The sequence below is a fragment of the Haliotis cracherodii genome, unplaced genomic scaffold (genome assembly GCF_022045235.1).
Source record: "Haliotis cracherodii isolate W230 unplaced genomic scaffold, xgHalCrac1.p SCAF_5, whole genome shotgun sequence".
NCBI lineage: Eukaryota > Metazoa > Mollusca > Gastropoda > Lepetellida > Haliotidae > Haliotis > Haliotis cracherodii.
In genome coordinates this window covers 58,632,244-58,894,167 of record NW_027266308.1, presented here as the reverse complement: position 1 = coordinate 58,894,167, position 261,924 = coordinate 58,632,244, and the positions used below count along the sequence as shown (strand labels likewise).

The 261,924-nt window shown below is 40.3% G+C and overlaps 12 protein-coding genes across 13 annotated transcripts; 1 reads left to right on the top strand and 11 right to left on the bottom strand.

The window, feature by feature from the left end:
• Positions 1 to 30,355: 30,355 nt before the first annotated feature.
• LOC139443795 (uncharacterized) lies at positions 30,356 to 48,580 on the bottom strand. The gene is made up of 16 exons (XM_071224710.1): positions 48,002 to 48,580; positions 47,548 to 47,787; positions 45,775 to 45,913; positions 45,352 to 45,462; positions 44,493 to 44,684; positions 43,963 to 44,082; positions 41,393 to 41,594; positions 37,712 to 37,786; positions 36,382 to 36,544; positions 35,357 to 35,593; positions 34,823 to 34,961; positions 34,316 to 34,423; positions 33,121 to 33,312; positions 32,540 to 32,659; positions 31,208 to 31,548; positions 30,356 to 31,141 (listed from the first exon to the last, which is right to left on the bottom strand). The coding sequence occupies exons 1-15, from the start codon at positions 48,176 to 48,178 to the stop codon at positions 31,343 to 31,345; spliced, it is 2,421 nt and encodes an 806-aa protein (XP_071080811.1). The 5' UTR covers positions 48,179 to 48,580; the 3' UTR covers positions 30,356 to 31,141; positions 31,208 to 31,342.
• Positions 48,581 to 55,094: 6,514 nt separating this feature from the next.
• Positions 55,095 to 68,739, bottom strand: LOC139442598 (uncharacterized). Its single transcript, XM_071223451.1, has 16 exons — positions 68,672 to 68,739; positions 67,643 to 67,814; positions 66,925 to 67,164; positions 66,101 to 66,239; positions 65,871 to 65,978; positions 65,252 to 65,443; positions 64,497 to 64,616; positions 63,930 to 64,127; positions 62,191 to 62,211; positions 58,023 to 58,180; positions 57,285 to 57,524; positions 56,675 to 56,813; positions 56,432 to 56,539; positions 56,054 to 56,245; positions 55,704 to 55,823; positions 55,095 to 55,427 (listed from the first exon to the last, which is right to left on the bottom strand). The coding sequence occupies exons 2-16, from the start codon at positions 67,772 to 67,774 to the stop codon at positions 55,222 to 55,224; spliced, it is 2,313 nt and encodes a 770-aa protein (XP_071079552.1). The 5' UTR covers positions 67,775 to 67,814; positions 68,672 to 68,739; the 3' UTR covers positions 55,095 to 55,221.
• Positions 68,740 to 72,842: 4,103 nt separating this feature from the next.
• Positions 72,843 to 77,994, bottom strand: LOC139442597 (actin, cytoplasmic 1-like). Of its 2 annotated transcripts, XM_071223450.1 has the most exons (8): positions 77,980 to 77,994; positions 76,514 to 76,666; positions 75,803 to 76,042; positions 75,269 to 75,407; positions 75,039 to 75,146; positions 74,645 to 74,836; positions 73,823 to 73,942; positions 72,843 to 73,495 (listed from the first exon to the last, which is right to left on the bottom strand). In XM_071223450.1, exons 2-8 carry the CDS (start codon positions 76,643 to 76,645, stop codon positions 73,290 to 73,292), a joined length of 1,137 nt encoding a protein of 378 aa, XP_071079551.1. In that variant the 5' UTR covers positions 76,646 to 76,666; positions 77,980 to 77,994; the 3' UTR covers positions 72,843 to 73,289. The 2 variants fall into 2 exon arrangements, with proteins under 2 accessions (XP_071079551.1, XP_071079550.1); XM_071223449.1 differs by lacking the exon at positions 77,980 to 77,994 and having other exon boundaries at positions 76,514 to 76,742.
• Positions 77,995 to 82,077: 4,083 nt separating this feature from the next.
• On the bottom strand, positions 82,078 to 98,789 carry LOC139443793 (uncharacterized). The gene is made up of 16 exons (XM_071224709.1): positions 98,127 to 98,789; positions 97,192 to 97,363; positions 96,609 to 96,848; positions 96,150 to 96,288; positions 95,908 to 96,015; positions 94,920 to 95,111; positions 94,408 to 94,527; positions 93,848 to 94,045; positions 87,325 to 87,383; positions 85,859 to 86,011; positions 85,148 to 85,387; positions 84,602 to 84,740; positions 84,372 to 84,479; positions 83,978 to 84,169; positions 83,165 to 83,284; positions 82,078 to 82,814 (listed from the first exon to the last, which is right to left on the bottom strand). The coding sequence occupies exons 2-16, from the start codon at positions 97,321 to 97,323 to the stop codon at positions 82,609 to 82,611; spliced, it is 2,346 nt and encodes a 781-aa protein (XP_071080810.1). The 5' UTR covers positions 97,324 to 97,363; positions 98,127 to 98,789; the 3' UTR covers positions 82,078 to 82,608.
• A 6,868-nt stretch (positions 98,790 to 105,657) lies between these two features.
• On the bottom strand, positions 105,658 to 151,934 carry LOC139442092 (xanthine dehydrogenase/oxidase-like). The gene is made up of 35 exons (XM_071222877.1): positions 151,661 to 151,934; positions 149,686 to 149,743; positions 148,427 to 148,523; positions 147,849 to 147,957; positions 147,125 to 147,251; positions 145,840 to 145,901; positions 144,390 to 144,455; positions 143,801 to 143,887; positions 143,362 to 143,506; positions 141,377 to 141,544; positions 140,240 to 140,316; positions 139,144 to 139,237; positions 138,504 to 138,616; positions 137,142 to 137,326; positions 136,104 to 136,266; positions 134,276 to 134,480; positions 133,379 to 133,551; positions 131,635 to 131,754; positions 130,078 to 130,296; positions 128,989 to 129,052; positions 127,479 to 127,548; positions 126,748 to 126,835; positions 125,617 to 125,703; positions 124,667 to 124,858; positions 123,934 to 124,079; positions 118,122 to 118,203; positions 117,335 to 117,430; positions 115,486 to 115,614; positions 114,778 to 114,852; positions 114,137 to 114,189; positions 112,522 to 112,636; positions 110,116 to 110,202; positions 108,345 to 108,512; positions 107,635 to 107,802; positions 105,658 to 105,759 (listed from the first exon to the last, which is right to left on the bottom strand). The coding sequence occupies exons 1-35, from the start codon at positions 151,724 to 151,726 to the stop codon at positions 105,709 to 105,711; spliced, it is 4,005 nt and encodes a 1,334-aa protein (XP_071078978.1). The 5' UTR covers positions 151,727 to 151,934; the 3' UTR covers positions 105,658 to 105,708.
• A 5,896-nt stretch (positions 151,935 to 157,830) lies between these two features.
• LOC139442724 (uncharacterized) lies at positions 157,831 to 174,896 on the bottom strand. Its single transcript, XM_071223604.1, has 12 exons — positions 174,503 to 174,896; positions 168,981 to 169,144; positions 166,794 to 166,931; positions 166,459 to 166,481; positions 165,281 to 165,312; positions 164,916 to 164,973; positions 163,882 to 163,975; positions 162,625 to 162,736; positions 162,160 to 162,205; positions 161,709 to 161,779; positions 160,569 to 160,683; positions 157,831 to 159,114 (listed from the first exon to the last, which is right to left on the bottom strand). Exons 1-12 carry the CDS (start codon positions 174,658 to 174,660, stop codon positions 158,911 to 158,913), a joined length of 1,215 nt encoding a protein of 404 aa, XP_071079705.1. The 5' UTR covers positions 174,661 to 174,896; the 3' UTR covers positions 157,831 to 158,910.
• Positions 174,897 to 181,572: 6,676 nt separating this feature from the next.
• On the bottom strand, positions 181,573 to 195,828 carry LOC139444223 (uncharacterized). The gene is made up of 12 exons (XM_071225144.1): positions 195,620 to 195,828; positions 194,969 to 195,132; positions 192,543 to 192,680; positions 187,045 to 187,067; positions 186,317 to 186,348; positions 185,667 to 185,724; positions 185,453 to 185,549; positions 184,118 to 184,229; positions 183,817 to 183,859; positions 183,335 to 183,405; positions 182,815 to 182,923; positions 181,573 to 181,791 (listed from the first exon to the last, which is right to left on the bottom strand). Exons 1-12 carry the CDS (start codon positions 195,826 to 195,828, stop codon positions 181,573 to 181,575), a joined length of 1,275 nt encoding a protein of 424 aa, XP_071081245.1.
• Positions 195,829 to 215,685: 19,857 nt separating this feature from the next.
• LOC139443957 (platelet glycoprotein V-like) lies at positions 215,686 to 218,079 on the top strand. Its single transcript, XM_071224844.1, has one exon. The coding sequence runs from the start codon at positions 215,686 to 215,688 to the stop codon at positions 218,077 to 218,079; it is 2,394 nt and encodes a 797-aa protein (XP_071080945.1).
• A 6,854-nt stretch (positions 218,080 to 224,933) lies between these two features.
• On the bottom strand, positions 224,934 to 226,809 carry LOC139443792 (uncharacterized). Its single transcript, XM_071224708.1, has 2 exons — positions 226,746 to 226,809; positions 224,934 to 225,706 (listed from the first exon to the last, which is right to left on the bottom strand). Exons 1-2 carry the CDS (start codon positions 226,807 to 226,809, stop codon positions 224,934 to 224,936), a joined length of 837 nt encoding a protein of 278 aa, XP_071080809.1.
• Positions 226,810 to 229,250: 2,441 nt separating this feature from the next.
• LOC139443987 (phytanoyl-CoA dioxygenase domain-containing protein 1-like) lies at positions 229,251 to 235,129 on the bottom strand. The gene is made up of 9 exons (XM_071224887.1): positions 234,851 to 235,129; positions 233,661 to 233,778; positions 233,388 to 233,488; positions 232,913 to 233,054; positions 232,524 to 232,618; positions 231,523 to 231,628; positions 230,733 to 230,817; positions 230,431 to 230,632; positions 229,251 to 230,136 (listed from the first exon to the last, which is right to left on the bottom strand). Exons 1-9 carry the CDS (start codon positions 234,986 to 234,988, stop codon positions 230,014 to 230,016), a joined length of 1,110 nt encoding a protein of 369 aa, XP_071080988.1. The 5' UTR covers positions 234,989 to 235,129; the 3' UTR covers positions 229,251 to 230,013.
• A 2,344-nt stretch (positions 235,130 to 237,473) lies between these two features.
• LOC139443217 (phytanoyl-CoA dioxygenase domain-containing protein 1-like) lies at positions 237,474 to 242,671 on the bottom strand. Its single transcript, XM_071224189.1, has 9 exons — positions 242,529 to 242,671; positions 242,031 to 242,148; positions 241,485 to 241,585; positions 240,978 to 241,119; positions 240,745 to 240,839; positions 239,916 to 240,021; positions 239,607 to 239,691; positions 239,250 to 239,451; positions 237,474 to 237,581 (listed from the first exon to the last, which is right to left on the bottom strand). Exons 1-9 carry the CDS (start codon positions 242,664 to 242,666, stop codon positions 237,474 to 237,476), a joined length of 1,095 nt encoding a protein of 364 aa, XP_071080290.1. The 5' UTR covers positions 242,667 to 242,671.
• Positions 242,672 to 245,069: 2,398 nt separating this feature from the next.
• On the bottom strand, positions 245,070 to 250,619 carry LOC139442623 (phytanoyl-CoA dioxygenase domain-containing protein 1-like). The gene is made up of 9 exons (XM_071223478.1): positions 250,286 to 250,619; positions 249,730 to 249,847; positions 249,172 to 249,272; positions 248,646 to 248,787; positions 248,429 to 248,523; positions 247,942 to 248,047; positions 247,169 to 247,253; positions 246,819 to 247,020; positions 245,070 to 245,636 (listed from the first exon to the last, which is right to left on the bottom strand). The coding sequence occupies exons 1-9, from the start codon at positions 250,421 to 250,423 to the stop codon at positions 245,514 to 245,516; spliced, it is 1,110 nt and encodes a 369-aa protein (XP_071079579.1). The 5' UTR covers positions 250,424 to 250,619; the 3' UTR covers positions 245,070 to 245,513.
• Between the last annotated feature and the right edge of the window lie 11,305 nt (positions 250,620 to 261,924).

Here is a 261,924-nt window from a genome sequence, read left to right as displayed (position 1 = left end):
GAGTTACAAAAATGGCGCTTTGCAAAACGAGTCTCCATTGACGAATTAAATGAGAAATGTACAGTTAATAAGAAAAAAAATTCAAGAGAATAACAAAGGGCAAGAAGCGATATTAACTCCATAAATGACCGACCATCTCTTTATATTTTGCATTGTCAATGTGGAACTAACGTAAAAAAAGTCAACAGTTTATGTACGGGCCAGACAGATACAATATCGGGAGACACTTTGCGGGGAGGTAACTCTTGTACGACAACAGCTACGTCAAGTGTTATGTTTACTGCAGTGAAATATCAATTGTTATGTTCACTGCAATACAAATATCATTTTTCTCAAATTAAGAAAACTCTTCCACTCTAAAGTATACAATGAACCTAAACACGTTGTCTTCCAAACACTGAAGTTACTGAAGACCAATTCTAACTCGGATCGTCAAAGGGAATGGAATGACAAGCACGTACAAACAATGACAATACCAGCATGTAACAAACCCTACAAATCCTGCAAAATATATGTAACTCAACAACGGTACGTTATGCCTTATGGTTAGGAAATTGTGCCTTTTACAGTTGTGAGATCAGATAAATGAAGTTTGAAAATTCAATAATATTCTTATCAATCTATCAATCCGGATAAAACCGGTCCAAGCTCTGAAATCATAGGTAGAGAAAAAGTATTTTTTTTAGAAATATAGGCGAGGTGTCCAGGCACCTGATCAGTTTTTTTGCGGTGTTCAATGTGTTAGGGCAGGAGGTGCTCATCCTCTTCGCCAACACCTGGTGTCATCACTGACTTCCAGTGGTCCATTCATATAATTTTCAAAGCTATTTTGCCCTTTACGCCAAATGGAATCTGTTTCGGAGGATAATCTAGAATGGATATTCTCTTGCATTGGCAATACATATATTTCATTAAAATGTTTTTAACATCTCTATTGCATGAAAGGACCATTAAAATTTTAATAAGACGACAGTAACAGTGTAGATTTGTAAAAGTATGTGATGAGTAATACTTTCGTTACACTACGATCATTTGGAGACGCTGTGCGACTTACCTGCCTTATCTCGGCCAAACAACACCTTACACACCTTGTCATCTGTACATTTCAATTGCCGAAACACATTTGGGCTACACATTAAACGATAGGAAACCATTGCCTGAACGGACTCTGTGGTTCTAATTGATAACTGTCACCGTCAAAATAGGATAAACCCTCCATAGGAGTCACGTCAGGTGAGGTGGTTAATAATTAACTTGCATATACATGTGTTTGTGACGGTGCTCCCTTTATGTAGCGAACACATGGTATGTTGATTCATAAACACATCAGTATACTGTAGTGGGATTCGCAGAGAACCAGAGATTTGGCATGGTTATGAAAAGGGTTTTGATGCGTTTAATAATTCCAAAACAATTTCGTTCGTTGACCAGGATTCTGAAATTTCAGAAATTTCAGTCGAAACAAAAGCCAACCCACAGAAGAACAAATATGCCCGCTCTACAGTACTTACTTCTGATCAGATGCCATTGAAGCAGGGGGCCTCAAAGTACAACCTCTTTTATTTCCATTCGGAACTCCCGTTTAAGTTTTCGAAATACAGAATACCAATAAGTTGTTCAGGATGCTTTGCTTGAAACCAGAATTCAAAAACTGCCATGTCAGCGAGCTGATTAGAACGTTCATCTGGCGTGACCTCCTTCAGAGGGGTTGTCATATTTAATGTAGAAAATCATTGCACCTCGTGTCGTGTGGTATGACGCAACTGGGGATTGAACCACCGACTTCCCGCTAATGGAGCCAAAAAAGACTTGGCATTAGATCGACCTCTTTCAGTACAATACTCCATTCCAACAAAACAAACCCAGAGGACAACGTCAGTACTTGTGTCCCACCTTGCAAATGATGACAAATGAAGTAATTAGAACGGCATTCAGAGTCACCTTGATTCTAAAATTACATTTCAATTTGCTAAAGAGAGAAGCTACCATTCTACTCACAGCACAGGTATATTCTGGTCGACGTGGACACGTACAGTCAGACGGGGCGTTGCCAAACCGACACCACATCAGGCATCGGAAGGGTCGGAATATACGACCAAAGCCACGAAATGGGCGGGGACCTGCCAAAAGCCAATGCATTGCAAAAAGATGATATATCCAAAGCATATACAAGTTTGGAATGATGCGATATACAACAATATACAAGTTTGTATATATGATGTATCCAAAATTGTTTTTCTTTTATATATCAGTAAAGGGAGATAATTGTTATGTATTCGTGTATAATTATTGTATATGTGCAAAATGAAGAGTTTTAAGTTGAGCACTGTGTTGCTTTGTAAATGTTGGTAAACGGGAATATTGCTATGTATTGTTATATAATTGTTTTGTATGTGCAAAAGGCCAATCAAAAGTATTAGCAAGTTACAAATAAAACTGATATAGTGGCGTGTAACATTATTTGAATGTTTAATTAGTACTCCTCACTGTTACCGGGAGTCCTTTCTCTCCTTGCAATGATATTGACGGGTAAGCGATTGAGGCGTCTGGTACTTTTCCTGGCGCGGTGCTTATAAGTAATTATGACATGGTTTATATTTGCATTGTTTAGGATGTTACAAAATTAAACATATCTATTTCTTTTGAGTGATTGGGTGATTGTTGTTTAACGCCGCATCAACAATTGTCTAGCTATTCGCGTCGATTGTTCCCATGAGTAATGGCTCACATTTAACCGTCCCGTTATTTTGCAGATTGTTCTCTTCATTGGTGAAATGGCACACACCTAAATCCTATTCACTTTTTAAATATGTATGCAAACTGATCAACCTGTCTTTATGATATTTGATAAGAACGGGATTTTATGGAATGTGTCAAGGCTACCATAGTGCTTTACTAAGACGTGTGTGCGAGCATGTGCACGTGCATGTATATTTGTATACGCGAACTGCTCATGTATATTTGTATATGCGAGGTGCTCCTGTGATATATTCTACTATAATCCATGGGGTATGGGAGGGGAAGGTGGAATGGGGGGATCTGTACAAGATGTTAATGTATTCATACTTCTAACGATCTCCAGATAAGCTGCGTAAGATACGCAAACTGCATTTGTAAATCACCATAAACCTTTTGAGTTGCTTGCGTACAGAAATTATATAATCCAATATGCGTAAGAACCGAATGTAGCTTTTCAGCTCGCGCTATGTTTTTACATATCTTTTCTTACTGACTGAAAGCAGGCATCGTGTACACAAGAATTCCACTGTAGTGAATAATGCACAACTGTGCAACATCTTGCTTATTGTAACTTGTATCACTATAACGAAGTTATGTAACACATCAACACATGTTGAGTAGAAGTTAAGAACTAAAACAGTATACAAGTACAAATAGTTTGAACAAGGTCCACTCATAGGTTTGCAATTAAGGATTGACTGTGTATTTTTTTCGGTTCATTGAGGTATGAATCGAAAATCAGATGTGCAAACTGTATGAATCCGTGTAGCGGTTTCTTACAAAATTTTCCACATCGGTTTTTCGATTCATACCTCAATAAACCGAAAAGAAATACTCAGTCAATGCTTATAAATACATTCGACAACGTAAAACATGTTTTATCTACAATAGTTATACCAAAAACAGTTGTATATATCAAAACAGACAAAAATGACGAGATTGAAAAACGTTCCAGGTGTATGAATACATACAGTATATGCCCCAAACAACGATGGAACATTGTTCAGCGACATTTGGGTTAGCGATTTATGCCGCACTGAGAATATGGGTAAGCTGGGGTGCACAGACATCGGCAGATCGACAGATTTGGCTTTGGCAGCAAAATAATGTAGGCACATTTCTCTCACACTGGTAGAATATAGCTAGTGCCAGGCAATTGAACGACCCAACGCTATTGTGATGAAATCCCTCAGCCGCATGTTGTTTCCATCAAGTTATCCTTCAACACGACAATGCTAGACTGCATACAACATGTGTAACTGTTGATCTAAATTCTATGAAATCAAAGGGCAAGAGAAATATTCTCATCATTCAGGAAATAAAACATGAAAGAGAAAGAGTTTGAAAGAAAAACAGCCCGCTCAATTTTGAGAATTTATTTTACGCTGTTCCCCATAGTACATAGTGCTTTTTGAAGACATCTACTTGTACTTTAGAGAACAAAAAAACTGTACTTACCGCAAGCTCCCACTTTCATCTTGTCACTTCCGACAACGAATCGTAAAAGAGAAATCCTGTATATAAACGGACATATGTATTATTTTAACAGACGCGTTGTACATGAATAGCGAGTGAGTGAGTATGGTTTTACACCGTTTTTAGCAATATTCCAGCAATATCAGGGCAAGGAACACCAGAAATGGGTTTCACACATTGTACCCTTGTCGGGAATCGAACCCGGGTTTTCGGCGTGACGAGCGAACGCTTTAACCACTAGGCTACCAGACCGCCCCACTTGAACAGAAGATAAGGCGTCAAAATCATTATATTTACAACCTCGATCGACTTCTATTCCCTCTTATCAAAAAAGATTCCATACATATATCTCACATAAGACACAAAACGTGGATTGATCATTTATTGTTAACAATTAATTATAACCAAGCAATGATTATTTTCGACGTTTTTCCATAGGGCTTGGGGGCCGAATAGGTACAAGATTTGGGCACAACATCATTGTTGCCCAACTAACTTGTGTATATCAACTAACCGTAGCCTTTAATGCTATTTGGTTGATATATAATATACATGTGCACTTGCTGCACGTGATTTGGTGATTTTAAGTGTGACTGATACCTTACATAACATGTTATTTGAACTACAGCCCTATCAAGTTAGTGAGCACATCTTGGTGGCAAAAATGCACATACACGACTACAATTACATTGTAGAGTAGTAGTAGTTAGTGAGCTAAAGTTCAATTTGATTCCTTTTATATTAATGTGTAGTTATAGCAAACAGACAGGCACTATATTATTATATTATATTTTATTACGTGAGTATAAAAGGGCTCATCAGCTCAGCGAGCAACAACGTCTATTAGATAAGTACTGTGACAGTGACTCGCGCAGCTTTCGGAAAGCAATAGGCAAGATTGGTATCAGTAATGACCGAGGGTATGATGTCCCCTGGGAGGTGAAACATGATAGTGGTATATCTACAGATAGAGGTGTAGTCTTGAATACATGGAAAGATGAATATAGTTCTCTATTCCTGGAGAGTACATCTCCTAGTTTTGATGATGGTCGCTTCCATAAGATTTGTGATGAGTTGGCAAATAATCAGGTGAGAGTGGACTGCCAGTTTGATACCCGTGACCTAGATTCACTGACTACAGTGTCGGAAGTTGTTCGTGCAGTTTTCAAGCAGTCCAGGCAATGTATGACGATACTTGGTCATGTGTTAGAATAAATGATCACCACACAGACCGCTTTCCAGTATACTCAGGTGTACGTCAAGGGTGTGTTTTATCACCAACTTTGTTCTCTGTATTTATAAATGATTTAGCTGTTGAAATTAATAGCTTACACTGTGGTATCCACCTGGACACTGACATGCTGAGTATCCTAATGTATGCTGACGATGTTGCCCTCGTAGCACCTAACGAGCACTCTTTAGAGCGGATGTTAGATTGTGTAGCAACCTGGTGCGCATGTTGGCGCTTACTTGTCAACATCAAGAAAACTAAAGTTGTGCACTATCGTCCCAGTTACATTAAAATGTCCGATTTTGTTTTTACAATTGGGTCTGATCAGGTTGAAAGTACTCACGCTTATAAATACCTAGGTGTTTGGTTACAGGAATAACTAAAGAAATAGCTAAATCTGCAAATACCACACTTGGTGTTATAATTTGTAAATTCAAAGCAGCAGGTGGTTTAGCTTCTAACATTTTTACAACTTCGTACAATAACTTGGTTGAGCCAATCTTATCTTATGGATCGTCAATTTGGGGAACTAAGGAATTTAGCTGTATAAATGCTGTCCAAAACCGAGCGTGTAGATTTTTCTTAGCAGTCGGTAGAAAGACTCCAAATTTGGCTGTGAAATGGGCAGGACATCCTCATTTACAAAACAAAAACTTGAAATTCTTCGGTTCTTGTCATGTTTCGGCCAATGATTATTCTTGCAAGTCTAAGGGTCCAACAGGAGTTATTTACAAAGTTGTAATATACGTGAAAGGCTTAATGTTGCTTATTAAGCACAAAGATAAAAACTCTCACTGACTGCTCAGTAACATTCATGTAATATTAGTAATATTCAAATAAGTGTACTTGTTCTTGGTGTGTGTGTGTGACGTGGATAGATATAAATAAGCAACAAACGTATTGCATGCTGTGATAGCGCACTGCATTCTTGAAACGGCTGAAAAAATGAAAAGGTAGCCTAGTTTAGACAATGCACTTGTTTTGTGTACAGATGTGACGGCGAGGTTAGGGCAACCTGACACACATGAGTATTTATAGCCATGTTTACCTGAGCGAGTTGACTGCCAAGGTTTTTTGGCAGGTAGGTTTTGTTAAGATTTGTTATCTTGTTCTCTCTCTACCTTCTACTTCCTTAATCACAATTTAAATCCTAAATAAACTCTCGGGCCTTACACTGTGGCAATTTTAGACCCTCTGTTTCTGTATTTACTTGAGCTCATTTCCCCTAATGTTACATCATCTCATAAGACTAAGTCATCAATGATGTCAAAGCTGTCTGACATATTTCTTATGAACAGTTTATGAAGCTAAACAATGTCCAAGTGACTTAAGCACAAAAATACGCGCTATCCATTCGATCGACGTTTGTATATGATTTTGGGGGAGAGGAGGTGCTAACTACTACTTAAAAACAGGGAGATGGTGATAAGGCTCAGGTTATGAAACAATCTGAACTCACAGTCTTGAATTACTACACAATACACTGCCTGGGACCCCAGCTTCAATGGCTACAGTGTGCAAAGATTGTTTGTAAATGAGATAAGCTATTGTGTATTGTGCACTATGTTTCCACAATGATTTCAAGTATAAAGGGTTCATTTCCGATGCGATATATTATGTTTAATTGTTTTTAGTGTGAAGTGGCAATAAGTATGACACCTGTGCCCCATCCCTTTGTCTCCTTGGACAATAAAATATATTTGGAACAAATATAATAAAACACATTACATGTCATCATACCATATTACATGTGTACGAATCACGCGGCCGGGGATCGAATCCCTGACCTTCTGCTCTCGGGGCAGATGCTCCACTAGGCGGTCTTTATAATGCTAAACTAACACACATAAGGATAAATATAATAATCAACATAAACTACGGTACTTATAATGAGAGGGTACGAGTGACCATGCAGTCAAAGACGACGCAATTCGCTGTGAAGGGTTGAGCCAAGGGGCTCTACTGGCCTTATGTTCCTCGAGGGATGATACGTATGTCGAGTACTGTTTCAGCAGCACCTGTCTTTGGTGTCTTCATTTCACAACTTTTGACATGCAATCAAACATGCTCTTTCTATGAATACAGCATCAAGTGGCTCTTGTTCAAAAGTTGTTGGATCAGGGTTACAACATGCAAAGCCTCAGTGCGGCCTTCAACACGTTTTACGACCAACCTGTGGAGGGAATTTCCAAATATGATGCATGAGTGGCTATAGTGATGTTTGGTGCAATTCTATATGTTGGCGTGCACCATTTCCGTGTGTGCTTTAGGTGAACAATTGACATGCCATTGCGTGTGTTAGTGACGGATGTTCCCGATGGGGCAGCATACGTTCACCTTCACGTATAATCACTATTTGATAGACTCATAAGCACAGGTTAATGATATATTCGTACACGGCACTGCGATTTCTTATGATTAAAGAAAGGATTGTGAGAAACATGATCATAAACTGCCCTTTTAGGGCGCTTCAACAGACACGCTCATACTGTCACTTCACTAATCCAGTTGCGCTTGTAAGTGTAAAGATTGATGTAACAAAACAATATCACTATCAACTTTTGCCCTGGATCTCTATATAAAGCTCTATAACACTCTGTACCAGGAGAAATGTATTGTAGGGTCTAGCAAATGTACCAACAAATTCTTGTCGCAAAAGATTAACCCTAACTCTTAGAACAATCAAAGAAGGTCTTTTTTTCCTGGAATCCTGGCAACGCACACAGATGAGTATAATAATAATGACAATGGAAAAGGGAAAGCTTTGGTTATGGCAATAACAAATGTGACGACCATGTCATAGCGCTCACATTTATCGGATCTGCATTGTTGACCACGATGTTAGTAACAGAGAACACGGAAATGACAAGTGAGTGAGTGAGTGAGTATAGTGTAACGTCGCTTTGAACAGACTTCCAGTTGTACTACGACGTTTCAGCTTATTGTGGGAGGAAAGCCACGAGGTGATACAGGTCTCAGACGTTTACCACTTCTATGAAAGCCAAAGAGCACGGGTATGGTGATGAAAAACCTAGAAACATAATCTGGATGAACCGGGATTCGAACCCACAGTCATAGGTTTCTGGTGTGTCCAAGGGACGAAAATCTGCACTGCGAATCGCGGCGCCTTAGACGACGGTGCCACCCCTGCCCCCTCTTGAAAACAGATTTCACACTCTTTTTAGCTAAATTTACTTATTTGTATTCTACTACACATCAACATGAATGTACAAATCCATTTCTAAATGAGAGAATAATATGTTGCTATCATGCGCTTTACGGTATGAAAGATATATATGCCTCTTTACGAAATAAACTGATTGACCTGATAGCAACTGGCCAGTCCTTTGAAAGTTATCATGTGTGACAACATTTAATGCTGGAAACATTAAATCTACAAAAGTGGAGAGTGAGTGAGCTGGCCTTAATGCAGTTGCATCACGCCCTGTCAGCTTCCGTGTAATGTTGGGGAAAGCCCTGTTGTGGCTTATTCTTCCATGAATCTCCAACAATTGAAAGAATTCTTAAATGTCCAAGGTGGACATGCCCGATTACTATTACAGATAGACGTGTATTTAATGTATCAGGTTGTGTTTGAATTGCGTAAGTGAGTGAATGGATTTAACGCCGCTTTGAACAGTATGCCGTTTATATAACGGTATAAGTGATGCAGGCCTCAGACGATTTAAATTACCACTTTGATGAAACCCATGAGTATTGGTATGGTACTGACAAACCTTAGACGACCTGGCCAACCGTTCCCCCACAGAGGGGGAGAAATGATGTCAATGGTATTGATTTAGACCTGTGGTGATAATACCACTGGACATCTAAAGCTGATAACTGACCAGTATGACGTCCAGCCAAGGCATTTACTCTCCTATTGTTTTTTGATAGTACACTGTGTGGCATGTGGCAACTCATTTCAATGCGAGTGTTACGGTTTTAAACTTTCACTTTCGTCGAGAGCCCCGATCTGAATTATTTGATCCAAAAACAATTGTTTGTGTTCTTCCACCTTAACCCATGTTAGAAAATCTCTCCGAATCCACGAACCTTCAACTATCCTTGTCCTTTTTGTTTTGTTTGTGTGTTGTTTAACGCCAATTTACGCTCGATGGGAAACTGCTTCACCTGAAAGTAAAAGCATACGTTTAGTACGTTATCCGGCTGTACATCATCAGTACGGATCTGAGGACCACAATGGATGTGTGGTGGTATAATGGTTGGATTTCTCACCACAATATATAACTGATATTTTCGTCATGGTAAACCGTTAAGCCTTCATTCTATGGACCCCGGTTGCACAGACTCGATTACTCACAAGCCACCGTGATAGGGCTGCATATTTGCTGATTACATGATTTAATGAACCATTTTATGGGGGAAGGGGAGGTGAGAATTAACCCAGAAAATGTTTGAAAAATAGAATTATGCTCCAGACTGTTGACAAAAAATACATTGTTGCAAAAAAGTTCTTTAGGCTTAATTTTCATTGAGGACTGGTCAGTCCGTTATGTTTGCAACATCCCCAACAGGTATAGGAGTTGAGATAATGGATAATGGATACTGATTGCAAAATGGTTCATGCTCTGACCACTTTGTACCATCACATGTACCAGTACAATTTAGCCTTTCGAACCGACATGACAAGAAGCAATGTTGCCCATATACCCTCTGGCGTGAATTGTGCATGTGTTCAATGCATCCATGCTTATTTAAATATAAATTGCTGCTTTGTCGGCATGTCATTTCAAAGGTAGGAAATATAAATTCAAGTTTATGGAAAAGGTTCGTCGAACAAAAACAGTTAACTCAAAGGGTATGTCACATTCATATAACATTGCCGTTACCGTTGTCGTTACCGTTGCCATTGCCGTTACCGTTGTCGTTCGAGTCATCATATTTGTCACATTCTCCATTGTCGTTCTCATCGTTGCTATTGCCATTGACGTTCTCACCGTTGCCATTGCCGTTGCCGTTCTCACCGTTGCCATTGCCATTGTCGTTCTCACCTTTGCCTTTGCACCTCCTTTTACGAGGAGCGCTTAGGGCGAGAGTGCAAACACATGCCAAGAAATACGACGAACCCCATGTCAGCTGTTCAAATAGCTGTGAAGTAAGAAAGACTCTTCAATGTCATTCATGTGCTGATAAAATCTTGTTAAGACTTGCCATCAAACCCTCACTACCTCTCACTGCCATGATTTAATTGACAAACAAGTGACAAACAACATGAACGACTTATATATAAGACATCGTTTACATTTAATCACGTATAATTAGATTCCTTCATCCTGCATGCTAGTTTATGACAGTAAGTAAGTATGGTTTTTCGCCGCTTTTAGAAATAAGGCGGGGGACACCAGAAATAGGCTTAACATATTGTATCCATGTGGGGAATCATACCCAGGCCTTCGGCGTGACGAGCGTACTCTTTAACCACCGCCCCTTATAACAGTAAACACAGACACCACTATTTGAAGTATCCCCGTACTCGCATCTCTCAGACACGAGTTCCAAAACACGGACCTTACAAATTCATAGATATCTACAATCTGGAATCATTGCATTGACTTCTTTTTTCTAACTATACGACATTTCGTTAGTTTGCATGGGAAGACTAATTAAAGAAATTGAAATCCATAATGATATAAGTCAGTCTCAGTGAGGCGTCGCGTTCAAGCTTATTGCACTTATAAAGCGATGTGCATGCACGTGTGCGTGTGTGGAAGGATGTGGTGTGCTTGTGATAATCCGGACTAATGCTGGTGTTATAGTTCTAGCCCACTGAGATACCATGCTGCATTTTCCGATTGATTGCCCAACTCAGTCACAGTATACTGACTCCGAGTTGACCAGTCATTTTTTTCCCCTGAATGACGAGGGCCAGGCAGGTTAACTACAACTACCATCTTTTAACAAGAACCATCTTTCTTGGGTAAGAGCCGGATTACGACGTAAATTGTAATAAAAAGGTAAATTGTAATACTTGCAGCAATTTTGTAATAATTTTGACGTATATTGTAATAACAACGTAAATTGTAATAAAATTTGACGTAAATTGTAATACGCAAATTGTAATAAAAATTGACTTAAAATTGTAATAATCTCAACTTGCGGTAAAATGTAATAACTTTTTACGTAAATTGTAATAACCTTATAAGTTTAGTGTCAAAGGCGTTAAATGACTAGAACCTATCCTTGTCAGGGTTGGTACAGGGTTTATCGTAACAATCGTCATTAAAGTATGGGTGTGGGGGAGGATTGAGGTCGTTATCGTACATTATTGTATAATTATATGTATATATAAACGCATTTGAATTTCATTTCTATGGTTGTCCAGAAGAGGATTAATTACAAGAATGAACTTAGTTTTCTTATTTATTTGAGAAATACTCTGTGTGTTTTGTACTAAATGGTAATATATCCTATTGACGATTTTCATCATAATTGTTCATATTTAACGTAATGGAATCATATTTCAATTGGTAAAGTAGGTAGTAATATACACAATGGAATAATTATAACGTAACAAACTTAAACAAATATATTGATGTGTAAATGTGGAAAGTCTGACTTTTACTGACTGAAGCAAATTCATTTACTTTGCAACTGTATATTTGTACATATATTATGCGGAGAGGGGTTTACTAAGTTGCAGAACTTGTCCTCAATACAATTCTCATTTTGTTCTGTGAATAAAATATGTTTAAACTAAACTAAACTAGCAAATGGATGACATGTCATCCTGCAGTAGTCTGTGTGCAAGCTGATTTATACATGTTCATATACATAATATCAATTTATTATTATTCAAGTTTCAATTTTTTTAACGTTGCTCGGAGGATGTAAATCAAATAATGACAATGTCCTGGGCGATGTACATGTAGGTATGTGAACCCGAAAGGACTACCTTTATCAATTATTTTACGTGCAGTTGTGTTATGTCTGTATTGTTAGAATGATACTCTAGCAACTGTACACATCGAAATGTATGACTTTAAAGATCCATCCTCGGGTTAAAAAAGATGGATTACTTTAGGTACGTCTATTCGACAAATAGGTTAATTGATTTATCATCCAGTAGTAGCTTAGCTAGGAGTCCATTTCAATAACATTGAGTTATGAGTTACCGAAGAGAGCTCTGTGCAACCGGACCCTGAAATTATGTCGATTTGCATTGGAGCTTTACTTAATTTGATAAGGAGCACATGACCGTTTCCTTGAAACAAACGAGACAATTCAATCGTATTTATACATTATACTTTGACGAAGAATTCAAATACAGCAAATGAGTGACAGATCTCCTGTGCAATGTCAAAGGGGAAAAAAACAGTCGTCAGCAAATACAGCATAGATTTCCCATGCATGGGAAAGGAGAATACTTAATACGTAACATTATGTACAATGTTTTTATTAATAATAGGGGCATGGATAATCTTTACCTACATTGCATATACTATTAGATATTGTGTATTGTCGATCTCTGTGAACTTCTCACAGATAAAGAAATAATAATAAATAAATACAAACCATGTTAACTTATGCAATATTTGTAGCAATGTATGATTAACATATGGATCATTAATATAACATAAAATATTTCCTTACATAGGAAGAAGTATATTTAATGAAATAAATGAATAAATGTAACTGTCTGGATTCCTTTCATATGTCATGAAGAACTAACAACAACTTACTGACAACTTTTGCTGTGATAATAACTCCTTGCCCCAACAACAAAAACAGAATCCATCATGATAACGGCACGAAATCATAATTCAAAGCATACACAAATAACACCCGGTATCTTCGGGCATGTCTTGTTGAGTTTCAAAGAGCATCAGAATGTATAATAAATTTGTTGCTATCAATTATTGCTGAAATATATCTGTTTTGATCAAAATTGAAAGGATGGAAAGATAATGAAAAGGGTTTTGTCACTAACGTAAATATTCTCTCAAAGAGTATTCTAAGATCATTAAACTCGGCAATCGTTGGTGGATTGCGCCAAGCAACCTTGATACCAAATTTTGTACCTCACGTTTAATGCGGTACATAATTTTCGAAAAGGATAATTACGTTTTTCATAAGTTATCACTAATTTGTGACATATATACGGACACAAATTACCTCAGAGGATAATCTTCTCTGGGGGTTTAAGAGGATTTAAATAAGTCCAGCTAACATCAAGCACTATAATAAAATATTGAAATTATAGCATACCTTCTTAACATTCCAATGAAAAGAATAGTGGCTAACTAAGAAACCAAATTATATTTATCTCCGATACTATGCCATCATCAGTATACAGTTATTACAGTGCTTGATGTTAGCTCATTGTAGCGATCAAAATTTCATCGTTTTCATTTAGCTCCTAAAAGGGTATATTCATTTTTTTCGTTTCTTTGCAATTTGTAATATTCCCATTCCGTTTTAAGTTCTAAAATTTGTTTTAATGGTCTTAAGCTACTGCCCTTCTAAATATATAACAAGGGGAGGTAAATGCTCTGGAGTCAGTTTTTCAAGCCATGTGGTAGCCAGAATGCACATGTCCAAGTCACCAAGTTACCAAGTCAAATTTATGGTCTAAAACAATGGTAAGCCAGTTTCACAATTCCACACCAAGCCTCAAACAATTAATGTAAATGCAATGTAACATTGCATATATAAAGCTAAACTTTTAGTAATTCTCTAGTGTTTAGAGCTGATAATTGTTTCACCCTGTGTGTGTTAGTTCTTCTGTAGAAGTTCGCCTTGCCTTACTTGCCCATGAAGTTCAAATGTGAGCCTAGTTCTCTTGAAGTTAATTATTGTTTAATATGTATAGACATTTAATTGTTTGTTTTTGTTAAGCACTGAGACAGCTTCTCATCTGTTTCAGTCAATCTGTATGTGCAAAGGAGCAAAAGAAAATAGATAAGAAAGAATGAAAGAAACCAAAATAAAGAATTAAGAGCACAAGAGACTTGGTTATTACACCCAAATTACTTTAATCCTCTTAATCTTTCAGAGGAGGTTATGTTTTCAGGGGATTATTGTACGTATATATTTCGTATCAAGGTTTCTTGGCGCAATCCACCAACGATTGTCGAGTTTAATGATCTTCAAGTACGTTTCAAGGTCAAAGAGAAAATTTACTTTAGTGACAAACATATTTTAATTATAAATTTTCAATTCCTTTCTACTTGATTCTACTTGATTGCAAGACATTTATGATAATTCGTAGACTCTTTGAAACTGTACAAGAGTTATCCGAAGATACCGGATGTTATTAGTGTATGCACGGGATCTGTCAACTAATTTGTTGAATTTGAATTCTTCGTCAAAATAAAATGAATTGTATAAATATGATTAATCTCCCTCGTTTGTTTCAAAAAGAAGGATCATGTACTCCTTATCAACTCGAAAAGCGTTTCCACTGCAAATCGACACACTGGTTGACCAGCCTGTGTTTGTACCCTTCGTCATCACTCGTTCAGTCGTGTCGAACTGGTCAACGTACTGTTGAAGCAAGTCATGCAAAAAACATCTTGAATAGCCTTATAAGAGTATTGAACAATATGTTACAATTAAGTTATTTGTCGAATATACGGTTGTGTAACCCATCATTTCGAACCTGATGATGGATCTTTCAGTCATTTAAATTTATCGATGTTGACACCACCCTTTAATGGCGATTGTACGATAAAGCCTATACCAACCATCCCTAACTTAACAGTTTTGTACGTTTGTCATCATACACAGTATTTCTCGAATTGTACATGTGAAACGCAAGCTCAACTGACAAAGATCATTTCTAGTCAATTATTATTTTTATTACAATTTGTGTATTACAATTTACGGCAAATATTATTACAATTTACGTTGTTATTACAATTTACGTCAAAATTATTACAATTTGCTGCAAGTGTATTACAATTTACCTTTTTATAATAATTTACGTCGTAACAACCCGCTCAAGGGATCGGACTACCGACCTTCCGATCGCTTGACCACGGAGGATGCCCACTGTCAATGCAGACAAGATTGATTTATGGATAATTTGCAATTCGCTGTACTGAGCGAAGTCCCTTGGGCACAACAGAAACCTATGATTGTGGTTTCGAATACCAGTTCGTACCGATTATGTTTCTAGGTTTGTCAGCACCATACCCGTGCTCTTCGGTTTCACCAAAGTGCTAAACATCTGAGACCTGCATTACTTTCCTCCTACACTTAGACACGCGTTAAACCTAACTCACTCATTCACTCTCTAATCATCGCTTACTAACAGTGTGGGCAGCACGTGTTCGGCTGAGCATGTCCTGTTCAACTGATAACACTGTCAGTGCGTATGGTTAGCATAAAAAAGCAAGATTTACCAATGCTTTACTAAGATTTGCTAATGCTCTACTAAGACTACTGATGGTTTACGAAGATATACTAATGGTTGAACATGTTAAAACTCTACTTACAATTTCACTATTGATCAGATCGGACACAGTTGCGGGAGAAGTGCGGGATGCAAGGATATCGAAATGATCCCCCTTTATACCTTTTGTTGGTTTTCCACGTGACTGATTATGATGCATGGCGATATTTTTCTTACAAAGTTGACATATTTTCTGGATAGTGACGTCTTTATTTTATGCATATCAATCTTTATTTCACATAGTGAAGAGGCCACAGGCCTATAGTACAATTTGAAGAATATACAATTTTATGCAATAGCGACATTTAAGGATCTATACCGAAACGTGGCTATTACAGCAAAATGAAGAGTTAGTTTTCCACAAATGGTTTTAACTTTATCAATCAGTCATCTTCTAAAATAGGCCTCTCGTGCCCTAGATCATTTATGAAAACAGGTAAGAAAATAATGCTAATTTTATATTTGGAAGGTTTCATCCTGTTGTATTGTTTTTATCCACAAAGACGAGTACGACAGGGCACGTTGACACTCAGCACATTACATGCAGGGCCGACATGTCGACACTCACCCATTTCATGCAGGGCCGAAATGGCGACACTAACCGCGTTGCATGCAGAGCCGAAATGTAGACACTCACCACATTGCATGCAGAGCCGAAATGTAGACACTCGCCACATTGCATGCAGAGCCGAAATGTAGACATTCGCCACATTGCATGCAGGGCAGAGATGTTGACACTCACCACATTGCATACAGTGCCGAAATGTAGACACTCACCACATTGCATGCAGAGCCGAAATGTAGACACTCACCGCATTGCATGCAGGGCCGAAATGTAGACACTCACCACATTGCATACAGAGCCGAAATGTAGACACTCACCACATTGCATGCAGGGCCGAAATGTAGACACTCACCACATTGCATGCAGGGCCGAAATGTAGACACTCACCACATTGCATGCAGGGCCGAAATGTAGACACTCACCACATTGCATACAGAGCCGAAATGTAGACACTCACCACATTGCATGCAGGGCCGAAATGTAGACACTCACCACATTACATGTGGGGCCGAAATGTAGACACTCGGCACATTGCATGCAGGGCCGAAATGTAGACACTCACCACATTGCATGCAGGGCCGAAATGTAGACACTCACCGCTTTGCATGCAGGGCCGAAATGTAGACACTCACCACATTGCATACAGAGCCGAAATGTTGGCACTCAGTACATTAAGCCAGTCCTTATTATATAAGAACAGTGAGTGAGGTTGGTGTAACTCCTATTTGAACAGCATTTCAGTCATGTCATGGCGTGTCAGCTTGACAGCTTGATGCTGACCTTGTACAAGGCGTTAACTATTTTGGTGAAAACCACGAGCACGGTAATAGTTAACCGTATTATATTGTTTATGTTGAGAATCAGTAGAATTTCACTGCATTGTATTTGAATAATGATTAGTTGTCATGAATGTAGTACTATTTAATGTAAACATCGGTGAGGGAAGTTATATTTAGTTGCTCTAATTATCTGTAAGCCTCTGGAATAGCATGGATTGATGTCAAGTGTTAAAGGAACATGTCGAATATTCTGTGATGATCTGGTGACATTGGACTGGTCAAGCACTGTGTGGAAAGTGCTGGAAGCTGATTAGGCTAGTGGAGCGTATGCTTCCATGTCTAATGCCACATTTCATCTCAAAGTTTATCTGACATTACATCAAGACCAGCGTTTGTGTGAAGATCCTTTACTAACTTATTACCCCGGATTCCCAGCCTCGACCTACATTGTACCTCGGAAGTGTTACCACTGTTGCGGATAGGTAAATATGAACTTTTCTATATCACCACTGCCATCATATTTTGTACTTGATGCTGCCATTGAATAATGTACTACCACTCTTTTCCATTCTTCCATTGTAATTGTTATGCAGTAATTTGTATTGATTTGTAAACCTGGTTAGTTGTGTTATACAATTGTTGATTGTACACCTTTTGTTAGTTGGTTTCACACTAAATTCTTTTTTGTACTGATTTCTGGAATAACACATAGTTTGAGTTTGGGAATCGACACGTAACAACCCCCACTCCCTATGATAAATGACCAGTCCCTAATGTCAAAATTTAGAATAAAAAAATAATAAAATGAAAAATATAAAACCGTGTCATTTGTTCATGGCCCTGCCCCACTCCACTCCACTTTGTACCTGATATCGGAAGTTGAAAGATATTAAAAAAAAATATGTTAACTAGGTATCTCTGGAAACTGGGACATAAAACAATTTCAAAGTAATTAGTTCAAAGGGGTTTTAAAATTAAGGAATGAGAGTAATTCACTCATCCTCGCTGTCATCAAGATCTGTATTTGTTAATATCTCTTTGAAGTCTGAAACTGAAACTTTTTTTTCAGATTTAGTCCGTGCGATGCTTCAATTAGATCGTATTAGATCAAAATAATATTATTTATCAAGATGGAAAGGTCAGGTTTGTTGGCCTGGACACACCTGGGGCTGTATACGGGCCTGTTCCAGCGCGTGCGTGCGTGCTTGCGTGCGTGGGTGCGTGCGTGCGTGTGTGTGCGTGCGTGTGAGTGTGCGTGTGTGTGATGTGATGTTTGATTTCGGGGATTAAATTATGTCTCTCCACGGTGGATATCTGCTTCAGTATGTATGTGTCATGTGCAATTTTGTCCAGTAATGATTATAATATTTCTTGTATTGCAAAGCTTTTTTTCATGTATCGATGGTCTGTTGTAGCACAGTTGCTTGTTTGTCCGGAGAAAATTCGATAATGTGTAGGCAACTGTAGTATAGCTGGCATATTGCGCATTCAAACAACATTCACTTAACTGGAGCAAAAAGCATGAAAACAGTCTGTCATGCATGTGCCCCGTTGTCTGAATATTAATATCGACACATTTATAGATATTCGTTTTGTGGTTGATGCCTTATATGCCGTATATATGCATCATAGAATTTCAATTCGAAATTGAAAAGGCTGGATTATTTTTTTGCGAATCAATAGTTCGAGATCGGGTTCCTTTGTTATTCAAAACATGTTGTCCACTACATAAACATAATACAAATACAGGCGAAGTCAGGGGGCACAGGTGGCCCAGTCGTCTAAGGGGCCGCAATTCGCTGTAGAGTTGCAACCTGGGCACGCCAGAAACTTCATGATCGTGGGTTCGAATCCCGGTTACCCGCGACTGTTTCTTGGTTAGTAAGCATCAGTACCCTTGCTTATTGGTTTCACCAAAGTGATAAACGTCTTGGACTTACATCTCTTTGGACTTTCCTCCCACATCAATCTGACACGTCGTGGTATAACTGGAATACTGTTCAAAGCGGCGTTAAACCCAACTCACTCACAAACGAACTTAACTTCACATACAACTTGTTCTCTTCAGAGAATGTCGTGCCTTTTTCTCCATAAATATAGCGACAAAACCCTTTCCATATCCAATAGAAATATCTGCATAAAGCGGAGTCGATTGTACAATTCTGACTATATAATGAGTGTGTGTTTATGAATCACCATCAAATTATAATGATACAAGGGTTTCGCGAAAAGGTGAGCGTATCCTGCCCCAACGGTGGCCCCCTCACAAACACATGCAAAGTCATGTAAATTGTTCACCTGAAAAAAAAATGGGAACATATGGTTCAAGTCAAAATAGGGAACTGCATCGGACATCTTTTTTGTCATTGATGCGTCAAATTTGAAATGTCCCACAAAGGAGTGGTCTTTAGTTTTAAACCATTTTGAGCAATACCAACATTAAAACACACGTGTCACTCTATTGTTTAACACACGTGTCACTCTATTGTTTAAGTGATTCATTCCTTTTCAAGAATGGACAATATTCACGCCTACATTATCATGAACCTACATATACATTTCAATTAATGTACACTTGCAACACATTTCCTATTTGGACACTCAAGTGAATGACAGCAAATGCTGTCGGAGTGAGTGAGTATGGTTTTACGCCGCTTTTAGCAATATTCCAGCAATATCACGGCGGGGGACACCAGAAATGGGCTTCACACACTGTACCCATGTCGGGAATCGAACCCGGGTCTTCGGCGTGACGAGCTAACGCTTTAACCACTAGGCTAATGCTGTCGGAAAACATGTGCAGTAGTCAAACTCGGCCGTGAAATTAACTATTCAATATGTATTGCATCGAGAACACATTCGCAACTGGCGGCTCGTGAACAAGATTCATTTAGTCCGTGGGTGTTTAGGCAATGCCTACTCGCGAACAAACAGCTAAAGACAATTATTCTAATACTGATCGTACCGGTCATATATGTCCTAGTCGAACTTTAGATAATATACTGAACAGCATTGAAAACGCACCACCATGAAAATGGATGCATTTTTATCCGGGCTTAAGTCATATGAAAATATATAAGTGAATGAGTAATATACGACGTTCTGGGCGAAGCATGAAGAAGAACAGCTCGTCAAAACACATTCCTAATTGTTTTGTGAGCGAAATCGCCAAAAACGCAACAAATTGCGTGCACATCATGGAAAACGTGTTTTGTTTCACGGGAAGCATGCAGAATAGGGCTATATTCAGACAGACTTTTAAAAGCCACATCACTTGTTGCTGAAGACGTAAAGGGTACTGACACTAGAAATGCCAAGATTAACAGCAGAGGAACGTGAACGTGCCTTGGGCATGCTTCAAGTTGGTACGTCAATGCCATGGTTTCAATGCCATCATTCAACAGTCCTCCGGCTACTGAGCAGATACCAGCAGACAAGAACCAACAGAGATCGACCACGTCCGGGTCAACGTCGTGTAACTACACCACGTCAGGATCGCCATATTGTTCGTCGGCATCTTCGTGATCGTACACTTCGCCTACCAGGACTGCAGCAACCGTACAAGGCGGACGGAATTGATCAGTGCTGAGACCGTACGTCGACGTCTCCGCTCAGCAGGGCTACGTGCTCTACGTCCATATGTTGGACCCATACTCACTGATCGACATCGAAATGAACGTCTGCGTTGGGCCAAAAGGCATCGTCATTGGAGATTGCGGCAGTGGCATGGTGAGCTGTTCTCTGATGAGTCCCGTTTTCATTTACGGAATGCTAACGGTCGACTGCGAGTGTTGCGTCGACGTGGAGAACGTTACCACAATGACTGCGTTGTACAGACAGATCGATGGGGGTAGGGGTGGGGTGTCATGGTGTTGGGCGGCATCAGTCATAACCATCGACCAGAGCTACACTACGCGACCTTTACTACAGGAATAACATATTGGCAAATCACGTCATCCAATTCTTTCATCAGCACCAGGATATGCATACCTTCCAGCAAGATAATGCAAGAGCGCACACAGCACGTGTTTCAACACAGTACCTAGCGAACAATAATGTGCCTCTCCTTCCATGGCCAGCCCTGTCAACCGATCTATCGCCATTTGAACATCTATGGGATTACCTGGGTCAACGCCTTTCACGTCGTCCCCAAGTACAGAACCTGAATGAAATTGAAGATACACTACGTCAAGAGTGGAATGCCCCAGAACACTATTCGCAAACTTATTCGATCAATGAGAAGACGTTGCATGGCCTGTGTTGCTGTCAATGGCGGACATACCAGATATTGACTTTTCATTTTAACCCTATGTGTCGTCCTTACACTGATGACGTAATTGTAATTACTGTGTGGTATTCCTGTTTCCTTTGTCGTCTTTCTTAATAATCCGTCTAATCTGTTCTAATCAAAATCGCTCATTGCTCAAGTTGTTTTTGTAATATTTCAAGATTTATTGCTGGTGCGTTTTCAATGCTGTTCAGTATATTAGAATTAAATCTTAATCTATTACATGTCAAGAGATTTATTTTTTTTCAAAAAAATATAAATGATTTATAAAAATCAACGCCGGAGAATATCCATTCTTGATTATCTGTCGAAATAGATTCCATTAGACGTAAAAGGCGAAATTTGGGGTGAAACTTGAATGAATGGATCACTGAAAATCTGAGGTGAAACCAGGTTTTGGAGAAAGGAGTGTGCTTGTTCTGGTTTACCGGAAGCACCAGCCTGTCATACAAGATGCACAAAAACACGTGTCTTTTTAATCATTTTGCTCTACAATTGGAGAGAATATTAATGTCATGTTGACTTGATGTGTTGATATATGACATGACGTACAGTGACGTTTCGTCTTATTAATGAGCTCGCATACGAAAGCAAAAGCAAAACCTAATCCGTCTTTCATTACCATAAACCGCCATTTACCAGCTGGCCGCAGTTACCTGATACCCAGCGTAATATAGAAATAAAAGTAGAAGCGTATGTAAATACAAAGGGTCACATGCATATTTGCACATCTCAGATCCGGTCCTTTTCGTTCATCCAGACTTACTTGTCCGATATTTTAACTGTTCTTGTGGATCGTACATGTAGTTGCTGGCCACTAGACACAACCATTTGTTTTAAATTCTCAATACATTAAATGTTAGGATTACAGTTTACAAACACGTTTCGACAACTTAGAATATTTGAATACATATATACTTTGGATTACGTTTAAATTTTCGCATTATACACTTAAACTTCGCAAAATACTTCTTACAGTTTGCAATGCATGTGAACATAGCAGTATTCTTTACAACGACGAAAGATATTTCTAAGCGTCACTGATAGCTTGGACGGACATTCACCATATATATAGAACAGTAAAATAGAACAACAGAACAATATATATATATGTATCATCAGACAAACACATAAAATAGAACAACATATATATATATATATATATATATATATATATATATATATATATATATATATATATATATACAAAAATGAGGTAGATGTTCACTCGGTGTACATGTAATATATAATAAAATAATAAAGTCCACGTTAGTCCATCATCTCCTTTATATCAGTAAAAAAAAAAAAGAAAAAAAAAAAAAGATATAAAGTATTTATATTTATTGTTCTATTTTATGTGTTTGTCTGATGATATATAATGTGTGTGTGGATGCATTCCTATATATATATAACCTGACAAGTATGTTCTAACTGTCTGTGGTTGGAACACACACACACACACACACACACACACACACACACACACACACACACACACACACATATATATGTGTCGTCTTCAGTGATGAATCCCAAATTCAATCTTCGATTTGCTAGCTGATGGTAGGGCGAGGGTATGGATGCGCCGTCATGAACGTTACGCCCAGTGTTGTGTACAGGAAGTTGACAGATTTCGAGGCGGAAGTGCCATGGTGTCATGGTGATTTCTGTGGCAATGCACGTTCCAGGCTTCTTGTCATCCGTGGCAACCTCAACGCTGCTGCTTACCGCGACCAGGTACTGGCACCAGAACTTCTGCCTTTTACGGTAGCATATGGACCAGGTTTGATCTTACAACACAACAATGCCAGACCCCACACAGCAATTTTGACAAGTAATTTCCTTCAGAATGCGGAAGTCAACGTCATGGACTGGCCGTCAAGGTCTCCCGATCTCAATCCCATCGAACACGTCTGGGATGCTCTTGGCAGAAGTCTGCACACTCTCCAGAACCAACTACAGAATTTGCAAGATCTTGGCACCATTTTGCAGCTACAATGGCGTCGTCTTCCCAATCATGTGTTCACAAGCATCACAAGGTCCATGCGGAGGCGTTGCGTGGCAGTTGTCAACGCACATGGTGGCCATACACGCTACTGAACTTGTGTGCCATCAGATTCTCGTGCTTGGGACTTTATGATTTAAACTGTTGATGTTATAACCGAATACCGTAGGTGCTTGGAACAAATTATGGTTACCACCGTTATTTAAAATCCTTCTTTGGACATTAATGATTAAAAATTAACTTCTCTGATACATCTGTCTGTTGTATATCATATATGGGATTACTTTTAAAAATGTAAAGTTTTTAATTTGACAGTATATGTCAGTGTTAGGTTTGTATTTACAGTACAAGTTTCGGTTACACGTCTACACCGTGATGATCTTTGACTTCGGCGGGCGTCCACGTGTCACAGTCTTAGGAAAAGGACGGACGTCGTGGGCGATCAGGCACTGCACTAGGTGGGGTCTCATCTTAAGTTGGATATAACGTATGAATCCCTTCTCAGATTACTTTATCTCATTTCTATTTGACGTGTTATTTTACTTCTCTGTGTTGTTCGTGTTTTCTCTACAGTCTGAGGTTATACTGTATCATTTTTACTATTTTGATATTTTGCAATATGTTGTGGTTATCAGTTATGCAAATCAGTTTCCGTGTGTCTTTTTAACAAGGTGTTCTTCATTAAGATTCAGCGCCAGCCCGATTGTAACAATTACATGTACACTTTGCTTTGACGATGCCGGTTGATGTTGTTCAATACAGGCTGGCGGTGGGAGTTTTTGAATCTATTCTACATGCTAATCATTTCGGGAAGATGATACACATTTCTCTATATTTTGGGTTACTTTGCTGATATAATTTCCGATTATCATTCTTAGTTTTACTTTTTCTCTTCTGCTGCGGTGATATCCATCTGAATCCAGGACCTTTGCATCGTCCAGATTTAAAGGTTATACATCTAAACGTACGCAGTCTTAAAGACAAAGTAGATTTAATCAGTGCTGAATTAGATAGTTATGATGTTGTATGTTTAACAGAAACTTGGTTGCACCATGATATTCTAGCCACTGATAATACACTGATACCATTTTCAAATCGTAGCCTGTATTAAGGAATATATTTTAGATCTTAAATCAGAGTATAACGGACAGCCTGAGCTGGAGGCGCGCGTGGATATGTTGACAGTTGTTACGTAGTTAGTGTTAAAACCGAATGTTTGCGAGGATTAATACGATTTCTGAATTCAGTTACAACAGTAACCGTACATGTGTTTGTTACATTAAGTCATTTCATTCAAATTTGTTTGGTATGCATGATTATGTCTTATAATTATTTTAGGATGGAAGGTACAGTTACCAAATAAAATATGCTGAAGTAACCCTCCTTACATTAAAGATAAATATTTAAAGAATATAGTACTTAAAGACATTGCAACAAACCGAATAATCAGGGGGGAGACTTTATACTGAGGGGGGCGCGAAATATATCCGCCCGGGGGAGATTTTATTTCAGAACAGATTCTCCGAGGGAGATGTTTTAGATTTTCAGGAAGCATATTTTGAACAAATCTTTGACCTGAGCTGATTTTCATTGAAAATGCAGTGTGAAATGCAGTTTGCTCACACTTAGATTGTCATATGAAGTTTGAAATATTTTGAAAACATTTGTTCACCCTTTTAAATTTATATCTATTCGTTTGTATTTGATCGCGTCTGAAGTCCAAAACTTGCAAGTTCAAGAAAATAATGCTTAATATCATCCATTTAAACATGTCTGATAATTTTCACACAAAGATTTCAAACTTGTCCACAACTTCAATATTTCCAGCGGGTCATCTTAATCTACCTGGTCTTTCGCAGTGCACTCGAAGGAACCACAGACAGTTAGAATATACTTGTCAGGATTTCTTTTCTTTTCTGTTTTATTGTTCCCAGTGTTTTAATGTGATACAGTATTCACGTTGTCATAGAATGACACATTACAATCTTTAATATTCAATGGTTATTGAAACAGACAGTGTCATTTTTCAAAATGTTTATGTAAGTTATTTCGACTTTCTTTTTTTAGCAATAGATTGCAAATTGAATACAGATTTTAGGGTAGTTTTTAAAAGTATATCCATTTTGGGTTTTGATTTCTTTGATTCAACATACATGAATATGCCTTTTCACACTAAAAGTACACGACTAATAAAAGTTTAAAAGTAGTACGAACCAAATCAAATAAGATATTTCGTCACTCTACTTTTTTTATAAAAGACTCTGCAGGGTTGCTGATCTTCTCAACACACAGCAAATAACTCGATGCAGTGGTCGTTCAGATAGCCCCACTTTGAAACAACCTAATCTGGGCTGATTTAATATGGCACTTCGCTTGGTTGATATTCATTTCTGTGCCGCCCAGCAGAACAGAACCATCAACAAAATATACATTAGCATTGAGATTATGTCACACATCCTTGGCTCGTTTAAGGAAACTGTGGAATGTCTTGTTTTCATCACGGCGGGGGGCACCAGAAATCGGCTTCACACATTGTACATATGTCGGGAATTGAAAGCGGGTCTTCGGCGTGACGAGCGAACGCTTTAACCGCTAGGCTATCCGACCGCCCCTGGAAACTATATGGAATACCTCCTGTGTTCGAACAGCAGCATCCATGCAACAGTTAATGTCATGCAAAGAACAGTCCGCATTTAGAGTGACATAAATAATGTCATTTAAGTTATCAAGTTGGTTCTGTGGAAATGACTGGTAAAATTGCTTTACTGGCCTCCGTTTCTCAATCGGTAAATCACAGATGATATCAACAATATATGCAACGGATCATCAGAAAGATCTTTGACTGAAGAGGGGTCGGAACGGGAAGAAAACTCAATATCTTCGAGGCCAACATCAGGGATTTCATTTTGTGAGCCCATGTGTGGGTCATCAGTGACAACTGCAGGTAATTTAGGAAGAATAATGAGAACGCTCATTTGCAATTTCGGGTCTGCTTCTTTTGGAACTGAGGGTTCTTGCAAAGGTGCCTGGCGATTGTTGGCAGTTAGCTCACCAGGCTCATGGCGAACATACAACTTCAGAAGACGGAGCTGGACGAGAATATTTTGCTCTGTCAGGTATGCATACATTGGCATGGCTTTGATCCAGTTCTGTAGTATTCGTAGTATGTCTGGCCATCCCGTTGCTTTCTCACACTCAAGCGTGTAGACTTGAGTTGGTACGTCCAAGATATTCTTGGATGGGTTCTGTGCCTCCCCTTAGGTCAAGTCCAATCTCCAGTTTGGTTAGAACCTTACCATGTAATCTCTCCTACAATATCCCCATAATCAATTTCGCTACTGTCAGAATTGCCATTATTTAACACGGAGCAATTAATATTTAAGGTCAACCAACACTCTTAATATCAATGCGACAATTCATTTCATGATATCTACATACAACTATAGGCCATAGGTAAAGAAAGAGACAGTTGTTCGGTTTGTATACAAAAAGTTAAATAAATGCGGCCACAGCATTTTGGCGATCTGAAATTCTTCTTCCGAAATACTTTGGACAATACTTTCAATCATAGAATTAACACGAGCATGTTATTAAAGCGAAAAATGCGAGTGTCCCTTGCTCGGTTTAACAAAGTGACACATTTTGGTAATGACATTATTCAATCGAACTGCAGTCACCCCACAAGTGTAGCATGGGATTATAAGTCTACAGTCTTGGTGTTATCGTTTGCTAATTAGTATTTTAAGTTAAAAGGTAAGTCTACTCTGATTAATTTGAATAATTGATTTACAGTAACTAATCAGTTTTGATATGTCAAATGATCAAAGAAATGTTGATGTACAAGAATAGTTGTTGCCAAATGGCTAAGTTGAGCGAAAAGATCTAACATCTAAGCTAAGAGAAACGTTTGTGATTATATAATGAATTAAATATATAGGTTTCAAGTCCATAGTATAAATGTGTCACACACAGATTATATTTTTAAGATGCTTTGACGGATGGTGATGTACGTGTATTATCAAGCTATCATTTCTCAATATGTCAAGAAATGAATGCATGTTGTAGAAGAGATGGCCCCATATAGTTGGAGCTGCTGTTTGTAATCATACATTTTTCTTGGCCCGTGAAGATCCGGTAGAATAGGTCTTCAGCAACCAATGCTTGCTGTAAAAGGCGACTATGCTTGTCTTACGAGGCGACTAACGGCATCAGGTGACCAGGCTCGCTCACGATCACTTGGTTGATTGCATGATTGTCATCGTATCCCAATGGCGTAGATCGATGCTCATGATGTCAAGCACTGGATTTTCTGTATTTATACAGACCACCATCATATAGTTGGAATATTGCTGAGTCCACATGACCAAAGAGATTAACCCCGTCAGCAAGCTGACAAGGTAAGGACATCAATTGTGGGATGACTCGACGCCCTGCTACATGTCCATCCTAGAAACATCTAACATACTCATGTCTACATCAACTCAAACAATTTCAAGACATTTTACTGCCTTTATTTAGCAAGGAAAGAATGTTTGAAAACTATCAATATGATTTGAAAGCTCTAAACAGTGTCATGATGTCAATCAATCAATCTTTATTCATGGTACTTATGAGGCCAAAGGCCTATAGTACATTGTGTGGGGCGTGTTACAAATTCATACATTTTCTTAGTTTCATGGCATGATAAATGAACATTGATAAACTTCTAATAGTTTCTGTACAATCACAAGTCATTAATTTACAAAATTTGTTACCGTTTGGGTTGCGGTAGAAATTATTATTTAGATATTTTGCTCTTAAATCTTCATACACTGGACATACACATAAAAAGTGATATTCGTCTTCAGTACAATCAGTTTTACAAATCCTACAAAGTCTGTGTTCTCTTGCAATACCTTCATATATGTCTGTTTCATTAAATAGATCATGTGAGCCACAACGGAATCGAGAAAGAGCTGTTCTAAACTTATGTAATTTTACACTTAATAGATAAGGTTCTAGTATACTAGTAGTCTTAAATGTAGTGTGGTAGTTTGCTTTTCTAGAACTGGACAAAGAACCATGCCATTTTTGAATGTTCATAACTTTTAAGTCTGTGTCAAACGGGAGAAGAAATGTTGTGGCATATCTACATGTTGCTGTGACCAAATATAACCATATCCACATTCGTATAACATGTTTTTAACTTTTGCTGCCCAATTTTGTTTCCCGTGTCCTGCTGTATGAGCTGTGTACTGTACTATATTATGTACCATTGGTCGATGGCCTCCATCTGCACTGAATAAAAGAATTAGTGCACTTTAAGACAAGGTATTAACATGCAGAGTCGTACTGGTGTGCAGGTTGTTTGGCGCCTGGAGGAAGATTAATTACCAGGCTGCCTTTGGACATAATATCGTGTATCAGACAACAAAGGAGTCACGTGCATATGTGAAAAAATGTAAAGCACGCCGCACTAAAAAATATTCCAGCTATATGACGGCGGTCTGTAAATAATCAAATCTGGACCGGAAAATCCAGGGATTGACATCATGAGCATCGAACCCCACAATTGGGATACGATGACATGTATCAACCAAGTCAGCGAGTCTGACCACCCGATCCCGTTAGTCGCCTCTTAAGACAAGCATAGTCGCCTTTTACGACAGGCATGGGTTGCATAAGACCTATTCTACCCCGGAATGTCGCGGATGAAGAGGATATAACAAATATGTTCATGTTATAAGCTTACTTTGTGGATACATGATTTAACTAAAACACAAAAAGCATTGGTGCGGAGCTCGAGACCAGCTTTTCTATTACTGCTCTATATTTGTATATTTACAATTTCTTTCAGAAAAAGGACCGATTATATTCATCCTAAATTCAATTGTCGCGAAGTAACATCCTCCAGACAGAAAGTTTGTTTATAAAAGTCAGGAATAAACAAGTAAAATAGTAACATATAAAACATACAAGCCACGGCACCTTCCGGATTTATGGGAGACTGTTAAAATAAACTCATAACACAACTCGTTTGGGCGAGGACTTAAGGTAGAGTATTTTCTTGAACAAAGGTCTGTGGGTGTCGCTTGTTAGCAAGACGTAACTGGTGTTTTCTGATATGCTCTTGGTGGCGTTGATAATCCAGGGGCTTAAATTTGAAATCTACATCTGCCATATATTGAGAGTCATTACAATTTTGCCATTACCACATGACTGTAGTGCTAGCTGTGCTGTTCCAGAACCGTCTTTGGTCTTTGGCATTGGCATGAAGACGGGGCAAGAAGATGTCCGACAATCTTACTCCTTGGTGAGGTGAAATGATGTATAACGTCGTGTCCAAGATTATTGCACTCATATAGCGACGTGCATGTGTGTGTCTGGCTGCTTGTACTAGTAAGGACTAATGCCAATTTTATAGTGCTAACCTAATGAGAAACCATGCCGCAGTTAAACATGAATACCCCACTCAGACACAGTATACTGACTCCGAGCCTACCAGTCCTTGTTTTGCCCCTTTTTTTTGCCGAGCGCCCGGCAGGTCAACAAGTACCATATCTTTTGGTATGGCGCGGCCAGGGATCGAACTCTCGACCTTCCGCTCTACGGGCAGACGTTGTACCACCAGAACACGGAGGCGGTCTCGTATTCCGAACAGCAAAAATAGTTGCTATCCAAAAATAGACGTTTCATGTCGTATGTCGGCATGAGCTCAACAGGAATATAAGTATCTTTTTATGAGTGAGTGAGTTTATGCTTTACGTCACATCGGCAATATTTCAGCCATATCGTGACGAAATATTTTTTTATACCCGTTGTGAACCTGAATATGAAACAGTTCTTATTTTTCGAAAGAGCTTTATTTATCCTTCACAATGCATATTACAAAATTACAAAATGACACATATGCACAAATATTGAACGTGCGTACGTAGCATAGTCACAGTTTCTTTAGCTACGTGTTTAGCTACACCCCTTGGAACATGATTACATGGTACGGTGCTCAGGATAGAGACCCGTATATGACAGTTCGATTTATCATGCTTGTTGTATAATACCTAGACAAAATAAGTAATAACAAGATAAGTTTACATTTTTTACATTTTTACCTTCTCTAACACGTATATATACATATATACATTAGCACTAGTCCTGCCGGTTTATAGTGCTAGCCAACTGAGTTACCATGCTGCAGTTTAATATGAATCCTCCAATCAGACACAGTATAATCCGAGCCGACCAGTCCATGTTCAATCCCTCTTTGTCCCGGGTAGAAGGCAGTGTAACAACAAGTACCAGTATTTAACGTCTTTTGGTATGACGAAGCTAGGGGATCGAACAACAGGCGCCCCGCTCTCCTTGCAGGCTAATGTCCCTCTTTATGACGTCACAGTCCAATTGTATCCCAGCACATATAAGGTCTCATTTCTCCTGGTGGTCACATGTATCGATTATGATAAAACCTAACACTCGTTATCGTAGATTTGATCTTAAACTATATATCTGACGACCTTACAAACATTACATTTTGACCTCAAGAACTCTTCCTGTGGACTCCATAAACATATGGAGCTCTGAAACACTTCCCGGGGACCTAACACATTCTCACGTGACGCTCACAAACACTAGCTGTGAACCTCACAAACACTTCCTGTGGACCTCACAAACACTTCCTGTGGACCTCACAAACACTAGCTGTGAACCTCACAAACACTTCCTGTGGACCTCACAGGCACTATTTGTGGATTCAACACACAAACAACCTATGGACTCCACAAACACTACCCGTGAACCTCACAAACACTACCTGTGGACCCCAAAAAGTCGTCATGTGGACCCTATAAACAAATCCTGTAGGCCTCACAAACACTTCCTGTGGACTATCGTAGGTCCATATTCATCGTACTCTTGCTTTGTGATCCACATTTGTTGGAAAGTTGAAAGCGAGGCTAAGATGGAGCCACCAATCCAAACATTGAATTTTCGCTCAGGTGGAGCAACCACCTTCACTTTCATAGTTTTCGGCACCAGTTTAATAAGTTCCTTAGTCAGCCGCTCAGAAATACCTGGAACGTAATCAGAAAAAAACATGACGAAGAAACAATTCTCTGAACCTGACGTTTTCTGGATACTTGAAAGTATCTTCAATGTACCGCGTCACCGTAATAGTCACTGCAGATTTAGCACGCCTGATTGGAAAGTCTGCGCGTTGCAGTCCTATGGTGCAGGAAAGGCTGAGGGTTTGATTCTGTCAGGGCAAGCATCATAATCCACTACAAGTGGATCCTAGAAATACGAGACTTCAACTAACTTTCCAATTTTACTGAAGAAATATACGACATCGTGGTCGTTGTTTGTCGTACAATAAAAAACTGCAGGGAGAATAAATCATGAGTGGCGATAGTTCGGCCACTGCGTTTATCTGCTTGGCCCAGCTACATCTATGGGGAACAACTTACTTGATACTTACCTCTCAAAAATAACGTCGTCCAATATATGACGTTGCGAGCGCCTATTCGAATCTCCAAGAAATGACGTCATGATAGAGCAATGTCTTATCGTGAAATAAACCACGCTTCGTATTCCATTGTTCTTTGCGATTGATAGCGTTGCTATCTTGTACATCCAGTCAATGATGTTTATGAAAAGATTATGAGGATCTTCCGAGAGACTAGTAACGCGTCAATCCCTTAAGCATATCCAAAATACAATGCGTTCATTAACCTGACCACTACCAAAGAAGGTCCTGCTGCGTTCGGTCGTGTTATCCATCAAGCAACATTACAGTCAAGACTGGACGTTCAATTTCCAGTAACTCTTCAAGAATAAAGGAAGTATATCGAAAACTCCGCATGTTAAAAACAACCAGGATGCGGTTATTGGGTGAAATCTTGCATAAGGGTTCTACTATAATATTAAACCCTTACAGACCATATATCCATTTACTGGAGTCATGATAACAAGATTTCACACAGTTAAACATTAGTCAAACACATATACCTCTAAACACTTCAGAGCCCCCCACCAAGAATAACAAATGATCGGTCCCTTACTCACCAGGGAACATGGTCGAGCCTCCAGACAGAATGAAGTTGGCGCACATGTCTCCCCTTATGTCAATATCACATTTCTTTAAAGTCTTGAACATCATCTCGTGAATGCCTCGACTTTCCATGCCTAGGAAGAGAGTACGTAATGTACACAAATCGTATATCAATTACAGAATGTCAGCATTATCAATCGCTTTGGAATATCATTTATGCCTATATATTGTTACTGATGTACAAGAGAGATAAAATGAATTATATGCAAATCTACCATGAATTTTGAAATTATTTGATTATGATCATTGAGAGGTTATCAATTCACGATAAACCCCCTCAAATTGAAACCGCTGATTTGGGGGCCGTATTACCGAGGAAGCAAATATTTATAGATTCCCTTCGGTAATTGTCGGTTGGCATATTAAATCATTATACGTACATTTAAAGATTACAAAATACAAAGTAGGTGTTTTAACGGGATGTGTGGTAACACATTTTGTGCTGGAAACATGATAGAAATCTACAAATAGAATAACAGTTTTGAGGACAACAGAGAGCTTTTTTCTATAAACGAATGTGACAATATGACAATACCCAGTAGTTTTGGCTTGAACAGACACTCTGGAGCACGGAACCTCTCATTGCCGAGAGTTACTACATTCCCGTCTGGGAGCTCGTAATCTTTTTCAAGTGAGGAAGACTCTTCCGCTGCCTGCATCTCCGCCTTGAAGTCCAAGGGCACATAACAGAGTTTCTCCTTCATGTCTCTCACTATCTCGAACTCAGCTGCCAACACAACACAGTCAGATCCCATATTGAATGAAAGAGTTAAACGTGAACCTCGGGTAGTTACCCTGAACTGATGGTTCCTTAATGTCAGCGAAACGATTTGAACTATCGAGTGTAACTGTCCGATGCTTGTATATTTAACTTTAGCAATTCTCAAAGTTAATTGGTTAATTGAAGCATCTTCTAGAGATTGACGGTCATATTTAGATTCATCGAGTTGTGAATCGATCATCAAACAACCAGTAACCTATGCTTGTCGATAGGGACTGGTATTGGAGGTTTAAAGTGTATTACAATATTCTGCGGTCATAAAGCGTTATTAGGATCATCTTCCCGAGACAAGAACGTCCACTAGCCTTTTTATGAAAGTCTTGTGTTGAAACTAGGCTTGATACAGGCTAGTGGATACGCTTGCCTCGAGAAGATGTATTGCGACACGTATCATGATATATTATTTTATTCTAAATTTTGAGTGAGTGAGTGAGTTTGGTTTAACGCCGCTTTTAACAGTATTCCAGTTATATCGCGGCGTGTCAGCTTAATGTGGGAGGAAAGCCCGAAGTGATGCAGGTCTCAGACGTTTACCACTTCGGTGAAACCCACGAGCACGGGTATGGTGCTGACAAACCTAGAAACATAATCGGGGCGAACCGGGATTCGAACCCACAATCATAGGTTTCTGGCGTGTCCAAGGGACACAACTCTGCACAGCGAATCGCGGCGCCTTAGACGACTGGGCCACCCGTGCCCCCTCTAAATTTTGAATTCAGGACCAATATGATACATTAAGGTATGAACTGAAGTTCATAAATGGAACAAAATAAGATGCTGGTACAACATGGTTACTCATGACAAGCATGGTCGCACACGTTGCTCACAATCAACCATGAGGTTATCTGGTCCAGACTCCCCAATTATTTACAGGCTGCGATGATATGGAATATTGCTGACAGTGACGTAAAAACACTGAAGCAATTGCTGTAAGGTCTTGACAAGTCACCTGTGGAAGTAAAGTCGTATCCTCTCTCGTGTAGAATCCTGCGGAGGTAGGAGGTTATGTGGTGACCTGCGAGATTCATTCTTCGGATAGCGTGGGGCAGGGCATACCCTGGGAAGCAGAGATTGGAGCTGATGAAACTTAACTGAATATTCCAAATGCATTCTAAACATACAAAGAAAATAACGATAATAATGTGCGAAGGGTGGCTGAAACCATCTCTCTCTCTCTCTCTCTCTCTCTCTCTCTCTCTCAAAGCAAAAAAGTGTGTCTGTACGCATGAGACGTGTTGGCCTATATATTGACGATAATCCCCACGTTGTATTGTGATGTTAGTGATCTCGTATACTTATACCGATTGCATCAAACCTAGTTTACTTGTCACACATGTCTTGACATATCGCAGGAAACACATTCAGATCATAGTCACGGTCCATCTGTAGGTGGTAATTATCAGGACCTAACAAGACGCGCCTGGAAACTCGAGTGTTCTTCTCGAATGTTCAGTACCTTCATAAATGGGCACGGTGTGAGTGACACCATCTCCACAGTCCAGCAGGATACCACTGCCACGGCCTGAGGCGTACAGCGACAGCACCGCCTGAATACTGACATAGAAGCCTGGGACGCTGAATTTCTCGAACAGAATCTGCAAGAATGAGTGAATGAGTTTCAGCAATATAACAGCTACATCATGGCTGCCAGCCGTGTTGGGTATCTTAGTCCCCTCCACACCCAAGACAAAAGTCTTCAAATTCTCGTACTTTTTTATTGGACAATCCAACATTACTAGAATTTGTACTCTTGTACGTTTGTTGAATTTGACCACTTTCTAAAAGATTTGTGTATTCAGTGTAAGGAGTGTGAGTTCGTTTTGGTCGGCCCAATCTCAACATGTGCACTCGCTTCGAACAGAAGTGAAAACGTTGTCAAACACAGAACACACGAATAATAGATACACTGGTGCGAACATTAATAGTTTCTAAATGGTAATTAGAAAGTTTTAAAAATCCACCCATAATGGTCCAGGAGCGATGGTCTTACCTCCGTCATTTTCTCTCTGTTACGTTTAGGGTTGAGGGGCGCCTCCGTCATGAGTACTGGCTGATCTATAGGATGTGCTCGTAGCTCCTTGAAGTACACGTGATTCCAGATGCGTTCCATGTCGTCCCAGTTAGTGACGATGCCGTTGTGTATGGGATACGCCATGCTGAGCACACCTCTCTTGGTCTGGGCTTCATCCCCCACGTACTGGTCCCTCCTTAGTCCCACCATGTACGCCTGTAACACACAGCAGCATCTCTAACGACGGTGTTGTATTGCAATCTCATTAAAGTCAGATAATTCGCTAGGACACGACAATCTTTGCGTAAAGATCTGACAAACACTCCGTGGGAGAATTCGTGAGTTGAACTTTTCAACCAGCCAATTAGCAACGAGGTGTCTATATTCTTGCTACGAGCGAACCTAAACGGACAATTCCGAGTGGAAATATTAAAAGGCATCGCTTGTAAATAGTTTTGGGCATTTCTAAACGCCGTAGCATCTACAAACAAAGGGGAACACCGTCGGAGGAATACGTGTGTGTTTGGACAATTTGTGATTTTGGAACCGAAGTGGTAAAGAAACGAAACAGAATCTCTTTATGACTGACATCAATAACAAATTATTCGCATAGGCGGTACAAATTCGGGGTTCGGAGTTGACTCAGCGTCGGAAACACTACATGTACTCTAGAATGTGTAATTGAATATCATAACACTGAGGAGTCAGCCAAATTCCAGTTACGATACGATGGCCTTTGGGTAATCGAATCTCGGACGGGTGAAACGCTGACCGATTGCAGGCATCCTGTACCATGACACACGCTAACCCAATCCACATTTGAATCACCTCTGAGAACAAGTACAGGACACTGGAAAAGTATTCTGGAAAAGACAGTAATTCGTGTAGAAACGTTTCAGTTGTTGCCACCTCATATTTGGAGTTCAAACTTTCTTGTGTTAATCGGATTCCGGAGTACACCGTGATCAAATACATTGCCGTCAATAAAACCAAGGATGACTCACTTCATATTTCGGTTTACCAGTCAAAGACGAAATCACACATCGCGGAGCGTCATTCCCAGCAAAGCCAGCTTTACACATCCCGGATCCGTTGTCAATGACGACAGGGATTATATCATCGTCGTCGGACATGGTGTTGATAAGCTGATCGTCGTCGTAGAGACGTCTGTAACATAGCAACCTTCTAAATGTACATGAGACGGGACTGAGTGAGTCCCACTGTTCTCGTTCATGTTCATTACGTCCTGTTCGTCTTATCAGGACATAATGACATACAGTCTCTAATCCTTGTAGTTCTCTCTATAGTGTTTAAATTCATTCAAGAAATGTATTTAACCGACTGTTTCAGAGGGACCTTACTGACATAATTTTATGTCTAACGGAATTATTTTCAATATGTTACGTTATTCTGTCAATCAGCAAGTACAGCTCCACGTATATCGCGAGGCGTACTGGTAAGCTAAATCTACTTATTCAAATACTGCTTCTATTACACGACAGGTAAGTCAAGTTTTTTCTTGTCAAATTAAATTTCGTAATAAATACTGGCCCTAATTACACATACAATCCTTACACCTTGATACAGAAATGGTGGGGTAGCCTTGTGGTTAAGGCGTTCGATCGTAACGCTGAAGGCCCGGGTTTGATTCTCCACAATGGTTACAATGTGAAGCCCATTTCTGGTGTCCCCCGCCTTGATATTGCTGGAATATTGCTAAAAGCAGTTATACATATGTGGGCACCAGACAGCGGATCCTTGTCCGCATTCCACATTCAACATTCACACACATTCCTTACCTGTCTTTCACTGTTACGTGCATACGCAATAAGCACAATATCAAATACAACCAATGTTTACTTCTCCATTCGGTATTCTAAATCTAGTCATAATTGTCTCATGTTAATAGTAAAAACACGGCACACAACAGATACGACGATTTCCTTACCCCCAACACTTTGCGATCAACTGTTTCTGGTATCGATATTCCCACAGACAGGTAGGTAATAATCTATTTATATCAAGGCGTAGTCGATTGATGACTCAAAGTCTTCGCCATTTAAGGCAGTGCAAGCCCTGTACATGACTCGGGGTGACTGTAAACAAACACATCCTGTGTTATGAATAAGTATAATCGCAAGTGGTACGATTAGCTGCCGATTTCGTTGCACAGTTGCCTGTTCACCATGAGGATCAGCCACTGCCTAACCAGTGAACAGTTATACATCTACACATGACGGAGTAGGTATCACAATAGTTCATGCGTTGTATGCACATAAAAACTTTTCATGATTAGATTGATATGAAGTACTAAATAGAACACCCTTACAGTACCTAGGGGTGTGTGACTGTCCGCCAAAGTTTTCATAAAGTGCATGGGAACGGCGTTGCACAACCCGGAAACGAAACCTTTATTTTAAGGAAATCAAGAAATTAGAGTTACCTCCCTTGCTATGTACCATTTCATGTTATAAAATCAGCTCCTGGTTTCACTGGCCCGGAAAAGCCAACGATCGGTCAAGGCTTCATTACTTGCAGTGTCAACTTACAGTGATACCCCCAAGCATTTTGGAGTATAGGTCACATATATATGTATTGATGCGTAATATCTGCTTAAAGTAATATCTGTATTGTACTATAGAGATAATGCTTACTGTAGCTTGGCTTGTATGACGAATGCCCGGTCGTTCGCTAAAGTGAGAAAGTGTGTGTGCGTTGCACAACTCGAAAAACTAGATGAACTATTTATAGCAAGGTCAACAACAAATGAGAGTTACCTCCCTTGGTATGTTCAATCTCGATATGAATACCTCAAACCAGATACCATAAATATGTTCTATGGTACCTGCTCAAACTAGTCCTACACCCCGACTGTGGTATGTTTATATCTTATGAAAACAAAACCAATAACGATTTATATGAAAGCAAGTCTAGGGTTGTATCTATTATGACATCAGGATAAGGAAAGTTATTTATTTTTATTGTAGAGGAGAGAAAACCAAAGACCTGAGAGAAAACTATGTTGTAATAATTCATAGACTCAAACTACCCATCCAATTACAGCGTTGTGAAAAATAACATTCGGAATTTGAAATTTTAGTCAATTCAAAACATTTTAATAAAATCAATATCGGGGAAAGGACACACACTATCAGGTTCATTTATAATCAGTAGGCCAACTGCGTGCGAGCCACCGCCATTTGTAGATGACGAAATTAACACGATTGTTCTACCACTTTGCCAAATATGGATACAGTTATCAGAATAGAAGACAAAACTATGGCATCAACTTTAAAGTGGCAGCGTGAACCAATATATTGTATATGTGCTAATTGTCATGTCATTCTATCCGACACAGGTGTTCCAAGGGGCCAGTCATTTGATACTGGGCGGTGATCTGTTCCCGAAAGTGTATGAAATTCTCAGGTTTTGCATACACGCATACATTATTCAGCGCATAGAGTTGGTCGTGACTGACGTTCAAGTCTCAGCCTTTTGTTGATAAATGTTATGTTTTGATTGTTGTTTGCTACGTTTTAAGTTTTGAAATGTGACAGTGTTTGTTTCAAAAGCCTTTAATTAAATTTCAAACATGTGTTGCAAACCGATATATGTCTTGAAGACTGACTGCTATATTACTTTACACCTCTTGGCACATTAAAAAATTGAAGAATAGATTAGTCGTGACTGCTTTTAAATGTACCATTAGGATCTACATTGGATATTCAGCTGTATATACTGTACAGTTTTATAACCAGATTCTTGTCATAAAATACCGATTATCAGCCGCGGGAGAAGGTTCCTGTTTTGGTGGGACATGACCGAAATACCAGTATTATTTGGATTGTAAATACCGTATTCACCGAGGTAGGTTTCAAATATAATAGAAAGACTTTTAACAGTGCGATAAGTTGAATGAGGTAAAACAAATGTCGTCTTGTAACCCCAGTTGAAAATCTCTAGTACCATGAATTTCAGAAATACTCGATTTTGATTGATCAAAGGTTTTAAATCACATAAACCACATCTGATTGAAACAGTTGCGTATTCAGTTCCAAATTAAATTTACAGTGGTTAAATTCACAGCCCAGCTGTACGTTAAATACACACTTATGTTTATATTCCTCAATAACTACCGCACATAAGGAGTGCGCGCCGAAAAAAGATCAGAAACTACACATAGTCAAATGTTCTCTTGACATGTCGGGTTTGTCAGCACCAATACTGTTAAAAGCGGCGTTAAACCCAACTCAATCACTCACTCACTTGACATGTCGGCATTCTTGGGAACTTGGGGTAATAATATAGGTCAAAAGCAACCTATGTTTCTTGAAAGAGGCGACTTGGTGACTTAATAGATTGCATGTCACCGTATCTCTATGATCGATACTCATGATGTCAACCACTGGATTGTCTGGTCCAGCCTTGATTGTTTACAGACTGTCGTCATATAGCTGGAACATTGCTGAGTGCGGGGTTAAACAACAATCAAACATTCCGGTGTACTTTGGACTCTTTAAAACACATGCTCGCCATTAAAATGAAACTGTTATGTATGTAGATGTTGGAGCTTGCCAGTATTTCACAGAAACCATCTCTGGACAACATCTCGCAAAAGATATGAAATTGGCAATGTGACCAAGAGCCAAGTTCTTCTGTAAGTTAGGTGTCTGTCAACCCCTATCACTTACTCACTCATTCTTAGTTCACAGAAGGCACGGGTGGCCCAGTTGTCTAAGCGCCGCGATTCGCTGTGCAGAGTTACGTCCCTTGGCCACGCCAGAAACATATGATTGTGGGTTCGAATCCCGGTTCGCCCCGATTGTGTTTCTAGGTTTGTCAGCACCATTCCCGTGCTCACGGGTTTCACCGAAGTGGTAACCGTCTGAGACCTGCATCACTTCGGGCTCTCCTCCAACATTAAGCTGACACGCCGCGATATAACTGGACTATTGTTAAAAAGCGGCGTTAAACCCAGCTCAATCACTCACTTAGTTCACAGAATGTTAGTTAACTGGTGAACTGGCTAGTTTTAAGACTCGGTCACAGACAGACACCCTGACTTAACTTTCATTACATCGATCACATTCGTCCATACATCTAATTCATGTATCGACGTTATTAATCAACAGTGTTTATTACATGAAGACTTGTGTATTACTATTATTGCAACTCTAATTAAAAATCGAAAACAAATCCATCTTTGAAAAAACCCGTTTACTTCAGCTGAAAAACGATAAAAATATAATTCAACCATATATTTTACAGGAAAGATAGTGAGAGTCCATCAATATAGACATTTAATGAACACAAAAATACCTTGACGAAGATAATTAATTACATGTAAAGTATGCTTCCTGGATTATGATCACTTGTTCACCTTCTTCCGCCACGAATATAAAATGGTCATGGTTCATTTATCATTGATACAATATATATAGAATAAAGAGATTCGAATAATGATAGTCTCTGCCATTGTGGTAAGCAATGGGTATAGATTCATTCACCATTTCCTCTGGCAATTAAGTTATAGTCCCCAAATAATCGTGAATCAGTATTCCATTGCTAGTGTTTACTCAGCAGTTCTAACCTCACGAGTGAGTGTTTGAGTGGACTCAACAAACACTACCGGTGGACCACACAAACTCTTCCTGTTGACCTCACAAACCCTTCCTGTGGGCATCACAAACATAACACTGTGGATCCCACAAACACTTCCTGTGGTCCTTTACGAACACTTTCTGTGGATCCCACAAACACTTCCTGTGTACCTTTACAAACTCTTTCTGTGGATCCCACAAACACTTCCTGTGTACCTTTACAAACTCTTTCTGTGGATCCCACAAACGCTTCCTGTGTACCTTTACAAACTCTTTCTGTGGATCCCACAAACACTTCCTGTGGACCTTTACAAAAACTTTCTATGGATCCCTCAACAATTCCTGTAGATCTTTACAAACGCTTCCTGTTGATCCCCCAGACTTAGGACCTTACAAAAACGTCTGAAGACCTCACAAACACTTCCTGTGGACTATGGTAGGTCCAAATTCATCGTACTCTTCCTTTGTGATCCACATTTGTTGGAAAGTTGAAAGCGAGGCTAAGATGGAGCCACCAATCCACACTGAGTATTTTCGCTCAGGGGGAGCAACCACCTTCACTTTCATAGTTTTCGGCACCAGTTTAGTAAGTTCCTTAGTCAGCCGCTCAGTTATACCTGGAATGTAATCAGAAAACCATGATGAAGAAAAAAGCCTGACAAGGTTTTTTTTAAGGTACCCTCTATATACAGTGTCTTATACCCCGTTCACATGCACAACATTTACTAACGTAAGTAATTTTACACATTTGTAACTATACATACGTGCATGTATGTATATTTACTATGCGTTCACATGAAAAGCATCTAAGGAGTGTAAATAAAGGATGTAAATTGTGTAAGGCACAAATATTCGTCAGTCTGTTCACGACTTTCAACACAAACCAGGTTGTTTTCCAATCAAAGTTGAATGAGAAGGGCGTTACTTCACCGAACTTTTTCGTGTGAAGCAACATGTGCTTGATTTAATTTGTACACAAAGTTTTTACTCCTTGAAACCAAAAGAAAACACCGCCCGATCAACTCTGTATATACGCATAAGAGTTGGCAACTGTTGACAATTTGTTTGTTGTTGGCAAAAGAACAGATATTAATTAGATCATCCTCTTACGTTGACATAAACGTTCACATTGCAACATATACACACAGTGCAAATTTACATATATATTTGCACCCGCTCCAGACATGATGCAAATTTGCTCCTGGTGTAAATATACACACATGCGTAAACGCGTTCACATGACAAGTATACTCACGTTTGTATGTCTACACACGTATACACATATACACACACGCGCACAGAGGCGCATGTGAACGGGGTATAGTCCCCGCAGGTTTAGCAGTAGTTATTTAAGCTTCACAACGCTTTTGACAGTCGGAAAGCGCACGTAAAATCTCCAACTTAAGTAAGTAAGTTTTTTACAGAGTGTATCAGTCATATCCCTTCATTGTAGAAATGCTGCGGGATAGCTCTAAGTCGTTGACCTAAACGGTACATTACTATATATGGGGGATCTTTGGCTGTTCGTGTCAAATAATGTTTATCTCATGGTGTGACCTTTGACAAGAAAAGCCAACTGTTATATACAGTAAACAACGGTTATTACGAACACGCTTATAACGAACTGACGGCCGGGATAAAACGAACTTACATTTTTGGTCCCGACTATTTGCTGTAGTTATGCTGTATATATGCTTATAACGAACTACGGTTATAACGAACTAAAATTAGTAGTCCCTTTGAGTTCGTTTTAACTGTAGTTAACTGTATTTACACGAGCAAAAGTTGGCAACTGTTGACAATTTGTTTGTTGTTGGCAAAAGAACAGATATTAATTTGATCATCCTCTTACGTTGACATAAACGTTCACATTGCAACATATACACACAGTGCAAATTTACATTTATATTTGCACCCGCTCCAGACATGATGCAAATTTGCTCCTGGTGTAAATATACACACATGAGTAAACGCGTTCACATGACAAGTATACTCACGTTTGTATGTGTACACACGTATACACATATACACACATGTGTACAGAGGCGCATGTGAACGGGGTATAGTCCCCGCAGGTTTAGCAGTAGTTATTTAAGCTTCACAACGCTTTTGACAGTCGGAAAGCGCACGTAAAATCTCCAACTTAAGTAAGTAAGTTTTTTACAGAGTGTATCAGTCATATCCCTTCATTGTAGAAATGCTGCGGGATAGCTTTAAGTCGTTGACCTAAACGGTACATTACTATATATGGGGGATCTTTGGCTGTTCGTGTCAAATAATGTTTATCTCATGGGGTGACCTTTGACTCGAAAAGCCAAATGTTATATACAGTAAACAACGGTTATTACGAACACGCTTATAACGAACTGACGGCCGGGATATAACGAACTTACTTTTTTGGTCCCGACTATTTGTTGTAGTTATGCTGTATATATGCTTATAACAAACTACGGTTATAACGAACAAAAAATTAGTAGTCCCTTCCGTCAGTTCGTTATAAGCGTGTTCGTTATAACCGTAGTTTACTGTATGCTCCTGTAAGCAAATTTACTCACGTGTGTATAAATATTCAGTGTCCATATGAACTGCCTGGGTATTAGCCTAGAAGTCATTGTGTCAATCCGGCAGAAAACACGAGGTCAAAAGTGTTATTTCATTCGACGGAAATAATATAATGTTGTTTTACATAGGCATTTAGAAGTTGGAAGAACATGAATACATACTTCGTTTATTCTTTGTTCACCCGATAAAAGAGCAAGAAGTAGCTATGAAACGTCGTGAGAAAGAATAAAAGAAGTTTCTATCTATAAAAAATGTCATGTATTTATGATATAATGTTATTTAATCCGGAAGAAATAAGGATATATATTCAGATAAATATGGTATTTCATACACACAATACATTGTGTTACTACGGTTTGGGATAATGACCTTTCACTATGTATTCACAGAGTACACGTAGCTATTTGTTCAGTCATTACTAACCAGGGAACATGGTCGAGCCTCCAGACAGTATGAAGTTGCTGCACATGTGTTTCCTGATGTCAATATCACATTTCTTTAAGGTCTTGAAAATCATCCGATGAATGCCTCGAGTTTCCATGCCTGGGAAAGGGGTATAACGTTGACGAAATTCATAAAATACACAGTTGAGCATTCATTGGGAATGTTCATCAATGGCAATCGCTGTGACGTTATCCTTACCTACCTTACACATGATCGTGCTGCTGATGCTGATCATCGTCTACATCTGAGATGAATTATCGAAAAAAATACGCACGTCTGTATAACGTTACTGATGTACGAAAGAGATAAACACATATTATTTGCAGATGTTTGTATATTGATCTTTACACTACATGTACTATACTCTCTTTTAGAAACGCCAGATGAGATTAGCTTCGCCATTTCTTCCTTTGCTATATATTTGAGATCTTCCAGAAATTAACATCTGCGTGACACGACACGAATATGACTTAACGGCTGACGTTGGCCTATGAATTCATGTAGTTTACCCAGTAGTTTTGGCTTGAACAGACACTCTGGAGCACGGAACCTCTCATTGCCGAGAGTTACTACATTCCCGTCTGGGAGCTCGTAATCTTCTTCAAGTGAGGAAGACACTTCAGCTGCCTGCATCTCCGCCTTGAAGTCCAGGGGCACATAACAGAGTTTCTCCTTCATGTCTCTCACTATCTCGAACTCAGCTGCCAACACAACACAGTCAGAACCCATATTGAGTGAAAGAGTTAAAATTGAACGTCGCATCTTCATGAATCGAACGTCAAAGTGCACACTATGAATCAGCGTTTATCTTAAAATGCCTGCCGACAATGACAGAAAAAGAAGTACTGTTCTATAAACAGTGATGGGGACGTCAGATCAACTGTTTCAATCAGAGATGGTTATTGGGATTTGAAACCTGTGTTTGACCAACAGTGAAATAGAATCGGCGTCTATTATCACCAATATCTTAGTCAACGTTTTAGTATTTTCAAACTCAATTTTGACGTGTGAATTGTTGTCAGACATATACAACCAATCAGATACTGCCTAGATATCACATAATTTTTACTCAAATCTGCTACAAAATGGCGTCGGCATTTGAGAGATGTGAAAAGGAACAACAACACATATTTGTCGTGTAAAAATATGTTTTCAAACTGATGCTTCCGATGAGAGAAGGATGGGTATTCCGGCTGGGCGATAGCCTGCCATCGTTCCCTGCAAAGCTGTTTATTATCAATCATCATTCTATCTGGTCTGGACTAAATTATATTACAGGCCGTTCTAATATGGAATATTACTGAAGGTGTCAAACAACATTCACTCACTGGGGCATAGACAGCCAATTGTTGTGTTGGAGTGACTCACCTGATGTAGTACTTAAGTCGTATCCTCTCTCGTGCAGAATCCTGCGGAGGTAGGAGGTAATGTGGCGGCCTGCGAGATTTATTCTCCGTATAGCGTGGGGCAGGGCGTACCCTGGGAATCAGAGACAAATCGTCTCTCAAGACTCAATAAATTGAAATAAAACTGATTTATATTCAAATTGTTGAAAATACTACCAAAATTTTTTTTAAATAATAATAAAAAAAATAATAATAATAATACATTATATATATTCAGGTGTATTTAAACACGTAAGATTCTTGCATATTGATATTGATAACGTCACATCAGATTTATTTGTCAAATATACGAAACACATTAAGTAATCACACTAAAAGTTCAGTTACATATACCGAACACAAGACGGGCCTGGAAACTCGAGTGTTCTTCTCGAATGTTCAGTACCTTCATAAATGGGCACGGTGTGAGTGACACCATCTCCACAGTCCAGCAGGATACCACTGCCACGACCTGAGGCGTACAGCGACAGCACCGCCTGAATACTGACATAGAAGCCTGGGACGCTGAATTTCTCGAACAGAATCTGCAAGAATGAGAGAATGATATTCAGCAATACAACAGTTGTATTATAGGCATAAAATGGTAATATATATTTAGATAATTAACAAGTAATTAAAGTAAGTAATAAGCATTAAGATACATTCTGATTCTATAAAAGATCAAGAGGGAGAGTTGGGGTCGGTAAGTCGGGAATATGTATACGTATAATACAGGCAGCTCTGGTTAGTTGAGCTGGCTACGGGAGCATGCCTGGCCACGAGCATCCAGGGATGAGGGCAGTAGGTCGAGGGCTACAGCATCCAGGGATGAGGGCAGTAGGTCGAGGGATATACATTAACGAAAAATGATTAACATATGAAAAATAGATAGAGGGGTAAAATAGAGTTGGGAGGTACGGGAACGTCAGGGACTTTGGACATATATGGTCTGGGGGGTGGAAATAGCCGAATTCCAAAGGGTGAGGAGTTACATGATAGCAAGTCCGAATAAGGTTCTGGTTATTAGAGAAGAGTGGGGAAGAACGACCTAAGATAAGGGGGGAAAGGTGTTTGACCAATGAAATAGGAAAAAAATGGGTAAAACCTTGACGTAGGCTGGGGGGTAAAAAGACAGGGAGACCCAAGGTTCGGGGAGACTGGAGGATCCCAATTGAGCACCACGATCTCGACCTTACTCTGAAAAACACCAGTTTCCACCTCCAGTATTTCGGCCAGGGCTGAAGCTTTGCGGCTAAAGTCCATAAACCATCGTGACCAGAAGTTGGTGATCAATCTTGTGGTGATTGCATAAACAGCCATCAACGAAAGAAAACTCTTTGTGCTCATTGGGAGAACTACGGTAATTCATCCAAGGCCCTCGGGTACTGACCTTGTACCTCTCGTAACATCCCAGTCTGTCAGCACCAAGAACGAGGGGATTACCGTGGTACAGGTGAGGAGGTAACGACTGTTACACTCCGGTTAATTAACACCAATTAACACCTGTAATTAAGGGGTAAATTGTACCTTGGATAGTTGTACCCCTGTTGTGTCTGGTCTCTGAGTCGCCTCCTCACCCAACCTCAAAAATCTATTCCGTCAAACATGCAATTGCTTCTGTGATAAAAGAATACATTTTCTCTTTGTCCGAATAAGGTGAAAACTTAATTTGTAAATTCTCAACTTGTTACGCAACAATAACAGCCGATAAATGTAAAAAGAACGCATGCTCTGTACACTCCGTTATGCTTCCAAGATGGGATGTCCTCAGATCTTTGTTTAGCGGCAGCGAGAACTTAGATCATATTTTAATGAGATTGGCTTCCACGCGCACGAACAGTTCATCACATGGACGGAGAGGGAAGTAACGCCGCTTTTAACAGTATTCCAGTCAGTCTGATGTGGGAGGAAAGCCCGAAGTGATGTGAGTCTCAAACGTTTACTACTTTGGTGAAACCCACGTGCACAGGTGCTGACAAACCTAGAAACATAATCAGGAAAAATAGGATATCGAACTCACAATCATAGATTTCTGGGTTTCAGTAATTGTTTGGCATCCCCTTTCAGAGAAACTATTGTCCTGAAGAACTTACAAATATTCTATCTCATCACAGAAATCACAACATTAAATGATCGGTCCCAAACATCAAGTTACGTGGTCAAGGAGCGATGGTCTTACCTCCGTCATTTTCTCTCTGTTACGTTTAGGGTTGAGGGGCGCCTCCGTCATGAGTACAGGCACTTCCATGGGATCTGTTCGGAGATTGTCGTAGAAGAGGTAACTCCAGATGCGTTCCATGTCGTCCCAGTTGGTGACGATGCCGTTATGTATGGGATACGCCATGCTGAGCACACCCCTCTTGGTCTGGGCTTCATCCCCCACGTAATGCTTGTCCCGATTAAGTCCAGCCATGCAGGCCTGAAAGTTTGGTTTGTATGTTTGTTGTTGATCAGATGGATGAGACAAATATTCTCGTTTTGAAAAACTCAATTGAAAATGACTGTCTAGGATATAATATGAACCGTAAATAAGGAAATTGTCGGGCATCAAATACCCAATAACACCCGCAAATCTGAAAACATGTTTTTATTTCCCAATTATTTAAACACAAATACAACAAAGGGTTACTCACTTGGTACTTTGGATTACCAATCACAGATGAAAAAACACTACGTGGACAGTCATCCCCAGCAAAGCCGGCTTTACACATCCCGGATCCGTTGTCAATGACAACAGCCTGGATATCGTCGTTGTCGGACATGACGTTGACAAACTGATAGTCGTCGTGAAAACGTCTGTAACATAGCATCCTGCGTTATGAACATGTATGTGGTCCCGCTGTTCCATCTGATGGAGTGTGGGAGATGATGTTGTTTTATGCCGCACTATGCAATAGTCCAGATTAATCTCGGCGGTCGGAACTGAATCGAATCAGGAACGTCGCATTCCTTCACCACAAAACAAGTGACTAACCCACTGTGTCGTGTTTATTGAGTCACAGCATGTAGGGAGACAGGTCTTGCGTATACTTGATAGTTACAGGTATAGACTGAACAACAGACGGCTCACATGCATCCACTGAAAGTGTGTTACTGCTGGCACTAATGAATGAATGAATGAATTTCTTTATTTCCTCCAGAAGTTACATCCGTTGATTTACAAAATCTCTGATATTCTGAGAGCAAATGCATTGTGCTTGTATTTATATAGACAGGTGTATTATTAACACATAAAATAAATACACACACACACACACACACACACACACACACACACACACACACACACACACACATATATATATATGTATATATACAAAAAAAGCTCTTCAGTGTAACTGACAATGACATACCATATACTTACACATATATTTTCGTCATTTACTTTGTACACAAGTGAGCACTATTACGATACAACTATTAATTTGGGGTTAATCTAACACGTTTCTGAAATTTAAGACATATTCACAGAAAATCAATTATATGTTTTCACATTCTGAAATACTTATTGCCAGTGTTAAAAATGTACTTCATTTCTTCATTGTAAGGATTTTACAAATATCAAATGTTTCTCATTATCAATATGTATGTGATAGCATTAAAATGTGTCACTCTGGTCAAATGTCAATTATCAGGACTTTACATTGTGTATATATATAAAACAATGCTACAAGCATAAAGTTATTCCTTGTTTGCTGACAATGACATTGCATGGATAAGTTCATTACGGTTTAGGGATGAAAGTTTTCCTATTGTTTTGACTGAACATGAAGTTGTCTCATAATACTGTAGGCAGTTAAGTTATGCCCATAACAGCGAGAGGTTCTGCGTGAGTCTAGTCATTAAAACACTACTATTATTACACAAAAATGACTCAAGATTTTATTATCGCGTTCAAATCAGAAATACATACTCACCATAATTACAGATACTGTCCTTGGTGTTCACCCATTCACCTAACTCACCCACCCACCCAACCTAACTCACCAACTTCACCTAACTCACCCACTTTACCTAACTCACCCACTTCACATACCTCACCGACTCAACCTAACTCACCAACTTCACCTAACTCACCAACTTCACCTAACTCACCAACTTTACCTAACTCACCAACTTCACCTAACTCACCAACTTTACCTAACTCACCCACTTTACCTAACTCACCAACTTCACCTAACTCACCAACTTTACCTAACTCACCCACTTCACATACCTCACCGACTCAACCTAACTCACCAACTTCACCTTACTCTTCAACTTTACCTAACTCACCAACATTGTATTCTTTCACCTTTATACAAATACGGGCACCCTTCCCTGGAATTTGATTTCCCTACCATGCACTACATTGGGGCACCCTTTGAGTCCCTTATACACATCCCGACACGTGAATCATACATACACAATAGTATCCAAAACATACATTCAACGTCAACATTGTGTTATGTTTATAGTAAAGTGCACAACAAATACAAAGTCTTTCCCACCTCCAGTACTTTGAGACAAACTGTATCCGGTATCGATATATCCACAAGTTGGAACATAAACTATTTTATCACTGGGTGGCGCCCAATCGGAAACTCTTAGCCACGGAAGGCTGTGATAGCTCTATACAGCGGACTCGGGGTGACTGGAAACAAGCACATCCTGTGTTACAAATAAGTATAATCACATGTGAATTAACTGCGGATTTCGTTGCACAGCAATGTCCATATACCACAAGGATCAGCCACATTCACCAGTAAACAGTGACTTTAAGCATGACAGATGAGGTATCACAAACGGTCATGCGTTATATCTACATAAAGAAAACTTTTATATGATCAGAATGTTAAATATAATCCTTACAGTACCTAGGGGTGCATTATCGTTCGTCTAGGTGCTGATCTAGTGCATGGAGACGGCATTTCACAACCCGGAAATCGAAAATTCTATTCATAGGAAAGGACAACAAGAATTGAGAGTTACCTCCCTTGCTATGTACTTTCTCGTTGGTCAAACTACCCATTTCATCAAGGTGTTGTGGAGATTAACAGTCGGGGATTTGAAATTATTCAAAAAGATTGGGATAAATGTGTACATTTGATAAAATCATTCTCGGGAAACAAATACATAAATTAAATGTTAGATAAAATCCATTCATGCAACAACACGAGAGAAAGAATCGGCTTTTCTATAAGACAGTTCGATCACTACTGGTAGTTAGTAACTACTATGTATTGATATATGACTCTTTATCGTCATTAATACGCACGTTCACGTTTATGGATATAAAAATTAACACATTTATTTTACCACGTTTTCAAATATTGATACAGCTAATTATCAGATTGGAATTCCGATCGACTCTGTTTAATTGTTTTTTGTTTTGTTTTTTGTTTATTTGTTGTTTAATGTCGCACCCAACGATATTCCAGCTATGTGATGGTCAGTAAATAATCGAGTCTGGACCAGATAATCCAGTGATTGATATCATGAGCATCGGTCCAGGCAATTGGGATACGTTAGCATGCATCAACCAAGTCAGCGAGTCTGACCACCCGATCCCGTTAGTCTTACAAGCATAGTCGCCTTTGAACCGGATATTCACGGGTCGATCGCCTGTTTCCAAACAATAACATGATTAGTACGCTTCAACTGCATAATGGCCTTGTGGTGATTTGTATTATAGCCATGTTAACCGTCTCGAATTTCCGTGTCCTTTAATCCAGCACAGAAGTACAAAGTATGACAACTCAAATATCTACTTAATATATGTATAAATTGAGACTTTTCTGATAGGATAACGATAAGCAGAAGGGGGAAAGTGTCAATGTTTTGATAAAATTAAAGGAAATGCTAACTGAATATTTAAAACTGGATTATGTTTAAATCATTCGTTGGTTTTTTGTACACGATTTTTTGGTGAACAGGGTGATCAGATGGATGAGATAAATATTCTCGTTTGGAAAAACTCAATTGAAAATAATTGTCTAGGATATGATATGTACCGTAAATAAGGAATGTTGTTTTGTTCTGTTGTTTTTTTGTTTAACGCCGCACTCAGCAATATTCCAGGTATATGATGGCGGTCTGTAAATGATCAGACAAGTCTGGACGAGACAATCCAATGATTGACATCATGAGCATCGATCCACACAATTGGGATACGATTACATGTATCAACCTAATCAGCGAGTCTGACCACCCGATCCCGTTAGTTGTCTGTTACGAGCCTTTACGGCAAGCATGGGTTGCGGAAGACCTGTTCTACGCCGGATCTTCACGGGTGGAACATCAGAAACTAAACTTAGTTCAAAATTCCGATGACAAGTCGAAAATGTTGTGCAGCCGTCGCTGTCAGTTTGACACCATCTTTGACTCGTTTTTGTCTCATTCGTCTGAATGATAACACATTGAGTGCGTGTGTATTGAAATAACTACGGCTTTGAACAGTATAGCAGTTGCACCATGGCGTGTCTTCTAAATTTTGCAGAAAACCCAAAGTGCAGCTGCTCCTCCACGAATGCTGATGTGGTGCTGACAAACTCACCGTCATGACATGTTGGAATTTAGCGTATCTAATTTCATCTGTTTGACAGGTGTCAAGCCACAGTAGGTACAATTTAGGAATTGAGTCCATATGAGTATGAACCTTCATAGAGTGAGGGCCAAACTGTATGAACGCCGGAGCTTGCAACACATAAAGAGACAGTCAATTCTTATAATTTTTCATGTCACTATGTTTATACCTCAGTTTGTCAGCTAGAGTGACAGCGCGTCGTCATACATTTTCATCACATACGGGACGTCAAAATGGCCGTCATGATAAACGTGATGGGAGTGATTTCGAAGATACGAAGAACCTGTTGCGACTACACGTTTCAGCCATCAGTGATCAGTTGGCAGACCAATGAAAGGTGATTGTGAATATGTGTCAAACAGATACTGCGGTTAATTCACGGATCGAAAGGATACTGCGATAGTTTGGATGTACATCGTTTTGTTGACTGTTCGTTTTGTTGACTAGGATGGGTCGTAGCGAGGATATTCGTGAACTATCATGCAGTAAAACACTGATTAAAGGGTCTAAATGATCAGAAACAACGCTTCTGTACGGATTCGTGTTGGGGAATTCCCAGGGGTTTCCCCAGGAATGTGGAAGTTGTCCGTCAGTGTTTACTTTCATTTCAAGAAAGAAATTTAACGCCTCTTCTGTTTTCACGAATTTTCTATAAGTATCATACCCATTAACGCAAACTCTGAATAGTTGCAAACAGTTTCAAATGATATAGATTCATGACCTTGTTTCAACACTCAGCATATCCCTATTTCAAGACAAAACACAAGTGTTAAAAAACTAACACAATCCCTCAAAACATCGCATTTTCGATGTTCTTTCTTATACCGAAAACATATACGTATCTGAGGGTCAAACTAGCCAACTCCAAATCTTTATATTGGTGATATAAGTAATATTACCGTCTGCATAGTACTCGTTCATGCATTCGTATGGACCTTGTTTGTTAGTAAACAATCAATCTACAGTAAACTACGGTTATAACGAACTCAAAGGGACTCCTAATTTAAGTTCGTTATAACCGTAGTTCGTTTTATGCATATATACAGCATAACTACAGCAAATAGTCGGGACCAAAAAGTATGTTCGTTATATCCGTCAGTTCGTTATAAACGTGTTCGTTTTAACCGTAGTCTACTGTTTACCCATATTACACAGAAACAATCGTTTCTTTCCAAACTCAATACAAAAGCCCATTACATGACATAGACACTGTGACCAGACCTTGGGGTGAAGTATATCCTCAAGTATTTCATTGGAACAGGTGAGGTGAGGTGACATGAGATTCAGCGTCGCGTTCCGGATTATTGCACTTAAACAGCTACGTACATCACGCGTATGTGTGTAGCTGCTGGTACTAGTTGAGGTGAGGTGAAATTGGTTTTAACGTCGCGACCAAGATTATTGCACTTATATAGCGACGTGCATGTACGTGTATGTGTTCGTGTGGCTGCTTGTACTAGTCCGGACTGATGCCGATTTATAGTGATAGCTCACTGTGATACCATGCCGCAGTTTAACATGAATACCCCACTCAGACACAGTATACTGACTCCGAGCCGACCAGTCCTTGTTTTAGCCCCTTAATGCCGAGCGCCAGACAGGGTAACAACAAGTACCATCTTTTAACGTCTTTTGGTATGGCGCGGGCGGGGATCGAACTCCGGACATTCCGCTTTCCGGGCGGAAGCTCTACCACTAGACCACGGAGGCGGTCGGTACTAGTTGAGACTTACACCGGATTTATAGTGCTAGCCCAATGAGATACCATGCCACAGTTTAACATAGTGAGTGAGTATGGTTTCAAGCCGCTTTAGCAATATTCCACCGAAATCACGGCGGGGGACACCAGAAATGGGCTTCACACATGGTACCCATGTCGGGAATTGAACCCGGGTCTTCGGCATGACGAACGAACGCTTTAACCACTAGTCTACCCCACCGCCCCATTTTAACATAGATAGCCCACTCAGTTTATTGACTCCAAGCCGATTAGTCATTGTTTTATGCCCGTTTATGACGAGCGCAGGCAGGGTAACAACAAATAACATTTTTCAACGTCTTTTGTTAGGACACGGACGGGAATCGAACCCCCTACCAGACGCTCTATGACCAGTCCGCGGAGGCGGACAGAGCACAAGATGTGTATAATTGCCTCGTGGTCTCAGGAGACGTAGGCTTGCGTTCATTCTTGCTTCTGTTTAATTGTTCCATCACCGAATATAGACAACTGATAAAACCCTGAAAACAAACAATGGTTATTCCACGAGAGATTTGTGTGTAACTATTATTGAAGCTCCCAATCATGTTTATTCAACCCATGGAAAATACACAAAATACGACGAAACATACACATACAAAACCATCATTTATTTCACACTCAGGTACGATCGAGAGCTTTCATGAATATAGATTACGGGTTAGGTGACATGGGGTTTAACGTCGCGTCCAAGATTATTGCACTTATACAGCAACGTGCAAGCATGGATATGTGTGGCTGCTTGTACTTTTCGAGACTAATGCCGAGTTTACAGTGCTAGCCCACTGAGATACCATACCCACTCAGGCACTGTATACTGACTCCAAGCCGACCAGTCCTTGCTTTGGCCCCTTAATGCCGAACAATTGCCAGGGTAACGACAAGTACCATCTTTTAACGTCTTGTGGTATGACGCGGCCGGGCATCGAACACCGAACCTTCTGCTCTCCGGGCAGACGCTGTACCACTAGACCACGGAAGCGGTCTATAAACATTGCAATGAACACACAACTTTATTCTTCCAGTCAGTTATTGATACGATGGTTAAAATGTCTGGCAAATAGTTTCATTATTCACAATGTCGCACATATATCTGTGATATCCCTGCCTTAATGTATATGGCCACCCGGCGCAGGTCCAACAAGATCATACAGTTCTTTATAAAAAATACAAATTTAAATTATCAATACTACAAATGGACAAACAACTCTGTTAACATATCATGGAGGTAGGTTTGTTGCAGTGTACAACTTGACTAACTTGTAAAAATATGTGTAATATTTGCAGTATACAACTGCAAAAATAATCACCAGTAAACTGCGAACATCCATTAATAACAACGCGTTACTTGCAATGAAACCACAATTTGACTCCATTTTATCATACGGGGTAAATGGATCGGGTAGTCAGACTCGATGACGTCGTAGATTGCGTGTCATCGTACCTCATACATCGTACGTACGTACATCATTGTGTGTTATCGAACCTCATCGGCGTGGAACGTTGGTCACCGGCCTGTCTCAAGATGGCGCTCAGAAACACTTCCTGTGAACAATACTAGGTCCACATTCATCATACTCCTGCTTGGAGATCCACATCTGTTGAAAGGTTGAAAGCGAGGCTAAGATGGAGCCGCCGATCCACACTGAGTACTTCCGCTCAGGTGGAGAAATAACCTTGACCTTGATTGTAGATGGCACGATGTTGGTCAGTTCCTTCACCATACGGTCAGCGAGACCTGAAGAGATAACACATTAACAGCATTATGGTAATTGCATATAACATAAGGGAGGACGGAGCTGAGACAGAAATTCAGAACTTTAACTGGCGAAAAGTATAATAGTTTTCAGGAGAATCCTGTCCCCATAGAAGCATCTTAGTGAGTTACAAATGCCTTCCTGAAGTAATGTGTGTTGTAAGGAGGAGCTATTTGAAAATACGAATTATTATCATCAATCTCTCTGTGTTTTATGAGTCCAGATTAAGGGGTGAACAACCTAGAACTCAAACTCACCTGGATACATTGTTGATCCTCCTGACAGAACCACATTGCTGTACAGATCCTTCCTGATGTCAATGTCACAATTCATTACAGAGTTGTTCAGCATCTCGTGGACGCCCGCACTCTCCATACCTAAGATGAGGAACAACAGATGGCTTATAATAACAAGGGACAACAACATATACACTTGTTGTTTAACGTATTTCAAGTTCTGCTTATCGACAGTATTACTATCCTCAGCATCACATGTGACTACAACATAAATTCTATGATCGCATAGACAACACTTTAAACAAGGAACGTGCTAGTGTTTCAGCTTCTTTGAACTCAGCAAAGTATCCCGTTAAATGTGTAACATTTACCCATGAAGCTTGGCTGGAACAGACACTCTGGAGCTCGAAATCTCTCATTGCCGATAGTTATCACAGACCCGTCTGGCAGCTCGTATTCCTTCTCAATGGCACTGGACTGTGAAGCTGCCACCATCTCCCCCTCGAAGTCCAGGGGAGCATAGCAGAGTTTCTCCTTGATGTCTCGAACTATCTCCTTCTCAGCTGCAAACACATCATATGAATATATCACCGAGTGCTGATATATACGAACTGTAGTCTTCATAGGCGCGTTCAAAACGTATTGAGGGAGCAATATTGAATTCAAGTAAGACTTGAGTTGACATGATGTATACTGTTCTGTGTATAAGTAATCAGTTTGAATCGGTCAGCAATTGTGTGACAACTCACATGATGTAGTAAAGTTGTATCCTCTCTCGTGTAGAATCCTGCTGAGGTAGGAGGTCAGGTGACGACCAGCCAGGTCCATTCTCCGGACAGCGTGGGGCAGGGCGTATCCTGAGATTATCAGAAATCAGGTTACACAAAAAATATCATTTTACTGAAAGAAGCAAATGTTACGTGGAACTTAAAACCATGTGAGTAAGCATTAATACATTGCAGAATATTGTGAAAAATCCGGTTTTGTCTCACCTTCATATATGGGCACAACGTGCGAGACACCATCTCCCGAGTCCAGGACGACGCCAGTGGTTCTCCCCGAGGCGTACAACGACAACACCGCCTGGATACTCACATAGAAGGCGGGAGTGTTGAATGTCTCAAACATGATCTGAAATAAAGACATAATTATATTACTAACTTTTAAATTAAAACAACAAAATCATATCCATATCAGAAAAACCTGCAACACGCCGAGACCGCTGTACTATTCCGACTATGGAATATGTAAGACAATTGTATTTTTTATGAATCACTATCAATACGGGATGTTAATTGGTGTCCGCGAAAAGGTGATTGTATCCCGCCCCGCCTTGGCGCTGGTCATAAACACATACAAAGGCAAGGCAAGTGTTCACGGTACCATATATTAAAAGTGACTGTCCAAATAGTGAATTGCATCGGACATCATCTCCTCCGTATGTCTACCTTAAACCCTTGTTTCTTGATTAAGCATATTCTCATATTCTCGTCCAGATCATCATAATCCTATTGCAAATAACTATATGTATGCTATTTCAATCAAAGATCAGTATTACATTTTCAGATTATATCTCTGTTTCCTTGTAACGGCGCCCCCTACCTGCACCATCGTCTCTCTGTTAGACTTGGGGTTGAGTGGTGCCTCCGTCAGAAGTACTGGGTGCTCCTCGGGTGCCACTCTCAGTTCGTTGTAGTAGGTGTGATGCCACACACGTTCCATGTCGTCCCAGTTGTTGACGATGCCGTTCTCTACAGGATATTTCAGACTGAGGATCCCTCTCTTACTTTGTGCCTCGTCCCCTATATAGCAGTCCTTGTTCCCCATGCCTGCCATGTAGATCTGTAAGATATAATAAATAATACCGGCTAAGCAAGCATATTCCCCTTCGCTGTAGATTCAGCTATCAGACTGCAGACAACTGATTAAAAAAAATATATATAGCGGCGAAGGCACAAGTTTTCTCCTATCAGATGGCAGACAGCTATGCATATGACAGGGACACCACTATAACGTCCTCCGGCAGCTCTAATTGGTCTGTTGAAGACATGATCACAGTTTTTGTATTTGTTTTACATCGATACGCTTAAAAAGCTATATTCAAATATTCAAGGAACCATATTGTCCAGTTATAATAACTAAAAACCGCTATTACCTTTCACAATTTATTTTTCTCACTCAAACATGTTATCGCTCTTAAGACTGAACTTAAATGTACGTTTTTATATCTATATTAACTATTAGCGACGACACAGAACGAATATTGTTAGACCTAAAGGTAACGACAAACTACCAATGACTAAAAGGGTTTATATTCGTGAAGACATTGTGTCTACTCACGTCGTACTTGGGTCTACCAGTGATAGCTGGAAACACAGCACGTGGGGCGTCATCCCCAGCAAAGCCGGCTTTACACATCCCAGATCCGTTGTCAATGACAACAGCAGCAATATCCGTATCGTACTCAGACATGATGTATTGATGGCTGTACTGTTTGGCTTAGTAAAAACTTCTGAAAAAAAGTAAAATATCGTACTTGCGGTTAGTGCTTGAGAGGATACCCTGGCAAAACTAACAGCTGAACGATTACAAACGTACAATTACATGTATAGGTCCATATCCCTCCCCGAGAAAGCATAGCCAAGTAATTGAAGAGACGAATTCTGATGAAATTAATGACTATCCAAAAGTACCAGTGCAGCTCGATTTTTTTTATTTCAAAATGGCTTATCAGACAAGAGTTTAAGCACTAGTACAATGGAACAATTTGTGGATGAATTATTTTATAATAACGAGCTCCGAGAATGTTCCACAACGCTCCTGTCTATCAAACTGGCCATTTGTACCCCGTCCCTTCCTGGTTTTGTGATCAATCGTTTCCTACTGTGTTCATTGTACACTGTATATGGTGGATACATGGTGCATGGTCACTACACACAAACTTAATCTTAGTCACACTAAGTAGAAGATATGACACTTGTAAATACAGTGACATAACTCTTTACATATATAATAGAAATCTCTGCATACAGCAGAGTCGATTGTGCAATTCCGACTATATCATGAGCATGTGTTTAAGAATCACTATCAAATAGTAATGATACCAGGTGTTCGCGAAGAGGTGAGCGTATCCTCCCCTACCGGTGGCACTCGTCACAAACACATGCAAAGACAAGTCAATTATTCACCTGAAAATATGACTTTAAATATTCATTCAATAACATATATGAATTACTGCTATGTTATTGGACTAAAATAAATCACCTACCTGTAGCAACCTCACTAGTTTCCAGTGTCGAGATGTCTTTGATTCCTCCACTCCGGTAAACTGCTGGGTATTTATACCCGTGTACCGACCTATTTCCTGGAATCCTCATATCGATTATTCATGTTTTTTCTCCTTGTATGGAAGGGAATCCCCGATAAATATAGAAGTCGGCTTATTTCCAAGAAGACAGGTGAATCCTGAGCTATAAATAGATGTAAGTTGTCCCAGGTAGCAGGGCGTCGCATATCGCCGACAGTGGACAAATGTACGAGATACTATATATGGAGGTAAACATCAGCCTGACCTGTATTGGTTAGATAAGTGCCATGTCACGATATTCGCTCAAATTAATAAAATATTCATAACGAACAACCATGCTTACATACTACGTATGTTTGCAAATATATAATTATTTGAAACGCACTGTTTTTGTAATCCAAAGTGAAAACAAAATCCACAGATCATTCCTCTTTCTTTAATCTTGCATCAAGACTTTAATATGACTATGTATTTCATTTCTTGTCCACACAGTTAGGTGGAATCAACATTATTATTATTATTATTATTATTATTATTATTGTTGTTGTTGTTGTTGTTGTTGTTGTTGTTGTTGTTGCTGCTGCTGCTGCTGTTGTGTTGTTGTTGTGTTGTTGTTATTATTATTATTATTTATATATTTATTTTTATTATTATGCATTAGTTTGTTTTCCTAGGCATGTGCCTAAACGTACTATTGATTTTAGAATGAGACGCGTGTGTAAACATAAGCACATTGGTTCATTCAGCTTTTGAATATCAACGCGAAGTGATTATTAATCAGCTCCTTCCACCTTGAGTATTACTTCACCAGTGACTGAATAACTATAAATAGAAATTGTCAACGCGTGAGGGCTCGTTGCTTGGTAGATCACTAATATGGGGACATTCTCAAAGAAACCATGACTTGCCGTTAATAATACAGTTCATTTCTATGAAAATTCAAACTTAATATTCGAAAGCACATAACATAATATACTCGAAATCGAAATCTTGTGCGGCAATACAACGATTGTGCCCCCAAAGCGATATCTAGTTTTGAATTGCGTGTTTTCGTCAAGTGCGCAGTAATAACACGCCACGACGGTTAGTATACGACCCCTGTTATAGTTATTGCCCGTATAAGGTACGTAGCTCAGTCGCTGGATGACAAGGTCGTGAACTGGCTATGTGTTGTCAATACTACAACGCATAATAACAGCTATCATGTGTGAGTGTATACAAACTCGATGTGTTCACAAAGATTGTTCAATAATAGATAAGGGCGGTACTAAAACCATTTAGATTGTAAACATTCTGTGTGATATTGTATATAACATAAATTTAGAGTAGTTTACGTATAATTGTGAAGCAATTAAATATGAAATGCGGTACATGTAATTATTAATAAATAAACATTCATTCATTACTCCTGAACATGATAATATATGTAAGTACTAGTTTTTACTTGCTTCTAATATAAGTACTTTTAACATCTCTTTTATTTAGTCTATCTGTCCAAGTAAGGCACAATAAAAAATTATTCACAGTGTAAACAGTTTCGCTTTAAAATGTAATTAATAGAATTAAACTTCTTAGAATAATTAACCAATAATAATAATTAACTGCATGAAACACTTATTTATGAGAAAAAATCATAACATCTGTATGTTAGTGAGCTATACGTGCAGCAATATATTCCATTGATGACATACACAATGCTATGACGTCACCAAATAAGATTATATTACATTTCAGTGTTAAATCCGTAGTTTAAAGACCACTGCGGCACCTGTCCCATTCGTTAATGCCGTAAGCAATATAACACCTGGGAATGTGTTGCCTTTCTGTTTGATATAAAACGCCGTATCTTTGATGAGTTGATCTTTAGTTTATGATTCTTGAAGTCGCCGCTTCATAGTAGCGATAGATTGAATTCCATTCTATCGTTAAAACACATTCGTAATGAGTTGCGCAATGATAACTTTGGGCCCACTTGCACAAAGCGGCCTTAGCCCTACGACTATTACAATTCCCATACTTAAACCTAAGCTGGATAATGTAATTATTCATGTAGGTATGCCCTTACGTAAGCTTTTCATTTTAGAACGAAACCTTGTTTAGGATATACATGTAAATATTTTGTTTTGTAAGATTTGCGTGGAGCTGTGCTGATGGATTTACGACAATTCCATTTGAACACGCCGCTCAAGCCCAAGCAACATATTTCATTCATGTTTATGATTGTATATTTAATGTTAATAGGTAAAATTTACACCCGTTCCTCCATGTTAATGACGAAAAAGATATTTCCATAATGAGTGGATACATAGAGTGATGAGATTCAAATATTAAAGTTATGTTATGATCATTCGACAACACCTTTTAACAATCAGAGAATAGAAAATACCTACTTTCACGTCAAATGTCATATTTGGATGATAAATGAATGCGATAACAGAAAGTAAAACCTTATCTCTTTACTTATCACAGTTAACATTCTGTTGTTTTTCTTTAAATAAATAATAATTTGATTTAACTTGTTACAGTCTTTGAACAACGGATTTAGACTTGAAACATCAATGGAAATTGGAGGGGGGAGGGGGGCGGGTAAAGTATGGCGTGTAAAACAATAAGAATCAAAGAATCAAGAGCGTTTATTTTATCAGTATCTTCACTTTGATATACATGATATCCTTGGAAAAGGATTTGTTGCTTTTATTGGGCATGTTAGAGGTACAATAGCAGTTATTGTGGTAAATCAAACACATAATCAAATATATAAAACGCTTTCTCAGAAAACAAAATGCAGAATGAAGTTAGCTGGATTCACACGATGGATTTGCGTTTGAGCTATGTCTCATGTATTTTGCCCAAATATGCATAGATATTGGGTTATACAATCAAACACAACACCTACAGTTTTTGTAGCAAAGATATAGTTTAAATTTTACAGAATTATTTAATCATTTTTAAACGTGTCAAGTGTTTTCTTCAATCAGATAAAAAACAACAACTAATGTATGTGTTTCTTCCAGTACGAAGTGCCACCTCTGCCGGAAATGCCTGTGGCTGCGCATATGGTGTGTTCTTGAAATCTCAGTTCATTACACATCTCATACAATTAACTGTCGTAGTTTGAATCAAAATAATTTAATACTATTTCAATCTAAATTTTCTAATCCAACAAATATGATAGGAAGTAGGAACATATTGACAATGTACTAGTAACTTTCAAACCTCGGTCTCAAGCTGTAATATCAAGTGGGTAGAGCGCAAGGTCTGTGGCGTGGCATTTTTTTTAACCAAAACCAATCTAGATTATGAGAATATATAAATGACTGTTCAGGGCGGTCGGATAGCCTAGAAGTTTAAGCGTTCGCTCGTCACGCCGAAGACCCGGGTTCGATTCCCGACATGGATACAACGTGTGAGGCCCATTTCTGGTATCCCCCACCATGATATTGCTTGAATATTGCTTTTAAATGGCGTAAAACCATACTCACTCACTCACTCTGGGCAGCGTCGGGATGTTGATGGTGATTGTACGTACTTTTGTCTTTAACATAACAGAGTACGTAAAATCAGCCATAAGCTAATTTTTGCACTTGTTGGAAACGTTTTGAAAACAGAAAGGATCAGTGGGTTGGGACTATAAAACCGGTACAAGTCAGGACTGCTACAAGAAGCCACACACACACACACACACACACACACACACACACACACACACACACACACACACACACACACACACACACACACACACACACGTGCATGCGCGTCGCTATAAAAGTGAAATATATAATTTTGAACGCGACGTTACACCCAGTTTCACCTCACCTCATCAACTGTAATAGGCTTTCCCATTGCCTCTGGAACAATTGGTCAAGAGTCAGTCTTTCAAACCGTTGACATTCATTTGATGCCAGCTCGATAAGTACTGACATCATAGACACAATACGACGACAAATCAGCTGATGGTCATAGAGAATCTGTCGATCGCAGTAAACGGGGCCGGCGGACGTGTTGCTTGCGGAATGTACTACACGGGCAGGTTTGTGGTGCGACAGGAAAGGGGTTTGGCACAGGTAATTTAGCGTCTATATTCTTTGATGTAGAATCATCTTATGTGTGTACTCTACGGCCGTCTGTAGATTTAGTGATTGTATCCTGCTATGTCTTGTTATTCGATATGATGTCAAAGTCGATGTTGGTGGTGAATTGATGGGCTTATATCTTGAACGTCATAGACAACCCAGAACTAGCCAAAAGGTCATCTTTGCATTCGTTCGAACCTTTTAGAAAACTGAGAGGATATTTGATTAACCTTATCAGAGACCATGAATGTCAAATATCATTGATTCTATTCTTTGTACAATCATCATACATCATATGATCTTTGTCGATACGCTGTCAAACTGACAAAACCAATCTGGTAAAAAACATTTATTCAAGTCACATACACAGAAATGATATGTTGTCATATGTACAGATGGATTGATACACGTGTGATATGTATGGATTGAATAATACATGTGTGATATGTATGGATAAAGTTATAATTTGTGATATGTACAAACGGATTTATATATGTTTGATATGTACAGATGGGAAAAGGAACATGTAAATATACAAAATACTTGGAAACATTAATGCCATTTTTAAAGACTTCAGACAGGACGTCTTCAACGACGCGCAATGATATTTACAGGTTTCATGATATTGCACATGTATGTTACATACAGATGAACGTGAAGTATGTATCACATAATGATGAAAGAGTATGAATATTGACATAAGAAAATATTTTGTGGAAACGATCTGTTTTGTTCGAGATTCCAAAGTGACCGCATCGAGCTGATGGTTACTAGAATGTAATTGAACACTCTCATTCCATCCAAAGACGTATAGCTTGCGCCCTCCCCTTCCCCAACTTTTATCCCAGGGTGGTGTTCAGAAACACTTCCTGTGTACAATGCTAGGTCCACATTCATCATACTCCTGCTTGGAAATCCAATTCTCTTGGAAGGTCGAAAGCGAGGCCAAGATGGAGCCACCTATCCACACCGAGTACTTCCGTTCTGGTGGAGAAATGACTTTGACCTTGATTGTGGATGGCACGATGTTGGTAAGTTCCTTCATCATACGATCTGCCAGACCTGAAGAGAAAAACAATGGCATTAATATATTGATATCACACCACACAAAAGGAGAAATACTGAGCTAAATTGAATACATGTATGTATGTGAAACATAAAAAGAATCAGTTCTTTTCTTCAAACAAAGAAGCCTTCAGATATCAAGTACCATGTATTCGGTTATACACTGCAAGTTAACTCTAATGACGATCATAATACATATTAACTATAATATCACATCCTTTAGCTATGTCATTGGGAGATTGCTCGGGTGTGTAAATGTCCTAAATGACATTCGATTCGGCAACATAGTCAAACTTTAATATGCTACAGTTGTTACACAATGGCTGATTCCAAGCGGGGATATTGTCACCAGGAGCTGCAACTCACCTGGATACATTGTTGATCCTCCTGACAGAACCACGTTGCTGTACAGATCCTTCCTGATGTCAATGTCACAGTTCATTACTGAGTTGTTCAGCATCTCGTGGACGCCCACACTCTCCATACCTGGAAGGAAGACATATATAACTTACAACAAGGGACAAAACAATGAATGCAGCATTGATCAGTAGGTAATGTTATCACTGGATGCTATCGATGGTCACCCGTGACTAAATATACGGGTATATAGAATAATGCGTGGCGTCAATAATATCTAACCGTTTCAATATAGCAACGGACAACATCATATATATTTAATATACATGGATCATAATATCATTTTCCTGAATGCTAGAAGACTACAATTAATTTGATCATCGTCGTTAGTCACAATGATCACGACATGTGGAGACAATCATCATGTTTGTACACTATCAACAGTAAGGGCCTAATACACCTGGCTGTGAACGATTACTAGGATTTGAACTTTTGGCGAGCGGATCCTGTCGCCTCAAAAGGACGAACTCTGCACAGCGTGTTGTTGTGCCCTGGACAGTGGGAGTGGTAGATCTTAATATTTTAGCATAAACCTCTTAAAGTGGCGGTTCGAAAATGTGTTGGCTGATACCGGAATGGTTGGTTTTGGGTTTAATGTTAAGAATGGACGTCACGAGACTGCTATTGTATCTTTCTGAATGTGTTTTGATGTGGTAAAATGTTGGTATCCTATAGACTTTGTTTAGAATATTGTTGTCATTTACCCATGAAGCTTGGCTGGAACAGACACTCTGGAGCTCGGAACCTCTCATTGCCGATAGTTATCACAGACCCGTCTGGCAGCTCGTATTCCTTCTCGATGGCGCTGGACTGTGAAGCTGCCACCATCTCCGCCTCGAAGTCCAGGGGAGCATAGCACAGTTTCTCCTTGATGTCTCGCACTATCTCCTTCTCAGCTGCAAACACATCACATGAATATATTACTAAGTGTTGCTATTTACCATCTGTAGTCTTCATAGGAACGTTCAGAACATGTGTTGAAAGAGAGATATTGAGTTCAAGTAATATTTCAAGTTTCTTTGAGTTGACATGATATATACTCTTTTGTATATAGTTGTAAGGTGTATTTGTAAAACTGTTGTTACTTTGAGTTATCATGATGTGTACGGTTTGGGGTATATGTAATAAATGTGTAAATGTCAGCAATTGTCAGCTGCAAACACATCACATGAATATATCACTAAGTACATGTTGATATTTACCAGGTGTAGTCTTCATAGGTACCTTCGGAATATGTGATGAGAGAGCAATATTGACATGATGTATACTGTTTTGTGTATAAGTAATAAATGTGTATATGTCAGCAATTGTGTGACAACTCACATGATGTAGTAAAGTTGTATCCTCTCTCGTGTAGAATCCTGCTGAGGTAGGAGGTCAGGTGACGGCCAGCAAGGTCCATTCTCCGGACAGCGTGGGGCAGGGCGTATCCTGAGATTACACAACAGAAATATTACACAACATATAAAATAACTTCTATTATGATTTCTATAATACGAACTAGTCCCCCGGAAAGAGAACTTACATGAAAACGTTTTCTGATTTCCCCTCACCTTCATATATGGGCACGACGTGCGAGACACCATCTCCCGAGTCCAGGACGACGCCAGTGGTTCTTCCCGAGGCGTACAACGACAACACCGCCTGGATACTCACATAGAAGGCAGGTGTGTTGAATGTCTCAAACATGATCTGAAATAATGAAACGAAATTCCTAACTCAAAGGTTCATTAATGGTGGACGTCAAGCACCAGATTAGTCTGATCAAAACGATGATCTTGTCAAACCTATCTAAGGATGCGGAGCACAGGTTTGTAATGGCAAAGATCTTATGGCTCTTTACGATGGCATCTTTCGTCCATGTAATAAATATATAACGTCAGCGCTAGAGATTAGCCAGTCTCTATTATCCTCCGAAACCTATTCAATTGGGCGTTAAAGGCAAAATAGCGCTGAACATTATGTGTATGGATCACCGAAAATCAGTGATAACACCAGGTGTTCGCGAAAAGAGTAGGCATGTCCTGCTCTAACGGCACCACCTGTTCCCCTATCCCTCATTATAAAGAGGGATATTTTTGTCACAGGAGCAACAAACATTTCAAATGGCCATGCTAGGTTCATAATCAAGAATGAACATACACAATTGTCAATAAAACCATTTGATCGAGTTTGGAGACTCGACATGACATGATTGATTTCATTCGTTTTCCTTTAGTCGATCCTCAGGTTTGCGAATGATAAGTGCTACATCCAGACTTCACTGGCAAAGCTGGTAATTAAATACCTGTGATATCTCAACCAAAGAAGATACAAGTCTTCGATAAGTATTGCATTTTTAGATCAAATCTATGTTGTCTGGTAACATGCCACCTACCTGAACCATCTTCTCTCTGTTAGACTTGGGGTTGAGTGGTGCCTCCGTCAAAAGTACTGGGTGCTCCTCGGGTGCCACTCTCAGCTCGTTGTAGTAGGTGTGATGCCACACACGTTCCATGTCGTCCCAGTTGTTTACGATGCCGTTCTCTACGGGATATTTCAGCCTGAGGATTCCTCTCTTACTTTGTGCCTCGTCCCCGATATAGCAGTCCTTGCTTCCCATGCCGGCCATGTAGACCTGTAAGACATAATTAATAATACCAGCTAAGCAAGCATATTGCCCTTCTCTGAAGATTGAGCTATCCGATTGCAGACAACTAATTAAAAATATGTAATTTAAAAATAGCATCATAAATGCCACACTCCATGCACCAAGTGAATGCTCAAGGTGCTTCATAATTAACACGTCAGTCTTTTAAATTGAGCCGATGAAGGCTTCATCACAGTTTCTTTTTCCATTATTTTCCTACTAGTAATAATTCGAGAGAGAAACTAATGTACCCAGGACAGATGGTTTTTTGTCTACACAAGTCGAGACAATAAAAATCCCCTGTTACTTTACAGAGTTTTCATAAATCTTGAATCCAAAAGTATCATGTTATACATAAATTCACAACTGGCGTAGATGTGGAATCATTTTTGTCAGAACTAAAGGTAGCGATAAAACACCAATTACTAAACGTGTTTATATTCATGAAGACATTGTGTCTACTCACGTCGTACTTGGGTCTACCAGTGATAGCTGGAAACACAGCACATGGGGCGTCATCCCCAGCAAAGCCGGCTTTACACATCCCAGATCCGTTGTCAATGACAACAGCAGCAATATCCGTATCGTACTCAGACATGATGTATTGATGGCTGTACTGTTTGGCTTGGTAAAAACTTCTGAAAAAAAATGTAAAATATCGTACTTGCAGTTAGTTCTTGAGAGGATACCCTGGCAAAAGTGACAGCTGAATGGAGGAAATAAAGATCATTCATTCATTCATTCATTATCCCTCCCCGAGAAAGCATAGCCAAGTAATTGCAGCAATAGCAGCAATATCCGTTTCGTACTCAGACATGATGTATTGATGGTTGCAGTATATGTATTCTGAAGTAAAATATTGTACATATATCTTTGATTGATATAATGTCTGTCTTCGGACAAAATAAATATCTACAACAAAGTACATGCTGTTTTATGTTAAAGCTTGTGCCAGTATCGAAAGTACTTAGACACATCCCTCTACTTGGGGGAAGTCATACCGAAGTATATACACAGAGACTCTAATGAACATAAAGGCCTATATTGTATTACCAGATAAAAGTACCCCTGCTGCTATATTCCCATTGGCTTGACGTACATGAGTTAAATCACTAGAACAACGGAGAACGATATGTCAATAAATGTAACAAATAATTCAACATAACAATGAGCTCAGACGACTATCAAATGTTTCATGAAGTGCCTGTCTATTCAAACTAGAGATGTGTACCTCTATAGTCCCTTCAGGTTTTGTGAGTACTCGTTTCCCACTGTGTTCATTGTACATTTTTCTGTATTATATATGGACAAATGATGCATGATCACTTCACCCGGAATCATACTTCGTCCCACGAGTTGAGGATATGTGACTTATAAATATTAATATGAAGGATCAAGTCACTTTAAAGAATGATTTATCCAAGAACACATGCGTACTACTTTTCCAATTCGGCAAACATGGAAATAACAGTGTTTTACAATGAGTTTCACCTACCTGTAGTAACTTGACTGTTTCCAGTGTCCAGATGTCTTTGATTCCTCCACTCGGGTAAACTGCTGGGTATTTATACCCGTGTACCGACCTATTTCCCGGAAACCTCATATCGATTATTCATGTTTTTCTCCTTGTAGGGAAGGGAAACCCCGATAAATATAGAAGTCGGCTAAGACAGGTGAATCCTGAGCTATGAATAGATGTGATTTGTTCCAGGTAGCAGGGCGTCGCATATCGCCGACAGTGGTAAGTGTACGAGATACTATATATGAAGGTAAACATATTGGTTGTTGACAAGTCACGAAATTTCGTCAAATTGACAAAAATAATTAATATACAGCCATTCAGAGTATCTGTCTGTAGATACGTTTGTACATCATGTTTACAATTTTTGTTTGTTGTTGGAAATTCAGCAAGGAGGTTTCTGTATATATTCTGTATCCTACTATATATATTCCGTACTATGTCCTTCATTCAGTCTTGCTTGACAGCGGTATAAGGATATATACCGAAACGTCGCTTCTTATAGTATCAAAGAAGTTGTTATCCATATAATTGTGTCTACCTTGCTATCCGTCAACTTCTAAGTAATGCCTCTCAAACAATTTAAGGAGGCTTCTGCTTTGCATACGCTTTTCACAAAATTGTCTATTTTTCTCATTTTGAATAGCATGGATGAGACATATAGATATATACATTACATTATTACACAATGTCAAGTGGGATACATATAATGTCATGAATTTCAGGCCATATACACATGTATTTCATGTTGGTGTATTTGCTGTGTTAGTAGTAGTAGAAAGTACTATTCGTTATACACCCAGTGTGAAGATAACAGTTTATTCATTCAGGTCTAGCATCAATGTGAGCTGATGATTAAGCATGATGAGTACTTTTACCAGTGACACTGAATAACTATAAATAGCAACTGACAACGGATGAGAGTTAAGCCCCTTGGTAGATCGTTGAAAGGGGGACACTCTCAAATCCACTTTAGCTTATCTCCTAAAATGCTTCGTTCATTGGAAAACCTAACTCTTTGAAAGTACATTTAACTTTATATTCATATTCTTATTATGTTCCACATAAAGGGATACTTTGTTTTGAAATGTCTTATAATAATGAGCGCAGCAATAATAAGCCACGGCCTTTAGTATACCACCCCTGTTATTGTTATTGCCTGTATAAGGTAGGTCGCCCAGTCAATGTGTGATCAGCTTGTGAACTGGCTCTGTGTTGTCAATACTGCGTCGCTAAAAAAGCAGCCACTATATATGGGTGTATATAAATAGTGGGACTAGATGTGCACACATAGAATCAATAAAGGCTGGTCAGCAATAGATTTTTTCTTTAGAATAATTTTAATTTTATTGTTATCAATTTTTCAAATTGTTATTGAAACATATGGCTGTTATTACAGAAATGAAACTAATGTCTCATGCTTATCATATTAAATTTTCTGATGTGTTTTTTCAATGACGGATCATTTCATATATCTTGTGACGCAATATTTACACAAGTGTTTACGATTTGGAGAACCATTAAAAAATAATGTTCTTTGAAAACTTTGTGTGTAGGATGTGACATAGTAAAACTTTAATAGTGTATGTCACGGACCACACATTGTAGCCAAGTGCTTGAATGTGTGTCATCACCTTCACTGTGACATACATTGCTTTTTTAGAGGTACAATTGTAGCAAGTTCAAAGAAATTTCTCATGAAAATAAATATAAAAAAGTCAGTATTTTCCAAAACATTAAATTGGAGGAAAGAAGTTTAGACTCAGTTCACACTACGACTGATGTTTTGCCGAATGTATTTGTATGTAGACCGAAAACACCCCAAACACCGCTGTTTGAACGCGATCCGGTCAGATCGGTTGGAGATTGATATAAAAAAAAACGCAGATAGAATTTCATTCATGACGTTACGGGGGGAATGAGAGATTTATTCTCCTGCCATGAAATCCACATGCAGCCTGCCTTCTTCGTGGCGGGGTATAAGGGATTTATTCTCCCGCTCAGAAATTTATATCCCCCCCCCCCCCTCCCCCCAAGCGGGATACATAGTGTTTTATCACGATCAAGTGTACCAATCAGATATCATCATTCTGACATGGGGGTATGATAACAACATTTGTAGCATTAAGATACTATGCATGTTTATCTTAACAGGAATGTATTTTAAGTGAAGGGTTTGACGTTTTTCACAAATATATAACATATGACTTTTATCTTCTATGCATCGCAGGTTAAAAGATCAACATTTGTAGTTTTATGTAATTATTGATCTTAGAAATCTGTAGAGAGTTTCTAATTTTACAAATTAACATAACTTGAATATGAATGCCTGGACGAGAAGAGAGCAGTTCTAAAACAGAAAGTATAACTTGTGTAACCGGCGGGATGTGGCCAGATCATTTTTTTGCACAGGAAATATTTGCTACAGTATTTAATTTTTTATGAGGGCCCATACTACTTTGACGATTGATTCAAATACTGATAGACATTTCTCTAAAACTGCCAGTGGTCGCTTGTTGCTAGTGATCAATCTGAATTAGACAAAGGGGATATATCTGTCTCATTGACTGGTTTTGCAGAATGTAGTTGGCTAGATTCACACGATGGATTTGTGTTTGAGCTTTTGTCTCTCTCATTGTGTCCAAATATGCATATATGTTGTTCTGTATGTTCAAACAGAAGAAACTGGTTAAAGATTTCTTATGCACTCTGTTTGTACGCCCCGCAAATTGAAACGCAATATCCGTTTGTGACGCCATATCTCAGACGTAAGATGAGGTCTTCACCACATGTCACGTATACCAGAACATATATACGTGTTGTTTATTCTTTTCAGTTACCGTTATGTAACATGCGGGTACCTTATGGTGACTTCAGGATTAATTTGTGCAAAGATTTAGTTTTTTAGTTTCACAGATATATATGCATTATATTTACACATCTTCAATGTTTTCTTCTGTCAGATCAAACTAGTGCATTTGTTTCACAACTACATGTACTTCACCTTCACCGCAAATGCAAGTCACTGTGCACATGGTGCGTTCTTGAAATCATTACGGATCTCACAAAATTAACCTAGACTCTATTCATTCGCATCAGGGAAAGAAATGTATTGTGTAACACTAAATGTTAATCTAATCGTCTCCATTTTAGATCGTGTCATGATATATCAGTTGGCTATAATTATAAGGCCGACATAAATCCGGACACGTTCAAGCATCCATACACAGACATGTGCACTATATAAGTGCAATATATAATGTTTTACCTATCCCATCGCCTATGTAAAGATAGATCAAGAGTCAATCTGTCAAACCATGTAGTGAACTTGGCATTTCAATCATGCTAAATAAATTCAGGTGCTAACAAAGGGCTTTACGACCTGCATGTAGATGTGGGAACTATCTTACTGTGAACGCAGCCGGCGGACGTGTTGTTTACTGAGTGTACTACTTATTGTGTACACACTAAGTACTGACATCACTGACAAAATACGTCAACAACCAGCTGATGGTCGTACAGAATCAGTCTATCGGCAGTGTACACGTCCGTTGATTGTGTAGCTTGCGAGGTGTACGACAAAAGGAGATTTTTGGTGCGAGAGGCTTGGAGTTTGGTGTGGGTAGGTGAGCGCAGATATTCTTGGATGTGAAATCATTTCTATTTAATATTCAAAGAACGCACAGGCGATAAACACTGACATGTCGACACCACGGACCACTCACTGTGTAGATTTTGGTTTCGTTGTATCTGGCTGTGTCTTGTTATTCAACATGTACAAAGGAAGCTGTTCTGGACACCTTCGGGATGATGGTAGTGAATGAACGTATTATTAAGTTCAACATAACAGAGACCGTAGAACGAGGTATAAGTTCATATTTGCATTTGTTGGAAACGTTTTAAAAATGAAGAGAATATTTGATTAATCTTTTGAATAACATTGATTCTACTGTTTGTAGAGCCACCGTACATAATATAATCTATGTCGATACTCTCTCAAACTGACAAAGCCAATCTCGTAGGAACATTTATTCAAGTCACATTAAGTATATACAGGAATGATTCGTTGTCATATGTACAGATGGACTGATAAACGTGTGGTATGTATAAATGGAATTATACATTTGTGATATCTACAGATGGGATAAGGAACATAAAATTATACAAAATACTTGGTAACATTAATACTATTTGTAAATACTTCAGACAGGACGCTTTCAGTGAGGCGCAATGGTACATATATTTACAGGTTTCATGATATTGCACAATATGTGTTACATACAGATGAAAGTGAAGTATTTTCCATAAAAAGAAGAAAGAGTATGAATATGGACATAAAAAGCATTTACGGAAATGATCTGTTTTGTTCGAGATTCCAAAGTGAACGCATCGAGCTGATGATAACAGGAATGTAGTTGATAACGAAGATGAACACCTCAAAGATTTATATCTTGTCCCCTTCCCTTCCCCTACTTTGGTCCCAGGATGGTGTTCAGAAAGAATGCAGTTGATAACGAAGATGAACACCTCATTCCGTTCAAAGACATATAGCTTGGCCCCTCCAGCTTCCCAACTTTCTGTCCCAACGTGGGGCTCAGAAACACTTCCTGTGAACAATGCTAGGTCCACATTCATCATACTCCTGCTTGGAAATCCAATTCTCTTGGAAGGTCGAAAGCGAGGCCAAAATGGAGCCACCTATCCACACCGAGTACTTCCGTTCTGGTGGAGAAATGACTTTGACCTTGATTGTGGATGGCACAATGTTGGTAAGTTCCTTCATCATACGATCAGCCAGACCTGGAGAGACAAATAATTGCATTCTTATTTTTCTACTATACTGCACAAAAGGAAATATACTGAACTAAAACGTATAGGTGGTAATTTTAATATAGGATGAAAAAAGACGAAGCAGGGGGCCAAATACCAAGTTGGGGACAATAAAGTGTTTAATTTTGTTTTGAAAGTTAATTCTAATGACAATCATATTACCTATTTTTTATAATAACATACATTTGAGCTTTATCATTGGGAGATTGCTGGGGCGTGTAAATATCCTAAATGACCAATTCGGTTGTACCATGGATGATCTAGACATGGTCACTGGGTCCAAGAGCTGCAACTCACCTGGATACATTGTTGATCCTCCTGACAGAACCACGTTGCTGTACAGATCCTTCCTGATGTCAATGTCACAGTTCATTACTGAGTTGTTCAGCATCTCGTGGACGCCCACACTCTCCATACCTGGAAGGACCACACAGATAACTTACAACAGTTGACACGATAATGTGTACATTATGTAATGTTATCACTGAATAATATCGATGGTCACCCGTGACTTAATACAAAGGTCGTATCCCACGAAAGCTCAATAAGAACCAACTTCACAACTGAACGCCCACACTCTCAATACTTGGAAGAGTAGATATATTAATGCATGGCTTAAACCATATCTTACCATTATCATATAACAGCGGATAACATCATATATGCTTGATATACGTGGATGATATATATATATCATTTCATTATCCTCAATGCTGGGATAATATCATTAATTTGATCATCGTCGTTAGCCCCAGTCATCACACGTACAGACAATCATCATGTGTGTACACTATCAACAGTAAGGGCCTAGTACACTTGACTGTGGACGATAAATGGAATTTGAACACTTGGAGAGCGGATCCTGTCACCGCAAAAGGACGAACATTGCACAGCTAGTTGCTGTGCCCTGTCAGTGGGAGTGGTAGATCTTAATATTTTAGCATAAGCCCCTTGAAGTTGCGTTTCGAAAATGTGTAGGCTGATACCAGGGATGGTTGGGGTAGATTTTAATGTTTAGCATGGATGTCACGAGACTCTGAACTGCGATTGTATCTTTCTGAATGTGTTTTGATGTAAAATTTTGGTATCCTATAGACTTCAAAAATTGTTATCATTTACCCATGAAGCTTGGCTGGAACAGACACTCTGGAGCTCGGAACCTCTCATTGCCGATAGTTATCACAGACCCGTCTGGCAGCTCGTATTCCTTCTCAATGGCGCTGGACTGTGAAGCTGCCACCATCTCCGCCTCGAAGTCCAGGGGAGCATAGCACAGTTTTTCCTTGATGTCTCGAACTATCTCTTTCTCAGCTGCAAACACATCACATGAATATATCACTAAGTACATGTTGATATTTACCAGATGTAGTCTTCAAATGTACCTTCACAATGTGTGATGAGAGAGCAAAATTGAGTTCAAGTAAAACTGTTGTTACTATGAGTTGAAATCATGTCTACGGTTTTTGGTATAAGTAATAAATGTGTATATGTCAGCAATTGTATGACAACTCACATGATGTAGTAAAGTTGTATCCTCTCTCGTGTAGAATCCTGCTGAGGTAGGAGGTCAGGTGACGCCCAGCCAGGTCCATTCTCCGGACAGCGTGGGGCAGGGCGTATCCTGAGATTACACAAAAGAAATATCACACAACGTATAAAATTACTTTTATTAGGATCTGTATAATGAGCACTAGTCCCCCATAAAGAGAACTTACATGCAAACGTTTTCTGATTTCTCCTCACCTTCATATATGGGCACGACGTGCGAGACACCATCTCCCGAGTCCAGGACGACGCCAGTGGTTCTCCCCGAGGCGTACAACGACAACACCGCCTGGATACTCACATAGAAGGCAGGGGTGTTGAATGTCTCAAACATGATCTGTAATGATGAAACGCAATTCTTAGTTCATTAATGCTGGACGGCAGGAACGAGACTAGTCTGATCTGATGTGTCAAGATCGTAGAACTGTCAAAACTATGCTCTGCATGCATTGACATCAAAACTTTGATTGATCAATTTAAAGTTAAGGGCCATACTGCTCTTGGCTGTGGCCTCTTTTGCCCATGTAGTAATGGTAAGAAAAATCATTTAATCGGGTTTGGAAATAGGATCCCTCTAGTTGATGCACTGGGTAGAGAATGATTATTTCTTACATCCAGACTTCATTCCTTGTAATTAAATACCTGTAATATCTCAATAAAAGGAAGATACAAGTCTTGGATAAGTATTGCATTTTCAGATCATATCATGTTTCCTAGTAACGTGTCCCCTACCTGAACCATCTTCTCTCTGTTTGACTTGGGGTTGAGTGGTGCCTCCGTCAAAAGTACTGGGTGCTCCTCGGGTGCCACTCTCAGCTCGTTGTAGTAGGTGTGATGCCACACACGTTCCATGTCGTCCCAGTTGTTGACGATGCCGTTCTCTACAGGATATTTCAGACTGAGGATTCCTCTCTTACTTTGTGCCTCGTCCCCGATATAGCAGTCCTTGCTTCCCATGCCGGCCATGTAGACCTGTAAGATATAATAAATAATACCGGCTAAGCAAGTACACTCTCCTTCGCTGTACATTTAGCTATCAGATTGCAGACAACTAATTAAAAATTAAAAATTAAATGCATTTACAGTTCCTCAATCTATTCACCAAGTGAATGTTCAAGGCGCTACAGTATTAATATGATGAAGGGTTGATACAGTTTTCTATTTCATGTTTACTACACCAGCAATAATTCGAGAGAAAACTAATTCAATGTACCCAGGACCCAGGACCCTTGTCGAGACAATGAGCAATCTTTAAAGCCATATTTTGTATGAGAAATCACCGGTTACCTTGCAAACGTTTCCTCAAGTCCTACATCCAAACGTACTATGTTATTCATAAATTCACAACGGGCAACGAAGAAGAACAATTTTCATGAGAACTAAAGCGACAAATCACCAATTATGAAGAATGTTTATAATTATAAAGACACAGTTTCAACTCACGTCGTACTTGGGTCTGCCAGTGATAGCTGGAAACACAGCACGTGGGGCGTCATCCCCAGCAAAGCCGGCTTTACACATCCCAGATCCGTTGTCAATGACAACAGCAGCAATATCCGTATCGTACTCAGACATGATGGTTGTATTGTTTGTATTCTGAAATAAGGTAATGTACATCTATATTTGATTGATATAATGTCCGTCTTTGGACAAATGGGGGCGGTCGGGTAGCTTAGTGGTTAAAGCGTTCGCTCGTCACGCCGAAGACCCGGGTTCGAGTCCCGACACGAGTACAATATGTGAAGCCCATTTCTGGTGTCCCCCGTCGTGATATTGTGGAATATTGCTAAAGGCGGCGCAGAACCATACTCACTCACTCACTCACTCACTTTGGAAAAATGAGTAAACAACGTACATGCAGTTTTTATGTTAAAACTTGTTACATGTACATAGCCACGTCCCTCAACCTGGGGTAAGTCAGAACAGAGTAAAGGCAGAGATGAACTCTAATGAATATAGAGCGTACCCGTCCAGCAATAACACGATTCTATTTCAAATGGTTTATCGTACATGAATTAAGCTCTAGAACAACTGAGAACAATATGTCAATAAAGGTAATGAATAATTCATCCAAACGAGTTCTCAGAACTATTAAATGTTAAATAAAATACCTGTCTATTCAAACTCCAATTTGTATCTGTATAGTCCCTTAATGGGTGTGGGATTAATCCCACTGTGTTCATTTTACACTGTATTTTTCTCTACTCAGTGCTGGCCTTATGATGCATGGTTACAACATCCCAAATCAAACTTAGTCACAATGAGTGGAAGACATGTTACTTGTAAAGTCACTTTAAATATTTATCAAATAAAATATGTGTACTACTTTTTGTATTTGGAAAACATGAAAATTACACCTTTTTTCACCTACCTTAGACACACCCCTCTACTTGGGGGAAGTCATACCAAAGTATACACAGATACTCTAATGAACATAAAGGCCTATATTGTATTACCAGATAAAAGTACCCCTGCTGCTATATTACGATTCTATTCCCATTGGCTTGACGTACATGAGTTAAATCACTAGAACAACGGAGAACGATATGACAATAAATGTAACAAATAATTCAACACAACAATGAGCTCAGACGACTATCAAATGTTTCATGAAGTGCCTGTCTATTCAAACTAGAGATGTGTTCCTCTATAGTCCCTTCAGGTTTTGTGTGTACTCGTTTTCCACTGTGTTCATTGTACATTTTTCTGTATTATATATGGACAAATGATGCATGATCACTTCACCCAGAATCAAACTTCGTCCCATGAGTTGAGGATATGTGACTTATAAATATTAATATAAAGGATCAAGTCACTTTAGAGAATGATTTATCCAAGAACACATGTGTACTACTTTTCAAATTCGGCAAACATGAAAATAACAGTGTTTTACAATGAGTTTCACCTACCTGTAGTAACTTGACTGTTTCCAGTGTCCAGATGTCGTTGATTCCTCAACTCGGGTAAACTGCTGGGTATTTATACCCGTGTACCGACCTATTTCCTCGAATCCTCATATCGATTATTCATGTTTTTCTCCTTGTATGGAAGGGAAACCCTGATAAATATAGAAGTCGGCTAAGACAGGTGAATCCTGAGCTATGAATAGATGTGATTTGTCCCAGGTAGCTGGGCGTCGCATATCGCCGACAGCGGTAAGTGTACGAGATACTATATATGGAGGTAAACATCACCCTGACCTATATTGGTTGTTGACAAGTCACGAAATTTCGTCAAATTGACAAAAATAATTAATATTCAGCCATTCAGAGTATCTGTCTGTAAATACGTTTGTACATCATGATAACAATTTTTGTTTGTTGGAAATTTAGCAAGGAGGTTTCTGTATATATTCTGTATCCTACTATATATATTCCGTACGATGTCCTTCTTTCAGTCTTGCTTGACAGCGGTATAAGGATATATACCGAAACGTCGCTTCTTATAGTATCAAAGAAGTTGTTATCCATGTAATTGTGTCTACCTTGCTATCCGTCAACTTCTAAGTAATGCCTCTCAAACAATTTAAGGAGGTTTCTGCTTTGCATACTCTTTTCACAAAATTGTCTATTTTTCTCATTTTGAATAGCATGGATGAGACATATAGATATATACATTACATTATTACACAATGTCAAGTGGGATATATATGATGTCATGAATTTCAGGCCATATACACATGTATTTCATGTTGGTGTATTTGCTGTGTTTGTAGTAGTAGAAAGTACTATTCGTTATACACCCAGTGTAAAGATAACAGTTTATTCATTCAGGTCTAGCATCAATGTGAGCTGATGATTAAGCATGATTAGTACTTCTACCAGTGACACTGAATAACTATAAATAGCAACTGACAACGGATGAGAGTTAAGCCCCTTGGTAGATCGTTGAAAGGGGGACACTCTCAAATCCACTTTAGCTTATCTCCTAAAATGCTTCGTTCATTGGAAAACCTAACTCTTTGAAAGTACATTTAACTTTATATTCATATTCTTATTATGTTCCACATAAAGGGATACTTTGTTTTGAAATGTCTTATCATAATGAGCGCAGCAATAATAAGCCACGGCCTTTAGTATACCACCCCTGTTATTGTTATTGCCTGTATAAGGTAGGTCGCCCAGTCACTGCGTGATCAGCTTGTGAACTGGCTCTGTGTTGTCAACACTGCGTCGCTAAAAAAGCAGCCACTATATATGGGTGTATATAAATAGTGGGACTAGATGTGCACACATAGAATCAATAAAGGCTGGTCAGTAATAGATATTTTCTTTAGAATCATTTTAATTTTATTGTTATCAATTTTTCAAATTGTTATTGAAACATATGGCTGTTATTACAGAAATGAAACTAATGTCTCATGCTTATCATATTAAATTTTCTGATGTGTTTTTTCAATGACGGATCATTTCATATATCTTGTGACGCAATATTTACACAAGTGTTTACGATTTGGAGAACCATTAAAAAATAATGTTCTTTGAAAACTTTGTGTGTAGGATGTGACATAGTAAAACTTTAATAGTGTATGTCACGGACCACACATTGTAGCCAAGTGCTTGAATGTGTGTCATCACCTTCACTGTGACATACATTGCTTTTTTAGAGGTACAATTGTAGCAAGTTCAAAGAAATTTCTTATGAAAATAAATATTAAAAAGTCAGTATTTTCCAAAACATTAAATTGGAGGAAAGAAGTTTAGACTCAGTTCACACTACGACTGATGTTTTGCCGAATGTATTTGTATGTAGACCGAAAACACCCCAAACACCGCTGTTTGAACGCGATTCGGTCAGATCGGTTGGAGATTGATATAAAAAAAACGCAGAGAGAATTTCATTCATGACGTTACGGGGAGTATGACAGATTTATTCTCCTGCCAAGAAATCCACATGCAGCCTGCCTTCTTCGTGGCGGGGTATAAGGGATTTATTCTCCCGCTCAGAAATTTATATTCCCGCCCCAAGCGGGATACATAGTGTTTTATCACGATCAAGTGTACCAATCAGATATCATCATTCTGACATGGGGGTATGATAACAACATTTGTAGCATTAAGATACTATGCATGTTTATCTTAACAGGAATGTATTTTCAGTGGAGGGTTTGACGTTTTTCACAAATATATAACATATGACTTTCATCTTCTATGCATCGCAGGTTAAAAGATCAACATTTGTAGTTTTATGTAATTATTGATCTTAGAAATCTGTAGAGAGTTTCTAATTTTACAAATTAACATAACTTGAATGTGAATGCCTGGACGACAAGAGAGCAGTTCTAAAACAGAAAGTATAACTTGTGTTACCGGCGGGATGTGGCCAGATCATTTTTTTTGCACAGGAAATATTTACTACAGTATTTAATTTTTTATGAGGGCCCATACTACTATGACGATTCATTCAAATACTGATAGACATTTCTCTAAAACTGCCAGTGGTCGCTTGTTGCTAGTGATCAATCTGAATTCGACAAAGGGGATATATCTGTCTCATTGACTGGTTTTGCAGAATGTAGTTGGCTAGATTCACACGATGGATTTGTGTTTGAGCCTTTGTCTCTCGCATTGTGTCCAAATATGCATATATGTTGTTCTATATATTCAAACAGAAGAAACTGGTTAAAGATTTCTTATGCACTCTGTTTGTACGCCCCGCAAATTGAAACGCAATATCCATCTCCCACGTAAGATGAGGTCTTCACCACATGTCACGTATACCAGAACATATATACGTGTTGTTTATTCTTTTTAGTTGCCGTTATGTAACATGCGGGTACTTTCGGTGACTTCATGATTATTTTGTGCAAAGATTTAGTTTTTTAGTTTCACAGAAATAAATGAATTATATTTACACATGTTAAATGTTTTCTTCTGTCAAATTAAACTAATGCATTTGTTTCACAACTACTTCACCTTCACCGCAAATGCAAGTCACTGTGCATTTGGTGCGTTCTTGAAATCATTACGCATCTCACAAAATTAACCTAGACAGCTCTATTCATTAGCATCAGGGAAAGAAGTGTATTGTGTTATACAAGATTTTATAGACTAAATGTTAATCTAATGGTCTCCATTCTAGATCGTGTCATGATATATCAGTGGGCTACAATTATAAGACCGGCATAAATCCGGACACGTTCAAGTATCCATACCCACACATATGCACTATATAAGTGCAATATATAATGTTTTACCTCACCCACAACAATAGGCTATCCCATTGCCTATGTAAAGATTGATCAAGAGTCAATCTGTCAAACCCGGTAGTGAACTTGCCATTTCAATCATACTAAATAAATTCAGGTGCCAACAAAGGGCTTTACAACCCGCATGTAGACGTGGGAACTATCTTATGTGTACGCAGCCGGCGGACGTGTTGTTTACTGAGTGTACTACTTATTGTGTACACACTAAGTACAGACATCACTGACAAAATACGTCAACAACCAGCTGATGGTCGTAGAGAATCAGTCAATCGACAGTGTACACGTTCGTTGATTGTGTAGCTTGCGAGGTGTACGACAAAGGGAGATTTTTGGTGCGACAGGATTGGAGTTTGGTGTGGGTAGGTGAGCGCAGATATTCTTGGATGTGAAATCATTTCTATTTAATATTCAAAGAACGCACAGGCGATAAACACTGACATGTCGACACCACGGACCACTCACTGTGTAGATTTTGGTTTTGTTGTATCTGGCTGTGTCTTGTTATTCAACATGTACAAAGGAAGCTGTTCTGGACACCTTCGGGATGATGGTAGTGAATGAACGTATTATTAAGTTCAACATAACAGAGACCGTAGAACGAGTAATAAGTTCATATTTGCATTTGTTGGAAACGTTTTGAAAATGAAGAGAATATTGATTAATCTTTTGAATAACATTGATTCTACTGTTTGTACAGCCACCGAACATAATATAATCTATGTCGATACTCTCTCAAACTGACAAAGCCAATCTCGTAGGAACATTTATTCAAGTCACATTAAGTATATACAGGAATGATTCGTTGTCATATGTACAGATGGATTGATAAACGTGTGGTATGTATAAATGGAATAATACATTTGTGATATCTACAGATGGGATAAGGAACATAAAGTTATACAAAATACTTGGTAACATTAATACTATTTGTAAATACTTCAGACAGGACGCTTTCAGTGAGGCGCAATGGTACATATATTTACAGGTTTCATGATATTGCACAATATGTGTTACATACAGATGAAAGTGAAGTATTTTCCATAAAAAGAAGAAAGAGTATGAATATGGACATAAAAAGCATTTACGGAAATGATCTGTTTTGTTCGAGATTCCAAAGTGAACGCATCGAGCTGATGATAACAGGAATGTAGTTGATAACGAAGATGAACACCTCAAAGATTTATAGCTTGTCCACTTCCCTTCCCCTACTTTGGTCCCAGGATGGTGTTCAGAAAGAATGCAGTTGATAACGAAGATGAACACCTCATTCCGTTCAAAGACATATAGCTTGGCCCCTCCAGCTTCCCAACTTTCTGTCCCAACGTGGGGCTCAGAAACACTTCCTGTGTACAATGCTAGGTCCACATTCATCATACTCCTGCTTGGAAATCCAATTCTCTTGGAAGGTCGAAAGCGATGCCAAAATGGAGCCACCTATCCACACCGAGTACTTCCGTTCTGGTGGAGAAATGACTTTGACCTTGATTGTGGATGGCACAATGTTGGTAAGTTCCTTCATCATACGATCTGCCAAACCTGGAGAGACAAATAATTGCATTCTTATTTTTATACTATACTGCACAAAATGAGAAATACTGAACTAAAACGTATAGGTGGTAATTTCAAAATAGGATGAAAAAAGACGAAGCAGGGGGCCATTTCTTCACAAAAGAAACATTCAAATACCAAGTTGGGGACAATAAAATGTTTAATTTTGGTTTGAAAGTTAATTCTAATGACAATCATATTACCTATTTTTTATAATAACATACATTTGAGCTTTATCATTGGGAGATTGCTGGGGCGTGTAAATATCCTAAATAACCAATGCGGTTGTACCATGGATGATCTAGACATGGTCACTGGGTCCAAGAGCTGCAACTCACCTGGATACATTGTTGATCCTCCTGACAGAACCACGTTGCTGTACAGATCCTTCCTGATGTCAATGTCACAGTTCATTACTGAGTTGTTCAGCATCTCGTGGACGCCCACACTCTCCATACCTGGAAGGACCACACAGGTAACTTACAACAGTTGACACGATAATGTGTACATTATGTAATGTTATCACTGAATAATATCGATGGTCACCCGTGACTTAGTACAAAGGTCGTATCCCACGAAAGCTCAATAAGAACCAACTTCACAACTGAACGCCCACACTCTCAATACTTGGAAGAGTAGATATATTAATGCATGGCTTAAACCATATCTTACCATTATCATATAACAGCGGATAACATCATATATGCTTGATATACGTGGATGATATATATATATATATCATTTCATTATCCTCAATGCTGGAATAATATCATTAATTTGATCATCGTCATCGCATGTACAGACAATTATCATGTGTGTAGACTATCAACAGTAAGGGCCTAGTACACTTGACTGTTGACAATTACTGGGATTTGAACACTTGGAGAGCGGATCCTGTCACCGCAAAAGGACGAACACTGCACAGCTAGTTGCTGTGCCCTGTCAGTGGGGGTGGTAGATCTTAATATTTTAGCATAAGCCCCTTGAAGTGCCGTTTCGAAAATGTGTAGGCTGATACCAGGGATGGTTGGGGTAGGTTTTAATGTTTAGCATGGACGTCACGAGCCTCTGAACTGCGATTGTATCTTTCTGAATGTGTTTTGATGTAAAATTTTGGTATCCTATAGACTTCGAAAATTGTTATCATTTACCCATGAAGCTTGGCTGGAACAGACACTCTGGAGCTCGGAACCTCTCATTGCCGATAGTTATCACAGACCCGTCTGGCAGCTCGTATTCCTTCTCAATGGCACTGGACTGTGAAGCTGCCACCATCTCCGCCTCGAAGTCCAGGGGAGCATAGCACAGTTTCTCCTTGATGTCTCGAACTATCTCCTTCTCAGCTGCAAACACATCACATGAATATATCACCAAGTACATGTTGATATTTACCAGATGTAGTCTTCAAATGTACCTTCACAATGTGTGATGAGAGAGCAAAATTGAATTCAAGTAAAACTGTTGTTACTATGAGTTGACATGATGTGTACGGTTTTTGGTATAAGTAATAAATGTGTATATGTCAGCAATTGTATGACAACTCACATGATGTAGTAAAGTTGTATCCTCTCTCGTGTAGAATCCTGCTGAGGTAGGAGGTCAGGTGACGGCCAGCAAGGTCCACTCTCCGGACGGCGTGGGGCAGGGCGTATCCTGAGATTACACACAAGAAATATCACACAACGTATAAAATCACTTTTATTAGGATCTGTATAATGAGCACTAGTCCCCCATAAAGAGAACTTACATGCAAACGTTTTCTGATTTCTCCTCACCTTCATATATGGGCACGACGTGCGAGACACCATCTCCCGAGTCCAGGACGACGCCAGTGGTTCTCCCCGAGGCGTACAACGACAACACCGCCTGGATACTCACATAGAAGGCGGGTGTGTTGAATGTCTCAAACATGATCTGTAATGATGAAACGCAATTCTTAGTTCATTAATGCTGGACGGCAGGAACGAGACTAGTCTGATCTGATGTGTCAAGATCGTAGAACTGTCAAAACTATGCTCTGCATGCATTGACATCAAAACTTTGATTGATCAATTTAAAGTCAAGGGCCATACTGCTCTTGTCTGTGGCCTCTTTTGCCCATGTAGTAATTTATATGTGTATGGTAAGAAAAAACGTTTAATCGGGTTTGGAAATAGGATCCCTCTAGTTGATGCACTGGGTAGAGAATGATTATTTCTTTCATCCAGACTTCATTCCTTGTAATTAAATACCTGTAATATCTCAATAAAAGGAAGATACAAGTCTTGGATAAGTATTGAATTTTCAGATCATATCATGTTTTCTAGTAACGTGTCCCCTACCTGCACCATCTTCTCTCTGTTAGACTTGGGGTTGAGTGGTGCCTCCGTCAGAAGTACTGGGTGCTCCTCGGGTGCCACTCTCAGCTCGTTGTAGTAGGTGTGGTGCCACACACGTTCCATGTCGTCCCAGTTGTTGACGATGCCGTTCTCTACGGGATATTTCAGACTGAGGATTCCTCTCTTACTCTGTGCCTCGTCCCCTATATAGCAGTCCTTGCTCCCCATGCCGGGCATGTAGAGCTGTAAGACATAATGAATAATACCGGCTAAGCAAGTACATTCTCCTTCGCTGTACATTTAACTATCAGATTGCAGACAACTAATTAAAAATTAAAAATTAAATGCATTTACAGTTCCTCAGTCTATTCACCAAGTGAATGTTCAAGGCGCTACAGTATTAATATGATGAAGGGTTGATACAGTTTTCTATTTCATGTTTACTACACCAGCAATAATTCGAGAGAAAACTAATTCAATGTACCCAGGACCCAAGACCCTTGTCGAGACGATGAGCAATCTTTAAAGCCATATTTTGTATGAGAAATCACCAGTTACCTTGCAAACGTTTCCTCAAGTCCTACATCCAAACGTACTATGTTATTCATAAATTCACAACGGGCAACAAAAAAGAACAAATTTCGTGAGAACTAAAGCGACAAATCACCAATTATGAAGAATGTTTATATTCATGAAGACACTTTTTCAACATACGTCGTACTTGGGTCTGCCAGTGATAGCTGGAAACACAGCACGTGGGGCGTCATCCCCAGCAAAGCCGGCTTTACACATCCCAGATCCGTTGTCAATGACAACAGCAGCAATATCCGTATCGTACTCAGACATGATGGTTGTATTGTTTGTATTCTGAAATAAGGTAATGTACATCTATATTTGATTGATATAATGTCTGTCTTTGGAAAAATGGGGGCGGTCGGGTAGCTTAGTGGTTAAAGCGTTCGCTTGTCACGCTGAAGACCCGGGTTCGAGTCCCGACACGAGTATAATATGTGAAGCCCATTTCTGGTGTCCCCCGTCGTGATATTGTGGAATATTGCTAAAGGCGGCGCAGAACCATACTCACTCACTCACTCACTCACTTTGGAAAAATGAGTAAACAACGTACATGCAGTTTTAATGTTAAAGCTTGTTACATGTACATAGCCACGTCCCTCAACCTGGGGTAAGTCAGAACAGAGTAAAGGCAGAGATGAACTCTAATGAATATAGAGCGTACCCGTCCAGCAATAACACGATTCTATTTCAAATGGTTTATCGTACATGAATTAAGCTCTAGAACAACTGAGAACAATATGTCAATAAAGGTAATGAATAATTCATCCAAACGAGTTCTCAGAACTATTAAATGTTAAATAAAATACCTGTCTATTCAAACTCCAATTTGTATCTGTATAGTCCCTTAATGGGTGTGGGATTAATCCCACTGTGTTCATTTTACACTGTATTTTTCTCTACTCAGTGCTGGCCTTATGATGCATGGTTACAACATCCCAAATCAAACTTAGTCACAATGAGTGGAAGACATGTTACTTGTAAAGTCACTTTAAATATTTATCAAATAAAATATGTGTACTACTTTTTGTATTTGGAAAACATGAAAATTACACCTTTTTTCACCTACCTTAGACACACCCCTCTACTTGGGGGAAGTCATACCAAAGTATACACAGAGACTCTAATGAACATAAAGGCCTATATTGTATTACCAGATAAAGGTACCCCTGCTGCTATATTACGATTCTATTCCCAATGGCTTGACGTACATGAGTTAAATCACTAGAACAACGGAGAACGATATGTCAATAAATGTAACAAATAATTCAACACAACAATGAGCTCAGACGACTATCAAATGTTTCATGAAGTGCCTGTTTATTCAAACTAGAGATTTGTACCTCTATAGTCCCTTCAGGTTTTGTGAGTACTCGTTTCCCACTGTGTTCATTGTACATTTTTCTGTATTATATATGGACAAATGATGCATGATCACTTCACCCGGAATCATACTTCGTCCCACGAGTTGAGGATATGTGACTTATAAATATTAATATGAAGGATCAAGTCACTTTAAAGAATGATTTAACCAAGGACACATGTGTACTACTTTTCAAATTCGGCAAACATGAAAATAACAGTGTTTTACAATGAGTTTCGCCTACCTGTAGTAACTTGACTGTTTCCAGTGTCCAGATGTCTTTGATTCCTCCACTCATGTAAACTGCTGGGTATTTATACCCGTGTACCGACCTATTTCCTGGAATCCTCATATCGATTATTCATGTTTTTCTCCTTGTATGGAAGGGAAACCCCGATAAATATAGAAGTCGGCTAAGACAGGTGAATCCTGAGCTATAAATAGATGTGATTTGTCCCAGGTAACTGGGCGTCGCATGTCGCCGACAGTGGTAGGTGTGCGAGATACTATATATGAACGCAAACATCACCCTGACCTATATCGGCCAAATGGCAAGTCACGATAATCGCTCAAATTGACAAGTTCATATTCACCCACTCAGACATACTACGTATGTGTGTGTTAATCATTTTTTACATCATGATAACAATTTTCGTTTGTTGTTAAAAACTTAGCATGAAGGTTTCTACTATGCATATTGTTTCCACAAAATTGTCCACTTTTTCTAATTTTTGAATAACATGGACGAGACATATAGATAAATACATTACATTTCTATTACACAAAGTGAACTGGGATATATATTATATTATGACTTCAGGCCATATGCAAATGTATTTCATGTTTGTGTTTTTGCTGTGTAAGTAGAACTAGAAAGTACTATTCGTTATACACCTAGTGTAAAAAAAAACAGTTTATTCCATTCAGGTTCCAACATCAATGTAAACTGATGATTACGCAGTATCACACATGATGAGTCGAACTTCTACCAGTGACACTGATTAACTATAAATAGTACCTGACAACGCATGAGAGTTAAGCCCCTTGGTAGATCGTTGAAAGGGGGACACTCTCAAATACACTTTAGCTTGACCCCTAAAATGCTTCCAAAAGCATCCAAAATCTAACTATTTAAAAAGTACGTTTATAATAATATTCTAGATGTTCCCCAGAAAGGGATATTTTGTTTTAAAAATGTATTATCACAAAGTGCGCAGCAGTAATAAGCCACGGCGTTTAGTATACGACCCCTGTTATTGTTAGTGCCTGTATGAGGTTTGTAGTCCAGTCCCTGGATAAAGGCGTGAACTGGTTCTGTGTTGCCAATACTGCGTCGCTAAAAGAACAGCTACTCTATATGGGAGTATACAAATCGTAGGACGAGATGTGCACATAAAAATAAAAGACGGCTGCTGAAGAATAGATATTTTATTTTAGAGTAACCTTTTTTCTATTGTTATCGATTGTTTAAAATATTATTGAAACATATAACTGATCAACAATATATATCTTTATCTTAGAATAATCGTTATTTTTATAGTTATCAATTTTATAAGATATGGATGTTATTACAGAAATTACAATAAAATTTCTTACTTCAGATTTTTTTCTTATTGATCTTGTGACGCAACATTTGCAAAAGTGATGAAATATTGAAACATTAAACGTTTTTGAAAGTATTATTTTTGACATTGGCAGCAAAATGCACCAAATATATATAAAGACCGAAAACGCCCAAATACCGCAGCTGAATACGATCAGGGCAGATCGGTTTAAGGTTGACATAAAATGCACACAGAATTCCATTCATGACGTCATATTTTGTACTTGATATAAGGTCTTTCGCAAGTGCACGTGTCACGTGGATCGGAAGAATATGCGATGCACATCTGTGCAATATATAACAGTATTGGACTGGATAAAATGATGTCTTGAGAATTTTGAGCACGTATTAAGTCACGCATTTAACTATGCGTAATTTCCAAGTTCAGTGTTTTTCTTTCAGATGTCAATATTGCATTTGCTTCTTCGATTCTTTATGTCAGAGAGTTGAAAACATCACACGTTACATTGAACGGAACAGAACAGAATGAATTCAATATTTTAGGCCATATGACCTATAGTACAATTGGACTAGAACCCTTGAAAATGTCACATGACAGTGCCAAATAAAGAATAGATATTAACGTGGAGAAACGCATGTTTTAGATAAAAGCAACATTTCTCATTACATCAATATTTTAGTATTTAGAAGATTATACGTGTTAAGCTCAACAAGAAGATATCAATATTTTAAGGAGAGTAAGGAAATTCATCTTCTATGTTTCCCAGGATATATTATTTACACACTGCACTTGAAAGATCAACATTTGTAGTGTTATGGTAATTATTAATTTAAAACTTATGTTGCGAGATTCTAATCTTACATATTAACATGACTGTGATGATGACATGAGTGTAGGTCTAAAACAGAAGATGGCATTTGTTCAGCAGGGGGGGGGGGGGTTGGCCAGATCCTTCCTGCGCATGGCTGAAACTGCTTTTTTGGCGCTGTCAGCAACTATTTGCTTCAAGCAAGTTTGTTGGGATATGTTACGGCTTTGTCGCAAAATGTTCTTGGCAGTTGTCACGGTGTTTCCTGGTGTTTATAGTGAGTGAGTTATTATTTAACGTCACATGGGCAATATTTCAGCCATATCGTGACGAGAAGTTACATTTATGATACATTTATGATACATTTATGATACATATATTTAAACTGAATAAAAAGCTGTCAACGAAGGACAGTAGAATAACTAGAATATCACAGACTTGATTTAAAACTAGTTGAGAAGATTAAAAGGCAGTAAGCATTAATGAACACCATAATATAAAAATGGGCTAGAGATCGTCAGCAATTGAAGGGAGATCACCATACTGGGGACCATGGGGACGTACAGTACTTTTGCTTCCTGCATGGATCCCGGCAGGATTTATATCATCCCTTCAGTCACTGGCGACAGTGTACCAGTTAAGCCTTAGATTAAAAGAACGAAGATACTACGTTTAAAAGCCTAGTGTGCAGAAAAATACTTTGAATGATATAGAACTTACATACCCTCTTAGGGGGACAATAATTTTACGCTACTTCAACCCCCCTCAAGGGTACAGCCACTAACAATCTAAGTTATGAATTTCGCACTACCAATTTTTAAAACAATACATTGAACACATCAAAATTTATGAACAAGTTCTATTTCCTTTAAAAAACATAATATTAAACGAGAATTAACATCATTAAAAAATCCCTCATTGTTTTTACATTGAAATATTTAGCCCCTGTGATGGAAAAATCAACACAGTCAAGCAGGACATGCTTGACTGTGATTCTTTCATCACAAGGGATACAAAACGGAGGATCCTCACCTTTTAGTAAATATTCATGAGTATATCTGCTGTGGCCAATACGACATCGTCGCATAATGACCTCTTCAAATCTGGACTGACAGCCCAAGAAGGTATAACCGATATTTGGTTTAATTTCATGTAATTTATTGATACCTACTTGGGCGTCCCACTTCTGTTGCATAAGATCTCGGATGTAAGATCGAATCATGGGTTTAAAATCAGTGTATGGGATCAGAAGTGGTGTCACAGATTTGTTGAGCGCTGCTTTAGCAGCAGTATCGGCCATTTTGTTACCTTTGATACCAACATGGCTTGGTAACCAACAAAAGACGATGTCATATTGGCCAGTAGCAAGATCATTAAATAACTCAAGAATTTGGATTAAAAGTGGATGTTTTGATGACATATTTTTAATTGCCTGAAGGCATGAAAGAGAATCTGAAAACAGTATGAATTGTTTATGTTTAGATTGATTACTGATATATTTAAGTGCTGTAAAAATGGCGTTTGCTTCTGCAGTGAACATTGAACTGTTATCAGGTAAACGTGAAGAGATTGTTCTGGAGCCAATGACAGTGGCACTAGCAACTGCGCCACCATCCTTGGATCCATCTGTAAATATAGATTTATAAGTGTCATAATTGTTTCTTAGTTGATGGTATTCTTGTTGGTAAATTAATTGGTTAGTATCAGATTTCTTTAATTTTGTTAATGTAAGGTCTACCTCTGGCCGTACCATTTGCCAAGGAGGTGTTGAAAACAGTTGAATGGGAGCTATATCTTGCAGTTTAATATTGGAAGCAAACATGGCAGACTGGATTCTGATTCCGAGTGGTGGAACAAGAGATGACGTTTTATTGTAAATATCTTGGTAAAGAGGATTAAAGACGCAGTTACAAGCTGGATTGGACTGATTAAATATAATTTAGTGACATATTGTAAAGATAATTTTAGACGGCGTTGTTTAAGAGAAGGTTCATCCGCTTCTACATACAGACTGTGAATTGGAGACGTCCTGAAGGCACCAAGGCAAAGCCTCAGGCCCTGATGATGTATCGTATCAAGTTTTTTTAAATTATTTTTACAGGCTCCACCTGGTGTTTATAACAGAATTCGGTCAGCAGTATGAGGGCCCGCTTCTAAGACGCTTCATTCAACTAATGATAAACATATTTCTCTAAACACGTCAGTGGTCTCCCGGAGCTTCGCTTCCGTTGCGAGTGATCAATCGGCGTTCTTTGTTGTGTTTTTCTGTATTTTGTTTGCTATCTGTGGTAACTGTATGACAGAGAGCATCGTAATGGGTTTGCCAAAGGGGTCATATCTGTGTGACTGACCAGGACCATAAGGAGCGATGAAGGCAGGTTCGACAAACGGTCTAGAACGCAATGATAATGTCGCCAATCAGAAATCTGTGACGGCATTAATACAGCCGCGTCACTGTGACAAATGTACAATACACGCCATTCATAATGTAACGCATATAACGCACTGACAACCTGGAAACTATACTGTATGCGCATTATAACAGATTCTCTAAATATATATATATATATATATATATATATATATATATATATATATATATATATATATATATATATATATATATATGTGTAGTATTTGCTATGCTTGGAAAACGAAGCAGACAGCCACAGACGTAGATCTTTAACATAGACTGCTGTTAATATGCAGTCAGTGGTTGACTATATGGTTGAAGGAAGTAAGTTGGTCTATGTATAAGGCTTTGTCGCTACATCTTCTCGGCAGTTGTAGCGATGTTTCATTGCGTTTTTATGAAGTTTCAGTTGGAAGTTTGAGGAACCAATTCAATTACGCCTCATTCGACTTTAGATACGTTACATACGTTTGAAAATACACTCGTTGTTATGAGAGCTGCATCTAACGGGGCTCGTTTAGTAAGCATACCTACCTTAGTTCATGATTGTGAAAATACGTTCAACGGATGACATTCATTTATGACTATTTCTCATAATATTAGCATCATTTGCTGCAGATGATAATTTTCCCAGTGTCGATTCTTGCCTTACAAGTTATTGTTTTCTTTTTCACAGTTTAATAAACAGACACTTTACAGATGTGTATATTCTATAAACAATATAGTCTACATGCTCTTTTTTCAAAGTGCTTAATAAAAATTGCAGATTGACATTTTCTAAACAATATAAAGCTCTTCTCAACCAACAACATAAAAGTAGAATTTCGAGCGTGTACAAACTGTGGCATGACAAATACTATAATGGCCAACCAATGACCAGGCATTTGCACCATCCTTGGGTCATTTTGCAAATTGTCAATATGCATTTGTATTTGTAAATTCTGAGGGAAAATAAAAGTTTGATCAAACCAAGGATTTGATTGCTATTTTCCGATTTTAAAATAACTTTATAGATTTGCTTGTACAGTGAAACCTCGTTAAAGCGAAGTCCCTGGAAAAGTGAATACTAATATATATCTACTATACAAAGGGAGAGTCGATAATGGGACAACATGTCTGTATTGAAAAGAAATTGTCTTTCGAGACAAAGGCGTTAACACAAGGCAGCAGCAGGTCAAATAGGACGCTTATTACAAACATATCTTATCACAACGGAAATAACTGACTCCCAAATTATGGACGTGACATATTCGGAAACCAACACTCACGAGCACGAATCACTGACACCAGGTGTTCGGTGTCAAGAGAAAATGATTAAATTAATATTAGTATTCATAATAATAATAATAATATTAATTAGATGTAAGGATATAAAGTGGCAAAAGGACAAAACAAATCATTCAGAAACATTTATTGAAGTCAAAAGACGTATAAACATGGATGATACATATGTGATATATACAGATGGATTCCTTTATGCGTGATATGTACGTATTGGATATATATATATATATATATATACATATATATATATATATATATACATACATACATACATACATACATACATACATACATACATACATACATACATACATACATACATACATACATACATACATACATACATACATACATGATAAGTTGTACAGATGACCATATTGATTGATCACTGTGTGTTATATACAGATGGATCAGGTACATGAACATATACACAATGTTTAAAAACAGCAGTGTCCTTTTATTAACACGTTCTCGTGATATTGCATGGTGTTCTCTACTAACAGAACAACACATTATTCATTACACTCCAAGAATCAAAATCTCGCTGGGTGGTTAGAGATTTCCTTTGCAATGTCAATACATTGTCGTTACGGTTGCAATTGCAGATGCTGCGAAGAACACCTCATTTCCAATGAAAGACTTATAACTTGCTTCTTGCCCCTGAAATACTTTATGACCCCAAGTATCGCTCAGAAACACTTCCTGTGAACAATACTAGGTCCACATTCATCATACTCCTGCTTGGAGATCCACATCTGTTGGAAGGTTGAAAGCGAGGCCAAGATGGAGCCGCCGATCCACACCGAGTACTTCCGTTCTGGTGGAGAAATAACCTTGACCTTGATTGTAGACGGCACGACGGCGCTCAGTTCCTTTACCATTCGGTCTGCCAGACCTGTATTGATGGAATAACGTTATTATTCACATGTTATACAACACAAAATGGTACATATATGAATCGGGAACAAAATGCAATGCAAAGACGTGAAATACAGACTACATTCAAAAACAGTTTTCAGACGACTCTAGCCCACAAAGAAGCAACTAAATGGGACGGAAATATCTGCCTGAGAACAATTGTATTATAATGGGTGCAGTTAGTAAGGATGAGTCAGTGATTAACTTTGTTCAAAGAGTCAAGACTAAAGGACTTACAACGCAAATGAGGTAAATAAATCGATGTGGTATAAAAATGACACGGTTATTAAACCATGCCGATTCTATACAGGGTTATTGCCATCAGGAGATGCAACGCACCTGGATACATTGTTGATCCTCCTGACAGAACCACGTTGCTGTACAGATCCTTCCTGATGTCAATGTCACAGTTCATTACTGAGCTGTTCAACATCTCGTGGACGCCTGCACTCTCCATACCTGGAAGTACGACATGTGTGTTAGTACAGGGCCTCGGAATATATTACAGTTCATCATGTAGTAGGGGATAACATCAAGTATCCGTGTTTATCACAGAATACTATCGATGATCACCAGAGTTCAAAAGGGACCTATCAATATATAAACTGAAGGGCAAAAGAAAGAATAAACTTCAAAATTGGGTTTTACCAAATATTATACAAAAGTTATCAAAATGTTACTTGGGAAAACTGTCGCCGAAACACTGCAAACTTAAGGTCCAAAACACAACTATGATACCTCATCAAATACATCATTTTCTTTTGCCTGGCCCCTTATGTTCACTACCAAAGACAGTAGCGTTAGAATTATTATTCACCATTTTAAAAAGTGTCCTATAATATACTATTTACCCATGAAACTTGGCTGGAACAGACACTCTGGAGCTCGGAACCTCTCATTGCCAATAGTTATCACAGACCCGTCTGGCAGCTCGTATTCCTTCTCAATGGCGCTGGACTGTGAAGCTGCCACCATCTCCCCCTCGAAGTCCAGAGCAGCATAGCAGAGTTTCTCCTTGATGTCTCGCACTATCTCCTTCTCAGCTGCAAACACAACATTTCAGCTTATCACAAATGTATCACGCGGACAAAAGTAACTGTAATCATATAGATTTATTGATAACTGAATGTAAATAATAATTGTGGTGATATGGACTTGATGACCTCACAGATGGGTCAATATTCTGTGGCAAAAACAAACCCCTCATCTTGGAAGACCAAGATAATTTTACACATTGGTATGCGTAGTAGAGTCAAAAGGAAAGTCACATCTAAATTTGTCATACTTCACCATAATTTGTGCTTGGATGAAATGAATGCAAGGCAGATTCTTCCTTATTTATTGTAATTATTTACAGTACAGTAAACTACGATTATAACGAACACGCTTATAACGAACTGAAGGATATAACGAACCTCCTTTTTTGTCCCGACTATTTGCTTTTGTTATGCTGTATATATGCTTTTAACGAACAGCGGTTTTAACGAACTAAAATTAGAGGTCCCTTTGAGTTCGTTATAACGGTAGTTTACTGTATTTTATTTCATAAATATAACTTGTTTGGAAAGTTTATTGGTCCCACTTCGGCCAACTTAAACCAACGAAAACTTTAAATCCTCAGTGGATTTTTTTCTTCTTGAATATTACAAGACCCTTTTGATTGTTTTGGTGTTCACGGAGATTTGTGTTCGAAGAGGATGTTGGAGAAAGTTATGGTTGTCAGGAAAGACTATCACGATCGAAAATATTAGTTTATATGAAGGGAACTTGTTTGATATCATACTAGTACGTATTGTGCAGGTACATGTAGACCATGTGAGATGATGTTGGACGACTCACATGATGTAGTAAAGTTATATCCTCTCTCGTGTAGAATCCTGCTGAGGTAGGAGGTCAGGTGGCGGCCAGCCAGGTCCATTCTCCGGACAGCGTGGGGCAGGGCGTATCCTGAGATTATCAGAAATCAGGTTGTATATCAAGTATAACATTGATAAAAGAAGCAAATATTAGTGGAACTTCACGCCATGAGAGTATGCATAAAAACTTTACGGTATATTATGAAAAATCCGGTTTTGTCTCACCTTCATATATGGGCACGACGTGCGAGACACCATCTCCCGAGTCCAGGACGACGCCAGTGGTTCTCCCCGAGGCGTACAGCGACAACACCGCCTGGATACTCACATAGAAGGCGGGGGTGTTGAATGTCTCAAACATGATCTGAAATAATGAAACAATTACTCATATCAGTTACACAAAGACATCATTTAATGGTACTCGTGTATGCTACAGTAACTACTGTTTTAAAACAATGAATAATTATTGCTTCATTAACAACCTACGAGTAACAACCACACGGCCTCACGGGGTGGGGCGATGGGGTGCAAGTAACCGAAGTTAACCCTTAAATCTGTTGAAAATAATTATTAAATATTTAGGGTTGATGTTTGTATATGTCACGGTATATGATTTAAATGATGTATATGATTTAAACAATGTGACCGCTCCCTGGTCAGATCACCTTAATAACGTAACCCTACCTGAACCATCTTCTCTCTGTTAGATTTGGGGTTGAGTGGTGCCTCCGTCAGAAGTACTGGGTGCTCCTCGGGTGCCACTCTCAGCTCGTTGTAGTAGGTGTGATGCCACACACGCTCCATGTCGTCCCAGTTGTTTACGATGCCGTTCTCTACGGGATATTTCAGACTGAGGATTCCTCTCTTACTTTGTGCCTCGTCCCCGATATAGCAGTCCTTGCTTCCCATGCCGGCCATGAAGATCTGTAAATAAATCAAAGGCTTACGCTTTAACTTACACTGTCTTCTCCATCCGTCCTTGGAGACCAGTAGGAGTGATTTCAGTGGATAAGGCACACACGTTGATATATAATGTTCATGTGGCGCACCAAGACTCCTTCTACATATGTAATCATCGTGCATGGTTCAATCTCACGTTGGCGTGCATTAGTACGCCCTTGTTCTTTAACGCTTCCTCAAACATTTGGCTTAAAGTTTTCTCATTCCGGTTTCTGCTAACATGAACATACAGTACACCTGGAAACACTATACGATTGTACATCATCAATCTATTATTTTAAATTCACGCGACACGGTGTATACTCACGTCGTATTTAGGTCTGCCAGTGAGAGCTGGAAACACAGCACGTGGGGCGTCATCCCCAGCAAAGCCGGCTTTACACATCCCAGATCCGTTGTCAATGACAACAGCAGCAATATCCGTATCGTACTCAGACATGATGTATTGATGGCTGTACTCTTTGTCTTGGTGAAAATTTCTGAAATAAAGTGGTCGAGTTACTAGCACTGTGCACAATGAGAGTACAATACCAGTTTATTAGAGGAAAAATGCATAATTGTCAAGTATCTATTGGTATCGTTTCAAATATTCTTATATTTATGATATAACAAATTCATTTCTTAAATCTCAACGTTGCAACTATGTTATCTAGGAACATTTTATAATAAATGTTTTAGTGACATCTCAAAATATTAAATAGTAGTAAAACATGAGCTATACACATTGTTGTTTATCTCGATAATGGCAATTAAAGTCCAAACGTAAGTTGGCAAATGTGTCGATGTATAAAACAATATCTTAAAATATAACGCGAGCGGGTAAAAAGTCAAAACAACTATACACAAACACGTTTATGCAAAGGGATGTATTGATCAACAGTCCCGTGAGGTTACTGGATCAGAAGTGACCACCAATGCATCATACTCATCGTAAGAGCGGACTAAAATAGGGGATCGGGTGGACTAAAAGAGGGGATTGGGTTGGCAGGCTCACTGACGTAGCTAACTACATCGAAGTCGATCGTTGCTAATGGTTTCAGGCACTTGTTAAATCTGGCCAAGAATCGATAATTTACGGGCCGTCGATTGATGAAGCATAATGCTGACTGCGGCGCTAAACAACATTCACTCACAAGAAGTGAAATCACAATAGCACACAGTAAGTGTGCAAGTTTGCTACAATGTCCCCGAGACATAAGTCGTAATGTCAGTATAAGAGAATTAACATTAAGTTTCACGTACCTGTAGTAATTTGACTGTTTCCAGTGTCCAGATGTCTTTGATTCCTCCACTCGGGTAAACTGCTGGGTATTTATACCCTTGTACCGACCTATTTCCTGGAATCCTCACATCGATTATTCATATTTTTCTCCTTGTATGGAAAGGAAATCCCGATAAATATAGAAGTCGATTTACTTCCAAGAAAACAGGTGAATACAACCTATAAATAGATGTGACTTATCCGAGGTTGCAGGGCGTCGCATATCGCCGACAGTGGATAGATGCACGAGATACTATATATGTATGTAAACATCAACCTTACTTTTATTCCTCAACTTGAATTTTGCAACATCACATTGTTTACATGTTGACATGGAATATGCAGCTTAACCTTGTTTTTCTGACTATTTTTTTTTAATTTAAATTTATAAATATCTCAAGGAAACAAGATCGGCACCTTATTTATTTTTTCTTGCAAGGAATGAATGCACAGCATGCTGGCATGAATTTAAATATTTGCCCTAGTTATGAATGTTAACTCACCCAACGTTGAGATTCAGTCAAACATTTTAAGACAGATTATGAACTATTCGTTCACATATATTACATATACAAGCGTATTTTAAAAAAAATGTTTTCTGAATGTTTAAAATATTTTGTAAAATGTTACTGTTGTTTTGTGCATAGTTGTCATAAACAACGCCAATTTTCATTCCGCATATTTGAAAATACGTCCCAGTAACACAATACAATACTTTACGTAGGGACACAATTTATAAAAACAAATATGCTCGTTAATGTTATGTGGTTCGTCGTTTAATCGCATTTAGTACATTCCTAAAGAGTATAGAACTAAACATCAGATTTTAGTAGAGTAGAAATGATGAACACTCGCAGTGACACCACCCACATATATAGTAACTGACACAGCGCAAACATGAAACGATATGAGAGTTACCTCCCTTGGTACTTACACATCTCGATCTATACAGGGACACCCTCAAACAACCTTGGGCTATTTGTAATCTATCACGTAAGGCAGTTCCCTTTCAAAGTCGACCAAGTACAGTATTAATTACAAATATAGTGTATGTTCTGAAATATATCCAGAAAAATGTAAGAAACTGCAGGATCTTGAAAATAAAACGTTCAGCATAATGGTAAATAAATGCTACTTTGGTTGATATACGGCCCCTCATATTGTTATTGCCTGTATAAGGCGCGTGGCTGCCACTGCTTGATATGGTAGTAAACAAGCTGTGTGTCGGCAATCAATACTGTATCGCCAAACAACCATGTATGGCTGAAAACGAGGGTTACAATGGCAGCATTTCCAAATATGGATAACGTTAGCAGTTACTACTGTATTTAAAACACGACTATCCAGAGACCATATTGGTGCATGATCTCTGCACAAACCAAGAATACATTTAGCCATATTAATTCTATTATACGTCTTTGATTACATACTCTCATTTACACAGTAAAAAATAATTGCTTTTATGTTTATCATGGAGTGGACGTATATAAGATTATATCTTAGGAGACTGCCAGAAATTTGGGTGATGTTTCATTTTGTGGTAATTCTTCTGTGAGTATATGTATTGGTAAATGAATTCGAAATTGTCTGAGTCTTATATTTTGTGAACACAAATGCCAGGCCTGTACAAACTTTCTGTGTAAAGATAAAGTTTAGTTGCAAGGTAAATCTCATGTTTTATTTTTGACAGGTCAAATAACAAAATACCAGATTCGTGTAACTAACCTACATTTGCTCATGACAATATTTGAAGCATAATGCTGTTTAAACTTCTTTTATACAGTAAATTACGGTTATAGCGAACACGCTTATAAAGAACTGACGGATATAACGAACTTACATTTTTGGTCCGAATAGTTGCTGTAGTTATGCTGTATATATGTTTATAACGAACTGAAATTAGTGGTCCTTTGAGTTCGTTATAACCGTAGTTTACTGTATACCAATCCGATTCAAGCAATCACGGTAGACCGGAAATGATATCCATACAGTGGAGTGAGTGAGTATGGTTTTACTGTGCTTTTAGTAATATTTCAGCACTATCACCGAGGGGGGCACCAGAAATGGGCTTCACACAAAGTACCCATGTCGAGATTTGAACCTGCGCAATGTTGTAAGAACAACAAAAGTATTGGGATAACAAAAGGTGGAAACATAACAAGGCATCCATTGTCTATTGCTAATCACCTATCAGCGCCAATTATCTGTTGGCTTCCCTTGTTAAGTTTCCACCTTTTGTTATCTTATTACTTTTGTTGCTCTTACATGCACATATATATGCTCTCTGCCTCAAAGCATCCATTCACCTGATGAAGGAGTAAGCCTATACTCCGAAACGTTGTGTTCCTCATAATAAAGAAGTTGACAACCATAAATTCTCTTCCTTACATATCCAGTTGATAGTTATTTTGCCCTTCAATACATACATAGTCCATGCATTCAATGTCAGAATCTATCTACAATACAGTTCAGAATAATCATTTACATAAAATGCCTGCTGTTGTGTTTAGTCCCTGCAGGACCTGCAAATTGAACAGAAAGGTTGACAGTGTGGACTTAATTTATTGAATGATATGCGACTTAACATTGCGAGATTCTAGCTTTAATCATTCCAATGCGTGCCAACCATCAACATTTGATAACAGTGCCATTTGAACTTGACTTATAAATCTATCACCGTAGTACCCTATAATACATTAGATTCCCGACAACCTCGGGTAAACCTGGTAACCAGCTCATATCCCAAGCCCAGGTTTTGAAGCGGTTCCCTTCCAAACCTTGGTTTTTTAAATAGATCACTTCTGAACCTGCTTTGAAGTTTTACATTTCATTTGTAATACCTAGGTTTTACAATTAACGTTTCAAAAACTTGCCTTTTGGTGTGAACACAATTCTGTTTGATGATTGGCTAAAAGTCACAATTCTTTTTTACAGGAAAATTCCTTGACGTGACTCCAACCTGCAACCCACATATCATGTCAAGTTTTGTAACCCACTGAGCTCCCGAGGCAGGCGATGAGCAGTTGTTAAATTTATCATGTCATGACTCCAGCTTGTCCATACTGCACATGGTTTTTCTCTCCCAAGCTTCAAGCGAATTTCTTTTATATCTTGATACACTGTTTTGTTTCATTATAAGGTATGTCAATGTTTTCTTTATTTTTTCTGGTATTTCTTGGATTTAGACGGTTCATAAGTTGAATAAAACACGTCTCCTCCGTTTTGGTTGAAAATGTAAAACCTGTATAAGACGCGTGGCTGCCACTGCTTGATATGGTAGTAAACAAGCTGTGTGTCGGCAATCAATACTGTATCGCCAAACAACCATGTATGGGTGAAAACAAGGGTTACATTTACAATGACAGTATTGAAAAACCTTGAGCTCGGGAAAGCCCTTAGGTTTTTCCTTCGCTCACGGTTTTACATCTTCAACCAAAAACGAGGAGGCATGCTTTGTACAAAGTGTCTTTTTCTAGTTTGCAAGAAAGTAACAATGGAACTAAAGAAGTAAAGGTACACAATACAAGAAAGTGTCTGATTCATCAAAGAAATGTGTGATTTTCATGCATTGTAACATAGAATGGCAGTGTTTGAATGCACCGTCTTTATCAGTTCTGAATAACATGAATCCCAAAGTCACAATTGAATGTTTTTATTTGACTGGTATACCATACAAGTGTTGTTGCTGAGGTAACATCAATCACTCGCCACAGGGGGCAGACAAAAGGCCCAGTGGATAAAAAGCCTTACAGTCAAAAGCCCACCCAGACATCATCCCTACTAAGGTAAAATCCCCTTATTTGTTAAAGAAACCATAAAAAGAGATGAAATGAGACACATTAATTTAATTTTCAACATTCAGTCATAAATACGAATGTTGTGCCAACATCAATCATGTTTTTTTAACATGTTTGAACTTGAAGCCTATTTCTTCTCTTTGACAGTGAGTGAGTGAGAATGGTTTTATGCTGCTTTTAGCAATATTCCAGCATAAACACAGCTGCAGACACCAGAAATGGGCCTCACACATTGTACCCATATCGGGAATCAAACCCGGGTTTTCGGCATGATGAGCAAACGCTTTAACCACAAGGCTACCCGACCACCCCTCTTTGACAGTGATGAATGTAGACATGTTGAATGTTTCCTTAACACATAAGGGTTTTTTATCCTTGTGGGGCTTTTATCTTAGTAGGGATTATATCTAGGTGGGCTTTTGAGCTATGGGACTTTTGGCCACAGGGGCAAAGCGCCAGTGTTAACACATTTACTTTCCAATCCATTTCTGTATATAGTGCACAACAATTTAAAAATCCAATATATAAACTATCACATACTATACTGCATACAGTTCACAATAAGTATTAAACAAGTGGCCAATACATTTACTATCAGTTACCCTACTGTATACTGAGTAAGAGAAACTATACACCAGTGGTAAATATATGTACTATCTATTACTATACTGTAAACAGTACAAATTAACGTTAACATCATGAGTTAACATACAAGTAAAACACTTAGGAAAAGGACTCTTAGGACTAAAACACTTAGGACTCAAAAGTGAGTTTGGACTGTAATGTTACACAATAAACAATAAACATTTTTAACTGCCAGAGAACAGTAAATCTGTGACACCACAAAAACAGTAAATCCGTGATACCACGAAAAACAGTAAATCTGTGACACCACTAAAACAGTAAATCTGTGACACCACAAAAACAGTAAATCCGTGATACCACGAAAAAAAGTAAATCTGTGACACCACTAAAATAGTAAATCTGTGACACCACAAAAACAGTTAATCCATGACACCACGAAAACAGTAAATCTGTGACACCACAAAAACAGTAAATCTGTGACACCACAAAAACAGTAAATCTGTGACACCATGAAAACAGTAAGTAACTAGCCCAAATTAAATGAATTATTAAAAAAAAACAAATGTAGCTAAAACAGATATATACTAAGTACATGTATCATGAAAATGACAATCCAGGCACAAAAACGTCACAATTCTACGCACTGCTTTTATAATGGGCATCTGAAGCAAGGGACTGCATCTGTTTTGAAACAACAATTAAAGGTCCAGACACACTTCGGTGAATGGCAAACATCTAATGTTATCATGTTGAGTCAGAAAGAAATAAAACACATGACATGTGACGAAATATGCCGGATATATGATTGTACAGAAAACATTTTGGAGATAAACATACTGTGTTTTCAAAGTAGAGCTACGTAACCTGTAGGATTAACCATGCTAAATTGAATATGGATTTCAAATGTTAAATTCAGCGTGCTTAAATCTATAGGTAACCTAGCTGTACATTAGAAACACAGTATGCTTATCTCCATTCTACCATGATTTAATAAAACATGAGCTCTTTGGTGTTAGCAAATATATTGAGTGAAGCGGCAAGAGTTAAGTCCAGTGTTTTGTGTGGGTTGTCGATCTGAATTACAGAAACATGGACAACAGCTGGCAACAAAATATAGCGGTGTATATGCTCAAGCAGTTTGTTTATACCGTTATGGTTCACTTAGAACACTAAGCAAGTTTTGCAAGGCTTTTATTTAAGCCTGCACATCTCCATTATGATGTCATTGTAATGTCATATCATTCATCGTTCACAGTTGTATGTAGAAAAATGCCAAATAGCAAATAGCAAGCTCTCTGTTGACCCCAAAACTTAAAATACATTCTCTTTGTAGAATTGTCGTGTTTTCTGCTCACAATATATAGCAACCGCAACTTTGCATTATAGGTGATATAATTATATGAATCTGATTATATGAATATTAGCTTCCACTGTGATGCATCAGTCAAATCGGCTGTTTCAGTCAGAGGAGGTTTATGGTGATTTGACCTCTGATTGACCTATCAGAATCAAGTATTTTCCAACATCATGATATAATCACTTGTAATAAGTAATTATTGTTTTAGGCTGTTGTAAATTGTTCCTGAATGCCATTCCCTGCTGCAACTGTAACACACTACGGTCACATGATGTACATTTACAAATGTGATGCCATATCACACCTGTCTATATGGTTAGATAAAAAACACTATTAAATAGCTGACATAATCAGCCTCACAACCGTTTCTAGTTCTTTCAATAAACCCTGTGCCACAAAGTGATCATAGCATTCCAAATGTCTAGGTTACGGGGTAAGACAGTCGTAGCGCTATTATTTGTGGAATGAGGTACTAATTGTCAGTCTATGATTACCGGGTAAGACTGTCGTAGCGCTATTATTTGTGGAATGAGGTACTAATGGTCAATCTATGATATCATCTCAACAACAAACATGACAAAACGTGAGCAGGGCTCACTAATACCCCTGACTTCAACTCCAACATATTTCTAAGTTCCTAACATGAAAAAAGCGATATTTTCTCAGAAAATCCACTTATCAAAATCAAACTTTGCACTGCACCTTTCTTATAGGTATAGAAACTGTACCCCTAATTGAAAAAGAATCCATGAAGTAGTTTTTAAGTTATATGTTGAAGTAAACAAATGTTGAAGTAAACAAATATTCTAAGTTCAATACATGAAAAAAATCATATTTCGTTTCTGAAAACACACATATCAAAACTAAACTTTGCACTGCACCTCTTCTATTAGTATGGAAACTGATCCCTAAATTTGTAAAGAATCCATGAATTAGTTTTTTCATTATAGGTTTCACAAATGTTTCAGTAAACAAATTCCAAGTTAAAAAAAATTGAAAAAAGCTATTTTTTCAAAAAATCGTACATAAATCAAACTTCGCACTGTATCTCTGATATAGTATAAAAGTGTGCACCAAGCTTGAAAAGAATTTATGGAGTAGTTTTCAGGTAAAAGGTCATACACAAAGATGTCCTAGAAAGGGTGAGTGAGTGAGTATGGTTTTACGCCGTTTTTAGCAATATTCCAGCAATATCACGGCGGGGGACACAAGAATATGGGCTTCACACATTGTACCCATGTAGGTAATCGAACCCTGGTCCTCTGCATGGCGAGCCAACGCTTTAACCACTAGGCTACCGGACCGCCCCTGTCCTAGAAAGGACAGACAGACAGAATTTTTTGCTATAACTATATACCCGTGCCCTGTTAGGTCAAAGTATAAAAAGGTATAAAAATAGTTCTACCCCAAAACAGGAAATGTAGACAAATGAGATTAGAAGGTTGGCTTTTCAGGTTCAATGTGCTTCTTGAGATTCAGAGGATTTATAGACAACAAAGCGATCCTATAACAATGAATGTTGTAACTCAAATAGAAGAAATAAGGAGTTGTACAACTGTTTTTTACAGTGCTTGTGAAGATTCTTCCCACACTGACAGACAAACATGCTTGCAATGCCTCAAAGTTGTCACATATAAGTGCTTGTGAAGATTCTTCCCACACTGACAGACAAACATGCTTGCAATGCCTCGAAGTTGTCACATATAAGTGCTTGTGGAGATTCTTCACAAACTTATAGATCAACACACATGTGCTTAAAAAGGTTTTTCAATGACCTCGTCAAACGTGCTTATGGAGCTTCACTGCTGTCTTCTAGATCGACCCCTACAGGTCTACAAACCAGGGCGTATAACTGCCATCCTGGGCCTTGGGATACTGCAAGTATAAAGGAATTATGATCTCCACATAATTGTGATGTGTGAAAAAAACAATTTGATCTGACATGTCACGGTACCTGAACTAGATAAAACACTCCTCAGTTATGCTTGGGACCAGAAACTGTTGAGAGGAGATCACCATGAGCAAGATCTCAGGGCTCCGTCCTCAGGGCTCCGTCCTCAGGGCTCCATCCTCAGGGCTTCGTACTCAGGGCTCCATCCGCAGGGCTCCGTCTTCAGGGCTCTGTCCTCAGGGCACCGTCATCAGGGCTCTGTCCTCAGGGCACCGTCATCAGGGCTCTGTCCTCAGGGCTCCGTCCTCAGGGCTCTGTCAGGGATCCATCCTCTGTGCGCTATCCTCTGTGCTCCATCCTCAGGGATTAATCCTCTGTGCTCCATCCTCAGGGATCAATCCTCTGTGCTCCATCCTCAGGGATCAATCCTCTGTGCTCCATCCTCAGGGCTCCATCCTCAGGGCTCTGTCCTCAGGGCGCCGTCCTCAGGGCTCCGTCCTCAGGGCTCCATCCTCAGGGCTCCATCCTCAGGGCTCCGTCCTCAGGGCTCCATCCTCAGGGCTCCGTCCTCAGGGCTCTGTGCTCCATCCTCAGGGCTCCATCCTCAGGGATCAATCCTCTGTGCTCCATCCTCAGGGATCAATCCTCTGTGCTCCATCCTCTGTGCTCCATCCTCAGGGCTCCATCCTCAGGGCTCCGTCCTCAGGGCACCGTCATCAGGGCTCTGTCCTCAGGGCACCGTCATCAGGGCTCTGTCCTCAGGGCTCCGTCCTCAGGGCTCTGTCCTCAGGGCTCCGTCAGGGATCCATCCTCTGTGCGCCATCCTCTGTGCTCCATCCTCAGGGATTAATCCTCTGTGCTCCATCCTCAGGGATCAATCCTCTGTGCTCCATCCTCAGGGATCAATCCTCTGTGCTCCATCCTCAGGGCTCCATCCTCAGGGCTCTGTCCTCAGGGCGCCGTCCTCAGGGCTCCGTCCTGAGGGCTCCATCCTCAGGGCTCCGTCCTCAGGGCTCCGTCCTCAGGGCTCCATCCTCAGGGCTCCGTCCTCAGGGCTCTGTGCTCCATCCTCAGGGCTCCATCCTCAGGGATCAATCCTCTGTGCTCCATCCTCAGGGATCAATCCTCTGTGCTCCATCCTCTGTGCTCCATCCTCAGGGCTCCATCCTCAGGGCTCCGTCCTCAGGGCTCTGTCTTCTGTGCTCCATCCTCAGGGCTCCATCCTCAGGGCTCCGTCCTCAGGGCTCTGTCCTCAGGGCTCTGTCCTCAGGGCTCCGTCAGGGATCCATCCTCTGTGCGCCATCCTCTGTGCTCCATCCTCAGGGATCAATCCTCTGTGCTCCATCCTCAGGGATCAATCCTCTGTGCTCCATCCTCAGGGCTCTGTCCTCAGGGCTCCGTCCTCAGGGCTCCATCCTCAGGGCTCCATCCTCAGGGCTCCGTCCTCAGGGCTCTGTCCTCAGGGCTCCATCCTCTGTGCTCCATCCTCTGTGCTCCATCCTCTGTGCTCCATCCTCAGGGCTCCGTCCTCAGGGATCCAGCCTCAGGGTCTTACTTTCCCTCACTTTACTTTCATCAGGGTCACAATCCCAAGCACAACCTCAGACTAATGTTTTATCCCATATTGAACAATACTGATCACCTGAATACAATTCATGAGCTGCATGTACTGGTCAAGAGTCGAGTTGTTTGTCCCGTATACAGAACTTGATATGACCTGCACCTCATCAAATATCCCTTGGCGAACTTTTATGGATAACATATTCTTTATTGTTTGTAACAACGTTTCAGGCTACTTCTTGCCCTTCATCCCTATCAAAGACTAGGCAAACACACATGAATATCAGGAGGCAACTCACATGTTGTGTAAATTCATCCTGACACGCCATCCGTATCCTGGCAGCGGAGGCTGGACTATCCAGTCGGAAGGATATACTCCTCCCAGCATCCCCTCTGGCAGACTTGATGGCATCTTTGATCGCAAAGAACACCGAGGATGCAAGGAACAGAGGTGGTTCACCAATAGCCTGGGGACAAACGCACAGTACATTTAGTGTAGTCTAGTAGTCACGTATTGATGTGACAAGGTCAAATAAACAAAACCTACTTTAGCTAATGTAGTTATTACCGCCAATGAAGTCTTTAACTGGCATTAAGATCACCTTCAAAAAAATAAAATTGTTTCATGTCAATTTTGTGGTATATGGGACTCAAAAAGTGGCCTCAGGGTGTAAAGGCTTTTGAGCTCATTCACTGTCACTAAACTTTGGTGTGGTAGCAACGTGGTTAAAACGTTCGGTTTAACTTGGGTACGATTCCTAACATGGTTTCAATGTATGAAGCCCATTTCTAGCAACCCCACTATGATAATGCTTGATTTATTTAAAACATTTCAGCAAAGCATTAACTTTATTCTTTCACAAGCATTGCATTCACATACAACCTTCAACAATATCATGTGGAAGGGACGCTGGTTGGCAGAGCTACCACTATTGCTGGAATACTGCTTAGAGTGACACTCACTCACTATTGACACATGTCACTCACAACATATGCATTTGCATGTCACCTTGGAGGAGTAGACTGCTCGCTGGTTGAGGCTGCCTCGGAGCAGGGACACGTTGAACTGTTCCGGGATGTTCCCGAGGGAGGGTATCTTGTAGTTGCCAGGCCCCTGCGTGATGAGCTGGCCCTTGGGGGACACCTTGTACTGCTCCAGCACCAGCATCCCATAACCCTGGAAACCGTATCACTTCATGAGTGTCACAGTCAACCCTTGAGTCTGGACCCATGTGAAGCACTCTAGTAGATGCTAGTATTTACTGCTAGCTTGTTAGATGTGTGTGCATTAAGGAAGATAGAATATGCATATATATATATACTATGAGTGAGCAGTGTTTTCAGTGAGTTTAAGTGATACTGAAGTCCTGTTAGGCCAGACCCTTATTCCCTGTTAACAGAATTATTTTTTGAAACTTGGTATGTGGGTGGGAAATATTATTTTTCAAAAATTTAGGAGTAAGTTGCTATGTGTGCAGTATAAGTTTAACTTGTCCTGTTGTTAAAACTAAACTTTTGAATTGCAGTTTAACTTAAACAGGATATGCCAAAGGGTGTAGCCATGAACACACAAGTTTGAATTCAGTGGCAAAAAAAGTGCTTTCCCAAAACATATTTCCACTCTCAAGAGGGTTTTTAGGGTCTTTCATCTCAAGACTTTTAACATCACAGACTAACCCAGTCTGACCAAATGACCACATAAACCACATGAACATTATATTGTGTTGACATCCATGTACCATAATTCTCTGAGCATGAGGGACAGCCAAGGGTCAGTCATGAGTAGTCTGGTACACTGCTGTTACTGTTCTATAGGCAATGTCGTTGCTCAGATTAGCAGTTAAGTGTCTTCCTTGATAATGACAAGCTGGCATGACGGTACAGCCTGGATTCAAAACATTGCTGACACTTGCTATGTATTCATGTCGACTGTACCCTGATATAGTGTTTATATTGAGGATCAGCCTTTGTCAAAGGCATGTCATTTCGGTTGTGACTTTGAGGGTTGAAGTTGGGCATCGGCCTATATCCAGAGTCCAACACTGCCCAGTAATATACATCTTCCTGAGGCAAGGGATTTAACTGACTACAAAAGTCCAGTTTTCACCCTTGCCGAAATAGGCTGGTACTATGGAGTTACAGTTTGGCTGGACTAATGAGTCTATGCACAGTCCAATCAAAGTCACGCAACAAAATCGAAATCCAGTTTGTGAACTGTCATGGAGATTTCTGTCGATTGCAGGATTTGTAAAGCATGTGCACCGCCAAATCGTCAGCAGATATTTTCCTACTCTTTTCATGCTTTTAATCAAGGTGCTCGCATGATTTGATGCACTCCTGGATGTAAGACCCGTTTTATCACAATATATATCTTGATTAGCAATCAGATCGTCTTGACTGGGCGCCGTCATTTTGTTTGAAGCAAATGCAAGTGATACGAGATGTGGGATCTGATTGGTCCATAGGAAAGGCATAGAAAGGAAATAACTCGTAATAGCCATCGGTGGCGCTACGATCGAGCCCAGGAATTCCGGCCAAGTTAGACAAGGGTGGAAACTGGACTTTTAAAGTAAGTTAACTCTCTTGCCTCGGGAAGATGAGTAATAGACTGTTACTTTAACGACTCCTATTGCTCTACTATTGGCATTCAAAAGTAAACGTTACATGAAAGCAGTATTTGCTTGTAAAGTTCTGACTACAAACCTGGACAAAAGCCCCTTCAATCTGCCCGATGTCAATGGCAGGGTTCAGTATTTGCTTGTAAAGTTCTGACTACAAACCTGGACAAAAGCCCCTTCAATCTGCCCGATGTCAATGGCAGGGTTCAGGCTGCTCCCAACATCCATGACAATGTCTGTTCGCAACACCTGAAAGTGAACATCTTTGTTGAACAAAGCCCTTCATTATTATTCAATGCAAGAATATTCCAGTCCACCTCAAAGCATTCCTCTTCAAATCCCACCTTCCTCTGTCCCACCCTGACAGCCCCACCTCCTTTATCTAACCCTGACAGCCCCATCTTCCTCTGTCCACCCTGACAGCCCCACCTTCCTCTGTCAACCCTGACATCCCCACCTTCTTCTGTCCAAACCTGACAGCCCCACCTTCCTCTGTCCACCCTGACCACCCCACCTCCTTTATCTCACCCTGACAGCCCCACCTTCCTCTGTCCACCCTGACACCCCCACCTTCTTCTGTCCAAACCTGACAGCCCCACCTTCCTCTGTCCACCCTGACCGCCCCACCTCCTTTATCTCACCCTGACAGCACCTTCCTCTGTCCACCCTGACAGCCCCACCTCCTTTATCTCACCCTGACAGCCCCACCTTCCTCTCTCCAAATCTGACAGCCCCACCTTCCTCTCTCCAAACCTGACAGCCCCACCTCCTTTATCTCACCCTGACAGCCCCACCTTCCTCTGTCCACCCTGACAGCCCCACCTTCCTCTGTCCAAACCTGACAGCCCCACCTTCCTCTCTCCAAACCTGACAGCCCCACCTTCCTCTGTCCACCCTGACAGCCCCACCTTCCTCTCTCCAAACCTGACAGCCCCACCTTCCTCTGTCCACCCTGACAGCCCCACCTTCCTCTGTCCACCCTGACAGCCCCACCTTCCTCTGTCCACCCTGACAGCCCCACCTTCCTCTCTCCAAACCTGACAGCCCCACCTTCCTCTCTCCAAACCTGACAGCCCCACCTCCTTTATCACACCCTGACAGCCCCACCTTCCTCTGTCCACCCTGACAGCCCCACCTTCCTCTGTCCACCCTGACAGCCCCACCTTCCTCTGTCCACCCTGACAGCCCCACCTTCTTCTGTCCAAACCTGACAGCCCCACCTTCCTCTGTCCACCCTGACCGCCCCACCTCCTTTATCTCACCCTGACAGCACCTTCCTCTGTCCACCCTGACAGCCCCACCTCCTTTATCTCACCCTGACAGCCCCACCTTCCCCTCTCCAAACCTGACAGCCCCACCTTCCTCTCTCCAAACCTGACAGCCCCACCTCCTTTATCTCACCCTGACAGCCCCACATTCCCCTGTCCACCCTGACAGCCCCACCTTTCTCTCTCCAAACCTGACAGCCTCACCTTCCTCTGTCCACCCTGACAGCCCCACCCTCCTCTGTCCACCCTGACAGCCCCACCTTCCTCTGTCCACCCTGAAAGCCCCATCTCCCACTGTCCCACCTGACAGCCTCACCTTCTCTGTCCACCCTGACAGCCCCACCTTCCTCTGTCCCACCCTTACAGCCCCACCTTCCTCTGTCCACCCTGACAGCCCCACCTTCCTCTATCCAAACCTGACAGCCCCACCTTCCTCTGTCCACCCTGACAGCCCCACCTTCCTCTGTCCACCCCGACAGCCCCACCTTCCACTATCCAAACCTGACAGCCCCACCTTCCTCTGTCCACCCTGACCACCCCACCTCCTTTATCTCACCCTGACAGCACCTTCCTCTGTCAACCCTGACAGCCCCACCTTCCTCTGTCAACCCTGACAGCCCTACCTTCCTCTGTCCACCCTGACAGCCCCACCTTCCTCTGTCCCACCCTTACAGCCCCACCTTCCTCTGTCCGTCCTGACAGCCCCACCTTCCTCTGTCCCACCCTTACAGCCCCACCTCCCTCTATCTCACCTTCACAGCCCCACCTCCCTCTATCTCACCCTCACAGCCCCACCTCCCTCTATCTCACCCTCACAGCCCCACCTCTCCCTCACAGCCCCACCTCCCTCTATCTCACCTTAACAGCCCCACCTCCCTCTATCTCACCCTCACAGCCCCACCTCCCTCTATCTCACCCTCACAGCCCCACCTCCCTCTATCTCACCCTCACAGCCCCATCTCCCTCTATCTCACCCTCACAGCCCTACCTCCCTCTATCTCAACCTCACAGCCCCACCTCCCCCTATCTCACCCTCACAGCCCCACCTCCCTCTATCTCACCCTCACAGCCCCACCTCCCTCTATCTCACCCTCACAGCCCCATCTCCCTCTATCTCACCCTCACAGCCCTACCTCCCTCTATCTCACCCTCACAGCCCCATCTCCCTCTATCCCACCTCACAGCCCTACCTCCCTCTATCTCACCCTCACAGCCCCACCTCCCTCTATCTCACCCTCACAGCCCCACCTCCCTCTATCTCACCCTCACAGCCCCACCTCCCCATCACAGCCCCACCTACCTGGTGGTCCCCTGTCAGACAGTCCACCTCCACCTCGGAACACGCCACCCCGAACGTGTAGTATCCAAACGGGTTGCCCACGCTCTTCCACCAGTCAAACCACAGATCAGGAGTTCTAGGGAAGAATGGTCATGGACAGTTCATATCAGATCAAATTCTTTCATAATATAATATCTGTTGATGAGTTCCATCTTATCCTCAGACCTGATGGACATATCGTTCTAAACTAAATCATCAACATTATCAGCTTCAGATTTAGAACAAATGTCCAAAGGAAAGATGAAGGATTGCATTACCAAGAATGAAAGTGTCAGCAATTAGGATGGCTTCCTATCATAAACACTATCGCATTTGCATTACTTATCCACGATGACTTTGTTAATACACAATCCATGCAATTGTTCCTTTTTATACATTCAAAGTATTTATCTACACCTGCTCAGAGGTTCATTGTCAAGTCTGCAGCAAAGTCTGCAGCAAAATCTTATAGGTTTTTTTATTTGTTTGTTAGTTTGATGTTTAACCCTGCACAATGTTCCATCTATATGACAGTGGTCTGTAAATAATCTGAACCAGACAATCCAGTGACTGATATCATGAACGTCAGTCTACGCAATTGGGATACACCAAAATGCATCAACCAAGTCAGCGAGCCTGATCACCCGATCCCGTCACCTCTTACGGCAAGTATTGGTTGCTGCAGACCTATTCAAACCCGGATCTTCATGGGTCAAATCAGGCACCCATTTACCTAGGCGGGTCATAAGAGGCCACCCAGTGGATCGGGAGGTCAGGCTCAGCTACTTGGTGGATTGTGTGTCATCGTGCCAAGACAGCATTAATTGTTGCTCACAATATCATTTTCTGGATTGTCTTGTCCAGACTCGATTACTATAAATCTTGAACGTGAGTGTGAACATCGCATTTATATCAACAATAAGACATTTTTGGTAGCAGAAATACCAACTTAGACATACGCTGAAAACAAACAACTATGTATTCCACATCACTGTTTATTGAGCAATACTTGTGACAAGTATATAAACAATGTCATTCAAACACTAATTACATCCTGTGAATTGTCACTGCTGGGGTCAAGACAAGAGTTCTACTCACTTATGTCATCACTGATCACACCTGCAAGTCCAGACAGACACCACCAACGCAACACGCTGTCTTTGTTCTTTGCGACTGCGTCAAAGGCCGACACGAGCCAGCATGCATGTATTGTTTTAGCGGAAGTACTCTACTCAGCGCTAATAAGCAGTGCTCTTTGGTGTGTGATTGGATTAATGTAAGGTTGGATTAAGGTGAGGATTCTCCTGTAAACCTGACATAGGACATTTTCTTTATATATAAATCCACTGATGCTTGAGAGGAGGGGGGTGTCGCATTAATATTGAGTCACATTTTTGGCTAGGGGCCAGCGATCGCATTCTTTTGGAGATGCATATATTTCATGATTTACAGTATTTACAGGCCACCATCATATAGCTGGAATGTTGCTGAATCCTTCATTAAACAACAACAACATTTCACAGGCCCATAAAGTGAAAGGGGCTGTTTAGTAATACAGCTTATGAGACAGCAGTAAACGTGTATTTCATCAACCCACCTGTAGAAGCCTGTAGCTGAGAGGCTGATTCGCTTCATGTAGGCCGCCTTGATCTGCAGCACCGAGGGACACAGTATATGAACAGTGTTAGGAATCAGTTGGGAGAATATCATCCAACACTGGCAATACAGAGCTACAGATAGCTGCATATTGAGTAAAACATGCACAAAAACTTGCCATCACCCAATAACCGTGAGTTACTTGTTTACAAATATGCATGAAAATATCAAATTATTATTATGACCCATTGTCATTTTTTTCTAAACTTAAGAATTGTATTAGATAAATCATGATAAACATCCTTTATTGATTGCATAATGAAGTATTTGCTAAACAGGATTGACTTTTTTAACCCCAAAAATAACAAAACATTTTTTTTTCTCCACAATCAATTATGGTGGACACTTACAATCGATAGAGGGTAACCAAACAATCAATCATATATAAACATGGTGGGCGTCACTAAATGAGACAATATTAATAACAAGCACTACTTTTGACTTCAACTTTCTGCAGTTCAATGTGTGGTTGTAACTTCACGGCATCAGACTCTTTTGGACAATTTTACAATCATTTTTAGCTGTTTAAATGTCAGTTGTCATATCACAGGAATAAGTTACGTGTTTAAAGTCAAATCTCACCCAGTCCTCCCATGATCCCTTGGGGTTTTCAGTCATCACAGGGTCAAGTCGATCTATCAACTCTTTACATGCATTCTGAAAACACCACAGAATTATTGTAGTTTGTGAAACATTACATCAAATATGTCAATCTCTCTAAACATGTTACAGTCCCTTCTGTTTAAGCTATATTCCAGCTATATGACAGCGGTCTGTAAATAATCGAGTCTGGACAAGACAATCCAGTAATTGACATCAGGATCATGTTTCTACATGATTGGGATATGATGACATGCTCCAACCAAGTCAGTGAGCCTGACTACTCGATCGTGTTTAGTCGCCTCATGGTTGCAGAAGACCAATTCTTACCCAGATCTCCACAAGGAGAGAACAGTATTTCAGTAATATCATTTTATAATTGTGTGTCATTGTATTGGAGGTCGTTGACATTTTCCCTGTGCTGAAACTCATAATCATGGGCTGTTGCTGAAGGACCAAGAGTGGGTGGGTGGGTGGTTTGGCCATCGGGTGGGCGGGTGGGCGGTCGTGCTTTTGCAAGGGCTCCGGTAAAAAAAGGAATTTCCAATCGGACTCTTGAGACCTACAGCAGTGGTTGGCCTCTTCTCAGTCCTTGTTCAAGGCACATAACTCAAAAGGGAGAACACAGCTGTTACATTTAACCTGAGCCCTTTACTGTCAGGATGTTTTCTACAATGAAACCCAACTCACCACAATGGCCATGCCATTCAGATCGGAGCAGGTGCTTGCTGCAGAGGGGGATGTGTTGGGCACGGTCACAGTGCTGGTCTCCGTGATGTGAATCTTCGATGTAGGGATTCTCAAGGCTCTACTGGTAACCTGCAACAATCACACCAACCAGATAAACAGAAAGAGCATAGGAACTACAAGGAATTATTGTTATCTATCCAGAATGTGCTCATTTCATTGACATTAATTCTTTAGAGGGGGATGGTCTGTATGTTCCAGATGTGAGTATCTTAAATAACACAGAATAATGTGGGTTTACATCACAATCACATAAAGAAACATCAGTTCAGTCAGAAAACCAACAGACCTGTGAAGATCTGGGGTAGATTAGGTCTTCAGCAACCCATGCTTGCCATAAAAAGGCGACAATACTTGTCAAAAGAGGCAACTAACGGGATCAGGTGGTCAGGCTTGCTGAATTGGTTGATGCATGTCATCGAATCCCAACTGCATGGATCGATGCTCATGAGGTCAGTCACTGGATTGTCTGGTTCAGACTCAATTATTTACAGACTGCCGTCATATAGCTGGAATATTGCCGAGTGTGGCGTTAAACAACAAACAAACAAAAACAGAAGACCATTTTCTCCCTTAGGAGATCACCCATAAGTCAGTGATGTCTTAAACAATAAATGTCCTTGTTCAATTTCCAGGTGAAAATGTGATTTGTCAGCTGTTTGAATGTGTCAGTACAATATAATATAAGGCTGTGCATGCAGTTTGATCTGTAAACTCAGGCCCTTTCCAATACCACTGCATGTTTGTATCTCGTGTCCCTCGTTTTATTCATGAACATACGAAAACTGAGTGAGTGTGTGGGTGGAGTGAGTGAGTGAGTATGGTTTTACGCCACTTTTAGCAATATTCCAGCAATATCACGGCTGGGGACACCAGAAATGGGCTTCACACATTGTTCCCATGTCGGGAATCGAACCCGGGTCTTCGGCGTTTCGAGCGAATGCTTTAACCACTAAGCTACCCGACCACATCCGTGTGTGGGTGGATGGTTGCATGGGTGGGGTTTAACAGTATTTGACAGGACCAGCCTTGCCCCATCCCCCAATCTACATTGCCCGTATGGGGCATATATTCTTATATGGATTTTGAAATCACGCATGTTTCAGTGACCTGTAGGCTTGGTGCATCATAAGGCATAACTTTTTATAACTGATTTCCAGATTCCACTGATCCTTACAAATTAAATACCATATTCACTGTAATAAGCGTCTGTGTGCTAAGAAATTTGATGGGGTGGGGGGATATTACAACAATACACAAGTTAAATGTACCTTCAGAGAGTTCATAATAATTAATAGGCAGTTATATACCAAAATACACTACCGTTAATAATAATCTGAAAAGCACCATTATATTTTCATTATTAGAATGCAAACTTAAGTGTTCACCACACAAACATTGTGCATACAGTCCATGAGTAGGTTAAACAACAATTTAGGTAACTAAAACTGCACAAAGACAACATATTCAGATGTAATCAAATACAAATATAATATGACTTCACTTTGTACATCATGTTTGGCCCAGTTACGAAGCAGGATTTAATAAAACAAATAGAAATTGAAATATAGAAAAGGTCTGGCATAAGTGTCTGTATCTGAAATTATCTAATTCTGTCCATAACCATATTATTTATAACTGCACTTATTCGCTAAAACACATCAGAGTGACAGTTATCATGCAACACCGTGTGAAGCCCATTTCTGGTGTCCCCTGCCGTGATATTGCTGGAATATTGCTAAAAGCGGCATAAAACCATACTCACTCACTCACTCACTCTTGAAACACCGACCTGTATCATCTTTGTGTGCAGGCCCTGTCCCATCTCTATTCCCCCATGAGCAACAAGTACGGAGCCATCCTTGTACACATGGACCAGCGCTCCGCCCTGAAACACAGCACCATCTCCTGCAGTGTCTAGCATATCCTCAGAAAATGGTTCACTGGAATTTTGATGCTTGGAAATATTGGTGTTGACAACATTCGAAAATTCTTTCTGAGCTTCAAAATGGCAATAATGGACTTCAGCAGACCGACATGCATGGCATGATCCTATTAACTCTTACATATTGACATCTGACATTACAATAAGTTGATTCTACTGTAGTTGAATACAACAAACTGGTCAGACTGGTTGTCATGGAAACATGTCCAGGGTCCTACGTTATTATAGCCTGACAAATTTCCATGACTTTTTCCATTATGCCAGTTTTCAAAGATATTATATCAATAAAAAGCACAACAAAATAACAAACATTAGGAGGTGTTTAACTCAGGATAACATGGATGATGAGATTTATTTAGTTTGATGTTACTGATAAATTTCTGGCATATGACTTTTCCAGGATTCTATGACCAATATGAACTCTGTGAGACTTCAATCACTTACAAAACTGGGTACACATAGAATGAGAGTGCTTTGGAAATTTCATGATGACTATGTATTTACAATCTTACTCGAAGAACTTCACCAGCACTCAATACTTATAACCCAGAATATGTTTCTGATAATCAAAATTACAGGTTTGAGGGTAAAACAATCTCATATTTGTCATATAGGAGTACAGGTCCTCACTTACCTGATTGAGTTCCCAGACACCAAAGCCGATGCCAAATGTGACCGGAGTGACGGCGAGACCCTTCTTCTTCCATCGGTTTTCACTGAAACATGCATGGGTGGAGATACAGACAGAACTGCTGTGTCCGGTTAACAATAGTCGAGTCAGTTTCAAGTACATGGAATGTCCAGAGGAACACTGACTGCAAACATTTACAGCTTTGGTGAAACCCATGATCATGGTATTGATCATACATCCTAATCATGATTATCCTAATCGGGGATTCAAACCCACAACCAGTGCATCTTGACAGAAGCTCATTCAAAGCGAGTTACCCCTTTGTTATACTCTCGGTAACATGGCTGCCGTCAGTGTGGAAGCGGCCATCTTGAAATTTTCCCTCTAACCCCAAATGTATTCAGGTTTATATTTTTGAAAATCAACCAACTCCCCCTTACACTCTTACTGTACCAATTACATGATAGTTGAAATAAAATAGAAATTCAAACTGACAAAGAAAATATATCAGCTGGGGTAAGAGTATTTGGCATTATGGCAGTCATCACTTGTTTGTAAACATAACGGTCCGTCGGTTGCGTGTTCAACTCCATGCACAGTGGGGAGTTTTGACTGGTGGCAGCGATAGTATAGACAGTTCAGCAAACAGGCTATTGTTGTGAGAAGCTTGTTACTGGCATGGCTAAATGCTGCAGATGTCTGGGCTTGTGTTCACTTCAGTCCATCTATATCATGTAAACAATTGAGACTGGAACCGGCAAATAATGACAAAACATGAGCAACAAGTCTGGTCATGATGACAGATCACAGACGACCTAACCTAACTTTGTCACCTCTTGTGACCACCATAGGTGCCGATGTCCTCTTCTAACCTTAGTTCCCAATGGGTAAACACAGAATATGTACAAGGTCATGATAAAGAAACTAAATACACTGAATGTTGTTCCCTGGATGTGGTCTGAGCGGTTTTGTTCTGTGGTGCGTAGCACAAGGTATCAAAAGTGGTGTCAATGATAATCACTAAAATGTGATAATGTATGCAGGCTGTCAGCACCTCACTGATCAGAGATTACATCTCTTTACACACCAAGTAATTAACATACAAGGAATATATTCATATGCTTAAAGGTGTTGTTAAGCATATACCGAAGTATTAATCTGTAAATATATATAGGGCTTAAAGAAATAGAAGAATTGGAAAATCGGAGAAAGAATTGGAAGAATTTAGAAAATATAGTGCGGGTGGGTGGTGGTTTATCTTTTTTTTGCTTGTTCAAACTAGTATGTAACTAAATAAACAGTTGTGTACCCTCAACCTGGGAAAGTGAGTGAGTGAGTGAGTTAGTTTTAACACGGCTTTTAACATTATTCCAGTTATATCACGCGTGTCAGCTTAATGTGGGAGGAAAGCAGGTCTCAGACGTTTACCACTTCAGTGAAACCCATGAGCACGGGTATGGTGCTGACAAACCTAGAAACATAAACGGGGCGAACCGGGATTCGAACCCACAATCAAAGGTTTCTGGCCTACCTAAGGGACGCAACTCTGCAAAGCGAATTGCTGCGCCTTAGAATGGGCCACCCATGCCCCCCAACCTGGGAAAGGGCCTCCCTACATAAACAAGCATACAAACTCCTATTGCCACCATAACCATAACACAAGATGTGCAGTAAAGCAGTGTGCACATAAAGGGAAGTAACTGCGTGCTTGATTGGACCGCATTGTTTATAAGTATAAGTATTTTTTGTATTTTTTTTAAATGGCAATAAAAGTGTACCGTGCTGCAAACTATATCATCATGCGGGCAGTGCCTGAGAACCAAAACTATTATGTTTTTAGCCTAGAAAACAAGGTTAGTTAGTTAGGGCCACCTCAGGGTAAAGGTTATGAGACTGATGACAACATACCAGTGCACACCTTGAGTGAGAAAGCAGACATTATGTCTAAATCAAGCAGCTCACTGTCACGTTGATGTTGATTGTCGTGTAATGCAGCACTCGGCAATATTCCAGCTATATGACGGTGGTCCATAAATAATCGAGTCTGGACCAGACAATAGAGTGATTGACATCATAAGCATCTATTTATGCAATTTGGATATGATGTCATGCATCAACCAAGTCAGCGAGTCTGACAACACCATCCTGTTAGTCGCCTCTTATGACAAGCACAGTCACCTTTTACAGCAAACATGGGTTGCTGAATGGCTGGATCTTCATGAGTCTCATCAGTGTCTAGACTACAGAGATACAATCACCTGTTATGGAGGTCCACCTCCTTGTGATGTCTGTCATACTGACTCTGTCTGGACTACAAAGAAACAATCACCTATTATGGAGGTCCACCTCCTTGTGATGTCTGTCATACTGACTCTGTCTAGACTACAGAGACACAATCACCTGTTATGGAGGTCCACCTCCTTGTGATGCCTGTCATACAGACTCTGTCTGTCTGCCTGTCATACTGACTCTGTCTAGACTACAGAGAAACAATCACCTATTATGGAGGTCCACCTCCTTGTGATGCCTGTCATACTGACTCTGTCTAGACTACAGAGAAACAATCACCTATTATGGAGGTCCACCTCCTTGTGATGCCTGTCATACTGACTCTGTCTAGACTACAGAGAAACAATCACCTATTATGGAGGTCCACCTCCTTGTGATGCCTGTCATACTGACTCTGTCTAGACTACAGAGAAACAATCACCTATTATGGAGGTCCACCTCCTTGTGATGCCTGTCATTGCTGAATGGCTGGATCTTCATGAGTCTCATCAGTGTCTAGACTACAGAGATACAATCACCTGTTATGGAGGTCCACCTCCTTGTGATGTCTGTCATACTGACTCTGTCTGGACTACAGAGAAACAATCACCTGTTATGGACGTCCACCTCCTTGTGATGTCTGTCATGCTGACTCTGTCTGGACTACAGAGAAACAATCACCTATTATGGAGGTCCACCTCCTTGTGATGCCTGTCATACTGACTCTGTCTAGACTACAGAGAAACAATAACCTATTATGGAGGTCCACCTCCTTGTGATGCCTGTCATACTGACTCTGTCTAGACTACAGAGAAACAATCACCTGTTATGGAGGTCCACCTCTTTGTGATGCCTGTCATACTGACTCTGTCTGGACTACAGAGAAACAATCACCTATTATGGAGGTCCACCTCCTTGTGATGCCTGTCATATTGACTCTGTCTGGACTACAGAGAAACAATCACCTATTATGGAGGTCCACCTCCTTGTGATGCCTGTCATACTGACTCTGTCTGGACTACAGAGAAACAATCACCTATTATGGAGGTCCACCTCCTTGTGATGTCTGTCATACTGACTCTGTCTAGACTACAGAGAAACAATCACCTATTATGGAGGTTCACCTCCTTGTGATGTCTGTCATGCTGACTCTGTCTGGACTACAGAGAAACAATCACCCATTATGGAGGTCCACCTCCTTGTGATGCCTGTCATACTGACTCTGTCTGGACTACAGAGAAACAATCACCTATTATGGAGGTCCACCTCCTTGTGATGCCTGTCATACTGACTCTGTCTGGACTACAGAGAAACAATCACCTATTATGGAGGTCCACCTCCTTGTGATGTCTGTCATACTGACTCTGTCTAGACTACAGAGAAACAATCACCTATTATGGAGGTTCACCTCCTTGTGATGTCTGTCATGCTGACTCTGTCTGGACTACAGAGAAACAATCACCCATTATGGAGGTCCACCTCCTTGTGATGCCTGTCATACTGACTCTGTCTAGACTACAGAGAAACAATCACCTGTTATGGAGGTCCACCTCCTTGTGATGCCTGTCATACTGACTCTGTCTGGACTACAGAGAAACAATCACCTATTATGGAGGTCCACCTCCTTGTGATGCCTGTCATACTGACTCTGTCTGGACTACTGAGAAACAATCACCTATTATGGAGGTCCACCTCCTTGTGATGCCTGTCGTACTGACTCTGTCTGGACTACGGAGAAACAATCACCTGTTATGGAGGTCCACCTCCTTGTGATGTCTGTCATACTGACTCTGTCTGGACTACTGAGAAACAATCACCCATTATGGAGGTCCACCTCCTTGTGATGCCTGTCGTACTGACTCTGTCTGGACTACGGAGAAACAATCACCTATTATGGAGGTCCACCTCCTTGTGATGCCTGTCATACTGACTCTGTCTAGACTACAGAGAAACAATCACCTATTATGGAGGTCCACCTCCTTGTGATGCCTGTCATTGCTGAATGGCTGGATCTTCATGAGTCTCATCAGTGTCTAGACTACAGAGATACAATCACCTGTTATGGAGGTCCACCTCCTTGTGATGTCTGTCATACTGACTCTGTCTGGACTACAGAGAAACAATCACCTGTTATGGACGTCCACCTCCTTGTGATGTCTGTCATGCTGACTCTGTCTGGACTACAGAGAAACAATCACCTATTATGGAGGTCCACCTCCTTGTGATGCCTGTCATACTGACTCTGTCTAGACTACAGAGAAACAATAACCTATTATGGAGGTCCACCCCCTTGTGATGCCTGTCATACTGACTCTGTCTAGACTACAGAGAAACAATCACCTGTTATGGAGGTCCACCTCTTTGTGATGCCTGTCATACTGACTCTGTCTGGACTACAGAGAAACAATCACCTATTATGGAGGTCCACCTCCTTGTGATGCCTGTCATATTGACTCTGTCTGGACTACAGAGAAACAATCACCTATTATGGAGGTCCACCTCCTTGTGATGCCTGTCATACTGACTCTGTCTGGACTACAGAGAAACAATCACCTATTATGGAGGTCCACCTCCTTGTGATGTCTGTCATACTGACTCTGTCTAGACTACAGAGAAACAATCACCTATTATGGAGGTTCACCTCCTTGTGATGTCTGTCATGCTGACTCTGTCTGGACTACAGAGAAACAATCACCCATTATGGAGGTCCACCTCCTTGTGATGCCTGTCATACTGACTCTGTCTGGACTACAGAGAAACAATCACCTATTATGGAGGTCCACCTCCTTGTGATGCCTGTCATACTGACTCTGTCTGGACTACAGAGAAACAATCACCTATTATGGAGGTCCACCTCCTTGTGATGTCTGTCATACTGACTCTGTCTAGACTACAGAGAAACAATCACCTATTATGGAGGTTCACCTCCTTGTGATGTCTGTCATGCTGACTCTGTCTGGACTACAGAGAAACAATCACCCATTATGGAGGTCCACCTCCTTGTGATGCCTGTCATACTGACTCTGTCTAGACTACAGAGAAACAATCACCTGTTATGGAGGTCCACCTCCTTGTGATGCCTGTCATACTGACTCTGTCTGGACTACAGAGAAACAATCACCTATTATGGAGGTCCACCTCCTTGTGATGTCTGTCATACTGACTCTGTCTGGACTACTGAGAAACAATCACCCATTATGGAGGTCCACCTCCTTGTGATGCCTGTCGTACTGACTCTGTCTGGACTACGGAGAAACAATCACCTATTATGGAGGTCCACCTCCTTGTGATGTCTGTCATACTGACTCTGTCTGGACTACGGAGAAACGATCACTTATTATGGAGGTCCACCTCCTTGTGATGCCTGTCATACTGACTCTGTCTGGACTACTGAGAAACAATCACCTGTTATGGAGGTCCACCTCCTTGTGATGCCTTTCGTACTGACTCTGTCTGGACTACGGAGAAACAATCACCTATTATGGAGGTCCACCTCCTTGTGATGTCTGTCATACTGACTCTGTCTGGACTACTGAGATACAATCACCTGTTATGGAGGTCCACCTCCTTGCGTCGCCTGTCGTATTGACTCTGCTTGATACATTCCTCCCAGCATCTTCTAATGTTGCACTTTGTCAGCGGCAGATTGAACGGAGTTACATCCCCTTCCTTGAACAGATTCTTCTCCCTTACCTGTTTGCAAGAAAGGACAGAACATTATAACCATTATAAAACCCTGAAGCCTTACCTCAAACATATAAACACCATCATACTGAGGAGTGGTAAACTGAGGTGAAGTAACAGCCATAACAACACAAGTTATTTTACTAAACTTAAGGATTAAAAAAATAAAAGAATTGGTTCTCAGGCAATGACTTTTGAAAATATAGTGCAGGCGTTGGTGGTGTTTTTTGGGTTTTTTGGCTTGTTTGTTCAAACTAGTATGTAACAGTTGTGTACCATCACCCTGGGAAAGGGCCTCCCTACACAGTCGTGCAAACTCCTATTGCCGCCATGACCATTACACGCGATACGCAGAAAAGCAGTTCGCATGTAAAGGGAAGTAACTATGCTTATATTGGATCGATTTGTTTTTAAGTATTAGGATGTTTTCTTTTTTGAAAATGGACTTTATAATCATACAGAGAGTGACTATTATTTTTTTTTAGCCTAATAAATGGTTAAACAGATCTATTTGACTTCAGCTAAGTACCAGCTCCCATCAGCAAACCTGCAGGAGTGTGACTCCATACCACGGAAGTACCATAAACAACACTTACAACTTGAGGTGAGAGGTTGAGGTAGTCTGCCACGTCTGTGATCCAGGTCTCGGCAACAAACATGGCCTGCGGTGCTCCAAACCCTCGATATGCAGTGCATGATGGGATGTTGGTCTTACACAGGTGGCCGGTGGCGCGGATGTGGGGAATGTAGTAGGAGTTGTCCACATGTAAGAGAGCGCGGTCCATCACCTCGACACATATTAGCAACACGTGAATACCATCACAGATCTGTCCCTTAATGCCATATTATCCATCTTAGTAAGTCTACGTAGAGGTGTGGAGTTACAATTGTCTTAGCACTCAGTTCGCCTTGTGGAACAACTCCTGGTGTCAACAGGTTATGAAATAGTGCTGTTTGTTTGCTGGTTTAGCGCTGCACTCAACAATATTACAGCTATATGACGGCGGTCTGTAAATAATCAAGTCTGGACCAATCACTACAGTGATTAATATCATGCCCATCGATCTACACAATAAGGATTCAATGGCATTAACCAAGTCAGCGAGCCTGACCACCCGATCCCATTAGGCAACCTCTTACGACAAGCATAGTTGCTTTATACAGCAAGCATGGGTTTCTGAAGACCTATTCTACTCCAGATCTTCACAGGTTTGAAATAGTGCTGAGTGAGATGGACTTGACACCTTTTTTAACAGTATTTCAGCTACATTGGGGTGTGCCAGCATACTGTGGGAGCAGTGCCCTTTGTAACACAGGTCACAGACATTTACATAATTTGTGAAACACATCAGTACAGATTTAGTGAAGACAAGCCAACAATTATTATCAGGACAAATCTGGGATTTGAACCCATCATAAGAGGAGCCTGAAGCACCTAAGGGGAACAACTCTGTGGTATGTAAGATAACTCCCACTCCCCCTCCTCCATCCCTTACCCCTCTTTTGCCACTCTTTTCATGCTAATAATTTTGTCAGAGATACTCACTGCCTCTGACACATCGATAGAGTTGCCACAGTTTGAATATAGATGCAACTCCAAGGCCATCACACGACCATCGGCAGTGAAGCCAATCTGAAAATACATTGACAGTAAATAATACTATTCATAAATAACCAAGGCTTCTAAAATGTCTCTAAGCATGTGCTACAATGATACAATCTCAAACTAGAAATAAACTGCTGGCCCACTATGGGAAGAGTCTAGAAACTGTAACAGTAGTATCAACTAGTCCGATGAGATTACTCAACAAATGGATTCATCATAATCATCATCATCATCATCATCATCATCATCATTGTCCAGATAAAAAGTTTACTAAAAGAACTGTTCAGATTCCATTAAATATATCAAGAGCTCACTCGCACGAGGCTGTGAACATGCATGCAGAAGAGACATTCTGATTGGTTGTTGATTTCACGATCATGATTGAGAGAACTTCTATGATAGGTTAGTGATATGACAAAGGCGACATCACTCCACAAGGAAAACTATGTCGGTGAATAGGGCAAGGGCGTATAATAATAATCAGGCAAAGGAAATTTAGGACCAACCCTATATGGAACCACCTGCACATCTTCCTTAGGCAAGGGAGTTAACTGAAAAAAGTCTGGTTTCCACCCTTGCTGAACTGGGCTGGAATTATGGAGTTAAATTTTGCTGGACTAATGAGTTTATGAATAGTCCAATCAAAATCGTGTTATGAAATCAACATCCGGTTCATAAACTGCTGTTCATATATCGATTTGAAAAGCATGTGTACCGCCAACTCTGCGTCAACAGATATTTTCCAATCTTTTCATGTTTTTAATCAAGTTGCTCACGTGATTTGATGCACTTCTTTTAGTAAGATTTGTTTTATTACAATATAGATTTTGATTATTGATCAGATCGTCTTAAAAGGGCACCACCATTTTGTTTGAAACAAATGCAAGGGATATGAGGTGGAATCTGATAGGTCAGTAGGAGGGAGATAGAAGGGAAATAACTCATAATAGCCACTGGTGTGGCTACGATCGAGCCCAGACATTCCAGCCTAGCTCAGCAAGGGTGGAAACTGGACTTTTAGTCAGTTAACTCCCTTGCTCCGGGATGATGCTACCTGCACTACAAGTGTACCTTGTATTTTCCCTTGAAGGGGTGTCGAGTCCCCGTGGTCCTCATGTCCTCATCTCTGTCCAGGACACACCGCACAGGATGCCTGTGTCTGCAGAAGAGTGGTTGAGTGAGTCACTGAATGAGTTTCAAACACAACAGCCTGTGGCTTCAGAGGTAAGAAATCATTTGACATTGAAATTCCAGATTGCATGACAAGAACAGAATGTGAAAAAATTAAAAAGCAATGGGTTTTTTACTGTCACTATAAATATAAATAAATTATTCAAATTACAAGAACTAAAATCTGTTGAAAAACACAGCAAATTGTGACAAATTGCAAGAAAAAAACCAAAAAACATATTTGAACTTGAGATTTTATGGACATATAATATAATTATTTTTGTTTTCAACCTATTGGCCTTGAATTTTAAAGCTAAAAATCTGTAAAACAATCTAATGAAATAGTTGGACCTAACACCAACAACATTGGCCAAGATATCCGTCCTGTCGTTCCAGGGGGTCCAAACCCCCTCCTTTTGAAAACCAAAGGTAGTGTGTTGTAGACAAGGCCCCCCACTCCCCACTGAGAGAGGATTTTGATATTTTGGACCCCTCCCTTCTAAAAAAGCTGATTCCACCCTTGTAAAAATGTAGGGGTTCCAAGATACTAAAGCAGCTAACCCAGTGGATCCCAGCATCCCCAATAGACAATGCTGATGATGTCGATGATGTTGATGATGCTGAACACTTACTTGACTGCAGCCACAGCTACAGGGGCCGACACCAGGACTGTCCGTGTCTCCTTGCCCCCGAACCCTCCACCTGCAATACAAAAACTACCAACTTACTGGAAGGTTTGTTTGTTTGTTGTTTAATGCAGCTGACACCCATATTCCAGCCATACAATTGTGGCATCTAAAAAACAAAATCTGGACAAAACAAGGGCTCACTAATACCCCCGACCCGCCTAGTGTGTCAGTAGTTTCAAATCAAATAATGGATAGGGTTAGGGTTTGAAAAATTCATAAAAAAATGGAAAATTAATAAAAACATTCTTTTTCTTTTGACTGCACCCCTCCATAGGACACAGATTATATGTACTAAGTTTGATATGAATCCACTGAATAGTTTAAGTTTTCAGACAGACGGAAGGACAGGCAGACGGAACCTTGGTATAACTATATACCCCCGACCTTTTACGTATAAAATCCAGTAACTGATATTGTCAGCAACAACCCACGCCATCGGAGTATGAGACACTAAGTCGGACATGAAACAAAAACTTTTCATCAGACATGATCGCTTGCATGTGTTGTACTCCAATATTGTGGACTGTTTCTCAGCTTAATGGCTAATCAACCCAAAAGGGTGTACTGTCTAGGATATGTTTCTGTTCTGTGACTTTTTACTTTTGCTCAGATTGAAATTCCAATCAAGGTGGTAAAGGCATGAAGCTGAATCATTTCAGAAATCTGACACCTGAGAGAATCAAGAATCCACACATCCTTTAGTTAGCTTGGACAATCAAAGTTCATCTGATGCAACCTTCTATGAAGGAATCTTCATGTGAAGAGGTTTCATATCAGAGTAACAGAGCTGATAATAATGGTACTGATCCAAACATAGGTACCCAGGTGAGTTGCACTATATACTATACTACTAAACTTTACAAGACAGTTCATATCTATTTGTACATTGCAGATTACTTACAGAAAACAGCATTGTAGAAGGAGAATAAAATTGTCTCATAACTGTACTTGAAGACATTTAGTTTCATTGATGTTTGTTTAAGTTTGTTTTTAACTGCTCAATCTCTGTCAACAAGTTTAACTTGTCAATAGATAAGTAACCCTTTTGTCAATTTTCTGACCACCCAGGATGTATATGATGGTGAATACTGTACACTTCAAGTAATCAGTGTATCGTGGATCTATAGTTTGTTTGTTTGTTTGTTGTTTAACCCCGCACTCTGCAATATTCCAGCTATATGATGACGGTCTGTAAATAATCGAGTCTGGACCAGACAATCCAGTGATTGACATCATAAACATCGATCCACGCAATTGGGATATGATGACATGCAGCAACCAAGTCAGCGAGCCTGACCACCCAATCCCGTTAGTCGCCTCTTAAGACAAGCATAGTTGCCTTTCACGGCAAGCATGGGTTTCTGAAGACCTATTCTACCCCGGATGTCATAGTTCTATAGAAATATCACTATTTGAATTGAGTACTTTACAGTAGACAGCTGAGAATACCCACCCAGTCGCTTGGTCCTGACTGTGATCCTGTTAGCTGGAACACCTAGCACCTCGGAGATCACAGACTGACAACATAAGCAGGATTGATGAAATATGTAAACATGTATTCATGTTTATCATAAACATTCCACATGAAGGAAAAGTAAAGTACAAAGCTTAAAATTTTGTGAATCTTCCAAAACATGTATATAGTTGTGATGGCAAAGTAATGAAGAAAACTAATGAAGATCCAAGATGGCATCCATAGTTTCCATGCTCCTTACAGCGATAGCCCATTTGCAGAGCTCTCTGTACCATCACTGCGGAGCATTCACAGCTCCCCACTGTGCTAGGCACTCTACAACCATGCATGGAGTTGACGTCGCCACAGACTGCCAGTTAAGTTTCCAAACAAGTGATGAAAGTTGTGACATCGAAAATGTTTCCCGAAACAAAATGATTTTGCTTGTTTTATAATTTGAATTTCTATTTCATTTCAAATATCAAATAATAGATTTAGTGTGATTGCAAAGGGGAAGATAGGTGCTTTTCCATCTGCAAGGTGTAATCTGCTGGGAAGGAGCTTGCGTAGTTTCCCACAAGGGAAGTAACTCTATCAACAAAACCCACGCTCAAAAAAGTACTTATTCACAAGAAACCTCAAAAAACAAACAAATAAATATGTGTTTGTTTAATGCAGCACTCTCATTCCAGGAATATGACAGTGGCCTATGAACCTTGACAAGATCAAAAGGGGTACAATTACACTCAATCAACCAAGATTCCAATGCTACCCACTGCATTAAGTTACCTCATACAGCAAGCATAGACTGTTGGTGTATGTTCTAACCCAGAATCCCCACAAACAATGCATTATTCAACTTGTCAAGGTCAAGGTCAATCACTTCACGGAATAACAGTTGTTGTCTGAGATATGGTTCAGAGCATGTCTTTTTTACATGAAATCTCTCCTACTGATTCATTCTATACACTCTACACATTTGGGCTGCAACTCAAAGAGCTTCAAAGTCACATAGTCACCTTCATGTGACTATGTATCATCTTTAATGAACAAAAACTAATCACTAGCACACAGGGATCTGAGTCTCACCTGCACCTCAGATGGGTTCTGAGTGGCGGCAAACAGCTCCATCTCCCCATCCTCCTTCGGGATAGCCAGGGCACCATGCGTCTCGATGTAGAAGTGCTCCTGTGCTCCACTCCGCACCTCACCCTCCAGCACATGGTCCGACTCGGAGAACCCCGTCTCCAGGTCACCGTGTTTGATGGTGTGTGAGGGGGAGTAGAAAGAGTTCTTGGCAACAGCCTCCTACACAGGGATAACACAAGTGAGTCAACATTGATTTTGGCCTGGATTGGGAATACTGCACCTATAAATGACAGTAGTAACCACATCATCTGGGAATTATGGTGGTTTGAAGACATGTTAAGCTTGAACAGATAGCTGGAACGCATCTTGCCTCGTGGAGAAAAGGGAAAAGTATCACATGGCGCGTGCTGTCCGAGCACGTGCAAAACGAGGAAAATCGGACTTACTTTAGGTAAGTTCACTTTGGTTTTGAGATGTCATCGCGTTAGGACGTACATTCGTGACTGTAGTTTGATAGTTCGGCTCGATAGGAAACATATTCGTCACTTTGGTTTTGAGATGTCATCGTATTAGGACGTACATTCATGACTTTGGTTTGATAGTTCGTCAAGATAGGACGTAGTAGACCGTGTTAGTTACGATAGGATGTCGCAATAGGACACAGCAATGCTAGCCAAAATAGGGCAAAACTGACAAATTGATAGCAACAGATTTGAGAATCATATTTAGTTAATTTTGTCACATTTACGCTTCTTCATCTTTTTTAAGGAGAGATTCATGTTTAGTTGCCCAAATTTATTATCTGAATTATTTCATCATATCAAGATAGTCACGTTTAGTTCCCCGCATACAACAGTGAGGGAATTCGCAACAGATGGCCCACAATAAGTAAGGTCAAGCATGTCTACCACCCATGTTTGTCAGCTCTCTTATTCCGGCATTGAATACACACTCTAATTTTGAACTTAAATATATTGAAGACTTCAAAATCAATTACGGTCCACGTGGCATTAAAACAAATGATAATTTATTGATATTAAACTACAACATAATAAACTTCTGAGGTCAACGCATCTTATATTGTCTATTACAGTAAGTAAGTTTGATATCATCAATAATTTTTAAAAACAATGTCCAAGTCAGAGTAATATATTTCAATACTTGAATTTTGATCGATCTTATCACTGCATTTATTGTAAATCTGTAAGATTGCAACCTTAGCATTCAGCTGCATATACCATCCACTTGCACAAAGAAACTGTAGGCTAAGATCTTTGACAATTGAGGATCACTGCAATTCCAAAACACAGTCGACAAAATGGCATGTAAGAGAGGGTCTGTGGGTTCAAATGAATAATCTGCATCGTGGTCAAATATCGACACCCTTTTTGTAAAACTGCACGATTCAAATCAAAATCACAATGAATGCATAAGTGTCATGTGGAAAATGTTGGTAATTGTGATAACATTCCACATAACTATCAACTTGATTGCCAAAAGTAAAATATGGACAAGTACAGGTTGCTGGGGACATATATGTCAGCTACAGGCATGTACCTCTATTGTGATGATGGCGTCCAGATCCTCATACACGACCTTCACAGCCCTCGCCCCTCTCTGGGCGTTTATCTGACAGTCACCGACCACTGCACCAATCACCTGGCCCTGACAGCTCACCTGTTGAACGATACACACCAAAAAGTAATACAAAGTAGAAGAAGACTTTTCAGAAAGAGGCTAATGAGGGAAAGAAGGCTAATGAGGAGGCAAAATGAGTGAGTGAGTGAGTGAGTATGGTTTTACGCCGCTTTTAGCAATATTCCAGCAACATCACGGCGGGGGACACCAGAAATGGACTTCACACATTGTACCCATGTCGGGAACCGAACCCGGGTCTTCGGTGTGGCGAGCGAACGCTTTAACCACTAGGCTACCCGACCGCCCCGAGGCAAAATGAAGTAAAGGAGAAGGCTAATGAGGTTAAGGAGCAGGCTAATGAGAAGGAGAAGGCTAATGAGGTTAAGGAGAAGAACAAGGCTAATGAGAAGAAGGAGAAGACTAATGAGAAGGAGAAGGCTAATGAAAAGAAAGAGATGGCTAAAGAGGTGAAGGAGTAGAAGAAGGCTAATGAGAAGGAGAAGCCTTATGAGAGGAAGAAGAAGAAGGCTAATGAGAAGGAGAAGGCTAATGAGAGGAAGAAGAAGAAGGCTAATGAGAAGGAGAAGGCTAATGAGAGGAAGAAGAAGAAGGCTAATGAGAAGGAGAAGCCTTATGAGAGGAAGAAGAAGAAGGCTAATGAGAAGGAGAAGGCTAATGAGAGGAAGAAGAAGAAGGCTAATGAGAAGGAGAAGGCTAATGAGAGGAAGAAGAAGAAGGCTAATGAGAAGGAGAAGGCTAATGAGAGGAAGAAGAAGAAGGCTAATGAGAAGGAGAAGCCTTATGAGAGGAAGAAGAAGAAGGCTAATGAGAAGGAGAAGGCTAATGAGAGGAAGAAGAAGAAGGCTAATGAGAAGGAGAAGGCTAATGACAGGAAGAAGAAGAAGGCTAATGAGAAGGAGAAGGCCAATGAGCAGAGGAATAAGGCTCATGTGGTGAAGAAGAAGGCTAAAGAGAAGAAGAAGGCTAATCTAATGAGAAGGAGAAGGCTTATGAGGTGAAAGACAAGAAGGCTTATGAGAAGAATGCTAATGAGAAGAAGATGGCTAATGAGAAGAAGAAGAAGGCTAATGAGGTGAAGGGGAATAAGATGGCTAATGATAAAAAGGCTAATGAGAAGAAGAAGAATGAGGAGACGAGGAGAAAGAAGATATAATGAAGAAGGAAAGAGAGAAGGCCAAAGAGCAGTCACCAAGTTAATGCTCATGGCACAACATCATATAATAGCAGGGTCTGCTAGTTTAAGAGTTATACAGATGGAGTGTTAGATATGATACTGCAATTTGAAGAGGTGAACCTTGAAGGATCAAAGGGAAGGAGACAGCTGCGGGTATACCGGATGTTGGTTCCACACTGTTGATGAGCAGTTGTGGAATGATCTCTGTCCAAACAACTTCAGATTCATGGATTTCTTGAGAAGATTTTCATTTTTAGAAGGAAGTAATGTCTGGTTGGTTGGTATTTTGTCAATGTGGTCAGTCACCAAGTCACAAGACCAAGGATGTCATTGCGTTTAGCGATATCCATACATTTATGAATATCTATACTAAAATAATACTCAGTACCACAGAATTCTTTTACATCTTTTACATCATTAACATTACCAGGGTTGAGATAGACAATGAGATGAGACAATTCAGCAAACCTCTGAAGAAGCAAATATCTCCTCCTGCCCTAGCTGCAGCTTGTTCAGGCCTGGGACATCCTTCTGGCAAATGAAGTCCACCACTCCCGGCAGCGTCAGTGCGTCACTGGCATCAATGCTCACTATCTTAGCATGGGCTCTCGTGCTGGTGACCAGGGCCAGGACCAGTTCATCTGTAGCAGGAAAGGGCAGGGTCAGTGAAAATGACCAGTGACCACCCGATCCTGTTAGTTGCCTCTTACAACAAGCAAAGTTTCCTTTTTATGGTAAGCATGGGTTGCTGAAGATCTATTCTGACGGAGTTGCTGAGTGAGGAGAGCCAGTTCATCTGTAGCAGGTGAGTGAGTGAGTGAGTGAGTGAGTGAGTGAGCAGAGCCAGTTCATCTGTAGCAGGTGAATGATTGAGTGAGTGAGTGAGTGAGTGAGTGAGTTAGTGAGTGATTGAGCAGAGCCAGTTCATCTGTAGCAGGTGAGTGATTGAGTGAGTGAGCAGAGCCAGTCCATCTGTAGCAGGTGAGTGAGTGAGTGAGTGAGTGAGTGAGCAGAGCCAGTTCATCTGTAGCAGGTGAGTGAGTGAGTGAGTGAGTGAGCAGAGCCAGTCCATCTGTAGCAGGTGAGTGAGTGAGTGAGTGAGTGTGCAGAGCCAGGAAATCTGTAGCAGGATAGGGGACAGTGGGTGGGGTGGGTTTGTGGTTGGCGTAAAGTGTGAGTGAGATCTATAAATAATATCAAAATAAATATAATATGAGTAAACGACATGACAATCTCAACAGCCTATTTGAAATACCTCTATGACAGATACATACAAATGTTTGTATACTCTCCCACTCAATCAGCCAACATACACAGCACCTACACATACACCACACAGCCTGCAGCATGTCAAGCCACACCAACCTGCCAGTGGTGGCATGTCGTCCACATACACGGCCTCTCCTGTGGCCTGCTGGTAGGCTGCGCGGTGGACGAGGGGACGTCCCACAGCATCTGTTGATGGTTGGCCAGAAGCAACATTGTCATACAGCTGACATGACTGGCGGGGCAGTCTCTCAAACTCTGATACTGCACTCAGATAAGACTGAGGAACTGGAGCACCAGTGCTCTAAAACAAGGAAATCCATTTCTTTAATTAGGTTACAGACTAGACAACACATCAGGCACAACATGTTCATTGGTGCAGCCCTTCAGCTGTAATGCTCTTTTAATCCAGATGTTTTCTTCTCATAGTACAGTGTTCCCTCGCTATTGCGCTCTTCAATCTTGCGCTAACTCAGTTATAGTGCATGGTACAACATGGCTCCCAAAATTTACTTACATTTTTAATAAACTCAAGTTTTCTCAAAAAACATTATCAGCTGTTCACCAAGATCCCACAACACAGGAAATACCGATCAACAAATCCGAACTGAAGGACGAGATTTAATCCCATTATTATACTATCTGGTTATAAAAAGGTGTTCATTGTTTATTTGGACTTATGTTTGCAATATATTTTATCAATTTTATTCAAAATTTCATTCAATAATGTTTACATTAATTTCAGCAAAATCGTGTGTGAAGTGATCAGTAGATTGCACAACTCACCGTAGTAATAATTTTTCAGTTAGGCCCACATCGCCTTCTATATAAAGTGATAATATAAATGCTGGGTTGGCCTTCAAACGCCAGTTGACATGAAAGGGATCCAGCTGAGAGCTACTACCCCATACATCGGGCGACCAACCAATTCAACCACCACTCTAATGTATGAAAAACTTGCCCAAAAGACAGCGAAATTTGATATGTTAAATCAAAGGCAGTAATGTACTTGACCAGACACCTTTTTGTTCGGAATATTTCACTTTGGTTTGAGACAAAGTCACTACAAATTGATATTTAACCTCAAAGCAAAGTGAAATGTTATTTCATTGCACTAAGAATAGGCAATGGGAAACCCTGTTGATAAAAAACAAGCTGACTTTGTTAAAAAAATGTTTTTTATTGATTGTTGATTGCTGATGTTTTGTTTAACAACAAAGTTTTTAATGTACTTTATTTCCCGGTTAACAGGGACTGTTAGTCATGTGAATCACTGGTCCAAGGCTAATTTTACAGGTAAAAAAACCTGGTAATTACCAGTAAACGGGAGCACTGTGAAGCCCCCAATCTCATTAAAATCAGATCTTAGTTCTCGCTATAGCTAAACAAAGATCTGAGGACATCCCATTACGGGTCACGTCAGAATGACCTTTCATCCAACCAATCAGAGCGTTGCTTACTAGATCATGAAAGTGGTAGAAGCAATGTGTTTTCTGATCATGCAACCTCGAAATATTTAACAGAGGGTATTCCCAAGACAGTAACGGGTTTTATGATTATATCCATACAATCTAGGCCATCTGTAAGCCATTCCAGAATGTTCTTTTTATCAGTTTTAACATTTTTAACCAAAAATACATCAAAATATGTTTCAAAGCGTAGTCGCCAGTTTGAAACTAGTGTCGTAAAACTTGAGAAAGCTGCCTTCTGATTAGCTAATGTTGATTTCTTGTCAGTCATTTCATTGATCGGTCAAAGTTCCCGAGAGGTCGTTCTGACGTGACCCGTAATGGGATGTCCTCAGATCTTTGTTTAGCGGTAGCGAAAACTAAGATCTGATTTTAATGAGATTGTGAAGTCCCATACATCATTCTTAAACGTGGACATCACTTCAGATTCCACGTATGGCAAAATGTTTGACACCAACCTGTTTCCCTAGCTGTGTCTTCACTGCAAGATAGAACTTGAAGAAGAAGCTGACTGTCAGTGTACTGCGATACTCCACGTTGCCCCCTGGTGAGCCAGCTGGCAAAGGGAGGTCACTGGACAGGTAGGGAATAGCTGCCCCAACCAGATTCTCATCCCAAGACCTACAACAAGCAGAGCTATCATACAGGATTTCATCATCAAGTAGGTAGCAGGCACAGTGGTCTAATGATCATATTACACAATGCAGAGTTGAAGCCCTTAGAGAAGCCAGGATTCGCTGTTCACTGAGTCTAATTCTAAACTCATCCCAATTAGGATTTTTGGTTGTTAATACCACACCTGGGATTCACAAAAGGATTTATCATAAGCCTACACCATACCATTATAGTTTTCACCTAATAGAGCCAAGAGTGTTCAATTGTACTGCGTTTGCAAGGGCAGGAACCAGGTTTAGGACGTACAAAGGCAGAAACAAACATTACATTGCTATTTAGAGTGTGGAACTGGCCTCTACCTTGTTTCAGATGATGTTGAGAAAGCAATCAAAATATCCAAGACCAATAGAGGCCTATTTCTACACTGAAGTCAAAACCAGACTCTGACTATTCTGGATTTTTGTCAAAAACAGACCAAATTTATGTCTCATAATGACAACATTCAAGGGCTCGTCCAGCATTTATAAAAGGGAGGGATCTAAAATATCAAAATCCTCTCTCAGATAATTTTAAAGCCTAAAACATACTACATTTGGTTTTTAAAAGGGGAGACTCGGACAATCCAAATACAACCAACCAAAATTGCCAAAAAAAACTCTTACTGACACTTTTTATTTCAAACTCTTGTAGAACATTAATTTCTAAACTGAATTCTCATTTTGAGTTCAAATTTAGAAACAAAATACATATATCTTCACAAAGAGATGTACCATATCGGATAAAAACATCTGATTTCAATAAGACTGATTCAGACATTAAACATCTCAAACAGTCATGAAGTTCATAGTAATATCAGACCTTACAAAACAAAGTAGTCTTACTTTCCAACAAGTTGTTGCATGGTTTTTGTGGCCATGACTGTGATTGGCGCCATTCCCCCAAATGCCAGAGATATTTCCTTGATGACATCTGAGTCCGCATCCAGCAACACCCTCATCCCTGAGTTGACTATGGAAATGTCATCATCCTTTCTGTTGGCTTGTTTAAAGCCAGCAAAAAATTCTTCCTAAAACAAACAAACACTCAGGATATATAATAAGTCCAATAGTCTTCTCATAAAGCACTACCTACACTGACACACAACATGCAGGGATTTATCATGGATTTAAAACTAAGTGCCCTTGTGGCAAGATGGGGAAAATCATTATTTTATTTAAATTTGGGATTTTTAAAAAACTTATTTTACTAAAATTTGGGATTTTTTTAAAAACTTATTTTCTTAAATTCATAAATACTTGAACATTGAATTGAATGCAATAATATATAGCTAAGCATCTTCTGGTGACTTAATAGAATAGACCCGAAAAGGTTTGGTCAAATCATACCACAGACACTACCTTGAAAGATAGCCTTGTCATATGGTCACTGCTGACTTGCCATGTGATCAATATTGACTTCGTCTGCGAGAAAACAACATTGAATCCTCAAGGATTTTCCAGAAGACCTTGGCAAAAATCTTTTCAGACTTAGTGTCCTTCCGAACCCAAATTACACATGGCATATTCAGTGTGGTGCATGTGCCTAGTTTTCATTGTACTATATCATTCTGCAACAAAGTCTGTTGTTGTTTTGAGCAGAAAACAAGAGCCTCTAAAAATGTCTCACGTTAGTTTCATAATTTTGCAAAAATTCAGCTTTTGGGTTTGACAAAATCAGGAAATGGCTGTCTGACCATCTGCACCAAAACAATACTTTAAAGTAGGGCTGGGACGAGTCCAAATTTACTACCCAGGTACCCGACGCCCTTTTACCTGACCCTACCCGTGTACTCACTGTAGGTCTCAACATGGGAACAAAATGTCTGATTGGGAATTGTTTTAGTGCAGCCCTGGCAAAAACTATTTAGATACGTGTATCAAACAATCAGATCATGTGTACACTGAAGTTGACGAAAGCTTTATCTTTACTCAAACATATACAAGTCAAAAAGAATGTGTGCATTGTCAGACTATAGTGAGTTTTTGTCTTTAAACAATACATCACTTGACTAACCACAGGTCTGGGTAGTCCTGTGGGTACCTGGGTCCTACTCAGAACCCATTCGACCAAGGTGCCCGAGTTACCCATCCCAGCCCTACTTGAAAGACACTCCAAGACTTCTCCACTATATAGTCTATATGAACAAATGGTATGACAAGACTTGCACAGGATCCATGACTGATCAATGTTATAACAAGGGTCACCTTTTTAGTATGTGGAATGGTTAGCGAAACAAGAACTTCATCCGGCTTGATCTCTGTTTTACGGTAGCCTTTGAAGAATCTGGAATCCATGGTGATCTTTCTCCATCCCCCATCTGCAGAAGATAAGCAGCAAAAAGATCTTTCTTCAATGGTGACAGGTACAAAAATATTCTATATAATTCATGTGGAAAGAGGAAAAACTTGATACCATATGGCATCAGCAGAATCCGGCATGACCAAGGGAAGAAGACCAATTTGCCCCTCTTGCCAACCAGATGTAACATGTTTAACAAGCATGAAATACTCATATACCCCACCAATATGACATGTCCGGTTCTGTGCAAAACAAGAAATATTCCATGGTTTTGAAGACCTGATCAGGAAAGGAGCACTACTGTCATTTTCAGTCTAAGTAAGTCGTTGCTTTAGAAACTCAAAAAATATTTTTTTCAAAAATCCCAAACTATCAAAAGGCACCAGTTCATCACTAGACCTATCTATGTGCCAAGTTCAATGCATGCTGATTCACTAAACTGCAAACTAATGTCAGGTTGTGCTTTACAAGTAATGCTTGTTGTTGTTGTTGTTGTTGTTATTATTACTATTATTTCCTGCATGACAGAGTGGTCGAGTGCCTCACCTCTAGATGCCACTTCCAGAACCACTCCTGCTGCCAAAAAGAGAGGGTTGAGGTCGGAGATAGGGCTGGCTGTTGTAATATTTCCCCCCACAGCCTGAAACAACAGCAACAGTAACAGCATAGGAGTTAACAATATTTTGAGGTTGACATTTGCATTAATTCAATACTGAAAGTCATTCAATGCACATGGTGGATTATGTTGCACAAGAAAAGCTATATTTGGGTGATCCTCGTTCTTTCATTGCACAGGGAATTTTTCTGGTATTTTATTTGGTTGCATACATTTCACCTTAAATACACCCTGCTTGAATACATGGTGCCCAATGTTCACCACTGTGTATTCTGTGCATCTTCAGCACAATCTGTGTGTGTGTGTGTGTGTGTGTGTGTGTGTGTGTGTGTGTGTGTGTGTGTGTGTGTGTGTGTGTGTGTGTGTGTGTGTGTGTGTGTCTGTGTTTGTGTCTGTGTCTGTGTGTGTCTGCTTGTACTTGTCTGGAATAATGCTGGTTTATAGTGCTAGCTCATTAAGAAACCATACCATGCAGTTTAACATGAATACCCCACACAGACACAGTATAGTGACTCTGAGCCAACCAGTCCTTGTTTAAGCCCCTTAATACTCTACTTTCTAAAGATAGGGGATATTACAATATGATACAATGATTACTCCCCCAGCACACAGCAATGAGTACTCCCCTCATCCTGAGTCTCCACAGTCTGGTGCAGTGGTGACTTAGCTGTCCTGTGGCAGAGGTATTATGCTGGCTGCCGGATGCAAGTAGTGAGTGAGGGAGTATGGTTTTATGCTGCTTTTAGCAATATTCCAGCAATATCACACATTGTACCCATGTCAGGAATCGAACCCAGGTTTTCAGCATGACAAGTGAATGCTTTAACCACCAGGCTACCCAACTGTCCCCGGCCGCCGCAAGGAACTCTGGGTAGGAGAGTGCCTGAGTCTCATGTAAAGCAATGGCCGAAAGTATACAAGCTTGAAGTGAAGTCTGATACTTTGTGATGTCATGTCATTGGTTGCGATAACGCAAGATCGAAACATTTCCCAATAAGTCACTAAATTACAAAGCTGTAAACTCACGGCAGCATTCCTGATCTGGTGACCACCGAACCACTGCAACATCTCAACAATGGCCGCATACACGCGGGTCTTCCACTCTGAATCAGAAACACATCATATACACAGTGATTATAGTTGACATTGCTAATACGCATATATTCTTATACATATAAATATGTAGATCTGTACGCTTGGTATACTTGGATCAGGATTAATGCATGATAACTCTTTGAGACAACTGAGACCATAGGAAGTCACCTGAAGTTTGAGATGTGCACTGTGACATGAAAGTAACATGTTTAACAAGCATGAAATACTCATATCCCCCGCCAATATAACATGTCCGGTTCTGTGCAAGGCAAGAAATATTCTACAGTTTTCAAGACCTGCTCCGGAAAGGAGCACTACTGCCATTTTCAGTCAAATTCGTTGCTTTGGAAACTCAAAAAAAAAAATTTTCTCAAAAATCCCAAACTATCAAAAGGCACCAGTTCTCCATTAGACCTATCTATGTGTCAAGTTTAGTTAAGATATCTCTCATGGTTTTTTAGTTCTGCTCCGGAAGTGAAACATGACGGACGGATGGAAGGATGGACGGACAGCACCTGTTCCTATATCCCCCTTCCACTTCATGACGGGGAATAAAAAACATGCAAAGTACCATTATACCATTAAATAAGAAAATGCTATAAAAAGGGTGGAAGTTCTTCAAACAATACATCACACAATACAACAGTTGGCCACACTAAATGGTGTAGAGATGTTTGCATATGCTTTAGGTTTGGTAAGTTGGAAAAAAAAAATGGAATTGTAGTTTTATTGATTTTTTTTATGTAGTTTGGTCAATTTACTGGGTAAAACTTCATGTTACATGAACATATATTTACTTCTGTCAGGGAAGACATTGCTGTTTTTATTAGGTGTTTGCAGTGGCCATGGACTATACATCAAATGTATTGGAATATATATCCTTCAGCAAGATATAAGTTTCATTTCGTCCGATATGTAGCCTTATATCATTTATTTTTTTAATCCACCAAGGTAAGACCAGTCAATCAAAAAAAACTATATTTAAACAATTTTTATCTTAACTTATGACTGGCTTTTGGCTTCAGTCAATTAAATCTGGAATCCCCAAATCATACATATTACTCTCACCTGGCAGAGCCTGTATTTCCTGTGTGAGTGTGTGAGTCAGGTGTGACAGCGTGACGGAGGCCCCTATCTTCAGTCCAGACTCACGATGCTCAATGTCCGTCAGCTCTGGCACATGTCCCACAGCAATGAATTGTGGGTAGTGCATATGCTTACACTTCATTTCAACACCTGCCGAGACAGATGAAAGGAGACACAATGTAGAATTTTGACATAAAAGTAAACAAGAAGCCATTAAACATCTGTACATATTTACGTGACTGCGTAAATGATATTTTCAAAGGGAAAGTTTGAATTTACCATATATTAGACTAAGGGAAATAATATCCTCAGTTCTCAGGCACTGCCCGCATCATTATAAAGTCTGCAGGACGTTTTGTTTTTATTTTCATTTTAAATTTTTTTTATAAAAATCCTAATACTTAAAAACAATGCAATCCAATAGAGCAAGCAGTTACTTCCCTTTACACACACACTGCTTATGGTGATGGCGGCAATAGGATTTTGTATACTTGTTTATGTAGGGAGGCCCTGTCCCAGGTTGATGGTACACAACTGTTTATCTGGTGACATACTAGTTTAACAAACCCCCCAAAACAATCATCACCTGCCTGCACTATTTTTCAAAAGTCATTGCCTGAGAACCAATTCTTTTATTTTTTTAAGCCTTATGTAATTATATGAACCCCCAACTTGGTTCCCTGTAGATGATAGTCATGGGTTCGAATCTTGGGTAATCATTCTTGTTCCCACCAGCCTCATGGCTGTGTGTTTAAACCAAGCATGTCTACAACTTGTGGCACTTCAATCTTTACTCTCTTATGAAGCTGACATTCAACTCTATCGGAGCACCAGAGATGCTATTTGTTTGTATAAGATATGCAAGATAAATCACTATAACTTAATTAACTTCCTGTTGCATGAAACATATCACCACTCCAACAGTATAACAACACTCTGCATAAAAAACCCATGTTACCATTTCTCCTTGTATGCCTGCATTTCTTGACAGATCTTTATGAAGTAATCAAAAACAGGCATGACATTATAAATGCATGAACTCTAGGCGTGTATATTGCTGTTGTGAGTTGACGCATGTGACACTGAACTTTACCTGAAACTACTCTTGATGTAGAATTTTTGGGAAATAAAAATCTACTCATTTCTTAAAAAGTACCCAATAGACAGAACCCATGGAAATAAAAATATATTGAAAACTCAAAGAAAGCTATCAATACCAATGTGAATAACATGTGAATGAATAGTCCATGACTCAAAAGATTTATCCAAAGCCTTGCTATGTAACTAAATATTCTGACGAGCCTCAGTGGTCTAGTGGTAGAGTGTCTGCCCAGAGTGTGGAAGGTCCGGGGTTCGATCCCCGGATGCGTCATACCAAAAGACTGGTGCTTTGCATTAAAGGGGTAAAACAAGGACTGGTAGGCTCGGAGTCAGTATACTGTGTCTGAGTGGTGTATTCATGTTAAACTGAGGCATGGTATCTCAGTGGACTAGCACTATAAATCAGCACTAGTCCAGACTAGTAAGAGCGGAGACACGCACACACATGTGTAAGCAAGGATTATATCCTACCTAAATATTATCCCGGGGGATGTTTTACTCATGAGTATAGTATCCTACCTTAGTGCCACACTGGTATGGGTTCAAATTCACTAGGGAGAATCATCCTGACACTAGAGAATTTCATCCCCAGCACAAAAAATAGGGTAGGATAATAATATTCCCTCTTACACATGCACGTAGCTATATAAGTGCAATAATCTTGGACGTGACGTTAGACCTCATTTCACTTCACCTAATACTACTACAACATTATGGTATCCTAAAGACGAAAACCTCCTCCTCAGCCAGCACTGGAAGGAACAGAGATTAGTAACTACAGTTGAGCACCTTTGCCTTCAGAGGAAAGCCTTTCTGGTGATGGGACAATGCCTTGCAGATACAACAGCACATTACACTCAACCCACCCACTTCTGTGTTGCCCACAATTAGCCTGGCTTGGGGGTGGGCAGCCTTGAGGTCAAGGAGGGTGGACAAGTTGACTGGCCGAAACCATGTCACTGCGGCTGACCTGAACACTACATACTGGCCATGGTATCGGTCATGCTGAGTCTGGAAAAACAAACAGGCATTCGTAGTTCATGCACACTAGTAATATCCCATTGTTCATATGCCATATGTTAATAAATAGTTTAGACAAAATATCATAGTCAACATTTCATATACAAAATATCAAATTTCTAGACACATCACATTTGTTCAAAGTTCACTTAGCATTTCAATAGTAAATAAAAAGGTATCACATGTTAACTGTTTATAAAGCAAATGTGAGATGAGAAATATTATTACGTCATGTTCTTATGAACAAAAGATCACATGTCCAAAGGTCGTATGTCATACACTCACCTGCAGCTCTGGAGGGAAGATGGGCTCCTGCGTGGAGTCGTAGGGAGTGAAGTCACTACTGGGGGACGTATCATTCTCATAAACATCCTGAAACAAACCTCAGTTGTCATCCAAAATACACAATGATCATCTTCCTGAGGCAAGGGAGTTAACTGACTGTAATGAACTAGGCTGGAATTTCCAGGCTCAATCATAGCGCCACCAGCGGCTAATACTTACATCATATTACTTGCATACCCAAACAAAATGGTAACCGGATGTCTAGTTTGTTGCGCAATTTTGTTTGACTCATAACATAACTCCACAATACCAGCCTAGTTCAGCAAGGTGAGTGAGTGAGTTAGGTTTAACGCCGCTTTCAACAGCATTCCAGTTATATCACGGCATGTCAGCTTAATGTGGGAGGAAAGCCCAAAGTGATGCAAGTCTCAGACGTTTACCACTTCGGTGAAACCCAAGTTCAGCAAGGATAGAAAGTGGACTTTATAGTCAGTTAACGACCTTGCCTTGGGAAGATGCAAAATGATCTGAGTTTCAAAATAATTTTGTCGCCATGAAGATTCCCTTAGTCTCCAAATTCCTAACTCACTTGATTTGATGTCTCTTCAGTGTTCAACTGGTTCCTACAGCAGTTGTCTCCCCTCTGGCAATACTCCTGCAATATTGGCATGTTAGTGATTGAATTGGGATAAGTTAGAACAGTATTTTATTACTGCCACTGCATGTCAGCTTAATGTGGAAGGAACGACCAAGGATACTACTTAGTTAAAATCCACGGGAATGGGTATGAAGCTAAAACCAAGAATCCCTTCTGGGTGAATATGGGATTCCAATTTATGATCAGCAGATTCTGGCCTGACTAAGGGACGCAACTCTACAGAACAAATTGTGCTGTCCTTCCTGCATTAGCTACAATAATAGCCCACCAGAGTTATGATAAAATAATGACAGATTACAGTTACAAATATACTACTTTCCAACATAATAATTCATATCCTTATTTCACTTGATAAAAATAGTAGTATTGATTCAATAGAATCATTGCTAATAACGAAAGTTTTGTTGATAAAGAGTTTGCGTTCTCAGTGAAGACACTGAGGTGAGATGAGGTGAGGAGATATGTTTCATTCAAGTCAAGGGCAGGAAGAGCTCGACTTAACTTGCACCAGGTGCATGTTGACATGAAAATGATGTTGCACAAAACAAAACCAGGTTGCACCCTGGCCCCCGAAATGCATCAAAGTTGAAACATATGCAAATCTGCTGCAAGTGTCACATGAAGTAATGACACATTGCTGTAAAATGCAACAGGAACATGTGCACATAATCGTTAAGTACCCACAGTTGGACTATGTCAAGCCAAAGAAAGTATGATAAATTACACATAATACAGGGATTAATGAAGTAGTATGGTTAATAAATCTTAGAGGTGTTGAGTGTGTTCAAAGATCGTTGTTGTGTGGACAAGTAAGGTTTAGCCAGACACAAATTTGAAGGTTTTGGACATACACTTGGTGCAAGTCCAAATTTACTACCTGGGTACCCCCTACTTCCCGACTCTACCCGGTACCCGCTGTATGTCCCAAGAGAGAGGTACAAAATGTCTGATTTCGAAACGTGTGGTCGTACTCCTGTCAAAATAAATTAAGATACACATATAATCCGATCTGGTCATGCATACACTCAAGTTGACTGAAGTTATATCATTATGCAAACATATAAAGTCAGAAGGAATGTGTGTAAAGTCAGAAAGAAATTTGTCACTTATAGTGTAACCATAGAGTTCTAAATAATTTTTGCCATTAAACAATATACTCATGTGACAAACCACGGGTCTGGGTAGTCCTGTGGCTACCCGGGTCCTACTCAGTACCCAACCGACCCGAGTACCCGAGTTACCTGTCCCAGCCCTAGAAGACAAAATAGTAGGATGCATTTTTCAACAATGGGTTGAACTGGTACATGTTTTTCATAGCTAAATCGAGCCCTGGCAGGGTCACCCACTAATTAACTGATCCAATGAGCTGACCGCCAGCTACCTTTGAGAAAGTCTTCATACCATCCAAGATGGGCCTGTAGCCAGTGCACCTGCATAGGTTTCCTGTAAGCAAGAGGTACACTAGTATCACGAGGTGAGGTGAGGTGAAATGGGGTTTAACATCGCGTCCAAGATTATTGCATGCACGTGTGTGTGTGTGTGTGTGTGTGTGTTTTTGTTGCTGCTTGTACTAGTCCGGACTGATGCCGATTTATAGTGCTAGCTCACTGAGATACCATGCTGCAGTTTAACATGAATACCCCACTGAGACACAGTATACTGACTCCGAGCTGACTAGTCCTTGTTTTAGCTGAGCGCCAGACAGGGTACCAACAAGTTCCATCTTTTATATGTTTTGTATCTGACGCGGTCGAGGATCGAACCCCGGACCTTCCGCTCTCCACGGAGGCGGTTAGTATCACGAGCATTGTACAAAGCTAATATCTAACTTTCATCTGTTAATGATACTGTTAGTGTAAAATAAAGGGTATTCAATATAATTTTCAAAAAAACTTGTTTTAGCAAACAAGCACTTTCTCCTTCACGACATCTGCCAAGGGGCATGAGACGTAGCAGCTATCTCAACTCCACAGATTGAGAAGTCATTATTGCCAATTACATCACTTCTGACATTCATTTTGTGATGTATTTTATACCTATGGAGGTTTCAATTCAAACTACAAAGTTTTTTTATGGGACACCTGCATTTTGTCAACATATTAGTGCTACTTGGCATGTTTGGTTAAATGACTGACTGGTGTTAACTGACAATAAAAGTTCAGTTTCCAATCTTGCCAAACCAGGCTGAAATTATAGGATTATATTTTGGCTGAACTAACTAGTCTATGCAAAGCCATAATCGTACCAAATCGACATCTGGTTCATAAAGAACATGGATTTTTACATGCAGAAATCGGTCGACTGCAGGATTTGGAAAGCATCTGTACCATGTTTTTAAACAAGTTGTTCAATTGACTTGATGCCGCTCTTGGGAAAAGACTCGTTTTATTACAATATAGATCTTAATTATCAGACTGTCTTGACTGGGCACCGCCATTTTGTTTGAAGCAAATGCATTGATATGATAAATGGAATCTGATGGGTCAATAGGAGGGACATAGAAGGGACAAAACTTAGTAGTAGCCACGGGTGGCGCTAAGATCGAGCCTGGAAATTACAGCCTCGTTCAGCAAGGGTGGAAAATGGACTTTTATAGTCAGTTAAAGCCCTAGCATCCGGAAGATGAGAGCACGAGTGAGTGAGTGAGTGACTGACTGACTGCCTACCATCAAATACACGTTCAATGTCCCCCAGCGGTGGCTTGGGGGTATTCCTCAGCAGTGTGTACATCGACATCACCATCCCTGGAGTACAGAAGCCACACTGTGTGCCATGGTTCTTCACAAGCCGCTCCTGCAGTGGGAAGTCACCATTAGCTGGAAGCACTCATAAAAACGCTAACAAATCCATACCATTGTATTAAAATACATACCCTGGGCCCATTTGATACCATAGCTTCATTTTGATCGAGATTCAAATGGTACAATGCTGAGAACATCTCCAATCATATAAGGCCAGACCAAAACTCCTAAAATTACTTTCACCTGTCGATAAACATGTCTCCAAGCTATCCTGCCATAACATACTTATTTTCCCAAAACGAAATGTCAAAATTTGTTGACCTTCATTACATTCTAAGACCAAAGTTCTTTCTCAGAATATTTGCTAACCCAATGGGCCTTGACTAAAAAAGAATTAAAATAACTTCAATATTATTTTTTAATTTTTCGGGGGGTGGGGAGGGGTATTTGATAAGGCGCAGTCTCCTAGTGGTGTTCCCCACCCTCCACCGAGGTGAAAACACCTGACTACCTGGACAAGCCATCAGTACAGACACAACCCACCTGTATAGGGTGCAGTCCCCTTGTGGTGCTCTCCACCCTCCACCCCCTCCACAGAGGTGAAAACACCTGACTACCTGGACAAGCCATCACTACAGACACAACCCACCTGTATAGGGTGCAGTCCCCTTGTGGTGCTCCCCACCCCCTCCACCGTGGTGACAGCCAGGCCGTGGACAGAACACACAGGGGTCAGACAAGCATTCACAGCATAGTGGATGGAGGGCTAAGGACAACTACAATGTTCACATCTAGTACTGGAAATTCCATTGCATTATGTGTTAGTATTACATTTTTTTTTAAATTTGAAAAAATATATACTTATTTCTTTACTCTACTGCAGGTTGGATAAACCATGAGGGGCACTTCATTCTTCATTGTTCTTTGCGATTTATATCTATCTCATAGTTTCTGATAAAACATATCTTTATATATTTTTGTTTATAAAGTGACAAACTCGTATTGAAATACAGACCGTCGTTCTGACGTGACCCATAATGGGATGTCCTAAGATCTTTGTTTAGCAGCAGCGAGAACTTAGATCTGATTTTAATGAGCTTGAGACAGTTTGCAATAGATGACAATAAAGGAGTGGTGCTGAACTTTTTTCCAGGTGCATACTTTCTACCTGGATGTTTACTATGAACAGTTCAAGATGCTGTTGTGTCACTCTGTAGTAAAGGATACTGGATGCTGTCTGCAGCGGCGTTGTAGCGAGACAACATGATGGTACAGGCACCGCATCCACCCTCACCACACCCATACTTGCTACCTGTCAGGTGTACTGCGTTCGTTAAGGTAAACAACTGGAAAATTATACATCATGTCATCCTTCACATAGTCATCCTAACTGTTGGGAATACTTTATGTGGGTAGTATTTCAGAGTACATGTATCACAGCCTGCCAACTTCATGTAGAAGAAAAGTTAGGCAGGTCGCTGACATCTACAACTTTGGTGTAACCCACAAACTCTGAACGTACAGCTTGATGCAGGAGAGTAAGTGAGTGAGAATAGGTCTTCAGCAACCCATGCTTGCCGTAAAAGGCGACTATGCTTGTCGTAAAAGGCAACTAACAGAATCGGGTGGTCAGGCTCGCTGACTTGGTTGATACTTGTCATCGATCCCAATTGTGTGGATCGATGCTCATGATATCAATCACTGGATTGTCTGCTCCAGACTCGTTATTTACATCATATAGCTGGAATATTGCTGAGTGCGGCGTTAAACAACAAACCAACCAATCAACACCACTTTTGGCAATATTCAGCAATATCACGGCCCATTATCACACTTGAAAATGGGGTTCACACATAGTACCCATGTGGGGAATTGAACCTGGGCCTACGACATGACGAGCTGATGCTTTAACCACTAGGGTACCCATCGCCAGTGATGCAGGAGAAAGGATTCTAGGTAACTGACATTTATCCCTTTGATGAAATCCACATTGGTGAAACCCATAAGCACTGTCTGGTGCTGTTGTACCAAGGTTCAAATCCAGGGAAAGCTACAGTAAATACTACTTAGGTTTCAACCATTTAATATTCTGACATTTTTATTTGAGACAAACAAATGTTTTTAACCACACAAAAAAAGTTATTAAAAAAAGTGTTATTTTCTGTTGTGAAAATTGAAGACAAATTATCCATAATGGTATCTTCTGGAGCAATTTTAAAAAAAGAAACCCAGTCACCAGCCGTGCTGAATATCCAACGGTTAGCCCTTCTGATACTGTTATACAAAAACATTTAGATTTCTGTGTATTTATTAAGTGTAAATGTTTCATTGGACTCACTAAAATGTGCAGTGTTCAGCATTGTGGGTTTTTTTTTTATTTGAACTGCAGCTGTTTGTGTTGGTGCTTTCCTGGTGTATAAGCAGTTATTCCCTGCCAACACTACACTGTGTAACAATGTCACTGATCTACACAGTCACAAGGATACATTTCTTCCTCAGATAGTGCAACAATGTCTCTTCTGGGTCAGCATTCTGCTCTGTCACCTGCAGAAAACCACAATATCATTAGGAACAGAAGTTAGGCCAGGCTTTTTTTTATTTTTAGGATTATGGATTTTTCAGCCCAAAGTCTAGGGTTGGAGGAGAGAAAGAAAGCCAGATGCATTTTTTTTAATGCAGAATGCATCTGGCATACTTTATGAACATATTCTGTGCTCAAAAGACAACCATTTGTGACGATAAAGCCCCTTGTAACAATTAAAATTCTATCAGTTACAACATGGACAATTGTCAAGGGAAGCTATTCGTGTTCGGCTTCGAGATCCACAAAAAACATAAAACGCCTGGCCTTATGGATGTCAACTTCTTTATTATGAGGAACACAATGTTTCAGTGTATAAACTTACTCCTTCATTTACCTGATGAAGGAGTAAGTATAAACTCCAACACGTTGTGTTCCTCATAATATAGAAGTTGACATCCATAAATTCTCTTCCTTATGTGTTTTACTTTTAAATGCCTTTCAAAGACTTCACAATATCGGGGTTTTTTTCTCTGTAATACTGTTTGCACTAAGCAGGTTATTTCAAAAGACATTCCCTTACAACACTTGCAATGCACAGTAAATATGATGAGCCATTAAAATCATGAACAGAGATAGAACTTTGCACTGAAAACGAAAGAATATACCTCAGAGTTAAAAAAAGTACAGATATATGTCATTAAACCATTAAAGAGTACTTTGTTGGGACATTGTGGCACATGTAAATAAATCTATTGCTGTCACCTATCTATCACCAATTGCTGAGGTATGTTTTCAGCTGTGTTACTCGTTGTGTTGAAACCTGTCTAAACTAAAATTATACAACTACCAAATGCAAATAATATGCATTCATCTAGCATGTCTTATGTAAGGTACTCCCCTTTACGAACAAGATTTATCTATGCTTAGCTTATATACAGCATTTTTTTTAAGGCCATAACAACATGTCACATCCTGCCTTTAGCATTCTGGTGACATTTTTCTCACGACCTCCTACTCCGGGCTGCATAATTAACCCAATATCTTCACACTGAGAGAAAGTCATTATCGGAGACTTGCTCTCCAATATCAAACAGAATTTTGGAGAAAATGGACCCAAATATTGGAGAAAGAAAACTAGCACGAATCTGTAGTGACTTAGTTTATTTATTGTTTAAACCTTTAGTTTACTTATTGATGGGATATTTGGGAATGTCGCATGGTTTTCATCTCTAACTCTCCCTAACGTAGTGGTCCACTCTCCCTAACGTAGTGGTCCACTCTTCCTAACGCAGTGGTCCACTCTTCCTAACGTAGTGGTCCAGTCTCCCTAACATTGTGGTCCACTCTTCCTAACGTTGTGGTCCACTCTTCCTAACGTTGTGGTCCACTCTTCCTAACGTAGTGTTCCACTCTCCATAACGTAGTGGTCCAGTCTCCCTAACAAAGTAGTCCACTCTCCCTAACGTAGTGGTCCATGGATGACACTGCACCACACATCTCCAGTTCTCCTACTTTTTTGTTATTGTAAACCCCAAACAACATAACAATTAACAATATCAAAGGGGAGACAAGGGTCTCTTGTAACAATTGTATCAACTTCGATTCATTTGGGGCCATTTTGGGGTCATTTTCTCCAAGCTTCTCTAAGTTGTCTAGGACCATTTTATAACCTTGTCAACGTCTTTATTATGAAGAACACAACGTTAGGGAGTAAATGCTTGATGAAGGAGTAACCGTACATAAAAGTGCAAATGTACTGGATGCTGTAACAAAACCTCCCCCCCCCCCCCCCCCCCCCCCCACCACACACACACACCTGGGACAATAACATGTATGTCATATACACAGCCATGGGCCATACACGTACACAAATGTTTATCAGCTGTTTATGTAGGAATCAGAACATGAAAATGCACATGCAGATTGTTGAATCTAACCTTTCTGCCGTTGACAAAAAATACTAATTCGTGCGGTCGTTCCTCCGCTTGACACGTCGTCGCCATTGCCACTCCAGATTACCCCAGCGATATTGTACCCAGTGTTCGGATCGGTGCAAGTTCGTTCAGACGTAGACACCCCTTGCCTGTTCACTCATTGCCGTCAGCACAATACCTTTGTAGCGTTGTAACAGATTGCAGCAATATTCATTGATCATGTTGGCTTCGTCTCGAGAAATAAACAAATGGCTTCGGCATGTCGTGAGATTGAAGCATATCCTGTGTTTACGTTTTATCTAGCCTTGCCACGGGCTCTTAAATTAAAGGCAAGGTTGAGCGACATAACGAACTAGGTTGGGGCGGTCAAGATCGACTTTTGTGTGGAAGCTCGTTCTGATATTTCTAACGTAAATAATACTTTCTTTCACAGACTTTGTTACATTAATCAGATCATGGACGCTAGATAAGACGGCGTCAATGATCAGAGTGAGTAGACCTTTGCGCGCTCTATTGGATGAAACTACATGTATTATAAATCTGTTTTCATTCCTGCGCGAGCATGACTTTTGACACGTATTTTAAGCTGGACTTATGGCATTATTTATAACGATTTGTAATATATATCACACTTTGTTGTCGCTAACAATGCATGGAGTTAGTGAGTGAGTTGGGTTTAACGCCGCTTTGAACAGTATTCCAGTTATATCACGGCGTGTCAGCTATGGGAGGAAACCCCGAAATTTCAGACGGTTACCACAAGAATATGATCGGGGTGAGGTGAAATGGGGTTTAACGTCGCGTCATGGATTATTGCATTTATATAGCGACGTGCATGCAGGTGTGTGTGTGGCTGCTTGTACTAGTCCGGACTGATGCCGATTTATAGTGCTAGCACACTGAGATACCATGTCGCAGTTTAACATGAATACCCCACTCAGACACAGTATACTGACTCCGAGCCGACCAGTCCTTGTTTTAGCCCCTTAATGCCAGACAGGGTAACAACAAGTACCATCTTTAAACGTCTTTTGGTATGACGCGGGCGGGGATCGGAGGCGGTCTTGACAGGGGCGATCCGGGATAAACACCCACAGTCACAGGTAACATTGCACGGAGTTTATATTAAGATTTTTTTATATCAATTTGTATGTGACACATGTTTACCTGGTTGAGAACACATTCCAGTCAAATCGGGCAAAACATTTGTTGTTACGCCCGTGGTTGCTTCCTTCTTCCTTCCTTCTGTTGTTTTACGTCGCACTCAGCAATATGACGGCGGTCTGTAAATAATCGAGCTCTGGACCAGACAATCAAGTGAACGACATGAGCATCGACCTAAGCAATTGGGATACGATGACATGCATCAATCATGTTAGCGAGCCTGACCACCCGATCCCGTTAGTCGCCTCTTACGACAAGCAAAGTCGCCTCTTGGACAGGCATGGGTTGCTGAAGACTGATTCTTCCCCAGTTCTTCACTGGTCCCATGGTTGCTAATTGTCGACTTATTGCCGGACAATGAATCAAAGGCTGGACACAGTTCAATTTATTTCCTTCCCGTGAAGATCTTCAGCAACCCACTCTTGTCGTAATGGGCGACTAACTACGACGTCATATCAGGATCGGTGACATGGTTGATGCATGTCCTCGTATCCAAATTGCGTGGATCGACGCTCACGATGTCAAGCATAGTCGCGCCAACATTAGTGAGCTACTGAGAAGTTTTCTAACACCATTGAGTTATAGAGGGTGCACTTTCATATACCTGAATAGGTTTTTACGTGCCAGGACATTGAAACAAGCTACACTGTATCATTATTGGGTTTTTTCCATTCACACACGCCCCTGTGGTCTAGTGGCAGAGTGCCTGCCCGGAGAAGATCCGGGGTTAGGTCCCAGGCCGTGTCATACCAAAATACGTTAAAATATGGTACTTGTTGTTACGCTGTCTGGCGCTCGATATTAAGGGGCTAAAACAAGGACTGGTCGGCTCGGAGTCAGTATAATGTGTCTGAGTGGGGTATTCATGTTAAACTGCGGCATGATATCTCAGTGGCCTAGCACAATAAAATCGGCATTAGTCCGGTACCAGCAGCTACACACACACGTCGCTAAATAAGTGCAATAATCTTGGACGCGACGTTAAACCCCATTCACCTCACCTCACCTCACCTCACCTCACCTCACCTCACACATGTACACATATCCCGTCAGGATTAAACTATACTTTAGTCTGAATCTAAGGGATAGTCTACCGATGCTCGTGCGACACTCAGTATTACCAGCTAGACTTTAATTGAGTCTTGAAAGTGACTGATATTTTTATCAACGCCCCACGACGTACGGGTATGATGACACGCATAAGTAGCGTGAGGCTAGTTAAAACCTGAAAATATCCTAGGTTCCAGTCTAGACGGCTAATAGGATACACGCCCATATTATTTCAGCAATGTCGTCTTAATAGTCACTAAAGCGCACGTACAATTATCACGAATTGTCTTGCATGATGTGTTAGGACAAAAATGTTTCGCTCTCTCTCATTATTGAAAAACAATGACTTGGAAATGGTGGAATTCAAGGCGACACTTAAAATATATTTTCTTTATTTTTAAAAGATAGACTCTATATACAAAACATCTTACGTGGTGCAGGTTTTAAGACGTGTACCGGGCGGTCGGATAGCCTAGTGGTTAAAGCGTTCGTTCGTCACGCCGAAGACCCGGTTCGATTCCCGACATGGGTACAATGTGTGAAGCCCATTTCTTGTGTCCACCGCCGTGATATTGCTGGGATATTGCTAAAAGCGGCGTGGTCCACACAGTCCAGTGATTGACATCTTGAGCATCGATCCACGCAACTGGGATACGATGAAATGCATCAACCAAGTTAGCGAGCCTGACCACCCGATCCCGTTAGTCGCCTCTTACGACAAGCAAAGTTGCCTCTATGACAAGTATGGGTTGCAGTTCTAACCCGCATCTTCACGGGAGGCATACTTTCTACCTGGATGTTTACTACGAACTATTCAAGTCGCCGAAGTGATGCAGGTCTCAGACGTTTATCACTTCGGTGAAACCCACGAACATGGGTATGGTAGACGTGTCACTCTGTCGTAAAGGATACTGGTTGCTGTCTGCAGCTGCGTTAACGTTGTAACGAGACAGCATGATGGTACATGCACCGCATCCTCCCTAACCGCACCCTCCCTCACCGCACCCTCCCTCACCACACCCTCCCTCACCGCACCCTCCCTCACCACACCCTCCCTCACCGCACCCTCCCTCACCGCACCCTCCTCACCGCACCCTCCCTCACCGACCCCTCCCTCACCACACCCTCCCTCACCGCACCCTCCCTCACCGCACCCTCCCATACCACACCCATACTCGCTACTGTCAGGAGGTGTACTGCGTTCAGCCAAGTCGCCGAGTCTGACCACCCGATCCATTTACTCGCCTCTTACGACCTCATGGGGTAAAGATGTGAAACAAAGATACAACATAATACAACGAGTATCATTTCGTATTTATTCCAAAAATAGACGTGAAATGTATCATTTGTAAACTAAAAATAAAATAACGTTTGATGATCTTTATATGCAGACTGTCATCGCAGTAAAAGGTCTGACCATTCAGTTTTCCATGGAGGTCCGGGACATTTTTTAGAGACACGGGTTCAACACATAAAACCAATCACAACATAGTTTCGGTTGGTCGGTCCCTAACGAGACGGAATAAAATCCCAGGCGCCTTACCCAGGAGCGTAGCTCCTCGGAGTCGGAACAAGTCCATAGTGATAATAATAATAATAATAATAATAAGCGACAAAAACATTGCCATAATCTAAATAAATTGTCCTTTATACGATTGTGACTATATTATAAGCAACTATTTATGAATCACTATGAAATAATGATGATACCACCTGCTCGCGATAAAGGTGCACCCATCACAAACACTTGCAAAGGCAAGTCAATAATTTGTGTTCACCTGAAAACAACACGGGAACATGTCTACCATAAAACATGTTTAAAGCTTGACTGATGCCTTGAATATCGAAACCGAGATCAAACAAATATTGAGCAAGAAATCTTCGTGGGAAGAGAATGCTCGATTGTACCTCAAACGTTGTGAAAAATGTTTTTCTAGAATATAAAGGTACAGGAAAGGACATTTGAACAGGCATCTTTATGGTAATCATAACACTTTCATGCCAATAGAGGAAGACCAAACCAACATATCTTCCCGAGGCAAGGGAGTTAACTGACTATAAAAGTCCAGTTTCCACCCTTGCCGAACCAGGCTTGAATTTCTGGGCTCGACCGTAGTGCCACAAGTGGCTATGATACGTGTTATGCTCCTTATATGACCAATCAGATCTCACCACACATATTACTTTCATTTGCTTCAAATAAAATGGTGCCGCCCAGCGAAGACGATCTGATCGATAATCAAGATCTATATATAAAACGGGTCTTACTTCGAATCAAATCACGTGAACACCTTTATCAAAAACATGAACAGATTTGAAAATATACGCTAAGTTGCCGGTACACACACTTCAATCCTGCAATCAACCAAAATCCTGACGGCAGTTTACGAACCGGATGTCGATTTCGTTACGCGATTTTGATTGGACCATTCATAGACTCGTTAGTGCAGCCAATCTATAACTCCATAATTCCAGCCTGGTTCGGCAAGGGTGGAAATTGAACTTTTATGGCGAGTTAACTCCCTTGCTTCAGGAAGATGAACCCCACAGAGCTAGACATACAATAGGCTTAGTTATAATAACATGTAACATAACACAATAGTTCAGCTACGTACCACAATCTGATTTTAAAATATAATATTTAATGCTGGAAACATTATGAACGAAACAGAAGCAAGGAGTAGACAACTAACAAGATTACCATGCAGTAGTAACGGTATTCCATTTTTACAATTTGTTTGGTATATTTATGAACCGATTGTTACGTCACATTCAGCGTTAAGTACAGGCTAGGAGGACAGAGGTAGATTGAAATCACGAATTTCTATTTTATGAAGTCAGACATAGCCGTGGCATAAGCAGATAGCAACATTTCAAATATAGAGTTATATCATATATATATACATACATAGACGTACATCCGTTCTTTGAATACATGCCGTATTAAGGTAACATGTTACTGGAAGACTGTGGGAAAGAGATTGTAAAGATTGTAACATTGTCTTTTTCATGAATAAATATCTGTTCTGTTTTGTAACATTGCTTTGGGTCATTATACAAATCGTAGAATGCATGGACCTTTCTACATGGACTACTTTCATTAACAGTGTCTCTAGAGAAATCAGTTCCTGGAACACACAGCCATTGCTGTACCTGTCGAATATACATACAGTGTGTAAATAAACTCACAGAGAAACCCTGGCGTGGCTGCATCTAACAGTGAGTGAGTGTGGTTTTACGCCGCTTTTAGCAATATTCCAGCAATATCACGGCGGGGGACACCAGAAATGGGCTTCACACATTGTACCCATGTCGGGAATCGAACCCGGGTCTTTGGCGTGACGAGCGAACGCTTAAACCGCTAGGCTACCCGACCGCCCCCTGTATCTAACACATCAAATTGATGTATCATATGCTTCTAAGTTTCTTTCACTCTTCTGTGTATTGATATAGTGTCTAAATACTTATAATATATACATACATATGTATTTGTAGTCTCCGAAACCACTGGAGGAAATAAAGATAATTCATTCATTCTTTATGTACATGCCGTGTTTAGGGAGCATGTTTCTGTTTAGGATAATAAAAACTCAATTCCTTTCAGATCGAGATAAACACAGAAATATGCTTTGTGAGACATTAGGCCGCATCTGCTGAAGTAAATTCAATCTATCTACAACCTGGCATCATTCCGAGGCGAGAGTGTCCACTAGCGTCCATCAGTATTCTGGTGACAAGCTGGTGATGCCGCAAAGCTTTTGAAGGTATCAAGATGGCTGTTTTACCCTCAAATAGTATCTACACTGACGGTGGACGCTCATTTAAGAGTAAAATATGACTATGTAGAGCTGATATGTATTGAACTGTTAATCCTTAATAGAGTTGATTTAGGCGGATGGAAGACATGCAAACATGTACCCGCACGCACACGCGCACGCACGCACGCACGCACGCACGCACGCACACACACACACACACACGCGCGTGTCTTTTAAGGACTGAAGCTGTTTATCTAACACCGACCTGCTTTTGAACTGTCCCCCTTACCATACAGTTCATGCAATGGTGTGTTCTTGAGTAAAAGGAGCAACTAAGCGTGACAGTTCGCATAACTATGTGTCAAGCTATTAAAGTGATTACGTATTTCATTTGTCATATTACATGAAGACAGCGACATACAGTGAGACATGCTGTATACACACGTACATCTCTTTTACGGTCGTGACTACATAAGTCACACTGACGGACCATGCAGAATTTTTTCATCCAAAACATTCAAATTGTATATTCTTAGGAGATGTCAGCATAATCTGTTTAAGATATAAAGACATTTTATAATGTTTGGCACCATTTAGAGTTAGAGTTTGCTCTAAATTGTCAGTTTGTCTTGACCTTGTAGTGTGTGCCCAGTGTGAGACGGAGCAATCTCATTAAAAACAAATCTTCGTGCTCTCTACCGCTACACCAAAGAATCTTTGTATAGCAGTGGCGAGCGCTAGAAGATGATGTTAATGGGATTGGAGACGGAGACATTGCCTTTGTGTAATCAGCATAATCGGCGAAATGCTAACATTTCAATGCTATTTACAGTAAACTACGGTTATAACGAACACGCTTATAACGAACTGACGGATATGGCGAACTTACTTTTTGGTCCCGACTACTTGCTGTAGTCATGCTGTATATGTACTTATAACGAACTACGGTTATAACGAACTAAAATTAGTAGTCCCTTTGAGTTCGTTATAACCGTAGTTTACTGTATGTAACAATTGAGTTACCAGGCAAAGCAGTTGCTCTTTTAACGACCTGGACTGCCATATATGCCGGAACGTATTCCTCCTTTAACAGTGATTTGGTCAGTTTGTTAAATCTAACTTTGTCATCAGGTCAAATTATCCCATATACATAAACTCAGGTCATCATAAGTTATTATGTCTTGAATAGATATATCGTATTACATATAAACATACCAATGGGCATGAATGACCAAGAAGTACGTCTCTGTCATTCGTTACGCTGGATGTGACACCCATTCTTTACTGGCTGGAAAAGGTCACATATCTGTTCTGAGTGATACGACCTTTGACCCCAGGTTCCTTCTTGGCCTCAATGGTAACTGTGAATCCGTCGCCGGCGAGGGTGATATTGACGGTGGTGAGACAGGTGTTGCTGGTGACGTAGAGAGGGAGGTCAAGCTCGCTAACTAAGTCCACGTACGTCCCTCTCTCCGCCTTGAACGACTGAAACATGGAGAACAATACCATTACTAACACGACGGTTACCGTGGTTTCACTTCTAAACTCTGGGTAATTTACAAACTCCGTCGGATGATTATGAATATTTCTTTATAAAAAGCCTTAAAGTTTATTCAAATTATACACCTGCCCTCGTAGTTTTCCCTTAGAATTGACGCTCTCATCGTACACATGTTCATGTTTCGGAATAACTATGTCTGTAACGACCTATCTAACCACATGTTCTTACAACAATGGATTAATGGTCACCATTTGTAGTTTCATGCACGCAGGACAACATAAAATATGCCGCTAAAATTATTAAGGGACCGGTCATTTATTATAAGGAAGGGGAAGGGACGTCAGAAGGAATCAGGGCCCGTTCCTCAAAGCGATCTTAGCGCTACGATGATCGTAAGACCTTATAAAAGTATGGGACTTATGACCACCTTAGCGCTAAGATCGCTTTGAGGAACGGGGCCCTGGGGAAGTTCACCAAAACATATGACAGTCTGTAGGGAAGGGTTATAACAAAACTACACACATTTGGCGAGGTCGTGGACTTTTTATAATACAATATAAAGTGCTTTTGTATTTTGTTTTTTTCATGGAGGGTCAAGGACATGGGGAAGGTCATCCAAAAATATGACAAGCACTAAGGGAGTACATTATTTCATTACATTAATGTGTAAAAAAAAACTTAGATGATATAATATGCTTTTACAGTGAATGGAATTAGCTACTAACATGTCTTTGTCCTGTATGTTTCTTACAAGGCAACTTATTCATTTTTTTGTTTGTTTGTTTGTTGTTTAACGCCGCACTCAGCAATTTTCCAGCTATATGACGGCGGTCTTTGTTAATAATCGAGTCTGGATCAGACAATCTAGTGATTGATATCATGAGCAGCGATCCTCGCAATTGGGATCGATGACATGCATCAACCAAGTCGGCGAGCCTGACCACCCGATCCCGTTAGTCGCCCCTTACGACAAGCGTAGTCGCCTTTTACGGCAAGCATGGGTTGCTGAAGACCTCTTCTACCCCGGATCTTCACTTATTCAGTAAGATCAATAGAGAGTTTAACGTTTGTCCTGTGATCCTGACTATATTACTGACTATATTTATACAGTTGTTACAAAACAAGCAAAATTAACTTTCAAAGCAAATAATGTTCAAACTTCACGAACGTCAATCTGACGTTTAAATGTGACGTCATTCTCACAATAAACTAACAGCCAACTTGAGATCAGTAAGCTCATATTTTTCTATATCTCAAAAAGGCTCGGAGCTTATAACCTTAACACAGTCGAGACATATAATCCGTCATCTCCTCGTAGCGCGTAGATTGTTCACGTATTCAGTAGTGGAAAACTGACAACTGTTTAACAAGAACACCACACATCACAGCTTGGCCGTACAACACTGTCCCTTTACAAGGAATGTACATAGCCTGTCACCTTCAGGGCGTTGAAGACATCAAACAGCGCCTGGTACGTGACCCATCGGTTGCTGGTCACCACTGGCTTGGACTGTCCGCTCGGAGCGTCAGTCTCAAAGAACAGAAGACCCCATCTGCAGGTGAAAATACATTTTGGTTAGGAAAGAATGTCCGAATATCTAACGCGTGACGGCTGGATTTAAATTTTGTGAAAGGTTATCAGGCTCCAGCAATGCCGTCACGTTAACGGTTGTCAGTTAAAGAGAATGTTTAACTGCTACTCTCTGTTTAAATAAGTCTTGTTGGAACAAAAGAGAACAAATATTACTACTGTGGAATAGCTTCGTCCAGTTGTGAATGAGTGACTTAAAATATAATGTCGCATCGGCATTATTTCAGCCAAACAGTGACCATAAGATAGTGTCTGTGAACATATATATTTTTATAATTATCTGAAAACCAATATGAGCTATTTATATTTTATCATTATTATATATATTTATTTTAATTTAAAAGTTTTCATTTTATTTTATTTATCAGCGAGTGAGTGACTGAATATGGATTTACGCCGCTTTAAGCAATATGACGGCAGGGTACACGTAAAATGAGCTTCACACATTGCGCCCATGTGGGGAAACGAACCCGGACCTGTGGCGTGTCGAGCTAACGCTTTAACCATTAGGCTATTCCACCGCCCCTTACTTATTTGGACCCTCTTTTCTTTTATTTATTCATTCACTTCTTGTCGTTTTTAGATCACAACCTATTTGCTTGGTAATTCATAATGGCAGCAGGGAGTTAATTACCCTGGAAGGTCGAGGATGAGATCTACACCGATCACCACCTACTTGCTTGGTAAATATATAATGATAGCAGGGAGAGTAACCACCCTGGAAGATCGAGGATGATGTCTACAACGATCACCTACTTGCTTGGTAGATATATAATAACAGCAAGGAGATTAAACATCATGGAAGGTCGAGGATGAGGTCTACACGATCACCACGTACTTGCTTGGTAGATTTATAATGGCAGGGAGGTTAAACACCCTGGAAGGTCGAGGATGAGGTCTACACGATCACCACCTACTTGCTTGGTAGATATATAATGGCAGGGAGATTAAACACCCTGGAAGGTCGAGGATGAGGTCTACACCTACTTGCTGGGTAGATGCAGGTTGACGGCCCCGGTTGGGTTCCATGAATACCAGGAGGCTTCTGTGCCGGGTTTCTGTAGGTCAATACAAACACGCAATCGTTATGCACAGTGGGTTATGTCCAAACTGTACAGGCACAAAATATTACAGTATGTAATTTATACAACGTTCGTGTAATAATCCAAGGTGATTCATTAAAGCTGTTTACAGATTTCGGGTTATGTCTCCCTATATACAGATGCAAATCCGGCTCATCTTTTGTCCTCCTGAATCATGTATTTACTTGTGTCATGCTTCTGAATCGCGCCTATCCCATCCCATACCTCTTCATGAGTGCAATAGTGAGAGAGTTGGGTTTAAAGCCGCTTTGTATTCTAGTTATATCACGGGGTGTCAGCTTGTTGTGGGAGGCAAGCCTTAAGTGATGCAGCATGTAGGCATGAGTAATACCCACCTGTTGATAGGACCCGTTTGCCAGAGCTACAACGTCATACCTAGGCCTGCAAAAAGTCAGACAGTAATTAAATAAGTGTCATTGTGAAAAAAGGAGTATGTCGTTTCACCGATCTATCATTATGTCAGATTAGAGGGGTTTGGGTTGTTAACCATTTGGTATTAGTCGCCAAAAACATCATTTAATGTTCCGTTATCGAATATATACAGTTCTGATTGGCAATCAGCTCTCATTGTTATATGTAGTCTATTAATACACCGACGTACATGCGCATGGTTCTTGTGTGAAAAGGCTTGCATTTAAAGGTATCAAATGGGATTTGATACCTGATATTAATCATGTTTTCGCAAGACAAGATGTCTTCCATGTCTTGGCAGAATAAACATTCTCATCCAGTAGCAAGTGTCCCTAACCTTATGTGGCCACCCACACAAAACCTGGCCCCACTATTTGTGAATACACTACCTGGCAAGGGTCATGAACCACATCTCTCCATCCACTGGGGCGCGATCTGACCGGCTAGTGTTCTGGCTCAGATTAGCGAAAGGGAAGGATATCTCGATGGACCAGAACGTTGCTGAAACGGTAACGCTATTTTTCAGGGCATTATAATTTGCAGAGGCCCGAGGTCTTCCATTGAGTGGGCGACAAAGGAGATAACGCTACTTTTCAGGGTATTATCATTTGCAGAAGCCCGAAAAGACCAAGGGCTTCTGCAAATGACAATTCAATGAAAAATAACGTGATAATGGCCCGTCGTCAAGCAATATGAGGGCCTTATCAAGTAACAGTGGCCCGCTCATTTCTGATAACATGCGGGCGGTTTAATGATAATTCTATCCATTTTAGCTTTAATTTCAAATGGTATGCATGTAAAAGACTTAGTACCATGCAATTGACGTAATAAGGGTTTCAACTTGCATGGATAATGGTATCGCTTTATTATTTAGTGATCAGATATTCCTACATTCTTACCTTCCTCGTTTGGAACCGTGCTTTCTAAATTATTCATACTATTATTGAGGAAGCGTCTTGATACAGCATATAGTTAGGAAATAAACATTGGAATGGACCGATTATTTACTCATATCATCACACGTGGCTTTGTAACAGGGAAAAAAACCAAGTTGCTTGTCAAAAAGGACGTCTGCAATTTTCTATGTTGACTTGTACCATATGTTCCCATGTGTATTTTCAGGTGAACAATTATCTTTCCTTTGCATGTGTTTGTGACGGTGCCACCGTCGGGTCAGGATACGCTCACCTTTTCGTGAACACCTGGCATCATCACTATTTGATACTGATTCGTAAACACGTGACTCATGGTGTGGTCGGAATCTTACAATTTGATCTGATGATGACATTTCTGATTATGGAAAGTGTTTTGTCGCTTTCATTTCTAAACGACGCTTTTTATTGGTGACAATAACGTTTGTTTGTTTGTTGTTTAACGCCGCACTGAGCGAAATGCCGGCTATATGACGCCGGTTTGTCATAATCGAGTCTGGACCAGACAAACCAGTGCTTGACATCATGTGCATCGATCCACGCAGATGGGATAGGATGACAAGCATCAAACAAGTCGGCGATTATGGCCATCCGATCCCGTCAGTCCCGCCTCTTACGACAATTATAGTCGCTTCTTACGACAAGCATGGGTTTCTGAAGACCTATTCTGTACCTGCATCTTCACGGGTCTGACAATAACGGGATGTTAGGTACCTGGGACCGTGGCGTTGTTTACCGCCCCATCCGTGTAGACCCCCTTCTGCTGGATGCCCTCCCAATCCTGCCAGTCCCCTCCGTCCATGTAAGCCTGTAAAGGGAGAGAGTAAGGATGATTCTGATATTCGCGATATAACTCCAAAACTGGGCATCACAGTATACCCCAATCTTATAAAAATCAGATCTTTGTAAAACAAAGATCTGAGGACATTCCTTTACAGATCACGCCAGAACGACATTTCGCGAACGACCAATGAAATAACTGAAAAGAGGTCGACATTAACCAATTTGAAAGCAGCTTTCTCGAGCTATACGGCACAATCTCGACATTGAGGCAAGAGCGAAAAGCGGATCTGGAGGCGTAGGTGCCTTTTCAAAACCTCCGTTTTAAATCAGTTTGTTGTTGACGTATTCAACGCTGTTCAATCAACATTTTATTGTATTTTAAAGTGTAATGATGTCTCATTGGCCTTGAGTCCTGGTGCTGTCCACCCATTGTCAGACAATACGCACCTTACACCTGGTGTACAGCACGTGACAATAAACTGTAATTCTTCTTTCTACGCTACATACTTCTTCAATGAGCTATACAGACCATCCTACCCCTTATATTAACCGACAAATGTCAATAAAATGTTATTGTTGAATAAACATGTCTTATCATGTGACAATTGATGAAGTTCACTGAGTAATTTGATTTATGAAAATGTCCAAAAGATATATGGTACACATGTTGATCAAAGAAGCCTGACGAAAAATAGAAAAGGGTTTTCTGATATAAATATGTTAGTAGCACTTGTCTACTTGAAGACTTTGAAAGTACATGACAAGTGGGCGGTGGTGTAGCAAAGTAGTTGAAGCGTTCGCTTATCATGCCGAAAACTTGGGTTCGATTCCTCCCATTGGTAAAAAGGTGTCCCCCGCCATGATATAGCTGGAATATTACTAAAGGCGGTATAAAACGATTCTCACTGACAGACATGACAAATCTCTGTTGACAACAAGTCAACAACCCACCTTAACGTACTTACCCGTGACAGCATGAGATCCCAGGTCGTGCTGAGGGCGTTGATCTCTATTTCTTTGTACCTGCCCGAACATAAGCAAAATACGGTAGACAGCATATTATTCTAGATTGTCCGACTTGTTTCTAACCAACCTCAACAACACATTAATTGGCTTCAGGAATGATATTTCAGCCGATCAATTTCAACGTCATTTTTGGACTTTTGGAAAAATAATGTTTAAATAAGATCTAAACAGTTCAAGATGGCTCGGATTCCATGATAGCTATTAACATTCCACAGCCTGAATGTTTAACAAAAGTTTTTTAAACTTTGTAAATGAAATTAAATTTGCTCTCAGATTTGTTAGATATTTTTACGTAGATGCTCACATGCTCATGCTGTTGTCGACGTCAAGGAACACCTACAAGAGCAGAGATCCATTACCAGTAATATTAAATGCTCTATATTTTACTACAAGGCATAAATGTGAACAAAATTTATTATCTTTTATCACGTTTGGTCCACGACCGGTAAAACTCTGGGTTAGAATACGTGTTCAGCAACCCATGCTTGTCGTAAGAGGCGACTATGGGATCGGGTGGTCAGGCCCGGTGACTTGGTTGATGCATGTCATCGTATCCCAATTGCATAGATGTCAATGCTCTTGATATCAATTACTGGATCCAAACTCAATGAGTTACAGACCGTCGCCATATTGCTGGAATATTACTGAGTGCGGTTAAACGACAATCAACATCAACGAGACAGTGAGCTGCTTGCTTTAGACATAATGCCTGATCTCCTTGCTCACTCTTGGTCTGCCTTGGTATGTTGACATCAGGGTCATAACCTTTACCCTCTGATGACCCTGCCTAACCTTGTCTTCTAGGTTATAAAAATAATAATTTTGGTTTTTAGACACCGCCTGCATCATCATTAAGTCTGCAAATTTGCTGCATCATCATTAAGTCTGCAAATTTGATCCAGAGTGTTATATGATAATGGGTAAATGCGCGTGGAAGTTGTTCAGCAACGTTCCATCTGGACGAGTCACTGCTGGCAGTTATCAGTCAGGTCAAACACTGCGTCCACCAGTAGAGGATGATAAGAACCCTCATTGGATTAAGGACTGCCACTGTGGTCTAGTGGATAAAGCGGAAGGTCGGTGGTTCGATCCCCTGGTAGCATCATACCAAAAGACGTTGCTGTTACCCTGCCTGGCGCTCGGCATTAAGGGGATACGATAAAGACTGATCGGTTCGGAGTCATGTTGAAATTAAGTGCGGAATGGTATCTTAGTGTCGCTTGCACTTTTATACTAGCATTAGTCTGGACTAGTACAAGCAAGCACACACACACACGCACTTACGTACGCACGCATGTCGTCGCTATATAAGTGCAATAATTTGGAACGCGACGTTAAACCCCATTTCGCCTTAACTCACCTCGCTTTATAAGTGTAATAATCTTGCACGCGACCTAAAACCACATTTCACCTCACCTGACTTGATTAAATGGTCATTAAAATAGCGGAATGGCTAACCGAAGAAATAACTGTATTCCTTACCTCAAATGCATTTTCTTGATATACTGGAAAAAGAAATGGATGGTATTACATATATGTGTTTGACCCATTTCGTGATAAGAATAAAGACACTATGGTAACACTTCACTGATTGTTAGTTTTGTCATTAAGTGGTAAACATTGGAAACATCACTTCTTAGCGTACATGTTTCTCTATATGTTTCCGTGGTTCGCGTTTCTTTTGGTGGTGGGTATATATATGAGAAAGTTATGCAGGCAAACTTCTGTTATGGAAATTTATCAAATTATTACAATTGTTATTTCCACGCTTAAAGAGGTTATTTTGTTAAAAGTTGTTATCTTGTGTTGTGACATACTTCGTGTGTCTTTCTGTGTCATTGTCGCCCAGATGTGTGGCTCTTGCAGGTACGCCCCAACGTACAGCAGCTGGTCGTCCCAGCGTAGTTTCACCTTCGTCTCAACAGGGGGCGCTGGGAACTGAGGACCCCGGATGTCTAGCAATAAAGCAGTTTAAGATTTTCTATAAAACTAATGGTATGCACAATTAAATAAGTCCGTTACATTTTCATACATCGGCTTTATTTCCAGGTTTGTTTGAGATTGTAGGAAATGATACTCCATTACGCCTATAAAGTTTCCAGTGAAACATGTGAAATATTTCAGTCAACTTTCACGATCTAGATTATGTGTTTCTTTGGCATGACGTGACGTGACATCCACCGAGGTCGTAGCGTGACGAGACAAGCACCGACCTCGTAGCGTGACGAGACAAGCACCGACCTCTTGACGTGACGAGACAAGCACCGACCTCGTAGCGTGACGTGACAATCACCGACGTCGTAGCGTGACGAGACAACCACCGACATCGTAGCGTGACGAGACAAGCACAGACCTCGTAGTGTGACGTGACAACCACCGACCTCGTAGCGTGACGAGACAAGCACAGACCTCGTAGTGTGACGTGACAACCACCGACCTCGTAGCGTGACGAGACAAGCACCGACCTCGTAGCGTGACGTGACAATCACCGACGTCGTAGCCTGACGTGACAATCACCGACGTCGTAGCGTGACGAGACAACCACCGACATCGTAGCGTGACGAGACAATCACCGACGTCGTAGCGTGACGAGACAACCACCGACATCGTAGCGTGACGAGACAAGCACAGACCTCGTAGTGTGACGTGACAACCACCGACCTCGTAGCGTGACGAGACAAGCACCGACCTCGTAGTGTGACGTGACAACTACCGACCTCGTAGCGTGACGTGACAACCATCGACTTCTTTGCGTGACGTGACACCTAACGACCACACAGCGTGACTGGACACCCACTGACCACACAGCGTGACTGGACACCCCCGAACACACAGCGCGACTGGACACCCCCGACTTCACAGGGTGACTGGACACCCACTGACCACACAGCGTGACTGGACACCCACTGACCAGACAGCGTGACTGGACACCCCCGACCACACAGTGTGACTGGACACCCACTGACCAGACAGCGTGACTGGACACCCCCGACCACACAGTGTGACTGGACACCCACTGACCACACAGCGTGACTGGACACCCACCGACCACACAGCGTGACTGGACACCCCCGACCTCACAGCGTGACTGGACACCCACTGACCACACAGCGTGACTGGACACCCCCGACCACACAGCGTGACTGGACACCCAACGACCACACAGCGTGACTGGACACCCCCGACCACACAGCGTGACTGGACACCCAACAACCACACAGCGTGACTGGACACCCCCGACCACACAGCGTGACTGGACACCCACTGACCACACAGCGTGACTGGACACCCCCGACCTCACAGCGTGACTGGACATCCACTGACCACACAGCGTGACTGGACACCCACCGACCACACAGCGTGACTGGACACCCACCGACCACACAGCGTGACTGGACACCCACCGACCACACAGCGTGACTGGACACCCACTGACCACACAGCGTGACTGGACACCCACTGACCAGACAGCGTGACTGGACACCCCCGACCACACAGCGTGACTGGACACCCAACGACCACACAGCGTGACTGGACACCCCCGACCACACAGCGTGACTGGACACCCACTGACCACACAGCGTGACTGGACACCCCCGACCACACAGCATGACTGGACACCCACTGACCACACAGCGTGACTGGACACCCCCGACCTCACAGCGTGACTGGACACCCCCGACCACACAGCGTGACATGACACCCCCGACCACACAGCGTGACTGGACACCCCCGACCACACAGCGTGACTGGACATCCACTGACCACACAGCGTGACTGGACACCCCCGACCACATAGCGTGACTGGACACCCAACGACCACACAGCGTGACTGGACACCCACCGACCTCACAGCGTGATTGGACACCCAACCACCACACAGCGTGACTGGACACCCCCGACCACATAGCGTGACTGGACACCCAACGACCACACAGCGTGACTGGACACCCACCGACCACACAGCGTGACTGGACACCCAACCACCACATGGCGGAACGTACCCATAAAGTTTTCCGTCCAAGGTACCTCCTTCCACGCATCTTCGTCGAGTCGTCCGTCAACGGTGATGGTTTTGCCGTTCAGGTGATTAGCCACATAGTGACGGGGGAGTTCGGGGGAGCACGATGCTGCCACCTTAGCCTCCTCCGAACATTCCGAGTTGCAGCTAAAACAAAAACCACAAATCATCAGGGGTTTTCACACATGTGTCTTTGACAGAAGAAAAATAATGAGAGTTCCGGTTTCACAGAAACTGACGCCCGCGAAGCATAAACTAGAGTCCATATATAGTAATAACATCATGATATTTTAAAGGTGCAGCTAAATGTGCAAATGGTCATAATGTAACTGTGAATTGTTTTTAAGATGATATCATCTTGTCTTTTTGAAGTGCAGGCAGAACGGGTTTAAGCAGAATGGACTGTAAGCTGAATGAGAAGTCGCCAAAAAGGTAGTTGGGTATGATACATTATTTTATTATGATCCATATTTCACATTATCTTATTGAAAACAACATTCGTATGATACAAAACACATCACATGTGTCACTTGTAGCCCGAAAAGAGGTGAAGTGAAATTGGGTTTAACGCCGCGTCCAAGATCATATAGCGATGTGCATGCGCGTGCGTGTGTGTGACTGCTTGTACTAGTCCGGACTGATGCCGATTTATAGTGCTAGCTCACTGAGATACCATGTCGCAGCTTAACATGAATACCCCACTCAGGCACAGTATACTAACTCCGATCCGACCAGTCCTTGTTTTAGACCCTTAATGCCGAGCGCCAAACAGGGTAACAACAAGTACCATCTTTTAACGTCTTTTGGTATGACGCCGTCGGGGATCGAACCCAAGACCTTCCGCTCTCCGGGCGGACGCTCTACCACAAGACCACGGAGGCGGTCTCAAAACATAAAGAACATGATGAATAACATAACATTAATATGTAACAGTGAATGATATGTTGGTTTACCAGTCTCTGACATGTGTAGTGTTCACCATTTGTATGTAGTGTAAGGTACGAGTACCCATGCATCCTATGTTTACAAAAGACATTCTGATGTTTACCAGGGACAGACGAAGATAGGTAAACTACAGTCATGAGGACTCCTTTCTTTGGAGATTAAGTATTTCCATTCTGCCCTGTACAGACACAAGACGATTGTCACATGTGTAAACACTCCGTAAATTTGATATGTTGTGAAAGCTACTCTGTCAACTCCTTTTGTAAACATCGTCACCTTATTCAAACTGTGAATAGTTGCAGTGTAAGCCTGGATGGTAACTCTCATGCCTCTCCCATATTTGACATCTTTGTTGGTCAGCAATGAACACTTATTGTTATGGGTAATTGTGTTTGCAAATATCACATCGTGTATAGAGCCATAAACAATGAACATTCTATTACAAAGGTAGGTTCAACACATACACTGACGGGCATAAGAATGTACACAGCCGTGTTTGATGGTGGCTAAAAATGAAATAAACAAGAAATGGTTAGTATTTTCTTTAAATTACATTTTAGAAGCTGTAACATAAACAGCAACCACAACGTCGTCCGAGGCGGGCATCGGTATCCTAGGAATGACTGCCTCTGGAAAGAGGTTTGAGCAATCCTTGATGAGTGCCACAACCACATATACACCTATTGCACGGTTTAGGGCATCTAGCAACATATTGCAGTCACAACAAACCGACCTCTGTTGCTCTTCCTTCGCCATGTTCGTCCCAGGGTGACACCATATCACGCCCCTGGACGTCGATTCACGTCGGTTACGTATCATGGAGTGCAACGAAATCGGCAAGCGTACAATTTCATGGCTTGCAGCTCCTGCAGTCTGCTATCTTTATTGATGGAAGCAAAGTTGCAACTTTTAGTACAGAAACCTCTACAACTCTCGATAACCAGCGACACCGAACATCGGCTATGTTTCCATTGTGTTAGCTCGACCCTACAATGTACTTGTGGAATGTCTCGCGTCGTGTGATTTGAACTAAATCAAATTAATCTCAGAACTTAAATTTGAATTCGACTTTTTGCTGCATGGGATTATGGATAATCACACACTGAACGGATACCTATATCCAATCAAACACAAGGCTGGTCTTAATTTCCGCATCTTAAATGTAATAAAGTTGGCTTTACCGTCATGTGCGGTGTAATATAGTATAGTTCTGCCATGAACTATTAAAACGTCAAAGCACTCGAACGCAAGCGTCTTCGTGCTTTAACTATTTGTTCAGGGCAAAACTACGTTGTATTACACTGCACATAGGGGTAAAGCTAACTTTGTTTTTTGTACCAAGTTTAACATGTATAAGAATTTGGAAGGCTTTAACGTATAGATAAGAACGGTGTCCCCATCAAACGCCCAATATATATACCCTACAGCCCAGACTTAGCCCCCACCTGTGATGTTACATTGCAGCTGTATGATTTATGTACTACAGTTATATCACAACTGTATGAACACCTACCACGGTTATATCACAACTGTATGAACATCTACCACGGTTATATCCCAGCTGTATGACGCATCTACCATGGTTATATCTCAGCTGTATGACGCATCTACCACGGTTACATCACAACTGTATGAACATCTACCACGGTTATATCACAGCTGTATGACGCATCTACCACGGTTATATCACAACTGTATGAACATCTACCACGGTTATATCACAGCTGTATGGACATCTGCCACGGTTATATCACAGCTGTATGACGCATCTCCACGGTTATATCACAGCTGTATGAACATCTACCATAGTTATATCACAGCTGTATGACGCATCTACCACGGTTATATCACAACTATATGAACATCTACCACGGTTACATCATACCTGTATGACGCATCTACCACGGTTATATCACAGCAGACCGCCACCGTGGTCTAGAGGTAGAGCGTCCGCCCGGAGCGCGGAATGTCCGACATGCCAAAAGACGTTATAAGATGGTATTGTCTGGCGCTCGGCATTAAGGGACTAAAACAAGGATACTGTGTCTGAGTGGGGTATTCATGTTAAACTGCGGCATGGTATATCTGTGTGCTAGCACTATAACGCGACATCAGTCCACACACACACACACACACACACACACACACACACACACACACACACACACACGTCGCTATATAATTGCAAAAATCTTGGACGCGACGCTAAACCCCATTTCACCTCACCTACATCACAGAATGTTACATGTGTAACATTACACGGTTATGTAACAGTTGTATGATACATGTAATACAGTTATCCACGGCTGTATGATACATATACTGCTGTTATATCACATGATACACGTACTATAATATCACAGCTATATGATACATGTACCACTGTTATATCACAGCTTTATGATGCATGTACTACTGTTATATCACAGCTGGATGAAACATGTACTACTGTTATATCACAGCTGTATGATGCATGTACCACTGTTATATCACAGCTTTATGATACATGTACTACTGTTATATCACAGCTGTATGATGCATGTACTACTGTTATATCACAGCTGTATGAAACATGTACTACTGTTATATCACAGCTATATGATACATGTACTACTGTTATATCACAGCTTTATGATACATGTACCACTGTTATATCACAGCTGTATGATACATGTACCACTGTTATATCACAGCTTTATGATACATGTACTGCTGTTATATCACAGCTATATGATACATATACCACTGTTATATCACAGCTTTATGATACATGTACTACTGTTATATCACAGCTGTATGATGCATGTACTACTGTTATATCACAGCTGTATGATGAATGTACTACTGTTATATCACAACTGTATGATGCATGTACTACTGTTATATCACAGCTGTATGATACATGTACTACTGTTATATCACAGCTTTATGATGCATGTACTACTGTTATATCACAGCTGTATGATACATGTACTACTGTTATATCACAGCTGTATGATACATGTACTACTGTTATATCACAGCTGTATGATGCATGTACTACTGTTATATCACAGCTGTATGATACATGTACTACTGTTATATCACAGCTGTATGATACATGTACCACTGTTATATCACAGCTGTATGATACATGTACTACTGTTATATCACAGCTGTATGATACATGTACTACTGTTATATCACAGCTGTATGATACATGTACTACTGTTATATCACAGCTGTATGATGCATGTACTACTGTTATATCACAGCTGTATGATGCATGTACTACTGTTATATCACAGCTGTATGATGCATGTACTACTGTTATATCACAGCTGTATGATACATGTACTACTGTTATATCACAGCTTTATGATGCATGTACTACTGTTATATCACAGCTGGATGAAACATGTACTACTGTTATATCACAGCTGTATGATGCATGTAAAACGGTTATCCACAGCTGTTTGATGCATGTACTACTGTTATATCACAGCTGTATGATGCATGTACTACTGTTATATCACAGCTGTATGATACATGTACCACTGTTATATCACAGCTGTATGATGCATGTACTACTGTTATATCACAGCTGTATGATGCATGTACTACTGTTATATCACAGCTGTATGATGCATGTACTACTGTTATATCACAGCTTTATGATACATGTACTGCTGTTATATCACAGCTGTATGATGCATGTACTACTGTTATATCACAGCTTTATGATACATGTACTACTGTTATATCACAGCTGTACATCATCAACATTGAAATGGCATTCAAGTAGGCCAATGATGTCTACACCATGTAAGTATATGTTCTCCTGTGCATCACTTCCTTCTGTGTAACATGTGATAAAAACCTCAGCTTCGCCAGCCGACAAGGGCTGTTCAAGTGCAGGTTGTGACATTTACTCCAGCTGACTTAACAGCAAACTAAGGTTCCATGGTCCCGGCGTTGATATACGTGAATTATGTGAAACTGCGACATTGAGAGTTAGCACACAAAGAGGGTTCAAATGTCTGGTATCAATCATGCGAGTACTGTTCCTTGGTCGAAGTCTGGCATCTGTATAAATGTTCAACAACATTAACGCTACCTGTACAAAAGCCCTTCCTTACATGACGCCCATAAATAATCTTATATATAGGTTGCAATGGCTGCGTACATTCTTACCTGCCTTGTCAAACAGTAAAACACAACAATACTAAAGTATCCACCACCTGGCCGTTAAACCAAATTATAACCACATACATATCGACGTATGGACAATGGAATGCACATACACATTTCCTTTCGAATGAGATAGGGTGTTGTACTTTAGGATTGTATACATTCACATGGTTCATTCAATGTTGGTTATTTCCATTGAGGTCCTTAATCAGCAAGAAGTAATTAGTGTTTGAGGCAAATATCATATGGTAATATATACCAAAATAACGACGTCATTATATGGACTGACTTGATTTTCTGCTTTATCGGGCTAATCAAACAACTACGTCTATGTTGGGTGTGACAAACCGGTTTTACTGACAGGTTGTTCAACGTTGTAAACAATCTTACCTCCTCTGATAGTCGGGGATTGTAACAGTGGGATCGTCATCCTCTTGGGTAGGGTTTTCTGACCAGGCTAAATATCCAATGCCAACACCAAGACCAAGACAGGCAGCGCAACCGATCACCCCGATGATAATAGCGAGTTGTGGAGACGATGACCCCATGTTGTGTCTCCGGAGTAAGTATTCAACTGTAGCTGGCCGGCGAGATCCTGGTGTCCGTTGTAGACATGCGGGCGGGAGGCGGAGGGAGATTACTGTCGCTGCCCTTCGGCTAGCGTGATTAGAAAAAGTCTCGGAGGACGGTAAAAACAGGCAGTATGTGCGACTGTTGGTGTGGGATGTTGACAGGTGTTATTACCAGCTTTATAAATTGGCTATTGTTGTAACGGTGCAAAAATAGACATAATGGCTCGGTAGCTCACCTTTCACGAATATGCAAAGGGGTGAGGTGAGGTGAGGTGAAATGAGGTTCAACGTCGCGTCCAAGATTAGTGCACTTATATAGCGACGTGCATTCAGGTGTGTGTGTGTGTGTGTGTGTGTGTGTGTGTGTGTGTGTGTGTGTGTGTGTGTGTGTGTGTGTGTGTGTGTGTGTGTGTGTGTGTGTGTGTGTGTGTGTGTGTGTGTGTGTGTGTGTGGGTGTGTGTGTGAATGTGTGTGTGTGTGTGCTGCTTGTACTAGTCCGGACTGATGCCGATTTTATAGTGCTAGCCCACTGAGATACCATGTCGCAGTTTAACATGAATACCAAACTCAGACACAGTATACTGACTACGAACCGACCAGTCCTTGTGGTCGTAAAACCTTAGGACTCATTAGTTTGTAATTAATTTCTTTAACGTAATTCAAGGTTTCGGGAATGGCAACATAGGTTTCAGCTCAATCAATCAGATTTTTAGAAACAGAGTTGAAAAGTTCAACTGTTTATAAAGCATTGGTCATCTAATGGTCAGGACACCTTATAACATTTCAGTTAACTTCGTCAGCAGGTTGTAGAGAAAATACGAAAATGTAGAAAGTTTGTGGTTGTGGTAAAACATACCTGCGCGATTTCCGCTCAGGTAACATTTAATGACAGGGCATTTAGGCATCCATTTGGGAACTAATTGTGCTCCCTCCCTGCTGATCTGTTTCTCCATGCATACGTGTCAGAATTTCTTCTCGGATTGGCAAAATCAACTCAAGGGATTCTGACAAAGAAGTCGGTCAATAATGGTCAACTAGCCACTCCCCTACCACTGCTTTGCCCTGTAGAACTAGTAATGTGAGTGAGTGAGTGAGTGAGTTGGGTTTAACGCCGCTTTTAACAGTATTCCAGTTATATCGCGGCGTGTCAGCTTAATGTGGGAGGAAAGCCCGAAGTGATGCAGGTCTCAGACGTTTACCACTTCGGTGAAACCCACGAGCACGGGTATGGTGCTGACAAACCTAGAAACATAATCGGGGCGAACCGGGATTCGAACCCACAATCATAGGTTTCTGGCGTGCCCAGGGGACGCAACTCTGCACAGCGAATTGCGTGCCCCCTGAACGAGTAATGAAAGAGACCAGTGAAACCATTCTTTTATATTCAGATGCACACATATTCAAGGTGACACAAATCTACTATTCTGTATGACAAGAGGTACTACTTTTGCTTTCCAAAAGTCATATTCCCTTCATGTCCCTACAGCAGCTAAAGCCTTTGGTGCCTCCTTGTCACAACGTTCGAGATACAATCAAGCACACCACTTCCTACGACTCTTGCTCAAAAGTGTTTTTTTAGGGTTACAACATTCAAGGCCTTAGTGCATGCTTTAGGGTACATTTTAAGTAGAGGACATTTCCAAATGTGACGCATCAGTGACCACAATGATGTCCGATGCAATTCTCTATGTTGCCTTGAACCATATGTCTCCGTGTTCTTTTCAGGTGAACACTTGTCTTTGCATGTGTTTGTGACGGTGTCTTCGGAGGGACAGGATACGCTCACCTTTTCGCGAACACTTGGTATCATCACTATTTGATAGTGATTCATAACACACGTTCATGATATAGTCGGGATCGTTCAATGGACTTTTCTTCTGGATCCTGCCGGACTTTTTATGATGATTGAAAGGGTTTTGTTGCTTTAATGCAATAGTTGTAAGTTCAGGGTAGGGGTGTATATGGAATGCAGCAGATAATCACGTTGTTTTTTATTGTTTTGTCCACAGTTTGTTGACATGAACTGCACTAGCATCCTGTTTGAGTGACGAGTAAGCCTTGTTTTTGTGTTTTTGCCCATTAGCTGAGATAACACTTCAACAAGTCCATCAGTAGGGGCTTCGCCTATCACACATGCTATGTGCTATACATTTCTGAATCGAGACATCATACACGACGTTTAAAGAATGTTTGAGTTTACATTTGCAGCATGACAACACTTCCTTCTTGGTCACCACCATCAGTCAGGTTCTAAGTTTCCCTTACTTGTCGTGAGAGTCAGTTTGCTCAGTATATTTATCTGACTGATTTCATGCCCTCGTGACCCCATTTCCGTGCTGATATTACCTGCTTCTGCCTCGACAAGAAGACCTGGGTTCGATTCCCGACATGGGTACAGTGTGTGAAGCCCATTTCCGGAGTCCCCCGCCGTGAATTTGCTTGAATATTGCTAAAAGCGGCGTATAACCATACTCACTCACTCACTCACTCACTCACTCGACAAGTTTCAGGACACCGTGATACAACAGCTGGGATATTGCTGTGTAATTCAACAGACACAGTTCAGTTTTCTTATCATTTTGTTTCATTACTTCGTGTTCACGTTTGCCGCACCATTTGCCACCTGACTTAATGTAATAAAGTGAATTGTGTAAAAATGCTGTCTTCCTTCGCACAATAATCCACATTTGGAAACTAACTAATTATAAACATACGCAAGTAGGTTCATTGGCAATTTTAGTCCGGTCCAGTCTCACCAGTCCTACCAGTCTGGTATCGTCCTACACACACAACGTGTCATGCTACTGCTTATTCTGCTGATTCTATGGAGTATTCGCCCCTTTAGCAGTGAAATGCGAAGGTCACGAATGCTCCCTGACATATCTTTTCGGTATACTTGCACTTAACGGTGAGATATAGTAGAATCTTTGACGGATACTTGCACTTGACGGGGAGATATAGTAGAATCTCTTACGTATACTTGCACAAGACGGTGAGATATAGTAGAATCTTTGACGGATACTTGCACTAGGCGGTGAGATATAGTAGAATCTTTGACGGATACTTGCACTTGACGGTGAGATATAGTAGAATCTTTGACGGATACTTGCACTAGGCGGTGAGATATAGTAGAATCTTTGACGGATACTTGCACTTGACGGTGAGATATAGTAGAATCTCTTACGTATACTTGCACAAGACGGTGAGATATAGTAGAATCTTTGACGTATACTTACTCTAGACAGTGAGATATAGTGAAATCTTTGACATATACTCTCTTTAAACATTGGGATATGGTGAACAATGTCCGGTTAAATGAACTGTTGATTTATATATATATGAGAGCGTCTATGGTCTTGTAACATGCAAAAGCCCGCTGTGACTTCACACTGCAGATCGTTTGTCAGTTGTTACGCAGCTGATAAATTAGATTATCTTATGGGTAACGACCAATCCCCTGTGTAGAACCAGAATGCCTCCGTGGTCTCGTTCGATCCCCGGCCACGTCATGTTAAAAGAAGCTTCTTGTAGTTAACCTGTCTGGGGCAAAACAAGGACTGGTCGGCTCGGAGTCAGTATATTGTGTCTTAGTGGGGTAGTCATGTTAAACTGTTAAATTCGGCATTAGTCCGGACTAGTACAACAGTCACTGTATGACGTATGTAGCTTGAGGATCTGCGTGACAGTCACTTTAGCAATAAGACGTATGCAGCACCTGCTGGAGGATCTGCGTGACAGTCACTTTAGCAATAAGACGTATGTAGCACCTGCAGGAGGATCTGTGTGACAGTCACTTTAACAATAAGACGTACATGTTAGTAGCACCTGCTTGAGGATCTGTGTGACAGTCACTTTCGCAATAAGACGTATGTAGCACCTGCTGGAGGATCTGCGTGACAGTCACTTTAGCAATAAGACGTATGTAGCACCTGCTGGAGGATCTGTGTGACAGTCACTTTCGCAATAAGACGTTTGTAGCACCTGCTGGAGGATCTGCGTGACAGTCACTTTAGCAATAAGACGTATGTAGCACCTGATGGAGTATCTGCGTGACAGTCACTTTCGCAATAAGACGTGCGTAGCACCTGATGGAGTATCTGCGTGACAGTCACTTTCGCAATAAGGCGTATGTAGTACCTGCTGGAGTATCTGCGTGACAGTCACTTTCGCAATAAGACGTATATAGCACCTGATGGAGGATCTGCGTGACAGTCACTTTAGCAATAAGACGTATGTAGCGCCTGCTGGAGTATCTGCGTGACAGTCACTTTAGCAATAAGACGTATGTAGCACCTGATGGAGGATCTGATCGAGTGTCACCATACAACAGTATGACGACGTAGCCCCTGATTATCTACTATGAGTCAATTCTTATGTACCCACATGTGAATAAGACGTGTAAATGTTGCATCGCCTTTTTGTAAATGCACGATCCAATGCACATAGATTGACATACAGGTCGCTAAAACACCCCTGATACACAGTTAGACAAAATATGAATCCCTTAATGGGGGGTAAACAATTTAGGACTAATCCAACATCCAGGATTAAAGGGGACACGGGTGACCCAGTCGTCTAAGGCGCCGCAATTCGCTTTGCAAAGGTTGCGTCCCTTGGGCGCGCCAGACACCTATGATCGCGGGTTCGAATCGATCTGTCATATATCTGCAGAGGACAAAGGCAATGTGCGCTTGGTTCTTGCGTTGACTCTCCTCATGATGTCGTCTTCATTGTCGAGGGAACTCTTGGAATCGGGCTGAATGAGTACAATCATTTTATTGTACGGTCCACGGATCTCTGACCGTTGTGCCTCCTATCAAAAGTACACACGTGTATCATACCATTCATGATTGCAAATTCTATTTGGCTCCATAAATGGGCGTTACGTTTTTATCTCTTCCTCAGCTGTATACACCGCCTCCATGGTGTAGTGGTAGAGTGTCCGCCCGGAGACCGAAAGGTCCGGGGTTCGATCCCCGACGGCGTCATACCAAAAGATGGGACTTGTTGTTACTATGTATGCTATTACATGAAACCATGTCATCTGTTATCTCAACGATGTGCAAATTTCATTTGTGATATCAAACGTCATGTTATAGCCTCATCTTGGACAGGCGTTGCAAATATGAAGCAGTGGAGTGATGACGTGTGCATTAGGAAACAGCAGATTGTGGATATCATAGATCACAAAATTATCTATAAAATATAAATATAAATAAAATTATAACAGTAATGCCGTTCATTTCAAAACGGTTATGATAACCTGTGAATTATTATTTTTGCATTTCGATGTATTTTATGTATTTTCACCGTGATCAGTTCGAATGTGTCACGGCATTGTTAGATACAGCTATAACCAGTGTTATCGCCTCTCTAGTGTGTGATCCTGTCTATGCAGTACACACTTAGCTTTATCGTGTAAATCGGAATGTTTGCTGGGTACTCTGAGTGTGTTCACTTTCTCATATTCAACAGAGCGACACACCTTTGACTATAATGAGATACTTAGTGTTATATATTTTTTTAATCACGTCATTGTGATTTTGAATAGTTTGTTCGATTTGTTAAAAGGTCCACCACATGCATCGCTTTGGGTTTCCTGACAATGTAAGCTGATTCGCCATGATCTAGCCAAAGACTGTTCATATCTGCGTTAAACAATCAAGAGCATGTGTTGTATGAATCAGTATGAAACAGTGATGATACCAGGTGTTCGCGAAAACGTTTGTTTGTTTGTTTGTTTGTTTGTTTGTTTGTTTGTTTGTTTGTTTGTTTGCTGTTTAACGCCGCACTCAGCAAAATTCCAGCTATATGACGGAGGTCTGTAAATGATCGAGCCTGGCCCAAACAATCCAATGATTGACATCATGAGCATCGATCCACGCAATTGGGACACGATGACATGCATCAACCAAGCCGATCCCGTTAGTCGCCTCTAACGACAAGTATAGTTGCCTTTTAAGGCAAGCATGGGTTGCTGAAAACCTGTTCTACCCCGGAATCTAAACGGGTCTCGCGAAAAGGTTAGCGTATCCTACCCAACAGTGGCACCATCACAAACACATGCAAAGGCATGTCAGTTGTTTACCAGCAAAAATAAAGGCACATACGGTACAAGTCAAAATAGGGAATTGCATCGGACTATTTTTGTCACTGATGCGTCCAATTTGGAAATGTCCTCCACAACACTGACACTATTTGCAAAAAGATCTTTATTCAGCCTGATTAAACTCAAATGCTTTCGTGTGGGTTCCATGTCAAACACAGCACGTGTTTCCTTGTCGCGATGAAGAACTGTGTTTATTCTCTGACAATGCGTTCATGATGTATCAGTCCCATGTAAGATCGTTCTATTCTATGTACAGTGTGACCTGTCAGCAGAGTGCGATATACGTCCACAGGCTGTTTTAAGTATTTTTTTACAAATCAGTTATCTAAAATATATACAAAACCTTCAAGATATATCGTGCGTCTGTCCTGTAAAAAGGTCGAGAGTTACATATTATCATTCCCAATAATCACAAGACAGTTGTCTGTATACATACGTGTTAATAATCAAATCTATCTACATACAGATGTTTTCTGCCATTTAAAACATGACCTGGCGTTTCATATATTTGGTACAGTATAACGGTTTTGCCAAATCACAACGGTAATGCAGTGGACATAATTTCAACAAGTGTCCCACGTTGTGATCACATCCGTTGTGGGTGGTTGTCGTGGAAAGGGCATCAGCGTGTGTCTCAGCACGTTGCGGCATCTGAACCTACCAAGTGTTTGGCACCAAGGAATTGTTCATTCCACTACTCCACCACAAATCTGTTCATCTTTTGAGTATCACCACTATGTCCGAGATTCCAAGTGTCCGAGTGTCCTTGTGATCGTGTCTCAGTATAATTCCTCATTGTTCTCGCCGAACCATACGTATCTGTCCGTCCGCGTGTGACCCTCCTTCATCTTCTCGTCAACCGGAAACGCTGTTGCCCTGAAGCCACCCCAGTCCAATTTAACCTCCATATTACGGACACACCTCTTGGACAACACATATGGTGGTAGTTTTAACAGCTCCAGTTTATCGGTGTATCTTCCTGTAGTAGCTCTGTATGCCTGAAAACAGAACACAATATTAATTGCCGAGCAAAAGAAGCACACCCATGTTTCCTGGTGGCTTCGTATGAAAGAAACAAGAAATGGTTATTTGTGGTGATGTATTTGATACGGGTATCATCGTTGTGTTTTTGGACCTTAAGTTTCGAATGTTTCGGTGACAGTTTTCAGCCTAGTAACGGTAATGTGTTGGTCAAATCTAATTTTCAAGTGTTTACTTTCTGCATCTTTCCTATGCAAGGGCGTTAACTGATTACAAAAGCCCTGTTTCAAGCCTTGCTGGAATTTCGTGGCTCAAACGTGTGCCACCAGTGGCTATTACGAGTTTTGTCCCTTCTATGTTCCTCCTATTGGCCAATCAGATTCAACCTCTCATATCACATTCATTTGCATATCATTTGTATACAAAATGGCGGCGCCCTGTCAAGACTATCGGATCGATAATCAAGATCTATATTGTAATAAAATGGGTCTTACCTCGCGAAGTGCGTCATATCATTTGAGCACCTTGATTAAAAACATGAAACGATTTAGAAAATATAAGTAGACGCCCAGCTGATGGTACAAATGCTTTGCAAATCCTGCCGTCTAACGAAATATGCACGTTGAAATATACTTTGTTTACGAATCTGATGTCTATTGGACTAAGGGGCGGTCGGGTAGCTTAGTGGTTAAAGCGTTCGCTCGTCACGCCGAAGACCCGGGTTCGATTCCCGACATGGGTACAATGAGTAAAGCCCATATCTGGTGTCCCCCGCCGTGATATTGCTGGAGCTAAAAGCGGCGTCAAACCATACTCACTCACTCTATTGGACTATGCATAGACTCGTTCGTCCAGCCAAAATGCAACTCCTGAATTCGAGTCTAGAGTGGAAACTGGACTTTTATAGTCGATTAACGCCCTTGCCTGGGGAAGATGACTTTCGCCTGCCCAGCATGTTTTTGAGTATCGCGTTGTAGTCCATATTATCAGTACCTTCCCGAGGCAATCGAGTTAACACATTTATAGTTTGCAGTTTGTACCTTCTCAGCTCGGTAGACCTCCAGCAGTGCGTTCCGTGTGACCCAGTCAGTAGATGTGACGAACTGTGTGGAGTTGACAGGCAGCTTCCTGAACTGGAGGAGACCCCATCTGATAACACAACACATGCCCATTATCTTAGCTAGATACAGAGAAACGTGTCCTCTCTATTGAAAATTGTCCAGACTTAAAACTAATGACGTGACGTAAACAATGAAATAATATACGACGACGCTGTTTTGAATGGGACGTTATCCTGGATAAAAATAGTGAGAAACTTGTCTTTCTTCTAACAATTGTTTCCAGAATAAAAAATGACATGACGTCAACAATGACATAATGTGACGTCATCATATACTATGACGTCACTATATATGACGTCAACAATGGTATCTATGTTACGCCAGCAATGGTGTCCTAATTATTTCATTACATTATTACACATGTGATTTGTATGTATTACTATCAACTAACTTGTCTTGAACCATATCGTAAGACGAGGGCGTGAAGCCAAGCACTTACTTGTCGGGTAGATGAATGTTGGACACCCCGGGGGAACTCCACACCCACCAGTCGGCCTCCATATCTAGTCTCTAGAGAAAGTAAATACAAAACATATTGTACATTCCAAGGTTTAGATTTTCAAAACGACAGTGCACTTCTTTTCACAGTAGTTAACATTATATTCGGGATAACACTGTAATTCTAGTAGTGCTTGAGCTTCACACGTGCTTGAGCTTCACACACCAAGACACATTAACTACTATGAACTATGTTGCCTCGTACCGACCCTTTTATGACTGTCGGGTCATATGCTTACATGCAATCTCGGAAGCTTACAATGTAGCTCGGTACTCTCCGACAAGTTGGTAACGTCAATGTCACGCGTCTTGACACAGATAATACTCAGATTCTCTACAATGTTCCCAAACTTACATAATTGAGTTGAACATCTAAATGTCAGAATTAAAAATACTGCTTAAAAAACCCCAATAAAAACTAACCTTGTGATATTTTCCTCCAACAACTTCTGTCATCCACTCGGATCTAAACATAAAAAAACACCAATATTAAAACACAAGTTGCAAATTTCGGTATACTAGTATTCCATAAAATACAGCGGTTACATACAATAAAACGCGACGTAAAGTACACCAAGTGCTTAGCGTGGGTCTATTGCACTTGCTGAGGCCAAACGCCCTTGATATGATTGACTGAAGTGCTATAAAATCTCCCCAAGAAGACCGGCTGTCTCTCCTCACGAAGCGCACGTATAATATCACCCTTATAAAGGGGTCGACTCACCTGACGAAGTTTGCCCTCCATGTTTCTCTATCATTTGGTACATCCGAGTTTCTCTTGATTCCAGCGAAAAGCGTTTTAAATGGAATAGACATTTCCAGCGTCCAGAATTTATCTGCAAATGTCAGTATATTCGTAATGTCATAAATAAGGGACTTAAATCTTGAAGCCCCTCCAAGCCTGGAGTGAGTGAGTATGGTTTTACGCCGCTTTTAGCAATGTTCCAGCAATATCACGATGGGGGACACCAGAAATTACCTTCACATATTGTATCCATGTGGGGAATCGAACCCGGGCCTTCGGCGTGACGAGTGAACGCTTTAACTACAGGCCTGGAGCTCTTTTGAGGAACGCAAGAGGAATATTTTATAAATGATTTATAAACTTAAGTACAAAAAGTAAATATAGAAGACTGATTGGGTGTTTTCTAAAAAAATCACAGGTTATTCTCCCCTTTGTCAGATCTTAACTTAACTATATGATCACGATAACGCCCTTGGTCACGCAGAGTTGTCTCCCTTTCATGCAAAAGCTCTGCTTGTCTGCCTGTCAGGGCGACAGCCACGCTCGTCAGTTTCACCCACGTGGTTGAACGTGCCTGACCTACTTTCATTCTGGGGGAGAGGTGGACTAGTCGTCTAAGGCGCCGCAATTCGCTGTGCGGAGTTGCATTTCGTGGGCGTACCAGAAAATGTATGATTGTGGGTTCGAATCCCAGGTTCGTATGTTTTCAGATTTGTAAGCACAATACCCGTACTTATGGATCTGACCAATAAATGTGTCCTCCTACATCAGTCTAACACGCAGTGAAAATTGGAAACGTATTGGGGGAACGGGTGGCCCAGTCGCCTAAGGCGCCTCGACCCGCTGTGCAGAGTTGCGTCCCTTGGGCACGCCAGAAACCTATGATTGTGGGTTCGAGTCCCGGTTCGCCCCGATTATGTTTCTAGGTTTGTCAGCACCATACCCGTGCTCGTGGGTTTCTGAGACCTGCATCACTTCGGGCTTTCCTCCCACATTAAGCTGATACGCCGTGATATAACTGGAATACTGTTAAAAGCGGCGTTAAACCCAACTCACTCACTCACTCAAAAACGTATTTATGTTATTCCTGTCATATTCCAGGTTTTCTCGCCGCAATAATTCGACAGGCCGTGATATACGTCACACTTGACTGGCTTATTAATGACTAAACCTATTGTAAATATAACACGTCAAGGCCAGAGAATAACCAGTCTCGATTATCTGCCGAAACAGATTCCATTGGTCGTAAAAGGCCATGAGAATTATATGAATGGATTACTTAAAAGCAAACATTTCGCGAAAAGGGTAACTCACTTTTTACGTTGGGGTCATTGATTGGTCCGTCTATGTGGACCCCTCTTATGACGTCACTCTCCCAGAAACTGAGGGGCTCCCCGTCATCCATATATGGCTATAGAACATAAAACAATACTTAGTATACACAACGTTATTATTTGCCTAGATATCAACAATATACTATAGAATAGTTTCTGTGTTATAACTGTAAGGTCCATGTTGCGTTACTTACCCTCGTCAGCATGATGTCGGATACTGTTCCCAATGCGTTCATTGTTATTTCTTTATATCTGTAATCGATGAAAAAGACCAGTCAATATCGTCGAACGACGACTTGGAGAAAGCAGTTTTCCATGTCTACTTATAAACGCCTTTTCTGAAAATATTATCTGGCAGATACTCATGAATCAGCTATGTTGTAATGAGTGAGTGCGTATGGCTTTAGGCGGCTTTAGCAATATTCTAACATCATAACGGCGGGGGACACCAGAAATGGGCTTCACACATTGCACCCTGGTCTTCGGCATGACGAGCGAACGCTAACCACCAGGCTACCCCACCGCCCAGCTGTTGTAGCTATATCGGCCTGTAAATTATCCAGCCAGTGATGGATAGCATAAACAACAATCCACATAGCCAGTGTGCGATGACACATGACGAGTAACGTCACACACTGTAAAGGGCGGCGTGATGGCCTTGACGTTAAAACCTTTGCTCGTCACGCATTAGAGCCGGGTTCGAATCCTCATATGGGTACATGCACTTGATTAGATATTGCTAAAAGCGAGGTGAATCCTCTCACTGTTTCGTCGATAAAATAAGTTCTTAAGTTCTTTAAATAATATATTATTGAATGATGATTTACTTAATTCATATACTTACTTATGGTTGCTCTGTTCAGTGTCTAGCATCACCTGTAGGACAAAGATACAGAGCGTAATTGGGAGCAAGTCCTTGAATGGCATTTATATGTAATACACATAAGGAAGAGAATTTATGGATGGCAACTTCTTTATTATGAGAAACATAACGTTTCGGAGTGGATGCTTACTTCTTCATCAGGCGAACCTTCATCAGGATGAAGGAGTAAGTATATACTCCGAAATAATGGGGATTTTACTACATTTAGCAATTGTACAACATTTTCTTAAACGCTGAGCTTAGGATTTCTCAAGCGCACATACTACATGTATTCTTTAAGAAAATCCATTTTCAATAGCTAGTTTAACAAGCAAATACCCCAGACCTCCGGACGTTATACCTCTACTACAGTGCATTGACATGCGCAGTCTGCGACGAAGGGACACCTTTCATTTGGATATTCCACGCAGTAAATATTTGACGGCATATTTGTGAAACATTTGGCACAAATTCAACCCACGCACATTATACACGAATTTTGTGAAAAAAGCACTGACGCATTTTTTTCAAGTTTTCGTGAACTAAATACGCTACGAATGGCTGGCAAACAGACATTTTCATTAAATAAGCAAGACGGGTCGTGTTGTTGGCTGACGTAATCTCCTGCACGTATACACAAATATGTACTGAAATGGGTTGATTGATAACTTCCGGTATTATCGTCTACATGGAATGAATGTGGTTCTCACCTGAAATGCATTGTCCTGGTAAACTGAAATAAAAAAGAAGATGTTCAGAACAAACAAGCTTCAGAAATAATGCGACACAGTCGAAAACTAATGTGTAGCCTTTGAAGGATCACCATCGACTTCATTATTAGTGTATTGTACATAGTGAACGTCGTTCGTCTGGAAACCCCTCGGCTATCACTGTTTACTTCCAAATATCATAAAAGGACACCACTACATTGTGAAATTTTTAAATACAGACGATTTCCCTTGGGACGGTCGCATCTGGATAAACTTATTATTATTTTCCAGCTGTACGAGGGCGCGGGTCAAGTCATTCAACTTTCAGGTGTTTCCAGCGTTCCGACAGCAACAATAAACATGCACATTATACATCGTGGACTTTATACATTATAACGTTGTAATATAATGTTTATCATGCTGGACTCACTTCACTGTTTCAATTATTGCCTTTCCTGCATGGCAGGCGCATCTTGTCTATCAGCAGGTTTTTGTCTTTTATATTTTGCCCATCCTTACCATTAGGCAGATATATTATTACCATATCTTATCTTAATTTTATTACCATATTTTTATTGGAATGCATACACAATTGTTGAATGGATGTAATTAAGCGGTCGATTTCTAATGTCTTATGTAACAATCAACGTTGTTTTCATAAATTATTGTTGTAAAGTAATTAGATTGTATTCTTGTAAAGTGAGTTTAGATGGCTTTACAGTTTCATGTGAACTATGTTCTTCTTTTTTCTACCTTCGCATTATCTTTATCTTCAGCAAATTCTAAATTCAGTACAGATGGAGGTCATCGGCCCATGGCACATTATCAATACAGCTCAGTTCACTTACACATTATAGCACTGCGTTGAGCTTGCAGATCATAATAACCTACGTTCTCTAACATCCATTGCAATTTTTTTAAATTGATTAATTTCAAATGGACATAAGTATATTAAATATTCCCAGTGAGGGGGGACATAATCTTTCTGGATTAAGTACATTTGGTGGAGATATTTAAACACATTGCAGATTAGCAGAAAATGGTAGTTCAGAAACTTAATCAGCATAGCTAATCAACGAGGAAAATAACAAACATTAAAAACGCAAGTTATGAATAATTATATAAGCTAATATGCCATCCAACATTCAAAATATATGACCCTTACATCTTATTTCAGGCTTTCCATTCAGTTTCTCCATAGAAGGGTACCACCTTTTCTCATATTTTCTTTTGTTCTACCGTGTACTTTACACCTTTGTTAAGCTAAACTCAAGCTTTTAACGTATTTGCAAATGTAAACGTCTCCCTATGTTGCAAGTTTGAAATATTCTAAACATCTCAATGTTGACTTTGTGGTAACCGCAAGGATGTGGTATGACAGTGTTGGCCTACAGTGGGGTAGAACAAGTACCTGCTATGCTACATATGCCCGCGATGATTACCCGCGGAATGAACAGGGAGGAAGCGTGGAGGTTGTCTCGCCTGCCGCTCCACCCATTGCCTGTTTGACTTTTACCGAGGTATCACTAAACAACCATTTCTTCAACATTTTCTCACATCTAGCCGTCGGGCGTCTAGGAGGCCCCTGGTGACAAGACGCGAGACCTCCTACACGGCTGTGCAGCCCGAGATATGGTGAGGTATGCACTTTTTGTGTCGCGTTTCCATGGCTACTCGTGTAGTTGTAATGAAAAGGTTCGCTGGCGACATTTGGGAGGTAAGGTAGAAAATCCTCCAGGATTAGCTGTTTCTTTAGATACAACTTGGGTAATGGAACTCCTAGTAACTGTTTTGATGAAACTATGTGAACTATTGTATCTATAGGTGTGGATAGTTTAAATAAGTATATGACTTATACGAGAAGCATATTCAAGATTGAAATTGACCCATACGCTATGACAATAATCTTATTCAAACCTTACTGTTATCTAAGTTCTCAAATGACTATGTTTATGACATGGAGTCGACGATAACAAACAGGCATATTAATGTCACGACGTTGTCAAAAGGTCGTGTGACTTTGTTTTCATTTGGTTTATTTGCCAGTGAAATACCAAGTACGTTTCAAAGTGCGCAGAAGCTCGTCACCCCAAACACCTTTAACAAACGAGAAAAATAATCGACATTAACACACTGAGGTATATATTGATATTTACACAACTTATACGTTCAAGATATAGGATGTTCTTGTCTTTGATGGGCAGTTTGAAGTCAGAAGAACATGGAGACGTGCCCTTTTACTGTTCACATGATGATTGAGTATGGTTTTACGCCGCTTTTAGCAATATTCCAGCAATATCACGACGGAGGATACCGGAAATGGGCTTCATACATTTTACCCATGTTGGGAATCGAACCCGGGTCTTCGGTGACACGAGCGAACGCTTTAACCACTAGGCAACCCCATGCCCCTTCACATGATGAAGGGACAAGAAGTAGCTCTGAAACGTGGTAACACGCAATAAAGACGTTGTTATCTATAGAAGTTTCAAGTCTTCATTTGATGTTCTGTCTGCCTGAGGTCTGGTATTATTATTTCTGCGTCATCTGTTAGTAAGAAAACTACTACTTAGAATGTGAGAAACATCACTTCTATTACTAACAACGTATAGGTCTTCAGCAACCCATGCTTGTCATAAGAGGCGACTTTCCTTGTCAAAAGGGGCGACTAACGGGATCGGGTCGTCAGGGTTTGCTGATGCATGTCATCGTATCCCATTTGCGTAAATCGAGGTTCATGATGTCAATCACAAGATTGTCTGACCCATACTCGATTATCTATAGACCGTAATCATTAAGCTGGAATATTTCTTGGAGCGGCGTTAAACATCAAACAAACAAAAGAACCTCTATTATGACGTGAACCCCAGTAGTCCCAGCTACAGGCTTTTAACTGTTGAATGATGATCACTATACTATTGTTAATGCTCTACACGCGTGCTTATGTAATGCCTATGTTTCTTGTATTCGCCACATGGATTATTAATAACAATACTGTGACTCCGGTCAATGTACAGGTACGTGACACAGAGGTACAGCTGTCATAGGAGCATTGCTACACATCTGTAAAACCTCGAATTGCTGACAAAGAAATTATCATTTTTCATCTTCAAAGTTTTTATATTTATTTCAAACAATTACCAAAACACCTTGACTATATATAAAAAATAAGTATAACTCAAATTCCTTCTCGATTAATTGATCTGTGATGTTTTAACAATACTGTGACACGCAGTTCAAAAATGGCTACGTAAGTGTATTTGTAAGGTTATTTGGCGCATTACATGGGGATTTCATCAATTGGCATAATTGTTCTCTATTTCAGACAGTTAAAAAGTACTTCACGTTCACGAATGTCTGAGAAAATGAAAGAGCAACGTTAGAAGAACAAGCCCCTGTGAGACAGACAACGAAGGATCGGAGCTGCATTGTGGTTCGCGAGGTAACCTTGCGGCAGGTCCGCTTCCGTCTTGTGTTTGTGGAGGTATTAGGCGTTGGCCGTATCGGTACACTGTGTGTTTACCGAGGACTTGACACCTCCCTCTCGCACACTGCTGCCTAACATGGACGCGGCCAGTTTACTCTCACTATGCACATTTCACACAATTAATATTGGTTAATTAGATGTATTGGAAAGTGGGTTAATGTATCAAATGTTTTATCTTGTTGTAAAACCTAGGTAGTCTGTCTTACAGACCCTGATACAAATATATATCAAATACAGACCACGCAAATCTATAATGTTTGGCAAGTCTAGATCACTGCAAAATCAGGAAATGAAGAGAGTCACTGGGCTCCTTTTTATTATATTTTTATTAAGATAACTGAACAACTGGTTTTTTCATGTACGATATGTTCATTTCAGAGACTAGATGTTAGTCTAAAACCTATGTTCTATTGTGTATATTTATGTAAATAATATTATTGATCCTCACATACCACTTACTTATATGTTTACTTTGTCTTGTAGATGCTATCTGGAATATCATAGAAAACCACGATAACAGAAGCACTATTTGAGAACGAATATATATACTAAGAAAAAAAATTAGGGGGGGGTATTTTTTATGAAAGTGTGTGCTGTCATCACAAAACATATCAACAACAAAAATATTCCTGATCCCTAACTTTGTGTTAGTATATTTTCGAGACGAATGCATAGAGTGGAAACACGGAGGAAACAGACTGTACTGTTTGCAGTATTAAGATGATAATGACATTGTTAATCACCATTCTCCTCTACATCACACTTCCTCATTTTACGTTGATTTGAAAATGTTATCTAAAAAACGAAAAAGAACATAATTGTGGCTAGTTGAATACCATGCTTATAGAAACAAGCAAAGGCTTGATCAATTCACTGTTTACACGTTTAACCTATCAATACATTCTACATGTATATAGAGCCTGTACCGCCAAAGAAAACACAGTATTGCAATAGTCTTTCTTATTTTGGCCAAGTTCCCCCCAGAAAGAAATAACCCCTTATCTAGTACAGGGCACGTCAGGTTTGACCTATTGCTTGCCGTGACCGAGTGTCCATCTTAAGATCGCCAACTTTCACAGCCCAAGTCTAAGTGTGAGAATTTGGTGTATCTTCAGTCTAAATAAAAACTAATTGCAGCGCAAGATACATGCAAAGACTACATGTTGATTTCGCCAAATGCAGAGGAACACACGCGCTCACTGTGATTAAGGTTTGTGTGTTCAGCTGGTTCCAACTGCCAGTGTATTTCAAAGCAGTGGGTTGAGCTATACTTAAAGATTTAATACTAGGTGAGGTGAAATGGGGTTTAACGTCGCGTTTAAGATTAGTGCACGTAAATAGCGCGCGCGTGCATGTTTCGGTATGACGCGGCCGGGGATCGAACCCCGGACCTTCCGCTGTACGGGGGGACGTTCTACCAATACACCACAGAGGCGGTATAGATTTGATGCTTAATGTGCACCTATAACCATGCGTGAAATCACAAAATGACAGATTATTGCATATTTTACATTCCTTTATGGTCAATGTTAAACTATGAAATGAGAATAGTGCTGACATTGATTTGTGGACTGCTCTGGTAATGAATTGGTAAGTTTGGCTTCTTTGGCATTACTTTACCACGACACAATTCCAGGAAAGGGTTTTAATCGATCTTAAATATTCAGTTCTATTTATTCTCCTCGCTACCATTTGACGCATATAACTAGGCTATCTTAATCGTTGACGAATTAGAAATGACACGATATCACGATATGGTAAAGGTAGTCAACGAGCGCTCATTCTAAACGCTGCTTAATCCAACAACAAAACTTACATTATCGTAGGTTTAGAGTTACTATGTTTTCTACACATAAATCTTAACATGTAGTTACAATACTTGTGTCGTGTCAGAACGAAAATTCCATTATGACGTATTTAGGTTACGTGTTTCTTAAAGTCTTCCGGTCTTTGGGTATAGATCGATAGGTACCTTTAAGCACAACTACGAACTACTTCCATATCAGCCTACCTGTGGTATCGTGCAGGGACCTGTTAGCCCAGACGTCGGTTTCCTCGAGATAGGCAGCTACGTACAGGTTCTCGTCATCCCACCGTACCTTGACATTAGTCTGGAACCTCGGCGCCGGGTAGTCACTTCCCTTGATATCTGAAATATGCATTTCACTGGGTGAAGCTCGGTCTTAATGGCTTTCACGCCGCTTTGAACATTGTATCAGTTATAATTATCATGGCTTCTCGGCTTGATGTGGGAAGAGGGCTCACAGATACGTAATTGGTTGAGGTTACCTCTTTAGTGAAATCCAGGAGTACAGGGAGGGTGCAGACACTCTAAGGATCGTCAAAGGGCCACAACCAGAGGATAACGAATTGGTCAAGCGACGCTTCAGTCACAGCAACATTTACTTAATGAGCTCGTCGCTATATAAGTGTAACAATCTTGAACGCGACGTCAAACCCCATTTAACCTCACCTTACCTCACCTCACCTTACCTCATCTCACCTCACCTTACCTCACCTCACCTAATAAACGAGCTGTTGTATTTTGGTGGCGAGCTACCATTTTACTTCTGTGTTCCTTCTCCGATATACATTGCTATTATTACCTTCAATTATCTTGATCTGTTGTAAATGAGTAATAAACCCCACAGAGTTAACTAAAATATTATAATTACTGAAATACGTACAAAAATACTCTTAGAAATTATGTTTGTAAATCGTTTCGTAAACACTTAAACTCCTCATGTTGACAATACAATAACAATGACACAAATGTTGTTAATATTAATCTGCAATACGACTCCCTGTTAGACTCCTGAATTTGTTATTGTTGCAAGTTTAATACAAAGTGTAAAGAAGCTGTTTCTATTTTCAGTCCAGCACCGTGTTGGTGAATGATTGTAAGGCAATCAGCATAGGATTACAGTAGTGCATGAAAACAAACGTCAACTTGGGAATGGAACGGTGGCATGGCTTGTATTGATCTTTTACGAGGTCAAATAACTTTTCAACTTGTAAAACATTGCCATTCACAAAAATAAGTGAAGTCATTAGTCCTGATCGTAACGACAAACGTGCGTCGCCTGTGTACACAGATAAACGGTTGAGTACATCATGCAGCTAACGATGAGAACATCACGTTGAAACGTTGTCAGAATGAACAGGGACACGAGAAAGGAAAAAGAACATTTCTTAACTACCAGGTTTTTGATAAAGCAATCAACTTAAACAGCTCAGCGTGTGTGCTTTTGTTAATCAACAAACATGTAACTGAAAATTGCAACCTCTGCGTTTCATTCATATTTTATTGGTCGAAACAGAAGTATGGTTTTACACTGCGTTTGGCAATATTCCAGTAACATCACGAACCAGACACACTTAACTCTAAAGGGGGAACTGTGGACCACAGTCTGAAGCTATTTCTAATCAAACCTAGACGTTGTAATTCGTGCTGTATGAGAAATTGAGACATTGACACTGTGTAAAAGGGATAATTATCGACTGCTAAATCTATATATACATTATAATGTGTGATTTAGCAACGCGAATCAAATTTTCCTTGGACTGCATGGGCGCTGTCCTCTTAAATAATTACTACAAGGGCGATTTTAACTACCCACTTTTGTTCATCTAATTAGTTTCTTTAATTCTCCAAGAATGAAATCCAACACACACGCGGATGTGTATCTACAATTACCCATTTATTTTACCTATAATGGATACAAGGATTGAATTTGCACTAAAAAACAGAAACATAAAACATAGAATATATATTTGTAGGATTTTACCGCGATCACTTGAGATCATCACTGATTTGTAGTGATATCATTTTCACTTGAATTTCGCCTTATGACGAATGGAAACTGTTTCGACGGATAATCGAATGTTGTGAGTCTCTGACGTTGACGACTTATATGTAGATACCTGGTTTGTTTGTTTGTTTGTTTGTTTGTTTGTTTGTTTGTTGTTTAACGCCGTACTCAGCAATATTCCAGCTATATGGCGGCGGTCTGTAAATAATCGAGTCTGGACCAGACAATCCAGTGATCAATATCATGAGCATCGATCCACGCAATTGGGACGGATGACATGCATCAACCAAGTCAGCGAGCCTGACCACCCGATCTCGTCAGTCGCCTTTCACGGCAAGCTTGGGTTGCTAAAGACCTATTCTACCCCGGAATCTTCACGGGTCGTAAATACCTGAATGTTGATTAAATAACCTTTCTTACTCGAGATATCACGACAATTGACCAAATTTGTAGTGACTTTTGATAAAGGGATTGGTGATTCTGAAAAAAACATAAACTGACACACTGATTAAAGTCTGCGGACAGTAGATACGTTATGAAGTCATTGTCTAGGGTCCAATGACTTCGAGTTAACGAAGATCCACATGTTCATGCATATTAACGTGAGAGTAAAGCAGATGCTGACCAATAAATGTTTGACTCCAGGCAACCTCCTGCCATGCCTTCTCGTCCAGACGGCCGTCAACCTCGATCTTAGCCCCGAGCAGATGGTACACCTGATATGTCTTGGGGAGGGGCACACTGCAGGTGTATGCCTTGCACGCCTCGATCTCGTGTGATAGCAAGTACCTGCAACAACAACAATGATTAGGACATACTTCCTTCATCAACATCTGAACATGAAATGGCCTCGATAATACTGAAATGATAGCCAACAATGTTGAACGCCAAAGTTCAAAAACACTTTTTTCCATGGTCAAGTGACCATGTCATGTATGGATCTGGAAGTTATAATTGGTGCCCTGTGATAAACTTAAATGGGATCAGTTTTTGAGGGAATGGAATGGAATTGTGAGGGATCAGTGCATGCTAGTTTGACATACATCCTAAAATTTGAGTTTGTAAAGTCATTTGCTTGGACTGTAAATTAGCCTATGTCTAATCCCCATGTAATTCCCCTTAGGTTTTGATGCACCTTCAAATGGTACAACACAGCCGCATTTAACGAACCTTTCTGCATGTACGTTCCATACATAAGGTGCTGGATTCTTTGTGAAAAGCTCCAATGTGTTTGTACGCCCCGACCCTAGAACTCTATCGAGGTTCTCTCCCTTACCTCTGAATCTCTGGCTCATCCCTCGCCGCATCTCCACAGGTCTGGAGCAATCTACCAAGTGTCCTATTTCTCACTGTGTTAAAGTCAAAGCTCTGCCTATTCGACACCTGGGGACGGAGAAGGTATCCTATAATAAGTCCAGCACCCATAGCCAATGCTGCCACCACAGCGGTGACAACAATAGCCGACGATGAGGCACCCATAGCCATTGTTTCAAAATGGCGGACGACTGTTACAGCAGACGCTGGTTTTGTGTGACGTTCACCGTTCTATTAAAGATGACTTAGTGTTCTTGTGTGAGTGAACTTCAACGCGGGTTTCTTTCACAAGTTTTGTCATTAGAGTGTTTGTCCAGCACATGCCATAGCTTTTAAATGAGCGACGACTGACGTATGGTTTGCATGCCTGCGGCGGGAGACTCGGACGTGTAATGTCACCGATGGGGAGGATCTCCCGCCAAAAACAAGGTCGTCTGCCGTTGAATCACGAGGAAGTCACGTCAGAACACGCTCTGGTATTGTTTTAATTCTCGCCTCCACAGACTCTGCACATTTGCCTATGTCAACTGGAAGAAGGAAAGGGTCAGCTGGCCGTCAGAGGTGTTAGAATGGTATCGTCTTCTTAAACGGGTTGGTCTGTAGCTGGACCGTACAACTCCTCTGTCCTCTGTTGCAGGTGGCTACGGGCAAGATGAAGGGATCTGGTTGTTAATCCTCATAAAGGCTTTGCATCTTCAAACGGAAGACAAGTGAAGGCATGTGCCGTCACGATTTTCCTGAATATTACCCGCATTTGTAGCTTTGGCTTTTTGTGGTTAAGTGGAGCAAATCCATGTAACCAGCACTGTCATAATCAGATGTCATATCTGACTTCCGTGATACCTTTTGTTACAGGAAACAATAGGTAATCTGGTTCAGAAGGTATTTACAACTAAATTCAATTTGTTTAGGCATGCTTTACCCCTAACTTGTGTGTTTTATGTGCTTCTGTCTTGCTTTCAAGGAGCAATTACATGAAAAACGGTAATAATGTAATGCGATTCGCATGGCTATAACGTATTCAGTCCATCAACCGCTACCAGTAGGTTGCAGATACCTTACATTGCAGCCTATCACTGAAACTGGACACATGACGAACACTGTCACTCAGCGCACACTGTCCGGGAATAGGGATCGGTTGACCAATACCAGAGTCATTAACATGCCACAAAAAGCAAATACAGCACCTACTGTTCGAATTCATTGCCATGGTGACTATTTGTTCACGCCAGACTTAAGTTAAAAATCCTGACATACCTTTCCAAGTTTCCCCACATACGCAGTCCTTTTGACATAAGTCGTATAGGGTTTGCTGCGTGAATAGTTATGTGTGTGATAAAGGTTACAGAGTGTGTTAGGTTGTATGTTTCAATGGTTGATTCATACTCGGATTCGAACCTGAGGATATCATTGCATATCATGGTAATAAGGTGCATGCCAGGGATCAACACGACAACTCCGTACTGTGGAATATTGTATATTCAATGTGTTAATAACCCCTCGGGGGGCATGAGTAGCCTAGTCGTCTGAGACGCCGCAATTCGCTGTGCAGAGTTGCGTCCCTTGGGCACGCCAGAAACCTATGATTGTCGTTTCGAATCTCTTTTCGTCCCGATTATGTTTCTAGGTTTGTAAGCACCATACCCGTGCTCGTGGGTTTCACCGAAGTGTTAAACGTCTGAGACATGAATCACTTCGGGCTTTCCTCCCACATTAAGCTGACACGCCGCGATATAACTGGAATACTGTTAAAAGCGGCGTTAAACGCAACTCACTCACTCACTCACTAATAACCCCTCATTTGTTTGTGTCAATATCAATAAAGCCATTAACAGTACAGTAATTTTGTGGAAGATGGTGTTATGTTCTATAACATCTGAAAATATGCATTTCTATAGCTATTTTTAGCAAAGCAAATTTTATACACAATATGTTAATATCACTTCAATTGTTTGTGTCAATATCAATTAATCGGCACACCTTAATTGTATGGTTGATAATAGTATGTTTTAATACCTTTTAAAATAACTATACAGCTATTGTAATTCTGTGTTTATATATTTTGGGGCTTGTGTCTATTGCAATCCAGGGCGTGCAAACATTGCTGCAAATAAACGTTCTTATTTTACGTGTCATCTATTTTCATTGTGTATTATCACTAGATGGTCATCGCTTCTTTGAAACAATGTAACATTCACACTGCTGTTTCACATCCATCCCGGCAGTCCTTGCTAACCGATTTCAGCAAATGTCACTCACTCGACTTCGTAAGTCAACATTTGCATTTTAAGAATACACCTTTTAAAGAACATGTTAGTTGAAACAGCTAAGCCATATTTAAAACATGTAGCATGCCTCCCTAACATTGTAATTCTTATCACGTTGGTGCGTTCACCTGCTGAGTACGCTGACAACAATACAACGCCAACACACATTTATCGTACAGCAACATCGCGCCAATTTCTGTTGAAGTTCTAGGACAGCACAGCATGGGTGCTAATCTTCTCACATATCCGGTATACCGTTCTGAATGTAGCAAGGCGGGGAAGAAGCAAAATGTCACACAACAGGGAGTGTCGTAGAAGGGAACCCTGTCAAACACCAATCTTTTCTAATCTTGTGCTTTAAATTTAGATATTAATATCTTTCACATATCCATGTGTAGTGAAATTTTGTCGGCCTTCGCGAACAAGAGTCATATTGAAAGGCATCTAATGCATCAACAGATGTGACACGTCCCCGTCAGGATAGTATGGAATTTAACTTAATGAGAAAAGGCGTCTTTTTAATTCATTGTTCTCCATATTTTCCTCGCTTAAGGAAACCTTCAATCTACCATCATACATTCTGTATGTTTAGTGTTGTGTTTACAACAACGAAAACATGAAATTCATCTTCAAGTATAATTTCTTATGAAATACAAAGGTACCCTTTCCACTAATAGGATTGCTTAAAACCATAAACTGGTATTCTAAATATTCTGCGCATGACGCGGAATGATATGACGATATATTCTGTTCTGTTTGTGAAACAAGCTGAATTCTGATGTACACGATATCATAAGATGCATGAATATTGCCTGATATAATGTATATAATGCATTCTGAATGAATCTTCAACCGAGATGTATTTGTGTCGACCTTTACAGTAAATTATGATGTTGTTATACATAAATTGTGTTTACTTTGCTATCCATAGTAATTATAAATATTTCATCTATTTTCATTTCCCATCGATAAATGTACGATGTAACTATCGTTCGATAAACTGTAAGACCCCTAGGGTCTCCATGACCCAGGGTTGTCAGTAAAACTTGAATCGATCATCAATATGTTGCATTAAAATGTCATTTTAAAACGACATTAATGTAATACCATCACACAGGGGTGAGAGCTTCGTAGTGGGAACACCAGGCACTTTGGCAAGGATAAGAAAAAAGTGGTCCCGCACCGTTAACACCCGCCATGTGAAGGTGAAAGTCACTATAGTAGGTGTACATCAGCTGAAATATATAGATAGACGCCAATCCCACGGTTGTGATGACACTGTCAACACCTGATCACACTTACGATAGCGTGATGTAACTAATAGCTGACTTCAGTGCAATCGCCCACTCGTCTTATGTGTCGGTCATGTACTGTGATAGGCTGAACAAGTAAAGGTCACATAGTTTGTTTCTATGGAATTCCCTGCTGACCTCTACATTGGTGGGTGCTTGATGGTTGACACATGGAATTACATGTCTATAACAATATTCTTATTATATGGAGTGATTATGTCAGAATATATCAAAATCAGTATAAGAGCTGATGGAATGGCTACTAGGTCAGTGTTTGTTCTTGTAATTTGCAGTTGCTATAACATGAGGGACCGACCATAGGATATTTTGCGGGTGGGGTGCGGGGTGGGGGTGGGGATGCTGGTATTCAGCTACAGCTACAAGACCAGATAAAAAAAATTGAACTATGAGCCTGATTCTTTATCAAAAGAAAACACACTACAACAATGTAACTTTTGTTGCAGGCAATTTCATTTCTTTTCCACAGTCTGAAGCACAAATATTTCTTTCACGTATCGGGAACAATTGATTTTTTTCGATAACATGCCAACATATCATTGGACAGGTCATTCTAAAATAATTGCTAGCTATTTCATAAAACCTACAAATACAGCCAAAGCTTCTCACTTTGGTTTCCGTGGCTTATATACCCTCCTAATACATCACATCCTTTCGGAGACAGTGTCCTAATCTGGTTTATCTGTATTTTAAAAGTAAAGATCGTTTGTAACAACCGCCCTTTGTCACTGATGAAAGTATATGATTAAAGTGTCAAACAACCATTGATGTCTTCCTATGAAGCAACCGTATAGGACAAAACCTGTTCGTGTGTGTGCTCCTAATACCGAGATATGGGGCGCGTTGATCGGATTCTCTCATCGGATCCTTTAAAGGTCATTGCTCGACAAGGAGCCTTGGCTATGGTCAGGGTTAACATCCCCCAACATACACTGACTACCTGCCAGCGATTCATATGCTGACTATGTACGTTATCACATGGCACACTATCTCTGGATGTCCCGGAATGAATGTTGACAAACACATTGTCAGGTATTGATGACATTCTGATACCGATGGTAAACATAGACATGTCAAATAGCAGCATAGCCTACAATGTATTCATGTTATCGGTTTGGTAGGATTCGACCTTACAGAACGTTTTTGTTGATATGACCATGTGTCATTGCTACAGAGTCGTTATGTCGTGGATTTGGAGAACGTTTGTCTTCAACGAGAAATGGTATGTTTTAAATTATGAAGTTTGTCGTATTTCGTCCGCTGGTTGTATTCATATTATTTACAACGTACTTTGTATTATGTTTTTGTTGGATATATTATATATTGTTTCACCTGCATCTTACGTTATTTTTATTAGATCTCACAAGGTTGATAATAATTATGGTCTTCATCCTCATCCTGATAAGGTCTTTTTTAATTTACAGTTTCTAAGACATACGGCTTTCCCGTTGGATAAGAGGTCGGTCACATGACCTCGAAACTGACACATTTTGACGTTCAGACGTTTTTTTACGAGACTGTATTCTTGAAATGTCGTAAACACTGACGGACTACTTCCACATTCCTGGGGAAACCCTGATGATTCCCTAGCATGAAAATATACAGAAGCGTTGTTTCTCATCATTTAGTCCCATTAAACTTTAGCTCAGGGTTTAACATGAAGCATACATTTGGAAGAGTCAGAAAGAGTGCACGACCGTGCAAGAATATCCTCGCTACGACCTATCCTGGTGAGGAAACGAATAAGTGCACACCGAAACAATTGACTCGATCCCTGCCTTGACTGACAGTGACTGTCTACAGCAATAAATGAATTTACCTCAGAATATCTTTTAGATATCTTTATAATCAACTTCCAATGATCGGTTATCAAGATCCGACGTTCGTTGCTTGATCCTCGTTCTATGAAGGTTCACACACCAATGAATATAAATTGTCAATGCAAGAGAATAACCACTCTAGGTAATCAATCAAAACAGATTAAAATTTGATGCAAAAGGCAAAATAGTTGTGAAAATTATATGAATAGACCACTGAAAATTAGTGATGTCACCAGGTGTTCGCGAAATTGGTAAGCATGTCATGCTCTAACGATAGCACCGCCATTAGCACAATTTGCATAAAAAAGTATGTATTTACTGCATCACGCCGCACAACAATACTCACAAAAAGTGATAATCAATATTAACTGTACACGTGTATCATGCTTATTCCACACAAAGCAAACTTAAAATATATATAGTGTATAATGTACTTAGTTAAATATATATATTTAACTTAGTAAATTATACACTATTAATATATATACATTATATGTCATGTTGGGGATATCGTGAAAAAAGTTGAGTAGCATAAATAAAACCTACAAAGCGCTATGTATATTACTGACAGGGCATCACTGATTTGCAGTGACCCATTTACCGTTATTGTGTCTTTTACGCCAAATGGAATCTGTTTCGGTTGAAACTGGTTATTCTCTGGTGTTCCTGTTATATATCTTAATCTTTACATTGGCAAAAACAATACACTGGATTCTAACATACGAGTTACAACTTCCTGATTTTGACGTGAAGACAAGTTTGTTTTCTCGGCTTCCCGCTAACAACATCGTGTCTAAGATGTCACGCCATGTGTGACGACAGTGTTATGTCCTAGCGTCGAATCTAACGTCACGTCCTGATATTGACACTGTGTCGCAGAGGACCTGCGCACTGACGTGTTGTGTAGCCATTGTCGCAACACAAGAAACGCGGAGAAATATGTGCATGCACTTACTTATTTATACATCACGCTGTTTTCGATTTTTGTACTTCTAGGTATTTTTTTTTTAAATGATTTTTGAATTTTAAATGCTCGATGAAGGTTGAAGGTCAACGTCAATGGCACAGAGTATGACTCATATGTAGTAATGAGAGTGACCTGATTTTTGTCGAAATTCCGAAGGCACCGTAATGTTATTTGTTCATACCCTACAAGCTAGTTACGTTTGTATGTATAAAGGTTCTATCAATCAAACCAGAGTGAGTGAGTATGGTTTTAGCAATATTCTGGCAATGAGCTTTACACATTCTACCCATTTGGGGAATCGAACCCGGATCTTCGGTGTGACGAGCGAACGCTTTAACCACTAGGCTACCCCACCACCCCTTCTACAAACATAATATGTTTGTTACATTAATTATGTTTATGCATTGTGTTTGCTGGTTGTTTCTGGTTTCTTGTTTCCAACTATGTTCGGTAAACATTCTCAAGCTAACAAAAAAATGAACAGAATTTGTGTGTGAATTCGAACTGATGATCAGAATTTGCTGAAAAGCATCGAATCCGTGCTCATGGGTTTCACAAATATTGTAAACGTTTAAGACCTGACTTTGGGCTGCCTCATCATATAGTCGGATTTGTACAGTCGACTCTGCTTTATACAGGGATTTCATGGAAATGGTTTTTTCCCCTGTGCTTATTCACAGCGGAGTTACATTAACCAAACTCACGCGCGGAAGCATTTTAAGAAAGATATTTATGCTATGAACGTGTACACGTGTGAATTTAGAAATAACGATGGAATAGCTGTAAACAAGAAAGAAAACAGGTTTGTAACGAGTAGTTCTACGGTGGGTTTTAGGATTGCGTCCCTTAGCCCTGCAAGGATGCAATGAGAATGGGTTTGCCCAGCGTGATTCCTGTTATGTCACACACTGAACTTCAATATCAATGAGTCCGATATGACCGACTCCATTTCAAATCCCCCCTGGCATTGCTCCGGTTACAGACAAACTACCTAAGAGTTTATTTAAAATTCGATATTTGAAAATATAAATATTAGATTCACCAAAAAGATATCTAGAAGTACCTACTCATACGTTCTTGGTGAAAGCGAATCATTAATATACTGAACAAACAATGTTAGGGATTTTTTGGGGATAATCTTTTGTAGTGAAGACTAAACATCAGCACACAATTTCTTAACCCCCTCCCCCCCCCCCCCCCCCCCCCCCCCAAATAGTCATGATACCTTGTTCAGTATACTTCACGGGTTTGGATACACTGAATTACTCTATTTTCCGCCTCCATGGTCTAGTGGTAGAGCGTCCGCCGGGAGAGCGGGGTACGATCAAAGGTGGTACTTGTAACAGTTGTTACCCTGGCGCTCGGAACTGAGAAGTTAAAACAAGGACTGGTCGGCTCGGAGTATACTTGTCTGAGTGGGGTATTCATGTTAAACTGCGGCATGGTATCTTCTCAGTGGGCTAGCTTTCTTTTAAAAAATCGGCATTGGTCCGGACTAGTGCAAGCTCCCAAAATTAAAAAAAGTCACTTCTAAAAGCAGAGTCCATATGTCCATTCAAACTACATCATAAGCATGTGTTTATGAAACACTTTCAAATATTGATGATACCATGTGAGTGTATCCCGCCCCACCGATGGCACCCGTCACAAACACATGCAAAAACAAGTCAAGTATTTACCTCATAAAATATGGGAACATACGGTTCAAGTCAAAATACGGAATTGGTTCGGAATTATTTTTATCTCTGATGCATCAAACAAGAACAATTTGGATTCAATGTATACAGCATAAAGCCACAAAACTATAGCACATGTTACAGGTGTTCAATGTTACGGGGCTCTCATTGGTCAGAGCACTCGCATGTTGCATCGATGTCTTGATACGTTGGTTAAAAATAGCGGCTGCACTGGACCGTAATATATACAGATTCTGTCGGGTATTGACGATGGCATATATTTGTAGTCCTGCAAAGTTACCAATGTATTATCAATTCACATCAAGTCTCAATCCGGCATAATATGGTTCCACTGTTATTATTGACAGTAGCGGGTGACCTCGCCAAGGTGAACACCACCAAGCCGAGTGTCGTTCATTTTCCGATGAACGTCAGTATGTCACGTTATTACGTTGTCAATCGAGCGGAGACATACAGAACTACTTCAGGAGAATTCCTCAATTTCTAAAATTGACATTAGAAATCATAAGGGAAAACTGAGAGCGACATCGATTCAGGCTATGAATGATGCAGGCTTTGATTTGGTTGTTTTGTTGTTTTACGCCGCAGTCAGCAATGTTCCAGCTATATGAGGGCTGTCTGTAAATAATCGAGTTTGGGCCAGACAATCCAGTGATTAATATGATGAGCAATTGGGATCGATGACATGCTTCAACTAAGTCAGCGAGCCTGACCACCCCATCCCGTTAGTCGCCTCTTACGACAAGTATAGTCGCCTTTTACGGCAAGCATGGGTTGCTGAAGACCCATTCTACCCCGGATCTTCACGGGTCTGCAGGCTTTGAAGCCAGACAGATTATGTATATGCCGGGTCACCGAAACAAAGCGTCCATTCGAAGCTACAACAGAGAATGCTTGACTTAAAAGAAATCACTGAGCTCCACAATGTCGTGTATTGCTTCGGGAAATCCAACCGCGCCGCCTCAAGCAGTAATCCCCATCACCAGCCGTAGTTTGACTCAAACACACACCCAAAGTTCACAGAACGTTGATATCAATCCATCTTCAGCATCAGCCGGGTCTGGATTTCTTTCCAACGCTAACTTTTCTGGGTGCAACTTTTATTTCGAGTGAATCACATTGCCGTAGCCGCCATTTTCTGCCGTTTGTAAAACCAAGGGATGTCACTCCAAATTGTATGTTTGGGATAGATGACGTCACGATGTCATGACTCTCCGCGTTGATATAATAGTTCGCTTTAAATAATAAGAGTTTGATGTTTAATGGATTGTTTTGTTATGATTTATGTATCTGTCAATATAAGGATTGAAGTTGTATTTGTTGACGTTCAACAACTGATGAAGACAGTGCCTCACGTGAGCAGATTTACCATGAAGCGCGAATCCTTAAAACAGAAATGTTCAAGTCTGATTCAATGTAGCAACTGAAATTGATTAAAATGTAGCAAATAATTTACAAATATGTAAATTTAGTAAGCAGCACAAGGGAAGTTATATTCTTGACATGATGACTGGTGACATATGTATAGTTGTATTATCTTTCCACAATACGAAACCACGTGTTGCTTTTGTTAAACATGAACATGGCTATTATTTGTAACTCTGCAAAGTCACCCATCTTTCACGCAACCCCACCTCAAACACAAAACGCCAACGCATGGATACAATGTGTGAAGCCCATTTCTGGTGTCCCCCGCCGTGATATTGCTGGAATATTTCAAAAAGTGGCGTAAAACCATACTACACTTAATCATGTCGAGGCGTGGTATGAGAAATATGAGGCTTCCTAATATTCAACAACAAATATTTAAAGACCATTGACGGTCATAACCATCAGTACAGCTATATCAATATTCTACCAATTCAACCGAAATGAAAACTCGCATAAAGTTCCAAAATGGATACAATCTTGTTAACATATTTAGTAACACTAGATATTGAAATCACACTATCCTTGACACAACATTTATAATAAGAAATACGTTTAAAATAAAATTGCGAAAAAATAATTAGTTTTCATCCCATTCTAACATTACGAAGTTATTATGCCTGTAGTACCGACATTATTAGCGCAATTTCATGTGATGATATTGAATCAACTGAAATACTGCCACAAAACTAAGGTCAAACATGAAGCATTTTATTCATCCTGTGTTAAGAATCTCCCAAGTCTCCACACAAATCAAATCAAACACAACACCAGCGCCTGATATCTCTTCATATTACCACTGTGTGCGCTTCGAAATCAAAAATATTGATAATGTTAAAGAATGCGAGGCATTAAACAAAATGCATGATTTCCGTCCTACCAAGTTCTGCTAATTAGAGAAGATTTCTGAAGCTTGTTCGAGATATGCTAAGCTCGTAAGAAGATCGCGCGCCCACGACAGAGCAGTTAGACCCTATTGTCAGCAGTAAGATGGGCGTGCGAGGAAGTCTCTTCCTTCTATGAAATAACATGCAAGTGCGACAATCGATACAAATTCGTGCAAATTTGACATAAATTTGGGTATGAAAGTTTGCAATGTTTGCATCCTAAACCTGACAACACTGTGGTACACAGATCTTACAAATTTTCAAACAGAGCGGAGAAGGATTCCCAAATATTTAAGAAGGGCATCGATCTCATGTGTTGAGTCCATCAGCGAGGTTTGAGCCGAGCTGGCCGCCATTTCCCTCTCCTTACATCACCCTTAGACATTTGTTCATATTTGATTATCAGCTTTCGACAACACCGTCCGCTATAGACACAGCCGGCACTGTAAATGAATGCATTCCTCAACGGGTAGACCCCAATATTTGTTCCTTCCGCTAGGCGGAGCCCCCACTTCCTTGTCAGCTATCCCAGCATGCTCTTCAACAGTGGCAGTTCCTATCTGGATCTGCATTGCAAATATTTTTGACAAGTGGAACAGCTCGATGACCAATTCTAATCAGTTGTAGGGTTGATCTGGACGCGATTGGAAGGTGGTCTTGATTCAAGCAAGACTTCATGTGATACCTAAGGAGTATTATATCGCCGGAACATAAAGAAGTAAGTTACAACGATTTTACAATCATATTTTTCATTTTGCAATTTTGATTAAATTGTTTTTTAATTATATATTTTCTTAAAAGTCCGGAACAAGACTTAAAGATATTCTTTATGATGTTATAACTAATAAATAGCAAGTTAATCCATCGATTTCAGAATTAAGGTTCCATTTGAAATTGATATTTGACATATTACATGGACGACCTAATTATAAAGTCTTTGAATGACATTCAGATGTGATACACATTAGAGAGGGAATTACAACACAACAGACTATAATCAGTTAAGAGAGAGAAGTTATGGATGTCAAATTCTTTTTAATCAGGAACACAACGTTTCGGAGTACAAATACGTTTACTCCGAAGTAAGCATCTACTCCAAAACTATGTGTTCCAAACAATAAAGAAGTTGACAGCCCTACATTCTCTCTCTAACCTGATTATAGTATTAATATAGTAATATAATATAGATTATAGTAGTTGTTTCAATTCCTTGTATCTAGCAGTTTGTTTACTTTTGGTCAACAAGATATATCTAGTGTTCTGAACAAAAAACACAATCTCGGACGTCTGGCAGCATAAGTTGTTGCAAATATTTAAATGAATATTGTCGATGCACGAGGGACATTCCTGTCGTCTCTGAGTCACATAAGGCGATGAGGTAGCCTTGTGGTGAAAACGTCATGCCGAAGACCCGGGTTCGATTCCCCACATGGATGTTGCTGGAATATTGCTGAAATCGGCGTAAAACCATACTCACCCACTCATTCACCCTACTCACATAAAAGAAATACATTGAAGCCATTGTTTCAAAAGCATAGATCACGAATTATTATAATGTTACACTGATGACACCAAAGGTTTGGGAAATGGTTGAACTTATTCTGCCTACCGGAAGAACCTACGAATTATGGAATCATGCACGGCAATTATGTATTATTGTATACTTCTAAGAGTTGCGCCGAATGTGCATTGACCGGGGTAATAATTATGTAGGTTTATGAACATGCTTAAGTCAGGGACATGGCGCATCAAGTTTTAACGATACCTCATACCTCGTATAGATTACGGGTTAAAGTTCGTCTCAAGTAACCGATGCTTGTTGTACAAGGCGACTATCTAATCGGGTAGTCAGGCACGATGACTTGGGTGATTGTGTTTCGTTGTACCCCGATGCTGGGATTCTGTTCATAATAGTGAGTGAGTGAGTGAGTTGGGTGTAACGCCGCTTTTAACAGTATTGTAGTTATATCGCGGCGTGTCAGCTTAATGTGGGAGGAAAGCCCGAAGTGATGCAGGTCTCAGACGTTTACCACTTCGGTGAAACCCACGAGCACGGGCATGGTGCTGACAAACCTAGAAACATAATCGGGGCGAACCGGGATTCGAAAACAAAGGTTTCTGGCGTGCCAAAGGGACGCACCTCTGCACAGCGAATCGCGGCGCCTTAGACGACTGGGCCACCCGTGCCCCCGCTGTTCATAATATGATCAATCACTGGATTGGTTGGCAAATACTCGGATGTATACGACCCACCGTGATAAAGTTCGTATATGGCTGACTGCGGCTTTAAAACACTATACGTACAAACTAAAAAAACGTTCGAGTCACTGTAGTTTTACGCCACTTTTAGCAATATTCCAGCTATATCACGGCGGAGGACACCAGTAGTGGGTTTCACACATTGTATCTATGTGGGGAATCGAACCCTGATCTTCGGCGTGACGAGCGAGCGCTTTAACCACCAGACTAGTTTAAATTCAGTCTGACATGGAATGGTATTTTCAAGAAGACGCTACTATACCCATTTAGATCGTTGTGTAGTCCTGGATCCCGATTCACACAGCGGCAGTAACGCTACGATTAATCGGAACTCTCCAATTGCTAAGTGAATCCGTTCTGCTCTTTTATCAGTGTGTTTTTCACTGATCGGTTCAATGTGTCTTTTTCGCTAAGATATCAATCAATGCACAAGTACAAGGAACAATGATTGATTTGAATCAACAAAAGGCTGTTTGGCCTTGGGCCACGCTTGGAACAGGTGTCAGAATTCTGGCAACAATTGATTATGTCTCATGTTCCGAATTTCGCACATTTCCATTCCTTGATTGAAAGGTTTTCGATGAAACTCTCTAAAATCTAACGCCCTTTCGCAACATTTCGTGCCTCGCATTGGATTCATTTACAAACATTTCCCTGAGATACCTGAGACCGGATGACTAGAAAAGTTTGATCTTCCCTCCTGTACTTTCCACGGTATGTTTTTTTTTCAAGTTCGTATTTTTCAAAAATGATCATTTTTGTATCAACAAAGAAATTATGCGTTCAAACATTTGCTGAGAGTGTGAAATACAAAAGGATAATGCCTGATTCTTTCAATACCTTTGTCTTCTGAACGAATATGTTTTCACGGTGTGGCAACATTGTCTGATATTTAATTCATTTATTGGTTTTATGACAATCTGCTGGATTAAGATAGTGGGCCTATTATCCGTGATTCACAGTAATTTATCACATGTTCAGTGAATTATAAAAGATGGGCCCTTTTGGGCAACTTGAAATGTCTAATATCATGGTAATGATAAAAACGATCATATGACTGACAATGAGTACACCTGCATGTAGTTTTTCTAATGTCATCACCACATATATAAGTCATAACTATAAGAATGTTATTCCTCAAACTTCAGGGAAACCGAACTGTGATCAAATCAGTGAACTAATAACATCTTACCATATGTGTGAACCGTCTCTTCCTATATCTCTATAGGGTGGGTCAAAGACCAGCTCAAGTTGTAATACAGTAAACTACGGTTATAACGAACACGCTTATAACGAACTGACGGATATAACGAACTTACTTTTTGGTCCCGACTACTTGCTGTAGTTATGCTGAATATGTACTTATAACGAACTTCGGTTATAACGAACTAAAATTAGTAGTCCCTTTGAGTTCGTTATAACCGTAATTTATTGTAGCAGAAAATGCTTCATGAAAACGAATCTTTGGCATTTGGCGCAGTCACAAGTTCAAGACATGGAAGTATTGACAAGAACAAAGTTCAGTCTTCTTTCATATTTACACACCTGATAATTTTTACAGTTTAGCTTATTTCTTTAGGTCATGTGGGCCAAACTTCTTCATACCTTGTTCTTCGTCAATTTCAATATGGTTCTTTGATGCTAAAAGAATAATTTGACAATAGCTTTCTAGTGCATGAGTAATGAAGTAACAAGTATGTAATTTATCTGTCATCATAAGACAGGCAAGCAATGAGATTATAATATAATACTGGTAACAACGGTAAGATAGATGAAGAGATTTATATTTTATCCCATCACTCAATCTTGGCTAGTTGTATTCACAATGTGCTCATCTGATGGCCAGATGGCGGTGGCGACTGGTGCTATTAGTAGAACATTAGTTCTTTGTGCAACAGCTTGGTCAATGCTGAGTAGAGATGTCTTGGTGCTGATTGGCCTTGTGTCACTCAAGGGGAATTTAAAAAATTGTAGTGAAACATTCCCGCGATGTTTGGAGAACATCAGTGAATATTTTGTCAGACAATATTATACCTCTCTCTCTCTCTCTCTCTCTCTCTCTCTCTCTCTCTCTCTCTCTCTCTCTCTCTCTCTCTCTCCCCTCAATGTCATTATGAACATGGAGTGATAATCTATTTTTTCCACTGAATTTCAGTGATCCGTTCCCAATGGAATCTGTTTCGGCCGATATTCGAGACTGATTTTTCTCTGCCGTTGGCATTTTATGTATATTGGAAAAAACTGACCTTTCCAAAACTACTGGTCATGTAACCTTATGACCCTTATCGGAAAACATAAAGCAAAATTAGAAGTTTCCTAAGTCTAGGGGCACTTACTGTTGGGATATGAGTAAAACAATAATATGCAGCTTACACTTGACACATGGAACGGCATATTGACTAATATGTCACATACATGTTAATAAAACCTCGCATCTGGTTGAAGGTCCTTTCCTACATAAGACTATCCATGTCTTCAAAGATGTGGTATAAGGAATGTAGTTGCCGTCGTCCAGAATGTAATATGCACAGTTGTCGTACATCCAACTCATAACTTACCTTCAGGACAGATCTTACAGAGTACATATAGCTGGCATTTCCACCTACTGAAAGACCGAATTTAACCATTTTGCTTATCGTGGTGTCCTTCTAGGATCTGAACCATCTTTAGACACTACTGCTCTTCAGAGTTTAAAATATCTGCTTTATTTTTTAGTGTTAATCTGCTTGTGTGTGGTTACAATAGTCTCAGATGCCATCAATCTAAACCGTTTCGATATCGACCTTGTCCTCTAAATTAACGTTTGATGTAGATTATTTTCGCTCCTGCATCCCTCCTATTCGCCACGTGGTTACACGTCGTGTGTTCTCCCAGTTCCCAATCTGATTCTAACAGACTTTCATCTTGCATAAAAACACTTGCACAAAGCAGTCCTCAAATACCCAGTCCCCACAGAGATACCTAAACTCTCTTCGTCTCCTACAGGCACTCTCTGGACGCTCACCAGATTATTTGCCACAGGATTTGCTTTAATCCTCCGTCCGAATCCCGTCCCCATAAAGCGCTCAGGTTGTTTAAACAATCGTATATCTGTCCCCCGTCAATGCTGAGAGTTTTTTGTTCCTTGTCTTCTCTCCCCTACGTTGATGCCACGTGAGGATTTCCCTGATCCCAACAACTCCAGATGGTAGCTCCAGGTCATCCCTAACTGTCTCAGCTGTGCTGGTGTCTTTCCGTCAGGTGTAAATGCAGCTCTAGTTGTGTGTGACGTAGTATCAGAGGATCAGTGTAGACTCCCATGCCACAGTTTGTTGTGGATTACGATGCTGGCCACATTTTCAAGGGTAAAAAGCATATGTAGATTACCCATGTGGTAACGCCGAGGTGTCAGTTAGGACTTGTCCCAGCAGGTGAACAGTGGTAATCTTCCTGGTCCAATTAAGTCTTGACTGTCACAGAGATACAATGGAATGTATGTGAGATCTAGGAGATCTAACATAATGAGGTATATTCGTGAAGGTAGGCAACTACAACGATTTGTTAAGATACGTACGTCTAAATATTTGTCTTCATATTGCACGTATCAATCACTAGAACAAATGTATTGAATAAATCATGTATCTCATTCACATTCAGTGAGTAAAGCATTGAGGTACCATGTCTCCCGACGTTGCTCATTCTCTGTAATTCAATTACCTTCGATTGCAAGATAACCCTGTATGCATCAGATATATTGGTAACTAATGTCCATGCTTCATGTCCCATAAAAGATCTAATTCGATGATTCACATATGATTTTTCGCGAATGTTGTAATATTTGATATCTTGAATAGGGTTATATGTATATTTTGTTAAGGCTGTATGAAATTAGCCTGATGTTGAGGTTATACTTGTAACCAATGTAACAGATTGATCAATACATGTTGTTATATCCCAATGTTTTAACTATTATAACCCGTAGATAGTTCCTGTCTTAATTTCGCATTAGCTCTGCTGAAATGTAATGAAAAATGACTCAATTCAAAAACATCAAAACCCCAATCAATAAGCTTCTTGTCCTTTTCTGAAATCTATGGTTTTGAAAACTATTCTTATTGGAATTACACATTTAGTTACAATAACAGAAATGTAATTTTATACCTGTATGCCTATTTAAGAATTTACTATAATGATAAGTGTCTTGAAAACAAGAAGTTTTATAACATGTCCCTGCCCTCATGACTGAATATATAACACAGCATTGATATGAAAGAAAAACACATCAGGAAAGAAATATATCCTTTGAAAACAGTTTACGTGTCCTACTCATTTCATGAATAAAAACGACAGTGCGTTTCATCCAATCATTTAGAAGCTGGAACTAAAATAAAGCACCAAGTAAATGATCCTACAGTAGTGAATCACAGTAAAGATATACACGGTATATCGCGTATGTTTCTGCAAAATCATGAAAAATATTGATTCTTTTGAAAAGAGGCAGACTTCTGTATGGCCACATTAATTTTCCAGGCAATGACATAAATATTTTTATTTGTAAGTGCATTGCAGCATTATCTATGAGTATAACGTCATATTTGGGTTACATTTTCTACCTATAAAATCAAACTACTCACAATTCAAAATTATATCTCGTTACTGATTTTGTTAATAGTTTGGGGTGATTTTTAATTACATGGAAAAGAAATAATAGAATTGGTCTGGCCTAAACGGGATTTAATCCACTATCAACGCAATAAATCATCCTTCACTGACATGCTTACCAAGTTTCAACACACAAAAGTTCATAAATATGTAGCGCCGTCTAGTGCAATTCGTGATTTTGGTGAAATAACACAAGTGCATTTTTCGAGACGCAGGTCGTAAAGCTGTGTACTTTATTTCAGAAAATCTTTCTTGGTGATACAGCAGAGGAAAACAACTATTTTGCTAATCGCTTTATTTGACTGAATGGCACATATAGTTTCACAAGATGTTTGTTTGTGATCATGCTGATCAGCTCATTTAACTGGGCACGTATTCGTGCATCTCATTTCATCAACACATTGAAATACTAAATTACGCTTTGTCAGGAACGCTGTCCAAGCATTAAGTTGATAATCACGGCGTATTTTGCTTCTTGCATATGAAGGAACTCGTATACTTTCAAAAATACAGTACGACAAAGGAATCTGACCTTTCTTGTTGCACACATGCTTGTTTGTTTTCCAAGCTTAATACTCGCTGCAAATGTTTGCATTCCAGTTTTGCATTAAAGACACTTGTTTTCCTTGTATTAAAAGTGTAATGCACTGTAACTCTGTTAGACAGTAGTTAATGGGTTGCTTGTAGATTGGTAAGGTTTGGTAAGTGAGTGAGTTAGTATGGTTTATGCTCAAAATGATAGTTCAGCCATTTTCGGACATTTGTCAAACACACGTCTATGAACGCAAGGAAACACCAGATAACCGTCATCGTCGACGGGTGTTACTGGAGCTAGCAAACTCATGGAAGGTACAGACATAAGACGTACCTTTCATATACACACCGATTTCGCTTTCCCCAGCGGTGTCAAAAATAAATGTGGACGTGGTCATTTTATGAAATTGTCATTAAATATAATGAAGTTTCAAACAAACGTTACTCCCGCACAATCAAAATTCGTATTTTTTTAAAGTAACTGTTGCATAAGTATATGGCCAGTATATTATGTTACATTTTATTTTGTTCATAGCAACATTATGCAAGTGAATGATGAAAAATAATTATTTAAAAATGAAATATGAAAGACAAAAATGTTTTGGCTGAAGTGATTTACCATAAAACAGTAGCTTTATATGTAAATACTAATGGGTCTGTTTTCAAGTCTTCTGTCTGTAGTACCTGGCACGGATTCTCTTAGATACTGCCAGATAAACACACAAGATGTGTCTCTATCAAGGTTCATTACCATAGTCTGCCAGAACCTGGTTTAGGTTAGGTAAAGGACAATAGCCCTCAATACATTAGGATTAATCCTCACCAAACTACCCTTCTACCATCAATTCAGTGTGTACCGTCATTGTGCCAAATTAAATGCAACGGCGTCTGGTTACTGAATCGTTTCCAATTGGACTAACTTGACTTCAAGAGTAGACACGTGAGAATGGTTATTTCAATGAACAGTGCATGGTAAATATAATGTGAAATGCACTCACGTTTTCCCAGCAATTTACAGGACATACGTGCTTTATTCGAAGCATTTCAGAGCTTGTGCAATAGTGGAGAGCTTCTCGTGTGGAAGGAAGCTCAATATTTGCCATCGTGACACTTTGTTACAACACGTAAAGGTAATATGTGGATGCAGTTCGGTGTGACTGCTTCATCGGTTGCAATGTGATCATCACCGATGTAATATTGATTGTTTTCAACGAGATAATATCTGTTAATTCTCTCCGTTATTACATTCATACTTTATCTCGTTTGAGGAATATTTTCTTAGTAGTTAAAAAGTACGAAAGGTATGGGAATGGATTTGGTAGTTATAGAGGGATGATGATGATGATGATGATGATGATGATGATGATGTTGATACGTTTTAAGAAAAATAATTATGAGTTTGTTTGTTGTTTTGTATATAACAGGTGTCAGCGTTATATGCTTAGAAAAGCCAGAATAAAAATAAAAATGTTATATGTTGTCATAATACATGAATTGTTTATAGTTCATTCGTTCAAATAAAAGTTGTTAAAATGCTTTTTGAGGTACGCTTAAGCTATAGCCTAGCCACACGACAAGCGTTTGTATATCAGACATTTGTACAAGGAATATGTGAGAAATATATAAGGGAAAAGATAAGTTCAAGGTCTTCCAAACACGATCTTATCAAGCATAAAACTTATCTCAGTTTGCAAGTCATATTTAGCATGATCATATCAATGTTATCAATCTTAACCAACCCTTTTTCAAGTTCATTTTTATTTAGGTATATGTCTTTGTCTCATAGTTTTACTGACATTAATTATGATTCTTTATGATTGTTTTATATAATACTGATGGTTACATCCACTTTCAACGAAGGCCTTGTGATGCCTTGCTGTGAGTGAAATACAACCTTGAATTTACAGTTGACTACATTATTTATCAATGATTAATTTTATCTAAAAAGCACCTTAAATTAATTTACAATGTCAATATGTAGAGGGTTTATTACGCTTCATTTTCAAATATCGAATGTAAGGCGAAAAATCCAAAGCATTATGTATGACATGAATAATAGTTTGGAAATATATATGATTCGACAGAGTATATAACACTACTTGCGTTTAACAATACACTATTCACAGTTTGTTGAAAGACTCTCACAAACTTCATGTCATTAATGCTGGAACACAATCTAACTGTTTTTCATAATCTCTGTATACTTGCAGAACTCGTCATGATTGCTGCATTGTCCCTGGCTCTGGTCCTAACGTCTGCCTCTGTGGCCCGGGAACATGGATTTGTATATTGCCCAGCCTACCCCTGTCTGTGTGAGCCGAGAAATGGTGAGCTTGTTATAAACTGTCGCTACCTCTACCTTACCGAACTTCCCAAGTTCCTGTCATTCGACGGCAGAATCAAAGAACTCTCTTTGCGCAAAAACAGCATCCGATTCCTTCCAGACAACTCGTTCAGAGGGCTGAATATCCAGTCTATTGACTTAACTGATAACATTGTTACCAAGGTGGACGATGGAGCATTTAGTGGCCTAGAGAATGTGCTTGAAGAATTGGACATGCAGGTGTATGCTATGGAAGGTCTTCCAATAAAGGCGTTGGAACCATTAGTTCAACTAACGAAGCTGAGAATTGTTGGTTGTCGGGTGCCAAAACTTCAGCGAGACACTTTTGCCAGATTGACGCAGCTGAAAGAACTTCATCTCATTTCGTGTCGTATCAATGACATTGAAGCTGGCGGTATTGGTATTCTGAGGAACTTGCAGGTTCTCGATCTTTCTGGAAACAATCTCAAGTACCAGCACTTGAGAGAAATCTCCAAATTGTATGACCTTAGAAAGTTGATTCTGACCAATAATGACATCAGGGTTTTGGGTAGTAACGCATTTGATCACTTGCTTCACCTCCGCCATATTGACTTATATTCAAACGCAATATCCAGCATCGATCGCAACGCGTTCAAGACACTTGACTACTCACTTGAGTTTCTTAGCCTTGAAAAGAACCAGATAAAGAATAAGGCTTTATATTCGCTTAAGTCTCTCCGAAATTTAAGAGAGTTAAATCTTGCAAAGAATAACTTGACAAAGGTGACCGAAAGTGCTTTCATGAAACTGGAGCTTCTTGTTGACTTAGATTTAGAGGACAATCAAATTTCTCTCATCAAGTCAGATTCTTTGTCGGGTACAAGCAAATATTTGAGAACATTAAAGTTAAGTGGAAATCCAATTAGGGAAATTGAAAATGGCGCTTTTGCTAAACATTCCGCTTTAAAAAAGCTTTCCATGAACAAAGTCAAAATGAGTAAACGATTTAAACATTTCACCTTCAGGGGTCTTGAACGTAGTTTAGAAGAACTAAGTTTACAAAATTCTAGTATATGTGATGAAGATCTATCTTCTTTGAGAAATCTCACGAGTTTGAAAAAATTGGCTTTGAATTCCAACAACATCAAGAAAATCCCAAAAGGAATATTCCAACAGATGCAGAACCTGGAGAAGATAGATCTTTCGGACAATAAACTTTCAAATATTTACGACAGAACATTTGATGGTCTACAGCTAACACTTCAGTTCGTAAACTTCCAAAATAACAACATATCAAGCATTTCAAAGTGCACATTTGATGGGTTCCATCGTCTTGGTGACATACGCCTTGGCCTCAACCCTTTGATCTGTGATTGTCGCCTAGGCTGGCTACACAACTGGTTGAAGATGCATTACCAGGAGTTCCAGAGATCTGTGAGTGATTGGAAATGTGTCGCTCCACCAAGCCATGCAAAGAAACCGTTTCGTCATCTTGCTTTATCTCAGCTCACCTGCTCCGGGCCACAAGCCAAGAATCAGACATGTGATTGGACCGTGGACGAATGGACTCGCCCTATGATCCCCATAGCAACCGATGTTGTCCCTTCACCCATGCTTCCTGTAGATCTACTAGGTACGGAGGTGAACCTTGCACTTGATGGATCGGTGTCCAAGGTCATTTCCGCCATCTGGAACTGCAGTAGTAAGCATACTGTCGGAGGATACAGGATCGTGGTCCGGCGTACTAATGATTCGTATGAAGAAAGGGATGTCGTGGTTCCTCTTGAGACGGGGCGGTACATATTTTCCGATCTAATGCCAGGGTTCGAGTATGAAGTGTGTTTGACTGTCCTGTCGGATGAGGAGGTTCCTCTGGGTCGGGATTGTCAATTGGAAATTACAGAGAAGGAATCAAAGACACTGGGCCGCCCTCGACACTCCCAGACTCCATTTCTCACTCTTCTGTGGACCTACGTGGCCGGAAGTCTGGCTGCAACGCTCCTTTTCGTCACCGTCGCCATCTGCATTCGACGTCACCGTCAGAAGAAGTTTATTCATGGCTTTGCCCCGGGTTATTCTGCATGGGGTGGAGGCATGATGTACGGCATGCCGAACAGCCAGGCGACATCATCCTGCTACTTTAACTCCACCACTACCGGCTACGACGACGTTGATCTTGGCGATGCCAGTGAATGTTGCCCCAGTCATGGTCGCTGCAGTGCAGTCAGTACATTCCGAAGACATTTACCAGCAAATTATATTGTCACTGCAGCAGACCTGAATGACGATTTCTACTTTCATTTCTAAAGAGTGCTGTGATATTATATATCTGGCTGATATTGGTATGATGTGTGTATGGTGTATCATAAGGACATTGTGCTGGACAGATACAGACATTAACAGTATCCACGACTGTGTCAAGAAATGAACTTATATTGATGTTAAAATCAATGAGTGTGGACTGTGGGTAAGTATGTGTGATGTGGATACGTGTTGCACCATTGGCGTGTCTTCATATCGCATCTTTATACGTGTTCCACACCTGTCAAAACCTGTTGGTATTTTGTATAAAGATGTTACATATTTTTGATACTGTTCAAAGTGAAACTGTGACGTTACAATGTATAAAACTAGCTTTGCAAAGCGATTTAACATAGGTAATTTCCACATGTTTGTATGAATATATTTGTTTCACATTGTTATGCTCATTAAGGTTCTTATGTATTATACCCATGAGATCCTTTCAAATTGGTATTTGTTCATGAGGTTAATTATTTGTTTTCGTTTTGTTACATTCATCGGGTTGTTTACATAATGTTAAATGTCGTCAAATTACAAACCTCGCACCTGCTGTTATATACATGCATCAGCACGGGACATAGCGTATCTGTACTGATGTTATTCGGCTCCACTCGGCTTTAGTCGCTACCATGGGCATTACTAGCGTAGTAATATATAATTTCTCCATACACCGCCATATCCTGCCACAGAAATGAAGTTCGTTCAACACAAATGTTGAATCCGAAAACAACTAATTGTAACCGACTTCTACACATCTTTTTGTAAAAGCAAATAGAAACACCATTGTTATATACATAAGGGTCACGTTGTACGAAGTCATGTGATAGTCACGTGACTAGAACTAGTTCCAAAATGGATTCCAACAGTCCAGATGACCTAACGGATTGAGGTGGACCGTGTGCAGCTGAAGTATAGGTCATATCCAGTAAATCTGCAGGCATAGATTGTGAAGCTTGATGTCGCTATTGCGCTTGTACATTTTCAATGTGTTTTTAGTCTGATATTTCATGTTTTAAGTTGACAACAGTATTAGCTAATGTACTAGTTTTTACTTTTAAATTAACGTATTCTAATGTTCATTTCAACATGCTTCAAGTTGACACCTCCATTAAGACATTGTTTCTCTCGGCCAGATGTGAATTGTCACATCCTCAATACATGTCAGAACATTACAGAAGGCGCCTTTTATGTTAACTGTTATAATATTTAACTGAACGTTTGCGGGCAAATGTTACGAACACTCGGTTATTTCAGTCAATCATTCAGCTAGGAAGTGTTGAGGAAGTGTACATTCAATTACAATCATTGTAAATACCGTTTGTAAATATTTTTGTACATCTGATAAATGTTTTTGAATAAAATGCCATATGATACCTTCTAGTTACATGTTATGCACAACAGTACACATCAGCTTTAAATGACAATCCTGGAATCGACGTTGTTAGCCCTCCGACAAACATAACTACTGTCAGCGTGGGTACGAGCTCAGCCAGTTCTCAGGTTCATTGATGAATTGGACCGCCTCCGTGGTCTAGTGGTAGAGCGTCCGCCCGGAGAGCGGAAGGTCCGGTGTTCGATCCCCAGCCGCGCCATACCAAAAGACGTTAAAAGATTGTACTTGTTGTTATCCTGTCTGGCGCTCGGCATTAAGGGGCTAAAGCAAGGACTTGTCTGAGTGGGGTATTCATGTTAAACTGTGGCATGGTATCTCTGTGGGCTAGCACTATAAATCGGCATCAGTCCGGACTAGTACAAGCAGCAATAATCAATGTAAGTGCAAAAATCTTGGACGCGACGTTAAACCCAATTTCACCTCACCATTGATGGATTGACGAAAGCAAACACATGGGGAACGTTTGTAACAAAATGGTCATGATATAATCGAATGCGTTAAATTTCTTGTTTTAAGTTCTTTATCATAATATGTCCAACATTTAATGAAGTGGGCACACACTAATTGTGTTTGAGATTAGGACATCATACTTGAGAAGTCCGTGTAAAAGTTTAATACATGTATGCTCATATTGGTATTACTAAAATAAAAATGACGGGCAAAAGAAAGTATTCACCCATGTTACATGGTGGCTAAAAATAAAACAAACAAGAACTGATTTCTTTGAGAGGTATTTAGAAGTTGGAGTATTAAGAAAGGATAAGATATATGGATAAACAACTTCTTTATTACAATGAGGAACTTGCTTAATAACGATGTTAGAACCTACACCGAAACGTCGCTCCTAATTAATAGTTGTTTATCCATATATCTTATCCTTTCTTGCGAAATGGTTATTCAATGGTGATGTATTTTATACGGGAATCATAGTTGTGCTTTGGACTGTTTTCACGCCTAGTGACGTTTTGATAACGTTTGTCAAATCAAATTTTCAGTTGTATATTTCCTTTGCCCGGAAGTTAATACTGTAATTCCCCAACATCTTTAATCCTATCCCGATTTACTGACATTACCAATGGATATATGATTTATACAATGTTGTAGTTACCAATGTTAAGATGACGACCAAAAGATATGCTGGGCACAGGTTGTCACACGCATGACAATGCCATGCCTGGATAGCAGATTAGAGTAATAAAGCAACTATACAGACATCGGAGAAGCGAACAGTGACCGAAGTTATGTTAGAAATTCCAGACCAGACACAATTCTCCCACAGCAATATGAACACAATAACTGAAGACTTCTCTAAGATAGTGTCTGAAGCACTCTCACACGTCATTATGAGAAGCAGGAAATGAATAGCTAATATTCAGCGGATGTGATTGAATACTGTAATTATATTGTGTTTATGCATTGTCAAGGAAATATGTGCTCCTAAAGGCGTAGGCTGTTGAAACTTTTAATCAGAAGGTGGGTGGCAAATTTACCAGTAAATGCGGCTGTTTGGAGAGTTGACCAGACCAGCAAATAACGGGCCGATTATCCGGTGTTGTCAAGGGATTAAGCAAACAATTACATTAACGGACAATTAGCGTGTCTAGCACAAGTACATATTTAGGATGCTTGGAATAGAACCCGCCCGCTCGTATTTCTAACACTTCAAACATCCTTCATTGATTCAAAACGGCAAGCATGGGATTTTACAAAGGTTTTGAAAATATCTTAAATAAACTTCATTCATGAATGCAAAAAGTTTATACACACAATAGCTGTTAGGCTTTGGGTAGGCTTAAACCACATAAGAAGACTAATCCTATCCAAAGCCTAACATCTATTGTGTGTATAAAACTACATAAGAAGGCATATTCCAAACACCATACCCGTATGTTGCATGTACCTTTTAACTTGTCTTTGAAAGGCATTTAGAAGTTGATACATATAATAAAGAGATTTATGGATGTCAACTTCTTTATCATGAGAACACTTACTCCTTCATCAGGTGTAATGATGAAGGAGGAAGCATATGCTCCGACACTTTGTGTCCTATCTCTCCGTCTATGGCAGATTTGTCCATGGCATGTCCACAAACGTAATAAATACTGACGTTAGTTTAGTATAAATATGACTTTGCTAAAAATGACACACAAAAACACACACAAAGGATAGTGATAGTCACCATATGGCAAAGATTGTAAACGGAGGAGTGAAGTCATATCTGGTATGTCAGGAGAGCGGAAAGTCTGTGGTTCGGTCGCCGACCGCTTCATACAAACAGACGATAAATGAAGGTACCTTTTGTGTCCCTGCCTGACGTTCGGCAGTAAAACAAAGGTTAAGAGTAGGGTTGGTCTGCTCGGAGTCAGTATAATGTGCCTGGTTGGGTTTTCAATGTTCAACTGCGGCATGGTATCTTAGTGGGCTAGCAATATAAAGCCGGTGTGAGAAGATGGTGCTTGTTGTTACCCTGTCTGGCGCTCGGCATTAAGGGGATAAAACAAGTGCTCTCTAGCACGGAGTCAGTATACTGTCTGAGTGGGTATCCATGTTCAACTGCGGCATGGTATCTTAGTGGGCTAGCAAAATAAAGCCGGTGTGAGAAGATGGTGCTTGTTATTACCCTGTCTGACGCTCGGCATTAAGGGGATAAAACAAGAACTGGTCGGCACGGAGTCAGTATACTGTGTCTGAGTGGGTATTCATGTTAGGCTACGGTATGTTTCCTCAGCACTCACTCACTCACTCACTCACTCACTCCAAGTCGAAATTCCTATTCATACGCATAGAAAATCTTCGAGGAGGGGGGCACAATTAGTGCCTACGCAGAAATACAGTCAGGGCAAATATGATATAATAATATTGAAACAGTTCCCATACAAATTTGTGATCTGTGCGGGTGGCACGGGTGGCCCAGTCGTCTGAGTCTGTGCAGAGTTGCGTCCCTTGGGCACGCCAGAAACCTATGATTGTGCGTTCGAATCCAGGTTCGCTCCCATTATGTTTCTAGGTTTGTCAGCACCATATCCGTGCTCGTGGGTTTCACTGAAGTGGTAAACGTCAGAGACCTGCATCACTTCGAGCTTTCCTCCCACATTAAGCTGACACGCCGCGATATAACTGTGCTTAAATAATTCACACTTGGAGACGATTAATGACACACATTGAAATGCTTTGAGCTGAAGCATTTAAAAGATCAGCATTATGATCTAATAATTATTGTAATCGTAGAATGGCAGAATTCGTTTTAATTATAATTTTAATGAAACCATTTGGTTCGTCAGATAGTTGTAACGTTGTTAAGATATAACACCTGGCACCATGATTCATAAACACATGCTTATAATATGGTCAGAATCGTACAATCGACCCTGATTTTAGTAAAGATTTCTTTTCAGTATGGAAAGGGTTTTGTCGCTTTTATGATTACTTTAAAAGCTTAAGCGGTCTTTCCGGAATGAGCTTTTCGCAAACAACTGGTATCATCAGTATTTCAGAGTGATTCAAAATCGCATGCAAGTCATATAGTCGAATCGTATAATGAAATCGCACAAGACAGTTCATGTGATCACGGAAATGGTTTTGTCACGTTTAAGTTGTTTACCAATATTATAGCAATATCACGGCGAAGATATCAGAAAACGTTTTTATATATTGTACCCATGTGAAGAATCGAACCGGGTCTTCAGAGTGACGAGAGATCGGTTTAACCACTACGCTACCTACCCCCACAGCCAAGAGAATGTTGAAGCACGTGCGGAATGATCCCATGGGCTTAAAACATCCGGCTTAAACAAAGAGGACTCAAAAAAATTAAATATGTATTACTCAGGATTTATACATTGTTTACAAGGGGATCTTTGGAGGGTACAGATTCTCATATGGACAGCCGGCGGGACCTTAGAGAACATGTTTACACATCGCTGGAATCGATAAAAATTGAATCTAAAAGAAACATACCTTTATTCAAAGAGAAACGAAAACAATAAGCTGTTTATGACAGAAAAACAAACATAAGCGGAAACGCTAACTTCCTATATGGTGTCGTCATTGTTTGTAAAGACAGCCTCGATTGATTTATCTCAGACAGAGGGAGTTGTTATTCAACACATTACCAGACCTGGGTTTTGTAACTTAATCTTTGAACTGAAGGTCGTGGTGGTTCATCCAGCAACAGACTGACGCATCGGGCACCAGACAACACATAAGGAAACCACACAAAGACAAGAAAGATATGCTGCTTCAATGTTTGAATGTTTGAAAAGTTCAATGTTTGAACACAACTGAGATATGAAAAAGAGCTTTCTGCACACAGACCTCATGGATTAGTATTCGATAGCTTTTTGTTTGATAGGCATTACTTTGAAGTTGACACATGATATGGTAGACACAATTTTATGGATAACAACTTCTTTAATACTGTAAAAAGCGACGTTTCGGTATAGATCCTTATACCGTTGTCATGACTGCCTGACAACGGTATAAGGATCTACACCGAAACGTCGCTTTCTACAGTATTAAAGAAGTTGTTATCCATACAATTGTGTCTACCTTGTATAACTGCCCTGATATAAAAGTATCCTCTCATTTGTCAGACAACTTAAAACAACATTTCCTGATGGATGCACCGCAATGTAGCATCTGATACCTTTACTTGGTAATGAAACAACCCGGGTAGAGTAAAACATAACACCATATAAGTTTTTTCTTATTAAAAGCGACGTTTCGGTAAAGATCCTCAAACCGTTGTCAAGCAAGACTGAATGAGGAGAGAGAGTTTTAGAGATTTTACGACCTCTTCAGCCATCGGCTATTTCGCAGTCGGGGCCAGACGGGTTAAGGATAATAATTTAATAATGGGAAATAAGAAAAGTAATCGGCCGGCCAAAAAAACTGTAAAATAGGGGGGATAAAGAAGAAAGAAATACAGTAAAGGGGGGTAGAGTGGGATAAGAGGGCTTAGTAGGAGTGCGGTAGAGCTGTAAGATACCTAGTCTAATGGGAACAAATAATAGAATAGAATTATAACTAGTATAAAATCAGTTAGGCTGTTATGCTAATGTAATAATATCCAATAGAAATGAAAAAAAGAAAAAGAAACAGTGGGGTGGGTGAGAAACCTACTCTAATAAACTTTGGGCTTATTGGCTGGGGTGAGGGAGGCGGGTGTCAGGGGTAAGTGGCGACCGTGTGCGCGTGAGCTGGGCTTGGGTGAGCGGCTGGATAAACGGGCATGGTTATAAGTATCTGGATATGGGCGAATTTTTCGCGCGGACGTCGACTGAATTAGGGACATAGTACATAATATATATAGTAGGTGGAGGATTAACAGTAACAACAATATCATACATTAATGGGATAACATAGGTAGGTGTTGACGACAAAGGGATAATGCTGTCACATCATGATGGACAGAGAACACATAGGTGGAAGCCAATGGGACATGAAGCCAATTAAACAGGATAAGTGATTATTGCTTGATGAGTTCATAGCAGGCGGATGGGATGAAATAGCCTTCATTTCTCTTGATTGATGGCTTGTGGCGGCGAATGTGGACTGCTTCTGTTAGTTTTCTTTTAGTGAAATCATGGAGGTTGTTGGAGATGATTTGGACGTTGTCCCAGTTGATGTTATGATTAGAACAGTAGCTGATATGGTCCGAGATGGCTGATTTACTGTCGGATATAATGGTGGAGGTTTTGCGCTCTATTATTCTGGTGTTGATCTGACGGGATGTTTCACCTACGTAAGATTGTCGACAGTTGCAGTCAATTTTGTAAACTACGCCTTTAGGCTCTTGGGGTTTGGTTGTGTTCCTGTCGTTGGCTCTTAGCATGGTGTCAAGGGAGTTGGAGCTGGTGAAGTGGGTGTCGCTGTTGGCTTGCTGTTTGAGCAGGCGGCTGATGATGTGGGAGGCTTTTCCTATGAACGGGAGGGCGATGCGGAAGGGCGCTGATTCGGGTTTGAGGGTCGCAGGTCTGGGTGTGGGATGGAGTACAGGGGAGATGACTTTGTCGACGAGATTGGCCGGATAATTGTTGAGGTGGGTGAAGACTTGCCGGAGGTGTTCGATCTCCGGTTTGGGGTCAACAGAAGAAAGGTTGATGGCTCGTAGGGCGAGGGTGGAGATGATACCAGTCTTGGTTCTAAGGGGGTGGTTGAAGTTGAAGTGGGTATACTGGTCGGTGTGGAGGAGCTTAAGGTGGACACGTATTTGGATTCTGTTTGTTGAGACGAGGACATCTAGGAAGGGTAGTTGGTTGTTCTTTTTCTATGTCGATGGTGAACTATACTCGGTGGTGTTGTTGGTTAAGATGTTGTGGTAGCAGGGTTGGGTTTTGGTCTTGTTTTAGGATGACAAAGGTCCAGCAAATAGGTTGGATAGGTGATGTGGTGGCTTGCTGTTCGAAGTAGGTCATGTAGATTTCAGTAAGGATAGGAAAGAGTGGGGATCCCATATTCGATAGCGTTGGATGTTTTAAATCTGACGTGAGGGTAAACAATATGAATTTATTCAATTTAAAACAAATAGATGTTCCTACAAATATTTTGTCTTAATTATATTGTCATTTTAATTACATATGAAAAAGGGCTGTGAAAAGTGCACTGACGAGGATTTAGTAGTTTGGTACTAGTTAGGAGTCATTAGAGTGCGGTGTCCTGTGCAAAGTTCCCTTATATGCCAGGATCCCCTTGTGAAATAACTGTCACACGTTTATATGCAGAATAACCAATACCGCGCAACTTAAGGCTTTCTTCGCATAGCCGACACAGGATGAGATTGATATAACAGGAATTTAAATCCACATATGCATCTCTTACTCTTTTTAATCAATATTCGATCCTTGTCTATGGATAATTAAGTGTTGATATTCAAGCTACATGTATGCATAATAATATTTTAATGATAGCCGCCAAGAACCGTTATCTTCATATGTCTTGCGCTTAATGTTATACCGTTATGACTTGATTCTGTTCTTAACGTGCAGCGCGTGTAGGTGAATTATTATTAATATATGTGCCAATACGTTGTATACGTAGTAATTGTCACTGCGTATTTATAAGCAATGGAGTTAAACATACTTTCATTTAAAGATATTTCTTAGAAATACATAGGGTACTGAAGTAAATATTAATTGTCCACTAAAATAGCGCATAACTCCATACGCAATGTATGCTCGAAACGCTGCATTATCATTTTTACTCTCAGCTCCCTGGGGAGTATACACCCCATTTGCCTGGAAGGATAACAGTCACGTTACCATCTCTTAATACCAGTTACCCATTCCCTGCTGGATGAACAGAGGCATATCTTGAACAAAGTCTCCTGCCCACTGAAACACCATATGTGCTTCAGTGGTGGGCAGAACCGAAGCCCAAGAATCAGAGCAACATATCTTCAAAGTTAAACTGTCTGAATGTGTATTCTTGTTTATGTCACGTGTACTTAGGCTATCATTCCTGAACACTACAGATGTGATCTGTCATGGATCTAGTGCAAGAATATATACACAGTTAACGCCAGTACACTTACTCATTAAGAAATAAACGTGCTTTTATATTGAATCTACATAGCACCAACCGAAGTTAACATTAATTCAACGTGAGATTTTTATTTTGATCATTCAGACATCAATAACAAAAGGTTCTCTGATATTGTTCCACTGACCGCAACCTTTTTGTCTGAAGTTCACGACTTTTCTTTTTTATGATTGCAAAGCATTGTTTTAACTATAGTCTTTGATTTTTTGAATAACCTGTTTAAATGAAGACATGTTCTTCCAACTTCGAAATGCCTGTCAAGGTTAAGCCTTTTTCATTCATATGAAAGTAAATCTCCCATATCGAGATACTATTATGTAAAGCATATACATGTATATGTATGGTACATGATTAATACATCCTAATTTAACATTTAGGAAGTTTGATCTTAATGTATTACTTTGATATACACATTTGCATAGGGCTCTAAGTAATATTACAAAATTCTAAGTGTTACATACATATATGGATTTTGATAAAACTGTTCAGTCTGATGGTCTCATACAAGCACATATTATATAGTAAATTCGAGTAGGACGTGGTTATGACGTCTGCCTATGAGCAGTATTGGAAGTTTGGAGTGAGCTCCATGTTCTTATGATTTGTGACCAGTATTCTAGAGCAAGAAGAAACTCTTTTCCCAAGCGTCTCGTTACCCCTCCCTCCATTGAGAATTTTTTAAGACTTATGTCAGCTGAAAACGAACAAATTATTAAAAGCTTAGGTAAATGTCTCTTCCAAGTCATGAACATTCGAACGGAAACATAGTGTTGAACGGTAAATCATTATTAAATCTATTAAATCAGTATATTTCCATTGCATTATGGGCCGGTGGCCTGAGGTACCGAATAAATGTGTTTGTCTGTCTGTCTGTCTGTATTATAGTAAATGTTATTTATCTTAAGTCCTTTTGGTTGCGAAGAGGACAAACATGTACACATAGATCGGATTCCATCTCCCAGTCTTAACACCCTTCTCTAAGTCCTATAAACACGTTACGGCGTTTCGTATCAAGATAACAAGGTAAGCTTCCTCTCTGGCCCCAATAAGCCCTTAAGTTCAGTTTGTATATACAATTTGTATCTCTAATCTATTTTACATAATTCTATTCCAAGATTACAAATGCAACATTTTTAAACATATAAAGGTTGCAATATTTATAAACAGCACCCTGCGAAATCCAGACACAGCGAAATCCACGTGAACAATGGAAAATCTACAGTGGTGTTTTATTATATTTTATGGGAGCATCACCCACTTTTACAATTTTTCTTCAAAACCTATTCACCTTGTTTTAGGGATGGAGTAATCATATTTCGAAAAAAAAACTTCAAAGAGTGACATTTTAATTTTGATCGAAACTCAATATTATCTCTTTGGAGACTATATCTACAACAGGGCATCACTATTGACTTGCCATGGGCCGGTCGTCCACGTTTGACGTCACGTCAATAAGACAATCTTATTCGGTTGGTGCATCTACGGAATCGATACCAAACTGCGACATTTACAGCACGGACAATTCCAGCGATTCGCCCAAGTTTGCTTCTACGTAACCATTAGGCACGCCTAGCTTGGTGTAGACAGCCTCTGGGGTTCAGAAACCAAGACTCGGACTGGTTTGTGTTCACAGATAAGTCCAGGTTGCATCTGGACAGCTCTGATGGTCGTTCAAGGGTCTACATGCGCCCAGGGGAACGTTTCAGCAACGCTTGCGTTACTCAACATCGTCATTTTGGGAGTAGACGTGTAATTGTATGGGATAGCATCACAACTAGTGGGAGCAGGCGGCAATAAGAGGTGTACTTGTGCCCAATCCCTTTGTCTTTCTGGACAATAAAATATGTTTAATGTATAACTAATGGCCTATCAGAATAATTGATGCAGCATAACATTGCTGTTCAGCCATGGCCGGCTGTTTCTCCAGGCCCTCCCCTGGGATGACATGGAACAGAGGCCTACGACAGGATCCGAACCAGCCGGTAACGCCAGCTCAGTTGGACCAATCTTTGATCGGCATTTGGAACAACATTCCCCGGGCTGTTATTAAGCATCTGGTGTGTTCAGTGCGTCACACTGCCTCATCTTTATCAAGCAAATGGTGGTTACATCATATATTGACATTATTAATTGAGGTGTTACACCACCCCTCTTCCAGGGCGTGTCCTTCTGTCTCCTGTAACCAAGTATGGATTTTGTCCATGATAAATCATTGACCTGATAATTGAACAAATATTATGATGATATTTTTAATAACATTGCATTTACACAACATTATATAAAGCAGGGTTACTTTTTTCCGCTCTTATAATTATATTTTGTGGTTAAAATTTGCATCATTGTTTAGTTACTGCACAGTGAAGTCTAAGTAGAAGATGACATTGGTGCCTATCACTGTTGACGACGTCATGTTGAAACTGATAGCTTCTCGGCACAGTTTTCAATTTAGAAGACATAATTTCTCCAGCTTATGGACTTAAGCTGACATTAATCCCACATTAAGCTAACACACCGTGTATTATTAATTTTGTAATTTTCAACCATAAATCATGAGGGACATTCTATAAATTACATAGAATTATCAAAATAAAATAAATAAAATGACATAAACTCATAATACTGAGGTCATGACAATGCATTGTTATGACATCATGTTTGTCAATAGCCTCTCAACTCAACGATCGTGGAACAACATGCATGACTTAGCCAATCAGCATAAAACAACTTTATATTTCTTGGTAAGATTTAATTATCCCAATGGTTAATATACCCATAAAATACTGCATACGATAAAAATTGTTATTCTCATACACGTTCCGTAGAATCAGTTTGATAAACCGAATCGTATATCTATGTACTAGCACAGACATTAAAATATCTCATACAGCAACAAAATGCAAAGTTATAATATGTACATGTGTCATATATTTGCATAGCTACACATGTTAGACTAATATACAAAGATATACATGTATGCATGATAACGTGTGTGCCTGTTGGGTTCCATGTCATGCTTTGTGCCAGTTAGAGAAATGCTTCCCCTTATCGACTTTTGCCGTGTGGCGGTTCTGATGAATCATCTCCCACTTCAACATGTGGGGACCCTGGATCGTCGTGTCAAACTCATCCTCCTGCAACATATACCATCATATTCCTCATTCCATATACTGCTACATTAGCGTCACAACATCGACTGATTGGCTGATGTTCAATAGTGTGGGTTTATCCCTTAAGATATTTCACTTTCGTCATTGTTTCCACGTTTTGAATTCATTGTCAATGCATTTTGGCTATATCAGGCAATATTACAGCTGTTGATCACTTTTATTCTTATTGATAGTATACACGAAATAACGTCAAAATGAATACAGTTTACTGTGGTGAAAGTTAATTTCGTTTCTCTGGAATTGACCACATGTCGTTACCTTCTCGCCCTTATTGCAAGCCTGTTTTGAGGTGACACTTCTGTCCACAGCTACAAATGGCGACCAGTCAATCTTGTGGTTAGGTTTGGACGGATCCCTCATCAGTAATCCCTCCTTCAAGCCGTAGAAGCCGACAGGTTTAGACGAATCCTGCCAACGCAGGTCCATGCTCCATCGAATAACGTTGGAAAGATTCGGCAGACTGAATAAATATAAAGAATGGGTATCAATTATTATCAAAATATGAGGAGTGGGAAGTTTACAAAGGAAGGTATTTTTTGGCAAAAAGCATTATATATTACCTTCTGTGGGGGATCATGTTGTTGATCAAAAGCATCCCGCCGTAGGGAATTGGGCACAGTTTGATGTCTTTGTCCAGATCCACACCTGGAACAATCCATGATCTGTGCATGACACGACAAAACGCTCTGGCACCCAGCTGAGTATAAAACGTCGTCAACGTCTTCCAGCCATGACAACACTTAACGTTCTTATCTCTGAGGTGGGCGATGCTTATTGGTCATCTCATGATCATATCACAGTTCGTCATTACATTAATACGTAAACGATGTATGCATTATCATTAATGCAGACGGAAAATAATATCGCATATCCGGGCCCTAATGAATGCGACCCCTGACGATCCGGGGTAGAATAGGTCTGCAGCAACCTATGCTTGCCATGAAAGGCGACTACGCTTGTCGTAAGAGGCGACCAACGGGATCGGGTGGTAGACTCGCTGACTTGGTTGATGCCTGTCATCGATCCCAATTGCGTGGATCGATTGTCATGATGTCAATCACTGGGTGGTCTGGTGCAGACTCGATTATTTCCAGACCGCCGTCATATAGCTGGAATATTGCTGAGTGCAGATTAAACAACAAACAAACAAACTTGTGAATGCGATGTTTCTTAGGTGCATTGATGAACGCAGTGGCATCCATGCCCTGTTAAATGCATAAATCAATGAATGGGTATCGCATATGGATGTGTGTTTGTAAATATAAAACAATACTTAAAGACAGTTAAACATATGTCTTGCCTAATATACTTATTTAATGCAGTGCAATAAGAATGGGATTCCCATCTCACCCAGAGTCTTCACCATCTCCTCCTCTGGAAGTTCCACATACCACGTGTCCGCCCAGCAGCACGTGTGACGACAGATGCGACCTGGTCGGTGACCGCCGGATACGACCTGGGAACCAAGGAGCTTTGAATAACATCATACAGTAGACAGTGTAGTCCACTGGTATTATTACTTTTACAGAACTCTGTCACTTGTTGAGTGGGTTGGGTTTAAGGTATAGGAGAAATGTCACGTTTTTTTCAGGTTTGTCGATTTTTTCCTCAAGTTTGCTTTTTTGTTCCCATCTATTCTATATATAACAATGCTTAAGAAATCCATTGGTCCCACCTTTTTTCGTCAGCCATTTTGGTCATTTATAGTACAAAGAGTTGGGTGAGTCAAACAAAATCAAACTTGAGCAAAAGAAACAGCAAACGTACTAATTTCCTATTATCAACACTATAATTATTATCGCAGCTTTGAACCAACATCATTTCAGTTTGAACACAGAGGGTCTTATGTCGTAGAAAATCTTTTCTGATGAAGGCTTACCTTTTATAGTAAAACCCCTATAGTAAAACCCACAAGCACCGATACAGAACTGACAGTCCAAGGATTAATAGTTTAATTGCTGGGTTCCAACTAACCCTCACAACTGATGGCATGACAAGTAAAAGGTTTGTTTTTTACTGGACCCTCTCTTGATCACATGTTGGTCATATAAATCTCAGAAAATCACATTCAGATTCATATTTAAGGAAACTGATTGCATGGTTACCGACATTATAAAACCCACGAGGTTGGTAATGGTACTGACAGATCAAGGGTCGTATTTACAGCTTTGAATCCATGGTTCTTGGCACAGTTAATCATCGAAACAAGCAGCGGGGTCTTTGTTCACTGGGGTTCCTGCATATTCTTCTTTTGCATGAAGAAGGCTCATCTCCCTTAAGCCAGAAATCTGACAAGTGCATAATAGTCACCGAATATCTAATCGCATGATGTTTTAGTTATCCTTACTAACCTCCATACAGCCATTTTGAGCAGTGGCATCGAGAAGCGGAATCCAAGCCGTTGGTTGCAGGACTTTGTACGACTCGTTGTCAAGGTAACCACAGTCTTAATTAAAACAACTATGTATTATTAATATCAACATGGTCAGCTTGATTGAAATATATCTGAAACAATATATAACAAATGAGTGAGTATGGTTTTACGCCGCCTTTAGACATATTCCATGAACACCACGGCGGGGGACACTAGAAATGGGCGTCACACATTGTACCCATATGGGGAATCGAACCCAGGCCTTCTGCGTGACGAGCTAACGCTTTAACCATTAGGCTACGCAACAGCCCCTAAAAACGAAAGTCTTACGAGGTTACAGTGCACTGAAGGGAAGCCTCTATTTACCTTGATGCCATGGAACTGTAGACGCGTTGTTCTGAGGTGTTTTTGTCCGCAGGTTCCACACTGGGTGTCCAGCTATGTTTGGTCCCACCAGTTGTTCAACCAAATTCAAGAGTCGGTCATTGCTCCAAACTGCACGGAATTCCTGCATTTTAAGAAGCATTCATATTGAAGGAGTGAGTGAGTGAGTGAGTATGGTTTTACGCCGCTTTTAGCAATATTCCAGCAATATCACGGCGGGGGACACCAGAAATGGGCTTCACACATTGTACCCATGTCGGGAATCGAACCCGGGTCATCGGCGTGACGAGCGAACGCTTTAACCACTAGGCTACCCGACCGCCCCTCATATTGAAGGAAGGGTCAGTGGTTAGTTTTTGACATTCTGATTACAGATAAGTACAAACCTTCACTGATAGGACAAGATGTTTTAGCAACTTTAACAGATTACATGAAGACTATTATATTGTCTACATACCGGTGGGAGGACACCTGCTTTATGTAAGATGACATTGGCACCAGGAAACTCTTTCTCAATAAACGACAGGCGTTCGAACAACCCTTTGTCTTGGTACAAATCTGCAATGGCATACGCATATCAATCAATGTGATATCCTTGGTTTTGGCATATCAATATTTATGTATACCATTGTTGAACATATCTTTGCAAATCTGGATTGCTTAAAGGGCATTGTGCACAGAAACATTTGAAAGTGTAAAGCCACTTGTGTCCTCTGAAGAAATAACATACTTTTAATCTTTCCTCCTTTGTACAACTTCTGAGCGAGATCCTCAACTTGTTTTTCTATGGCTTTTCTGCAAGGGTCCAATTCCTCCTTGGAAAAGAACTTCTCCACTATCAGATAGCCCTGGGGAAGAGCACAATATTTAGAACATCATCGTCATATCATTTCAGATTACATCGACAGTGACAAATTAAACACAATAATAAATAGTGCTAAATATGATTATGAAAAATTAAAAGATCGTATGAACAATTCGACCGGCAATCATCCGAGAGCCGGCATAATGTTCTTTGATGTTTTCATGGCGATAATGACATACTTGAAAACAGGCCCTGATATCTCAGATATCGCATATGCATCTGAAATATCACCACACTTTTAGGGAATCGCCAATTGGTTACTCACCAAATGTAGGCGGAGTTGGCCGATAACTGGGTCACCCTCACACAATACATTGTAACAACATACAAGTCAGGAGAAGTAATAAAATTTTCATTGCATCCATTGTAATAATAAAATGGAGAACGAGGTTTACACAAAGGGGTGCCGACATTCGTGATCTCATTAAAAAGTTTGGCCCTTCAATGTCAGACATTTTGATATGATAAATTAGATTCCGCGCCCGAAAGATCTCGTGCAGATGTGACCTCCTCACTGAGGGGCATGTTCGTCGGTCATAGGATAAAAAACAGTTACATGATTGACTCTCGCCTCGCTGATATTTGTATAGTCTCGCGTCATCATATAACTTTTATTGAATTATTCCCCGCACCCTTATGCAATTTGTTCGCGGAAAATGATTGAAGAAAGTATGCGAGCTTGCCTTCGTCACCCAAGGATCGACGTGTAATACTAAGAAAATCAAAGGGAAAAGTAACTCTGTAATTAAGTGGATAAAACAAGGATTGTCGGCTCAGTATATTATACATAGAGCATGTGTGTGGGGTGTCCATGTTAATCTGCGGCATGGTATTTCAGTGGGCTAGCGCTATACAACCGGCAGACGTCTAGCAAAAGCAGCGACACACACACACACACACACACACACACACACACACACACACACACACACACACACGCGCGCGTTATTGAAGAAAAGAATTGTCTGACCTAACATATTATTTGGTATACTGAATAACTGTAGAATAAAGTAAAATATGATAATAATGTTTCACATACTATACAAAACATTCACCTTGTCAAAGAAATGATCAACTTGAGCCTTTGTGAGTTGTCCTGGCTTTGCTTCAGTTGGCTGGGGTGGAGGAACGGTGAAAACTTCGGGGTAAGCTTCGTCACAATCCCCAGGGTAGCGCGTTGCTGTCGTCGACATGATTGTTCCTCTACTATGATGTGTGACCAGTAATGCCTGTGTGCTAGTGAGTTGATTGCTGGTTTGAGTTGATCTAATTATCCGTATCACATCGGAAACACATTCATCTGAAATGCCTCGTCGTTGTTTCAAGCACTGCGCTCGGTATTGCCGTATGTAACGACGTTTACATCCGAATGGACTAAGGGAAATATATGGATTCATACTATATATGTAAATATGCGTGTGAATATACATATTGTGTGTTGTCTTAAACTTATGTTTAAACTCAAGATACCTTAGATTCTATTTTAGGTGACATACATAGATTACATGTTAGACTGCATGATTCCTTCCCGTGCTTTTGTATTTCTATCATATTTTAGAACACATCAGACTGTGAACCATAAAATTCCACGTTGCCCTCTTTACGTTTTTCATCAAATGAAGGGGGCGGCCGGTTCAAGCGTTCGCTCGTCACGGCGCAGACCCGAGTTCGATTCCCGACATGGGTACAATGTGTGAAGCCCATTTCTGGTGTTATTGCTGGAATATTGCTGAAAGCGGCGTAAAACCAAACTCACTTAAGAATTGGATAACTTGTAATAAATAAGTTATATACACGATTTAGACGTTCAATTTTATTTGATTTGCAACATTTTGAGTACGTTTTGTTCAGGAGTGCCTTTTTTTATATTTTTTTACAGAAAGTGAGATTGGTCGTTTAGAACATATTCCCCACGCGTCAGATATTTAATGAAAATTACAAGACAAACGTTACTTACATCATAATAGACATTTACAACCCGAAAGCAGTAAGTGCGGGTATAATGCTTGTATGATCTAAGGTTTCGAACCCACAGCTGGCATATCCTGGTATGGCTAAGGGACGCAACTATGCGATTCTGGTGTTACGGGTACATTATGACAGGTATTAAAGGTACAGAGCATGTACGATGTGTGTTGGGGGTACAGTATGACTGCGTTCCAAGTGCAGTATGACTGTGTTACAGGTGAAGTATGACTTTGTTACAGGTACAGTATGACCGTGTTACAGGTACAGTATGACTGTGTTACAGGTGCAGTATGACTGTGTTATAGGTGCAGTATGACTGTTACAAGTACAGTATGACTGTGTTACAGGTACAGTATGGCCGTGTTACATTGTACAAGTACAGTATGACTGTGTTCCAGGTTGAGAGGGGTTGCTGTAAGTGTAAGGTGGAGTGTGTCTGGTTGTTACAGGTCCTTAGTAACTGTATTACATCTATAGACTTTGATTACACTGAAGCAAATGGACATATGGTGGCTCCTTGTGACTGTGTTAAAAATGAGCCTCTGTTCACCAGCAGTGGATGGGTACCCAGTAGGATGAGATGACAATATCGTAAACTTTCTTGCGCCTCACAGGCATGTTGGGGAATATACTCCCCGGGGAGCTGAGAAATGATTGTTGAATGCACACTGATCCACTGGTCGGAGTAACAATGTCGAAGCGTCAGGGCAGGTTTATGCATGGAGTACAGCGCCATATAAATGTACTATTATTCTTTATCCAAGGTGCGTCGACCAATACCCCTATATATTCGTCCTTGGACTTCCGAACTGTAAGTATATAACCACCTCCGGGCGAGTAAACATATACCTTTTCCGTTTCATGTGATGTTTATACGGAATAGAAATGATAGTAAGTGAAACAGTTATAACATACTCAATACCGTCTTAATACCGTCCCTGTGCGTTAGGTAGGGAGAATTTACATTTCAAGGTTTTTACATTTGTAATATAATAATTTAATTTTCCGGGGGAAGACTACACAAAAAGTATATAATAAATAGGATAGTTCATGTGTCTCGTAGGGGCGGTCGGGTAGCTTAGTGGTTAAAGCGTTCGCTCGTCACGCCGAAGACCAGGGTTCGATTCCCGACATGGGTACAATGTGTGAAGCCCATTTCTGGTGTCCCCCGCCGTGACATTGCTGGAATATTGCTAAAAGCAGCGTAAAACCATACTCACTCACTCATGTGTCTCGTGAAATATCATGTTTTCACTCATCTCGTGACGGAGGGAAAAGGAGATATGTTCACTCGGGCCTACGCCACTCGTGAAACCTCCATAGGAGGTCGCGTCACGTGAACCAAGAAGAAGATTCTTGAGCCAATCAGCTGCCAGCTTTCTAAAACGATTCGGTTTAATAGTTTATCACCTCGAATCAGAAGTTTCGATTCGTTCAAATGAAAAAACACAAAGAACACGAATATTCCTCCGGATGACACAAAAAACCAACATGAAGTAAATAATATATGTTTATTACCTATATGTTTCAAGAAGAGCGAACTAATGTGAATCCAGACCAAGCTTACATGGCCGAATTATTCCAGATTCCCTGCAACCTTGATGACGTAATGCAGGCGGCATTGTTGACATATGACACACACAGGATTGGCTACGCCATTTGCCATGACGACACAGTTTATACTGTCATTGTTGAAGTCCTCTTGCAAGGTTAGCTTGCACGTATTCCCTTCACGAATTTAGCTGTGTGTCGGTTCTCGTGCGTCATTTCCCACTTCTCCATATGGGGGCCCTGAATCGTGGTTTCGAAGGCATCGTCCTACAACACATAGGGTTAATATAATACTACGACACTTTCCCAATGCCGGGTCATCTACCATTATCATCAAACCTAGTTTGGCCTGAGAAGTTGTTCGTTACGCCATTTGTCTATAAGGGAAACATTATTTACCGATCGCGGACGTATTTTAAGATTAGATTTTAAGAAGTATGTTATGTTACCTAAAATAACCTTTAAATAAGGTCGGTTCATGAGGGAACACACGGAGCCATTAAAAAGTGGTCAAATGTAATACATGTTATATTTGCCATAACACTTCCCTAGTAAAGTATAGATTCTAGTACTTTTGGGGGTTGAGTCCCATCCGGACTTGCATATTTACACTTGTCAGAGGGGTACACAAAGTACGTGATCTAGACTACCAGTTGTCGGACTTTCATTTTAGAAAGGGTTAGATCGCTGACTTTGTGTGCTGGCGACTAGGTGCCTCACTCTGGCAATGTGGCTTCGATACCGGATAGGACTCAACCCCCAAAAGTACTAGAATCTGTACTTCACAAAAGAGTGCTTTTAGCAATATTCCTGCAATATCACTTTGGGGCACATCAGAAATAGGATTCACTAATTGTATCCATGTCGGGAATCTAACCCGGGTCTTCGGAGCAAACACTGTAACCACTAGGTTACCCGACCGCCCCACTTCACAAAGGAAGCGTTATCCCAATTATAACATTTGTTACGGTTCATGATAGGTCTACAAGCAGTTTTTGTAAAGTACTTAGATTTACTGAACGAATAAGTCTTATCACCGTTTCCAATGGGACTCATGAGTCATATGGGTACTCGTCAGCTTGACGTAAGCTATCTAATCATAAAACCTGTCATGGACTACACAATAAGCAATTGTTAAAAAGCAGATTTGAAGATGGACAATACATTACAAGGATGATTATTTGATGAGGTTATTTGGAAATATACACCATTCACACAAAAATTATTATACTAATGTGTAATTGGAGGAATATTGAAAAGATGTTCGATTCGATTTTTATAATGGTGCCTAATTGAGAAAGTCTGTTTACGGCCACGGCACAATCAGTTTTGTTCAAAATGTAATGAAATTAAGCATTTGTTTTTCGAGTTGTTTCCATGTTCATGTACGTTTACAATGTTTCCATGTTCACCTCATGTTTACTATGTTTCCATGTTCATGTATGTTTACAATGTTTCCACGTTCATGTATGTTTACAATGTTTCCATGTTCATGTATGTTTACAATGTTTCCATGTTCATGTACGTTTACAGTGTTTCCATGTTCATGTATGTTTACAATATTTCCATGTTCATGTATGTTTACAATGTTTCCATGTTCACCTGTACGTTTACTGTTTCCATGTTCATGTACGTTTACAAATGTTTCCATGTTCATGTACGTTTACAATGTTTCCATGTTCATGTATGTTTACAATATTTCCATGTTCATGTACGTTTACAGTGTTTCCATGTTCATGTACGTTTACACACACACACATACACACACACACAAACACACACACACACACAAACACACACAAACACACACACACACACACACCTCTACGATTGAACAATAACCACCACTGTCCTGGGATTACTATCGATACCTTTATAAGTACTATTCGCTATTTCCTTCTTCGTATTATTCAAAGCAGACTAAACAAACAATACCTCTTTCACTTCGTTCAACACTTCTTTGGCGGTTTCGTGTCTGTCCACAGACTCAAATGGCGACCAGTCAATCTTGTGGTCAGGCTTGGATGGATCTCTCATCAGAATCCCCTCCTTCAGGCCATAAAAGCCGTAAGGTTTAGCGGGATCCTGCCAACGCAGGTCCAGGCTCCACCGAATCTCGTTGGAAACATTCGGCAGACTGCATAAAATTAATATTGATACCGTTATTTCAAAAAATAGGCATATATGTCAATTGGGTTATATGGTTAAACGTATGTATCATGTAAGCGCATGTATGTATATCAATAATTATAATTATAATAAAATGCGTTACCTTGGTAAGTACTACGTTACCTTCTATAGGGGATCATGTTGTTGATCAAAAGCATCCCGCCGTAGGGAATTGGGCACAGTTTGATGTCTTTTTCCAGGTCCACACCTGGAACAATACAGCAGTGTCTGATATCAACTCACTGGCACTCACCTTGGCACTCAGCTGACGATCGGTCATGACAAAACCCAACTTTTGATGTTCTGTCGGTGTAACATGATTCACAAGTCGGTATTACACAAATTTAATTCGCCTGATATAACAGTTAAACATATGCCTTGTCTAATATACATATTTAATGCAGCGCAATAAGAATGGGATTCCCATCTTACCCAGAGTCTTCACCATCTCGTCCTCTGCAAGTTCCACATACCACGTGTCCGCCCAGCAGCACGTGTGACGACAGATGCGCCCTTGTCGGTGACCGCCGGTGACGACCTGGGAACCAAGGAGCTTTGAATTACACCAGACAGTGAATGACATGTGTAGTGCATTGGTTTACTAACTTTTCCCGAATATCTTTGTTTGAAATGAATAAGTGGGTGACTTGGGTTTAAGCTTTGAGTAGTATCCTAGCATATCACGACGTGTCAGCTTAATGTGGGAGTAAAGGCCGAAGTGATGCAGGTCTCGGACGTTTACCACTTTGGTGAAACCACGAGCACGGGTATGGTGCTAACAAACCTAGAAATAAAATCAGGCCTAACCGGGATGGGAATTTCATAAATGTCTGGCCTGCCGAATTGACAGTGGGATTTATTGACGCTTTATACAGTACAGTATTTATACAGTCATACTTTGGCGTGTCAAACTAATGCATGAGGAAAGGCCAATGATTCTGTTTTAGTGAAGCCCATGATCACGGACTGTTTGTTATTGGCTAAGGGTCGTTACTGAAGGATTTGGGCAAATGACAAGCGGACCCAGTTTGTTTGTTGAGACAATCCAGTGATTGACATCATGAGTATCAATGTCAGCATTTTGGATACGATGACATGCATCAACCAAGTCAGCGTCCCTCACCACTCGATCCCGTTAGTTGCCTCTTACGACAAGTATGGATTGCTGAAAACATATTCTCTACCTTGATCTTCACGGGTCGATTAATACATAACATATAGTCTACATACATGATATTTAAATCTATGTATCGTTACTAACCTCCATGCATCCATTTTGAGCATTGGCATCTAGAAGCAGAACCCAGGCCGCTGGTTGCAGGACTTTGTAAGACTCGTTGTCAAGGTAACCAGAATCTTAAATGAAAACAAATCGTCTTATATCGTTATCAACATCAGCATTGTTGGAACGATCTGAAAGAAATGTGTATTAAATAAAGCAAAAAGTCAGTTCGTTGTAAGGTTACTATATGATGAGATGCAGCCTCTATTCACCTTGATGCCACGGCACAGTAGTTGCGTTGTTCTTTGGTGTTTTTGTCCGCAGGTTCCAAACTGGATGTTCGGCTATTTGGGGTCCAATTAGTTGTTCAACCAAATTCAGGAGTCGGTCATTGCTCCAAACTGCACGGAAGGCCTATCATTCAAAAGAAAAGTAGTCATGAGGGAGTGCGTTGGATTTGACGCCGCTTTTAACAGTATTCCAGCTTAATGTGGGAGGAAAGCCCGAAGCGATGAATCTGTCAGACGTTTAGCACTTTGATGAAACCCACAAGCACGGGTAATGTGCTCACAAACCTAGAAAAATAATCGGGGCGAATCGGGATTATAACCACAATCACGGGTTTCTGGCGTGCCCAAGGAACGCAACTCTGCGGCGCCTTAGACGACTAGGCCACCGGTGCTCCCAATTCGTAATGAACACATTGTTAATTATAATCGTAATACTGAAAAGAACCATTGTCCAAGAATGGTTTTAATCGACCTTTGATATCCACGTACCGGAGGAAATTTCCTTGCTTTATGTGAGAGTATATTGGCATCGGGAAACTCTTTCTCAATAAACGACAAGCGCTCAAACAACCCTTTGTCCTCGTATAAATCTGAAAAGATACATACATGTATTAAATTGTTTGTCTTGTTTGTTTTACGCCACACTCAGCAATATTCCAGCTATATGATGGTGGTCTGTAAATAATCGAGTCTGGATAATATAATCCAGTGATTGGCGTCATCAGCATCGATCCACGCAATTGGGATACGATGAAATGCATCAACCAAGTCAGCGAGCCTGACCACCCGATCCTGTTAGTCGCCTATTACAAGCATAGTCGCCTGTTATGGCAGTCATGGGTTGCTGAAGATCTATTCTCGCCCGGATCTTCACGGCTCGAATTAATTTGTTATGGGATCAGACAGAGAGCGTTGGTGAACGGATTTTATATCATTGTTGAACATGAATTTGTCAATCTAGATAGCCAAAAAAGCACTGTGAATTGGAACATTTTAAAAGTATAACCACGTGTTTCCCCTGTTGAAATAACATACTTTTAATCTTTCCTCCTTTGTACAATTTCTGATCGAGATCTTCAACTTGTTTCTCTATGGCTTCTCTGCAAGGATCCAGTTCCTCCTTGGAGAAGAACTTCTCCACTATCAGATAACCCTGGAGCATATCAATATCTTTTACAACAGATCATCGCTATAATGATTCTATTTCGTCTCCATTGTCAAGTAAGTGTTGGGGATCATGCATATTTCGGGGGGATATTTTTATGTAATTGTATGCTCAGTCTTCACTATCAAACGATATCCCAGCAAGTATTTCCTGATCCTACCTTTTTGTATTCAGTATATACAGAAAGAACGTAAAACATGTGAGTGAGTAAGGCTCATTTTCTACTCAGAAACCACTTAATACAAATTGTCTTTTCAATCAAACACAGCCTTTTTGAATGTGCATTACTTCGTTAAGATGAAAAAAATGATAAATGATTACTTTACACACTAAATAAAGGTAGAATCATTTTATCCTCAAACATTCACCTTGTCAAAGAAATGATCAACCTGAGCCTTTGTGAGTTGTCCTGGCTTTGCTTCCGTTGGCTGGGGTGGAGCAACGGTGAAAACTTCGGGGTAAGCTTCGTCACAATCTCCGGGGTAGCGCTTTGCCGTCGTCGACATGATTGTTCCTCTTCTACAATGTGTGACCAATAATGCCTATACCAGTAATACCTCAGCCGCCACAGGGTAAATACCGTGATACGACGTTGTAACAAGCAATAACAGAGTGACAGGAAGGCAGGTGACAGGCTGGGTGTTTATAGTTTATCACTAATTCTATGACTTTGAACGAATCACATTCCTCAAGTACCTCGATAGTTACTTTTAGACACTGCTCGCTCTGTGTGAATGTTCCCAGACGATACCGTTGCGAAAAGCCCAACTAGTTGCTGATGCTGAGTAGAGAAGATTTGTTACTTCATAGATGAAGAGATGAAGACATTTGCGTCTGAATTAACCAAGATGGTATAAAGAGTTCATGTTATATCAACATGTTTTATATACTCGTGAATGTTGCCTATGTGTGTGACAAAGCGTTCGGGCGGTATCCCACTTATTACACTAATGGTACCCTATTTTTTTATGATCACTTTACCCTCACATGTATTTCTCCACTATCTCACAGCCGGACCACTTGTTACGTTCCCTTGAAAACATACATCTGCTACGCCACCCCCCAACCCCTCACCAACCCATGGTCATCATAGTAAGTTAAGCCATGACTTTGCAACTCGACTTGTCAGCATCGGCTCGGCTCCGTCAAGGAGTGATTGGTTTAACGACGCTTACTCCAAGTTGACTTTATCAGCATTCACAAGCGCATAATAAAGAAACGCAACACCAGCTTTATACTCACATAGTTTTACTTACTCAGTCCATCTATCAATACAGGACAGCATCTGACTGGCCAGACTCGTCAATCGGGAAAACTCGATCGATTGCAAACCGCGCTCTCCTCTCCTAATGTTAGGGTATCATGTTACAGTGTTCGGGCCTGGCCTGTCTTTATCACATGTCACAATACCTCATTTTGATTAGATAAAAGTTAGATCTGACCATGAACTCATGGGTGTCGTAATCGAAAAAATACCAAGCCTACGTGCCAGATTGCTCATCACTCCGACTGCTAAAAATGAAACATAACTTGCATCTCTGCTTGTTTCATTAACTAATTGACGATACAATGGAACCAATCCAATGATAAATATGAAATGTCAAGAATACACTTGTGTTAAATGTGAAATGTCTTTTATCTATTAATTCCTTTCGAACTAAAGGTTCTCTGTCACTTTGTATCTCTAATGCAACTCCTCATTGCAGCTATAACGGTTTTATTTGTTACCATTTTCTAATGTTTTTGAGACGCATTTTAACCTTATAACAATACTGACTCCGAGCCGACTAGTCCTTGTTTTAGCCCCTTAATACCGAAAGCCAGGCAGGATAACAACAAGTACCATCTTTTAACGTCTCTTGGTATTGACAAAGAAAATAGATTTTAAACATATTTATCTTAGATATAAAAAAGATACTAACATCCGAAACTTACACTTTACACTATAATTGTCCGGGGGGAAACTACACAAAAAGTATATAATAAATATATCATCTCGTGAAGTGTGTGTGTGGGGGGGGGGGGGGGGGGGCGTAACAATATAATGGCGCCGCTATACTTTCTACTTTAGGAATTTGTCGTTTAAGTTCTTTTCGAGGTGCTGAAATCAGATATGATGGTCCGAATGTTTCGATCATTTTTACTAAGAATTTAGCAACATCGACGCTGATTGGTTCATTTACCTGACGGGACTTTCGTTGGCGCTGATCCTCAGATCCTCGAGCAGAGAGGTATTGCATCGGAGTAAAACATTAACGAGACAGCATAATGTTGCCAGATGGTTCGTTTCTCGTATCCCATGCGGGAAAGTTACTACGTTCTCTGTGACGTATTCACGTCAGTAATTAAAAGTAAACATATTATTAACAAGAATGATCTAAGTAGGAACGTCAGAGACGGAATTGTTGTGAACCCTACACTTGTACTGAAAGAGTGAGTGAGCGCGTTTGGTTTAGCTTTGGACAGTATTCCAGTTATGTCACCGCCTGTCAGCCTTGTGGGAGGAAAGCCCGAAATTATGCAGGTCTTAGACGTTAACCCGTAATTACGGGCATGGTGCTGACAAACCTAGAAACATAATCAGGGATAATAGGGATTCGAACCAACGATCATAACTTTCTAGCAATCCTAAGGAAAGCTGCATTGGAACAGCGAATTGCGGCGCTTTAGACGACAAAAACAGGAGAGGTGTATCGACCACCGAACTTAAAACAAACATTTAAAAAAAGAGCAACGAGAGTCAGAGAGATTAGCGTTAAAGGTGATATATGCTGGATATTCCTGGACAGTGTCTGGCGCTACAGCTATAGTATGCCTGCGTTAAGTATTAAAAATCGAGGAGAGGTAACGTGTCTAAATATGAATGTGACCAAGTTCAACTCCAATTGACATAAATAACCAACATGAAGTAAATAATATATGTTTATTACCTATATGTTTCAAGAAGAGCGAACTAATGTGAATCCAGACCAAGCTTACATGGCCGAATTAGTCCAGAAACCCTGCAACCTTGATGACGTAATGCAGGCGGCATTGTTGACATATGACACACACAGGATTGGCTACGCCATTTGCCATGACGACACAGTTTATACTGTCATTGTTGAAGTCTTGTTGCAATGTTAGCTTGCACGTATTCAATACAGAAACTATTTCTTTCAGGGCTGCTAATATCACAGTGTGGATGACAGAAATTATTTTTCGGACTCGTGTTTCGTGAAACTATTATGACAGTCACACTTCTGTGCTTATGTATATGTACTTGGTCCAACATTAATACTAAACTTTCTCATCAAGAATTAATATGCAAAAATATTCATCAGCATGACGTCATGATAAAGTCAGCCTCCGTGTCATGCCTTGTGCCAGCTGCTGTAAGACTTTCCCTTCACGAGTTTGGCTGTGTGTCGGTTCTCGTGCGTCATTTCCCACTTCTCCATATGGGGGCCCTGAATCGTGGTTTCGAAGGCATCGTCCTACAACACATAGGGTTAATATACTACGACACTTTTCCAATGCCGGGTCATCTACCATTACCACCAAACCTAGTTTGGCCTGAGAAGTTGTTCGTTACGCCATTTGTCTATTTACCACTAGGTTACCCGACCGCCCCACTTCACAAAGGAAGCGTTATCCCAATTATAACATTTGTTACGGTTCATTATAGGTCTACAAGCGGTTTTTGTAAAGTACTTAGATTTACTGAACGAATAAGTCTTATCACCGTTTCCAATGGGACTCATGAGTCATATGGGTACTCGTCAGCTTGACGTAAGCTATCTGATCATACAACCTGTCATGGACTACACAATAAGCAATTGTTAAAAAGCAGATTTGAAGATGGACAATACATTACAAGGATGATTATTTGATGAGGTTATGTGGAAATATAAATCATTCACACAAAAATCATTATTCTAATGTGTAATTGGGGAAATATTGAAAAGATGTTCGAATTGGATTTTTATAATGGTGCCTAATTGAAAAAAGGCTGTCTACGGCCACGGCACAATCAGTTTTGTTCAATCAGTTTTGTTTTTCGAGTTGTGGCATTAAACACAAATATATGTTCCTTGTTTGCGATATTTTTTTACTGTGCTCGTATGGTCTCTCTCAAAATACTTTTATCCTTGGCTCTGTAAGCTGCACATCAATTTGGCACGTATGTTTCACCTTTTCATGACACCATATTTTGTTTCAATGGGACCCCAAGTATGTTTACTGTATCGGCATGTTCATGTTTACTATGTTTACTATGTTTCCATGTTCACCTGTACGTTTACAATGTTGCCATGTTCATGTACGTTTACAATGTTTCCATGTTCACCTGCATGTTTACAATGTTTCCAAGTTCAGCTGTGTGTTTGCACTGTCTCCATGTTCATTTGTATGTCTACACTGTTTCCATGTTCATGTAGGTTTACAATGTTGCCATGTTCATGTACGTTTACAATGTTTCCTTGTTCACCTGTATGTTTACAATGTTTCCATGTTCATGCACACACACACACACACACACACACACACACACACACACACACACACACACACACACACACACACACCTCTTCGATTGAACAATTACTATCGATACCTTTATAAGTAATATTCACTATTTCCTTCTTCGTATTATTCAAAGCAGACTAAACAAACAATACCTCTTTCACTTCGTTCAACACTTCTTTGGCGGTTTCGTGTCTGTCCACAGACTCAAATGGCGACCAGTCAATCTTGTGGTCAGGCTTGGATGGATCTCTCATCAGAATCCCCTCCTTCAGGCCATAAAAGCCGTAAGGTTTAGCGGGATCCTGCCAACGCAGGTCCATGCTCCACCGGATCTCGTTGGAAACATTCGGCAGACTGCATAAAGTAAATATTTATACCGTTATTTCCAAAATTAAGCGAATATTTCAATTGAGTTATATGGTTAAACGTTTGTCTTATGTATGTGCATTTAGGTATATCAATATTACAATACAATGCGTTACCGTATTAAGTACTGCGTTACCTTCTATGGGGGATCATGTTGTTGATCAAAAGCATCCCGCCGTAGGGAATTGGGCACAGTTTGATGTCTTTTTCCAGGTCCACACCTGGAACAATACAGCAGTGTCTGATATCAACTCACTGGCACTCACCTTGGCACTCAGCTGACGATCGGTCATGACAAAACCCAACATTTTGATGTTGTGTCGGTGTAACATGATTCACAATTCGGTATTACACAAATTTAACTCGCCTGATATAACTTTGGTATATCGACGTGGTCCTTGCACAAGTTCTGTTCATGTAATGTTGTGTTTATAGTCATCAAGAAGGCTGCTGTCACAAGCGTTACATGTGTCAATAGTATTTGTTTCCGTTACTCCTCTACACAGATAGCACTGGCAATTATCAAGAAGCGTTTACCTACGGGGTAATCTTAAACCGTTTTGATAAATGAGAAACCTTTTTTAAGGAGGAAGTAGAGGTATTTAACTTTTGTATATTTGTCCCTACTAATTACATTTTACAATTGCCATGGAGTGAAAACGTGTTTCTATGATACTAAGTTCCCATTTACCTAAGAACGGGATATTACTTAGGTGCATTGATGAATGTAGTACCGCCCATGCCCTGTTGAATGCATACAATATTCACATACAATATTCACCAATGAATGGGTATCGCATATGGATGTGTGTTTGTAAAGATAATACAATACGTAACGACAGTTAAACATATGTCTTGCCTAATATACTTATTTAATGCAGTGCAATAAGAATGGGATTCACATCTTACCCAGAGTCTTCACCATCTCGTCCTCTGCAAGTTCCACATACCACGTGTCCGCCCAGCAGCACGTGTGACGACAGATGCGACCTGGTCGGTGACCGCCGGATACGACCTGGGAACCAAGGAGCTTTGAATTACACCAGACAGTGAATGACATGTGTAGTGCATTGGCTTTTCCCGAATATCTTTGTTGAAATGAATGAGTAGGTGACTTGGGTTTAAGCTTTGAGTAGTATCCTAGCATATCACGACGTGTCAGCTTAATGTGGGAGTAAAGCCCGAAGTGATGCAGATCTCGGACGTTTACCACTTTGATGAAACCACGAGCACGGGTATGGTGCTGACTAACCTAGAAATATATAATTAGGGCGAACCGGGATGGGAATTTCATAAATTTCTGGCGTGCCGAATGGACAATGGGATTGGGTCGATTTGGACATAGTATACAGTCTAGCTACATACATGATATTTAAAGCTATGTATCGTTGCTAACCTCCATGCATCCATTTTGTGCATTGGCATCCAGAAGCGGAACCCAAGCCGTTGGTTGCAGGACTTTGTAAGACTCGTTGTCAAGGTAACCAGAATCTTAAATGAAAACAAATCGTCTTATATCGTTATCAACATCAGCATTGCTGGGACGATCTGAAAGAAATATTTGTTAAATAAAGCAATAAGTGAATTCTTGATGAGATGCAACCTCTATTCACCTTGATGCCACGGCACAGTAGTGGCGTTGTTCTTTGGTGTTTTTGTCCGCAGGTTCCAAACTGGATGTCCGGCTATTTTGGGTCCAATCAGTTGTTCAACCAAATTCAAGAGTCGGTCATTGCTCCAAACTGCACGGAAGGCCTATCATTCAAAAGAAAAGTAGTCATGAGGGAGTGCGTTGGATTTGACGCCGCTTTGAACAGTATTCCAGTCATACACAGCGTGTCAACTTAATGTGGGAGGAAAGCCCGAAGTGATGAATGTGTCAGACGTTCAGCACTTTGATGAAACCCACAAGCACGGGTAATGTGCTCACAAACCTAGAAACATAATCGGGGCGAACCGGGATTCTAAGCCACAATCATAGGTTTCTGGCGTGCCCAAGGAACGCAACCCTGCGGCGCCTTAGACGACTAGGCCACCGGTGCTCCCAATTCGTAATGAACACATTGTTAATTATAATCGTAATACTGAAAATAACCATTGTCCAAGAATGGTTTTAATCGACTTTTAATATCCACGCACCGGAGGTAGTTTCCCTGCTTTATGTAAGAGTATATTGGCACCGGGAAACTCTTTCTCAATACACGACAAGCGCTCAAACAACCCTTTGTCCTCGTATAAATCTGAAAAGATACATACATGTATTAAATTGTTTGTCATTTTGTTTGTTTGTTTGTTTAACGCCACACTCAGCAATATTCCAGCTATATGACGGTAGTCTGTAAATAATCGAGTCTGGATGATACAATCCAGTGATTGGTGTCATGAGCATCGATCCACGCAATTGGGATACGATGAAATGCATCAACCAAGTCAGCGAGCCAGACCACCCGATCATGTTAGTCGCCTATTACAAGCATAGTCGCCTGTTTATGACAGTCATGGGTTGCTGAAGACCTATTCTTTCCCGGATCTTCACGGCTCGAATTAATTTGTTATGGGATCAGACATAAAGCATAGATGAACGGATTTTATATCATTGTTGAACATGAATTTGTCAATCTAGATAGCGAAAAAAGCATAGTGAATTGGAACATTTTTAAAATACAACTGTAGAAATCCTCTGTAGAAATAACATACTTTTAATCTTTCCTCCTTTGTACAACTTCTGAGCGAGATCTTCAACTTGTTTCTCTATGGCTTCTCTGCAAGGATCCAGTTCCTCCTTGGAGAAGAACTTCTCCACTATCAGATAACCCTGGAGCATATCAATATCTTTTAGAACAGATCATCGCTTTTATTATTCTATTTCGCCTCCATTGTCAAGTAAATTTTGGGGATCGTGCATATTTCGAGGGGATATTTTTATGTAATTGTATGCTCAGTCTTTACTACCAAAAGATATCCCAGCAAGTATTCATGATCCTACCTTTTTGTATTCAGTATATACAGAACTCTTCGAAGAACGGAAAAAAAACATGAAGATAATGTGAGTGAGTAAGGCTCATTTTCTAATCAGAAACCACTTAATACAAACAAAATTATGTAGCTAATTATCTTTTCAATCAAACACAGCCTTTTTGAATGTGCATTACTTCGTTAAGATGAAAAAAATAAAAAGTTATTACTTTACACACTAAATAAAGGCAGAATCATTTTATCTTCAAACATTTTACATACTATACAAAACATTCACCTTGTCAAAGAAATGATCAACTTGAGCCTTTGTGAGTTGTCCTGGCTTTGCTTCAGTTGGCTGGGGTGGAGGAACGGTGAAAACTTCGGGGTAAGCTTCGTCACAATCCCCAGGGTAGCGCTTTGCCGTCGTAGACATGATTGTTCCTCAGCCACCACAAGGTAAATACCGTGATACGACGTTGTAACAAGTAATAACCGAGTGACAGGAAGGCAGGTGATAGGCTGTGTGTTTATAGTTTATCACTAATTCTATGACCTTGAACGAATCACATTCCTCAAGTACCACGATAGCTACTTTTAGACACTGCTCGCTTTGTGTGAATGTTCCTTGACGAAGCCGTTGCGAAAAGCCCAACTAGTTGCTGATGTGGAGTAGAGAATATTTATTACTTCAATGATGAAGACATTTGCGTCTGAATTAACCAAGATGGTATAAAGAGTTCTTGTTATATCAACATGTTTTATATACTCGTGAATGTCGCGTACGTGCGTGACAAAGCGTTAGGGAGGTAACCTACTTTTTACACTAATGATACCCTAGTTTTTTTATGATCACTCTACCCTCGCACGCATTTCTCCATTATCTCACAGCCGGACCACTTGTTACGTTCCCTTGAAAATATACATCTGCGCCCCCCCCCCCCCCCCCCCTCCCCCCCCCCCCCCAACCCCTACCCTCAACCCCCTATTTCAAGTTCAAAGATCCGTGTTGGTCATGTCTTTAAAACCTTGATGTGTTAATATGACGAAACTGTTGCTTACTAGTAATTTATTTAATTAACTAAATCAATTCACCAGTAGCATCTCCCCCAGTCGTGATATTGCTTGAATATTGCTAAAAGGGGCGTAAAAACATACTCATTCGAAATCAGTAGCAGCACCACATTATTCGATGTGAGGACGTGGATGTTTTAGAGAGTGCTGTTGATGTCAAAGCCTCTATAAGTTATCACAGAGCTATGTATAAACACAGTGGAATGCATTTCTCAGCAGTCATCATTTACCGATGACGTGTGGTGCCGTGGTAGAGGCTCTGGTAAACTGAATGCATTCACAGCAACCCATAACTAAAGGGATTTTTCTGACTGTATGCATGTCGATAAGTCTTGTGACGTTTTGTTTGTTTGAAGTTGGGAGTATATCAAGTGATATATTCCAGGGAAAACGGTCGGAGTTCGCACAAATCATAAAACAATGGTTCAATTCAGAACATAGTCGGGAGTGCACGAATAGGCAGACATGACACAACATTGCCAGGAAAAGCAAAACCACCCATTAGTTATACATGTAGTTTATAAGAAACAAAGATAAACTTATAAAATGATGCGCAAAAGAAATGGGTTTTTTATCAAATTTGTATGATTAATTTCAGAGCTTCACACAAAAGCAGAATGGTGAATGGTGTTTAAGGTCATGTCTAAGATTATTTCACTGATATAGAGACGTGCATGTGTGTGTGTGTGTGTGTCTGTCTGTCTGTTCTTACCAGTCCGGAATATTGCCGATTGTATGGTGCTGGCCCAGTTTAACATGAATGCCGAACTCAGACACAATTTACTGACTCCGAGCCGACCAGTCCTTGTTTTAGCCCCTTGATACCGAACGCCAGGCAGGAAAACAACAAGTACCATCTTTAACGTCTTTTGGTATTGACAATGAAAATAGATTTAATACATATTTCGAATTTATCTTAGATATATAGAAGTTATCACGCGAGTGTGTTTGGGGATGGTAAATATCCTGCATTAGGAATAAACATTGTATTTAGCGAGCCTTGGCGAGCTAAATACATAGTGTTTATTCCTAATGCAGGATATTTACCATCCCCAAACACACAAGTGTGATAACCTCTTTATCATATAATGTCATTCTTTAATTCTGTGCTTGAAAATCGCTTTCCCTCTCTCACAAACATTACCGAAACATTGCGAGTTTTCCTGGAATGCGCGCATTAATATTTATTACGTCACAGGGTAAGTGATGTGTCAGTCGGACAGTGACAATAGCCAATATAGTTCCAACTGAAATCTGTTTCTTATACAGTGGCGAAGCAACATATACGCAAAACAACAATTGTTTTTAATTGCCTTTCGTGGCACTCCACCGGTCTGTCCGCTAGAGTAATTGCCCTTTGTCAAAGGGAAGCTACTCTAACCCTAGTCTATGAGACGTCACGGCCACGGTCAGACGTTGTTGACAGTCGGTCTGTCCTGTCATAACGTTAAGAAGTGTAGTCAGATGTACACACAGCGACAAAACGAAACAAGGTAACAGTTCAAACATATTTCGGCCAAATCTAACTATTTTGATTTGTGGAGTAGGTTTCAAGCCGCAGAGGTCTACAAGCGCAGATATGGCTGGTCTACAAGCGCAGATATGGCTACAGATCCCGCTTGGCTAGGCCTCGTGCCCTCACAAAATATTGTTTCGAAATTTATATCTCCAAAGGTGCCAAAACTTATAAAATGCCTTAGCTACGTCACAGTTAGACACTGATTTTCAGTATATCAGACTGTTCTTTTGATAATGATAGCAATTATCCCTGTAGTTTATCCAGATTCCGAATGGTTAATTCTGACGCCATGTTTGTTTATAAACAGTGAAAGTAGTCCTACTTGACCTTTGATCTTTGCATCTCTATCCGCATATAACCACAACGGATATCGTTTTTATCCGTTGGCTTTATCCTGCCGAGAAACCTACCCATTATATGATAAAAAGAAATACTCACATCCGAAACTTACTAATTTTTCAAATCGGACAATTCACAATTTGACAAGTTGAAAACATAATTATGCAACAAATTAGATATCATAAAATGCCTTCCCCTGCCACAGACTGATGAAAGAAACAGTGAATTTTATAAGCAAAGTGTTATACTTATCGTTTAATATCTCAGGACGACCTTTTACTTATCTCAAATAGTACATATTAACATTATGCCATTATATATAAAATGATGACAATTATCGAGGTAGAGTTTTGTTGGTAAATATTTGAAACAGGTGTAGTTGTATTTTGTTCAGAAACTGGAAACTCAGAAGCTTCTGTATATCAGTTAATTGAGTGAGTGAGTGAGTATGGTATTACGCCGCTTTTAGCAATATTTAGGAATATCACGGCGGGGGACACCAGAAATGGGCTTCACACTTTGTACCCATGTCGGGAATCGAACCCGGGTCTTCGGCGTGACGAGCGAACGCTTTAACCACTAGGCTACCCGACCGCCCCATCAGTTAATTGAGTTACATGTGTGAAGCCATAGAAAACAAAGAACGCTGTGGCATATATAAATGGAAAAACAAGCCGACACCTAACAGTGTTGGTAAATGACTCTGAAAACACTGTATTTGAACGTGAGCGTTCCACAAGGCTCAGTTCTTGGTCCGTTCCTATTACTTGTCTATTTCAATAATTATTGTTAAATAATAAATATTAATATTCCTGATTATTTAAACTGTTTTATAAAATTATTTACCAATGCCGCCTCCCTTGAACGAGCATCAAAAGATAATCATTATTCTTTTCTCAAAAAGCGTTTGAATCAAATTTTGAAAGTATAATTGACCGGGCCATGTAGTGGCTAACATACAATGTCGTGTTGTGTCGTGTCAGTGTCCTAGATTCGTGGATTCGGACTGGTTATTACACTTGGTTTGTCAGCACTATATCCATTCACGTTCACCATGGTTCACAGTGGAAACCGTCTCCCATCTGTGTCAATTTGGAAGGTCCTCCCGTATGAAGATTGCCTACTGCTATGTATCTGCACCACATAATTGTGTTCACCGCGAAACTCGACATACGACATTTTCAAATAATATCGCCAAAATGAATCAGATTCTAACGCCCTGTCATCAGAAAGAGGTACTAATATATATATCAAAGAAAACGTGAATTATTTCCAATTTTACAAGTCGCTTATTGCTTACGGTGAGAGTAGCGCCGCATCCCTCTGTAAGCTTTATTTGCTTGTTTCTTGTTTAACGCTGCACTGAGCAATATTCCAGCTATACGACGGGAATCTGGGTCAAACAACCCAGTGATTGACAACATGATCATCGATCTACGCAATTGAGATACGATGGCATGCATCAAACAGGTCAGCGAGCCGGACCACCCGATCCTGTTAGTCGCCTTTTACGGCGAGCATGGGTTGCTGAATACCTATTCCAACCCAGATCTACACTGGTATTTAATCCTTTGTAACTGTGATGATGTGACTGCATTGTTATCTCGTTTCGTGACGTCATAGCTCTGTATGGCATCATCAATGGCATCTCGCTGCATGTTTTTATCCGTTTGATACAAAATAAAAGAGAAATGGTGATGTTTCCTTATACCTGAATGTTTTATCATTAGGTGGTTATTTTTTTCATGACGTTAAATACTACTAATTTTCCATTTATGCAAAACTAAAAAGTGATTTACCTATGTGTCGCTATAGTATAAAGTATGAATTTCGCACAGCAGATTGAGCCAAGGTCAAGACAGTGTACGCTGGCCTTTCACCATTGAGAAATATAAATTAGGTCGTGTAGATTTTATGTTCTTATTTCTGAAAAAGTTACTCTGAATTCATACCAATGGACATCGTTCATCGTGGTATAACTGAAGAACTGTTATCGCGCTCATCTATGTACTTGTGTACATTTGTTTATTCTAACTTGAAATAAAGTTGAAAATATATTATCAGTTCCATGACAATATCAACAGTGTAGTTAGTTTCACTTGGAGCACTCATAATATTTAATGCAAACTTGAATGTTGTAGTTTAAATGTGTCTAACTCAAATGAACATGAGATAGAAGATAGATCCGTTTATCATATAATGGACAGTGTTATCTTTGCGATATACCGAACAAGTAAATATGCAAATGAGGTCACAGCGGGAACTACTCTTAATGATTTCTTGGCAATGTTATCTAAATATACCTTGATGGATATAATTCCCAACAAGTCATGTGTGTGTGTGTGCGTGTGTGTGTGTGTGTGTGTGTGTGTGTGTGTGTGTGTGTGTGTGTGTGTGTGTGTGTGTGTGTGTGTGTGTGTGTGTGTGTGTGTGTGTGTGTGTGTGTGCGCACATGAACATGGAAACAGTGTAAGCATACAGGTGAACATGGGAACATTGTAAACGTACATGAACATGGCAACATTATAAACGTACAGGTGAACATGTGTGTGTGTGTGTGTGTGTGTGTGTGTGTGTGTGTGTGTGTGTGTGTGTGTGTGTGTGTGTGTGTGCTCCTGTGTGTGTGTGCTTCTGTGTGTGTCTGTGTATGTCTGTGTGACTGTGTATGTCTGTGCTTTTTCGGGCAAACATGTATACAAATCATTTACCTCTCATTGATACAAAAGCTGTTCTCTTAAACATCGTACACAAAACTTACTTCAGTAACTGGAAATACGTCTTAAACATCGGGGTGGCCCAGTCGTCCAATGCGCAGCCATTCGCTATGTAAAATTGCGTCCCTTGGGCACACCAAAAACCTATGATTGTTGGTTTGAATCCCGGTTCGCCCTAATATGTTCCTTGGTTTGTCAGCACCCATTTAACGTGGTTAAAATCCAAGGCCTGTGTCACTTGGGACTTTCCTCACACATCAAACTGACACGCCGTGATATAACTGGAATACTGTTCAAAGTGGCATTAATGTTACATCGATTAATTTAAGAGAGGCAAAATTATTTTTAAATGATATTATGATAAAGGGAATATTACTCGCCAATGTTTGCAGGGTCACATAAGGCATATTTTCTTATTCTTAGTAATAGTATATGATAATATATCATACTGAAACGCGCTTGTCTGATAACCTCTATGTGTTGAAATGTTGTATATTTGGGGTTTTTTAAAGTTAATTTTAAAATGCACCAATTGTCACGAGTGAACACGAACGCTCTAACAATATACAGTGTTCTGGAGGAAGGCGTGTGCGATAAAGACAATGCATTAGTTGTGGACAAGTGTCGTTTATAGAGTGTTTATCCCAGATAACGACGGCGACGACCTTAACTGAGATTCAACACCCTTGGATGTTATCTCCACGTGTGCTTTTCATGACACGGCAGATGACCATGATACTGTTCTTGGACAACTATGAACATATTACTTTGTGTGGGTATTTAGAACATGTGATGTGAATGTGTGTGTGCGCGCGCGCGCGTGCATGTGTATGTGTCGCTACTTGGGCTAGTCCGGACGTATGCTAGTTTTCTAGTGCTAGCCCACTAGCCCGCTAGAGATACCATATAAAATTATGTGTCAGGTCAAAGATATTTATTTCATGTAAGGCCTCCGATCCATACACAGAGAAGTTATATATAAGTAGTTTTACATATTTGGATATATATATATACTAATTTTTAACAATTTGTTTCTGAGAGAAATTGCATTTTTAACATACATGTATATAGCAAGTTTTAATATGAAGAGAGAAGAGAAATATAAGCGTGTGTTACCGTGTGTGTGTGTGTGTGCGTGTGTGTGTGTGTAGGTGTGTGTTAGCGTGTGTTAGCGTGTGTTAGCGTGTGTGTGTGTGTGTGTGTGTGTAGTAAGGGTAGTAAGTGTCGGGTCGGGAATAGCAATAGTCTGATAATTGAGTAGTGACGGCTTAGTCGTGTCTTTACAACACTGACTGTTATTCTATTCAAATTTACAATGTGATATATATCTAAGGGACCCAGGAAATGTATCTTGATAGCAGGTTTTCTACTTACATGGTTCTACTTATCAAACATAAAAAAAATAATTACATAGTGTGCGTGTTGAGACCGAAGGACAGCATCTACATAAGAGGGTTTCCCACTTAAATCGTTTCTATCGTGAGTATGGTTTTACGCCGCTTTTAGAAATATTCCAGCAATATCACGGCGGGGGACACCAGAAATGGGCCTCACACATTGTACCCATGTCGCGAATCGAACCCGGGTCTTCGGCGTGACGAGCGAACGCTTTAACCACTATGCTACCCGACCGCCCCTATACATAGCGACAATTCCATGCATAGCCTTGCACACTTTGACGTTGCTTAGCGCTCGTACATCAGGGGAAGAATGCATATCATGTGAAACAGGAATAGGCGATTTGTAGAGTTTTATTCTCCTTTAGCTCCCCCACCTTAAAAGCATGGCATATTTCAAAATTCGAAATATCCGCCCAAATTAAGCGACCCTCTCCCTTCTCGACCACATCACTAAATGGCCTGGCGGGCCCATGCGCGAAATACGCATATGTCGGAAAGCGCACGTTATTACCCAAACTAAGTAAGTTTGTAAGTAAGCTAATTACAGATGCGGAAGCGTTCTCGTATATTTTTTGAAAATATTATCCAACAAAAGAAAGTCGGATGCGGATTTAAGTGAAAATAAAAACAGGTTACTGTTGAAGGTCGTTGGAAGTACCTTGTTCAAACTGGTGTGCGCAGGTGGGTTGCCCAATTTGAGGCCAGATAACCGTATGTAGAGGAGCCTTGACCTCCACATACGCACATAGCCTTATCTTATCTTATCTGTCTTAGTTTCCAGCACACAATGACGTGAGTCCACTTGCTTTATGAATGGATCTATTTATTCATGACCCAGTGTCCCTATTAACGCAAAGATATCATGCATCATAGTGCCCCTATATCATGACCGCCATGTAGTCCACTACAACTACTACTACTGCTGCTGCTGCTGCTACTACTACTACTGCTGCTGCTACTACTACTGCTACTGCTACTACTACTACTACTGCTGCTGCTGCTACTACTACTCCTACTCCTACTACCACTACTATTACTGCTCCTCCCCTCCTCCCCTTCTCCTACTACTACTATAATGCTGCTGTTACTACTACTCCTACTACTGCTGCTACTACTACTACAATGCTGCTACTACTACTGCTGCTACTACTACAATGCTGCTGCTACTACTCCTACTACTGCTGTTACTACTACAGCTACTACTACTACTACCACTACTGCTCCTCCACCTCCTCATACTACTACTACTGCTGCTGTTGCTGCTGCTGCTACTACGATTACTACTACAACTCCTACTACTACTGCTGCTACTACTGCTACTGCTCCTCCTCCGCCTACTACTACTACTAGTGCTACTACTGCTACTCCTACTTCTGCTGCTGCTGCTACTACTACTACTCCTACTACTGTTGCTACTACTTCTACTACTACTACTACTGCTGCTACTACTACTACTACAACTACTGCTACTTCTACTACTACTACTACTACTACTACTACTACTACTACTAATTCTCCTACTACTGCTGCTTTTACTACTACTACTACTGCTACTACTACTACTACCACTTCTACTACTGGTACTACTTAAATATATTTGAAATGATTTTGCTTTGTGATTGAATGGATAAATAATGTAGCACAGAAGTATTTATCGTTGCTGTTGGTGAAATTATCCACGTCTCCCAGTGAAGTAGAGCAGCATGGGATGTAAGAGGTGTACATGTGAATTTCAAACATCTCGTAACTACAATGTTATGTTATATTTTAGAATTATACATTGCAACTAAAATTGGAACAGGTAAACAAAATTCGCTTGTAACACTTTAATTTGCATTGTGCTTACGTCCATTCTTGCCTGACAGGTTGAGAGTGCTGGCAGTGGGGTGTTGTGGCTTTATAAGTGGCGTCACATGCCACAATGCACACATTCTAAACAACGGCGCTAAACATCCGACAGTCAGCAATTATTGACCCCCTTCTCACGGCCTCCAAAGCCCCGGTTTATATAATTTTATATTTATGCTATTAAATAAGAGCGACAAAGCCCTTTCCAGCTGCTTCCTAAGCTTTCAGCCATGTAATTATTTGTTTAATATGTATGTGTAATAGTTCGAACCTATTGTGGGGTATATAAACAGACGCCTTTATAAAACGTCTAAAACTATCCTACCTACATGTAGATCTAGACAATGAGGGTGGAGTTTAAGAGTACTGCTATTTATTGCACATTAAACAGGTAAACTGGTTTATTTGTTTGTTTGTTTGTTTGTTTGTTTGTTCAACGCCGCACTCAGCAATATTTCGGCTAGATGACGGCGGTCTGTTAATAATCGAGTCTGGACCAAACAATCCAGTGTCGAGCACCGATCCATGCAATTGGGACCGATGACATGCATCAACCAAGTCAGCGAGCCTGACCACCTGATCCCGTAAGTCGCCTCTTACGACAAGCATAGTCGCCTCTTACGGCAAGCATGGGTTGCTGAAGACCTATTCCACCCACGGGTAGGTAAACTGGTCGCAATGATGTTAATCACGGGCAATGTGCACATTGGATTGGCGTTTTGTAGTGTAAATTGTTAGCTTACATGTATCTCTCCTATGACGAGGTATTATTACGTCATGTGGGTGTATCGGTTGGGTTTAACGCCACTTTGAACAGTATTCGAGTTGTATCACGTCGTGTCAGCTTGATGTGGGAGGAAAGCCTGAAGTGATGCAGGTCGCAGACATTTACCACTTTGGTGAAACCCACGAGCACGCTGCTGGCAAATCTAGAAACATAATCGTGACGAACCATGATTCGCAACCTCGATCATAGGTTTCTGGCGTGCCCAAGGGACGAAACTCTGCACAGCGAATTGTGCGCTTCAGACGACTGGGCCACCAGTGTGACGAAGAACGTACAGTCATGCTTGAGATGGAAACGTTCGTAAAATATTCTATTGAACTGAGCAGTGTAGAGCTTTAGTGTAGCTATCCACTGCATCTAAATATAATACACGTAATTTCTGTTGTGAGAATGACACTGTTGTTTATTAGTGAGTGTAATACCTGTAGAGCTAATCTTCCATTCTTGATTCGATGACAACAGAAGAATTGTCACAAAATTTAGAAGTGGATGTAATAATTTAGGTATACAGAACGTGCGTATGGGTAGTAATCAGATTACTGCTGAAGAAGTTTTTATGTAAAAGATGTAAGGTGCCCGAGAATGAATTTTGTATCCTGACAAAAGGGATGAATTTCTTCCACGAAATTGGGACATGTATTCTGGCCTTGCTCCTCTCTACTTTAATATCTAAACCAGAGCGAATTGTGAAATTTGCCAAATTTCTAATTTATGTATTCAAAATGTGGGACGAATTGAAATATGTAAAACTCATAATAATAATGTCCTTATGTACTATGGGTCTTTGGCCTCTACTACAAGGACTTCTGTCTGTCTGTCTGTCTGTCTGTCTGTCTGTCTGTCTGTCTGTATGCATGTATGTATGTATGTCTGTCTGTCTACATTAAAAAGATAGTGGTCAAGAGCTTCATTAAAGAGGAGCTTGAAAAGATGGCTTTTAAGACCAGTCAGATAGTCATGTGTCGCTCCATGTATGCACTGATCAGCTCAGTCAGATTGTCAGGTGATGCTCCATGTATGCACTGATCAGCTCAGTCAGATTGTCAGGTGATGATCCATGTATGCACTGATCAGCTCAGTCAGATAGTCAAGTGGTGCTCCATGTATGCACTGATCAGCTCAGTCAGATAATCAGGTGCTGCTCCATGTATGCACTGATCAGCTCAGTCAGATTGTCAGGTGATGCTCCATGTATGCACTGATCAGCTCAGTCAGATAATCAGGTGCTGCTCCATGTATGCACTGATCAGCTCAGTCAGATAGTCAGGTGCTCCATGTATGCACTGATCAGCTCAGTCAGATAGTCAGGTGCTGCTCCATGTATGCACTGATCAGCTCAGTCAGATAGTAAGGTGCTGCTCCATGTATGCACTGATCAGCTCAGTCAGATAATCAGGTGCTGCTCCATGTATGCACTGATCAGCTCAGTCAGTTAATCAGGTGCTTCTCCATGTATGCACAGATCAGCTCAGTCAGATAGTCAGGTGATGATCCATGTATGCACTGATCAGCTCAGTCAGATAGTCAGGTGCTGCTCCATGTATGCACTGATCAGCTCAGTCAGATAGTTAGGTGATGCTCCATGTATGCACTGATCAGCTCAGTCAGTTAATCAGGTGCTCCATGTATGCACAGATCAGCTCAGTCAGATAGTAAGGTGATGATCCATGTATGCACTGATCAGCTCAGTCAGATAGTCAGGTGCTGCTCCATGTATGTACTGATCAGCTCAGTCAGATAGTTAGGTGTTGCTCCATGTATGTACTGATCAGCTCAGTCAGATAGTCAGGTGATGCTCCATGTATGCACAGATCAGCTCAGTCAGATAGTAAGGTGATGATCCATGTATGCACTGATCAGCTCAGTCAGATAGTTAGGTGCTGCTCCATGTATGCACTGATCAGCTCAGTCAGTTAATCAGGTACTGCTCCATGTATGCACTGATCAGCTCAGTCAGATAGTCAGGTGCTCCATGTATGCACTGATCAGCTCAGTCAGATAGTCAGGTGCTGCTCCATGTATGCACTGATCAGCTCAGTCAGTTAATCAGGTGATGCTCCATGTATGCACAGATCAGCTCAGTCAGATAGTAAGGTGCTGCTCCATGTATGCACTGATCAGCTCAGTCAGATAGTTAGGTGATGCTCCATGTATGCACTGATCAGCTCAGTCAGATAGTCAGGTGATGCTCCATGTATGCACAGATCAGCTCAGTCAGATAGTAAGGTGATGATTCATGTATGCACTGATCAGTTC

Bases quoted from the DNA above. Each gene is read 5' to 3' on its own strand.
- LOC139443217 (XM_071224189.1), bottom strand. From the start codon at position 242,666: ATGTCGACGACGGCAAAGCGCTACCCCGGAGATTGTGACGAAGCTTAC. The intron at 241,586-242,030 runs GTATGTTATTTC...GTATCTTTTCAG, and splicing joins CAAAGGAGGAAAGATTAAAA to ATTTATACGAGGACAAAGGG. The intron at 240,840-240,977 runs GTGAATAGAGGC...TTTTCATTTAAG, and splicing joins TACTGTGCCGTGGCATCAAG to ATTCTGGTTACCTTGACAAC.
- LOC139442597 (XM_071223449.1), bottom strand. From the start codon at position 76,687: ATGTACATTACCTTATTTCAGAATACAAACAATACAACCATCATGTCT. The intron at 75,408-75,802 runs GTAGGGGACACG...TCATCATTACAG, and splicing joins ACAGAGAGAAGATGGTTCAG to ATCATGTTTGAGACATTCAA. The intron at 73,496-73,822 runs GTGAGTTGCAGC...TTGTCTCTCCAG, and splicing joins AGGATCAACAATGTATCCAG to GTCTGGCTGATCGTATGATG.
- LOC139442092 (XM_071222877.1), bottom strand. From the start codon at position 151,726: ATGGCGACGACGTGTCAAGCGGAGGAACGACCGCACGAATTAGTATTT. The intron at 138,617-139,143 runs GTGAGGCACTCG...TATCTTCTGCAG, and splicing joins TCTGGAAGTGGCATCTAGAG to ATGGGGGATGGAGAAAGATC. The intron at 124,080-124,666 runs GTAAGTGTTGTT...TCTTGCAAACAG, and splicing joins TCAACCTCTCACCTCAAGTT to GTAAGGGAGAAGAATCTGTT.
- LOC139443795 (XM_071224710.1), bottom strand. From the start codon at position 48,178: ATGCTATGTTACAGACGTTTTCACGACGACTATCAGTTTGTCAACGTC. The intron at 44,685-45,351 runs GTGAGTCACTCC...TTGTGTTGGCAG, and splicing joins CGACTTAAGTACTACATCAG to CTGAGTTCGAGATAGTGAGA. The intron at 35,594-36,381 runs GTGAGTCATCCT...TGTGTGTTACAG, and splicing joins CTGGTAAACCGAAATATGAA to GCGTACATGGTGGGACTAAG.
- LOC139443957 (XM_071224844.1), top strand. From the start codon at position 215,686: ATGATTGCTGCATTGTCCCTGGCTCTGGTCCTAACGTCTGCCTCTGTG.
- LOC139443792 (XM_071224708.1), bottom strand. From the start codon at position 226,809: ATGGTGTTTCAGTGGGCAGGAGACTTTGTTCAAGATATGCCTCTGTTC. The intron at 225,707-226,745 runs GTAACTGGTATT...TACCCTTCCTAG, and splicing joins GTTCATCCAGCAGGGAATGG to ATGTCCTCGTCTCAACAAAC.
- LOC139442623 (XM_071223478.1), bottom strand. From the start codon at position 250,423: ATGTCTACGACGGCAAAGCGCTACCCTGGGGATTGTGACGAAGCTTAC. The intron at 248,524-248,645 runs GTGAATAGAGGT...TTTTCATTTAAG, and splicing joins TACTGTGCCGTGGCATCAAG to ATTCTGGTTACCTTGACAAC. The intron at 248,048-248,428 runs GTTAGCAACGAT...CTTGGTTCCCAG, and splicing joins CACAAAATGGATGCATGGAG to GTCGTATCCGGCGGTCACCG.
- LOC139443987 (XM_071224887.1), bottom strand. From the start codon at position 234,988: ATGTCGACGACAGCAACGCGCTACCCTGGGGATTGTGACGAAGCTTAC. The intron at 233,055-233,387 runs GTATGTAGACAA...CTTAAAATGCAG, and splicing joins AAGCAGGTGTCCTCCCACCG to GAATTCCGTGCAGTTTGGAG. The intron at 231,629-232,523 runs GTTAGTAAGGAT...CTTGGTTCCCAG, and splicing joins CTCAAAATGGCTGTATGGAG to GTCGTATCCGGCGGTCACCG.
- LOC139442598 (XM_071223451.1), bottom strand. From the start codon at position 67,774: ATGTCTGAGTACGATACGGATATTGCTGCTGTTGTCATTGACAACGGA. The intron at 64,128-64,496 runs GTGAGTTGCAGC...TTTTCTCTTCAG, and splicing joins AGGATCAACAATGTATCCAG to GTCTGGCAGATCGTATGATG. The intron at 62,212-63,929 runs GTTTCTGAACAC...TTACAGCTTGAG, and splicing joins TAGCATTGTACACAGGAAGT to ACCGAGGTTTGAAAGTTACT.
- LOC139443793 (XM_071224709.1), bottom strand. From the start codon at position 97,323: ATGTCTGAGTACGATACGGATATTGCTGCTGTTGTCATTGACAACGGA. The intron at 94,528-94,919 runs GTAAATAGTATA...TCGTACTTCCAG, and splicing joins GTTCCAGCCAAGTTTCATGG to GTATGGAGAGTGCAGGCGTC. The intron at 94,046-94,407 runs GTGCGTTGCATC...CCATCAATACAG, and splicing joins AGGATCAACAATGTATCCAG to GTCTGGCAGACCGAATGGTA.
- LOC139444223 (XM_071225144.1), bottom strand. From the start codon at position 195,828: ATGGCTATGGGTGCCTCATCGTCGGCTATTGTTGTCACCGCTGTGGTG. The intron at 186,349-187,044 runs GTGAGAACCACA...TTTGTCCTACAG, and splicing joins ACCAGGACAATGCATTTCAG to GTGATGCTAGACACTGAACA. The intron at 183,860-184,117 runs GTGAGTCGACCC...TTTTATGTTTAG, and splicing joins TGGAGGGCAAACTTCGTCAG to ATCCGAGTGGATGACAGAAG.
- LOC139442724 (XM_071223604.1), bottom strand. From the start codon at position 174,660: ATGGGGTCATCGTCTCCACAACTCGCTATTATCATCGGGGTGATCGGT. The intron at 165,313-166,458 runs GTAAGGAATACA...CTGCTCTTGTAG, and splicing joins ATCAAGAAAATGCATTTGAG to GTGTTCCTTGACGTCGACAA. The intron at 164,974-165,280 runs GTGAGCATCTAC...ATGTTCGGGCAG, and splicing joins GTCGACAACAGCATGAGCAT to GTACAAAGAAATAGAGATCA.